Raw genomic sequence first — 210,632 nt, 5'->3', positions numbered from 1 at the left:
AAATAACCAGAAGTAACATTGTATGTTGATTACTGTAAGCTAATTTTCCTGTTTTTGACAATGTCTTATCGCAGGTGTAGAAAATGAAAAATAATTTTACAGCTGAGGGATTTAAGGCTGGAATACACAATACAATGTTTAAAAACTGAACAGATTTTAAAAGACTATGCATCATATACTTGCTGACCTCACACAGAAACATACATTTTCTGCTAAATCTGTTAACTCCAACTGCCCCAAATCCACAGACTGGCTTTGATATTCAGACTGTAGATTTGTGCAAATATCTGGGCAAAGGTTTTGTAGTGCATTCCACCCTTTAGATTTTTAGTACTGGATATTTTAAGTACAGATTGTTTTGAGGTTATAAATGGCTAAACATTGATAGCCTAAAATAAGTCAGACTTTGCCAGCACTAATTATTGTCAGATAGCTGACATATGTCTAAAAACCAGAGTTCAGAGGTGTTTGTGGTAACTGATAGCCCATTGTGAAGTGGCCCCATTTCTCTGAGGTTACTGACTAGGTCCAGAGTCAGAGGATGATAAAATCTGTGTGGACTGTGAGGTTTTCTGCACTCTCCAGAGGGTCTTAAAGGGCAATCAGGAGCTGAAAATGGAGGGGGTGATCTCTCGGGAGCTCCAATTTCCACGTGTACACAGTAGCTCTATTGAGCCCAGCTATTCACCAAAGCACCACAAACTCTCGGTGAGGCAGCAAAGCACTAAAGTAAGATGTATTGCAGTGTTTCATCAGAGAAAATTATCATTTAAGAGTGTTTAGCTTGGACATTTTTAGGATCTGAAATTTATGTAGAAGTTTGACTTAGAATTATAGGCCAAAGTGAAAGTAATGCATCAGAAAAAGCGGTTTGCATGTCTGTTCAAAACTATCCCTTTGGACAGATTATGTTGTGGTTTCAAAGATTTTTTTTTTTTCTTTTTTTCAATTTACTTTTCACAATATCATTCCTAGAGCTATTTTGATAACAGAGTTGCACTGTGTAATCAAATATATCAGATGACAGTGGCGATGGCAGATAATTTAGTAAAATTTTAAATTACATTGTCCAGTTTACATTGTGAAATAATACTTCAGTCTTCAGTGTCACATGATCCTTCAGAAATCATTCTAAAATGCTGATTTGGTACTCAAGAAACTTTTATTATTAAAAATTCTGAAAACAGTTGTTGCTGCTTAATATTTTTGTTGAAACCATGTTACATTGTTTTAGGGGACTGTATGAGGACTAGAAAGTGAAAAGAACAGCATATACAGTAATTTCTATTAAAAATGTCTTTAAATATTTTTAAAAAATCAATATAATGCATCCTTGCGGAATAGAAGTATTATTTTCTTTAAAAAAAAAAAAAAAAAAAATCATACTGACCCCAAACTTTTAAACATTAGTGTATATTAAAAAAATAATACTCAGTAATGCTAAATAATTACGTTGGCTATTAGTGTTAATCAATGATCTTTAATAATCAGTAATTATGTTAATCAGCAATTATTCAATAACATGAACACTGAAATGTGAATTAGTTTCAAATCAGTTACATAATGCCACTAAATAGAGGAGTGGAGCTTGTGATGTAAAATGTTTTTCTACTGAGACCATTTATTATTACATGTGCATCCACAAAGCATTTTTGGGAAACGCTTTAGGGATTTTCTTTGAGCACAGGAGTGAGAGGGAGCTTTCTTCAGCTTGATCTTTTAAAGGAAATATCAGGAGGTCTCCCCAGGGAAAGGGTACTTCCTCCAGGTCTGCAGAGTTCACTGAGGGATGTTGTCGTAGTGTGCTCGCTGTAAGCTTGTCTGCTGATGAGGAAACCAGATTACCTCAAAAATGTAGTGCAAGAAATAGGAGTAAGATGTCAGTGGATTATTCATACTCATTTTAAAGATGCTCCCCTTAGTGAAAGAAATCACATTCAGTTGTTCAAACTGCATCTTCATAGTCATCTAGCCATCAAATTGGCAGATAGTCCTAATAAAAATATGATGGTTATGTAGACATATAATGTTGGTCAGAACAGACATTTATCAGTGCTGTGAAAATTTATTTATTTTTGGCAACATAGTCAGTATTGCCCAAGTACACAATATCTTTCCTTTCACAACAGATGGTGGCGCTTGATTTATGATGATATCTACTGATGTGCTATCTGAGATTTCACAGAAGCTGTTGTTAAGAACTGTGAGCAAAAGACTGTCTTGTTCATATCTAGTTCATGTCATCATATACATGTGTCTGGCAGTTGTTCCAGTTTTTATTTTCTCTCTCTCTGAGGAGGCAAGAGAGTCAGTGCCACCTCTTAACAATTTGGATGAGAAAATATGCAACATAATAATAATAGCACAATAGAAATGTCATAAAATAAAATATCACAGTGTGTAAATGTCTTTTGCCTCATTTGACATAATTGCATTCTCATTGAGATCGTAATCATGCTATAAATGTGAAGGGGATAACTGTGAATATCAGCCTGAATGGGTTCAACTGGTGGAAAAGGACAAGCTAATTGTAAAGTAACAACTCACATATTCAGACAACACTAGTTTCTGTCACAACTGCATCTGAATAAATTTGCTTAAAATAATGATATGATGTTGTGTAAGTGAAGTAGTGGTTCAAAAAAGGTGACTATTAATCATAATAACTAAGCAACATTTTTTTTTTCCTTCAAAGGACCCCCTTAAAACTAGAGATGAGGCTTCACTTGATAGAGTTCATTCATGTATTTGAGTGTGTGTGTGTTTTAATAAATATTTCCCTTCAGCTCCAGACAGCCTCTGCATTGGCTACTGGGTATTTTTTGTTGAAAGATGAAGGGGAGGAAAAGTACACTGATGAAATTATTATTGCACAGTGGATGCCATAGCAACAAAGCAAGAGACTGAAAGACAGAAACTCTCTCAATATTTTATTGTAACACAAAGTCCTACTTTAGTTAGGACACATTGCATTAATTAATATTGACAGTAAAGACATTTACAATATTGCACTGACATTACAATATTACTGTTTTACTGTATTTTTCATTTCATTTTTCATTTAAATGATATCAGTCAGTATCATAAGCAATAAACTTGAATACTGTGATTATAACCTTGTGTTCGTGGGTCATATTCAAAAACATTCGCCTCTAAATATGTTAGCACAATTTAGAGATGAATGAAATATAACCTCAGCAGGAAAAGTGATTAAAAACTCTCTGAGTGTCATGAACAATAGAACGCTGATAATCTAATACATGTCCATAGAAGGAGGACCTAACTGGCTTAGCATAAATCAGAAAAAAAGAAGCAATGGCCTTAATCTGAGACAAAATGTTAAAGCTAATTTTGAATAGGACCTGGCTGCCCTCTGTTACACATTCATTTAATGACATTTCTCAATGAAAAGCTGAAATTGAACAGGATTGTATTTCCCTTCATGCCGTGACAATCAAGGGTGAGAGAAGCCAGGAAAATGACTCCCAGTGGACTATAGTGTGAATCTCCTCCTGTCTATCCGCTCTCAGGCCTTAATGATCCTCAGTCAGTTTAGTCTAACCCTAGTCTCCAGATAAACACATTTTAGTGGCTCATTCATTTTCATGAGTTTTGGAGATAGGCCCTGCTCATTGCAGCTGTCACTCCTGATTTTTCCATATCGCGCCAACTCTGTGTCCAACATTATAGAGTACGGGCTTCTATTCAGACCAATTTGACCTAATTTCATCTCCGGTTTGTGGCTGTTCTGCGTCTATACAGGTGCAAAATTTGGTCTTAAAGGACTGTGGGTGCACGTGCCTTTGCTTGCTTCAACCTCATATTCTACAGATGTCTAGAACCTCTACAGCTTGTGTCCTCTGTTCCCTTGGAAACCAAATATAAAATCTCAGAAAGGATAAGAAAAATTGCATGCACTGGCCAAAGGAGAGATGCTTTATGAGTTTTGGATGGGTGCATTTGAACAAAGAGAGAAATCTGGTCCTTTTTCACAGGGTGGAAAAAATAACCCTTGACGGTAATACAAGCTGGGCCCCTTCAGATAAGAACCTTCCCCTGTGGTTCAGTGATAGCAGTTTATTAGAATTCTGTGTTACTCCTCAGAGTCAAGATAGGCTGGCAAGGCTTTGAGTAAAAAGATAGACTTGATTTTAGTGCTGATACAGGGGATTGGAAAACAAATACATAATGGAATGTTACCATCATGTAATTGCTGGTAATGAAAGCATGAAAGAATAAAGACTATTATGAGGTTACCTTTGCCCATGGCTAAAATTTGGCTTTGAAAGAAAATCTGTTCATTTAAAAAGTTTTCATGGTTAATATTCTATTCAATCTATTCGTGTCATTCTGGATGATCTCAGACAGAAATGTCAGAGAGGTCCTCCATGTTAAATTGTCATTCGCCTTGGGGGGACGTTGTAAATTGTGCAAGAGTTTGATTTGGCGCAGTTCGTCCTGGATCAGTCTCGAAACATGTGTAGGGAAGGGGACAGGTTATTTATTTTTACAAACAGCCATCTGTCGTGGCAGATTGCAGAATGGCTGTCCTCTAAATATGATCTGAACCCAGAGCAGGACACAACCCCAAAGAACAACACACTGGGGTTTAAAAACTTTCCAGAATAACTTATTGGCCTAAATATAATTTGCATAGACATTTACAATTTTATTTGTTGTCAAATTGTCTATTAAAACTCAATTACTGTAAGCATATGTTTTACAATAGCCAAGTTGCTACTATTATATCATCCAGATGCTTTTCCTTTTCATGTCATTCGATTTTAATTCTAATTAGAATTAAATTGCTGAGAATTGAAATGGATACATTTAATTTGGCCTCTACTGCACAATCATTACTAAAATGTCAACAGTGAGTTTTGCCACTGAATGAAAATACATAGGGCAAACCATGTTATAGTTTATCATGTTATGAAATAATCCATCAATGCAATACATCTTCATAAAGATCTAATAAGAAACAGGCAGTCTAATACACTTTACGTTCTTGTTTCCATATGCCCTAAAATTTACAGCCATTTATTTTCATAAATTGTTGAAATCTTTTTTGATTTGCCCTATGCTGAGCTAAGTGATATGCTGTATCTTCATGACATTACAGGTTTATATGTGGACCTCACAAGTGGAACAAGAGGGGTTTGGATTACAGAGCTGTCAGTCAATCACTCTGGTCTAGATATGGACCCACCAGGAAACGAGCAAACAGATGGCTTGGTGTCTTGAGAATGAAGCTTCCTCACCCACCCCCCACAAACCCCGAAAATAAACCATTGGTAAGATACTGTAAGCCCCTTGGATTTGTTTAAACTCCTCATCCAGAATAATGCAAAATTCACCACAATTTACTGCCGGTTCTTAATCTTGTGAATTAACCATTGCCTCTGGTTTTTCTGGATTTCCAGGATTTTCTGATTGATTACAGTACGTTACTTCTGATGTGTTATAATACAAAGCAAGTTCTCATTTTGAAATTACATTAAATATTTAATAGAAAACACGAAGACACTTTACAAATATTTGATTCCAAATTGCAAATGGGATGAGCTCTATTTTCGGGGCAGGCGTCTGATCCTGTGGACCTAAATCTGTTGAGGGGACTGCTGGGTTTATACTCAAGCAGGTGTCCCCACCGACATCTGTCTCAGTTCTCAAGGGACCACCAGCAGATCAGCAGCAACCTTCTGACATTATAGAAGACAAGGATGAACTTTATTCACATCTAAAAAGGTACATATTCTAGATGTTTTGTGAGAAGCTGTATTTGAATTGCATTTTGGGCAGCGGGGGATGCGGGGTTAGATACTAGCTTTTTTTCCCTTTACAATTTGGTGCATTCATGAATTTCTTTGTCAAATAGTGTATGTTCAGTTTAAAAAGCTTTTTGATCATTTAGAAATTAATAGATTTTTAACGTTGTGAAATCGCTCTGTTTATATCGTTTGCACAACAAAGCAATAAGATGCTTCATCAAATATTTATTTAGTTTTCATTACCCATTTTCTTGTGAAATTTAACCAGGCAGGGAAAAAAAAATCCCAAAAGCTATATGAAGTATTGATCTATGCCCATCTAAAATTAAGCAGTACCCTGTCCTCATACATTTATCGTGTTCTTGTTGGATTTGGTCAAGATTCTGCTCATTTCTCCCCCCTCTTGACCTGGATAATAAGATTAAAAAGCCCTCTGATCAGTAATGCATGCAACATCTCCGAGGGAATATTTTGAAAGCTCTGAGTGTTTGGTGTATAATGCTGACTGTAAATAACAGACAGACTGACACTCACATCATGGTGATTACACAGTTTCACTGTGAAGATGTGGGTCAATCTCTGAAGGAATGGTGTGTAGTGGGAAGTGAGAATAGATAAGGAAAGAGATGACAGAAGGGATAAAGCTTGAGCACTCATAAGGATTCCAGGCATGCTCAGGAATGATATTGAATCCTGTAAATAAAAATCTAAGGCAAACAAAGAGACTGCTGCTCTTATCATGTTTTATGGTCTCAGAGGAGGGAAAGAGAGAATGAGAAACCAATCGATAGGGTAGAGAAATGCTTTGTGATTCTTTGGTGTAGAATCTAGATGTATCTCATTCTAGATGTAGTTTAAAATGAAAACAGAGCACCAAGGACATATTAATGACTCAGTGTGAAGGTTCTCATGGACAAACTTCAATGGTGTACTGTGGGTTCAGTGGGATTTTAGTTGCTTATGGAATCCAAAAATCTCAGGTAATATTGAAAATCTGGTTAATAACAAAACTTTAAGTAATTAAAGTTTTTGATTTTTTTTTTCTGAAAATAAAAATAAATAAGAAATTAGAAAAAATTATAAAATGGGGTTATAGTATTTTTAATTTGTAATTTCTAATTAATTTTCATAAATTTTTATTTTTTTTATGATTTAAAAATATTAGTTTTTTGGTGCAGTGTAGTGTTACAATATTTATATGTAGTCGCAGTTTTTTTTTAGTTTAATGCAGGCAAGTTTCCAGTATACCATGTATCAAAAATTAAAACAAAAATTAAAATGCCATTTTTTATTTGAGTTTTCCATTGCTGAAAATTGTATTTATTTAATTCAGGTTACCAGTTTTCCCTTTTTTTCATTTAACAAAATTGTTTTACATTTTTGTTAACGATAATAACATATAAATACTCTTATATACTAAAAAGTTCTGAAATTCATGTTGCTTTTTCAGGTGTTTTTGATTTGAAACTTTAAGCTTACTATTAATTGAAAAGCAGTATTCGATTGGGTAAATGTCACATGGCCATTTAAAGGTGCTTGGTTTTCATTGGTTCGATCTTCTCACTGCACACTTTATACACTACAGTGGGCTCAGATCTGATGGCGCTGGGTGAGGATGAGAAGAGGCTGTGTCATTCTCTGAGCTAGATTCAGTCTGTCTGGATGTGGGATTAGTTGGTGATGAGGGACATGAAGCTCTTTAGACAGCTCAAAATCGTCAAGGACTCTGCATACAAAGATGGCCTGGTTGTGATTACCAAGCCCTTTATTAGTGGTCCTGTTACATGTTGAATCAGGCTCAAAGTTGTCTTTACTCTAAAGAGTTTGTGTTATGGATAGAGTGTTGCTGTATGATGCTATGGATACATGGCATAAGCTATTTTTACAAACCAGCAAGTGGAAATTATTTTGTGGCTTCCTTTATGTTGGACTGATTTCAGATCAGCTGGAGACAGAGTCCCTCAAAGCTTCCAGGGTATAGTCTGGTGTATTTCATTAGGGTTTCAGCTGTGTTGGAGATGCTTCCAACCACAAAATAACACACACACACACACACCTACTTTGAAGTTCAGCATAAATGATTGTACTCACATTGCTGACTTGTGTATGACATCATGAAGGATGTGGTGATGTTCAGGTCCAGGAGTGGAAAGGCTGTTAGCTTTCCGTTCAAATATGAAGCTGTCTGCTAAATCATTATGAGTCACTGTAACCTTTCAGTAATTTTAGTGTGTGTCTTTGTAAAATTTTAGAATTACCTGGTTAAAAAGGTTGATTTTAATTTCAAGTAAATATTTTATTATATATATCGAGAGATACCCAAAACTATTCATACATGTTTTTTTTTTTTTTTTTTTTTTTTGTCCAAATAAAATGTAAGTAGGGAAGAGACCAAGAATGTTGTAACACATTTTATTTGAATTTATATAACTGTTTTTTTTTTTGTGCTGTTTTAAACTTTGATAAAACATTCTCATATGATGCAAATTAAAGTTGATTAGAAATCTACAAATTCTTCCTAAACTGTGTAATAGAGTCAGGTAAAGAAAAAAACTAATTCTTGTGATAACCTGCATTAACACACTAATATAAAACATATTAGAATTTAAATATTGTGCATACATTTATTGTTAAAAAATAGTTTTTTATACATTTTAATTTGAATGGTGTAGAGTTTGTTTTTTATATATCAAATCAAGCAAGGAAAGCATTTGATTCAGATGATACCAGTTCTCTCATTTAACATTTACCAACTAACTTAACCTAATTGCAAATGAAATTATGAGCCAGGCAGTCCAATTTACAGTTTTACCTCAATTCAGTTGAATCCTGTGAATCCTTTATGTTTTTGCATAGAGACGTGGTAATGTATGGCAGTGATTTCATCCCTATAGCTCTTTTTTTTCCCTGGTTAAACACATGAGAGTGTTACAACAGTCAAAAAGACATTAATTTTGAACCTTGGTACATTCAATTATATAGGCATTTTATAAATAATAAACCCTCAACAAAATTTGCTTTCCTATTTGCAAGAGCTAGTGCACCTGTTTCACGGTTACCAATAGGAACAGAAGACTATGACATTGCCTATATGCATTAATTTAGCTGTGATAAAAAGGGAGAGAGCGAATAGCCTAGCAAAAATTGAATAAACCTCAGAGTTGTCACAATCAATGATCTACTTTTATAAGTGTGTCCTCGTACTGCTTCTGAAAAGTAAACTTTTATAAGCGAACCAAGGAAAGCTGTTGAGGATGAGTGTTCAAAGAAGAGAGAGCACGATTTAAGGCTAACCAGCTGTCATTCTCGGCGCTATCAGATATGTTGGAGATTTTGTCCTCCTGTTAGTATTTACTGAGCTTAACGAGAATATACAGTATGAGATGATTTGTGGCTAAAACACAGCAAGGATACCCATTAGCATCATGGCTGTCCAAAGATAACAAACAAAACAATGCGCTGAGAGAGACACAGAGCCACTGTGGAGAGTGACTTGCCAAGAGAGGCTTTCTGAGGTATTTGATTGCAGAATTGCTCCTAAATTACCTTGGCAAGAATGCAGGTTACACTCCATAGATGGAGAGAGAAACTCATGCCAGGAGAGCAGTGGGTATCATTATGCTATCATGTTTGCAGTGTTCATTGTGTTTGCAAGCAATACATTGCCCTACTGTTGTATTAATGGCTTTTCTTCTTCTTCTTTTATCATCTCTCTAAGCACGTTCAGCACTGGTGGTTAGGGTTTATTGTACTTTAAATGAAAGATAATTAGTCTGCATTTCTGCACATAGTCAACCTCAAGCACTGTGAGAAAATTAAGCTTCTTAAAGGGCCAGTCCATACATAAATAAAAAATGGTCATCATTTATTCACACTCATGATGTTCCAAACCTGCACAACAAGGACAGTTTATAGTCTCCATATCTGTCAAGCTACAAAAAGGACGAAAAACATAATAATAGCAGCCCATAAGAGTCTGTCTCTTCCTCCCACAAAGCTATCATATAAACTTCTTTTTTCAGTGTTTAAGGTTAATTAATTTGTGCATTCAACTAGCTAAAATAAGATATTCAAGGGTTAACAATTTTTGCATCATCTTTAGAGCATTTATGTTAATATTAGCATCATTTGATTGAAGGATAGTCTGTTATAGTGTGTTAAATGGATGTTTTGGCACCATGACATCTGTTTATATTTGTCCAGACCTCTTCCCTGACTGCCAAATGCTTCTTTCTGTAAACTGACCCTAATGGGATGGTCATAGTTGGCAGGATCAAGAATATAATTGGCCTTAAAAGCCGAAAAGTGACAGGAGTCTGCTTGGACAGAGGATCCCTTGTTTAAATAAGCAAATAAGTTAGTTTAAGTGTACCACTGCTAAGTCAGCATATACCAGTTCTGTAGACAGCAGTCAATATCAGGCATAGTTTACAAAAAGAATCTGAGAGGTTAAGCTCAACTCAAATTTGCTTGATATGTAAATAGTCTCACCCTAAAAACAAATATGTACCAACTTTCTTCACCCTAAATACAAAATGTTTTGGTCTTCTCAAATGTCTTGACCATTTGACCATTCTCAGACTATTTGGTTTGTTTTGTTTTAGTCTCTGTGAACAACACTCTTGGCTTCCTTGTAAGATAATGTATGGGACTAAACTTTCACAATGAAATGTCCGTTCTTTGATGACATGCCCATCTTGGCTCCTGAAATAAATCTAAAAAGGGTTGTGAGCTGAGCTTGCGTGACACTTAACGGCCAACTACAGCAACTGAAAACACACAGAATACACACTAACCAGCTGTCCTGCTGCTCCCCACTGGGCTCTGGCACAAACAAAACTCATTTGGCCTCAGCTCCCCTGAATTGAACGCAGCGTCCATGGAGAGAGAGCTTCATCTTTCCACAGTCAAGTGCACTTGGCAGCCAATTAATGACAAAAGGATGAGGAGAAACAACACCTTCCACGGCACTTTTTGCAGTGGCTGTTTCCTTGGACAAGAGGAAAATTAGCCATCAAAACGGACAGGTAATCTAACTTCTCCAAGGTCAATCAAGTTGTTTTTCTTTTAACGAAAATGTGAAGAAATTGAGTTTTGAAATGGAGTGTCTGTGTTATTTACAGCTAGGGTCTCTTGAAGACCTTTTCTTCTCCCTGAGAGAGTGAAACATTCTGCTCTAGAATCCAGTGCCAGCTCAAGAGCATCAGTGCCAGCTCCTTTTCATTCTTTACAAAAACCAATGGCATTATTTAGTCTGCTGTGTTGCTAAAAACAGGCTCATCGATGCTCAACGACACTCAGCTTTACAGATCCATGGGACCGTGGTTAAGATTTCTGACATCATACTCTCTCAGATACTCTTAAGTAGCAGATGACCATTCTGTCACTTTGTAAACAAGACAGAAAGAACTTCGGCTGAAGATGAGAACGTTCCATGGGAAACAGGTGAACTCCTGATACTTGCAAGATATTCTGAATGACCATGTGATACTGTAACTTTATACTACAGGGCCGTTGAATGCTTGAATCTGATTGGCTGACGAACATTCTGAGGTGTGCAATTATTTTCAGGGAAACGCATGGCGAACATAGTTCCAGGCAGCTCTCTTGACCGCATTACAGTTCCATATCACTTCACATAGTAAACTGTAATAACGGAAATTAGCATACAGTATGCAGTACACAGGACTATTAAAAACAACAACATGACAGACGATTTTCCGAAAGTAAATACATATGACATTTCTCACTAGCGAGGTAATAACAGCACTGTTTAGAGACGCTGCTGCAGAACACTGTTGAGGGACGCACAGAGGTAGCCTAATTCACACAAGCTCTCTCTCTCTCTTTTTCTTTCTCTTTCTCTGTGTGTCTCTGTCTCTCTCGCTAATAACTTCATTAATAACTGTATTAGAATGCTATCAATGGCTCAAGCCTCCGTTACCAGCTTTAAAATGATGTTTTGGAACCAGCAAAAAAGGCATTGGATGAGATGCGGAAGAAATTAAGTACAAAAACCAGACAAATCCCTTTAAATATATCATCTGATCGATGTCTTGAGGTGTGGTAACCGTAGTATAAGCGGAATAATTGATTCTGGTTGTCATTTATTCCTTACTTAAAGGTCAAACTTTGACATCAGCAGAATTGTGTTCCATTAAGTGTGAACTAATTTCTCATTTTTGTTTTAACCTTGGCTCATTGAAAAATGGGCCTTTATGTACGTTTTAGCAAAACTCCAAAAATGTACATAAACACAATACAGTTCACTGCACTTTTCAGGTGAAATGAACACAAGTGGCAGTAAAACCCCAACAATTTTTATTTTTATTTACACACAAAATACAATTACAGGGCAGATTATCGATTAATAAAGATTTATGTTATGACCTCAAAAAACTTTTACCATAGTGCATCATTTATAGACTAATATATTTTGACATTTGCATCACATCACCAGCTTCATATATAGGGATTTTCTCATACAGTAAACTTGTTCGGTAGATCACCCGGTACAGCATCGCACTTTCAATACGAAGTGCCTGGGAATGAGTCTAGTGAAACACCAGTCACGGCACTGAATAAAACAGCTCAAAGACGTGTTGAAGCAAACAAAAATGGCATGGTTGTTTCAGTAAATGCATTTTTATCTCACATTTGCTTTTATTAACACTTTTGTTATCAGTTAGTACTCGTTTTACAAACCAAATAATGTAGATTTGTGGTCTGGAGACATGCAGCAGCCACTCAGGCATATTCTTGACTCTGTGGCTTTGTGTTAGGTGTCTGTGTTGCCTCATACGAGGCTTTCTTTCCAATCCACCATTGAACTGTGCAAAATGGCCAGACATTGGCCTGGTCCAGTGGTAATCAAAGAAGCCTGTCTGCCCTGGAGGACAGATAGGATTTATCATGGCTTGGATTCTTGCTCTCTTCCCAATGACAAAAAAAGCACAACCTCCTCAGCTTTCTAAAACAGTGAGGTAATTTTCATAGTGTCTCCTGAAAAGGTATCTTTGACCTGACCAGACAAGGATTGAAACAGCAGCAAATCAATCACCAAAGAGTTTAGCTCCATTGAAAAAAATCCTGATTTAGAAAGAAAGAGAATGTGTATGCTGTAACTCATGCCTATAGGATGCTTAGCATTATGGTGGTCTGGGTAATGTCGTGGACAAATAGCCTTTTCTCCACAGAGATTAGACATGGTAGTCTTGGAAAAGTTGATACACCCAGAATCAGGAGCATGTCAACATGTGTTCATACGATCATGCTCCTTGACTACATCAAATAGATTCAGTAAGATTAATTGATAAGATTAAGACAACTCTTTTGCCTAAGTAATATGGTTATGATCATATTTCCCCCCATATCTGAGTGGTTTTACTCTGAAGTTGTAATGTTAAAAATAAGTGGCTGCAGAAACCATTAGACAGTTTCAGATTTGTGTTAGGATGAGGTGTTAATGAATTCATGACAAGAACTGTCAAGGTTGCTTATTTGCTTCAAGATACCATGGTATCTGACAGAAGAACCTTTTGGTGAAATCTTCTGAAGAAATTGCTTCTAAGAATATCTTGAAGAAACGTAGCATTTGTGTATATACATCTGTGCATCTTAATTAGACATCGCTTCAATGAGTAGGTTGACATGTTTAATCACCCATGTATGTGTATTATAATATTTAATGTTTTTGAAAGAAGTCTATTATGACAGCATTTATTTGAAATCGATTTTTTGTAACATCATACGTTTTTACTGTCACTTTTGATCATTTGATCAGATTTAAACTTGCTTGCTGAATAAGAAGTATAAAGTTGATTTATTTTTTCTGAGAAAAAATATCTTTATTTTAAGGATGCAGGTTCACACACATGCTTGTTTGTGTTGTGCTTTAGTCTTGAATACGGATAAATGTAAGAGTTTTTTTTATTTTCTTTTTGTGACAAAAAAAAAAAAAAAAAAAAAAAGGTTTTGATTCTCAAGGTCTAAATGTCCAAAGGAAATTAACATTAGAAACAGCTTACTTAAGGAGATAGTACAACAACTGAATTGGATACAGAACAGTGTATCATTAAAATGACCCTAAAAATAAAGAAAAATAGTTTGCGCTTCCCTAATCATCTTAATATGTAAATCTGCACATTGCTATAGTTACATGCACTTATGGTGTTCGTGTGCATTCTAGTTTTTGCACAAACACATGCAACCACCAGCAGATTAATAGAGCATGGAGATGTGTTTACTGCTGCTGCTTTAAGAGCTCCCAGGAGGCAATAATAACTCTGTGTGTCAATAGCAGGGCACATCACAGACGGCCAGTATGGTGCTACCATATGCCAGTCTCATGAGGAGGGATAGTGATAAAATTGTCTCAAACAGGGCTGTGGAGAAAGGGGATAGTGGGTAGGCACACTCATTCACTGTAGGTGATAGAGGGAAAAGGTAAGAGGAGGAGTGGAGGGGCCCTCATTGTGGTAGATAATATTTCAGGATTTGGTGATTTATAGCAGATCTTTTACTAGTATACATACTTTCACAATGCAGGTGATTGTTTTTGGAGGGAGATTGAACCCAGGCATAAGCTTAGTGGACACAAGAAGACATTGAGCGATCTCTATCTGATCCGTATTTCATGTCATGCTGGGACTGGATGAGCCCATACAGACATCCCAGAGTCTCTCAGTCAGACTCTGATCTCTAATACTCAGGACATGATTGAAGCATTAGGCCAGGGCTGCAACCTGCTGTTTTAGGCACTACATAAAACTCACTGTGAAAAGCAGCACTATGAATATCTATGGCTTACATTTTCTGGTTGGATACAGATGACTCATTAATGCTTTGTGGAGGGATGTGATGTTGCAGTGCTAACCGATGGGAGGTCATGCAGACCAGTATAGATGTTCAGTTTAATCCTGCATGATGGGATTTATTTGCTGTTTTTGCAGGTTTTGAGTCAGATCATCTTTAAAAATGTACCCCAATTGATATAGTTACACTACAATGTGCATATTAGGGGTGTCATGCATCTTATTTATTTATTTGAGGATGCACCAGAGGTTGTAAAACTTTTAGAATGGCCATGATGTATTATATTACTGTACATAATAATATTATTATTACTTACAGTATATTATTTTATATCATTTTTATTAATTTATTATTGCAATTGTTTTTTGTTTTGTTTTTTTTGCTCAGAAATTTCCTCTCAGTCGATCAGTAAGTGATCAGCCATTGTAACAATTGATCAACAAATGATCAATAAGTCATGGCAGCATTTCTTTAACTCATTTTTTAACATTTTAACTTTAGTAGTTTAACCAATTTTAACATCATTTTTTTAAGTTATTCAGAAAGATACAACTGGACAAGTTTGTTTTAAAATGAGTTGAAATGGCGTAAAGCCTATTTTATTGTGCTTAAATATTTCAATTAAAAAGTTGTTAAGCTGAATTAGGTGAAAAATGTTTTACAGTGTAAACATAAATTTGAACATAGAAGTTTGAGCTTGTGTACCATATATTACATGTTACAGTTACTAATACTCTGCACTTATGATTACACACCAACATGTGCACTGAAATGTAAAGGGCAAGTTTTCTGTGACTAAGCTGAAAGTAATAAGAGTCTTTCAGCAGGAGCAGAAGAATGTGTACATGCTGCTGTGTGTCTTCTCCTTCCTCTCTTTTGCACCTTGAGACTGAAACAGTGTGTTCTTTGTCTTAAACACTGCCTATAGTGACACACACAGTGGAAGTTTCGGAAACATAAACAAGAGGGCCACCATGTCCATTCATCCTTCCGAGATACTCTCCCAGCATTTCAATGCACACCCCTTTCTCTAATGGACTTTGCAGGCGTCTGCAGCCTGGCCCACAATGGAATCGGGGGTGCTGTGCACATCAGTCACACATGAATGAACCCTGTAAGCCTAGCCCCTTCAGTCTTCCTTTATGCCACGGAGTGAATATTGAGATAAATGGATGCACCAGTCATTAGATAAGCTGGGTGGGGGTTAAAATCAGCAGTGAATACAGAGTTCAATTATACAACTCAGCTTGGTGTGTTTTTATAGGGAAAAAATCCAAACATTGTCACTGCGTTTTCAGGAAGACAGTTGAACTGTTATTCGCCTCTGTTAATCTCCACTTTTCCTCTGTCTTCCTAGAATTATCCTTGCTTTAAAATGGTAGTCAGAAATGTTTGCCGACTGACAGGTGGAAAGAGAAATGAGGGAATCGGAGGAGAGAGGGAGAGTAATTTAGGAATCCGAGTGGTGTTGAGGTCTTAGAACCATCTGAGGGGGCAGCTGATGACAGCCAAGGTGAGAGCCGAGCTGCCTCGGTGCACACGAATGTCAGTCATGCTCTCGCACTCATACATCTTTTCACTTTATCATCAAATCGTTTTCTCTCTGATCTCCTTTTTTCATTGTCTAGAACTAAAGCTTCCACATTCTTGACTTCCGTTTTAATGCCCCTCAGAGATGGTCATTTCTTTATTCGAACTTGCTGTCTCATTGAGAGTGAATGATCTACAGATGTTAGATGGTTTCACCGGCTGCAGGAGAAGTGGATTTTGGCTCTGTTTTTTTTTTTTTTTTTTTGCACTGCTTGTAAGACATGACTGAGCCAAGTACAAATGTTGAGGTTTCGTGAGTTTCCATGTTCGTTTCACAGCTTAGGTTAAATATATCTGAATATGCATCTGATATATGTATATATATATATTTTTTTTTAACGTGTCTGAATTTAATTTTGAATGAAATGAAATACACATTTCAATTCTGTGCACCATTCAGCATTTATTTGAGAATGTCTTCTCAATTCCAAGTCGATTTCTGAATTTGAATATAATTTAAATTGAAGTAGCAAACAAGATGCAAAATTTGGGACCTGTGATTTTGAGGTTTTCACAAAAATTAGTTCATTAAGCTGTCGTCTAGTGATCCCAATGCTCCACATAGTAATTAAACATCTACAATGATCTTTATATTTACGTTTTCTAAGAGGTCTACATTCTTTGTTTTTAAAAAGTTGCATTTGTCCATCAGAAGTAAAGCACTTGCTTCTGATGTTTTGGTTTTGAAAGGAACATGCAGGAATGAAAAAAAATGAAGTGATAAGCAATGAAAAGGATCTTACTTCTGATTATTTGTTTTTCTTACTTGAATGATTCTGTTTAGATGTAAAATGAAGATAGTACAGCACTGGTCATTTAATTGGTTTCTTTCTTATATTTGTTCTACTGTTTATTTGCATCATTGTTCTTATTTTTAATAACAAAGATAAAATAACTAAGAAATATTATGATTAATAAAGTGATTATTATTGAGAAAAGAATTGGAAGAAAAGATGCATTGATAATTGTTTTATAGTCGAATCATGAGGCAAGTGAAGATTAACTTTGTCGTATCATGGGGGGAAAAATATTTATATATTTTCCTATAGATTGGTTTGTGCCGAATTGTTGGTATAACCGGAGATTTTAAGGTATGGATGCTAGGTGTTTTTATTTTGACACCTTCAAAAAAATTTAACTAGATTTTTCTCAAAACTGACTTTGCTGTCTCTGTCAACTTCAAACATGTGTAGCTCAGTCATGTTTTGTCTGATTCCAACAAATCATACATCATTTTAAAGGTTTTTAAATAGTTGTAAATAGAGAATAATGGCAATAATATATCATAAAATAACAATTACATTTTAACAACACATTTTTGAAAATTTGGTCATCGTGACTCATTTTGCCAGCACAGACAGACAGACAGACAGACAGACAGACAGACAGACAGACAGACAGACAGACAGACACTGTGTTTCCCAGATTGCATTTCCTGTTGAATGCCTTTGAATTACATTTCAGTAAATTTCTTTTTCTGTCATTTCAACTCAAATTCCACATCCTCTTGGGTTTAGCCAGTTTAATTCATATTCACACTCATGAATGAAAGATTTTGCATTACCCTGGTATATTTATACAGAAGATACTCATGCTGTTTAATCCATCACTTGCACTCAAGGATGTGGCCATGTTCTGTTCCTTTGCATATCTTAGAATGTTTGAGCTGGCAGTCAGTCAATGAGAACTTCTGATTTAACTGATGTTTTTAATAGCTCAGACTCATTTGATGAGTGTTTGAGTGAAGGGTCTTCACTGTGTTGTTACATCTCACCAGTGCCTCCTCCTTCTGTAGTTTGTGGAGCTCCTTGAGAATATGGCTGTAACAAAGTTCGTAGGTCGGGAAGAAAGAGGCAGAAACCGCAGAACATTTAAACACTTTAATAAAATAAACAAACACAAAATAAAGTCCATGGACTGGTCGTCTCTCGTCCAACACTGTCATCACTCCTCCTTTTATCCTTCCGGAGCTCCTCCGTGGGACTCGAGACCAGCGAGTGGCGCAGGTGTCGTGCATTAGCATTTACTCCCGCCTCTCTCGTCAAAATGGCAGTGTGGTAGGATGAAGAAAACTCAATCATTAAACTATGTTTTGTGGTTTCTGGCCACCACTACTGTATGTCTCCATCTTCACTAACCAAACCTCAGCTTTGAAGTTAGAAATTAAATAACTGGGGAGTTTTAAGGGCTTGTTTTAAGGACAGAGAGTTTGCTCTGTTTCAGCTTGTTGCTATGAAACGCTGTCATGAACATCTCTGTAGGCTTATGTGATTACTAGATCCATCAGCTTAAGGATTCAGACTCACCTGGGTGCATTGTTATAGGATAGATCGAGGGAAAGGCTGTTTGGGCCAACTGTAATTTTGTAGATCTCTGAATACACAACAAAGGTCATGGCCTCCAGCAAATGTGCATCTCCAGTTACCCCTAATGGCACTTTTCGAGCCCAGCAGTCCACATGTTTCTTTAATCCCTGTGCTACACATTAAACTGCTTGTTGTACAGCAGTATCTTCCATGAAACTATTTTAGCACTGAAAGTTAAATATACATTTGTGAAAGGATGAGGATATTTCTGAATGTTTTTTTATGGTGGAGTAGATCTGTCATGGTTTGTAGATCTAGTGTTGAACTGGTTGCCCTGAATAATCATAACACAAAAGTAATATGTTGTCATGGTAACTATGGTAGGTGATATATCTTTCTGTGATTGCTTTTGAAATACATAAGATTTTTCTTCAGAAAACCAGCTAGTATTTTCTCAATATATTTTCATTAACAATTTGCCTGGAGGGGTAGAAAATTAAATTGTGTTATATGGGAAGTGGAATTTAAATTTGCCTACACATTACATTATATGAAGTAGGAAAAAAACAACTTCCATATATTTCACACATTTGCTTTATATTATATAGGATATAGAATGGATGATTTAAGAATAGTAATTTCCTGGTCAAAATTGATCATTACTGATTTCCTTCTGTCTATATTTAAAGCAAAAAAGCATAGCAAGAATATAAATTAATGTGCAAATAAATGTCCCTTTTCTAAGTGTAACAGAACTGGAAACATAGCTTGAACAATGAAGTCTATTCAGACACTAATTAAAACAAAACCAAACAGCAGTTCACTCTACATATTGCATTTTGATTTAAAAGTGAAGTGCTTAAGTTACAGTCATTATAAGACAGAAAAGATGTTTATGCATTTGACTCTAAATGACTCAAACGTCTTAAACCATATGCATAATGTCATGCACCATAAACATACAGTGAGAAATATGTGGCTATATATATGTGTGTGTGTGTGTGTGTGTGTGTGTGTGTAGTGAAGACAGTATATAGCATAATTCCTTATAGCAAAAACTTGAGTATAAAATTATTTGACTATGTTGTTTTTAATCTGGTAATACCTGGCGATGGGGGCAGGAAAGTAATTTGATTCTTGTCCCAGATTTTTCCTTCCTGTCTGTGCATTTAAATACATTGTGGAAGTGTTAGAGCCTTCGGTAAGAAATTGCCTCTGCTCTCTATTATTGATCAGAAGTCAGTGCTGTACTAACAGTAGATTACAAATGTTACCTGTTCCACAAATAGAAACACGAAAGAACGCCAGACCCATTACAATATAACAAACAGTCCGTTCAAGACACATTCATTCACATCCACAATTCACACATGATTAAATAACTTGTGGGGTGTCAAATCAAAAAGGGAACAATTTGTACTTATTATCTACAGTATTACATTTTTGGGATGACTGTGGCAGATGTGGCTGTTAATAAAAAAGATATATACTTGCAATAAATCCTAACCTCCATATGCCAAACATAATGAACTCATTACATCTCATTTATAAGTATCACAACGTATTATGAATATATTGAACAAAGTGACAAGTGATGTCTTTCTAAACATAAAAAAATTGCAGATCTGAGGCATTGTTTTAAAGTAAAACACTATATTAACATCTATATAGTATTTGTTGAAGTCAGTGGGATATCAAAACAACACTGGTCACATATAAAACAACACAAAGACATTTTGCAAGTCATATGGTTTGGTGCAACATGAGGATGAATTTTCTGTCCCTTTATGTATGTGGAATTAAGTGCTGATACTTTATATTCTTGGGGTGCCATTTGTTTTTGTTTTCTATGGACTGTCCCTGGATAAATGTTGAACATGTTATGTGCTTTATAAGAACTGGTAAATCTGCATAGAATGTGTTAAATTCAAAACATGCTTCATTATGGTTTTTAAGGGCCATATGTAAGGTATGAAAATAAGGAATAAACCTACAGTACCACTCCGGGAGGCTTGTGGGGTCTCTTAGAAATCTGAACTGGTAGATTATTGTAAGGGAACACTAGAGCAGGATTCCAAGAAACCCGCTCCCCTGTAAAAATTGGAGAAATAGTCATTTAACGTGGTGAAGGGAAAGAAGTTACTCGCTGCAGATTTCTGTTTTGGACTTTTGTGAAAACTAGAGAGCCATGCTAACACAGCTATTAAAATGTATGCAGTGCAGATTTCTCTGTGTTATTTTAGAACACCTGGGTCCCCCGAGAGTCCATTGAGATTTGAGCGTTGCTGTTGGAATTTTTTCAAGCTGTAATTGCACTTGCTTTGTCCTTGGGGAGAACTTAAACACAAACAATATGTGTGATTGGCACCTGAAGGTGACCTGAGAGGTTTTTCTGTTCAAAGAAACTAAAGAAATGATAAAAATATAGTCTTTTTGACAAAATTATGTGGACAGCTGAAGGAACAATATATATGAGACATCTGGACTTAGCCAAGTGTATCTTTTTATTTTCTCGTGGCAGCAAATATGGTTTTGATGACAGTCCACAAAATGTGACAGTTTTAAAATATTTGCAGTTGCATTGTAACACCTGGGAGGAATTATTCTGTTGTACTCACTAACTTTTTGCTTTTAATTGCACGTAAGTGTTTTCTCAGTTCTGGCCACAAAAATGTTTAAAAGGATAGTTCACCCAAAAAATGTAAATATTATCATCATTTACTCATCCTCCAAACTGTGTAACTGACTTTCTTTTGTGGAACACAAAAAGTGGAAATTTGAATATTGCAACTTAAGAACTGGATCACTCTAATTTGTGAGCAATCTGTAAACAAAACTCATTCTCTCTTGAACCCACCAAAGAGAGGCAGGATGGATGTAGATGTTGTATTTTAGTGGATAACGACCACAATTTATTTTATGGCTTCAGAAAACTTGGCATAGAGCACAAGTTACAGTTTCATTTTTCATTTCTTTTCAAGCATTATATGTAAATCTTGGATCTCTTTAAGATTGGCATTTGGTTTAAAAATGTCATGTACATTTATATTTAAAAATGCCATGCACTTTGAAAATCACATTACCCTAGACCTCTTCTGGCATTGATCTAATGGCACAGGCCTTTCATGGAAGCTGTCTCTATCCACAATCCTTTAAAAATAACAGCGTTATCTGTTACTCTCAGATCTCGACATGGAAAACTTGTTTGATCAAAGCCTCAAAGCAATGAGCTTCACTCTTGATCCCTGATTTATTGAGGACACTGTTCAATAAAAAACATAATGCACTCACCAGAGATGCCTCTGCCCTCAGTGTAGCTCTGAGTGTCCTTATGTTTGCTGCTGTGAGTAGCAAAAAGAGCACAGTTGGATGAGATTTCTAAGGTCCAACCCAGGGTGCACGGCCACACACTGGGTCTCCTATCATGCTCACCCCGCCGGCCCAATGACCTGTAACACAGAGCTGTCTGCTGAGACTGGCCATAAAGAGTTATTTATGTTATTAAACCACTGAAGCAGAACAAATTGAAAAAATAGTCACAGATTTCCAGATATGAGATGAAAACAAAGAAATCTAGTTTTTTTTGTTTGTTTTGTTTTTTTACACATTTAACTACTGCAACTACACATTTAAAGAGCCAGTAAGATGAAAATTCTAAGCTTCCTATCACTGTTTATAAGTCCTGTACAACAGGTTTAAATCCATGCAAGGTTAAAAAACATAGTCATTTTGTCAAAATATCATTTTAAAATTACCTCAATTCTCAGAGATCCCCAAACGGTTCGCGCGAAGCTGTTCAAAAGATTCAGTTTCCCCACCTTTCGGTAGCATACTGTGTTCTGATTGGTCAACTGACATAGTCAGTTTTGATTGGTTGTTCCGCATGTACGTGTTGTAAAACGAAACGGCCATAGCTCACCTTCGGATGTTTTTAGATAGGGTATTATTACAGTACATAAATACCATGGCATCTATTTTGCCTTATCAATATGAGCCAGAATCTGAAGAGGAAACAGACGAAGTCGTTCAACCGGCCACACAATTAAATCAACGAATTGACCAGGACATTTCTCAGTGGTAAGTTTAAACTTTGTATGTGGTAAATTACGTGATAAAGCGATGTTCTTGCACTCGTTTATGACGATTTACTTATTAAATATCTACACGTCTTTTATCATTCATCCAAGTAATAAAAACGATGACACACACTAACATTTTCATACTCATGTAAGCACGTACATAACAAAACTGAGCACACAACTTCACGGTAAACAATGAGTTAGCATTAAAAAAAATTGCTAACGCGACATACTGATAAGACGCTCGGGAGAAAACAAACACATAACTTCATAATCATACTTACAGATTGTGATTCGGAGATGCTTGCTGGTCCAAATAAAGTTGGTAATGAACCCTCTTTTATGGCCAAACGCTTTGAAAATCCCGCCTTGAACTCACAGAGATTAGAAAAGCAGTCATCAGTGAAATGTTGTGAACACAACAAAAAGGGATTTGTTGTACTGCTCTGGTATTGTGGTAAAAATGAATTTTAGCCATTGGTTCTTCTGATCTTCATTCTTTGGCAGTGAAAATAAAACAAACTTGCCTTTACAATTAAAAACACACTGTCTCCTCGACATGATGCTATCACACCAACTACTAACCAGAGCATCTGTGTGGGGGGTGGGGCAGGTCAGAGTTCCGTTTCTCCCAAGACGGTAGGCGGAGATTATTATGCAAAGTGTTCTCGTTACGTACAAAGAGATGGGCAAAAGATTTGAAATCTATAACGACTCGTTTCAGCAATTAAAAGTCGACTCCTTACTTTAGAAGACAATAACTTTATAAATCGTGTACTTTTTGGTTTAATTACTTTGCACATTGTTTACACTGATGGACAGTTACATCATACACTGTAATACAGGTAATTTTTGATTTCCCATCTGTGTGGCTCTTTAAATGCTTATGGATTTTATAACTACAGTATTGTGGTGTTCCATAGTTATGTGTTTGAAAAGTAACTTAGATCTTCACTCATAAGAAAATGAGAAGAAAGAATATGGCTGATTCAAATAATCTAATCATAGTTTGAAATACACTTTATAATAAGGTCATCTGTCTTCACATATTCCTCTTTGAATAGACAAAGACATGGGCATTCATTTTCTTTCTGTTTTAAAGTTAAAGTTTCAAAGGTGAATAAAGCAATCTATCTCTCATGTAATATTATAGTTTGTACTTTTTTGTTTTACAGAATATATATGCCCGTGTGTGTCAAACTTAATTTGGTTCAGCTGGTTTCTGATATACACAATATTCAAAACATTGGCTCTGTGCTTTAAAAAATTCTAGCATCGATTACTTAACCTCATGTTCTTTTAATCCTGTATGACTTTCTTTCTTCTGTGTCACAAAATATCTTGAGAAAAAAAGTAATTTTCATAACTTAGCATGGTACGATCGATCTCCTCATACAATATAAGTCAGTGGAGCCCAGTATTGTTTTGGACCCCACTGACGGATAAAAGGCACAAAAACATTCTGTAAAACAGCTTCATCAGAAGAAAGAAAGTCGTAAAGGCTTGAAATGATATGAGGGTAAATTTATAAATTATTAAGGTTGTTCCTTATAAATGGCAATTTTGAGTCGAGACAGAGTGAAACACGCACAAATGCGTTTCATTCATTCATTCCAGTATGTGTTATAACCACTCATACCACTCATGACATTTTAAAGTCTGTTTATACTACAGGGCCGTTGAATGCTTGAATCTGATTGGCTGACGAACATTTTGAGGTGTGCAATTATTTTCAGGGAAATGCACGGCGAACGTAGTTCCAGGCAGCTCTCTTGACCCCATTACAGTTCCATATCACTTCACATAGTAAACTGTAATAACAGAAATTAGGATACAGTACCTATTCAGCACACAGGACTAACAAAAACAACAACATGACAGACGATTTTCCAAAAGTAAATACACATACATGTACATTTCTCACTAGCGAGGTAATAACATCACTTTTTAGAGACGCTGCTGCAGAACACTGTTGAGGGACGCACAGAGGCAGACTAATTCACACAAGCTCTCTCTCTCTCTTTCTTTCTCTTTCTCTGTGTGTCTCTGTCTCTCTCGCTCTCTTTCTAATAACTTAATTAATAACTGCATTAGAATGCTATCAACAGCTCAAGCCTCCATTACCAGCTTTAAAATGAATTTTTGGAACTAGCAAAAGAGGCGTTGGATGAGATGCAGAAGAAATAATCCTACTCACAATAGCAATTTAAGTAAAAAAAATTTAAAAGTGCCTTTAAATATATCATCTGATCGAATAACTTGAGGTGTGGTAACCGTAGTATAAGCGGAATAATTGACTCCGGGCCTTTGAATTATTAGAAAAATAATGCACACCCGAGGTGTAATGGCCATGACGCACATCACCACCTCGGGTGTGCATTATTTTTCTAATAATTCAAAGGCCCATTGTCAATTATTCCTTACTTAGATAACACAGAGGTGCATATGCTTTACTGAGCAGAGCATATTTGTAGATAACATATGTTTATGCAATATTTAACATATAGCTTAGTTCCAAAACTTAGTGAGCTACCTTACTGCCTACTGCCTACATAGACAACAGCTTTCTAAACTGCATGAAACCTTTTAAAGGAATAGATCACCCATCACAAAAATAAAACAGTTATCGAAATAAGCACGTGTCCTATTCTGTGTCCTAAACTCCTTAAACATTGGTGTCTCATATTATAAAAGCAGCCAATGCATTTTGGGAAAGAAGTCAATCACATCTGTATGTGTGTGTGAAAATAACCCCCTTTGTAATCGTTAACATTTTCATAACTAAATAAATTACATTTTTTCTCAGTAACTATAACAGATTGCAGTTACATTTATTTTGAAATTATATTATGGAATTCCGTTACATGAACAGGTGTTTGAGTGAGACAGGTGGACAAACTACACACATTTTGCAGAGGCTGACACTGTATGTGATACTGAGTTGACTGTGCGGTGCTGACAGAAGACACTTCCAGACTGATCTGGATCTGCTCCTCTGTCTCTCTCATAGTAGGTATTGTATACATTTTGGAAGAATGGAGCTTTTCTAAGATCAGCATAAGAAAGACAACTTCCATCATGAGCTTCCCCAGAAGCTCTCCACAGAGAAGCTTTCCATAACTTCAACTCAGCTCATCTGCCAGTAAAATACCTCTTATCCTGCTCCTTGTTCCTTCCTCACACTCTCATTCATCTAAGCAGAGATGCACGCAGAAAAGAGACAAAGAGCCAGTGAGAGTAAAGACGATCCACAGTTAAGACAGATCGCAAAGCCCGAGTCTTAAAAGAGACTATCCAGGAAATCTTCCAAACCCTCTTTCAATCCATTCAGTGGCTATTTTCAGAAATATATATATACATACATACATACAAATATATATATATATATATATATATATATATATATATATATATATATATATATATATATATATATATATATATAAATGAATAAATGATTACATTTTTAATTAAGTTGACATGTTCTTAAAAAGTTAATTATATTCAGTAGACTGTCTTTGGGGGAGCGTCAAAATAAAGTGTTTGCTCATATATTTTTGGACATTTTTTAAAAATAATTTTATTATTTCTATAAAACTAAGAATATATTGTTTCATTTTATGTATTTATTTTTTACATGTATTTTCACAATAGATTGAAAATGCATTTTATATTTGCCCATATATATATATATATATATATATATATATATATATATATATATATATATATATGTATGTATGTATGTATGTATGTATGTATGTATGTATGTATGTATGTATGTATTTATTTATTTATTTATTTATTTATTTATTTATATTGCATATTGTAATGTATTTTGGAATTTGTTGGTTTAAATTATGTTTTCATATTTTCAAATTTAACAAATATAATTGGCCAACATACACATACACACACACACACACACACACACACACACACACACACACACACACACACACACACACACACACACACACACATATGGATATATGTCATTTAAGATTAAGTTAATAAAAAACCTACACTTACAAAATGTGACCCTGGACCACAAAACCAGTCTTAAGTCGCTGGGGTATTTTCTGCAATAGCCAAAAAAACATAGTATGTGTCAAAATTATCTATTTTTCTTTCATGCCAAAAATCATTAGGATATTAAGTAAAGATCATGTTCCATGAAGATATTTTGTAAATTTCCTACCATAAATTCATCAAAACTTAATTCTTGATTAGTAATATGCATTGCTAAGAATTCATTTGGACAATTCAAAGGCGATTTTCTCAGTATTTTGATTTCTTTGCTCCCCTCAGATTCCAGATTTTCAAATAGTTGTATCTCATCCAAATATTGTCTGATCCTAATAAACCATACATCAATGGAAAGCTTATTTATTCAGCTTTTAGCTGATGTATAAATCTCAATTTAAAAAAAAAAAATACACTTAAGACTGGTTTTGTGGTCCAGGGTCACAAATGTCAGTTATAGACTGTTTCAGACAGTTATCAACTACAGATTAGAGAAATTCCTAAACTAAAAGATTTGTAGTCTTTTGCTTGTGAAAAGACAACTTTGTAAAGCTTCACTGGATGTACCAAAGCTTAATCTTGTCTGTGGCATGCAGTCAACGTGTTATTGCGCTCATAGCTAGGAGAATCAGAGACATAAACCTCTAGGACATCTTAATCTCTGCAGAAATACACCCTGACACACAGTTTTCTGCCTCTACCTGCTTCATATGAATAAATCATCCGTCCAAACTGGCAGTCTGTCTCTCTACTCAGCACTGACAGCGGTGCTTCATTCCCAGCACTGCCGGAGATATGGCTTTTTACTCTGTGGGCCTGGATAGACGCTCATATTGAGCTCAATATTTCCTGAATCGATAGGGTGAAGAGAAAGACTGCACATTTGTGATAAAAGTGCCACACCATGCCTTAACTGATGTATTACCCCATTTATTTTGTGAAGGGAAGGAGAGGCAGGGGACATTGGATAAGAGTGTTGTCTTTTGTCACAACTGGTGAATGTCAGAGGATATAAACACTTTTTCCTCAGACTTGTATGTGATGGTGGGTTGGGGATTACATGGTATTTGTGGGACATTGTACAATGTCATCAGAGCTGTTTGCGGAAAGGGAGATGGAGGAGGACAGAGGGAGGGATGGGGTGTCTTGAAAGAAAAGAAGGGGAGATGAAGAGAGGAGTGAAATATCAGACATTCAGGGAAAGTTGGACATCAGTCACCAAAGTCTGTCAGAGAAGAGGTCTGAATCAGATTCATTAAAGTATTAACATGTGTCTCTCCCCTCTGCATCTTGTAAAATTGTTGTATGAGAAATTTAAAGAGGTACATATTAATGAAGTATGGAATACTAGAGCAAGAGTTTCGCAGTGGGGAGTAGAAGAGACACATTACAAACCTTATCAGCCTAGCTCATGAATATTAATTATATGACATAAAACTCACCCAGTAGTTCTAAGTAGTAGTTCCCAGTAGTTTTCTTTTACCTGAAAGGCAGGTAAGTGGGCACTAATTGTAGCTTTACTCTTAGAATGTGACAATTATTTCCAAAAAGGAGAACAGGGAGACAAACATAGAAATTTGATTTATAAACGTTGCTTTGGCCCTATTTATTACATACTATTAAAATATGTATGATATGGCGTAGTTGATTAATATGTTGCTCTGCCATTGTAAAGTTTTGTTTGACCTCATGCACCCATCAACCTCATATTTTGACTACTGTCCACTATAAACAGGAATTTCAGCTTTAGACAATTTGAGTGTGATTTTATATGACTATATTAAATTCTAGGCAAAATAATAGTGAAATATAATTAAAATAACACTTATGTCCAGCTGACATAGCAATCCGTCCCTGTGGTCCTCTCATCTATTGATAGGTTCACTTAAATAAGCACTGTATGCAGTGTCATTAGATTTGTAAAGCAATGGTTAAAAGCAGTTGATGGGAATAAATTCTATTAGATTTTCACTGAATTGGAATCACTGTCATTCAAAGTTTCATGCATCTTGCATCTTGCAATTTTTTTTTTTTTTTATTAAATAGTTAAGGTAAATTGATAATGCTTTCAGCTGCAAATAAGAGTACACAGTATAGTACTCACTTCTGTTTAACAGATTTTTCCCCCATAAAATCAGAGCAGAATATATATATATATATATATATATATATATATATATATATATATATATATATACATACAGTATATACATACAGTATATACATACATACACACACACAGTGGGGAAAATATTTATTTGATTCCCTGGTGATTTTGTAAGTTTGCCCACTTACAAAGAAATGAAGGGTCTGTAATTTTTATGGTAGGTTTATTTTAACAGAGAGAAATTTGAGAAAAAACACATTATACAAAGGTTAGAAATTAATTCGCTTTTCAGTGAGTGAAATAACTATTTCATCCCCTACCAACCAGAAAGAATTCTGGCTCCCACAGACTGGTTATGTGCCCATGTGGAACACAGATTAGTCCTGCCACTAGAAGTCACTCCTAATGTCAGCTCGTTAGGTGTATAAGACACCTGTCCACACAATCTGTATCTTCCATTCCAACCTACAACAGTCTCGGTAAGACCAAACAACAGTCAAAGGATGTCAGAGACAAGATTGTAGATCTGCACAAGGCTTGAATGGGCTACAAGACCATCAGCAAGAAGCTTGGTGAGAAGGAGACAACTGTTGGTGTGATTATTCGGAAATGGAAGAAATACAAAAAAAACATCAATCAGCCTTGGTCTGGAGCTCCGTGCAAGATCTTGCCTCATGTGGTAAAGATGATCATGAGAAAGGTGAGAGATCAGCCCCAAACTACACAGGAGGAGCTTGTTAATGATCTTAAGGCAGTTGGGACCACAGTCACCAAGCAAACCATTGGTAACACTGTGCCGCAATAAACTGAAATCCTGCAGCGCCCACAAGGTCCCCCTGCTCAAGAAGACACATGTACAGGCCCGTTTAAAGTTTGCCAAAAAACATCTAAATGATTCAGATAAGGCTTGGGAAAAAGTGCTGTGGTCAGATGAGACCAAAATTGAGCTCTTTGGCATGAACTTGACTCGCTGTATTTGGAGGGAGAGAAATGCTGACTATGACCCCAAGAACACCATCCTTACAGTCAAGCACAGAGGTGGAAACATTATGCTTTGGGGCTGTTTTTCTGCTGAGGGTGCAGGACGACTTCACCACATTGAGGGGCTAATGAATGGGACCATGTACTGTAAAATCTTGGACAAGAACCTCCTTCCCTCAGCCAGAACTCTGAAGATGGGTCTTACAGCATGACAATGACCCAAAACATACGGCCAAGGCAACAAAGGAGTGACTCAAGAAGAAGCACATAAAGGACATGGAGTGGCCTAGCCAGTCTCCAAACCTCAGTCCTACAGAAAATCTGTGGAAGAAGTGGAAACTTTTAGTTGCCAAACGACAGCCAAGAAACCTTAAGGATTTAGAGAGGATCTGTAAAGAGGAGTGGATCAAAATCCCTCCTGAGATGTGTGCAAACCTGGTGACCAGCTACAAGAAATGTCTTATCTCTGTGCTTGCCAACAAGGGTTTCTGCACCAAGTACTAAGTCAATCAATTTAAATCAATTTCTAACCTTTATATAATGTTTTTTTTTTTTTCTGGATTTTTTGGTTGGTATTCTGTGTCTATACATTAAAATAAACTGTAACACTTTATAATCACTTTCATTTATAAATCATTAACACACATTATTTAATGCTTAACAGATCTTTAATTAATATGTATTCACATAGCTAGAAATATGAGATAATGTTCTTGTTAATGTTTACTAATTAACTTAATGATTAACATTACCTAATGATTAACATATGATTATTTTTAATGTAAATTGAAATGCTTACAAATGTTAGTAAACTTTCAGATCACATGATCTTCATTTGTTGGTCTTTGTTTGTTGTGTAGACCTCTATTTACACATTATTTGTTTATGTTTTTACCCAATCTAAAGTGGGAACTATTCATCATTTGCAAATGTTTATAAATGTTTATGAATCATTATGAACAGTCATCTCAATGGCAAAAAGTGTCCCGAAAGACCTGAATTTACCCTATTCACAGATATTTATAAATCATTTATCAATCATTTGTTCATGTTTTTGCAGTAGCCAATCTAAAGTTGAAACTATTCATCATTTGTAAATGTTTATAAAGGATTACTAATCATTTAGTATCATTACGGGCATTGGACTTTTAGCTAATATAACAATGTTCCCTTATAATAATCAAATTGACCCCTGTACACTGTTGACCCTTTAACTAACCCTTAAACCTACCCAAACCACCAAACCTGTCCCTAACCTTACCCATCTCACCTTATATAACCTTATATCTCAATAGCAGCTAAAGTGTTGTGCATTAACACAAGCTTTTAATCATTTTATAACATCTGTTAAAAATAATTTGTAGATTTTCAGTAAGTGCTTGATCCTATGGAATTGTTTAATGACACTTGCAAGTATTTTAACTTACTTTAAATAATGATTTGTTTGAACATTATCTAATGTTTAATAAGTTTATTAGCAAACATTAACACGCACATTATTTGATATTTCTAACTCTTTGAATATATATGAACTAATGATCAATAATGTTTGTTAATGATTTATTAATGAAAGTTATTATAAAGTGTTACCAAATAAACCTAACATAAAAATTAAAGACCCTTCATTTCTTTGTAAGTGGGCAAACGTACAAAATCAGCAGGGGATCAATATTTATTTATAAATAAATATTTTCGCCACTGTGTGTGTGTGTGTGTGTGTGTGTGTATATATATATATATATATATATATATATATATATATATATATATATATATAAATGTATAGAAGTATATTCTCAAAAATGTGATTTCTTTTGAGAAAGGATTTAATTATTTGTGAGAATGTATATGTATTTAAGCATTAAACCTGCATCATACAGAATATGCATATTCATTAACAAGCCTGCAAACTGCTGGTATTTGCATAAATCTTAATGATGTATGAGTGTTTGTGCTGCCTGTGTGTCTCAGGAGCTATGGGAACTGAGCATTCGTCCATCTCTTATTCACTCTATAGAATCCTCTTTGAGAGCTGATATCTCTGTCTACCCCCAACCCACTGCTTTCACTGGACTCACAATGTCGTGAGCTGCTCTGAAGGATACGGCTTATTTGTTTTTCTATAATTTGGTCAGTGCTGTTTAAGGAATGTATAGGCATTTCCCACCATGTCTTTGTAAAACATACAGAACTGAAAAAGAATGAAAGATGCAGATTCTGCTTTATAAATTATCCTGAACGATAGTAAATGTTCTTTGAGGCTGCACGTCATTCTTTTCCATCTTATTATCAAAATGGATAAAAAGACCTTTGGTAAATGTGGTAAAAACAATAGATTAAACAGTGTAGTGTGATCATACACGGTATAGTGCGTTTTCCCAGAGGGCATGTTAATCTTTCATTTTTATGGATCTTCACATACTTTGGTGCCAGAGAGATGCTCATCAACTATTGGCTAACAAAAGCAGAAACAAAGTCTGACACAATTTCCATGGCTCCTGAAGTCTGAACCCCTCAGAGGTTGTCAGGTCACCAGGGTCACTGAAAAGCCTAATCTGCTGTCTTTGTCCTCAGAAATTTACAGGCTTTTTATGTACGTGCACAGCAATGGTGACCTGTGTGTGGTCTGAAACATCACTGTCTCTCACTATATCACCAACTCTTGTTTTGGTCTCGGTATTATGTAAAAAGCTTGAGGGCTCTTGTTTTGGTCTCACCACATCATTGCCATATAGGATTAATGCATAAATGTGGAGAGTAGAAAATAGCCTTTCACCTCTTCCTGTGCCGTTCGTAATTCATGCCAATCCCTATCTTTGCTTTATAAATTATGAATCAAGCCCAATTATGACCGCAGGCCCATTTCACTGATGGCCATTTCACTGATTCTCCTTCCACTTAATCTATGCTTTTTACACTCACACAGGCCATTAGTGTTTTAATTTTCTAGACCTGGTGGCAAAGATAGTGGCCAAGAGTAACTTCTACGAGCTGTCACAATGACCTTCCCTCAGTTAACCCGTCGCGCACGGGCTCCCTCCTGCATAATAGATAAAGCTAAGACTTGGGAGGAGAGGGAGAGCATGGGACACAAGCCAATATTACCTGTGAATTCATTTTTAATGAGGTAAACAGGTCTGTCCGGGTCATGAGGGTGACTGTGAGTTGTGAGTCCTGTCTCATCATTGCTCCCTTCTACTCTGACACTTTACCCAGCTGCAGGCAGGGCTTCTCCGCTCATAATTAGATCTCACTTGAGCTGATAGAAAGTGCCCTGCTAGCCGTCAAGCCCTTGCTCTTTCTTCAAATGGACTGCCACCAATTACGTGGGTAAATGAACTGAATGCGAGCTGTGCTCTCAGCAACCTTTTCTTTAATTTGTGGAGCCTGTACCTCTGGGTAGATTCGGTTATAGCCAGCAAATGTGGAGTAATTTGGAAAAATATGGGCAGAGACACTGTAAGAAAAAATATGTTCAGAATTATATGAAAGTATATGCCTTGTGTTTAAGAAATGGTTGAAAAGGCTCTTTTAAAAGCTGTAAGGAACAGACCAGGGAGCTACATTTTTCTGTAGTTTGGCAGTAGTTTTGCCCTTTTTAAAATAGTACTGTTTTATTCCAGTAACAAGCTTCTCTTTTTTTCTCAGAAAAATACAGCTCTCATCAGATTGTAAATTAGAAATGAATCAGATATAAATATATTTACACTCCAATAACTGACTTCTTAAAGCTGTTTTTTTTCTGGAAACATTTTTGTTTTGCTGGTTGAAAGTTTCTTTTCATCCTGAAAGCATTCAATAGTTAAAGTGGTCTAATATATATATATATAGATATATATATATATATATATATATATAGATCTATATATATATATATATTTATATACAAGTCCTTCTCAAAAAATTAGCATATTGTGAAAAAGTTTCATTATTTTCCATAATGTAATGATAAAAATTAAACTTCCATATATTTTAGATTCATTGCACACCTACTGAAATATTTCATGTCTTTTATTGTTTTAATACTGATGATTTTGGCATACAGCTCATGAAAACCCAAAATTCCTATATCAAAAAATTAGCATATTTCATCCGACCAATAAAAGAAAAGTGTTTTTAATACAAAAAAAAGTCAACCTTCAAATAATTATGTTCAGTTATGCACTCAATACTTGGTCGGGAATCCTTTTGCAGAAATGACTGCTTCAATGCGGCGTGGCATGGAGGCAATCAGCCTGTGGCACTGCTGAGGTGTTATGGAGGCCCAGGATGCTTCGATAGCGGCCTTAAGCTCATCCAGAGTGTTGGGTCTTGCGTCTCTCAACTTTCTCTTCACAATATCCCACAGATTCTCTATGGGGTTCAGGTCAGGAGAGTTTGGTGGCAGGCCAATTGAGCACAGTAATACCATGGTCAGTAAACCATTTACCAGTGGTTTTGGCACTGTGAGCAGGTGCCAGGTCGTGCTGAAAAACGAAATCTTCATCTCCATAAAGCTTTTCAGCAGATGGAAGCATGAAGTGCTCCAAAATCTCCTGATAGCTAGCTGCATTGACCCTGCCCTTGATAAAACACAGTGGACCAACACCAGCAGCTGACATGGCACCCCAGACCATCACTGACTGTGGGTACTTGACACTTGACTTCAGGCATTTTGACATTTCCTTCTCCCCAGTCTTCCTCCAGACTCTGGCACCTTGATTTCCGAATGACATGCAAAATATGCTTTCATCCGAAAAAAGTACTTTGGACCACTGAGCAACAGTCCAGTGCTGCTTCTCTGTAGCCCAGGTCAGGCACTTCTGCCGCTGTTTCTGGTTCAAAAGCACACGCCTGTGCACGGTGGCTCTGGATGTTTCTACTCCAGACTCAGTCCACTGCTTCCGCAGGTCCCCCAAGGTCTGGAATCGGTCCTTCTCCACAACTCTTCCTCAGGGTCCGATCACCTCTTCTCGTTGTGCAGCGTTTTTTTTTGCCACACTTTTTCCTTCCCACAGACTTCCCACTGAGGGTGCCTTGATACAGCACTCTGGGAACAGCCTATTCGTTCAGAAATTTCTTTCTGTGTCTTACCCTCTCGCTTGAGGGTGTCAATGATGGCCTTCTGGACAGCAGTCAGGTCAGCAGTCTTACCCATGATTGCGGTTTTGAGTAATGAACCAGGCTAGGAGTTTTTAAAAAGCCTCAGGAATCTTTTGCAGGTGTTTAGAGTTAATTAGTTGATTCAGATGATTAGGTTAATAGCTCGTTTAGAGAACCTTTTCATGATATGCTAATTTTTTGAGATAGGAATTTTGGGTTTTCATGAGCTGTATGCCAAAATCATCAGTATTAAAACAATAAAAGACCTGAAATATCTCATTTTGGTGTGCAATGAATCTAAAATATATGAAAGTTTAATTTTTATCATTACATTATGGAAAATAATGAACTTTTTCACAATATGCTAATTTTTTGAGAAGGACCTGTAGCTCTGCATTTAACTCATCCAACTGCACACACACACAGCAGTGAGAAGTGAAAAAGTGAAAGTCGTGACATTTGCCAAGTATGGTAACCCATACTCGGAATTGGTGCTCTGCATTTAACCCATCCAAGTGCACACACACACAGCAGTGAGAAGTGAACACCACCATGAACACACACCCGGAGCAGTGGGCAGCTATATATCCAGCGCCCGGGGAGCAACTGGGGGTTCAGTGCCTTGCTCAAGGACATTTGAGCAACCAATAGTGAGAGTTTGGGGCATGGCTACTGTAGCAAGCTGAGCCACAGAGTGTTTAGCTGGTGTGAAAAAAGAGATTTTACAAAAGTGCAAGCCAAAATTTGAAGACTTGCCAAAATACACAGAGACAGACAACAGAGTAAAAGAAGGGTACAAACGGCAGTGTTTTTACAAGATTCAGTCGATTTGATGAACTTGCAGAGTTTCTTCTAGATAATTAAGCCAAACTTCAAATATGTTGGACCTTTTATTGAAAGAAGTCTACTTTTTCCTTTTGAGACATGCCTTGACTTTTATGGACCTGTAAGAGCTGTTTTTGTGATGTTTGAGTTGGGGAGGCGTGATGCACGAAAGGGGCGTTTGCAAAGGTTGTTTGAAAACATGCTTTATTTTTGTAGTTCCACTAGGTGACACTAGGTGCGCAGAAACTGCATACTGCAGCTTTAACGAGTTTTAATCTTTTTCACTTTTTACCAGTAAAATATCAAAAAATCCTTAAGACAAAACAAATTTACTAAGCAACACTGTTTTTTTTGTTTGATTGTTTGTTTTTTTTCAGCCTGAAGAAATATAAGACCTTTATAGCTTCAATGTACTTTTGTTAGTTGCTTGTAGTATAGCTAAAAAAGTGTTGTGTTTGGGCATATATATTAATTTTTGTTTATATATAATATATATATATATATAAAATATATATTTTTAATATATAGATATAATTATATATATATATATATATATATATATATATATATATATAAATTATATAATTGTTCATTGCATATGTACAATACATGATGAGGAGGTCCATGTCTATATGTATGGTCACGCTGTAGCTGCATGCAGGTAACTTGACTGAATAAGTTTGAATTATGAGTAGATTTCTCAACAACCAGACACCAGACTACTTCCTCCTCTGACTAAGAGGATCTAAATGTGCCTCTTTTTAAACATTATAATGAGTCTAAACATCTTCTCACAAATAAAAGCTGGGTTCCTGTAGCTTGTGTCTGGTTTTGGTTAGAAGAAATTGGCTGTTGGGGAACGATGCACACACCGTTGTCATCTGGGAAATCAGTTGGTGGATGCATTTTCCCGTGGATGTCAACAGCACAGGGACGCCTGACGAACCCGGAGTGCTCCCGCTCCCACTGCTATTCCCTGTGAAGCACTGTGATTCAGTGAAAGAAAGAGTGTGAGAAAAAGGTGAGAGTACGAACAGATGGAGAGGGGTGATATGTGTTCTCAGGAAGATAGAGACCCTGAGAAAAAAAGATGTACACACACACACACATAGAATCACTCACTGATGTTCATGCACTTCAGTTGTATTATGTTCTGTGCATATCGGCAGACATAAATAGATAGACATACTGACAGGATATATGGAAATATGATGGTGGGCGTTATATTAATGCACTTCCATAAAGGTTTGGGAGTTCACATCTCATTCTGGCTGAATTTCCCTTCACCACCCACCACATATATACATTTGCAGAAAAACACAAACATGCACACCATTACCAAGAGCATGTCTCTGTGGAGTTCACCTTGGGAAATATCCTTTGCCTGTTCATTTCTTGTTCCTCGCATTGTACTTTTCCATTCAAGGCGAACCTGAAATTTATATCATTTTTGCCTCATGACAGGAAAAAAAAGCTTGCATTTGAATTTTATCAGTGGCTGTGCCTGATCTGAAATGTAATAATTCTCTTTCTGAAATGAGACCTAGATTAAAATCCCATGTCGACTGGGCAAATCATCACAGACTCATGGCTTACAGGCTGATGGGGTTGATTTTCTCTCACCAGGAAAAAAAAAAGAAAAAAAAAAAAAAAACGTTCTTGATTCCTCTCTGGGGGTTCGAGCACCCCGTCTCCACGGGTACCTCCGTGTTGCCCCCCAAGAAGACGAAAGGTCAGTTTTTGACATGATGAGAGACATCATCTAATCTGTAATGAAATATGTTTCTCGTTTGAATGAGGAAGCCTGGAGTGAAAAATCAGATCTGCTGGCTCTTTGTTCCATGTTTATTTCAAGAAATGCTGCTGTTTGTACAAAACGCTGGATGCCGTATATTCCAGTAATTGCAGCTGGCTTGGCTGGATGTGCTTCTACCTGCAGTGCACATAGGGGGAGGTGTTTGTGGGAAGTGCAGATGGAAAGGTGAATAACCTGGCACTCTGAAAGGGAAGAGTATTTACAGAAGCGTAGGGGAGCACGAAAAGCCGGAGGTTGTGGCACAGATATGGTTCCACTCAGGAGAAGCATTTAAGGTTTAAAAAAGGAGAACCAACCTTGACTAAAACGACTCTTTCTTTTTTTTTTTTTCATAGCGAGGTTGGATTTGGAGGATTAAAGGTTGATTATGCTGATCACCGTACATAATCCCATCATCGGCCGTGTCATGCTCGTCATCAAACACACAAGGTCCTTCCTCCTTTATCCTCCCAGTTAATTCTAATCTGAAATGTATGTTAATGCAGCTTGGGATATATCACTTTCATCCAATCATTGGCTGCTTCAGTTTATAGTAAATGGTCTCTCTCTCTCACGTTCTCTCTGTCTCTTTCTCCTCCTCTCTTCTCAGTGTGTGCGTGTGTGTGCGTGTATGATTTGCGTCTCAGCCTTGAGGCATCCCGTTTCAGCTCCTCAGCTTCCAGTCAGAGGGAGAAAGGGGAGGGGGGTGTATATAAGAGTGGTAGGTGGGAGTGGGGTCTGACCGCAAAGTGTCTACTGTTTAAAAGAAAGGGACTTCTCCCTCCCTCTCTCTCTCTCTCTCTTTCTCTCTCTTTCACTCATTCCCTCTCTCAGCATCAGCAGACATACACAGGCTGGATGGAGCACTCTCATTGAGAGCGGAGAGACAGGAGAGAATGACAGGACTGTCATTTGTCTAAAGAAAAGAAAAAATTAAAAAGCACTTCTAGTGCTCCTTTCGTTTGGCAACACATCGCAATTCTTAGACAGAGGTACATCTCTGAGCCAGTAGAGGAGGATTTGTCTCACTAAGGTAAGCTGTGATGCTCCAAGTCACTTCCATCTACCTGTTAGTGTGACAGATTAAATTACTCTGTACTCTTTATAAGTGTTGCAGTGTTGAATGGATAAGTCATTTTGACTTGTTCTTGTTTTTATTGCTAAATTTGAAGGATGATTGTAAGGATGTTGTGGCACTTTGTAATGCTGTTGGGAAAAAAGCTGTTCATAAATCATATTGTATTCATATTGCAAAAATGTTACCTTTAGGTGTACATCATCTTATCACTGAGGCAGTACCCTTAAAATGACAACTTTGTACCGTATCTACCTCTAAAAGGTGCAGATTAGTACCTTAGAGTAGTAATATGCACCCTTAAGGTACTACTATGCACCTTTTAGGGGTAAATTAATTACAAAGATGTACCTTTATTTGCCCAGTGACAAGCTATTGTACCCATAAAGGTATAGTTTTTGCACATGTTTTCTGACAGTGTAATAGTTAGCCAGGGACTTTTAAGGCTGTTATTGATGCATTGACTTGCTTTAGACTGCTCATTATGGTTTATAGGGGATGTGGTCCACATTTGTTTTAAGCAATTATTCCAGCTCCGCTTAAGGGGGAGATACAGTAGCGTACGTTCTGATAGTTTGGCGTAACTCTACATGTGGTGGGCTTGTCTGCAGCTGTGGGTCAGCAGGTGTCTGTTACCTGGCAGAGGGTGTTAGCCCTTTCCAAGATCTCTGTCCTCTCTCCAGCCAGGGAGAGCAGCAGCTGGTTTGTGTTAGCGCTTCTCTCTTTAGTCTGCTGCTCCTCGTGTAGCTCTGCTGTCAGCTGCCAGCTCTTTTCTCTCTCATCTGCAGTGAGGGGGGGGTGAACGGTTCTCGGATCAGTGCGCTGTCCTTACTGATGGGTTGTATCCGTTTAGGAGAATGGAGAAACTGAGGTGATGAGAAGATGTGTGTGTGTGTGTGTGTGTGTGTGTGTGTGTGTGGTGGTAGGGGGAGGGGTCTAAGCTGGGAAACGTAGGGGCTAAGAGACGCCTTATGAGTCCGTATACAGAATGGGGTGGGGGTCAATGACAGAGACCCCCTGGATCCAAGGGTACTAAATGGGAGGGAGGTTCTTCTGGGAATGAAGGAAGCTTAGTTGTTAGTATTGAGAGACAAATGACTGCTAAAAATAAAAAAATAATTCTTGATTAAATTTTCTTCTTTTTATGTTCTTTTTTGAGAAAAAAAAGTGGTGTGACTATTCTCAGAATGTGACTAAACACATTAAACATTTCTACTTCATAATAGCCCTAATTTTTGATCTGTTTTGTTGTGTGATGATGTCAGTGCCTCCTGGGTTGTTAAAAAAAGTGCCAACTGCACACATGGTTGTTACCTAGACAGAGTGTTTTAATGTTTTATGATGCTATGTGCAGTGTATTCATTGACAGTGCCACTCAGAACAAAGCTGAGTGGGAAACTAGCCTTTGTTTGAACAGCTGTCAGCTCTGCTCCAGGCCTGGCAATGCACTTGGAGCAGCTATTGGACCCTCTGTGTTCTCCTGTGGTTGTCTATCTATCTATCTATCTATCTATCTATCTATCTATCTATCTATCTATCTATCTATCTATCTATCTATCTATCTATCTATCTATCTATCTATCTATCTATCTATCTATCTATCTATCTATCTATCCATCCATCCATCCATCCATCCATCCATCCATCCATCCATCCATCTATCTATCTTAAGCATATATTAAGCATTACACAGAGGGAAGATGGAAAGCAAATGCAATCAAAATTTTTCTGAAGACATTCGGTTTCCTATTATGCATTCACACAAAAAATAAAATCATATATTTTTTTGTATAATTTCCCTCATCAGTCTGCCTTCTGTCATTTTTTTCAAACAAAACGAAACTACGTGTTGCGCCTGCGTGAGACTCTTAATAACTTTGATTAAAGCTGAACTGTATTTACTGTGATGTCCGACTGTCTGTCTGTCTGTCCGTCCGTCCGTCCGTCCGTCTGTCTGTCTGTCTGTCTGTCTGTCTGTCTGTCTGTCTGTCTGTCTATCTATCTATCTATCTATCTATCTATCTATCTATCTATCTATCTCTGTTTGTCTGCCTGTCTATCAGGCTCTTTGAAATATGCTCTGTAAAGAAGGGTTCTTTTCTTCTACACACAAAGTTGGCCACAGAAGCATTCAGAAAGACTTGTCGGCATTAGTGAACAAAGATTTCCTCAGTAGACTTCAGTGTGTTAAAGTGTCGCAGCCCCAGATGGTTTTAATGGCTGTCTGATGCTAATGTAACATGGCTAAAAAACCATGGGCTCAAAGCACAGACAGTGTCCCAGTTGGTGGCGGCCAAGAGATGAGTGCATGTGTCATGAACTCTGGTTAGTTGTCAGTGAACCTGCATGCTAGAATCCATTCATCTGGGATTAGGAAAGCATTTTAAGTTAGCAGAAGTTTTTGGGATGTTGTAGAAGAAAAATCTACAAAGCTCAGGGTATCTGAATTGATGACATTTCTGCCTCCAATTCGAACTCTGAAAATAGAGTTCTCTTAATCTCCCAGTCAATATTCTTGCATTTCAGTGTGGGAAAACAGATTTTTATTTCCAGGAGGAGGAAAAATGTTCAATAGGGTCAATAAGTTGAAAGAGCTTGTTGCTCACTCCCAGAAGATCATATTGTGATTAAGCTAATTACTATAGGTATAGGGTATGTAATTGGATCCGGCAGCATGCAATTTATAGGCCTTTTTTTTTTTTAAGAGAACAGCCATGCTAAATCACACTTGATCATGGCTTATCTTCCTAAGTCAGCAAGATGAAATACAAAATTTCCTGGTGTTGGAGAAAAACCCATTTCCTGTTTTACGCAACAAAAAACATGGTAGCTTTTATTCTTTCTAGAACAGGAAAGAATGATCAATAGCTTTACATTTTGGGAAGGGAATGCTTTGTGCCCATGAAAAAATGACCTCCGTGTTCAAATAAGTCTTTTTACTCTGTAGCAAATTGACTTCTGGGTTAAAATGTGGTCTTCTATTCTTTGCAGTTCCTGACAGACCACAATACAGTATATCCTTTTAAAAATATATATATATAAAACAAATTTGTCTTTCTAAGACCAGTATGTGAGGCACTGTCTGCATAGTGCCTGGAATAGTGTTTGAACTTTGTTGCGACAAACGGCAGTCAGAAATAGCAGAAGTTTGTGCTTTTAAGGTCTGAACATATGAGGCTGCTTTTCTGGCTGTAACAGAGGTTAAGCTAATAAACACAGGGTCACCAGTGCTGGAATGTAAAATGAGACAGCAAGTAACAAATGTTCCACCTTCATTCCTTCCTTCTGGACTTTAAGAAAAGGCCAACATGGAAGCTGAAGCCAGGAATTATTCAGCTTCATTCCCTATAGACTTCTCCAGTGTCTCTGGTCTCAGATGTTGACTGACATGTCCTAAACTTTCCATTTCTCCTTAATCAGCATGATGGAGTTCACCTTTGGCAATGTCACCCTAGCTCTATCGTGTCCACTTTGAATGCTTCTTTGGTGAAAGTGCAGCAATGTCAGCGAACCGCAGGTCCATTCAGAGCAGTGCAAACACCTCTATCTCTGCCCACACACCAGCTCGGCTTATCGCTCACTTACACACACACACACACACACATAAACCTCCTATCGGTGCAATCAGATCTTCCGGCATCATTAGAGCTCTGTAAATGGGGCTCAGCTGTCATGAAACCCAGCTTTTTCATTGTGAAAACAACCTGCATTGGCTTTCACTTATCAGACTGCATGTAATCTTATGCCTCTACCTACAGTATATAAAGATAAAAAAAATAGCCCACAGGAATGGAATAATCAGTAATAAAATTATTCCGTTTGGGGTTTAAAATTTAATTAAAGAAGAAGTACCTTTAAACTCTGGCAATGTAATCAGATGCAAGATTAATAATTACTTAATCTCATTATTATGAGAGTGGTATAGATGGAAATATAATATACAGTGGCGTATGTTCTTAGGTTCTGGTTTCACACCTTGCTGTCAATCCACCAATTGGAGAAATGCCAAGAGAATGCACTGGGTGAAAGATCACTTCATGTCGCATTTGAGAGACCTTTAAGCTCACATTGCACATACAGCGGTGAGACAGCACATCTGCGTGTTTATGATTGCCAGACATATTCATTTGTTTGAATCTGCTCAGTGAACCCACTGCAAGCCATGACTGACTTTCTTCTAAAGCACAGACAAGTCAATCAAAATAGAGTAGTGAGCCATAGACAATCGTCAGCTTGTTTAAGGACAGTGGGCAGTCACAATATACATCCTGCATTTACATCACAGTCTAAAAGTAACAGGATGTCAGAGAGATGAAAAATATCAGTAAGAGAGAAGAAGAACTGCAAAACTATAGAAAGAAAGAACAGAATAAAAATGTCTAATGGTCAACTAAGCCACTCCTGCTAAATGAGCATTGCTCAGGAAGGCGATTACTTACAAATCCATTTATGAAGCAATAACAGTGGCTGTATGCTTTGCCATCGATCCAAGAGCACACACCATTGAACGGCTTTATGAGCTGGTCTGGAAATCCATCTCTGTGTTGGATGATTATGAGCTGCTTCATGGTGCTGGTTTTAGCAGACCTCTGCCTGATTATGACCTTGGAAAACTGTGCAGTCGATAAGGATCCTCTTAATGACAGCATACACATATTTGTAATGTTTTTTATTATGATTTATCAGAATTTTCGGGTCTTCAACCCAGACCAGACACCTTTTAGTAGGTTTACTGCTCTGCTGACTGGATAAAGAAGTATTTACTCAATTCGTTTGTATTCATTTTTAATGAAGTTTGACCTTCACTGGTGGAGGACTGAAACAGTGTGTACAGCATTCCTCTGGGAGAAATATTTTTTCCTTTTCCTTGCCAGTATTAAACAAACTGTCAGGGCATTTTATGACATCTTTTAAGGTGAATAGAGTCTAAACAAAATACCAATTCATTCACTACTGCGGGTGACCCATATTAAGGCTGCGTCCCAGTGAAGGCAAGTGCTTTCTGTCATGGGTGACCTACAAAACTGAGTCTCCTTGATGATTTCATAGATATAAACTGAGGAAGAGTTGTGCTTCCCTTCTGTTCAACAGACTGTGGATAATGTCATATCTAACCATTGAATATGAAACTGAACGATGGACTGTTAAAGCAACCACAGCATTTTTTACAGTTCACTAACCGGCTATTTAACAGATAATTTACCATTAACCATTCACCACCCCATCAGCCTTCTAAAGACAGGAAGAAATGTTTAATTTTCTTTTCTATTATTTCTTTTCTTTTCTTTTCTTTTCTTTTCTTTTCTTTTCTTTTCTTTTCTTTTCTTTTCTTTTTAGATGACAGTTGTCGTCTAAAATGTGTTACTAATTGCAATCTGCTTTACAATAATAATATCGTTTGTACTTTGTAATCTGTTTTTTGGCAAATTCCATTTACGTTTTATGTCTTTGGAGTATACATCTGATCACAACTAATTATGCCACAGTCCCAAACTGCCAACTTGCTAATTGCTCAATTATAAATGGCTACGAACTTCTAATTTAACAAACAGCAAGGAAGCTAATTTGTTTGTGGCACATTGGTGTTGTGGAAGAATCGTTTTAACTGTCACTATAATTTATGACTTACAAAAGTCATCTGTTCTCTGTGTGAGGTATTCTGCCTTTCAAATGCTCTAGTCAGCATTCAGCACTTAATGCAGGACCAATTTAGATCACTGGCACTAAATATGTGTGCCAGCAGGTTCACCCCACCATTAAAATTCCTCTCACATTAGACACATGGAAGCCAACTGGCCCAGCCAGTGTCTGAGAAAGTAACAATGTAAAAAAAAACTAGACCTGGCATGAGAAAGCAGCAGTCACATTGTGTCTGGTTTATCTGAAAGTGCCAGTTAGCAGCAGCATTAGCATACTGCTCTGGGCTCAGCACTGTATTGATGGAGCTCTGATAAAAGAGACTGGCTTTGTGTAATTTTCGCTGTTCAAAATGCAAAATGCAAAAAAAGAAAGAAGAAATCTCTTCCAATCTAATAATAATAACTGCTAATTATTTCATAGTCAAGCATATCTATCAGCCAGTTTCATTCATTTACAGTCCACCCTTCACCAGGGGTTAAGGGTTTAAGGGCAAATGCCCACACAAAGCTTGCTCCTTCAAAGTCATTTTCTTTCTTCGATTCTTGTGGCAATAAGCCAGGTTTTTAAAGTGAAAAAGCCAGTTACCCATCCAGGACTAAAACCACAAAGCGACTCAAAGCAATTTTCTGCCTATTTTGCTGATTTAATCCCAGGGTTTAGATGTGAGGAACAAGAAGCGGAGTAGGTCCCCTTCACCCCCAAGGGTCCAGATCGGGAGTCTCCCATCATCGAGCCCCCCTTAAGTGCTCCATCACAGAAGCATTCATCCCTGTCTGTCTAATCACGGATGGACGGCAACAGCCGTGGGATCCCTCTCGCTGGAGCTCATCTGTCAGTCCTGCTAATCACATGTCAAAGTGAGCTCTCCACTCACTAAACAGATCCTGGCAAGATATTACCTGCTGCTGACATTGCAAGCTGTGTCTTTGGGTCAGCTCCCCTGCAGCTGTGACAAAATTATGATCTGTGTAACCACTTTGAATTGTTTTTTTTTTTTTGTTACTGAAGGACTGTTCCAATGATTTTTTTTAAGTGATAGTTCATCCAAAAATGAATATTTTGTCATCATTTAGATACCCTTACATCGTTCCAAACCTGTATGAATTTCTTTCTTCTGTAGAAAACAAAGAAGATATTTTGCAAAATCTTAGTTTAGTTTAGTTTAGTCTCTACAGTCAAAGGGGTCCAGTCAGTGTTGTGTTTGACCAGACTGACTTTCATCTAATGCACAAAAGAATTCAACAAAATATTTTCAAAATGATTAAAGAATTGTATTTTTTTTTGAGTGATCTATCTCTTTTATGTCAAATTCAGTACTTTAGAATCTTTAAAAAAATCTAATGAAAATGATTCATTTTAAGGGGTTAAATGTGTTTGAATGGCTAGACAAGGTGCAAGCTGAAAAATGCACACATAAATGTTCTTAATTTGACATAAATATTGGGTGTTTTATGGTATTAAATAGTAAGTGTTAGTATTTTTGGAAGGTGGTTTTTTCCATCTTCCATTTGGTTTTCATAACATTCAGGAAAACAGCTATATTGAAAACTGAATCTGCAATCCTGTAGTTGCCAAGTATGTGACCATATAACCTGCACGTCAGGACTGTTTAAACACAGACATCCTCAATCTCCCTATTACACTCCACGATACAGAACAGTAACATGCTTGAAAAGCTATTACAGCCATTTTATTTGAATGAAATTTTTAACAGACCAATGCACTTAGTAAGTGACAAGCCCCCTGAGCACTGCAAAAACTATACTTCTAACTTCTTTTAATGAGAAAAGTGTTGTGTTTTAAAGCAAGACTTTGCTGCTGTCTGGAGAATGGTCCAAGAATGCTAACTTTTATGAGAAGCGTGAACTCTGAACACCCACGCTAGCGGAAGCACTGCAGATGGTCTCCTCCACGCAAGTATTAATCTGTCAGCATGTGCTGTGGGCAGAGCGTCAGAGAGGAGAGTGCGCTCCTCAGACTCAGGTGTTACCTGCTGTGTGTCATGGCAGCCTGTCATAGGAAACGCTGCTGGAGCCCTCGCTCCTGAGCTGAAGTTTGCCTTACTTTTATTGGCCAGAGATGATCTTTGTGGATACCAAGGCAACCATTACCTGAGTTGTACTTAGCGTCTGTCTATCCTGCAGTGTTGCTGACTGGCATGCATGCTTAATTTATTTATTTATTTATTTATGGATGTTTTTTTCTGAATATGAACACTCCCTAGTGTGATGTGGTTTACTTTAGCTGAATATAATTAATTCTTGTTGGAAAGTGCACACGAGTTGAGGATTAAAGCATTTAATTTTCCTTTTCCTTATGTCATGACTTTCTGTGCAAAGTCTATGTTACAAATCCACTATAAACCTTAGGTTTTATTTTTAATTCATCATATTATTTAATTTTTAATATTGGTTTAAGATTTATATTCTAAGATTTATTAATTTATTTAAGTTAATATTTATTAATTTTATCCATCAATGTATTTAAAATTCATTAAATGACTGGATTTTCATTATTGATGTAATTTATGTTTCATTTTCCATTTTCTAAGGATAAGTGCATTTTGACACTAGCTTTCCAGTTCACACTTGAATAAGAATTAGAAAGAAATGTGTAAAAGCAATCTGAGTGACTGCTCTAATTCCATTTTGCAGGATTAAACCCACATCTGCAATATCTTAAAACAGTTTGAACAATCACACCACTAGGAAGAGTCAAGGAACAAATCATCATGGGGATGCGAGGCCTGCTACTGGCCTGTGTGGCAGTAGCCATGTTAGTTCATCTCTCCAGTGCTGGCCTGGTGAAAAGAGTACTTAGACACAGAAGAGAATCACTGTCACCAACCATTGAGAACTTGACCCTCCCAAGTCCCGATCAGCCTGTGGTTTTTAACCATGTATACAACATCAACGTTCCCTCTGGATCCCTGTGCTCTGTGGACTTGGATTCACCTGGAACAACACCATTGAAGCCAAAACCGGCCAATCTGCAGTCTGACCAACACATAGAACACACCACGGATGAAGAGAATCAGATTGTTTTTACGCATAGGATTAACATTCCCAAGCAAGCTTGTAGTTGTGATAACCACATGCCTGACCTGAAGGATATTCTGAACAGGCTGGAAATGCTGGAGGCAGAGGTATCCAGTCTAAGAGAGCAGTGCACCAGTGGAACAGGCTGCTGTGGTGCTCAGGTTACAGGTGAGGCCAAATATTACATAGATATTTTGATAGTCCATTAGGAGGCTGAGACTCATTGCAAATGTATTCAAAACAAACAAAACAATGCTGACTAAGTTCAAATGATACTTCATGCCAAAATGGAAACTCTCACCCCAAAATGGAAATTCTTTACTCATCTTCACGTTGCTCCACACCTCCGTACATTTGACTTCCGTTATATAATGGACAAAAAAAATTAAAATACTAATAAATAAATAAAATAGACATTGAGACATTTTTCAAAATATCTTCTTTTATGTTCCATAGAAAGTTCAGAAATTTTTGGAACAAAGTGAGGGTGAGTAAATGATGACAGAATTTTAATTTTGGGGGAGCTATCCCTTATAACTTTTAGCACACATAACATACATACAATGAAAAAAAAAATCTTTTTACATGCAGTTGCTCAGAGTTTAAACACTACATGAATATCAGAGGAGGCTGATAGCATAAAGGCTCTGCTTACTAAACTGACCAATCAGAAAGAATATCCAAACGACACAAAGCTATTTGCTTCCATCCAAAATGTGGCAGAAAAAAAGGAGAAAGGCACAAGCTAAATACAATTTGCCCTCTTCTGCATACATATATAGAGGCATGAACATATACATAACCAGTCATTATCACAGGCACTGTAACCATTCAAGCCAACTGGCTTTTAGTACCACATTAATGTGTCATCAAGCCTGCTTGTGGTCAGGGCAAGAGGTATCACTTAAAATAAACTCAGACCTGCTGCAGTCTTTTATTGTTTCAAACAGTATGTCTTTATATATCAGCCTCCCCAAAAATTCCCTCTCTGACTGTAGATATTTTGATTCATTTCATCCTCACAAACGACTTGGGTCATTACTTATCTCAACTTTTGATCTCGAAACAGACCTGTCAAAATTGGTTTTGCTTTTTATTTCGAAGCAGCATCGTAAAAAATAAATGATCTGATTTATTTATTTATTTTGTAGTGAATCATGAACATGCAGTGCAACCAGTGTGCTCCAACTGATTGCAATGACTGGTTCTTTTAATGGATATTTTTAGTGACTCAAACACATACAGCTTTCAGCTCACATTAAATCAATGTATTTTTACATGTAAAAATCTATTATTTACATACTGTTATATGACAGCATATAGTTAAAAACACACATTATGTATTTTGTCTGTATTATTGTACAAATTTAAATGAATTGTTGCCACATTGTGATGTTAAAGTCAAACGGCAGTTATTGGATTACATTTATTTACACACACCTTTATATTTTTTTCTTGTTTTTTTTCATCATTGAAATGTCTGCTTTTTAGTATTTATTCTTTAAAAATACATTTGTAGAAATGTTAATGAAACCATTAGGGAATCGTTCAATTCTGTACAATTCCCATTCCTGTCTAAACCAGCATGAAAGTGTTTCTCAGCATAAGCCAAAAATGACTAAAAACCTCTTTAGCAGGTGAAGTCACAACCAAACCCTACTGCAGTGGCCGTGGCAACTACAGCACTGAGACCTGCAGCTGTGTGTGTGAGCCCGGTTGGAAGGGAGTCAACTGCTCTGAGCCAGAATGCCCAAATTTTTGCCAGGATCAAGGCCGTTGTGAAGACAGCAAGTGTATCTGCTTCGAGGGCTTCGGAGGTGAGGACTGCAGCATCGAGCTGTGCCCTGTGGATTGCGGTGAGAATGGAGAGTGCATCAACGGAGCTTGCATCTGTGCGGAGGGCTTTATCGGTGAGGACTGCAGTTTGACCAACTGCCTAAACAACTGCCTTGGCAGGGGCCGCTGTGTGGATGACGAATGTGTATGTGAAGAGCCTTGGACGGGCTTTGACTGCTCCGAGCTCATCTGTCCCAATGACTGCTTCGACCGTGGCCGCTGTGACAATGGAACCTGCTATTGTGAAGAGGGATTTACTGGGGAGGACTGTGGGGAGCTTACCTGCCCCAAAAACTGCAACCACCATGGCAGGTGTGTCAATGGACAGTGCGTCTGCAATATTGGCTATAGCGGAGATGACTGCTCCAAGCTAACCTGTCTCAATGACTGCAGTCAGAGAGGGCACTGCTTCAACGGCAAATGCATATGTGACCCTGGGTTCGAGGGCGAGGACTGCAGCATTCTTTCCTGCCCTGACAACTGCAATGACAGGGGACAGTGCATAAATGGTGAGTGTATTTGTGATGTTGGCTATGAAGGTGATGACTGCTCTGAGCTTTCTTGCCCCAATAACTGTCACGATCGTGGCCGATGTGTCAACGGGAAGTGCATTTGCAAAATGGGCTTTACTGGAGAAGACTGCAGCATCAAGACCTGTTCCCATGACTGCCATGGACGCGGAGAGTGTGTAGACGGCAAATGCGTTTGCCATAATGGCTTTGCTGGAGAACACTGTGGCATCAAGACCTGTCCCCATGACTGCCATGGACGTGGAGAGTGTGTAGACGGCAAATGCGTTTGCCATGATGGCTTTGCTGGAGAACACTGTAGCATCAAGACCTGTCCCCATGACTGCCATGGACGCGGAGAGTGTGTAGACGGCAAATGCGTTTGCCATAATGGCTTTGCTGGAGAACACTGTGGCATCAAGACCTGTCCCCATGACTGCCATGGACGTGGAGAGTGTGTAGACGGCAAATGCGTTTGCCATAATGGCTTTGCTGGAGAACACTGTGGCATCAAGACCTGTCCCCATCAATGCCATGGACGTGGACAGTGTGTAGATGGCAAGTGCATTTGCCATGATGGTTTTGCTGGAAAAGACTGCAGCATCAAAACCTGTCCCAATGACTGCCATGAGCGTGGACAGTGCGTGGATGGCAAGTGTGTTTGCCATGCTGGTTTTACAGGCCACGACTGCAGCGAGTTGACTTGCCCCAGTGACTGCCATAACCGAGGACGTTGTGTAAATGGTCAATGTGTGTGTAACATCGGATTCACTGGAGAGGACTGTGGTACAAAGACGTGTCCCAACAACTGCCTGGACCGTGGCTACTGTGAAGATGGAAAGTGTGTCTGCTTTGAGGGGTACACCGGTGAGGACTGCTCTGTTCTGACATGCCCAGCAAACTGCAATGACCAAGGCCAGTGTCTGAATGGAATGTGCATATGTGATTTAGGCTTCACTGGCGACGAGTGCTCTGAAAGTAAGTCACTATAATTTACACTAGCATATGTAACACTGCATATGTGTAGGTTATACATACACTTTTATGGCTGTTATACTTTCTCGAAAGGAAAAGCAGGTGTTTCATGATTTTTGCAAAAACCCAATATGAGCTAATTGAATACCAATAAGCAATAAGCCGAATGTGCATTTTCTTTGTGAGCACTTCAAATGGTCTTTGAGAAATGCATATTCTATTCTATTCTATTCTATTCTATTCTATTCTATTCTATTCTATTCTATTCTACCAAATTAATTATGAATAAATGATGTATGTGTATTTGCACTCCAAGTGACATGAACAAAACAGATCATTAAACCATTATTTGCAATTATTTGTATGACAGTTCCTGTCATCCAAAATTAATAATTGTGACATCGCTAGGATAACATCAGTGGCATCATCAAACAAAATTGCACAAACAACTGTTTCAAACAGGTTTCCCAAACACTCCTCCCCGTCTGCTATTGGTCAGACTAACCAGTAGTTATGCCCTAAACTCATGTCATTGGTTGAGTGTTGCTATGACAGGAAATGTTGTTAACATTACCATAGAGCCACATTGTTTTAGGAAATCTATCTATAAAAAGTTTATTTAGTTGTCCTTGCACATTCATCTGGCATGAATGAAGTGAACAGTTCAATATTAAGGAAATGTCCTGCATGTTCCTCTTTTATTCAGAGGTTCTTAACTAAGATTAAGTCAATAATTTGACATTTCAAACCACAGTCTCCCCACCCAGAGACCTGACTGTGACTGAGGTTGATCCAGAAACAGTGGACCTTGCCTGGGTCAATGAGATGCTTGTGACGGAGTATCTTATCACCTATGTGCCTACGGCTCCTGGTGGCTTGGAGATGGAAATGAGAGTTTCTGGTGAAAAGAAGACAGCCACTATTAGGGAGCTTGAGCCTGGCATAGAGTACCTAATCAGTGTATTTGCTGTCCTGAACAGCAAGATGAGTGTCCCTGTCAGTGCCAGAATAGCCACACGTAAGTCACCCATCATCATGCTTACGAAAATTACTTGTTATTCTGTACTGAGTTGATTTTGCTAAACTGCTTTATTTCCTACAACCAGATCTTCCTGAACCCGAGGGTCTGAAATTCAAATCGGTTAGAGAGACCTCAGTGGAGGTGGAGTGGGACCCCTTGAACATTCCGTTTGATGGCTGGAACCTCATTTTTAGAAACACAGTGAGTGTCCTGGCATCTTCCATAAGTCTCTAGGGTGGCTATGATCTCAAAGTCTATCTTTGCCCTCACAATTTTTTCCTAAAAGATATAATATAAAAGAACCCCTCTGTTTGCAAGTAATAGTTTAAAATGAGAAGCTCAAAAGGCACCCAGTGGAAAATAGCTAAGTGGTGCCACTAAGCAAAAAGCTACTGTTGAGAAGTCAAGACAAAACACACTAAGAAGCTCCTGGCAACAGCATGCGTGACCATGTGCCACAAAACTGTTATTGTCTCTGTAATGCTTTATTTTCTTTCTCAAGGGTTTATGCAAACTCCAAAAAACAGCACCATTAGAACATGCAAACCTCCCCAACATCCCTCTTTCAAAACACAGCTTGGCAGTCACATTCACGCATTCACAGTTTAGAGATGTCAATGCCAAAATAACTCTCACTGTGAATTAAAACACTCACCCAAGTATAATCAGCTAATAGACCAAAGTATTTACTCTCAGGACACCCTTTCATTACCCTGTAGTTCATGGGAGCTTGGTTTTGTTTTCCTGAGGTTGCTTCTTTGATAATTTGTGGTGCTCTTTTATTAACCAGCAGAACCTCTGACCAGCGATCTGTTATTAGATTTAATATATTCACCAATTCAGTTCACCAAAATAAATAAAATAAATCTGTTTGAATGGCAGAAAGAAGAAGATGGAGAGATTTTGAACTCTCTCACCCCTCCTGAGACCACCTTTGAGCAGTCTGGTCTTGGACCTGGACAAGAGTATGAAGTCAAGCTTGAGGTCGTTAAAAACAACACCCGTGGACCCCCAACAAGCAAGAACATTGTCACAAGTAAGCAGTTATCAACAGTAATTAACTGGTGGCCATGACCAGTCTGCTTTTTTTCTGGAATTTCTGATTTTTAAAACACAAATTTAAAGAGACAGGATGTCTTACATGAAATAAGAAAGAGTAGTCAGTGTTTATGTTAATTGTCGGTATTTGCAGTGAAATGAGCTGCTGAGCACTTCAAATTATTATTTTGAGTTAGAGTAACTGGATGTGTTTGTGTTAGTTTCTCAAGACCTTATTTTGCACCACCACCAGACCAGCTAAAATATTTACACTACTATTCTGAAGTTTGGGGTTAGTAAGATTTTTTTTTTAATTTATTTATTTTAAAGAAATGAATACTATTATTCAGCAAGGATACGTTAAATTGATCGAAAGCAGTGGTGCGGACAGAACTCTGGAGGGGCAGGGGAGTAGTGGTGTGGCAAGGGCACATTCTCATTTGGGACTGGACCTAGATTGGACTGAAAGGGAACTTTGCCATTGGTGATTAAAGGGCATGCCACTGATCAAAAGTGACAGTGAAGACTTTTACATTGTTAAGGTTTATGTTTCAATAAAATGCTGTTCTTTTGAACTTTCCATTCATCCAATAATCCTAAAGCACGAAATTAGCATACTAGAATGATTTCTGAAAGATCAATTGATCAGATTAGAGAAATGAATTCAGATGAAATTAATGAAAATGAAAATTCAGCTTTGCCATAACAGAGATAAATTACATTTTAAAATACATACATAAAAAAACAGTTATAATAATAATATTTCACAATATTACTTAATATTTAAACACATCTAGTTATCATCTTTATTGTTCTAGGTCCTAGTAATGATATGGAATATTTTTTTTTTATTATATTTATATATTATATATTATATTTTTCTCATATGAGTCTTCCTAAATCAGTATGAAACTAAAGAAACATTCTGAATAATATTAACATTTTTGTATCACACCACATAATCTGAGTAACAGCTACAGAAAAGAGCATTAAAGCTTTTTTATCCTCTTCAACCATATGATATGATATATGATTGTAGGATTTCAAAAATGGCTTATGGTTTGCTGAAAAACCTTTTACCATTGTAACATTTCTAATGCTGTCAGTGCAAGTAACCAGAGTTTCCCTCCATGACAGGCTGTTTTCGCTGTCTTACAAATGTCTAAAAAAATCTCCAAGCATGCTTCTAATGCTCCATCTACTTTATTTCTTTGACTTGTGCCACATAGGATTTGCATTAAAGGGGGACTAATTGCTCAAAGTGAGTTCTCTCCCTCACTCTCTGTGTGTGGGAGGCACCACTCAGCAACATGAGAAGCTGTCCTCCTGTGAGATAACTAGTGCATTGGAGTATCTCAGATGCACAAATCTACTCTAAGCTACATGCAGTTCCTCTGTGTTATCTTAAGTTCACATAAGTATGAGCTCTCAGTACATTTCCTAATCTAACAAACAGATTTTCCCACGAAAATAAGGACCTAGGCAGCTAATTTGCACTGTTTTTAGTTTTATAAAATGTAGGGATATAGCAATATATATAGCAATAAATAATAACAAATACCACCCCCCCCCCATTCAGGGAATTGTTAAAAAAAGAACATTTACCAAAGTTTTTCTTGATTGATTTAGAACTATTTTATTTGCAACGTTTGTTTTAGTTATGTTTTATTTTATTTACTATTTTATTTTTTTAATTTTTTTATTCAGCACAATGACAATATGAAAAGCAATTCTTTAATTTAGGAAAAATAAATTAATAATATCACGTTTAATATTTTTCTTACATAGTATAAATGGGTCTTTTTCAGTAAAAATGTATATTTTAGGAGAGTGATCATCATATTTAGAGGTTCTTGACATCAAAAACTGTATAGCAGCTGTTTTTAGCTCATCTGCTTGCATACATGTTCCCATTTTGTTGCTTTTTTCCCAGCTGTCACAAACCTCTCCTCTCATCCACAGTGATTGATGCTCCCAGCCAGGTGGATGTGCGTGATGTGACAGACACTACAGCCCTTATCACCTGGTTTCAGCCTGTCGCTCAGGTGGACAGCATCTCTGTGTCCTATGGCCCAAACACAGATTCCTCAGACAGGAAAACAATCAAGCTTTCCTCCATGGATACACAGTACCATCTGGCTGAGCTGTACCCTGACACAGAGTATGAGGTCTCTCTCATGGCCCGCAGGGGAGAGATGACCAGCTTTCCAGTCTATGAGACCTTCACAACAGGTACAATCTATCTTCAACAACTAGAATTCATTTCAGAAACTTAAAGTGAAAATTCAGTCTGCTTTAGCAAGTCTACTGATAATTGTGTGTTGTACTTAGACCTGCACTGAAGCAATTTTTTACTTGTCTTGCCCTGGAGGATAACTGTACGTCTACAGAAAGTATTTTCTTTCATCCACATGTTGGCATGTTTCAGACCTTGATGCCCCCAAGCACCTCAAGGCAGTTGAACAGACAGATGAGAGCATAACTCTGGAGTGGAAAAACAGCAGAGCCAACGTCCTCAATTACCGCGTCAAATACGGCCCACTTTCTGGAGGGGAGCATGGAGAACGGGTCTTCCCCAGCGGCCCACAAGACACCACTCAGGCTAAAATCACTGGTGAGAGGCCAATTTGAATAACCCAATAATTCCTCGCCAGAGATCACACATCAATTACAAACAGATCATAGAGATCAAAAACTATGTTCGAAAAGTGAAATAAAATTAGGCTCAGGTGCAGTTTGCCCCAAACACTTAAGCAATTTTCAATAAACCAGTTTATTTTTATTTTAATACATGGAAATGACCCATCTGCACTTCTAAGCCATTTGTATCCTATTGAAATTAGAAATGTAGTTCTCAAGTGTTGAAGGGTGAAGTCATATTTTCAAAAAGCATTCTCAAACAGGCTTTAAAACAATTGGAATCCCACTGTAGGTCTGAATAGAACTAGGCTAATTCAAAATTTTCCAACATTTGTATGCGTCAAAGCTCCATATGTTTTTTTGTTTGTTTGTTTGTTTGTTTTTGTTTTTTTCCCATACTTGTACCTATTAACACTTTATTTCTAAATGAGCGCATTTGTTTTAGTAATGTGAAATGTTTACATGACTAAAAGGGAATGAGATGCTATCCTTTTTGTTGGTAATGCCTTATTCATGCCTTAAATGAAGTAACACTGATGCTTCAATGTGAAAATCCCAGTCAAAATGGGAAAGCAGAGGCTTTCTTCGTCGCAGCAGCACTTCTATTATACACTTGTGCTTTGAGGCAATCTCCTGTGCTAATTCTTATTCTCTACAACCATGTGTTACCACAAGCAGGGATTATCATGGCTGGGAGAAAAATATATTCAAAATGGAAAATAGATTCTTTGTCTGGTTTGCTCCTTTGTCCTTGGGAGGCCTGTTCCCTGTAAATAAGGTGGACGATCTGTTCGGCTAAATAATGCAGAGTCTCTCTCTCTCTCTCTCTCACACACACATATCACTAGTTGTCTCTTTCGCACAGTTATTATCTGTAATTGCTGTCACGCCTGTGATTTTATTGATAATGAGCTTCCTCTGTATTAGGCGTAATTTCATGCTGGAGGACTCCTGCACAGTGACCTCTGCAGGAGCCAATACAGCCATTAAAAGGGGTAAAGTGTGGGATTTGGGCTAAGGGGTCTGAGAATCGCTTGCATGATGGTAAATATTGTTTCTGGCCTGTGGAGAAGCTCTTTGATGTGGCCACTGAAAGGCATTAGATTGATATGGCGTGCAGATGAAATTGAAACCGTGCAGTGGCGAGTACGAAAACAATTGCCTACCACGGAGTTTCCAAAAACAACTTATGTGAGAGATTAATGGTTTCGTTTTGTCTAATGATTTGAGAGAATTGAATTTGTTGGGCTCTTTTTTAGGCCTTAGGCCCGGGACGGAGTATGGAATGGGAGTGACGTCAATCAAGGAAGAGCGTGAGAGTTTGCCTGTGACAACCAATGCTGTGACTGGTAAGACTTAACAAAATAGTCACTAACTTACATGTGTTTTACTTCGTTCATTGTGTTCGTCTTCCCCCTTTTCTTCTCTTATAAAGGCCAGTAAAGCCCAGTTGTAGGGTATGTAATATTTAAACGATTCACTCACTCTTATGTTGAAAGTGAATGAGGACTGGGGTTATCAAGTAGCAAAATGACAAAAAAGCAACATGTCAAAGTGCTCATGTATCATAAAAAATGGTCCATATGACTCCTGTGCCATAATCCAAATCATCTAAAGCCTTTGTGTGACAACCAGACACATAATGTAAATTGTGATTTATTGAAAATAGTGACATCCACCATAGCCCTTTTTGGTTTGTTTATGTTGGATTTGTAAATGATTCATTCTTTTGAATTGGATCATTTTAATGAATCATTTTGATCCAGTTCACAAAACAGGTCTAAATGATTTGGGCTGCGTTTCTCCATAACAATTGATCTTAGAGCTTAAGAGTGTTTTCTATGAGTCTTTTTTTGATCGATTGTTTTTGTTTCACGTGCGTTTCCCAAAAAAGCACTTAACACGATCGCACGTAGCCGTGTTTTAAGTGCTACTTAGGAGTCGCTATCCGTTCGTCAAGTACTGAAATGTCAATGCTCGGTTATTAAAATGTTAACCTAATGCAGTGTTCCAGACAACTCGGATATAATATAATATAATATAATATAATATAATATAATATAATATAATATAATATAATAAATATAATATAATATAATATATATAATATAAATATAATATAATATTTGTATTAAATTATATTATATTATATTGCATTATATGTATTATATTATACTTTACATAATAATATATATTATTATTTATATATTATATATATTCATTTTTTTCAGTCATTTAATTTAGATGTGTATTTCTATTTTTTTCTTCCCTTTTTAATTCTTTTTCATTTATAAATTCATTTAAAACAACAGCAACAACAAAAAACAACAACAACAAAAAGAAAACTAGTAAAAAAATGTACAATCAAGTACAATCAAATCCTTATATTATAATCAGACTGCACTTGAATAAAGTTAAAGGTGCAATCTGCCGTGTAGTTGCTGTAGGTGACCGCATAAATCTGTCTTCTTACAATGCACTTAGGGCTTTACGATTACTTAAGTGCTACTTAAGTTACAATGCTTTTGGGAAACAGACCGTAATATTAAGATCAGTTGTACGATCGTTTTTACAAACTTCTTAGGCTTATGAAGCTTTTGGGAAACACAGACTTGGTCAGTTCTCAAGTTCATCTCACTGACTCAATCATCTGGTTACAATAGTTAACAGCCCCCTGGATTATCAAAAGTAGCTTCAGAAGATTTTGAATATAACAAACTATTTATTACTTTATTGTTTGTATGGTTCTTTTGTATTCCTCTTTAAGCTTAAAAGCTCCCATTCCCATTCATTGTAATTGTATGGAAAAAACAACCAAGTTTCTCCTGTTGTATTCCATGGAAGAAAATACAGGTTGGGATGACATGAGGATAAATAAATGATGACAGAATTGTTAAAATTTTTTTAAATGAACTTGATCTTTAATGTAATGTCCCTGTCCTCTTAGATCTTGATGCTCCCAAAGACCTTGAAGTAAGTGAGACCACGGAGACCACATTGGCACTGGTTTGGAGGAGGCCGGTCGCCAAAATCAACACCTATGAGCTGGTGTTCACATCTGCGGATGGCACAGAAACTGAATTGGAGGTACCTGGTGCTGCCAATACCTACATCCTGACTGACCTGAATCCCGGCATGCTGTACACCATTAGCCTGACTGCCAAGAGAGGAAGAAAGATGAGTGCCCCAGCCACTCTGTCAGCATCCACAGGTTTGTATGCATCATTACATTTTCATTTTTATATTAAGAATGAATCTTCACATCCCCTTTACTTTTGCCTCTAGAGTGACAAAAGCAATATTGGTTTGAATCATAAAATAAGCTTTCAAAAATATGATTTGAATCTATTTGTTTTTTCACCCATAAACATTTATTCAGCAGGCCACTGAGGATCTGAAGGCAACTCTGGAATTTATTATCTTTGCTATTTTCCCCCATAAGTGTCAATATTTCTTTTGGAGTTTCAAGATACTGCAGTCCTTGTTCTGTGAATATGAATTTAACATTTTGTAGCTCCTTATCATGAGAAAACTTCCATAAAAATCTCAAAACATTCATATTGTCAGTATGCCACCATGTACTGGAAACTGAAGCCTAATACCTCTCTTTTCTGCCCTCATTTATAGAATGTGGGTTTATTTTTTCTTTTTAGAGAAAAACCAATGAAAGCCAAAATCTCTGTGGACAGGGTGCTACTTAATTAACTTCCAAAATTTTGTTACCAAAATGTTCTTGCTTATTTAACAGGATAATCATTAACTTATACCAAGGAGCTACAGAATATAACATCAGTTGTTTGCCTTGGTCGCCAAGACAAGACAACAGATATAGTGTTTCTCAAGATCCCAAACACACACACTCACACACGCACAGAAACCTCATTCATGTGATAATTGTCAGAGTGAGCCCACTCCCCTTTTGGATTTGTGTGATTTGACCACAATGAACTGTGGGGTGGACTGATAAATAGGACACATGCTGAGCCGCCTGTTAAAATGTTGTCTCTGAACTCACCAGTACTATAATCCCAATGCATTTATTTCAGCAGCCATTATCGGCCTTAGATACAGCACACAAACATGGGCATACACTTCTCTCAGACCCGATGGAAATGGGAAGGTGGGGGGCAGGGAGACCTTAAGGGTCTGGTTTTTCTTCTGTTCACTGAATGCTTCTTTGGCATGATTATAAGAGTTTCAGCTTGTAACATGATGACCGAGACCATTTCAAATGAAACATATGAGGATACAACCAGGCCAAAAAAGAGAGAGCAAACAGTCACATTTGCATGCACAAAGTGGGCAAATTTTGTGGGCAAAAAAAGTCTATTGTCAATAGTGTAGCTATTTACTGTATGAAGGAAAGCTTACACAGAAGTCACTTTCAAACCAAGAGGCTTTCTGTTGGTGAACACAGCAAATCCTTGAGACCAGTTTTAACCCGTTGCAAAATCTCTGTGGTGAAATCTTTCATCCTCACTCAAATTTCCCATATGGATACCCATTAAAATGACTAAAATTTGCCTGCAAAAATTTGCCTGCGAAAATTCACCAAACAACGGTAAATGTGACGTGTACATGTTTACAAAAAAGGCTTTATCCAAACACCCTTGAGGATCTCACAGTGATAAAGCCATTCTTTTATTCTATCTCCTCCCATTAATGCATGCGGGCAGTGAAGGCCATTCCTCAGACATACATGGGCTGCTTTCATTGGAGGGAACTCTATTGGGTAATTGTGCAAAATGAATCAATTTCACCAAATTTCAGTTCCCATGAATGACGCGAGATGATCAATGAGTTGTTTTGCTGTTTGACAGCTTCATATTGTTTCATCTCCAGGTTTCTAAAGCGACAACCGGCCCTTATGCCTGGGAAGGTCATTCACCTCATCCCCATTGTCTCTCTCCCTATTTGCACGCCACGTTTCTGCCCTATTGAATGTGCATAGACAGGATAATGGTTAGCCCACCATGCATTTCTTAGCTATCTGCCCCCACTTTGCCTGTGAATGCTGACAATGCACAATGATGTTCAATTATAGGTTGCAATGCACCGTGCTGCATGGCTGCCTCCCATATTTGAAGTGTTCAGCGTACCTCTGCTCAGGCAGGCTAGGCAGGACCTTCAAAAATTAATGGCTTTTCTTAGGGCCATTAATACCAAAGCTGTCTCAGCAAGCTGGCGTTGGATGTTAATAGGCTGCAAGAGAAAAGACTGCAAATTAGTTTGTTTGTCACTACAACTTTCTGACAGTTATTCTTCACAGATATTACTTTTTAAGTTTAAGTTTTTTTTTTTTTTTTGTTTGTTTTTCACTGCATGGGCAGATGTTCCTGTTCTGTTTGGAACAGATAGAGATGAATTTGTTAGGAGTAACAAATTAAAAGATTTATTGCTCATAACATGAATTATTTCCCTCTAATTGTTAAAATGCTTTGCATTGTTTTGAATAATGTAAAACACTGTACAGTGTGGATTTTTAAATGTCTTTTGCTTGTTTTCTGGTCTTTTTGTTTTTACCTCAATTCATTCGGCTCCAAGAAATAAAAACGACCATCAAAGAGAGAATGCCTTAAGAAATCAGCCAAACCTGTTCAGTCACCATTACCTATGATGTTCTTCTTCTATATGTACCTTTTCTTGCCAAATTAATTATCTTCTGATTTATTTGTCATCCAGATGAAGAGAAGGCTCAGGTGGGCAACATCACCATCTCTGATGTGTCCTGGGACAGCTTCAGTGTGTCCTGGGAGCTGGACAGAGGAGAGGTTGAGGGCTTTCTGGTTGAAGTATCTGGCCCAGATGGCTTATCTGATGGCCAGAACTATACACTATCCAGCCAGGAGTTCAGCCTGGCTGTCTCTGACCTCTCCCCTAGTACTTTCTACAGAGTCGTACTGTATGGGCTGTACAAGGGAGAGCTCTTAGATCCTGTCTTTGCTGAAGCCATCACAGGTATCAATTCTTGCCCAATCTTGGACCAGCTTGGTCATCTTTTGCCATCTCTTCCAGTTTTCTTTGGATCAAATGCTGTGTCTCAAGCAGCAAAACCGACTAACATCTTTTCTCTTTTAATGTGCAGTTAATCACATCGCATGTTGAATTAAAACACTTTATTATTATTATTATTATTATTATTATTATTTCAACCAGTATTAGCAGTCTTCGTAGTGTACTCATCTCTTCATCTACTATCATTTGGTAATGAAACTCATTTCTAACTAGTTTTTTTTTGTGTGTGTGTGTGTGTTTTCCACTATTAATATAGAAGGTGAAGTAAGTATTTGGGCATTTTCAACAAAATAATGAATATAATGCAGCGATATCCAATATGACTGATTTCAGAAGAAATCTCAATTAACTGATACTTTTAGTCATGTGACAATATCTGCATGGTCGAATAATATCTCCGAATTGAATTTATACTACAGCACATACATACTTCGCAATCAAATGCAGTGCATAATCTGACAGTGCATAATTTCAGATGCAGATAATCTCTCAAATGTGCAAAGCACTAACAAACCAAGGCTCTTTTAAGTCAGCGACTTAAATGGAATGTCAACACTCTTCCCATCTGCTGAATTATGTTGAAGTACACTGACATTCAGAGCACACCTGCACTTCATCATAATGCCTCCCCACGCATTCACGTCTGCATAATCACCAGCACAGCCTGCAGGTGCAGTAAATGACCTCTGCCTGTCATCACTGGTGCATTTGTGTTTAACGGGCAAAACAAAGTTAGACTAATGATGGCTTTTTCATTGTAATTGACAGCGGCATTCAACTCACATTGTTGGTGAGTACATTTAAATCATTTAGTTTGTGGCATTTATAGTCTACTAGCACACCAAATTGTATTGTAGCAAACATACATGTATTAGGTGCATACCAAAGTTGTGCACCTCCTCAGAGAGTCAGCGAATAGAGGGGGGGCCGGGCTGGGGTGTACTGCCATGGAAGTGATCCTGAGGAGTTTTTGTCGCTTCTTGTGAAGGATCTTTTCAGTATGCACACCCAGTTCTCTGACCCTGCACTACTTCTCATTCTTTTGCCTCACTTTCACACATTTTCTTGGCGTTTATTAGCCAGTGGCTGCAGGGGCCACAGTTGTAGCAGTCTCTCAAGTCTGCATGCAAATAGGCAGAGGAGAAGGGGAACTGATTGGATTTCTGTTAACCTCCTCTCTATTCGTGTCACATGACCCATGACCTATTGCCTCGCTCTGGCTTGTGTAATACTAGCTTTTAAAATCAGAAAAGTGTACAGTATTTACAGAATCTTCAGTAGTTTTCTCACTCATGGTTTGCATATCCCTACTGTAACATTTAGCTGTGTCAACACAGATATCCCCCTCCGAGGTTTTAGCTGCCTGCTGTAGAATTACTGCTTCCAGACCTTGTTTCTGTAGGTTAGCTGGCACCTTTTCCACCTCCACAAACAGATGCCTCTTTGTCAAACCGGAGCAACTTAGAAGCCAGTCAGATGAAAGTGATCCTTGGAGAACACATGTTAGTACTCTTGAAATGCCTACAACACTGCTGACACTCTTAAACAAGTGAACAGTGCTAATGAAGAGGGACAGCTCCACAGGATTTGTCCTCGCTGCTTTTCATTTCCAACACTTTTCAATATTCAACAAACATCTTTTCTGTTTCACATCATCCAGAGCTTTAGAGGAAGAAGAGGTTCAGTCTGGTCAAGGATCTTTTTTCTTTTCTTTTAAAAGTTTGGTTTTAGGACAACAAGGCTCTGTTAAAGCTTTGCTGGTTTGGAACAATACTACATTGCTTTTTGTTTTTTTTGGACATTTGTGATCTCAGTATTCAGTATAGCTACTGAATTTCCATTCCATTTCCATAATTTGTTAATTGTCCTCTATATCTAGAGGAGACAAATTAATATAATAATTAATGAGTACACTCTCTCTCTCTCTCTCTCTCTCTCTCTCTCTCTCTCTCTCTCTCTCTGTTGTTGGTGATAAACAAGATAAATCCCAAATTTCATTTCTAAACATAAACTATATGGTTATTCCTTTAATTTTTTTATTATTGCATTTATTATTTTATTATTGCATTTATAAATAAACTACACATTTAGAGTCTGGCTGTTGGATTGTTAAACGTCTCTGCTTTTGACTTTTCTAACCAGCCTTTAGAAATTAGACTGAGCAAAAATAAAAAAAAAATACAATATCAAATTAAGTACAGCCTTAACTGTATTAGCATATTTTAATTAGGTTATTATAATAAGTCAATATGCTCCACCTTCTCCTTAATACTTAATAAAGCCTTAATAAGCTGAATGTATGGTGCTATCGTTGACTTCTAAAGTAAAGACAAGTAAACTAATATGTAAAATGTGTGTGAGGCAGTACTGTTTTTTGGTACATGAAGAGTAAACCACAGCATATTAAAACTGGACCACATTCTGGCACATACATAGCTATTGTTGAAAATACAATGCATTGCTTATGTGGTCAAAGACATCCCTGAAGCTTTAGGTTTTCAGTTTTACATATCCTTGCCACAACAATTGCTTCTCGAGAGACGTCCCTCTCAAAAATTCACATCTTTCATTGTCACTGGCTTTCTTACAAGATCAGCTAAAAACGAGACAAAAATGCTTTTCCAAGATGAGCCCGTCTGTCAGTATGATTATTATGGATATGTCATTGTCCAAGAACAGCTCTGTCTTGAACCCTGCATGACTGCTATTATATGATGATAAAATTAGATCTTGGAACCTAATATAATGGTGGAAAATACATCAATGTCATTTTATTTTTCCTATACTAACCAACATATTTCATTCCATATTGTTGACCATATATCTAAATTAAATTTACTGGCTCACTGATTTCAGCATCACCTGCCATAGATATAGGAACAACTGATAGATGACTGAACAATAGCCTGTTTTCATGCATGAATAACATAATCACTGAATTGTCTCTTATACAGCAATGTTTTCCCCTTCTCAGATTTATATATGACTTTTTAACAAACACCACAAACAGGGGTAAATTGGTTCAGGGAACCACATTTGCAGTTCTTTGCCATTTAACCTCTTCTAAGTTCATTCCACAGAGTTTACAGTGAAAGAACAACTTTATTATTTTGTCAACCAGAAGCTGAACCTGAAGTGGAGCATCTTTCAGTCTCGGACATCACCCCGCACAGTTTTAAACTGACATGGACAGCACCAGAAGGCATCTTTGATACATTCACTCTCAAAGTCGTCGATTCTAACAGACTGGGACAACCTCTCCAGATCAGTGTATCTGGAGACAAGCGAACAGAAGCGGTGACAGGTCTCAGTGAAGATACGAAGTATGAAATCGAACTCTTTGGGATCCTTTTGGGACGGAAATTCCAGCCCATTTTGATTGTAGCTCGAACAGGTATTTGGATTTTTAAGAGAAGCTGGTGGAGGAACCACTAACTAACCCCCCACACACCATCATCTTCAATGCATTAATGTTTCTTTCAGCTAGTTGTATAGTTTGGTCAAAACACACAACACAGCATAGCAAACCTTTTCATTGATCCACTTCCTACTTTCCCATTTTTACAAATTTACAACATCACTCATATTCTTTTTCCTCATTGAGTCCACAGAGTAGCTCAAAAGTCTCTGTTTTATTTTGTCTGTCTGTATCTGCTGTGTGATCGAAGGTTTTATTTACAAAGCAGGACCAACTATTTTGTGTATTTGTCCTGATTGCGTGCTTGTGTCTGGTAATCTTCCTTTATCTATAGTGAGCTTCATTTTCCACTCGTGTCTGATGTTGGCATGTCACACTATTGTGTCTCTGTACTGGGGGGCAAGTTAATCTGCTTGCATCTGTCACGCAAGACTCTGAGGACCAGTGTTGAGACATAGCTTTAAGGCCAGGGCTTTTGTCTGTGTGTCCTTTCTCTGTAGTCACACAGTTGGTCATCCTCATGTCCTGAATGTTTACTTTGATGCATCTGTTTGTTGCCACAAGATAAATGGGGTAGTTCAAGAAGTTTCTTTACACCAACTGTATATTTGTTTCTTTTACAGACTGCAATTCCTTTTTTCTGGGGAAAGGTTTTGTGTTTTAACTCCTATTTGTCAAATGCTTGAACACACATTTTTAACAGTATATTTTTGTTTGTTTCTTCTGTGTGTGTCATTCCCACAGGTCTGGGAACACCCAAGGGGATACGCTTTTCTGATGTGACAGATACATCAGCTACTGTTCACTGGACTTTGCCCCGTAACCGTGTAGACAGCTACCGGGTCACCTACGTGCCTGTTCAGGGTGGTAAGTGGCGTGGTCATGGTTTCAGTAGTTACTTTTTATGTACATTACAATTCAAAAGTTTGTATATTATCATATATTAGTACAACTGAAAATTACTGTTCTCAATTTTGATATATTTTAAAATGTAATTTAATCCTGTGCAAAGATGAATTTTTTGCATCCGTTACTCTAGCCTTCAGTGTCACGATTCTTCAGAAATGAGTCTGATATGATGATCTGATTATTATTGTTATTATCAATGTTTTTTTTTTTAATATTTATTTATTTTTATTTTTTATGTTTTTTACTTTTTTTAGGATTTTTTTTTTTTTTTTTTTTTGGATGAATAGAAAGTTCAAACAACAGCATTTATACATAATAGAAACATTATATATGTATTTACTTCAAAAAAAAAAAAAAAAAAAAAAAAAAGAACATTCTTACCCAAAACGTTTGAAAGGAAGTGTACACATTTATATATAGCATATAGCACATTTGGATCTCTTGTTTAGGAAATGAAAGCAAAGTCTTCTTTCCGCCTAGTTGGCACACATTCCATCTTAAGAAAGTGAGACTTAACCGTATGATTTTCTGTGCATTTGGATGGTTGCCTGCTGGAAAATCATAGTATTATTTGTACTTCCTCAGTTTATGATTTGTCATAAATTATATCTTATGTAAAATATTGCATAAGTTGCGGAGGAAATTCTCTTAGACTGCCGTCTTGGCATAATAAATTGATTGAATTCAAGAGATGTCCCTCTAAAGTCTCATAGTGTCCTTTTGGCCTCTGTGATCAGTGCAGGTTTTTAGATCAGGCCCATCTTAAGTTACATGAATCTATCAGTGCATATAATAAATCAAACCAAACTGTTTTATCCATCAGCACAGCATTCTTGCGTAGCACCATACCAATTAATCACAGATAATGCCGCCCTCTAGTGACAAAAGCTAGTTCTAGTTTACTCCAGTGTTCTGTCTCCCCCTGCAGGAAGCCCTATGACACTGAGAGTAGATGGAGGACAGTCTCAAACCACGCTGCCCAGTCTGAACCCTGGAGTAACCTACCAGATCACTGTCATCGCTGTGAAGGGCTTGGAGGAGAGTGAACCAGGATCTGATAGAGTCACGACAGGTACGACTAGAATATTATTATAATCAGTGTTGGGTGTAATGCAAATACAAATTAATTAGTCACTTACTTTTAAGTCAAAATGTAGTGTACCTTCATTACATTTTAGATTCTGTAATATCATTACTATTTAATGACCTTAAGTTACCTTAGTTACATTTAAGTTACTTTTTAGCATTTTAACATGTTTTTTAATAAAATGAAGGTGCTTTTAATTTTATACTTTTATAATATTTTATAATTTTATAAAATTAAAGTACTTTTATTGAATTATACTTGTCATGAGCGAGATCTATAATATAATATATGCCTATAATATGTATATTATGTAATGTATTATGTATTATGTAATGACTTATACAGGATGAACAAGCAGGAAACAGAGACACTAATTTCAGTTTGTTCAGAAGTAAGTTAAAAGTAACTTAAAAATAATGTAGTTGCTTTTTCAATTAATTATTTAATTAATTGATTTAATTTCAATTTTAGAGAAGTCCTAAGTAATTTGTAGTGCATTACTATTTTTGAATAACATTGATTGTAATTTCACAAGTTGCATTTTCCTATAGTATAAGGAATAGCAATGCTCTCACCATAATGCTTGAGTGAATAGTTATTATTAATTATTAAATCATTGAACATTAATATTATAACATATATATATTAATTACAGATTAATTATAGTTCATTCATTAATAATGTTAATATTATACAATAATAAATAATTATTTGTATTTTTTATTTGTAGCGCCTCATATTTATAACTAGAATCTGTATTAATCAGTACAGTGAGTATGAGATTTTGCTTTCGTCTTGCAGAAGCCTAGTAATCGACTACAAGCTGTCTCTCAGTGATTTTGCTTCTCTCTTGTCTCTCTGTTTTGTATTTGTTGGCCTTCAGCCCTGGATAAGCCACGAGGTCTGACAGCAGTCAACATCACTGACACTGAAGCTCTGCTGCTGTGGCAGCCGTCCATCGCTACTGTGGACGGATATGTCATCACTTACAGCGCAGACAGTGGTAACAGCTCAGACTGTCATTAATTATTCTTGAGGGAAGGCTGTTTCTATAGACAAAAACAATAAAGCAGTGAGTCTCAGTTGTGTGTTCTGTTCTTTGTCAGTGGCTCCAGTGATGGATCGGGTGTCTGGGAACACTGTGGAGTTTGAGATGAGCTCACTCACACCTGCCACATTATACACCGTTAAAGTCTATGCTGTCAGAGAAGCAGCCAAGAGTGCTGCAACCAACACAGAGTTCACCACAGGTAAGGGGAACACTCACTCACCCTTACAAACAAACAGCACAAGACTTCTGAATACTCATAAATAAGCAGTATTTCATTGGTGTAGAGAAAAACAGCACACCTTCTGACATCTGATCCTACTGGGCAAAAATACATAAGCTCCTTTGACCTGGTGAAAATCATAAAATCATTTTATGATTTGTGCATTGCCAATCATAAGTGCATGCTTATACCATTTGTATTTCATTAAGAATTCTGAATGCCAGGTTAATAACCAAATACCCTCTGCTGCAGATGTTGATGCCCCTCAGAATCTGGCTGCCAGTAATATTCAAACAGAGAGTGCCATGTTGACATGGAAGCCACCAAGAGCAGATATCAGTGGGTATATCCTCAGCTTTGAGTCCGCTGATGGCATTGTCAAGGTGAGTGGACCGCTTGAACACACAACCAAACTTTAAATGTGATTTACACCATTAAAACTGAAGCTTGGTCATTTTTCTGATCTATAGTGATTACTACATGCATGGTCCAATGACGATCCTGTGTTGTACTGAAAAGTTTCTTGTTTTCTTCTCTTGGCTCAGGAGGTCGTCCTCAGCCCCACAGCAACATTTTACAGCATGTCCCCGCTGACTTCCTCCACAGAGTACACAGTCAAACTGCAGGCCATCGCTGGGCCAAAGAGAAGCGGAATCATCTCTACAGTCTTCACCACCAGTGAGCCAAAGCACAACGTCATTACATGATCACAAACTCTTTTTTTTTTTTTTTTACTCTTAGTTGTGAATACTGAACAAAATAAACTAGCCTCTGGTCAAACACTTTTTTCTTTATCACAGACGGAGTGCTGTACAAGCATCCTAAAGACTGCTCGCAGACTCTGTTAAATGGAGAAACAACCTCAGGCCTGTACACTATTTACCTGCGTGGAGATGAGACTCAGCCTCTGCAGGTCTACTGTGATATGTCCACTGATGGAGGTGGCTGGATTGTGAGTTATTCTTTTTCAAATAACCTGCAGGATAGAAAGATTCACTGTTCTGATCCTAGAGAAAAACAACAAAAAAAAAAAATATATATATACTGTATATTCTAAAGGTTCAATTCAGGTCCTTCTCAAAAAATTAGCATATTGTGAAAAAGTTCATTATTTTTCCATAATGTAATGATAAAAATTAAACTTTCATATATTTTAGATTCATTGCACACCAACTGAAATATTTCAGGTCTTTTATTGTTTTAATACTGATGATTTTGGCATACCAGCTCATGAAAACCCAAAATTCCTATCTCAAAAAATTAGCATATCATGAAAAAGGTTCTCTAAACGAGCTATTAACCTAATCATCTGAATCAACTAATTAACTCTAAACACCTGCAAAAGATTCCTGAGGCTTTAAAAAAATCCCAGCCTGGTTCATTACTCAAAACCGCAATCATGGGTAAAGACTGCCGTCCAGAAGGCCATCATTGACACCCTCAAGCGAGAGGGTAAGACACAGAAAGAAATTCCTGAACGAATAGGCTGTTCCCAGAGTGCTGTATCAAGGCACCTCAGTGGGAAGTCTGTGGGAAGGAAAAAGTGTGGCAAAAAACGCTGCACGAGACGAGAATGTGACCGGACCCTGAGGAAGATTGTGGAGAAGGACCGATTCCAGACCTTGGGGGACCTGCGTACACAGCAGTGGACTGAGTCTGGAGTAGAAACATCCAGAGCCACCGTGCACAGGCGTGTGCTTTTGAACCAGAAACAGCGGCAGAAGCGCCTGACCTGGGCTACAGAGAAGCAGCACTGGACGGTTGCTCATTGGTCCAAAGTACTTATTTTCGGATGAAAGCAAATTTTGCATGTCATTCGGAAATCAAGGTGCCAGAGTCTGGAGGAAGACTGGGGAGAAGGAAATGCCAAAATGCCTGAAGTCCAGTGTCAAGTACCCACAGTCAGTGATGGTCTGGGGTGCCATGTCAGCTGCTGGTGTTGGTCCACTGTGTTTTATCAAGGGCAGGGTCAATGCAGCTAGCTATCATGAGATTTTGGAGCACTTCATGCTTCCATCTGCTGAAAAGCTTTTATGGAGATAAAGATTTCGTTTTTCAGCACGACCTGGCACCTGCTCACAGTGCCAAAACCACTGTTAAATGGTTTACTGACCATATTACTGTTGGCTCAATTGGCCTGCCAACTCTCCTGACCTGAACCCCATAGAGAATCTGTGGGATATTGTGAAGAGAAAGTTGAGAGACGCAAGAACCCAACACTCTGGATGAGCTTAAGGCCGCTATCGAAGCATCCTGGGCCTCCATAACACCTAAGCAGTGCCACAGGCTGATTGCCTCCATGCCACGCCGCCATTGAAGCAGTCATTTCTGCAAAAGGATTCCCGACAAGTATTGAGTGCATAACTGAACATAATTATTTGAAGGTTGACTTTTTTTTGTATTAAAACACTTTTCTTTTATTGGTCCGGATGAAATATGATAATTTTTTGAGATAGGAATTTTGGGTTTTCATGAGCTGTATGCCAAAATCATCAGTATTAAAAAACAATAAAAGACCTGAAATATTTCAGCTGGTGTGCAATGAAATCTAAAATATATGAAAGTTTAATTTTTATCATTACATTATAAAAAATAATGAACTTTTTCACAAATCAGGTTTTTTTTTCATATGAACTGTACATACTGTATATTCTAAAGGTTCAATTAAAAGTATCAGTTCGATATAATTTTTCTGATTATTATTTAATATGTCAGGCTTTACAGGGTTAAATTAAAGTCTCATTACACAGAGAGAGCAAAAACACGGGTCATTTCAATATTGTGGTACCTCCATTCAGGTTTTTGTGAGACGGCAGAGCGGTAAAGTAGAGTTTTTCAGAAACTGGAAAAACTACACTGCAGGCTTCGGTGACCTGAATGATGAATTCTGGTTGGGTATGTTTACATCTGTGCACACATATCGGATTGCTTATATTGGAATAGGAAGTATAGAGGCCCTAAGGTATTATGATATGGTGTCATTTTGATCATGTTTGTCTACAAATCTCATTCTGTCTGTCTGCAGGTCTCTCTAACCTCCATAAGATCACCTCCTCTGGGCAGTATGAGCTGCGTGTGGACCTCAGAGATAAGGGCGAGTCTGCATATGCGCAGTATGACAAGTTTTCAGTCTCTGAACCACGCAGTCGCTACAAAGTGCATGTTGGAGGATACAGCGGCACTGCAGGTAAAGTCTTAGATCTTTCTTTCATATACATACAGGGATTGGGCAGTATTTCAGTTACATGTATTTACAGTAAAATACATATTTGAAATACAAAATCCTATTCAGTATTTTGTATTTTAAAGCCTTTGGAAAAAATAAAAAAGTAATTTGTATTTAAAAACACTCAAGATTAGTATTTTTGTATTTTTTTTTTTTAAATACATCAAATACTTTGTGCCAGTCAACCTCTTTATCAGCCTCTTTCAACCCAGCATTCATGCATGTGAGCTGCAGCTGTACAGCTCTATTCGGCATTGGGTGAGCGACTTTTCTGGAATGAGATAAGTTGAGGATGTCATGGTCAATTGTATTTGTTAAATAAAGTTAAAATAGTGTATCATTCAGATTTGCCTTCAGTTAACATGAAAGAATAAAATAATAGATAGATATAAAAAGAATAAAAGAGCACCGACAAGGGGAAAAATAGCCTTAGTCAATCAGTTTTGTTAGTTAATCCGTTGTTGTTTTTTATCAACTAGCTTGTCAAATTTTATAAAATCATTAAATCAAACTATTTCTAGGTATGACAATTCATACTGAGGCGATGATATTAAGTGTGAATAGTTCAATCAAGTGTTAATTGATTTAACTTTTTCTAAATCGTTTACATAGAAAAAGGCCTATTGGTGTAAGCAAATGTATACAGTATGTGCAGATTTTAGTGGGAAAATGTTAGAGTGAAAAAGAAGAATGGACAAATGGTTGAGTAAAAGAGTGTGATGTGCTTTATGCAATAACACTTATTATAAGTGCAGTATGCAGCGAAAGGAAATTCAAGTTCACACTAGCATGTCAAGCGGTTTTTCTGTGCACGCTCTGAGACAGAGTGGAATGGCGACAAGTAGGCCTATACTATTGGCTTAAAGGCCCTTTCACACAGGAAGCGGCAAGTCACTACACACTACACACTACACAGCTGCCACTTTCTCTCGTAGTGGAAGCAGTTTGTGCAGTTGAAGCCTTGTTTATACTTTCACCAGCCTCTACACCGCAAACCTGCTGACTGCGCACTTCTCTCTAAATGTTTTTATTTATTTATTTATTTATTTTTGCATTTAGAATAGGTCCAGATAGATTTCAGCCTATAGGGATGCCTACATTGGATGGCCAAATGCACATGTATTTTGAGTATTTTCAAAATACAAAATACTGTATTTTATTTTAAATACATTTTCATGTGTTTATGCCCATCTCTGTATGTATGTACACTATATATATATATATATATATATATATATATATATATATATATATATATATATATATACATGCACATGCACACACACACACACACACTTGTTTTATATATAGTCATATATATATAAATATATATATATATATATTTTTTTTTAAATCAAACTATTTTACAAAACCCAAACTTAACAATAGTACAACAAATATATCACACAAAAATGTATGTATGCATTTTGTAAAATTGTTTGATTAAAAAAAAAAATACATTAAAGACAACAACAAAAACAATTTTGTGAAATATTATTAAAATTTACAATAACTGTATTCTATGTGAATATATTTCAAAATGTAATATATTCTTAAAATCCAAAACCCCAGTCTTCAAAAACCATTACAACATAACACGAGAAATCATTAAAATATAACACATGATCCCCTTAAAAATAAAATACATTTTTTATTATTTATTTTTTCAGGATCCCTTGATAAATAGGAGGTTCAGATTAACAGTTTTTGTTTGAAATACATTTTTTATTATTTATTTAATGTGCCCTTGCTGAATAAAAAAATATATATATATCATATATCATCTTACTGAGTCCAAACTTTTGAACAGTAGTGTATAATACATGTATGTATTATATATTATATTGTGCTCAAAAGTAAACTGATCATTGCTAGTTTTAAAATCTGACTGATTTTGTAATAATTTTGTAATGCTCTTTTAAAGGTGACTCAATGACGTATCACCATGGCCGCCCATTTTCAACCTACGATAATGACCACGATATAGCTGTCACCAACTGTGCTCTGTCTTATAAGGGAGCTTTCTGGTATAAAAACTGTCATCGAGTGAATATAATGGGCCGATATGGAGACAACAGTCATAGCAAGGTACAAATTTTGTATGTGCTTTATTACTTGTCTAAAAAAACACAGTAGTCACAGATTTAGATTTAAAATTGTTTTATCTCCAGGGTGTAAACTGGTTCCACTGGAAGGGTCATGAGCATTCCATTGAGTTTGCAGAGATGAAGATCAGGCCCGCCAACTTCAGGAATTTTGAGGGAAGGAGAAAGCGATCGTAAACCAGTGCACTCTGGCTTGAACCAACCAACACTCCTCTGCTGACCATTCGCCCCTTGTTTCTCCTGCATCATCTCATCCCCTTCATCTACCAAAGCCACTGCCAGGAGCCCAGCCTGCTCTTTACACTCTCCTATTCATGGAAGTACAAAAAATGCCCCCCACCCTCAGACCCCCATTCAAAGCTATACAGCCCATACACAGTTGTGTGTGTACCACTTCTGTGCACGTCAATCTGACAGTAAACTCATAGTGAAGTTTTTAACATTACACATTGTGCCTGTACAACATAAGCACACCAAAGACAGAAACTCCAGTAACATATATATAATACAATGCCGATGGAGGGAAGATTTTGAGTTTGGCTTGGTGCTTTCCGGTTAAAAAATAACAATATTATTCTTTCTGTATATCTTATACAATTACAGTGGAGAGTTGAATGTTTGTGTGTGGTAGTTTTGCATTAGAGCCTCTTCCCTAGGCTGAGAATTAGCCTCAAGAATACTTTATCCTTTAACTTCTCAATTAGGGTGAGAGGTTTAATGGTACATAATAAAAACTCAGCATTTAAAATGCATGAATGCATAAAGAATATCTAGTGGGGAGGCTCAGAGATTTTTGTCATCTTTTTCTAGTCTGTCTGTGACAAATCTAAGTACCCATGCTCTGATTTCTCTCTCCCACAACTCATGCATTCATCAGTTCTGAAGTCCAGTGGCATGTTTCTGGAACTGTTTCTAGTACCTTTACAGTACTGTTAAGTGTTCATTTGTATGCACCTTTCGTTGTGTTTCCTTTACCCTATAACTATATTGGCATTCAGTCACAGAGCATAAGAATCTTGTTGATTGTTATCCTCTAAAAGATTTAAATTAAACAAAAGTCAAGGCAGGATCTATGTTCAATCTTTGGTTTAAGTGATACTGTGTACACCAGTTATGAGCTTGTATAAGATTCATGAAAGAAAAGTAATGGTGAGGTTATTGGAATTATTGTAAACATAGCCTCATATGAAAGTTCTGTTTAAAAAAAAAAATTAAAAAAAAATAAAAAAAGAATTAATATACAGAATAAGTCTTCGTGTTCGCCCCCTATATCGACTAAACCACTGACCCCTATACAATACCTGTGTAAATTATGTCTCGTTTTGGTATTTGAATATTTTTGTTTGTTTGTTTGTTTATTAAATGGGTGTACAACAGATGTTTCTTTGTAACCCCTCTTACAATTAAACAGATTTTGTTTAATAAATCACGTTTGTGTAGTGTGCTTATTTGGAGACTCGAAACGAGCCAAATGTAAAACTTACAACTTTTCACATGTATCCAAAACAGCCATTTCCTAAGTGCACACAAACAAACTGCTGCTGCGGTTTTTCAGTTATGCAAAGCAAATTGCGATGACCCATTTATTGAGTTCGAGACCTTTTGTCACTGTACCAATCCTAGACCACGGTAGCCATAACAGCGGAGAGGTAGAACTACTGTTTTTTTGTTGTTGTTGTTGTTGTTGTTGTTTGTTTGTTTGTTTTTTTCACGGATGGGATAATGAATGAATAATGAATGTCTCTGAATTTATTTTATTTTCATTTTAATGTGCGTGTTTCATGACCTCCGAAAATGTTTGGAAATAACGTCACGGCTGTGGCGGTCTACAATTGAAACGCAACAGTGACGTAACATTTTTGTTGCCAGATTGCGCGATAAAAATGCGCTTACATGGGTGGAGAAGATTTGGAGATTTGCTTTTATTTGTACCGGTTTCTTTATCATTTTAAACTAAGAAACTAAAGTACTTAATCGTGAAACTAAAGTCAAGCAAATGTCTCTCCTCTCTCATTTATTAAATCACTCATTCGCTTTTGAATGTCCCATATAATGCTCATAAGGAGTTATTCGCCATTAAACAAGAAGAAGAAGCATTTCCCATAATTATCTGGCAACTCCGAATAAAACACTCCCCCGTTGTAAACGTTTATGATAATTAACCTTTATAGCTCAGCTGGAATATCTCATGCGTATGTCGATTTCTGTTCGATAGAAAATGGAAATTACTTTATTTTAAAAGTGGGCCAGCAGTTGGTTTACAATAAACAACCTTATGCGGGCGTTTCAAGACCTATCAAGAAGGGTTGGGTACTTTTGCTAAACAAACGCGTGCATCTAGGCAATACGCCAGCGAAAATGACATTCAAGTTTTGTAACTTTTCCTCACGCTAGTGATGCAGTTTATTTTGCTTAAATATGGGGAAACGATGGCGATATAAACTTTTAACGTGCTTTGCTGTAGCTGGGTTAATAACATTTGTAGCTGTCCTCGTTTTTAACAGAACGCCACTTCCAAAGAAGACACCAACACCCAAAGAGCTCTATGACGTGATCTCACCATCAACATATAGGTTCATTCTGAACCAACCAGAACTGTGTGAGAAGAAGAGTCCTTTCCTGGTTCTTATGATCCCAGTGACACTCAAAGACACAGAGGCGAGGACTGCTATTAGAAGGACATGGGGTCAAGATGGCTTGAGTCCTCGTGTGACCGTTTTGCATTTGTTTGTCATTGGTCAGCCCGCACAAAGTGACCCAGTACTGCAGGAGCACCTGGAGAGGGAGAGCAAGGAATTTGGGGACATCATTCAAATGGACTTTGTGGACAGCTACCATAATCTCACAATCAAGACGATGATGATTATGAACTGGATCGCCACTTACTGCCAGGGTGCTTGGTATGCCATGAAGATCGATGCAGATATATTTCTCAATGTACGTTACCTGGTGGACTACCTGCTTGACCAGGGCGAGTCCTCCAGGAAAGATTACATCTGTGGATCAGTCATCTCAGATGCTGTTCCTCACAGGGACACCTTCAACAAATGGTATATCTCAGAGGATCTTTACCCAGACACCTGGTATCCTCCATACGTGTCTGGTGCTGCATATGTCTTTTCTACTGACCTGGCCAGAAAAATTTCATGGGCCTCTAGATTTGTGCGACCAATTCCACTCGAAGATGTCTATGTGGGGCTGTGCCTGCACATCCTGGGTGTAAAACCAATGTATGCAACAACATTTCTGGGACTTGGTAATCTTTTTGAGGTGCGCAGACTTAAGTATGAAAGGTGCACTTTTGCAAAGCGCATTATAGTGAATGGGTTTAACCCACAGAATCTTGTCCGCATTTGGCATGACTTTAAGAAGTCGTATTTTACATGTTGATACCTTTATATGATGGAAACATCTAAATTGTATTTGAAGTACCTTGAATCTTCTAAATTAAACATATGTGTAGTAGTTGCTAGTACTCGCTATTCCTTTAATAAAGTTCACATCATTGAAATTCTGCACTTTAACATATGGGAGGAGAACAGAATATTGTTTCACTGAAAGGGCCAAGAACACTTACACAAAAGAGGGAATAGACAGCTGTCGAGGAGGTGTGGTATGTAGAAAATTATAATTAAATATAAGGCAAAAAATCAACATACACAACGGGAGGGAAGGTTTATAAATAGGTCATGTGGAAATGGATAATATTATGTAAAACACTTCCTTAGATAACAAACTTTTTTTTTTTAATGCTGTAAGAAAAATAATAATTCTGAAAATAGCACAGCAGTATCTCCTCTTTTTGAGGATTGCAACACTCCCTCCTAAGGTATTATAAGTGATCCCTTGCCTACATTTCATTGTGTTTTTACTATTCTGCCTTCTGGAGGATGGCAAAAAAATAAAAACACTTTAAAATGGATGAAGGGGGTCACTTATAATACCTGAGGAGGGTGGATTGGAGTCCTCAAGAAAAGATAATGCTGTGCTATTTTCAAGACTTTTCTTTATAGTGTGATCCATTATAATATAGCCTAAATAATCTCTTTAGTCTGTTTTCAATGTTTAAAAGGAAGATTATCTATTTTATGTGTCCTTTTGTAACTAATTTCAATTTAGAAGTCATATATCAGCAATTTATTTTATTAACCAGACTGCACTGTTTGACCGAAGCATGATTGAGCATTAGGCTCTCTTCTTTCTGTACTGAAGTTTTTGATGAAAAAATATTTGTTTCCTCTATTTGACATTTTCAGATGCTGGCGCGTGATTTAAACAGAAGAGGGCGCAGTTTCCCTAAAAATAGCGAGTGGGGAAACCGTAGCGCTCTGGGTGATTATTTAGGTTATGTTCTGGTAAGAAAATATTTACTGAAAGATGAAACGGTTAATATTTATCTATTTACAACCCAACTACTTGCTGTATAGTCATGGCCAGTAAATTTACCGCTCAGAGCACATAACTATTTGAGAGCTTGTTTGTATAATGAAGCAGAAATGATTAGCACTGTCATCGTTTCTTTTGCACTTACAGCCTGTGGTGCAGTTGTGCCTGGAAATCCACGCTGCTCAAACATCATAAATAAAGCATCTAACACACCATGGCAAAGTAAATTCCAGCTGTTTAATTATATTGGATGATAACCGTTGGATTATATGTTTATTGCTGTTATGATATTGTGTGATTGGTAAAACTGCAAAGTTGCAGTTAGCTACACAGCATGATTAGCAACATATAGGCGTGTTTCCCTAGAGGTGCTTCGTTCGTGCACAAAATCTGTATTTTTGAACGAACCTTTTGAGTAAACGAATTCAACTGATTCATATTCGTCGATCTCTTCTTTTGAACGAATCACTGAGCAAATCTAAACGACTCGCGGCACTTCAGCCATCTCCTTCTTTAAATACTTGGGCCATTGTTTATTTATTAATTTATTTAACGAACAAAACACTTAAGAGAAAGAATTATGAATATTTAAACAATGACTGGTGACCAATTTCAATTATAAAGACTTTGAAAATTTTAAATGTATGGTATATTATCTTACAAGAGGAATATTATCTTACAATAGAGAAACGCTTCTGATGCTTAAACTTTCTATAATCTCTTAAAGTTGTATACACGCAAATGGCCACTAAACGAATCTATTTGGTCAAAGATTCAAAAGAATCGAGTCACTGAATCAAAATCCCTACCTGAGCAATAGTATCTAGTGAGCAGCTCACTGCTTTTGAAGCACCGCCGCTTGCAACCATGGACCTACAGGTGGGCGGGGCTGAACGTAACTATTATGACGTCATGGCAACTGGCTCCCACTGCACACTACACACTAGCCCATTAAACATGTATTTCTTATCTAGGCTTGACCGTTTTAAATACTACCGAGAAGGTGTCAGTCTGAAGGAGGGCGGGTTCGTTATATGTGAGGTTTGTGAGGTTTAGTGAATGGTCTTTCCAAGAAGCGCGCTAGAAGCGATGCCACCGGTTTGTCTCCGACTAGAACTTGTTTGGGGGTTTGTAGAATAGACTGTATAAAACAGGTTTGTAGTCAATTTTATTTGATCGCTGAGCAAATCAATCAGCAGCAGAGGTGAAGACGAAGACGCCGGGGTGCTTTCTGCTGTGAGTAAGCGGTTGATTTATTTATTTATTTATTTATTTATTATAGGGTGCTAGGTTTTTATGAATCTTGATTATTTTCTAATACTTTTGTGTTTGTTTGTCTGAAGTAGTTGTAAATTACACGTGCGAATTTAATGTTTAAAGAGCTCTCTCTCTCTCTCTCTCTCTCTCTCTCTCTCTCTCTCTCTCTCTCTCTCTCTCTCTCTCAGTGTGCATGCCATTTTTACACTTTATCAGAGTTTGTGTTGCATTTAAAATGTCATGTCGGTTCAGTGTGCTGTCTTTAAGTGTTTGTCGATTTGCTTCTATGTGTGTCCTGTTTCCTCATAGCTTCTGTCATATAGGCTCATCCCAGCTTGTCTGTGTTGTGAGCTCTGGCGGACCGCCTCTCCACCCACCTCAACATGCACATGAATAACTTATTTAACCAGTGCAGTAAGTAATGCTTAGGAATTAATCAATGTTTTGCGACTACATGAAACAGCTAGTTTTCCATAAAGACATGCTGCTATACACCTGCATGTGTAATGAAGAACATGTTTTCTGTGTTACTTTGCTCTGCTTAAAGCATTAGGTGATATTAGATTTGAACAAGAGATGTCTGGCTCATCAGAGAGGTTTTAGACCATTAAGACTCAGTATGGCTGGGAATAAGTTAGTGGATTCACATCGAGCATGTCATGAAGAGAAGCATGGAGAATGGAAGTACATAGATCATCTAGTGATTTGCTCGGTCTTATTATCTATACCTATTTAGTGTTTTGATGTTGTCTCAGACAAGGTCGTTGTGTGTTTCCATCTATAAAAATTTGGAAATTTAAAGTAGTTTTTAGTCTGTTCCATACAGAGTCCATAGTTAAAATATGATTATTGTTTCTGGTATTCTGTTCTCTTTCCTCTTGATGGGTATTAGTCCACTATTTTTTGTTCATGAGGGTGTATGTCGTTCAGTCTGTCCTCGTGTTGACGTAGCTGAAATCCTCCCTGCCCTTTGGTGTGAGACAGGAAAACATAGCTTTCCTCCCTCCATCTCCTTCCAAAAGACCCTGCCCAGTCCTGTATCTCTCATATAAAACCGCACAGGACTTTCTAAAAATAATAGCCTCAAAAGTACTTACTTTTTCCACATATATTGTCTTATTTGTCTTTGTACTATTTCACAAGTGCATCATAGATGTTGATGCTTGTTGAGCACAGACTTGTGAAACACGAAAATGTAATGCCATTAGTCAAAAGTCAAAGTTGAGGGTGGATTTAAAAAAGAAAGAAGAAAACCTTAGAAGTTGTGATGATTTCAGGAAGTGCCTGATGTTTATGTTGATCAAACCTTGAGATGTGCTTGGAGTCCAGTTGCATGCATGGCATAAGAAATATCTGATTAGTGGCTGTTTCCTTCTGATAAAATAAAAGCGGTGCTCGATTACAACCGGATATGCAGTGGTTGATTTTAAAATGCTACAGCAGCAATTACACACACATTGTTGTTCAAATGTTTGGGATCAGTCATTTTTTTAACAAAATTATACTTTTATTTAGCATGGGTGCATTAAATTGCGACAGATAAATACCTTTACTTTTGAACTTTCTATTTATCAAAGAATCCTTAGGAAAAAAAAGTATAATGGTTTCCTCAAAAATATTAATCAGCACAGCTGTTTTCAACATTAATAATAAAAATAATTAATAATAATAATAATTTCTTGAGCACCAGGTCAGCATATGAGACATATCTAAAATATAACATGATACTCTAGAAAAATATACTCAAAAAACACATCTCACATAAAAAAAAAACATACAAAAAAAAATATAAATAAATAGAAAACAGCTGTCTTAAATTGTAATAATATTTCCAAGTTTTGCTGTTTTTGATCAAATAAATGTATACTTAATGAGCATAAGAGACTTATGAAAAAAAAAACTCCAAACTGTTGAACAATAGTGTATATATAATATTACAGTGCTTTTAAATATACTGTATCTAATTATAAGGATTCAAAATATCTGATATCTTCTCTTGTAATTTTGGTATATTTTTAGTGTCTGTTTTGCAAAGAAGTACAATCATTCTTCCCGCATCATGTCTATTTTTACTTGCACTGAAGCTGAGCCTTTCCATGCTTTTGCTTTGACATGAAATATCTCTGACATCTGAGCTCAACAGATATACATTTCACTGGATCACAGTTATACTGCCACTGTTTGCAATTGCAGCCTATTAGGCAGCAAATCATTGCGACAAAGCAGTCTCTGCAGTGTCATTGTTAAGAAACTAGATTTCTCCTGCTGTTCCTTTGATCGATTTTTCCCAGACAGGTGGGCTCCAGTCTTAACAAACTCATTACAACTAGCCATCACAGCTAAATTGCTTAAAAAAAATTGAGTTTGTGCATGCACGCATGTGAATTTGATAAATTTAAAATGCTGTGTTTGGATGTGCAGGAACTGTAAGGATAGACAAGCAAGGGATGGAAAAAAGAGACTTCAGCAAGACTTATGACATTTTGATGTGTGGTATGACACTGTGCTGAATGTTGTTTTGTGTAGAGAAAGAGAGTGGGAGAGAATGTGAGGGGGAGATCTCTGGAGCGATGCCAAAGCTCTCTCTTCTCTGACAGATCCAGTTCGGAGCAGACTACAGCTTCTGCCCCTGCAGTTCACACCAATCCCAGCAGCCACATGAGAAACCATGTGCGGAGAGAGAGAGAGGACTTGTCGTGATACAGAGGATAAAAAGAATGCAAAAAAACAACAACAAATGCATCTCGTGCGTAGATGCTCATAGTGTGAGTGGTGTGAATTTCATGACTTGAACATGTGATGATCACCATCTCATCTATGTGCTGGCCTCATTCTATCACCGTCTCATTCTTTGTTCTTTTATATTAAAATAAAAGGAAGAAAACTTTAGTTGAAAATTAAAAATGTCTTAGCAACTAAAAACAGTTCTGTCATGAAACTCTAGATGGCGCAGGCTGATTGGTCGTTATCGCAAACTGATGATATTCACAGCGTAGTCAGTGAGTCACATCAACTATGGAGTGTTTACCTGATGCAAAGAGCAGATCTGTGACCCTTGCAGAGGAGAGTCATTAGGCAAATAAAACTCCATGCTTATGCCTGCTGCATTATCATACATTTTAGATCAAAAAAATTCTCATATTTGTGCTTGATCTGAAGCAGTGGTTTTGTAGATAATTTACTAGACAGAAAATAAAACTGAATTTTATTTGGTTTAAAGTTTTATGAGAGAGAATTTTTTATTAATTAAAAATGATCTATAGCATTTCAGAGTAATATATATCTTCTACTTAAAGGGGTCATGTGATGTTGCTAAAAAGTAACGTTTTGTTAATTTGGTGTAATAAAATGTTTATGTGGTTTAAGTTTCAAAAAACACATTATTTTTCACACACTGTACATTACTGTTTCTCCTCTATGCCCCGCCTTTCTGAAACACTTTTTTACAAAGCTCATCGGTCTGAAAAGTGAGGTGTGCTCTGATTGGCCAGCTGTCCGGTGCATTGTGATTGGCCGAATGCCTCAAGTGTGTGACGGCAATGTTACGCCCCTTGCCATACTGTGATGCGTGTCTCGGTCAGAACACCTGCGCAACAAGGAAAAACCAATAAAATCCATTGTAAACGAGCCATCTGTTGCATCCAGTGGAGATATAATTACAGATTATAACGATTTGTACTATCTTTTTACGAGTTGCATTGCATCGCGCCGCATAAACATAAAACCATGTCTGCATTTGTGATTGGAGAAACGAAAAACAACAAGCTCTACTCTACACTGCTCAAAACTCGCGTTTGAATCATCAGTGGCAAATCCTTTAAATATGTAAACATACTTACAGACTGTAAGTCAGAACAGCCAGCAGATCAGGAAACAGTCCTCCATAAAATGTGCGGCACACATCTGAATATTTGTGTTGAACTGTTTTGGAACAGTGTTGTAAATACAACTTAACCACTGATTAGTTCTTCTAGTTGTGTCCTCTTTTGGAAGACCAAACAAAGTAGTTTCGCTTTCACAATGAAACAGCGTCTCTAACACAACATGGCTCCGGCGGCAACAGCAAGAATAAAAGTTACGCCTTCTCTCTTTGAATGAACATTTGGGCGGCGTTATGCAAATCTTCCCACACAGTGACGTTTTAGGAGAGCGTGGACAAGTCTTAACTTTTCTAAAGAATATCTCTTTGGGTTTGAGATTTTAGTCTTTGCAACTTTAGGTCTCTTATCTATTCATAAACAGCTTGTAACAATCCAAACTTGAAATCGCATCATATGATCCCTCTAACTTATTAGTTCTGCATACTGATGTGTCAGTCTTCCTGTAAAAGTTGAGGGTTGGTTTCCTCTCGTGTACATGTGAAGTCGGGTTGTAGCTTCATGATGGCATCCTCTGACGTGCTGTGCACTGTGTAAACTTAAAGTCACTGTCTTCCTTTGACCTGCATATTTCACAAATCCTGAGTCTCCTCTACAGTGCCAGATGTCAGGTAGATGTTTCCTCTGAGAGTAAGTGGCAGGTCCTCTTTCATTGGTGATTTATAACACTGCAGGGTTAACTTGTAGTTTTGTCTAAAACTAAATCAGCTTGCATGCTTGATCTTTAGTTGAGACGTCAACGCCAGCATGGTTTTTTCTTCTTCTCGTAAATCAGCATGTTGTAGGATGGTGCATAATTTTGCCAAAGTTCTGTTTTTATTATTTATTATTATTGTTTTCAAAATATATCATGTACTTAAGCTTCAGTGGAGGTCAAATGTTATTTTGAAAGTTGTTACTCTGGAAGCATGCTCGAAAATGTTCAATAAATGAATTTTAACTTTTGGAGATTCCTCGTATAATCTTTTATTTATCGTTCTAGAAATAAATACAGAAAACACTAGATGAAAAAGACTTTGAGTGAAACAGAGTCCTGTCAGGATTGCACTCTAAGCATTTTGCTTTTTAGTGAGGTTGTAAAACTGAAAGGGCTGCGATTGTGCGTCTGCTGCTGGAAACACAAAGACGTGTGCGCTCCACCCATGATGAATACTGCTAGATGATTCCTGCTTAAGTGATGGTGGGTTGTGTAAGCGTCCCGCTCCGTGCTGTTCCCCGGTAGCATCTTTGGCCTGTGATGACAGTCCCAATTGACTTCAACGCCCTGCTTTATTCTCAGTGTCTCCCCAACATGGAAAAACTGATGCATTAAGTTGCAAACACAGGCCTAGAGACTCCTGAATCTACTTACACAAAGTGTAAACTGACAATAGATTGTGGATTATTAGATATTACACAGTGATGACACACATCACATAAAGTTAATAACTAATAGAGTTATGCTGTATGGTCAGGTTTTTTTTTTTTTTTTCCAGAGGCTGAATTTGTTCAGTTTTTCAACCTACTGCTCAGCCTCACAAGAAAACCACAGTATTGTGTGACAATGTTTCTTACATGTTGCAAATATCCTGTGTGGGTTTAGATTTCAGATGCCCAGCATATACACAAGTACACTGCTGTTCAAATGTTTGTGGTTGGTAAGATTTTTAAATGTTTTTGAAAGACGTCTCCTGTGCTCATCAAGGCTTTTTTATTTATTTGATCAAAATGCAGTAAAATCAGTAATATTGTGAAATATTATTATATTTAAAATAACATTTTTTATATATTTTAAAATGTCATATGATCCTTCAGAATTCATTCTAATACCTTATGCTGTTTTGGTGTTCAGGAAACATCTTTTTATAATCAGTGTTGTTTCTTAATATTTTTGGTGAAATTTACAATATTTTTCAGGATTCTTTGATGAATAGAGAGTTCAAAAGAAGGGCATTTAGAAATGTTTACATTAAACATTATAAATGTCTTTACTTTTGATCAATTTATTGCTGTCTTGGTAAATAAATGTATTTAGGCTATGTTTTTAAAACCCCAAACTTGTAAATGGTAGTGTATATTGTAGGGATGTAACAATTCAATAAACTCACGATGCAATGCGATTCACAATACTGATTTCACAATATGATTTTTTTCAGAGATTTAAAATAAAGTATAAATGAAAAGGTGTCCATTTATTATTTCTCAGACAAAATGGTGCACCTTTCTTTGTGAAATTGAAATACGTCACATAACAAAACTAAATTGAAATTTTAAAACAAATTTCAAATCAAATCAAATAAATAAATAATACTTATGTAAAAAAAATCTCTTCATATAAACAAAATCTTTGCCTGTGCTCTTTTCATTTCAAATTAGAGGCAAACACTCCATTTTGATCACGATCCAAACAAAGATGCAGCAAGAGCAGTTTTTGATTTAAATTAGATTGCATACTTTAATTTTGAAATCTGAAGCAAAAACAGAAAAGGCTGACTTTAGCTTTGTGAAACTGAATGTACTACATAAAAACATCTGAACGAAACAAAACCAGCAGACGAGCTGAATGAAAGCGCAAATGCACTTTAACAGTAGGTGGCACTTATGCAACAGCAGCAATGTAGCGTTATCCTTGGTTACCACTGTGAACCGGGTTGTACCAGTGATTCACTCAGCAGTCAGGACTATCTGCTGCAATCTTCTAAGGTCTGATTTGATAGCTGAGCTGAACCAGACAGTTATAGAAGTGAAGAGGACTGATTCAGTGACTGCAGAGTAGAACTGTATCAGCAGCTTCTGTGGCATGTTGAACCTCCTCAGCTGGTGAAGGAAGTACAGCCTCTGCTGGGCCTCAGTCTATGTGAAACTCCCACTTCAGGTCCTGAGAGATGGTGTACCCAGGAACCTGAATAACTCCACTGTTGCTACAGTGCTTTTCATGATGGTGAGTAGGGGGAGTGTGGAGTGATCTACAAACTTCAGGAGCTTGACAGAGGAGTCCTTTGCAGTGCTACCGATTGCAATAGGCTGTTAATATAAAAATAATTATATATATATATATATATATATATATATATATATATATATATATATATATATATATATATATAAAATCCCTTTTGTCTGTGGTCAGTGTAAACTTTCAGTCTATGGAAAAGATCAGTCTGAACATTCTTCAAAATATTTATTTTCCTGTCCCATGGGAAACGGTGTTTTGAAATGACAAGAAGGCGAGTAAATGTTGGCATAATTTACATTTCTTTGTGAACTACCCTTTTAAATGTCTGTACAGTATATCTCAATGAGTCAATCCCAACAGTAAAAATTGCAGTCTCAGTCTTTAATTGTTTGTAAGTTGTTGATGTCTCATTTGTGTTTGGATCAAGAACAGTCAGATTTTTCACCTGCATGCTGTCCACGACTATTTTAAAACGTCCTTATTCTGCCACTTTTATTCCCCGCCGTGGCAGACGAGAGCCTTCCTACTCATTGAGCTAATTGAGTACTTGTGAGCTTCGCTTCATTCTATAAACACTGCTTCCTTCAGAAACCAGCTACTAATGTTTAAAGCTTTGTGCTTGATAAATATTTTATGATTGATTTTACAAAAATTTTTATTTAAATGATTATTAAAGTTTGGTTCTGTCATTTCTGTAACTTTTTAACATCATATTCTAACTCTGAATTGTTTTAAACACTTCTTGTGGAAAGCTTTGGTGTTTTTCTCAACTCTTTGTGTGTTTGTTTCTCAGCAGAGATCTCCAAGATGTGTGAGGTGGACGTTTCGTCTGAGCCCACCAGCCCGACGCTGTATACAGAGTCTTCTGATACATACTGCCATGTGGACCGCTGGCAGAGGCTACGCACAGCCGTCCGCAAGCTAGAATTCTGGGAGAATTTCACACATGAGCTGATTGGCAGTGGCTTCTTCTCAAAAGTTTACAAGGTAACACTTAAAATATCTTGAATCTGATGACTTGAATCTGTAAGTGATAATGTCTAAATATGCAGTTAATAATATATGTACAGTAAGTGCTAAGAAATTTTGACAGATTTTTCTCCTTGGTGCTTTAACACATTGGTTGTTGGAAAATGTTCTCACAACAAATAAAGCAGAGTAAAATGTTGACTTCATACAGTGCCTTGCGGAAGTATTCATACCCCTTCGTTTTTTTTCACATTTTATTATGTTACTGTCTTATGATTAACTTCTTTAAATTACTTTTTTTCCACATCAATCTACACTCCATACACCATACTGACAAAGCAAAAACAGAATTGTCAAAACTTCGTAAATTTATTAAGAATTAAAAACTGAAATAAGTGCATTGCATAAGTATTTATACCCTTAACTAAATGTTTAGCTGAAGCACCTTTACAGTCTCAAGTATTTTTGTTTGATGTGGCAAGCTTTGCTCATCAGGATTTGGCAATTATCTTCCATTCTTCTCCTCATCTCTTCACCTCTCAAGCTCTGTCAGTTTGGATGGGGGCAGATGCACATTTTCAGGTTTCTCCAGAAATATTTGATTGGATTCAAGGCCAGGCTCTGGCTGGGCCACTCGAGGACATTCACATAGTTGTCTATAAGCCACTCTTACCGTGTGCTTAGGGTCGCTGTCCCATTGGAAGATGAACCTTCTGCCCAGTCTGAGCTTCTGAATGCTCAGGACTGGGTTTTCATTAAGGCTTTATCTATATTTTGCCACACTGAGCGTTCCTTCTACTCTGAAGAGTCCCTCAGTCCCTGCCACTGAAAAACAGCCCCACACCATGATGCTGCTACCAGCACACTTTACTTTTGGGATGGTACTGTGCAGGTGATGAGCAGAGCTGGTTTCCTTCAGACAAGATGCTTAGAGCTGAGGTTCATCAGACCAGATAGTCTTGTTTCTCAGAGTCTGAGTGTACTTTAGGTGCTTTTTTGTAAATTCCAAGCGTGTTTTCATGTGTCTTAACTAAAGAGAGGCTCAAGTTTGGCCACACCGCCATAAAGCCCAGATCGGTGGAGTGTTGCAGTGATGTTTGTACTTCTGTAGGTTTCTCCTATCTCCACATATGATCATGGAGCTCAACTAGAGTGACTATCAGGTTCTTGTTCACCACACTAACCAAAGCCCTACTCCATCATTTGATCAGTTTGGCCAGGAGGCCAGCTCTGGGAAGAGACCTGGTTGTTTCAAACTTCTTCCATTAAGGGTAACAGAGACTACATGCTTCTGTGACCCTTCAATGAAGCAGAATTTTTTTTTCTGAACTCTACCACAGATGTGTGGCTTGAAGCAAACCTGTTTCTGAGCTCTACAGGCAGTTCTTTTGACCTCAGTGCTTGATTTTTGCTTTGATATGCATTATCAGCTGTTAGACCTTTTATTAAGATGTGTGTGCCGTCCCAAATCATACCCATTCAATTGAATTTGCCACAGGTTAACTTCACATGGAGTGCAGTAACATCTACAAGCAAAATGAATGCTCCTGAGCTAAATTTAAACTGTCCAAGATAAGGGTATGAATACTTATGCAATGGAATTATTTTATTTTTTATTTTTAATAAATTTGCAAAGATGTTAAAAACCTGTTTTTTTTTTTTTTGCTTTACCATTATGGTGTATGGAGTGTAGATTGTTGTGGGGAAAAACTAATTTAAAGCAGTTTAACATAAGGCAGCAACAAAACAAAACATGAAAAAAATGAAGGGGTATGAATACATTCACAAGGCACTGTATGTGTATATTGATTTTATTTTGTTACTTTCACAATAAAATATTTTATTTAATAATATTTTTTGCATAATTATATCATGAAAGTTTAATAGTAAAATCTACCATATAGAAAAAAATGAAGCAGTGTGATAAATTGTCTAAATGGAAATGGCTTTTTCATCATCCTATTGTTCTGTAGAAGGCCTCCTGGTGTGTGGTGTGTGGTGTGTGGTGTGTGTCTGATATATTCATGGCACTCATACAGTGCAGTATTGTAGTCCTACTAATTAGAACATATTGTACAGCTAAGCCCAATTGAGGTGGCCCTTGTGCCATAGGACAGTATACTCATTAATGTACTCCTGGTGAGTCCCTGCTGTGTAAATTACATAACCGATGATTGCAGCTCAATCATCTCAGCAGTTATGTCCCTTCCTGTGTATCAACATGGAAGGGTTTTTTATTTGATTGCACCTTAGAGAGAGAAAGGAATGTTTTAAAACCACTTTAGGATTCATTCGCTTCTTCTCTGGTCTTTTTTTTTTTTTTTTTTTTTGTCATTTTATTGGATTTTTTTTTTTCAGGTAATCCACAATACAACACGGAAGGTGATGGTAGTAAAGATCTATAAGAATGATGTTGATCAGGACAGCATTGTACGAGAAATCAGCCTTCTGCAGAAACTCTCACACCCCAACATAGTGAGGTAACTCACTCATTAATGCTACATAATAACTTGTCATATACTGTAACTCATTTAACTTTTGTTTTTATTTATTATTTTTATTGTTTATTTGTCATATATTTTTATTATTTAATAGGTATTCAAACTCCCTTATCTAAATGCCTAATAGATGTTCAGGCCTCTTTACACATTCCATTCTCATGAAGGCTTATATGTATATTCTGTCTTTACACTACCAGTCAAAAGTTTGGACACATCAGACTGAATCTGTTATCCTGAAAACCTTTTAACCTAAAATCATTTTCTTTTAAGGTTTGCAATTAGTTTGTTTCTCTACAAAACTCGTTGTTGTTGTTCATTGATATTAGTAATTTGATCACAGAATTGTCTGATAGTGTTTAAAATGTATCCCAGGATGCACCTCATGAAGCTGGTTAAGTGAATACCTGGAGTGCACAGTGCTGTAATAGAGGCTACTTTGAAGAAGATAAAATATAAGATAATTTTTTTTTGTTTGTTTTTTGGTAATTTCCAAACAGTAATAATGAAGAATGAGTAGTGTGTGTTTCCAAATGCCTGTAGAGATATACATACTAGATTTGGATGGCTCCTGACAAGACTGTTACAGGTTATAAGTCACACTAAGCCCTGTCCAGCACAGAGCTCTTATACTGCTGTTTATCTTGCACTATGACATGTGTTTGTCTAAGCAATCTCAGAATGGCTTCTTTCCAGTGTGTTATGGAAGGACAAAGTCATATTCAAAACTGCCTGTGCAGTGTTAATTTATCACAACTTTCCAGTTTCTGCCAGCTGTCATCACCCCATTACAGCTGATACTCATGTTAACCCTTGAACAGAACTGCTGAATGTGACAGAAACTACATGGGGTCACAATAATACAGTGACCTGTTACGTTTACACACATTCACTGCTTCACTACTTCATGGTCCTCTAATATTATGTTAGTTAAAAAATGTTAGTTAAACAAGTGAAAGCCTGAACATCATCTGAACATCAAATTTACACAACTTTCAATTTCTGTTCAGTTGTTGTGCATTTATCAAATGACAGGGGCTTTGGACTGTATTTAGACTGAACCTACTTGACAAAGCAGATTTAGGGAACAGCTCATAACCTCCCACATCTCTTTTTCCAGGTATCTGGGTATTTGTGTCAAAGAGGACAAATTGTACCCAATTCTGGAGGTAAGATTCCCTCCGCCTCAAAATCAAAAGTTGTTTTTCTGCAATTAAAATTTTTGGGATTTATTATTATAAAAACAATAATTAATTACATCAACTAAAAAAAAAAACAACAAAACATCAACAACAAAAAAACCATAAAAAAAATTATTATTATTTTATTTGATTTTATTTTTATTTTTATTTTTTGAGTATTTTATGCATTAGATTGTAATATTGTACAATTAGATTTTAAAAATGTCATATTACATTTCATGGGATCAACAATAAGGATTTTTCTGCTTTTCATTTAAGATGTTTTATAAATGTCAGAAAATTTTAATATTTTATGTTTTGCAAAAGATAAAAAATTTACTACCAATAAATAATTACATTTTCGTATTTTATATAGATATATTAAATTAAATGAAAGATATTGAAACATACTGTATGCTCATGTATATACAACAGTATATAATATATATATATATATATATATATATATATATATATATATATATATATATATATATATATATATATATATAAAAATAACACTTTACAATAAGTTTTCATTTGTTAACATTAGTTAACATGAACTGACCATAAATAATAATTCTTCAGCATTTATTAATATTAGCCAATGTTCATTTCAGCATTTGCTAACTCATTATTAAAATCAAAAGTTAACATTAGTTAATGCATTGTGAACTAAAATTAACAATTATATTTTCTGTATCCTTAACAAAGATTAATAAAAATGCTATATTATACAGGTCCTTCTCAAAAAATTAGCATATTGTGAAAAAGTTCATTATTTTCCATAATGTAATTATAAAAATTAAACTTTCATATATTTTAGATTCATTGCACACCAACTGAAATATTTCAGGTCTTTTTATTGTTTTAATACTGATGATTTTGGCATACAGCTCATGAAAACCCCAAAATTCCTATCTCAAAAAATTAGCATATTTCATCCGACCAATAAAAGAAAAGTGTTTTTAATACAAAAAAAGTCAACCTTCAAATAATTATGTTCAGTTATGCACTCAATACTTGGTCGGGAATCCTTTTGCAGAAATGACTGCTTCAATGCGGCGTGGCATGGAGGCAATCAGCCTGTGGCACTGCTGAGGTGTTATGGAGGCCCAGGATGCTTCGATAGCGGCCTTAAGCTCATCCAGAGTATTGGGTCTTGCGTCTCTCAACTTTCTCTTCACAATATCCCACAGATTCTCTATGGGGTTCAGGTCAGGAGAGTTGGCAGGCCAATTGAGCACAGCAATACCATGGTCAGTAAACCATTTACCAGTGGTTTTGGCACTGTGAGCAGGTGCCAGGTCGTGCTGAAAAACTAAATCTTCATCTCCATAAAGCTTTTCAGCAGATGGAAGCATGAAGTGCTCCAAAATCTCCTGATAGCTAGCTGCATTGACCCTGCCCTTGATAAAACACAGTGGACCAACACCAGCAGCTGACATGGCACCCCAGACCATCACTGACTGTGGGTACTTGACACTGGACTTCAGGCATTTTGGCATTTCCTTCTCCCCAGTCTTCCTCCAGACTCTGGCACCTTGTTTTCCGAATGACATGCAAAATTTGCTTTCATCCGAAAAAAAAGTGCTTTGGACCACTGAGCAACAGTCCAGTGCTGCTTCTCTGTAGCCCAGGTCAGGCGCTTCTGCCGCTGTTTCTGGTTCAAAAGCACACGCCTGTGCACGGTGGCTCTGGATGCTTTCTACTCCAGACTCAGTCCACTGCTTCCGCAGGTCCCCCAAGGTCTGGAATCGGTCCTTCTCCACAATCTTCCTCAGGGTCCGGTCACCTCTTCTCGTTGTGCAGCGTTTTTTGCCACACTTTTTCCTTCCCACAGACTTCCCACTGAGGTGCCTTGATACAGCACTCTGGGAACAGCCTATTCGTTCAGAAATTTCTTTCTGTGTCTTACCCTCTCGCTTGAGGGTGTCAATGATGGCCTTCTGGACAGCAGTCAGGTCGGCAGTCTTACCCATGATTGCGGTTTTGAGTAATGAACCAGGCTGGGAGTTTTTAAAAGCCTCAGGAATCTTTTGCAGGTGTTTAGAGTTAATTAGTTGATTCAGATGATTAGGTTAATAGCTCGTTTAGAGAACCTTTTCATGATATGCTAATTTTTGAGATAGGAATTTTGGGTTTTCATGAGCTGTATGCCAAAATCATCAGTATTAAAACAATAAAAGACCTGAAATATTTCAGTTGGTGTGCAATGAATCTAAAATATATGAAAGTTTAATTTTTATCATTACATTATGGAAAATAATGAACTTTTTCACAATATGCTAATTTTTTGAGAAGGACCTGTATATTGCTCATTGTATCTTATCTAGGCATTTACTAATGGGTCCATATTGTAAAGTGTTTTTATTTAATTTCATTTGCCCCAGGGCGATCCTGCACCTAACAATAACAATAAAAGTGAAGGTGTATGTTTGTTTGTTTCTTTCTCTCATGGACTGTGTTTGTCTGGACAGTATGTTAGTGGAGGATGTTTAGAGGAGCTGTTGGCCAGGAAGGATGTGCCTCTATGCTGGAGGGAGAAAGTAGACCTGGCCTCTGACATCACCAGAGGGATGATTTACCTCCACTACAAGAACATCTACCACAGAGATCTGAACTCTAAGGTACAGCAGGACTCTCAGTCACATTCGTCTTTTGTGACTAACTGAGTAACGCTTCGAGAAGTGCAGTGTAAAAGGGTTTATATACAGTTCCTCTGAGCAATCATCAGATATTAGACAATGGTTGTCTAGTCTTTATGTGGAATTCTCCCCTGAGAAATACAGACATAGATGCTTGTGTGAGAATGTCATTGGTTGCCAGGATTCACACAAGTGCTCACCAAACCTGGGGTGAGGGGCGAGGCAACAAGGCCAGTCCATTGTGATGGTAATATACTCTTCCACTCTATCTTTCTCTGTCTTTTACATACACTCTCTCCCCAACCCTTCCCATCTCATTTGAAAATGCAAAATGCACAAACAGTGTATAGGCTTGCAGATCCTATACCCCCCTTTTCGTTTTTAGCCAGGCCTTGTCTCTGTGCCACTGCCTATTTGTCAGCCATTCAGATATAAACAATGAGCAAACAAAAATGCCAGCCACACGATTTACACAACCATGACGTCAAGCACATCGGTTAGTGGGACCATCGATTGGTTTCCACTGTGCTGCAAGTTAGCATTTAACATAGAAGTTGGTATGAATGTGGGAAGTTGTGTCAGAAAATAGAAGCTATTAAAGTTGAGAGTTTTAAGTACTAATATTTGGAACATTAATTTAGAGGGTGTTAAAGGGATCATACGCTGAAGTGTCACAGAACCACAAGATCTAAGATCTTCTACAATATGATTCAAATATTTGATGTATGTTTATGTATCTGAAATCAACATTCTAAAATCTGTAAAAAATATTTATATATATTTCATTATGGTTTTTCAACAGCAGTTATTTTAATTTTAATATTTAATTAAATTAATGGAAAAAAATAATTAAATTTTAATAAAAATATTAGTTTTTATATTATCTATTTACATAGTCATTTTAGTACATTAGGTTAAACTAAATTAAATTGAGAAATGGTGCATTGGCATGTAGCTGAAGTAAAAAAGTTTTTTTTCTATTTTTCTTTTTTTTAGTTAACTTTAATTAATATAATATAGTATAATAATCAGATATAATTGCCAGAAATAAATTATTATAATTGTATGCATAGTTTTCCCCAATGATTTTTTTCTCCCCTCACATTGAATCAAACAACCTCAGTGCTTTTTTTTTTTCTCTAACCCACCCATTAGTTGCACAGCCAGAGGGTGTTGCAACACTTGGCATGTGCATGAGTTACTGGTCTAAATTTGGAGCTTTCTAGGCTCAGGGCTGTGCTTAGAGTTTTCTTAGTCCTATAATCATAGGTCAGTTTTTGGGATGGAGGCTTAGCTGAGGTTTCTAATTCAATCCAGACTGAACTCAACTTACTATTGTATCCATCAGCACTTTTTGCTCCAAGAGTCCCACTGGTCTTATGTAACGTCTCGGTTGGACCTGGATTCCCCCTACTCTGGTCAGCCTCACTGTCTTCTCATTTGCCTTTCTTCTAAAATAACAGACCATTTTTATTACGCTCTCAATAATTTTGCTTTAAACTGTTTATAGCCATGACACATCATCACTAGAGACCATTCAACCTGAAAGCGAGGTATAACATTGCATACTGGTACCCCTGGGTTGATAGAGATGGAGGAGAGGAATTGTAGGCGGTTCAAACCCTTTGGCGAGGTACAGGGTCAGCTGAATAATTCATTAAACAGAGACAGGGATGATGAGAAACGTCTTTCATTTGAGCCTGGGAGTTCTGCTTCATCCGCCAGGCACATTGTCTCAGAAAGCACATTACAAACATGCTACAGATACTAAACCACAAAAAGGCAATCATGTATCTTATTTATACAGGGTCAGCTGAATAATTCATTAAACAGAGACAGGGATGATGAGAAACGTCTTTCATTTGAGCCTGGGAGTTCTGCTTCATCCGCCAGGCACATTGTCTCAGAAAGCACATTACAAACATGCTACAGATACTAAACCACAAAAAGGCAATCATGTATCTTATTTATACAGGGTCAGCTGAATAATTCATTAAACAGAGGACAGGGAGATGAGAAACGTCTTTCATTTGAGCCGGGGAGTTCTGCTTCATCCGCCAGGCACATTGTCTCAGAAAGCACATTACAAACATGCTACAGATACTAAACCACAAAAAGGCAATCATGTATCTTATTTATGCTTGTATGTATCAGTTGTATTTATCTGTATTGCATTTAGATGCCATTGAGCTAATTTCCACAGTTTACTTTCACACAAAAATTCCACAAATAAGTCAGTCAGCACAGCTTCAAACTTTAGTGGTTTGTTTATTTAGAAACTCTAATGTAATTGTCTGCCATATGGAGGTGTTATTTGGTTCTAGACAATGCATTCAGATTTCGAAAACGGTATGCAATAGTTTTTGTAGGAGATTGTAATAAGTTTAAAAACTTTTTGCTAGTTTATGCCTCCCCCTTTTGGTAGTGAAGAAAAGTACATTCACTTAAAATAATTCTGAAACTCGAGATGCTTGTGTGAAAATGTCATATTTAATGTTGTTTTAATGTCTATATCTGATATATTTTAATAAAATATGCGACCTCATTATTTAAAAAGGAAGTTAAGATTAATTCATAACCTGCAATTATTTATTAGTGAAAATAAAGCTACATGAACAGTACTGTTTAAAGGTTTGAGGTCTTTTTTTTCATCATGCATGCATTAAATTGTTAAAAAGAGTAATGGAGACTGGAGTAATGGCTGTAATAATATTTCACAATATTACTGTTTTTACTGTATTTTACCATATTATACTGGGACTTAACTAATAGTAATAGAGCACAGAAACTTAAAAATTCTTATTTTGCATCTAAACATGTTTTTGTCTCCCAAAGAACTGTCTAATAAGGGTGACAGCGAGAGGCAGAGAAGCTCTGGTCACTGATTTTGGTTTGGCTCGAGAGGTGGTTGAACTTCCTGCAAAGGACAGAAAGCTTTCACTTGTGGGCTCTGCTTTCTGGATGGCCCCTGAGATGCTGCGCGGAGAGCCATATGACCGCAAGGTAACGACTATTATGAACGCGATTGTGGTCTTATGAACGTGATGTTCTAAAGCATTTTCTAGTTCTCACCTACTGATTTTGCTTTATGTAACGCTAGGTGGATGTGTTCTCTTTTGGAATTGTTTTGTGTGAAATTCTGGCTAGGGTCCCAGCAGACCCAGAAATCCTTCCAAGAACACAGGTGAATATAAATAGAATTATCGACGCTTTTGAAATGCCAGAAAATATAACATGCGGTATCAGAAACTAATGAGCATATACAGTCCCTGTATGCATTTATTGTTGTGGGTGTTGCAGGACTATGGCCTGGATGTGTCAGCATTCAGGAAAATGGTCAGTGAGTGTCCTCAGCGTCTTTTGGAGCTGGCAGCCAGCTGCTGTCTGGTAAGTGACCTTGTTACCTTTTGTGTATATGAAATGGACACACATTTCCTCTGTCAGTTATGCCTAAAAACTAACAAACCCTTTGGAAAAGGAAGTAACGTGTTACCACTGACTTTCGTTGTTTCTCATGCAGATAGAGGCTTTCCGAAGACCCTCTTTCACAGAGCTTCAAGACGAGCTGGATGAAATTGCTGAGACTTTGGAGTGTCTTCACAATGATCTCACCACAGGTTGATCTGCGGCACATCCTCTGGTATCCCATCAGCCCTGCAAATGGGGCCAACACTATGTTGCTGTCTGGGAAATAACCAAATAATATTTTCATAGGTTTCAGTATATCAACACTTGATAAATTAAATTGTACAAGAGAAAGTAATTTATTTTGGTACCAGCTGCCCAAATAGGAAAAAGTGCATTTGTATTGCTGACTTTTTTGAAAAACGACCTATTTGAAAATCGAAGAGAGTACTTTTCTTAATTTGAAAAGCAATTGATACATAAGCAAGCACTCATCACTTGTGGTTTTGCCTCCACTCTGAACTGAGCTGCTGATTTTTGGAAATTCTCCAGAAGACTCAGCAGCTACCACAGGATGAGACCATTTCCTGCATTTAAGGGCCTTTGTGTTGCCACTGCAGTGTTATAGTGCTCTCATTGTGCCAAGTGTTTGTGAAACCTTATTTTTCTCTTCTACAACATCAAAACAAAACAAAGATTTCATGTTTTAACATTTTTACTTCATTTTACTTTACATGTTTGCCATGTGTTGTGAATTACTCACATATGTATCCGAAGCGTGAGCTGGCACTGACTCCAATAAACAGTGACACCAAACAATTTCTCTGGACACATTATGGCCATAACAGCTGAAAAAGAAATTTGAGATTAAATATTTTCAAGATCATCCAGCTGTAGTATTATTTACAAAATCAGAAATCGAACACTCAGTAATTCATAATCCAATTTCAAATGCATAACTTGGCACTGTTGATTTGTACGTGTTCATTTTTTTCTTGGTATTTGTGTTTTTAATATTTATATATATAAGTACTGCTTGGCTGTTATTTAAGTTTTTAATCATTATATATTTGATGCCTGTGTATTTCCTTCTGAACATCATTCAAGTTAACTCTACATTCTACATAAAAATGTACATTCTGTGCCTCAAAGCAGAAGCTTGCGAATCTTGAGAAGTGTCACGCTAACCTCATATTTCTGCAACAGGTCGGATGTCTGTTAATCTTTCTGTGGTTTGTAGTGTTTTTGTAATACAGCACATGATATAAAAAGAGGAAAAGAAGCATATGTGAATGGTGTATTTTTTTTTTTTTTAAATAAAGCCAATGAAAATCCTCTAGTCTTGTTTTATAAATGTGGTTCTTTGCACAGGAACTGCCCTATTAGCATCAGGATTTTATAAAAACAAAAACACTACTAAAAAGTTTCCTTAAATGACTATAAAAAAAGTTGGACTGTGCCTTTCTCTGTGTGAGCGAAGTTGATGTATGGTAAGAAGTAACATTTGTGTAACTATCATATATTACAGTGTGCTTGACTTTCATGTCTGGTTACCTGGCAACTTTGTAGACTCTTAAGATACCCAATGCTAATCGGACTTCTTTGTGGCGTCTGCTATCAAACCACTCGATGCAAATGATTAGACTAATCATGAATAACAAAGAGTGCATCATGGGATTAATCCCTTTATGTGATCCTGGGCTGCTGAATTAATGACTCTGGTGACACGCCTAAAACTTTATCTACATCAGATTAAACAAACTTGAGAGTTTAAACATACTCTATAATGGAAATGTATTGAGTAATTTTCAGAGCTCTGCAGTCTTGATTTCTTAAGTTCCTTTAGAAATCACTCTATTTGAATGTTGTATCATTGCCTGTTTTCTCAAAGGCATCAATTTTATACACCAGTCATTTTGTCCTTGATTGACCTGAAAACAACATGGCACAATTTAACTGGTGCTTTTGGTGTTTATACAACAGCCTTTTTATTTCCAGCTGTACCAAAACACAATAGATGTGAATGAATAATTAAACACTGGCTTTTCTTGGGTTGGGCTTTAAAGCAGAGCAAGTCTGTTGCTGTACAGATCAAAGGCACCTGTTGAGCTGCAGATGCTTTATTAGCTTCATTTTTTATTAAGATTTATAGCAGTAAGGGAGCAAAACTCCATTTAATGTTATTGATCCTATGGTGTACGGTCATAGGTGACTGGAATACTAAAATTAACATTACAAGATCAGATTTGGATAAAGTTCATTTCTCTGCCAAGCTCATGTTTGTGTCAGTTTCTGTTGGCTGAATCTAATGTGTGACCATTATACACAGAACCATCCTGAACAAATACATCATCCAGAAAACACTGAGTCCAGATAAAGAGATGCATACTGTTCCTTCTCCACGGAACACAATCCCATAATGCACTGCAGCAAGCTCTGTGAGAAAAAAAAAAAAATTCTCCCACGCACATGGTGTTGACACCTTTGTAGAGTGTTGTTCCAAATCAGACACTCATGAGGTTCAAAAGAAGAAGAATAGAGACAAATAAATCTCATAAATTTGTTCAAAACCGCAGAGATTTTTTATAAATGAGGCTCTGAAACCCTTTTGCCGAAAACAGTAGTGACGCAATCTGTCCATTAGATGGCAGTGTCTAGTAAGATTCACACTTACCTGCACTGCATTCACTATTTTATTGCAGTAATATATATATACAGGGTGCGATTTGCCGGGGGGGATGGGGGGGATTTCCCCCCCTCTGGTCTATGCATCCCTGCCTCTGCTGAATAACTTTTATCCCCGGTGGGGATAAAAACATCATGCAAACCCGCTCTGACGTCCCGATCTGAATCAAATGATTCGCGATACACGCTTTGAAGTCCCGATCTGAATCCAAATGATTCGCGATACCTTACTGTCTGTCTATGCGCGATACACGCTCTGACGTCCAGATCTGAATCAAATGATTCGCGATACGCGATCCGATTGGAGCGCTTCGAAACAGTGAATCATTTTGCGAAGCAATGGTTTAACTGATTCGGAGTTTCAAAAAGCTCCGTTGTGTCTCTTTGCTCGCTTTCTCTCTATGTAATTTGTTGTTTGAATAACAGTGGACATTAAATCATTACAATTACATAGACCTAACGTAGGCTTACAATTTTTTAATTAAACTGAGATCACACTAAATACAATTTCCGTCGTACTAAAATCATTTCATAAAATTTTTCAAAAGCATCCCCCCTCTGTTTTTTTTCACAAAATCGCACCCTGTATATAATATATATATATATATATATATTGGTATATATATATATATATAATATATATATTATATAATTATATATATATATTAAAAAGTCCGTTTTATTATTTTTGTTATTAAATAATTCACTTTTAGTTGCTTGTGTGTGGAAAAAAAGATTGGGGTCAGTAAGATTTTTCAGAAAATTATTACTTTCTCTGCAATGACTTTAAATCCAACAAAATTTACAGATTTTTTTCAGCAATGTAAAGGTGTTTACTATTTTATATAATTTAATACAATTTAATATAATAAATGTTGTTCTTTTGAGATTTCTATTAATCAAACAATCCTGGAAAAAAAAAAAAAAACATTTTCTGCAAAAATATTAAGCAGAACAACTGTTTTCAGCATTGATAATAGTAAAAAGTGTTACACCTTTTAAAATATATTCAAATAGAAAACAGTTTTTTGAAATTATAATGATATTTCACAAATTTACTGTTTCTACTATATTTTTAATCAAATAAATTTACTCTCGGTGAACATAATAAATAAATAAATCTATCTTACGAAGCCCAAATTTTGATAAATAGTGTACATAGATCGGAGTACTAGTGCTCCATTTGCACTTTATTTTGGACTGTACTATTTTTTTCTTGCTCTGTTTACTGGGTCACCTTTACCTGAGAAAGAAAACTGTTAACAGCCCAGATCTTGTACCATTTCAACTACTGTTTTATTAACAATAATAGTTTGTGCATTTTGAATTCTCATCATCCGTATGACACTTTATCTTTGTTATTATTCCGTTACCATTAACAGAATTACCATTATAAATTACATGCAAGAAGAAGGCTTAATAAACCTCACCACTTACTTTAGCAGACAACATGTGCAACTACAAATCTTTCATATGGGACACACTCATACATTCCCCGAAATGTTGTAAGGCCTTGAGGAACACAAGGTAATAATCAAGCATTTTATGAGACATCTTCCCGTCAGCACTGTCAAGTCTGGCTGCTCATCATCTATGGGTTTAATGTTGTGTGTCCACCTGGAGTGATAGCAGTCTGATGTTCGATCAGCCCTGCTGCCTCTGACCTTCATACAACCCCCCATCTGAACAAACACGTCTACAACACACTGGATCCTCTGTGGGATTCATGCATTTCCCACAGCCTATTATGATAGATGGAAACCATTCAAATATCAGAGCTCCTGCCATAGGGTGCATAACACAACAACACAAGCTAACATAAACATATAGAATAAATATCCTTTTAAGGCACCACAGAGAATAGTTAGTGGGTTATGAGTAATACACACTTTAATATCCTGCCGTAAAAGGGTTTATTGTGCTCGGAAGTGGTTTCATTAGCCTTAGTATTACTACTTTAGCAAGGTGCAGCTATATATTCTCAGCAGAATAAAATGAATTTATATGGCTAATGGAGTCAGAAATTTAGGACAGGGAAGTGACCAAAGGACTGGCCACATAAAAAAAAGCAACAACTTTGAAGGAGTTTACCACACATCACTGATATATTAGCATCATATATAATCTGAGCACTTGAAGCCATGGTGTACTTTTGCAAAATATGACTTCAGATATAAGCTTTCACATAAAAAAAAAAAAGAAAAAAAAGTCAGAGTCCATTAAGCTAATAGGAATGTGAAATAAAAAGGACTTATGGAACCATTTTATCATTATGAGACATGTTTACAGACGCTATAAAGAGTAGTGAAACTAACATCATTGATCAGCATGAGTGTTCACTACATATTATAATTAATATTGCACGAAAAAGCTGAATCTGACAAATCTGTTCTAGTGTGATTGGCTTGCTTTTTGCAATGTTCAAGAGTTATAATTTTTTTACCATTTTACCTGAAAATCAAGTTGTGTTTAAAATGCAAAAATTGACTAGATCTGCTAAAATATGACAGTTTTTTCTGAACTGTTGACACTGCAACATCTTCTATATATTATTATATTTTACATATTAAAATATTGTAAATATTTACACATGTATTCTATGTCTATTATGATGCACATATTCAAGACATTAAACATAACACATCTAAAAAAACAAACAAACACTGGTTGGTGCATGTTGGTCAAATCAGAAATCTCTTTCTGTCTAAGAGGACAAATATTGGCCAGAATAAGTTGAATATGGATGAGATCTCATTCTGTAGTCAGTAGCTTGGCGAGCGAGACTAGCATCAGTATACACAGTTTTCATTTCCATTAGGAATACGTTTTGCTTTCCAGTGGTCTTCTGTTCAGAAAACATCATCCTTACTTAAATTGTGCAATTTGTATTCTCAAGCCCCTGGGAAAAGATTAATTTGTACACTTAAAATTGACCTCTAATTTGCTGACCACATAAAGTGGAGGTCTCATTGCATCGCTGGACCTCCACGAACGGTAATTTGTTTTCCAGGAAGGGTTTGCACTTCATGTGGGTGTAAATGGGGCTGTGCATTATTGTTGTTCTCTGTAATTGAAGTGCTGAAATGACAGACGATTTACAGATTTGCCAATAGCAGGATGAAAGCTGACCAGTCACAGTGTAGTATGTTGGTCTCAATGACAGGGTCATTTGTTAGCCGGTGACTGCTGGACTCGTGAACAATGTGGGTTAATGCTTCAGACTGATTTAAAGAAACCGTTGTCAGATCTTTAAAAAAATAGCCTACATTATAACCATACTTTAGACTAAACTCACACCAATTTTATAAAATGCATAAACACTAATTATGCAATGCAACCTCGTCCCAGAAAAGCTTTTAAGAAGTTGCAGGCAGTTATTTGTAGTCCTGTAATCAATTCTAATCTAACAGTGTGAGGAGGAAGAGAGAGCCAGAATCTGGGTTAATGACAAGGAAATGGACAGAGATGCAGGACCGCGCAGGAATGGAGCGCTGCAAGAAAAACCTGCCAGGTCAAGATGAAGCAGGGCTGGAGGAAGGACATAGAAATAGATCGACTCGGAATTAAGACTCTTTAACTGAATGCTCTTGTTTATAGGGGGCGGGTGCAGCAGGTCAAGGCTGGTGCTAAAATAAGCAGTGCCCTCCAGAGAGAGTGTGCTAAAGAGAGGAACAGTAATCTGTCTGAACACTGAGAGTCTAAGCCTCACACAGAATGGGGGGCACTTGAGGGGGCGCTGATAAGGCTTACGTTGTTGCAGTCATGCTTCTAACACCAAAATCTATTTAAAAGGGTCATGTGATGTGATTTCAATTTTTCCTTTCTCTTTGGAGTGTTACAAGCTCTTGGTGCATAAAGCAGTTCTGTAAAGTTACAAAGACTAAAGTCTCAAACTCAAAGATTTTGCCCTGATCAAATGTCAACACAAATGTTCGTAAAAGCGAAGCTACTTTGTTTGGCCTTCCAATCTCGCTGTTGCCGTCGGCACCATGTTGTAGAGACCCTGTGTTTCCTTGTGAAAGCGAAGCTACTTTGTTTGGCCTTCCAAAAGAGGACACAACTAGAAATCAGTGGTTAAGTTGTATTTACAACACTTTTCCAGAACAGTTCAACCCAAATATTCAGATGTGTGCAGCACATTTTATGGAGGATGAGGACTGTTTCCTGTGAGAGTAGCCTACAATGCCGGTGTCTTTTTCTATAAAATGGAGCAATTCCAACTTTGCAAGGACAGTCTGGCGCTTCTGACTCTCAGCCTGTAAGTATGTTTACATATGTAAAGGATTTGCCACTGATGGTTCAAACAAGAGTTAATTGCAGACATGGTTTCATAAACACAACTCATAAAAATATAAGACATGGTTTCATTTACACAACGCATAAAAAGATAGTATAAGTTATTATAAACATAAAATAATCAGTAATTATGTCCCCACTGGAAGCAACAAATGTCTTGTTTGTAATGGGTTTTCACATGCTTGAGGTATTCGGCCAATCACAACCCACTGGATAGCTGGCATATCAGCATACACCTCCCTTTTCAGAACGATGAGCTTTGTAAAAAACGACGTGTTTCAGAAAGGCGGGGCATAGAGGAGAAACAATAATGTACATTATGTGGAAAATAATGTTTTTTGAACCTTAAAACAAATTGCATTACAACACATACACAAAATAATGTTCTATATTACCAACTTAATAAAAACCATTTATATAATAAAATATATGTAAGAAGTTTATAAAATATAACAAAACTAACGTGAGGTCTGTAAGATTTTTTAATGTTGTGATAGAAGTCTCTTATGCTCACCAAGGTTGTTTATTTTGCATTTTTAATATTGCAATTTTTTTTTCACAATTTAAAATAACTTAATACTTTAATGTATTTATTAACCTCTTTAGTGTCACATGATCCTTCAGAAATCATTCTGTTATGATACATTTTTATAACGATTCTTAGATGATTTGAAAGTTTAACAGCCTTTATTTGAATTAGAAATATGTGTTCAGTTCGTGTCAGAAATGATACACCCATTCATTGCCATATTTCCGTATTTTTAATGGATGATAGAAAATATTAACATCTATTATTACTCATACTTACAGGTTGTGATTCAGTGGAGCCAGCTGGTCAAAATAAACAAAATTAATCTCCACCCTGAATAATTCTCTCTCTTTTTATTGTGATTCATCTACATTGGGTAAGACAGTTTAAGTTCATCACTAAGTAGGTCAACTCTGATGGCTATAAAAGGAAGTGATGGTGCTATTTTTGATTAACATTATTAATGTTCATTTCATTTTTTTTTTTTTTTTTTTTAGTTTTACAGGTTGTAGCGGTTTGCACTCTGGTCTACATACTACTCTTAATATTTTTTACTTTCTTGTATTTCTTACTGAACCTTTATCGTATTTGTTGTATTGTCTTTGTATTCATTATCTTAGTACTCTTACTCAGGACTTTCATATATTTGTTTACAGCACCTTATTTGTATTTATTGTCCTGCCTACAAAACAGCATGTCACTTTGATATAACAATACTCTCCACCTGTCTATGCCTAATATGGTCATGTTTACTATATTTGTATATAGTGCTGTTAAAATAACTAAGTCTTAGCCTTATCACAAGCATTTCTAAGCCCAGTTCCCCAATGTAACTGTGCAAATGACAAATAAATGCCTTATGACTCTTGACTTATGCACCTTCCCATAATACAGTATATACTGTTATTTTTTAAATTGTGTTTTACTGTGATCACAGAAAGTGGAAGCTAATGGGGAACCAGATAAAGAATAATCTATGCAATTAAACCAGCCGCATAAAGGAGAATACTTCTAATATGGCAGTGTCCGCTCTACATTGAGGACTGTATACTGCATGCCTGTGAGTGATTTTGGTTTTTTGAGGCAAGTAGAACATGAGCAAGGTGAATGGGAGGATGGATAATGAAAATAGAAGGCAGTGGTGTAAATGACAAAAGCGATGATGAAGAAACTCAACCTCAGGGCAGAAGATTATGATCAGGAGAAGGGTGAGATGAAGTGAAGGATGGCCAAGGGAGTGAATGCGAGAAGATGAGAACAATGCAAAGATAATAAATCAAAGACAAGACTGATGTAATATGAGCAATACATTCACCTCACATGCACACAGACTGATAGGTAATGAGGTGGATAGAGAAAGGGAGGTGGAATTAATAGTGGCTGTATTTGCTGGAGTGATTGTGTGTGTTTATAGAGAAATGAGCTGTAGAGCAGAACAGATATGAGTGCCTTTCATCATCCAGGAGTCTGAAATATAAAACATAAGCAACAACACAGAACAGAGGCCAAGAGAAAACAAAGATGGGGAAATTGTATAAAATTAATTAATTCATAAATAAAATTGATTAATATCCGTTTTAAAATCATTCTGATGATATGCTTACATCTAATAAGGCTAATGCCTTCTGCTTCTTCCCCACAGTCCCGGCAAAATCTGTTCTGGGAGTAGATTTAGTGAAGGGGTATGAAATTCTGCAAGAATGTTGGGTTGCTTTACAGCAGCATCAAATGCATGTGTTCCGCTATCCACATGTAATTCCTTAAAAATAGGGGGCCAAAAATTTCAAACTACATACAGTTGCTTTAAAGACAGGAAAAAATACTTAGCAATATCAAGGAACAGAAAGACAGAAAGCTCAAGATGGAGTATACGAGTAGACACTTAACCGTGAAGAATGCATGTGCTCTAATAAACAGCTTCAGTGAACTATGTCGTAAGAAAGTAACCCTAAAATTGATGAAAGATTACTCAGTTCCATTACACTTCAAATGAAATCTCTGAAATAAAATACCAGCTGCCACCAAAAACTCACAGTCCTCCAAGGAAAGAAACAATGTGTCACAAACCGAATGACTCGTGAAGCTCAGCCATCCAATAAAGTGCAGACATCCTTTTCATAATGTCTTATAATGCTGTGCCGTGACCTTTCAGCAGAAAAGTAGGAGAGTTTTTGTCCTGGGGTGCTATTACCATTAACTTTGAAATAACCACTGTCACTGTCCCGCTTTATTAATGTCCTTATATGAAAAAATCTACAGGCATACAGAACCCTATAGATTTTATGACACAGGCAAACATCTAATTTTTGTTCCTATCTGCTAATTAAAGCACCAAGTTTGACAGTCTAGCTCAGGCACTGTAGTTCCAGTCACCTGTGGCACCTGTACAGATGTGTGTATGCTGTGTATACTCTCCTAATGCCTTCACCCCTCGAGGACTCAAATTAGGTTCTTTAAGAACCAGACTGTACATGTAGATGATCAAAAACTAATATTAGGTCATCTATCACACCACAACCCATTTAATGTAAATACAAGCCAGTTTACACAGGCACAAGGCATGTCTGGGTCGAGATCTCCAGGCATCTCTCATCCTGACATTCAGAGGAACGTCTGCCACTGGCAAGCTTTCAGAAAAAAAAAGGCAATGTATATACCGAAAAGTGGTTTGGCTCCACTACCCGAGGATCTCTCAGGAGTGATTTTGAATAGATTGAACATATCCTGCATTAAATTCTTACCTTTAAGGACTATTAATCATTTCATGGATAAAGGACATAACCTTTTCTTTTCTTTTTTACATTTGCATAATACTGTACATTACTGTTCAAAATTGCCAGTGTAAGAGAACTCAAAACTACAAGAAAACACCAGACTTCAACTAAAAGCTGCCTGACATTCTTTGAAATGATTGGAGTTTCAGTAAACTTTCATCTTTGGACAGTCCGCTCTCACATAGCAGCCACTCTCAGCACTCAAAACTACAAGAAAACACTCTCAGCGTTTGCTAGCGCTCTGTCAGGGTCGCTCACACTCGCTCACGGCCTGATGTGGAGAGACATGGCTCTCCCGCTGAGACAAGTGCAGGAGTGTGAAGCGATGACAATAAACCTGAACATGACGTTCCGGCTGGTCAAGCCTATCATTTCAGTGTTCTCTGTCAGGCTAGTACAAGGCCAAGCCAAAACAAAAACCTAATACTCAACTTGCTGAACGACTGGGTTGAAAACAAGTACATGCGCTTCGGGAACACAAAATAGTACAACCAGTGTCATTTAGGTCAAATACCACTTATGTAACATTCTATTCAGCAGTTTAATCCATTTATGATTCATTCCTATAGTTGCCAGGAACACATATTTTCACATCTAAGCAGCAGACCTTCCAAAAATTTTTGGTTAATGAGCATGCAAATTAATAATGCAGATTTAGTAATGCAACATTTTGACAAAGTGCCCTTTACTTATAAAAGGTCTTATGGAGTTTGTAGACCTACATTAGAAATGTTCAACACATGACGTGCTGAGGACACTCTGATGTTGAGACGTCATCCACAAATAAATGAGAAGACAGCCTCTCAAAATTGAGAGCCATTACTGCAGTCTGATTAGCTAAATTATGCTAATCAGTAGCATGATAGCATCAGCTGATGACGAAAAAGAAGTGCATCATGGATAAATGAACAAACCTTTTAGGAGGGCAAGTCAAATAGAAGTCTGATTTGATTTTTTCTGATTAACTAGGTTAATAACTGAACCACTTGCTATGTAATCCATATAAGTAAACAATAACAAAACAATTGTCTATGCAGACATCTCAAATGATACAAATGGTGTTTGGGCTAAAACACTGAAGTTAAAGCTGTGATTATTTTAGAATATCACGGATAAAATGTCACTACAACCTGAAAAATATAATTGACACAGATGTCTTGAGAAATAACACTGTCTTGGTGACAGCCTGAAGCTCTTGAGTCTGTAAACATCATAAAAGAATCTGACAGCAGCCTGCATGTGACTGTCAGTCAAAAAAGATGGTTTAAGTTTGTGGAAGCCTGTGGGGAAACAATCTGGAAACGTCACTATTTTTGAAATTTCGTTTGGTGCCATAGAAGCCAAATCGTTTACACAGCTTTCAATGAACATTTCAAGTTATGCACTTTCAAAGGAAGACTGCGGTGCAAATATTGCTCCATATAATAGAATTCCAAGTGCACTTCTTTTAGCATGTTGGTATGAGTTAAACTGGGGTACAAGTTGAAATTAATGGTATTTTAGTTCCATTATATATGGTTCACTGATGAAGTAATTCTGAAAATGGCTTTGAAGATGATTGTCACTCACAATGGCTCAGAATGCTGATTCTACTCTAATTTGTCAGCTGATCTGCTGCAGAAACGGCCTGTGAGTTTGTGACCTCGGGTAAAACTCTGGCCTCCTACGGTCTGTATGGCCAGGCTGTTGTTGGGTAGATGGTTTTCCAGGTTTGTTCGTTTTACTTGCGGTACTCTTCTGTTTGTATTTGGTATCTCGTACTGATTATTTGTCGTGTATTTTTGCATGTTCTCTTTCTTATAACTCTACTTTGCTGTTTTTGTGTGCAGAACACTTAAATTAGTAACCTTTTAAATGTAATTAAGAGGAAGAATTTTAATGTTCCTTAAAAAAAAAGCGTTATTACAGGAAACTCATTTATCTGATAAGGAACATATAAAGTTGAAAAGTCATTGGGTTGGTAAGACTTATTTTTCCTCATTTACATCAAATAGCAGGGATGCTGCAATTCCCATTCATAAAAACTACATTTATTCTTGAGCCTACAGAATATGATTTTGAAAATTTGCATTAAGTTCTGGTTTCATTCTTGGACGACATATCACTGTAGGAACGTATATGCTCCAAATTGCTGTCACAAACTGTCGTATGTGATGTTAGATTAATCGGCATTGCAAGAGCATTACATTTTTAGGAGGTGACTTTAATTGTGTCCTTGATGAATATCTAGATAAATCCTCAACCCACATTTTAATTAGTTGCAAGTCCTCACATTTTGCAAAATACTTGTAAGAATCTTGGCCAGGTGGATATTTGGAGAGAGCCGAGATTATAAAATGCAAGCATTGGAGCAGGAATCTGCTGCATTCACAGATTGTGAAACAGTGGTGGAGAGTGGCTGAAGAGACTGATGGATGGCCTGTGCGAGCTCAGCAAACAGATCTGGGCTCTGAGTGCTGCTTGGCTCTGTGTGGTTTTGCATGTTGGGTTTGGTCTTCAGTCAGCACACAGGAGACAACACAGGTAAATATCCACAACACAGCTTTATTGAGAGGCATTGAAGAAGAATGTGATGATTGCAGGAAAGTGATAATTCAGTAACTCTAGCTGAGACTTACCGGAGCAGTAACACTGTCCTTGATTTGCAGGGTCATGGGGAATCTAGAATGCTGAGCAGAGGACTTAATATGACAGGATCATAGCGCAAATCTGGTAAGTTGATTCAAAAATTAACAACAAGACCAGACACTGAGGTGGTGACAGGAAGGTGGCTTTATACTGTGGTAGATTAGTGCAGACAGGTGAGGAGAATCAGAACTTTGGTGATTGTGAACGAGTGGGTGGGGCTGAAGGATCTGGCATTGCTGATGACTCCATGACAATTGGATGAATTCCTACAAGCCTGGATGAACTCTACAAGTAGAATGACATCCTGTTGAGATCACACAAACAGAGTGAAAGATTATAAAATCAGTACTCTTAGAATGCTTCATATCCAAATTCAACAAAATTTACTAGGTTGTCTTCTTTGTAGCAATTGATAATCTTTTATCTCTCTAAAAGTAAGGCTAATGCAAATATTCAAACTGTCATCAGTTTAGTTCATTATCGATGTGCACATACATCACAATGGTTCACATAGTCACATAATGTAAAACAAAATGAGATCATGTTATATAAGAGCAACGCATGAAAAATCTCAGTGGAGCTTTTCTATCTACACACTACCCTCCACAATCACCTGTGACAACATGGCATTATTATCAGTCAGTGAAGCAGATCGGGGTGAGCATTCTCTAGTTCCACATAATCATGATGGATGCACTGGGGCAATGCACCCGATAGCTCCCTTCTCCCATCAGCACACATTCCCCTAATCACTTCAGACACCAGATGCCCAATCTAGTCACGCCTAATAACCCAACTAGAAATAGACGATGCAATGTTGCCTCTCTCTCTTCTGTGAGTGAGTGTCAAGCAGTGATTGCTGTATGCAATAGGAAAAGTCATGAAGCTTTTCCTCAGCTTGGATTTTGTCATTTTCCTATTGGTTACAATAGGTTACAGTCCACTGCACTGCAGCATGTTAGTGCCATAACCCAGCAAAACTCATAGCTGCCCTCCTTGATGAGCCTGGATGATCTTCATGGTTTATATCTTAGTTCAGTCCAATTAAACTTCAAGCTGCAAACATGTGAGGCTTTCAGCTAACCTTTATGTTAGTGTGCAGGCATGGGGTATGGGAAAATTCAGACAAGGAAAGGTCGATCTAAGATTCCGAGCACAGGATTGCACCTGCCAAAGCCAGAGTTTGAAATGGATAGTTGATAGTAAGAGAAATATTGCCATAAGCCATAAGAGAAGAGTGCTTCATTAATCGAATGTTCCCTCTTCTCGCTGACTCATTTTCTTTAACTATTATATTTGCCCTAGACCTCACATTGTGCACAGTACAGTTTTATTTAAGCGTTTACTCTGACCATTACATATACTATCCTTTTTTTTATCTTCTCTGTTTTTAGAGAACCTAAGGCAATTTAGGTAGGGAATTATCTTGGAAAAGCACAGCATTGCTTTAGGTTGTATCATGTATGATGACACTTTATGACTTTTCCTAACCATATGAGTCATTATTATGAATCCCTTTTATTATGAATCTTCCTGTGTCAAGCTAACACAATGTTTCTAGAAAAGTCACATTTTCTTGTCTACTTTTTGGAAAAACACAAGAATGCAGCTTCAATAAGTTCTCCCTACTGCATTTTGATTAGGCCTGAGGAACTGAAAAAGAAAATGAATGGAAAATAGTTACAAAATATTTCCCTCAGAGTTGTAAAACGAAGGTTGATTATTATTGACTTGCCGTTGATTTCACTTTAATAGGACATTACATAACATTTTTTCAAACTCCTTTTCCATAATGATCAATAAATGCATAAAAACAGTGGGTGGTCAAATATGCTTTAGCAGATGTGATGCATTACAGATTCCTGTAAGGTATTTGGATTTTACACTGTTTTGTGTAATGACGAGACAGAGACTGGCATTGTGTCCTTGGTATATGTGGGGCAAACACCACTAAGTCCCAGAGAACGCATTCTGTTTCTCTTTGGCAGCCTGTACATGCTTGTGTTTGTCGGAGATTGATTGCTCCCCCTTCTCTCTCCCTCCTCAATGGCCTCACACAGAATCAAACTGCTTTACCGGCAGAGCATTCACTCTCTCCTTTTCTTATGTAAGACAATATTTTATACATATTAATGATAATGTTTATAATTACATTTGTTTTATTTTTTCTGATTGAATCACAGAACGCTTTTGTGGAGCTGATGAGCTTGTCTGACTCATTATTTTTAACGAACCAAAAGTCTCCCGAGACCATCGGTTTCTCCAGCATAGCAGCACCATTTAAACAGTGCAAGCTGTGATTATGTCAAGAGATTTGGCAGAGTGGCCTCTGCCGCTCTTTGGGTCACTATTGGAAACAGAAAACTGAAAAAGAAAAGGAGTGAGAGAGAGAGACAGGACTAAAAAGAAAGAGACAGAGGGAGGTTGTTCTAGATTAATTCAATGCTGTACAACGGTTTGTCCAGCATCTATTGAAAGCACATGGCAACCTTTCCCAGTGGCTTTGTGTCAGGCTTTCTGTTCTGTTCCACAGGGAATCTCACCACAGTCGTTTTTCAATTACTCACACTCATACCAGACCCTTTTGCTCAGGAGAGAAGGACTACGATTCCCCTGGACCATTTGCTGTCAGCCCAGGCTACTTCCATACGGAGTGTGTGTGATTGTGTGAGCATGTGTGTACGGGTCTATACTCCAAACCACTTATTCTAGGTAGAGTCACAGGATGTGTTATATAAACAGCATTTAGAGATCATCACAGATAGATTGAGAAAAGGGCAAATCTAAGTAAATAGCACCAATTTTGTATTGCTCTGTTTTCATTCTGGATATAGATGGTCACTTGTTTATTGAGGGAGATAAATCATGTTCAGGGAAAGAAAGACTCAAGACAGAATTCCACTTAAAACTGGGTATATTTTACTGTAAAACAGGTTAGGAAACATTTCCAGTGTTCATTGCTGTGAAGAGGTCGTACAGGGAAAAACAAACAATTTTACAGCAAACCACCTTCCTGAATACAACATCTCATAGTAAATGCTGTGAACACTGAGCTAAAGAGATAGAAACTATGAGCTTATGCTCGGTCCTTCAAAGTAGCAAATTGACAAGATGAGCCAATTTGCTTAAGAAATATTGACCATTTAACTGAACTAAACACTATAATGTCATATACTCTATTTGACAATGTAGCCAGACTAAGAAAACCATACATGTTTACAGTCATCAATCTTCAAGACTTTCTAGATACTGTAATATAGGCTATTTAAAGTATTCTCTTTGCTACTGACAAAGCTTAAAAATGATTAGCTTCACCCATCAGGCTTTGCAGAAATTAAAAAAGGCAATCCAAATCTGGAAAATATATTTCTCTTAAAAACACCATAAGCCAAAGAGTCTAACGATCATGGTGCTGTCAATCATTCAGCATTTAATCTAATTAACCACTCCATTTCAGAAAGCAGGATGCCAGTTTATACACAGGACAAGAACTATATAACCAATAATATCAAATAAAATATTGCTTTTAAAAAGCTTAAAATTTAATTATTATTATTATTTATTTGTTTATTTTTACATATGAAGCAGTGTAACAGTCCAGACATTAAAAAAAAAGATATACTGATGATGTATTATTCTTCATATTTAGCTCTATAGGTCAAAATCAGGCTCTTGGAGGCATTTTCTGTTGCCAGGCGGGTAACACATCAAAACCACAACAGAACCATTTGAACATTCTGCAGATGTTTCTCAAATTCTCTTTAATATCAACATATCAAGCCTTTAGGTTTGCTTCACACACTCTTAAGGGAACTAACTGTAATATTGTTTTCAGGTATCTCAGTGCTTTATTGATTTTAAAGTTTGAATTAGCATCACAACTAACCATTCAGTTTCATTTCTTCATATCGAGATCATGAATAATTTGTACAGTCAACAGAGAGAAACTGCCTGAAGCCGTCAAATATTATTGCCCAAAGCTCAATGACATCCCATATGTCTCTTTCCATTGTGCTGCAAAGCCATTGGCCATGGTAAAAATAAAACGTATGCTGCAGGAAACATAAACAACATACAAAGATATTCATACAACACCGTTCTAGAGTAAAGTGTGTCCTAGAAACCATACCGATCATGTTACAATGTCTATTGCTACAGAAAATAGTGTGCAGAGATGCACAAAGATGGATTGGTTAGGAATGAGACACACATGCATGTTTCCACCAACTTCTTTCATTTTCTAAAACCTGCCTAACATGACACATAACAATGAATACATGAAATGACTTTCTGATGCATTATACAATCAACACGATGCCATACGGCATACACTAAATATCTTATTGCAAGGGTAGGGGGGTCTTCACACATCACGTTTCATGCCTGACTTCCCAAAGACCTTTCTGCCGATCCAGATGGCTCCGTGATCCTCAGAGCTCTTGCTGAGTCCTTACAGTTCTCACGTGCCATTGGCTCAATCAGTGACAACACACATGAAATCAAATGCTGACACCCATAGATCATATATATTCATATCTAGCCTTTTTACAATCATTATGGCATTATAGCATACACCAACTTTGGTAGAAACAGTGCAGAAATGATCACAAGTTTAAATGAGCTTGGATAACAAAACACAAAGCCATATAACAACATGCAATCGTATGAACAGTAAAGAAAAGGTCTGGCTGTTTTGAATTGATCTAATCATAACACACTTCATTCCCCAATGGCCCAACAGATACATAGATTTTGTGCTTTATTTGATTTTCCAAGCGTCTGCATGAGTGGTCGGAGACGAAAAGAGATGTGATGGATCAACAGAAGGCAAACACAGATGCATCCTTCACATCTCAGTGCCCCTGTCTGCATCTCTAAAGCTAAAGCACACTCACAAACACAGATATGGGTATATGTGTAATTCTTCACATACTCTCCACAACTGCAAACAACAATTTTATGCTCTAAATATAGCGATATCAGGGATCTTTATCCTGTTTGCCTCCACCGAATATTGCAATGCATCCTCATCTTCGTAATATTACCCCAGAAACACTAACCACATTGCAGTTTTTCTGTCTGGCAGCTTTTTATAAAATGCTTTGTACTGTCTATTGCTCCAGCTTCTGCTGTTTTGCACTTGAACATCCACTCGTGATGATTAAAGATTACAACTATCTACTATTTTATCTGTTTGGTGCATCCAAAACACACCCACACACCCACGCACCAACTAGAGTGATTCGAGAACATTATCCTCCACAGAGAACCAATTTAAAGGCTAAATGTACTATCCTGTATACTATGAAAAAAAAACCTAATCTTGATATTCAAAACAGGATCACAGTAACATTCAGTACCACTTAATATTGAAAAGAGAAATATTGCAAATACAATTGCACTTTGACTTCTCAGAAATGGAAAATGATCAGTTATCCTCCACCTACAGAGAAAACGCCACAAAAAAGAGTTTGACATCATGTCAAATACTGACAGACGCATATAACAAACAAACAGACAGAGAGAGAAAATACACAAAAATGACGCAAATTCTCTAAGTGAATAATGGTGGCTATATTACTGTCAAAATGAATCAATTTTAAAATCTTAATGTTTTTTTAAGATGCTAGAAAATGTTGAACATTTTTGAAGCTAAAAGACTAAATCTGCCATCTAAAATGAGCTCCATCTACACATGCCTTAATGTTACACATACAGTACATTAGTATACTGTATAGAAATCCAATCATCTAAACACACAAAGCTCCTGATACAGATATAAAGTGTGAGTGCTATTTCAACGCCACTCTGGTAACTCAATCATTCAGACAGAACAACTTTCTATTGAAAAAACGTTTCTCTTTCGCCCTCCTCTTCTCTCTCTGAATCTAAAGATGGTACCGTACAGAGGGAGGTCAGTTAAACGATTGAAACCTGAGTTATATTCCCTCTAATGAATCCTAAAAAACCCACCATACCTTAATTTTTTAACAACTAAAACAGTGCAATATTATGCTGAAAGATAAATTACAGTAGCTATTTTATAGAGTTAGAGTGAATATGTACATACAACAGAAATGTAGTTCCACAGTTTATCCTGCATTTGTAGATAGTGAATAACACAATAACCTCAAGGCCCTTTTCACTGTTAAATGGCCTTGTTTCACTGTCCCTGCTAGATAACCACAAAAACAGCTACTCAAAAAACTAAAAAACAAACCTGTTCTTATTTTTCCTCCTTCTTAACACAGCTTTTTCAGTTCTCAAAGACATTGAACATTATTTCCTAGACCTCTCACAGGCTTAAAGTTAAGACCGGCAGATATCTACCAAAAGTTTCTCTTTCGGGCTGAAAGCTCAAATGGATGGGGTGAACACACAGCACCTAACAGTAATGGCTGCTTTTCCTCGTTACATTTGAGGGCAGAGAACTGGAACGTCTTCTCAGTGTCAGCCATCTTCATCCTCAGCCTCATCTTCCTCCTTCTACCTCAGGGCTTTTCCGCCCAGGCTCTCTCTGGAGGGAGTGTTGCCGCGTGGGCCCTAAAGAAAGCTACCTGCCTCTTGGGCTGCTTAAACCAATGACACAATGTCACAGAAGGTCATCGTAGTCGAGAAGTTTGGAGTGTTGGCGGCTCTTCCACAAGCGGTAGAGGCGGAAATCGAAGTACATCTCGATCATCTCCTTACCTGAGAGTGGAGAGAGCAAAGCAATTTTAGCTCTCCTTAAAATATCTGACTATAAAATCACAGGCAGCTTGTCACACATCTAGCATACCATCCGCTATGTAAAATAGATCTTCATTAGGAAGCCTTTATAGGCATTTGTGGGTGTTTTAAATACAGTTCTCTATTTAAAACACTGGTAATTATCCTCAACAGTGCGAATCAAGCTGTGTAGAGTCCATAGGGGACAAAAGGAGATGGAAGAGGAGGGAGGGGGGCAAGTGGGCCAACTGGGTCCGATGAAGAGACAGAAACAGTGGGAGATAATAATGAGGGTTTAATTGGAGAATAATTACTGTCAAATCATTAGCTGTGGCATGGATGAGAGTTGGGGTCAGAGTTCACGTGGCTCATAGGATTCACCATACTTTGCTTTGTTTGCTGAAATGCATGTTTAATTGTTTGTCCACTGCATGTGTGTCAGAATATGTGATTGGTCATGTCTGCAGTGTGTGTGTGTGTGTGTGTGTGTGTGCGCGTGCAGTACACTCACCCTGAGCTGACAGTTCCAGAGGAGACTTAAACTCAATGACATGAGGTTTCATCAGTCTCTTGAGGTTTTGAAAAAGCTGAGGAAGAGAGAAAGTTTAACTGTTCCACTACTTTCCACAGACCATCAGCATTACTCACAATATTCCCAATTAAAAACAGATATTACAGATATGTTTACAACCTTTTCAATAATTAATGCAGATACCAGTATTCAGATAGCAGAGGGGTTGATAATGTAGATAATATATATAAACAATATATTTGAAACATAACATCATGTAATGAATGAAAAGCGATATACACAAAGTTATTTGATTATTTGTTTTGATTTTATAAACACAACATTGAATATTTTAAGTAATAATAATAATAGTAATGATTTTTATTATTGACTTTAAATATTAAATATTGTGTGTATATATATAATATTATACCATGGTCTGTCTGAATACTCAATTCTGATTGGCTGGCAGGTATGCATTAAAACCATTTAATGCACAGGCAGTTCCAAGTCAGTTTAATCACCTCTCTATATTAATGTGCTGCTTTCACTGACTCGCACACACACACACACACACACACACACACACACACACACACACACACACACACACACACACACACACACACACACACACACACACACACACAGAAACATTCAGGAGCACAGAAAATTATTGACAGCACTGCCCTGTGACTTTTATTAATAAAATAGCTTAGATACTGGATCACTGCATTATGTTCCTCAGCAATGAGGAGGTAAAATCACTGTTTAAGTAATTAAACTTGTAGCTTCATTGTTTGTAGAGAGAGATGCACAGACGCAGGTAATTCACTCACACAACTGTCATCTCGCTCTCTCATTATCTCTCGATCAGTCGACTGATCAATCGAGTGATAGTTAATTAAAATAAATGTTATAATTCATTCATTCAAATAAATGTGATCTTACCGAAGTTTTGAAGTGGGCAGAATGCTTTCTATTCTTTACTACTTTGTTTTTTCATGACTATTACAGTTATTATTACTCTGTATATACAACATTAACAAGCATTTAATAATAGTAATAATTGTTTCAACTAATATTTTCAACTAACTTATTTGTCTGTACATTTAAAAATATCCAAATATCAGTCTATAACTGCTAGAAAAGTCTATAACTACTTAATGCTAACCAAAATCTTTATCCAAACCTTCACTCTGATCGACTTAATAATGTGACTGACTGCTAATAGGAGCCATACAGTGATGTATGTGCATCATAAACCAGAGGACGCTGAACAGGGCAACCGGTGGAGTGTTAAACTGTGTGTTTTGCTGTGCTGTGATTGACCTCCGCTAGAGGGGGTCTGGTTGTGTCAATGAGAATCCTTCATATCAGGACAAAGCCTGTCAGATTGAATTAATTGCCTCCTGCTATTCCCCTCCCAATCCTTCGACTTCTGTTTCTCTGGTCGCTGTCAGTATAATCTCTCATCTGGTCATTTTTTCTAGAAGCTATTCTCCACCTCTCTAATCGATCATGAAAGCCACAGAAGGCCTCATGAATCCATGCTCAGCTAATCAATCTCTTTCCACTGTAGTGAAGGAAGGGGTGTCTGGCTCTTTGGTCAGGCCATTTCTAAAACATTACTAAACCAAAGTGCTCGCACTAAGAATCCTCTTTCATCATGATAGACAAATCTAACACTAAAACTAACAGTTCTTAGTTGACATTACTTAATGTACAAAAAGTTGTTGGTTTTAGTTGTACAATCCGTACTATTTGCATATTATGCCTTTATTACTCAGAAAACCCTAGTTAAGATAAATTGATTTGTATGAGTACCATTTTGTCTAGTTAGTTTCTAGTTCTCAGCATGCTTTATGAATTGTTTTTGAATGGAAAATATACAATATTAAAATTTCATACGGGTTTGGAATGGCTTAAGGTTAAGTAAATGATGATAGCATTTTAATTTGTGCAGGACTATTCCCTTAGAAAATCTATGTTTTGTGCATCATGGTCATGTGTACTTCAATCAGTGGCTATGTGCACTTCAATCAAGAGATTGCATCCAAATTTGTTTACAAAGTGTCTGTCATACAGGTGCACCACAATGCTGTCAACATTCAGGATAATAACGTTGCGGAATATTAACCATGCTTAAAAATAACCAGTGTGACTTGCATATAATAATACTCTGCATGTAGATGTGAAAAGAGAGGACAGAAAACTGGAAATTCTGTCTCATGACATCTCTCTTTGTGGTGCAGAACTCATCAGCGAATAAGACAACATGCATGTTGGAAACATTACTGCACTATGTACATTATGTACAATATGCACATGCACTCACTGACCCTTCAAAACAGTGAATGTCACAGGGGAGTGCATTCAGACACATCTATTTACACGCCTGATTCATACATCATCTCATAGTCATGAAGCTACCTGAATTATAAAGACAACGAGTTGAAATCTGACCATTCAGACTACAACCTATTTCTGAAAATCTGATTTTAATCTGATCTCAGACCATGTAGAGATGCGGCTTGGATCAGATTGATCTGTATTTCGGACATGACAATAAATTCCACTGTATTCTTTGAAGAACTTTGAAGTATGTAATGAAGTAAATACCATGGTAATCATTCAGTATTATCCAATAAAATGGTAATGCCAAAGTACTTTTCTGAGTGAATGGTTATATATGGAAGCCCATTTCCAAAAGTTAGAACTGCAAGATATAAACTCAGTCTAACTCAGACTTTTTTCTTGCAATTCCACAATTTTGAGTTTATTTTTTGTAATACTCAATTCTTTTCTCAGAATTTTACATCTCACAGGTTTTTTTTTTTTTTTTTTTTTTTTTTTTTTAACTGAACTTTTTATCTCAAATTATTTACTTATTTTCTCGGAATTGCAAATTTTTATCTCACATTTCTGACTTTTCTTCTCAGAATTGCGAGTTTATGTCTTGCAACTGCAAGTTCTTGCATTTCTCGCAATTTTCAGAACTGCGAGAAAAAAAGACTGAATTGTGAGATAAAATGTTGCTATAACCTACTTATTTTTTAATCCTGTGGTGGTAACATTCTCCAATAGTTGTAAGCCCATATCCAGCTTGGCACAACTGAATTCATGTCCAGAGCTGCAGTGGCTTGAGGCTACTGTCAGTATGTGCCGCTGAGAGACTGCGTGTGTGTACATGTTGGGAGTGTGTGCATGTGTGAGAGTATATGGTGTAGAGAAGTACGGGGGTGGAGGGGTGACAGACTGTCTATCTGTCAGTCACAGAGCAGTTGCTTGTCAATCTGGCACCCTCATCTCCTGCCATCATATCCCTGCCTGACCCTGAACACACTCCCACCTGTCTTCCTCTGTTTCTCGTGCACACACCTGCCACAGCATGAAAGTAAGAGGCTGTACAGTAATGTCAGCTCTGCAAGTGTGCTAAAATCCATAAATTACTATTTGCATAATTTATATGACTTTATATACAAACTATGAACATAGTATTTCTATATATACTGAAAGCACCCCCCCACCCCCCATCTCTCACCACTCATAATTTCCGGGCTTGTCTTTATGACAAAAAAGCCTATGGCATAAAACATGGGTTAAAACACAGAGGGATGTGAGCTGATGTGACTATCTACCTTTTCTCCGTTAGCATTGCCAAGCACATAGCAGCCCATAATATGGATGAGGTTGGGCTCAGGATTTAATAAACTCATAAATCTGCCGAGTCTCTTCCAGAACCTGCAAACAAAAGCTCAGAATGATTACAAAGTAAGGCTACACAGTTCTTTATATTGTAATCACAATTAATTTCATTACATCGAACTGAAATACATAATATTCATTTTATGCTGGGAAGTGAATGCCATCTTTTGTTAGTCTACACATCCAAAATGATCTGAGCTATAATCTTGAATTATTTATTTCTGTTTTATTCATCAATAAATGAAGAGTGTCTTAACAGTGTCCTCTTTGCAGAATGAAAAACAAAACCATCTTTCAAATTCTGAATACATTTTACATACTGTAGCACAGACCAGGAAAATACTAGAACATTCTCATAATAATCACTTAAGCTGTCACGTATATATGTGACCTGTGCTGACAAAATCAGTTACAATGAGCAAATTTTTTTTGGTGGAAATCCAAGAGTGACTTTAATTATTCTCATTTCAAATCAGGAAGAGATGGTTGAGTGTATTGCATTTTCAAATGCAACCAAAGTCACAGCACTTTCAGAAATGGAGGTTGTGTGGAGCAGCATTTACTGCAAACCAAATAAAAGCTTGTGTTTTTAAAAAAAATAAGACATTTTAAAGTTTTGCTGAAGAGTCTAAAAACTCGCACAAATTACCTATTTTGGATTCAAAAAAGGCAATTTTCACTGTAAGGTAACAAGTTTGCATCCATGAATTAATTGCAGGAGCCACCATCATAATCTCAATTTTTTTAAAATTATGCAGCACAATTAGTAATAGAACAAAAAGAAGCAGATATGAGAGGCTGCACTTGTTTTGTGAAGGTGAACACTCACTGTATCATGTCCTCCTCCTTCTCTACTTTAGCAAATGTGGCCACTTTGTTCTTCAATAAGTAGAGATGACCTGGACCTCCCTAGAGAATACAGAGAGACAATTTACACACTGCAAAATAACATGCACATAACTACTCCATGCAGACTTGTGAAAAAGCAGGATATGCAAATAATCACACACATATTTTTCAAACCTGACAGAATATGAGCATGTTCCAGATTTTGCAGCCTTTTCTGTAGGCGGTGAGTTTCTTTTCAATCTCCTCTGAAGAGCAGAGAGATGAGAGAAGACAGATAGCAGAGAAGTAGAGAGAGAGGGAGCAGCAAGGGAATCATGTGAAATAACAGTCCATCCTTTTTATAGTAAACAAACGGCAGGAGCAAACATCAGGTTTGGCCAATTAACACATACCTAGTATATCATCAAAGGTGGCATGTTCATGATCCTGCGGGGAGAAAACAGGGCAAGCATGAATGACTCATTAATAAAAAGCTGCATAAATCTGTGACAGGAATTATCAGTTGGTAAATATCACATGGCATTTTTATTTGAAGATAATTCAAGCATAATATAAGCACTACATCACTAGCTCAGCATTACAAAGCAGCAATTTCAAACAATGATGATTTACACTACTAAAACTTGCATGCAAGAGCTGACTGGTAGACATCATTAGCTGTGCTTAACACAAGGGGCTTTCTGGATAATCAAAACTTTGATTCTCTTTGATTCCATGTACTGTATGACTGCATCATTAAATTATACTCACATAGAGAATGGGGATTATGGAGGGGTCGTCCCGAATGATGATGTTGGGAACGTACTCAGCCTTTGGTACTTTTGATGAAATTAGCTGTTCAAAAACAAGGATGAATAAAACACTTATTAATGAGCGCATTGATGATCAAACAGCTGCGTTACACGTAATGAGCATCTAATGATGAGTTCATAAAAGGCAGTTGGCTCGTGTCAAAATGATTGAAAGATGCATGTACCATGATTTTGGGTGGGATGAAGTCATCGCCCTCACAGGCTGCTCTTTCCAACTCTCTCTCTTCCTCCCAGTCGACATCATCACAGTCTTCTTCTTCCAGATTGCCAGACGATGCCTGGAGGTCTGCACCTGGGGAAGAGGGTATATGCAAATACACAGAAACACAACACAAGCACATAAACAACCAATGAGATGACAGGTCCTATCAACAAGCATTCTGTCGTGCATGTCCTAACATAACCTCTTATGCTTGTTTGTGAGAACATAACACATTTATTAATATGGGACACAATGAGATAGCACACATATAGACAGCAGAGTACATCCATGGTAAACAGACATTTTACACATACGCACAGATGCTGATGTGTGTGCGTGAGTGATGAATCTTATGAAGCCTTTTATATATAAATAACTACAAAGGTTTGTTGTTTTATTCAGCAAAGATGAATTAAATTGATTAAACGTGACAGTAAAGCCATTTATAATGTTACAGGAGATTTTTATTTTAGATAAATGCTGTCTTTTTAAATTTCTATTCATCAAAAAAATCAAGAACAATCACAGTTTCCACAAAATATTAAACAGCACAGCTGTTTTCAACATTAATAATAATAATAATAATAAGAAATGTTTCTTGAGCACCAAATCGGCATATTAGAATGATTTAAAGGATCATGTGACACTGAACCCTATATTAATGGCTGCTGAAAATTCAGCTTTGTCATCATGGGAATAAAGTACATTTTTAAATATATTTATATAGTAAACCATTACTTTAAATTGTAATAATATTTCACAATACTAGTGTTTTTACTGCGTTTTGATTTAAATAAATGCAGCATTGGTGAGCTAAAGCATTAATTTAGACCAAGACCTGGACATGTTCTTAACAGGAATTGTAAGATTCACCCATGTATGAGTGACCAATAACGTGCATGTACTGAAATCAGAAAAAGAGAGGACACGACTGTGTATGTGTGAGGACTCACTGTCTCTGGAGTCATGGAGAGAGTCAGGCTTGATGGGTGTGGGGTCACTCCAGGACCTGCTGAAACTCTTCGCTTTGCGATCAGCAAATGCTAATAACGAAGCAGAGAAGGAAAGCATCACACACACAGCTCTTCAGCACATACACACACTCTGGTCTCTTGTCTGAGGTTGGGATGTGACAAGTTTGAGGATTTCTCAGTTTTAGCCTGACTAACTCTAAAAAATGAGACTCAATTTGACTCTGTGTACTATAACTCTTATTAATGAGGAGGAATTATTCAGAAACTAAATCACATCGCTAGCTGTATTTCAGACAAGAGCACCAAATGGTTTTGTTTTCATCCTTTTTACCAGATGCCTGAAGCATCTGTAACCCCTGAAAATAATTCATCTGACACCATGAATTATTGTCAAGCAATGGCATGTTTGCATATTTACATTTACATAAACTGCACAAATATACAGATGAAATCAGACAAACATATTGAGAACATACACACAACCATAAGCATCAACACACTCATTCACTCGCTCACACAAACACACACAGACGTCTACAAACAACTCACTCTGGACCTTCACCCTCCTGCTGCCCACCATCCTCAGATGTTTCCGGAAGTTTCTGCGATAGAAAGGATTTGCAGAAGCACAGTGGATTTGAAAGAGGTATAAGAAGGGAAAAACGCAAGAAAAAATGGGAGATGGAGGAAGAGGAGACAAAAATGGAAATGTTAAATCCACTTTCAAACAATCCATTTATACATGGTAGCACTAGCATGGCTGATTATGGATGAGTGTTTGAAGTTATACAAGCTCAGTGCACTCCAGACAAATCTCCTGTCCTCACAGTTCCTCTGTAATAAACAGGCATAAATAAACAGTTTGTCCCACTTTGACATTGCTTCAGGCTTCAGAATCACAACATTTACTCATCTGTGGGTCTGTGTTTTCAGATATTTTCATTACTGTACTCTCAAGCATACTGCCTGAGATATTAGCTTGAAGTCACCATGGAATCCCAAATGACAATTCTTATTTACTATGGAATATTGCAGTGTTTATTATAAATGATAAATGATAAATAAAAAAATCCATATGCCCTCATAATCTTCAATCAAATCATCTTCCCCTCCTCATTGCAATTACATCTCTTCTCTGATGAAATTTTCACTGGCGTGAGGGAGGGACAATAATTTCTTTCTTCCACTCAGATGAGATCACAACAATTAGCAAACAACAACAGTCCGAACCAATCAATTATTGACGGACAAAATCAAGTCCTGGCCTACTTTATGGCTTGCTCGTCTAATATACATCATATCCGTTTCATGCAGATTTTATTTTAATTAATTAACTTGTTACATTTATAAAGTGCTTTTCTGGGTACTCAAAGAGCTTTACATGGGGGGGGGGGTCTCCTCAAGTGGTATAAATTAACATAATAGAAAGCTCAATATTTAAATCTTAAATCTATTTTAAGTATTTTTTTCCCACTAAATGTGTTTTACAGCTACAGAAATAAATAGTGTTTTTGAATATGTTATCTTACTTTTGAATGATGAAAAACAGGAAAAAGGACTTTATTTATAAATAAGATGGCTGAGCACTTCATAAAGTGAGAGAGCACATTATCATTCAAATAATACTCTATACTCTTAAAAAAGTTATTTTCACAACTTGCACTGGTAACCAAAAACAGTTTATTTAGTGTGATATTATATCTACGCAGATGGGTGTCATTATAAATCCTCTAGTGGCCAGAGAAACATTCAAATTTTGCTTATACGTAAAGGTGTTTCACTGCTAAAGCATAAGTAAAACTTGCTGACGATTTGAATAAGCTTGTAGGAAGTACAAAAAATGCTTTTAGGTGCTTCATGTTCTCAATACTGCAGTTCTGGTAACTTTTAAACCAGAAATGTGACCCTGGACTACAAAACCAGTCTTAAGCGTGAATTTTTCTGAATAAATAAGCTTTCCATTGATGTATGGTTTATTAGTATCGGACAAAATATTTGGCCGAGATACAACTATTTGAAAATCTGGAATCTGAGGGTGCAAAAAAATCAAAATACTGAGAAAATCGCCTTTGAGGTTGTCCAAATGAATTATTAACAATGCATATCAGTAATCAAAAATTCAGTTTTGATATATTTTTGGTAGGAAATTTACAAAATATCTTCATGGAACATGATCTTTACTTAATATCCTAATGATTTTTGGCATAAAAGAAAAATCGATAATTTTGACCCATACAATGTTTTTTTTTGCCTATTGCTAAAAATACACCCCAGCGACTTAAGACTGGTTTTGTGGTACAGGGTCACAAATATCAGAAAATCACTTACAGAAAATTGATCTCTTCAAACAGCCTCGTCAGAGAATGAAAGCAAGTTCTGCTGACCCATTCTTTCAACTGACAGCCTCTCTCCTCTCGTTAGCAGTCAACACTTGTTCACCATGCATCATGTCACCATGGTTACACTGTAGTGAGGTATAGTAGGAGAGTGTGCTATAAAGAGGTAGGTGGTCTTTCCTCATTTACCAACAAATAATAGAGCAGCTCATACAGTCAATTCGGAGCCTTTAAAATAAATGAGAGCTGGGATAGGGATAAAATTATGAGGCAATTTGGCTTTACAAACAGCAGAACTGATGGCCACGGTGTCATATTTCTCACACATAACATGCAGCCCATATCTTACAGTTAGCATTTTGTTTTCTGCAGGCATAATGCAGTTGCACAACATCACAATTTTAGAAAGCAGCACTGTGGCCTAAGCTAGTTAAATATACTGCGAGAAAACTAATATTCCTGCAGTACACTGATGCATAGCAGAGGACATTTTTTACAGTACGTAGCCGAGCCTCTAATCAAATTCACTACCGTGAACATTTTACAAAAGAGAAAAGTGCTTTTTTTAAATATTGCTGTTATATTTGAGATGGTTACAAAGAGCACAGTGACAATGCATCTTTATAGTTGTCAGAGCTGCTTTCCTCTGTACGTCTGTCTTTCTGACATCCTTCTAAACTGCTGTCAAAGTCAATGTGCCAGCTGACAAAGAGTGCAGATCTTCGTCAAGTTTCAAAAATTGAAGATCATATCAAGAGAGCTGTCTTTTCAGCAGGCCATTTTTAATTAAACACTCTAATGATCTTAATCCTCATTTGTGAGCGTACTGAAAATAGAGCGATCAATCAGATCGCCAGAGTGTGACGTGTTGATCCTCACAGATATATATATATATATCGGTTCCTTTTTTTGCAAATAATATAACATCACACATTTCTTAAGAACAACCATTCAATGGGTACAACAGAAACAGATCAAAGTTTCTATTAAATAACTCATCAGTGCCAGAAGATTCAGTACGTGTTCCACTTTCTCCAACAGATAAAGAAACTCAGCATAATCCAAAATACTATGAGCTTCAAGAGATAGTTCCGTTATTATTAGTTCCATGACCATTTAATTTCTTCTAGGGAACATGCCTGTAGATACTGCTTTTGAAAAACATCTTGGCCACATCAAAAATAATTAAAGTGATTGGGAACTGTCAAGATCCAAAATGGCAAGAAGTACCCATAAAGGTTAAGAAAAGTAGTCGATATGACTCATTCACTATGTTTCAGGTCTTTGTTCAAGTTGTTCACTGAACATCTTGACATATGCCCTACCTCTCTTGGGTGCATTTATGAGAAGCAGAGCCATCTGATTTGTGAATGAATCGTTCATCTGAATCATCTGACGGCATTCACAAAACCAGAATGATTTGTTCACTAATCGGACAGGTCCGATCCAACTGTGCTGTCAACTTACTGAATCAATTATTCAGTTGAAGGAAATTAACAGCTCACTGGAGAGGGAGATCATCAGTGAATAAATCTACTAAAATTTTGTCATACAAAGCTATTCATAATGCTCAAAAGACAGCATACAATATGGAAATAAATGGATTTTGTCACCATTGATTGTATGTAAATAAAGGACCAACACATTACTATTATTATTATTATTTAACAATATAAAACTGCTCTTTTGTATTTGACAGAAGAAATACACTCATACAAGTTTTTAAAGACATAAATGTGAGTGAATTTTGGCAGAATTTTCTATTTTGAGTGAACAAATCATTTAATGTGCAGCTGTTTTGTAATCATAATGGATGCAACCAATTATCTGCAACCCTCCCACAGTCACAGTCAGAGGACAGAAACAGACACCTACAGTAATGCTGTTCAGCAGGGTCACAGGATCTCTGCAGAACACTAAAAGCTACATTCAGAGTCTGCTCTTTACATGTTTTTTATTTTATTTTTTTCCTGCAGAACATTCTGCATTACCACAGGGGAGCTGAACTCTGTTAAACCTTTGCTGGGAAGAGGAGAATCACGTCTGTCCATTCAAGTTACCTTCAGAGCACTGCACACTGTGTTCTCTTTCGCAATTCAGAATCATGTTGGAAGACATTTTGATGATCTGCCAGCAGACCAATTAGGTTTTACCAAGTGAACAAGTGTTTTTAAATATGTAAGCCAATTAAGCCAGGCGGACTGCGATTTGCTATCGAGTTATTCATGGTGCACATGGCATTAGTGTACTGCGTGACAGTAGACCGATAAGCGAAACTCTGAAAGTGTTCAGTTGTCAGCTGTATCGATTAACAAACTCCAGGCACGGCACCTTTGGTTATTCGATTGGCTTATTGATCCAGGCAGCTAAGCACAGACAGACACGCACATATACCCAGGTGCTGTATGTGTACGGGTCAAGGTTTTGCCTTCATTCAAATGCAGTAAAACATGAAATTACTTACATTGTAGGAACCAGTAAATGGCATAATAATCATACATTTGTGTGAGGGTTAGGTTTCGGGTTTAGAAATATCAACAGCTCTGTAAAAAAAAAAAAAAAGGACCAGCCATGATAGAAAAACAAACATGTCATAGCTTCTATAGAAATCCCTAGGTTTAGATCAATAAACTGCTTCTGGCTTTCTGCTTGGTAAGCCTAGCATCACGACTCAACAAGGAAGTGTGAAATGAGCGAAAAGCAGATCCTCATGTGTAGTGTGCAGGATTTGAGTGTTGACTTTAAAGATCTGAGGGGATATACACACACACCATAATACTACAGTAACACAGGACAACACAAAACACAAACACTATTTCTCCACTGTCTCATTCTACGTGTGTGTGTTCAGGGAAGGGCTGTGACAATAGACATTAGGGGCAGAAAACAGTACCTCTCCATCAGTGCGGTGGCCTCTTGCTCTCTTTTCCTCCTCTTTCTCTCTGCAATTCCACGGAAAGCCCTGCTGGGACCGGTCACAATGTTACAGGCTGTGGGTGTAGGTGTGTGTGTGCAAAGGGAGCAGTGCAAGAGAAAAAAATCTAGAGTGACAAGGAAGGTTCAAACCACAACAGGTGATCACCACCCACAGGTCAACGGGAAACTAAAGGCATGAACACACACTAAACACTACGACCACAGCGAAGTCAAGTGCAACAGACACTCAGTCACCAACCAGCACAGAGGAAATATTCACAAGAAAATGTAACATTTTGTGGGAGTGGTTATCATATCTGCTGTGCATCGATTGTTATTCATAGGATGACAGAAGTTTCAGCCATCATTACTGACAGCTGATGTTAAATCAAACCCCTGTCCTCAGTAGATGAGGTTAATGACAGCCCAGAAGCTACATTCTAACAGTGTGTGTGTGCACATAATTGCATGTGGATGTGTCTGTGTGACTGCATCCTGAAATCCTTCAGAGCCTTGACAGATTGGCAATGGTCTTGGAACACTGCACGCAAATCTTGAGATGAGTGACTTTTCTGGGGTATACTCAGGCTATATTTATATATTTCGTGTGCAATATTCAACACAGTGATGGCAGCAATCATCATGTTCCTCCTTAACAGGGCCATTTTTTTATATACCTTGCATTATAGTCAAAACACAAGCTCAAATCCAAAAAAGAGTCAACCTACTACCTATTTCATAAAATAACAAACAAAATCCAAACACAAAACACAAACCCAAATCCTAAAAGATACAATATAAATCCCTATTACCCCTTACTTCTAAAATACAAAATAACAGCATAAGGCAGCATTGTGAATAGAGATTTTGACTATAGTTTATTCAATATCAAAATTTGATAATTATATTATATCATCTAATAAAAATGTATTTTACTTTATTTTTATTTGTGTGCTCCAGGTGATTTAGACACTACAGTATCATTTTTGTAGCATATTAGCATGAATGAAAATGTTTTATGTTATGGTCCTTACGTGTTATTTTGCATTCATTTCGTTAAGACATTTACAATAAACGAGAAAGGAGTAGTGTGCTAGTATGGTATTTTGAGTTCAATCTCAGTCAAGTGTACCTATTTGAGCAAAAGCATCAGCATACTGGTGTCTGATTCCCGTCTTTTAATTTTACTATAAAAAAAAAATTTGTGTCAATGTTTGAGTGCCATTTATGTGGCCTTCAGAGTTGCCTACAAAGAACATTCCAGATCAGTCAATTACAAGCTTCCATTTCAGTTGGGATATCAGCAATGGACAGCAAGGCATTTCACTAGATTTTGAAAAGAAGCTTCGGTAACTAATTTATGGTAAAAACCCAGAAAACTTCAAAGGTCATGCCACCATAGTAGTACCACAAACAGGCAGTTGAAATGTGATTAGCGATACTGACCTGAGTGACTCACAACTGGTATTGGTGTATTTTGAGCAGTATGTGTGCTGTGTGAGACATAGTTCCTTTATAACTTCAAACACTCTGTCTAATGCTGGTGGAGTGAGAGTTAACACAGGACAGGAGAGGCGGCAGCACAGTGGAGCAGAGGGTGGGGATGGAGAGAAGCGTTGACTTTTTAAAACAGTGGGCTAATGAGAAAGGGATACTCACGATATTCTTTGGAGCCAAGGAAAAAATGCATAATAAAAAAGATAAAAAGAAGAAAGAGAGAGCAGGTGCTTAAACCATCACAAGAAAACACATGAAAACCAAGTTTTTCAAATATAAACACTGGATCAGGTCTTATGAAAGGATCACCAAGTGCTTCATCACTACCTATTACAGTCAATTATCACAAAAAGTGGCAGCTCTTCAGCCAACCTTGGGAGAAAACACTGACATTTCACACAAACTGAAAGGATTCTGAAGTGAAAGTGTCAATTAGAAACTAGCAAAAAGGCAAATGAATAAGTCAGAAGAGAAAATGAATTAAGTAGCTGCAGATATAGCAAAGTATTCATAGACAGAGAGGGATAACGTGGGAGGGGAAAGGCAAGGAGAACTGACACCAGATGATGAGGTAGGAGGGCATAGTGAGGTTGAGGGGGAGACAACAAGCATGTAGGCTGGAGGGAGGTGGACTGCACCCCAGTGGGGGGCTAAGCCAGTGGGCTCTGTGATTAAGACTTCTGCCCGACAGGTGATAATTAAGCATTCAGGATGATCAGGAGCATCTGAGCACAGAGAATAATAGAGCCTAAATTCACTCGACTGAAAAGTTGAACAAGAGAAAGAGAAAGACGAAAAAGAAAAAGATGGAAGATAGGAAACAGGGTGAAAAAGAAAAAATAGAAAGGAGGAGAACAAGTAAGGTAAAGAGGAACAGGAGGGGAAACAGGAATGGAAAGAACAGGAAAAACGAAAAGAGGAAGAGAAAGAGAATGGAAAACAGGAAGGGGATAAAAAGAAAGAGGAAGGGGAAGAGACAAAAGAAGAGAAAGGGAGAGTAGAAGGGGAAAAGAGAATGAAGAAGGCAAAGAGAGAGAAAGAGAAAGGAGATGAAATAAAAAGAAGAAAAGAAAGCAGAAAAAGAAGAAAACAGAAAAAAAAAAAAAACAGAAAGCAAAGGAAAAAAAAGAAGGAAACAGAAATAGAAAAAAAAAAGAGAAAGAAAGAGGAAGTGAAAGAAGAAAGGGGCAAAAGAGAAAAAGGAAAAGAAAAATGAGAAAGAAGAAAGGGAAACAGAAACGGAAAGAGAAGGATGAAAAGACAAAGGAACCGAAATTGAGATAAAAAGAAAGGAAGGGAAAAAAAAAAAGAAAAAAAAAGAGAAACCATAAATAAAGGAAGGTGAAAAAGGGAAAAAGAAAATAAAAAAAAAAAAGAAACAGTAAAGAAAAAGTAATAAAAAACTATGAAAAAAATAAAAAAAAAAACAAAAAAAAAAAAAAAAAAGAAAGAAACAAGAAAGAAAAAAAGAAAGAAAGAAAGACTATGAAAGAAAGCAAGAAAGAAAGAAAGCAAGAAAGCAAGAAAGAAAGAAAGAAAGAAAGAAAGAAAGAGGAAGCAGAGGACAAAGAGAAAGAATACCTCCTGTCCTTCCACATACATGAGTCAGGATAGTTAAATTACACGTCTGTTTCATAGACCAAACCTACTCAGGAGGAAGCAGAAGGATGGAGGGAGAGGTTTGATGCAATGAATTCCCATGTTTACTCACGCTTGCATGGTGGTGGTGGCAGTCTGGAAGCTGAACATGTTCTCTTTAGGGAACCAGCTGTTTGTGTGATCCTCTGCAAAAACAAATAAAAAAAGATAGCCTGAGCAAGGTACAGTAGGTACAGTGTAAATCTTACAATACACCATTCAGTGATGGTGATGTTCTTCTTACCTCGATCCTCATAGGACACACGGTCCTCACTGTACATCCTCTCCAGCTTCTTGTGCTGTTTGCCACCACCATGGGGTGACGTCTCAAGGTCTAGAGAGCGCTGGCTCTGGCAGTGTGGCCGAATGCAGTCCACACAATCCGGCATGCAATCCTCCCTTGACCTGCTCCGTCTAGAGCCCCAGTCCCGGATGTTATGGGCACTCCCTGAGCTCTGCAAAGGTTGCGTCAGAGGCGGGTGGCTATAGTGATGCTGGTGGGTAGGGCCGTTGTTTCCACGATGGTGGCTTCCTCGATGATGGCTGCCATGTAAATTGGAGGAAGCGTTGGTTATGGGCGGGTCTGTGGTCCTCTTCAGCACCTCTAGCTCCAGGCTCTCCTTGCTTCCCTGGCTCCCAAGCATATTCCGCTCCCTAGTAATGGTGTAGACACGTGCTGGCTTCAAAGAGCTCTCTGCACACCTTTGATGATGCTGGTCCTCAGAAGAAAGGCTGCGTTCTACTGAGAGACGTCGCTTGGAACTGGTAGGAAGGGGAGCAGACTGGCTGCCTGGCTGAACCTCTTCTTGACTGGGCTTGACTAAGAGAGTGTGTTGGGAGTATGGCTGGAGGCTGTTATTGTTGTTCAGTCGGCTGATGTCTGGGGAGTCTGTGTCTTGACCAATGAATGTGTCAGATAGCAAATGATCTGGAGTGAGAGACAGAAAGAGACCGAGATAAACAGATTTTTTCATGTTGTCTCTGCAAAGCAACAGGTGCCAATGAAGCTCTCCATTAATGATCAATTAAAGGATGACTGGGTGAGTGGACAGAAGTGGAATTAATGTTGAAACTAAAGGATGATGCTTTCCTACATCAAGTACTAATACAATCAAGCACTTCACAAATTGTAGAACAGGCAAATAGGAGGAGACAAAAGACTTGAGAACAAATGAAGGTAGGGCATGAGGTGGAATGGACCTAACCTGATCCGTTGCGGTTCTCAGGGTGCGTGTGAGAAAGGTACTCTCCAAATGCCCGAGCTGCTCTGCAGAGAGACAAACAAGAGACCAAATCAAAGAATGGAGACAGAACTCTCTGTCTTGATGTACTTTCCCATGCTGCTGCTTTCACTTCTCAGTAGTCATTCCCGATCGAGTTGTTAAGTCTAACGTCATGCACCACAGTTTCCGGGTCCAAACACTCTTTCAATCTCAAAATCAAACAACAAATGGTGCTATTATAAAGTCATAGTGTGATGTAGTACTATCGAAAATTCATGATCCTAACGTTTATCTACTGAAATCTCAGCTGGCCAGACAGTGATTCATATTTTCTGAATCATTAAAATACTGGTGCCAGGAAAATGTAGTGTACACTGTGAGTTTTTAAAAGCTTAACTTAAAGGTGTGGCAAAAAAGTACAGTGCTCATAAATGGCTGCTGAGATAGTATTTCTCACTTGAAATGGCATAGAAGCTTGGACCTGGAAACAGTATTCGATTCATCTTTTCTTACCAGGCAGATCAAGTACAGGTAGATCGTTTTTCATGATAATACTGCAAACAGCTTCCATATTTCATATCCATATCAGTGGAACTCTCTGTCCTAAAGTGTAACATAGAGCCATTTACAGACCACTAACTTCATAAAGAAATTTTAGATATTGCTCTTGCCCACTAATGTGACTGAGTGATTTATGGCTTTGCATTTAAATCTAATGCCCGCTTTATAATTCGACTCTCTGACAATATTCTTCACTGGAAGTCTGTGTGACATGTGCAGTCAAGACCAAATACTGTTTTTTCCTCTTCATAAAGCATAAGACTACAGGTCTAATTCAGTCTATTTCCCATATCCAAAAACCTCACAAGTGAAAATGAGGAACATTAACAGATAATGTCACAAGACGTGGTTCTAATTTAAACTGGGCTGCCACACCTGCAGATGCTCTCAGAAAAAATGCAGAAATACTCCACATCCCATTACTTCTCTGAGCAATGAGGTGTAAAGCACTGAATGAAATCTAGATGCATATAGCCAGCTTCCAGTATGAGGTCACTCAGCTGTTCTAGTAGAAGATCTTATGACTTGCTATGTAAAGAGAGGGAGAGACAGCTCAGAAGTCAGGAAGCATAGCCAACAAGATGGGTTAGTTATAAACAAGGAAAAAGGAAACAGTTTATGAGAAGAACCATGTGTTCTTCTCAGCAATAATACAGTATATATAGTTCATTGAAATACATGTGCACTCCCAGTGGCCCTTACAATCAGCATAGATGATTTATACAAATCATTAATGCATTCGAAGAGCTGCCAGATTCCATTATCAAATGCATCACTCCAACTCTGAACCATGGGAAAGATTTACACAGTTTTCTCCTCCTGTGTGGCACAGCGAGAACACAACTAATGCAGCCTAATTACTCGCATATGCTGGGAGAGTAAACCAACTTACATGTACAAATGAAAAATAGTGCCAAACCTGTTTCACTCTCATTGTCTTTAATTTACTTCCCAGCTAATGATGCTACACAAATGCACCTAGATGAATGCGGTTAACTGACTAGCATTTCCACAAGCCATAATCAGCATGCTACTGGCAAATTGCGCAGTCTCTGCACCTCTCTAGGGATGCTGGGAAATGGAATGGTTCTGTTGCTGGAGTTGCCATGCTTTCCTGCAACGACACTTTGAATAATTAAATATTGGCCAGCGTGTTCATCCCTCTCTCTCCTTACTCAACAAACTCTTCTAACATATGGGAAGAGTGGTCCAGAGGGGAATCATCCAATCACTTCTTCCTCACTCTTCTCACTGTCTCACTCCACAATACCTGGAGCAGATACAAGCTAAGTATTTTAACCCCTTAACTGTCCCTCACATTTTTAAACATAGACTTGTAAAGTGCATGATCCAAACTTAATTTTTTATAATTCATGAACAAAAACATTTTGTAACATGATACTGATGTACCATTTTCATGGTAATGCAATGTCTGATTTTAAAAATGGGTTTCAAAGGATGAATTTTGAGATTTTAAGTTTTCAGTTGATATATAATTTCTGATTATTTCTAAAGTGAGATAGAGCAAAAAAGGCAACGAAAAAGACTTTATTTTCGACAAAGGTCAGAACTCCTGTTATGATGTAGATTTTTGAGGATGCACTCTTGTCATAAATTAAACTATTACTTTTCCTACATCATTTTTAACAAAAAACATAGGTAAAATATCTATTTAGGAGTCTTAGACCTTTCCAACGATATATAGTTTGTCATGATTAGATTAGGATTTAATTGTAATATAGTGAAGTATATTTAGGCGTCCCGTATACAGGATGGTGACAGTTAACAGGTTAAAGTGTGATGGGCCGAGAGGGCAGGGGTGGACCAGAATAAAAGAGAGCACCTGACCTATGCAGACTCATCGAAACCCAAAGCGTTTTTGTAATGATTTTAATGTCTTAGTCAATTTGAAATGTACTCTGCAGTGCTCTCAAAATAACATGTTCGTCGAGGAGATGTGTGTTCAAGCAGATAGCAGGAGAAATGGGATGGGGCGGCTGGCGGCAGAGAAAGAAGTACAATGCAGAAGGCTGCTGGGAAAAAGTATACTAGGACACAAATCATCTTCAATGTGATTGCCGGGCAGAACTCAGAGAGGGAGCACACTGCACTACAAACCAGTGTGCTCATAATTAAGATAATACATTAAAATAGCATGATACGATACATCAACTTTCAATATCAAGCAGAAAAACAAACTGTTTTGTTCAGCTAATAAACGCTGGATGGAGTGGATACAGATGAGACCGGAAGCCAGACCCATAAAATGTACAAATGGCCGCACCCATTTTTACGACAAGAAAAAGGTGGATATTAGATTGTGTTTTATTAAAGTCTACACCTACCCCAACCCTTAACCTACCCTTAAAGTAATGCAGATAGATTAAATATTGTTGTTCAGCATGAGAAAAAGGACGCAATATAGATGTGCGCATGCGCAGTAAACCCTGGTAGGAAAATCTGACGGGTAGCATAAAATGTCAGGATAAAGGTTTGTAGGATCATAGAACTCGCTCCTCCACTGTGAATAAATCGGCATCCGAATCCATGAGTTTTATCACTGAGGTGATATGTCAATTTATTTTTACAGACATCCATACGAGAAACAATTACCGTCCAAATCGGGCTTTTGTCGACCACTAACACATGACTAGCATTCTTCTCATATTAGTTTGTCTGAGGGTGTAGTAGTATCGTGTACATCTGGGAGCATCTCTCATGGTTTCAGCCAAGTGACAAAAATGAGGGAAGGGAGAAAGCAAGGGAACTCAGAGAGAAGTGTTTTAACCATATTAACTAAAGCAGATGCTTTAACCAAGACTGCTGGACGAAAGCGCTTCGATCCAGAAGAAGAGGCGGATGACTAGTGACTCAGATGAACAACATGAAGATACGAGCAGAATGTACAAACAATAACTGCCCCAACGTGGACACAAATACACTCTGGCATATAGATCGAAGGCAGGAGGCTATAAGTGCACAAAGGCATCATGGATAAAGGAGAGCAGAGATAGCACACCCTGGAGCTGTTTTAGCACTGATGTTTTCATGCGTCTGTTCACGCACAATCAAGAGTCAGGAATGGGTGCATTTGCCCAGGGTGACACTGACTTCAGCAAGCCACTTTGGTGTGCTACACTAATTTAGTAAAAAGCAAGTACAATTTGTTCTTGAGTGGCTCAGTGTGCATTAACCAGAACATTCATGTGTGACATGACCCCTTTCTCTCGCCTCCTCGTTCGCTCGCTTACGAACTTTGTGTTCTCTTCGCTGATTTGATTTCTTAGTGTACCGTTCAACCCAGCATCTCACACTGCCCTCACCGCCATGTAAGAGTTTTTGTCATTGACAGCTAGAATTTATGTAAGCTGTAGTGTGAACTAAACTCTGAGTCATACTTATTTTGAAAATGCTCAACATCTGCCATTGGCATTCAGCTTTTAATAACTCCACATTAGAAACTCATTAACACTTAATGAGCAGGTCTCTAAATTAGTCGCACTGACAAACATTGCAGGTTCAAATGGCAATCGACCAAAATGTCTCAGCTGATCCATTCCAATTTTTTGAACTCAAACCTCCCCCTGCAGTACAGAAAGGCCATTTATTTGAACTAAGCTGCAAAAAGGGGCTTGCCCCAAAACAGCTTCAGTGGGCAACTTGACTTGCTCATTAGTAAAATAAGAGAAGGGAGGATTTTATTATTCAGAAGAGGAATATATAGTGCATTATTCCAGATGATATAACTAACGAGCAAGATGTGGGGGAAGTTTGCAAAACTTTTCACACAATGTCTGCTTTCGCCGTGGGGTAACCTCAACATCACTGTACAGCCTTCCAAAAATCTCAACATTAGTAAAGAAAGAGTGACTAAAGTTTATTTTAATAAGATCCCTAATCATATCAGTCTGACCACCACAGTGTGTGCTATACGTTTCACTGTTTGGTGAACCTGTCAATGTCATGCAGATTTTCTAAAGAGGCAGACCAACTATATTAGTCCCAACAGAAAATCTTCAGTCCGGCATTTTAACTGATTTCACAAATGAATATGTCATTTAATAACATATTTAAAAATGAGTCTCAGTAACAAAATAAAAATATATCATAAATATTGTAAGAGTATAATATTTTCCAACTCAATAACTCCAAAAAATATTTACAAAAAAACAGTCTCTGCATCTCTAAGCATCGGCACTCATCTGAATATTTGGGTTGGACTGTTCTGGAACAGTGTTGTAAATACAACTTAACCACTGATTTCTAGTTGTGTCCTATTTTGGAAGGCCAAACAAAGTAAAGTAGTTTCGCTTTCATAACGAAACACACAGCATCTCCACGACATGGCAGCAGCGGCAACAGCGAGAATAAAAGTTACACCTTTCTTTGCATTAACATTTGGACAGCCTTATGCAAATCTTCCCACATCGTGATGTAGAGGTGGGGGGTGTTAGAACGAGACATTTTGGGAGGGCTTGGTTGACTCTTAACTTTTATAAAGAATATCTCCTTGGATTTGAGACTTTATTACATGCAACTTTATAGATCTTCTTTATGCACAAAGAGCTTGTAACACTCCAAAGAGAAAGGAAAAATTTTAAACAAGTTTTTATATAATCTGGGCCTCTCTCCAGTACAACTGCAGGTGGTCTCAAGATTTAATTAGACATTTACATGTCAGCCTGTGAGACAACTGGGAGGCTTGTAGATCTATAACCACTCACTGCGAAGCTCTAATTGGCATCGCGCTGTCATTTTAGCATGGTTCCCACTCTCTGTCTATGTCTTTGGATGCATAAGAAATGTAAACCTTTACACTCTAAAACTGGAAATGTAAAGAACAGCTCACAAGTAATACTGTTGTCAAGTAGCCATACCAGGCTTCGACAAGACCTATGTGGTGCAGTTCAGTCTATATCTAAACAGTCTGTAAATCCATCCTACAGAACAATAACCCATCTGAGAAAGCTTAAACAACTAGGTTGCAGCAGCAGAGATGGCGGAAACTCACTGGAAATGATCGTGCTTTCCTCCTGTCCCATGTATGCTTCTCTGAGCACAGAGAATCAAAGCATATAGAGCGCACAAAGAAGTGCTTTTCAACTAAGTCGGAAACGGCTAAACAACTACATGAATTATAGAGGGAGGATGAATACAGCATGTGATCACACTGTGACTGTAACATGGAGGGAGTCTTTGGGGGCTTTCACACTGGCAGTTTAGTGCGGAACGGGGCACGGTTTGCATGAAAAAAATCGCAAATGTGAACGCTGTCATCGGACCCTGGTTCGCACTGGGGTACCGAACCCGAGACTACCTGGAGAAGGTTCTGAGTTCGGTTGCTCCCAAACTGTGGCGCGGTTCGCGTGAATGTACAAGCAACACGGACTCGGGTGCGCACTTGTTCAGGAAGTAAAGTATCCCGCGCATGCGTAACACTGTCGATATCATTGTTTCCTCAACACAAGAGAGCCAAGAGTGACAGGGGAACGTTGTGGGACACTGAAGAGGTGAGGTGCCTCATTCAAATTTGGAGAGAAGAGAACATACAGGAGCAGTTAGATAAAACTCACAAGAATGTAGACGTTTTTGCATTGCTGAGCGCCAAGTTAAAAGAGTTGGGATTTCATAGAACTAGTGAGCAATGTCGTTTCAAATTGAAAAAGCTTCGTCAGCAATACCTCAAAGTACGTTTTCCGTGTGCATTTGCGATGACGTAAGGTGACTGCAAACGCACCTGGGTTCGATACAACTTCTGAGTGTGAAAGCAGACCAACGCTGCGGGCGGCGCCGGGAACAATCGCGCTCGGGCTCGGACCGCAACAAACAAGCCCAAACTAAAAGCACCCCCAAGGGCCGGTCGGAAGTTTGGTGACAGCTTTAGGAAAACAGCAGTGATGTCATGGTGGATTGAGTAGGTTGTTAATCGTCGTTAACAGTCTGTGGGTAAATGAATGAGTGACTGATTGATTGAATGATTAATTGATTGATTGATTGATTGATTGATTGATTGATTGATTGATTGATTGGGAAGCTTTTCAAAGGCACACAATGACGTTGGTTGGGTCCAATCACTTCAAAAAACTCAAGATGAGGCATTTAAACAAATATACTATCCAAGTGAAAAGAACAAAAATAAATTATTTTCATTAAAAAGCCCTCAAAATTAAGTCAAACTTAAGCTAGTAATGTATACAAAGTGTCGTCAACAGCACCATTGCTCCAGGAACTGACTGATATATTACCGACAGATTTTTATCTGTGTCTTACAGTCGTCAATAGCAAGGAAACTTGTCATGATATGAGGTGTGATGAGATGTCAGCAATATGAGCCTTCACGAGACGCGTTTCTCGCGCGCCTGTGCTGCAAAGACTCACCGAACTTTTGCGGCAACAGAAGAAATGGCATCATTCCTTAAATTCTTCTTCTTGGACACGGCAGTTCCCATGCTGCAGTGAAACCACCAATGTGTAAAAACAGCTCATTCCACTCGTCACTTCTGAAGGAAAGAAATGCACAACGCAAACAAATCATCCGCGGAGTGGAGATGCGATCTCCTCCTCTCTCTTCACCCTGATTCAAACTGCTGCTCAGGGTCTATCAGATGTTCCGTTTGATCCTCATGTTTAGGAACGCAGGGTTCAGCTGAATTTCCCAACTTGAAGTTTAGAATGTTCTTCAGTGAGCGGAGTTTGAGCTAGTGCAGCAACGTGAAGAGTGCGCCAGTACACCAGAATGTGCTCACGCGCAGCGCAGCGCCCTCCCCCTCTCTCTCTCTCTCTCTCTCTCCTCCGTATCTCATATTGATCCATATAAAATCATATGGAGTGGAAATTACGGAAACTACTGCCATATAAAGGAGAAGTTGCTCAGTTTTTTGGAGTCGGCTTAAAAGTGCACAAAAGGAACGAGCCAAGTTAATTTCTGACGGCATACCTTAAAACAAACGGAGCTGTTTATACTGTTTGTTTATGAGCAGGTTATGGAGTCAGTCACAGCATATTTCGACTAAGAGTAAAACGCATGGCAGCAGTCCGTTAGCAGTTCCCCACCGAACACGATTCAAGCTCGTGTACGAGAACCAGCGCCGTTAACGGTGGAATCAGGATAACAAAGACGGGTCGATTACACGTGAATTACTTCTAAATGTTTATTTTATTTTTTTTATTTTTTTATTCAAATGTTTGTTAAACGAGTTTAAATACGGACAATATGTATCCCATATACCATGTAGTAATCGGCCCGAGCTCGGCTGCCCTGCGGCGCCTCCGGCTCAGACTCGGTATCGGCGAGTGTTATCCGGGCCGAGTGTGGCCCGCAGCTCGCTCTCGCGCACGTGTTTGTGATTCGGCTGTAGAGCACTGGCCCGATTCCTGTTCACCGTAACCGGCCCGAGTCTGGCTGTAGAGTCCGGGCCACTTTTGGCAATGACTGGCTAGGTTCAGTCATATATGGTTTCATTAATTCTAGCAATAATTAACATAAAACTATTTTATACTTGACTTAAGACCTTTACAGTATCTTATAATGTTAACTACACGTTTAATGTCGTGAATTTGTCTCAAAAACAAATTAATCTGCGATAAACTGTAATATAATATATATATATATATATATATATATATATATATATATATATATATTATATACATACATACATACATATATATATATATATATATATATGCCTATATATATTAAAAGTGCTTTATAGGACAGAACATTCTTTAATATTTATAACAATAGCAAATCTATATTTATGCAACGCAGTGGGACATTCTTATATATGCTTGTATGTACAGTCGTGGCCAAAAGTTTTGAGAATTACATAAATATTGGAAATTGGAAAAGTTGCTGCTTAAGTTTTTATAATAGCAATTTGCATATACTCCAGAATGTTATGAAGTGATCAGAATTGCAATAAGTTGCCTATAGTCCTTCTTTTTGCCATGAAAAATTAACTTAATCCCAAAAAAACTTTCCACTGCATTTGCATTGCTGTGCTCGCATTAAAGGGACCTGCTGAGATCATTTTCATTAATCATCTTGTTACTGGCTCAGTGAGAATGTTTGACGAGCACAAGCCTGGGAGATCATTATGTTCAGCTGATTGGGTTAGAATGGCAGACTTGACATGTTAAACCTGGAGGTGTGATGCTTGAAATCATTGTTCTTCCATTGTTAACCATGGCGTGACCTGCAAAGAAATGCGTGCAGCCATCATTGCAATGCATAAAAAATGGCTTCACAGGCAAGGATATTGTGGCTACTAAGATTGCACCTAAATCAACAATTTATAGGTTCATCAAGAACTTCAGGGAAAGAGGTTTCAATTCTTGTAAAGAAGGCTCTTCAGGGCATCCAAGAAAGTCCCAGCAAGCGCCCCTAGGATCGTCTCCTAAAGAGGATTCAGCTGCGGGATCGGGAACGCGGAGTGCCACCAGTTGCAGAGCTTGCTCAGGAATGGCAGCAGGCAGGTGTGAACGCATCTGCACGCACAGTGAGGCGAAGACTTTTGGAAGATGGCCTGGGGTCAAAAAGGCAGAAAAGAAGCCCCTTTCTCTCCAAAAAAAAACATCAGGGACAGATTGATCTTCTGCAGAAGAGTATAGTGAATGGACTGCTGAGGACTGGGGCAAAGTCATGTGTCTCCGATGAAGCCCCGTTTCCCGATTGTTTGGGGTCATCTGGAAAAAGGCTTGTCCGGAGAAGAAAAGGTGAGCGATACCATCAGGTCCTGTGTCATGCCAACAGTAAAGCATCCCTGACACCATTCATGTGTGGGGTTGCTTCTCATCCAAGGGAGTGGGGCTCACTCACAATTCTGCCCAAAAACACAGCCATGAATAAAGAATGGTACCAAAACACCCTCCAACAGCAAACTTCTTCCAACAAACCCAACAACAGTTTGGTGAAGAACAATGCATTTTTCCACGCCCGATGGAGCACTGTGGGGCCATAAGGCAAAAGTGATAACTAAGTGGCATCGGGGACCAGAATGTTGAAATTTTGGGTCCATGGCCTGGAAACTCCCCAGATCTTAATCCCATTGAGAATTTGTGGTCAATCCTCAAGAGGCGGGTGGACAAACAAAACCCACTAATTCTGACAAACTCCAAGAAGTTATTATGAAAGAATGGGTTGCTATCAGTCAGGAGTTTGGCCCAGAAGTTGATTGAGAGCATGCCCAGTCGAATTGCAGAGGTCCGTGAAAAAGAAGGGCCAACACTGCAAATACTGACTCTTTGCATAAATGTCATGTAATTGTCGATAAAAGCCTTTTAAACGTATGAATTGCTTGTAATTATATTTCAGTACATCACAGAAACAACTGAAACAAAGCTCTAAAAGCAGTTTAGCAGCAAACTTTTTGAAAACTAATATTTATGTAATTCTCAAAACTTTTGGCCACGACTGTATATTGAACGTGCTTCATTGCGCTCTCAGGTGATTCATTCACTTTCATAGCGCGGGTGGAGTCTTGTACCTGTGCTCGTGAGTGTTGTCCGCCATGTTTGTGCAGTTTGGAGGCAAACAAAACAATGGGTTATTTACCAAGAGATATGGATGTATGGACTCATTTCGATAAAACACTTCTGGTAAGCACCGCTGAGCGTTTATTTTTAGTGGGGCTAAAAATAAACCTGAAGTATGCACTGTACGAGTGAAGCTTTAAGTGTGTTGTGTGTTTAAAACACACAGTCTATGGTTTAAAAGGTCGTTGTTTTCAAATAACCTCAACTAAATACAGTCGAGGCCAAAAATATTGGCCCCCTTGGTAAATTTGATCAAAAAAGGCTGTGGAAAATTCATCTGCATTGTTAATAAAAAAAATTCACAAAAATGTATCCTTTCATTGTATAATAAGAACTTAAAATGGGGGGAAATACCATTATGAAATAAATGTTTTTCTCTAATACACATTGTCCACAATTCAATACTTTTTGGAACCACATTCCACATTAAAACATCTATAAATGTTCTTCTATAATGCCTGATGATGTTAGAGACCACCTGACAAGAGATCAGAGACTATCCTTTATCCAGAATCACTTCAGACCCTTTAGATTCCCAGCTCCATGTTGGTGCTTCTTCTCTTCAGTTCACTCCTCTCATTTTCTATAGGGTTCAGGTCAGAGGACTGGAATGGCTATAGCAGAAGCTTGGTTTTGTGCTCAGTGACCAATTTCTGTGTTGTTTTTGAGGTTTGTGTTTGGGTTATTGTACGGTTGGAAGATCCAAACATGACCCATTATAAGATTTCTAACAGAGTCAGGCACTTACTGATTTTTTATCTGTTGGTATTTGATAGAATCCATGATGCCATGTATCTAAACAAGACGTCCAGGACCTCCAGCAGAAATATAGGCCCACAACATCAAAAATACAGCAGTATATTTCATTGTACACATGGGGTACTTTTATCCCTGTGTTCACCAAACCCATCTTGAGTGTTTGCTGCTAAACAGCTCATTTTTTAGTTTAATCTCACCATAGAAGCCAGTCCCATTTGTAGTTCCAGTCATGTCTGATAACTAAATATGGTTTAGTTTGTTTTTGAACATGAGCGAGGATAATTTTCTTGTAAACCCTCCCAAACAACATTTGTGTTGATGTAGGTTCTGTTGTACAATTTTTTTAAAGGTTTTCCACTGACCCTAGAGACTCAACTATTTTCTGCAGTTCTCCAGCTGTGACCCTTGGAGAGTCTTTAGCCACTCAAACTCTCGTTCTCACCATGCATTAGGATGAGAAAACGACATATGACCCCTTTAAAGTAAAATGTCTTCATTGACCATTTTACCATGTTATGTAAAAAAAAAAAAGTAGCATATAAAAATTATACAACATTTTGCTGGGTAAAATCAACCCGTTGTGCTGAGTTAAATTATCCCAACATGTGTTCTGTCCTATAATACCCAGCCCTAACATAACCCAAGTTGGGTTGTTTTTACCCCAGTGTTTTTAGTGTAGTGATTGTAAAAGAAAAAAAAACCTCATGACAGACAGTTTCAGTTAAAATGTACACTGAAATCAAGCAAGTAACAGTGAATTAAATGTGATTTATTTATAAAGAAAGACTGAAATGTAATGTGCAGGATCAAGCACACAATGCCAGAGAAGTTAACAAAAATAACAGTCAATAATTTATCAAAAATAAATCAAATCGGGAAACTCAGAAACCATGACATGACAACTGAAACATACAAACAACACCAGACAAGGAACTGATTAAAACCGAGGGCTTAAATAAACAGATAATTAACAGAATCAGAACAAGTGAGAACTAATGAGTAACTATGGGAACAAATGAGTGGAGGGAAAATGGGAACAAAGGAAACTGGGTCAAATTAAACAAGGAACAGAGAACAAAACCAAAAAAGAAATTAACCCTGACATGAAATGGTATTTTCTAGTATAAATTACTATGAAAATCTTTATTTACAGCTTTGAAAAATATATTTACAGACAAACCAAACTGTTGTATAACCACTTTCATTTAGTCTTTAACTAATTGCAAACAGCAAATTTCAGCTAAAGAATAAGTCTTTGTTGGCATCCTTTTTCTTTGTGTAGGGGTTGAAGTTCCTTGTGTGTTCAGAAAAGACACCCCTCTTTAAAAGCTGCAGTCAGTAGAGCAAGTGTGGTTTATCTGCCTCATCATTACTACATTCCTTCCATTTTTGAAGAGGAAGATGAAAGCTTACTAAAAATGTTCATTCTACAACCTTAACATATAAGAGCATATAAAAAGCAGAAGATATCCTTGGTTGGCTTCCACAGTCCTGTTTCGGGAATACTTACTTGGTAATTATAATATTTTGGGAATGGAAAAGTGTTATATTCAGGTTATAAGCTGAGGAAACATAAATGAAAAATGTTATATGTGCTTCCCTTTAAGCACACTTCAAAAGCAAACAAATAATATTAGATACAAAGTATACCAACAGAAAAGCTTCAGCTTTCATTCAGATTTTCTTGTGGCTGATCTGAATGCTGTTTTCTTCTGCATCGCAGCGTTCGAGCTGAGAAGGCATAAAGAAAGGGGTTCACGCAACTGTTGATAAAGAAAAGAGCGCCGGTTACATTGTTGCTGCCATCTGATTCCCATGACATTGCCATTAAGACCAAGTTGTTGATCATAGAGGGGGTCCCAAATATAAAGAAGGCCACCATGATTCTGATGACCAGTTTTGTCAGCTTGTGGCTTCTGAAAGAAACTGACTGACTTATCCGTTGGTGAAGTCGAAGGTAGAAGCACAACAGGCTGCAGAGAGGCACAACAAACAGCACTAGAGTTTCGACAAGTAAGATGACTATTTTTTCTTGTTTTTTGGCATAATCCTGATAACAGCGTAGAAGCCCAGCTTTCAGCTTCACGTTTCGATAATAAGGAGCATAAGAACCCAAAGCTCCACTTAATGTCCATATTCCAAAAATCAGCCCCTTTTGACCCTTCTGCCCGAGCTTCGCCCATCGCTGTGGATACAGCACCTGCAGGTACCTTTGCACACTCAACAAAGTGACAGAAAGCACACTACTGTAGAGGCTCCAGTACACTACATAGGAAAATAACTTACACAGACCTTGGCCAAAAACCCAGCCATTCAGGAGGGCATAAATCCACACAGGCAGAAATATCAGACTCAACAGATCCGAGACAGCCAGACTCAGCATCAGTTTTGGGGTGAAACTGTCATCCTTTAAATGCTGGGAGAGCATGACCAGCGCCGCAATATTACCTGGTACACCCAGCGCACAGCACAATCCAAGAACAGTGCTGGATGCTACCGCTGAGGTAGGGTCAAAGCGAGAGCTGTTAGAACTGTTCTGATACTCCATGGTCATCTGCCAATTGGTGATGTGAATATGAAGTTTGAGGTTTGCCTAGTAATAGTTAAGGAAGTAGTATCAGGAAGTGAACTTTGATCACAATTGTGGTCATGTGGAAAGACTAAACATTCTGAAAATAAAAAAAAGCATGCAAATGTGTGAAAAATTTGTGTTGTTAAAAGTAAATGATTTGCATACTATAAGGCTTTGGATTTGCAATATAAGGCTGCATGCACATGAATGCAGTGTTTGCTATGATTTAGGTAGCATTTCCTTCTAAAAATGTTAATGTATTGAAGTAAAGTGTTTAGAAGCTGAGCTGCCATATGCATGAGCTTTGTTAACATGACTGTTGTGGTTGATGCCGTTGACCTTATGCACAGTAGAGTGCATTTCCCATGGTAAGCAGCTACAGTAGTATGTGTTTGTACCCCCACACTCTCTGGAAATATCATTTTCAACCAAAAAAGCCAAGAAACTGAAGATTCACGGTATATCAGGTCAGTATCAGCCATGATTAGTGATTATTGGATTAATTTTGCCATCACATAACACTTTATTTAAGTTTAAACTGTATGTTGTAATGCCTTTAATTGTAATATTTAAATTATTTTTATTATTATTATTATTATTTAAAATGTTTTTGTTTTTTAGAAAAATCTCAAAAAAATCTATATATCTATTTTTATAAAAATCTAAAATAATATAAAAAATTATATCTATTTATCTATCTATGATTTAGAATTTTTTTTTTATTTTTTATATTGGCTAATGAAATTGTCTACAGAAAACATTCTGTGTCTGTGAGTATATAAAAACTGTATAAACAAAATAACATACACTTTACATTTTATGTGTATCCTTAGCATTTTTTGACAGCATTATAATTATGCAGTATAGTTCCCCTTAAGTAGGGCTTATGCATTTCCACCATTTATGCTGTGTAGTACTGCTTCTGTGTTTTCTATTTAGATTTGTATTTAAAACATCCTTCTTTTTATTTTAAGAAACCCAGATGTTCAGACATTGGGTCAGCTAATCAAACTGACTATTTCCATATCTGAATAAACTGTTTATAAAAGCAAAGGCAATGTCAATAACTACTCCTTTTAACTGCCTGAGTTTTCATGTATTTACACAGCAATGACCTTCAACCTAATGTCAGCCAATGGCACACATAAATCTGACGCTGTGGACAAAATGATAGGAAATTAAATTTTGAACCACTAAATGGGTTCTGCTCTGAGGTCAGGACAATGGTAAGATATATAAATTCAGAATCGTCTCCCCTGTAGTGTTTCCTGCATTGTTCACACGTATAGTCTTTACGTTATGCTAATAGATCCATCCCGATGGCTGATGCTGTGATCTGATATGGGAAACCGTTCAGGAAATAATACATATGTATTGCGTGAATATTGATTGGTTCACTGGTTGAATGTTTGGTTAAATGGCAAACAGATTGGTTTTTTAATACATTGGTATAACCAGACATATACTGGTTTAGATATATTGGATTGATCAAGCACACACTGGTTTGTTCAAGTCAACATTGGTTTCCTCAACTATGTATTGGTTTAGATGCATTGGTTGGCTCAAGCATATATTGGTCTGATCAAGTATACATTGCTTGGTTCAATTATAGATTGGTTTGATTAACTAGACCTGTATATTTGTTTGTTCACATATATATTGCTTTAGAAACATCAGTTGACTCAAGTATGTATTACCGGTAGTTTGTTTATTTAGTATATATTGGATTATTCAAGTATATATTGGTTTAGATACATAGATTGGCTCAAATATATATTGGTTTGTTCAACTATAAATTTGTTTGTTCAAGAATACATTGGATTTTTCAAATATACTTGAGCCAACCAATGAGCTGAGCTCACGTGTGCTTGTAGAGGAATCCCAGGTAGCTAAAACGGTTTGGCCCGATAATGGCCCAGAACCAGCAGGCCGGATGAAAAAACTTGGCCCGTCTGCAGTTGTGGTTGCCAGACTCGGCATGGACATGGGATGAATGACGACCCAGAATTTACCCAAATACACTGGCCCGTGTCCGGCTGCCAAAACTGTCGGCATTGGGCCACAATCATGCAAAAAGAACTGAAACACTGAAACACTGAAACACTTAGCTGGTACTGGCCTGAGTCTGGGTACTGAAACTGAGCCAACACCTGTTGGCTCAGTTTCAGTACCCAGACTTTCAAATTATTTCATGGCCACAGATGTTAGAGCCACAGGTCTGTAGTCATTAAGTCCAGTAATTTTGGGTTTCTTTGAGACAGGGAACATGGTAGAGCGTTTGAAGCATGAGGGTACTTCGCACAGCTCCAGTGATCTGTTGAAGATCTGTGTGAAGATGGGGCCAGCTGGTCAGCACAGGTTTACAGACAGGCTGGTGTCAAACCGTCTGGGCCTGGTCCCTTTCTTCTTTTGCTTTTTCTGAAGACCTGATACACATCCCCTTTACTACACTTAAGTACGGTGGGGGGAGGGGGGGTGCAGTTTCAGTATCCAGACTCAGGCCAGTACTGGTTAAGGGTATATATATATATATATTACAATTTCTAAAATACGTGTTTTAAAGACTCCTTCCAGTTTTGATATAAAACCAGAGCTTTGAATAATTTGTTTTTGCACAAAATGACATTGTTACCTTAAAATCCTTAAGATGGCATCTACTTCCAACTAAAATAAAATAATATTTTACAGTATCCTTGTTAAGTACATGTACTTATGCATGTCAACTAAACATGTCACCTTTACAAAGTTTAAGGGTTTGGCCCTTACACCATTTATTTTCATGGCATCCCCACCGACCCCATGAATTACCCCATAACATCCACATGTGCACAATATATGAGTGATATTAGAATTTATTTGAAAATAAAAAATCCCAGAGCTTCCTCAAGTAAGTGTACCCTAAAAGAGGGACAGAGTGACAGAAAGAGATACAAAAAGGGGAACAGACAATGACATTTAAATGCATTTAAATTTTGACTGTTGACATTGAAAATGATGCATGTGTTTTTTCGAGGGTATCAGTTAATTTCTTGTTTGCCGTTTTGACAGTGTCTGCTTGCATATTTTAATCATATTTGGTAATTCTCTTTAATGTATTTGATCCATGGGAAATTTATCTAACATAATATTTATTACTTTGTCATCATTATTTTGTTTTAAGGAGTTAAAAATGTCTCTTATCAACCTTGATTGACATATTCTGTCACTTTATTTTGACAATTAAAGTTTTGGGTGTTTTTTTTTTTTTTTTTTTTTTGTGAGCTTTTGGGCTGGAAATCGTCCATCCAATCTGGTAGCACTGCCTCTAGCACACAAAGAGATGGATTTGAATGCAAAACAGGAACGTCCATCACCTTCCCTATAGCAGTACTATCACCTAAATTTCTAAGCCAGTGACTAACCACTTCACTTTCACTGATGCTGAAACTGGCATGACTGCTGTAGAAATAACTGTTGTGTATGGGAGAATATAATGTATGATTTAAGTATGTTTTAATTAGATTGCATAATATGCAAAACTCATGATATGCAGTATAATTTGGGTTACAATTAGCACTTTTGTGGGTTTTGTGCTAAAATGTGTGTGTGATGTCAGTCATTGAGCAGGTACACCATTTTATCTACCACCCAAACACATTATAAAAAAATAACTTCTCTGAAAACTAAAAATTTCTGAAAATGTGAAAATATATTTTTATTTATATTGTAATATAATATTTATATTATTTCTTAAAAATATTTATAATATTTATTCATATTTAATCATATTTTGGCACATTTTCTTAAAACAAAAGCAATATTAAAGACAGTGACCTTTCCTTGTCTTCTTCTTTTTTCCCCCACCATTTTTAGACTTCATAAAAATACATTTCACACGATTTAAATTTAGATCGGTGATGCTAATGCAAATACTCCACTTCACTGTAACTTGCAGCCCATATACTGCTCTTGCTAAACAGCCTCCAGCGAGGCAAGCAGGCATGTTTTGATTAGTCCCGCGGTTTGTGGGGACAGAGAAATTAGATTCTGTTTTGGAATTGAGACAATTTCAAATTGAGGCCTTTGTTTCAGCAAATATTATATATTCAATGCAGCGGCAAAACACACACGCACACACAGAGCAACAGAGAAAACATTGTAAACAAGCAAAATAAATTGGCTGAGAGAGATGAGGTGTGGTGAGATTTCTCTGCAATAATGCAAAATTTATTTTCACTGAGTCAGAAATGTCTTTGGTTAACTGTTTGCTGAACTGATATGGGTCGTATCTAAAGATAACTTCGTTAAAATGAGAGACCTAAAACCGGATTATTGAGCATACCTGTCTAATTTCATCAACAGAATGGAGTATGACTTTTACCATGACCTTCAAGAGCAGAGCATATACACTGCAGGAGACTTTCAGATGCAATATATCTTGACGTCAACTTAAAGACTTTCTTATTGAGCAAACACAATTGATTGATATGTATGTCAATAACCATTTGAAGGGTGATCCGTTTGTTTGTATGATCATAATGACTATGTCCACGTGATTGGCTGGCGAGAAATGCAAGGCAGGGCAAGCAGAGGAGGAGTGAATCAAGACACGTGAGGAAAAGAGGACAGACAAGAAGTAGACAGATGGACATGGAAAGAGGTGAAGGGAGCAAAAGAGACACTGATGAGACAGGTGGAGGATAAATGAAGAGAGAATGAGGGAAATAATGAGTAGGCCGTTAATTGGATTGGAGGTACGGTTAATTAAATCACCCTTCTGTCCTGTTGCGGAGATACTGACAGATCAATGTCAGCATACACGTATACCTGTCAAAAGTTTCAACACCCGTGAACGAATGTTGCTCATGACCTTTAGGTCCTTTTGTACTAAAGGCTTATGCTTGTACACATATACAGTAGGTAGACATCCAAAACGTCGTTTCTACCGCCGCTCGTACCGCCGCCGCGGCGTCTGCAAAGTGCATTTGCAGCTTTTGACCGCTGAGTGGCGCTTTAATCACATGTTTTCAAACAAGCGCATCAAAGCACTTTTTCGCAAATAGACGTCAGCTTTGCCTCACCGAAGTGTTATATTTGATTGCAGTCGGGGAAAATGAAAGAAAAAATATTTAATATTCACAGATGAAAGTTTAGTCCTTATTAAGATATGTGCGGTTTCTTAGAACGAATTCAAGCAGGATAAATGTCAAGCCTATGAGCCTGTGCTTATATTTTCTCTACACCCATATTTTTAGATTAGACACATTTAAATAGTGTGCAGTATTATTTATATAATATGAATTATGTGTTATATTATTAAAAAGAAAATGTGGTTTACTTTGCCTCGAGCATTAAAAGTGATAGCCTATTGTGAGCTAGGCTTGCGTGTTTTATAAATTGTTTTCTTTATTTTAGTAAAACGTAAGGCACTGTATAATTTCGCTCCCATTATTTAGGCCTAATTAAAACAAGAAACGAGTAAATTAAACCTGCACAATTTAACTAAATCATTGCAACTCTAAAGAATGGATGGATTAATAAAACGTCCTCACTTATCAACAAAGTGCACACGATGTAAAAAAAAAAAAAAGAGCTTCATTAATTGACAACTTCAGTGATTTTAAATGGAGTCTTCTTTGCTTGCTTTCATATAATTTAAGTAAAGTAAAAACAAATAAATAAAATAAATAAATAAATTGCAGCCGCATTTAAATGCAGGTTTGTATAGGCTAATATTCCGTAAAATATCAGTGCAAGATTTGGTCTGCATGATGCTGAGTGCACGCAGCATTTATTCTTATTTGTCTACATATTTTATCTTCATTACAAATCTTGTTTGGTTTTATTTTGGATAATTGCATGTAAAAAATTATTTACTTTGTAATGCATATGCAAAATGTGAATTATTATTTATATTCAGGTGTTTGTGCAAAAATTATTAATGCATGACAGGGAGGCGCCCTCTCGATCACGTAATTTTTTTTTCCTAATAATGAAATAACTGAAAATTGTGGCGTCTCACATACATGAGAAATATATCTACAGAAAGCTTGAAATGTCTTTTAAACGAATCAATTCAAACGAAAGCATTATGTAATCTGTGAAGGTTGTATTTCTGTTTAAAGGCGCGTCCATGTGGAGAGAGTCAGCACTGTGAATTTCATCTTGCAGCCGACAAGAAAACATTTGTTTATTAATAAATAATTAAAATGTCTACTTTTTCATAATTATTAGGCTACTTCTGCCTGTGCTTTGTGACGAACTTAATGCATGTTCTTGAGCGTGGAATATATTAAGGCTGGATTATAGTTGTAAATTTAATATAAACTTGCGATTAGTTGAAATAATGACAAATGAACGACTAGTAACTAGAAAAATCTCTTACGTGGGAAGCAGACCTATTAAATACCATCTAGACATCTCTGTTAAAGTTTTTAAAGAATTTTATACGCGTTTGCATAAATTCTTCCTTCAGAATGGTCTGTAATGGAGAGATGCCCTAACACTGATTTTTCCTCTGAAACACAAAAACGAAAATTGAGAATGATTGTGCTCAACCCTCCCCCGCGCGTTTGAGACACGCTGCCGAGCAGTATGAGCGGAGCGGAGTGATTCTGACTGAAGAGGAGCGGATTTTTTAAAAGTCAGGAGCGTCGTGGTATTCACTCGCTCCAGAACCGCTCCATCACGAGTACAATTCATGCCAACAGCCCGTAATATAACTGCATATTTAGCAAGAATTCACATGATAAACATATTTAGCTATATCTTGATACACATAATCTCTCCGATCAGAAGACTATAATGACGGCAATAGTCGAGCGGGATGTTACAGGCTAGTTCTCAAGGAGTTTGTCTTTATTTTACTGATTATTTTCGGGTTAAAGCATGATTTAAACAGATACAGCACATTCACATGGAAATCGCTGTCGCAATAATGCATTCAAACAAATGTAATCTTACAGTAGGCTACTTCATCTGTATCTGATTTTGAATGAGCAGAAATCTGTAACAAATGCATCGATCTGTAGATAAAATAACTGACGAAAATGTAAACTGTTATTTTCATCACAAACAAAATTTGCACATCAGAAAGCAGCAATTATACCTTTTAATGCTGACAATTTTATTAGTTTGGCGTTTGGTAGGACAAAAAGTTTGCACACAATAGCCTAATCCCCTTTGAAACTCTCCTGTAATTTAATTCATTTATTTATTTTTATTTTATTTTTATAAGCTATTATGAACATAACATTTCAACTTTAGCCACGGAGTGAAGGCGGAGCAGTGTTTCTGGTATCAATGAACGCAGGAGCTTAGTGATTAGAGGGAAATTGTTGCTGCTCCACTCCGCTCACATAGGCCTACTGTACTGACGAGTGAGAGAGATGTTTCGCCCTATATGAACAAGGCCGTCCGGTGTAGACACGGTTAGACAGTGTCTGCTATATTTACAAATAACTAATATAAGAAATAAAAATAAATACGTAACCTAAACCAGCGGCATAACGAGATGAAAATATAGACTAGAAAACTGATTTAGGTCTACACTTGGTCTGTCCTCCGTCCATGACACTGACTCACTGCGGAGCTGGCAGTTTTAATCTGAACAGCTCTTAACGCCGAGTGGATGGCATGATGGGCTAGTATTAAAAAATAATATATTTTTATATTAAAACTTGTTTTGAACAATTTCTTTGTCATTTAAATATTGATTTTAAGTAGGGAGGCAAAAAAAAGATAGATTTAAATTGTAAATCGGATTTTTTTTGTGAAATCGGGGATCGGAGATTTTTAGGCCATAGGCCTACCACCAACCACCAATAAAACAACATTTTTTTTTTTTTTTTAATAAGTTAAGGCAACGTCCTCTGAAATTAAGTTATAATAACTAATAAACTTTATTGCGCTATACAGTAGTCAACATTTGAATTGATCAAACCTTTCTTTAAAGTTGTCCTAAAAACCTGTTCTGCAAGTTTGAAACCCCTCATAAGGCACTGTCCATATGAAAGAGCAAGAAATTCACACCTTTATCTCGACCCCCACAAGCTATACAGAACTACACCCCAGCCCCCTCCAGCTGAACTCAACTCGGTCTGTTTTTTGGCTGTGAGGAACGGTGTGTTGTCATGTTACTGGCCCAAAACATGCCTGCACTCACAGCAGCCCTTCTCTTTTTATTCATTATTTTCCCGCAGCCCATATTTATTTTCACTAGACCAAAATAATAACAAATTATCAATTGATAATTAATCATTATTTTTGCCAAAATCATTGTTATTTGTGAACGTAGGCGTTTGCGGAAGGCTTTAAGACCGAGCGGAATCATCCGTTAGCTGCTCCCGCTTCACAGCGAGCGGGACTCGCGCTCACTGACCCAACATTTAGCAAGGCAGGAAAACATTAAGTCTGCCTGAAGGAAGACGTATTTCATTGTAAGTTAATGCTGTTAAATAGAGAGTAAAAAAATATATATATACAACTAGTGTAGGCTATCCTTAAACTTGGAGCTATATTGAAGTACAAATCCAAACACCAGAAGCAACCTACACTCTCAGTGTTCTTTCACTGAAAAGTATGCATTTTATTTATTCATTCACAGGCTATATGGTTGAAATAGTAATATTTTAGTTGAAAACTTTAAGTGCCATTGTTTAAAAAAATGCATCAAATGTTTCATATACCTTCAGTTTTCATTCTTTAAAATCCCATGCCATTTGTAATTTCACTGTATTTAACCTCCTAAATTACTACCCCAACTCTATAATGGTAAAATTTATTCAGACCGATGGCATTTTTTATGAAATTATTTATTTTTATTTTTAGAATAGGCTAATTGTAACATAAATGGATGAATCAAAACAAATATAACGTTTTAAGTGCAGGCAGATATAGGCCTATATTATTGTACATTACAAATATTTGGATCCCTTATTTTTATTAAAGAATACATACTTATTTTCTTCAAGAATAAACATTATAAATAAATAATAAAAGAAAAACCCTCTATTAGCCCTTATTTGTAGGTTGTAGGAGATATGCGAGCGATTCATAGATTTAAAAAAAGAAAAAAGTGGGTGCTTGGTTTCAGAAAACGAATACAGCTTGTAAAAAATGCTAAAATGAAAAAGTCAAAAAAAAAAATTCGAGATTCAACTTGAATTTCAATACTATTAAACTGACTTTAAAATCTCAAGGAGTTTATAAATTGAAACGGTAAAATGTCACACTGCATGCTAGCCTAAATGAACTTGCATCTTGTATAGTATCCGAAGACTTGAGTGCATGTTAGCATAAAACTAACAATATAATTTGATTTTTTTTTTTTTTTTAAATGAACAATTCCTATATAAAATGTGACAGCAACCTTTATATCAAACATTTTGAATCGTCCACAGCTGAGCAACGCAGGAGGCAGATCTGAAGTTATATTTGTTTGTTCACGAAGTGAATGTGATGCACAAAGTCATTTTTAGATGCAATGGAAAAATAAAGCTGGATAAAAACATACACGAAAACCCGCTAAAAAATAAATTACATTTGTGAGAGTTGCATTTTATTACATTCAAAAAATAATAACGGCAGGCCTAATAATGCTATAGGCTAATGTACCAACAGGACATTATTAGTTCCCTTCACTTTACAACAAATCCTTTAAATTTAAAAAAATTATCAGAACAGAACAAGAATTACAAATATATAATTCTAATGGATAAATATAATTGCAGCAGGCTATATAATAATATAGGCTTATAAACAACAACAAAAATAATAATAATTAAAAATAATATAAAGCAATACATTATGTTGGGCTTATCTCTCTCTCATTCGGGACAAATCCAAACATGTTGCCCATTTGAAGCTAAACACTTATTCATTAGGTCAAATAGCCTTTGGATTTCACAAGTGTTTCAGTATCGACGAAAAAAAAATTAGCAAAATTATGCCAAAGTGGCCCGCTGCTCGCGCCGCATGGCTCGGTGAACGACTGCTGTTTCCCAATGAATATGTGCGGGTGAGGCACCAGCGCGATCAAAGTCACAATTCACAATTATTGGTCACACAGTAAAGGCATAATTCAAAAATGCAAAGTGTTAGCAGTTTAAAAAAACAAGAATAATAACAGAGTTAATAAGAATTATTTGTAAATGCTGGACCGTTCTCATTTCGCTCTGCAAATGGAACCTTAAGATTATTATTATTATTATTATTATTTTTTTTAAACCAAGAATGAACCGAAATGAAAACATTTTAATTCGTGTATATATATATATATATATATATATATATATAATGACTGTTTAAAAACAATAGCATAAGAGCCTTTGTGTAAAGGTTTTTTTTTATTTTTTGATGAGTAGACTGTAGCCTAAGACTATCCTATTTTTAATGGCTTTTAAGGATGTTATAATGTATATTATAATGTTATTGTTGTTTAACGTCTTCCTTTCATTTTACAATTACATTCAGTTCGCAACCCGTCCCTTTGCGCCACCTGGCGGGTAGTTTCGCGAATGATTTAAACACGCGTCTGATTTGCAGTTAACGCCGCGGCCCTGCGGCGGCGGTACGCGCGGCGGCATTAACCATTTTGGTTGTCTACCATCTGTACATTTTTTTTTTTACATTGATCAAAAAGTGAAAGAAAAGAACCCATGCAGGAAACCCATTTAATCCAGTTTGCCCATATACTGTATGCTAAATGGTCACTGTTATTTTACTGTTGATGTGGAAAGTAAAAAAAAAAAAAAAAAACAGGGTTAAATTCAGTTTAATATCAGAAACAGTTACAATAGCAAGTTGAGGAAAAATTGCTCAAAAGACAAACAGCCGTATCAAGCAGAGAATGCTTGAGGAATCGGCGTCATCACAGTCTCAGTATCCAACCAAATCAAATCATCTTGAACATTTTTTTCAATCAACAGTAAACAAGAACCTCATTTTATCTCCCCCAAGATCTTGGTAAAAATATCCTCGCTCTAATTTTCACTCTCTTTTAGTCGGGACACGACACACTTGATCCCATCAGTTTCCTCTGAGTCATCAAACTGAAATCCCTTGGTACCTGAGAGACCTAAATATCTCCAGGAGACTGGCAGCATAACAGGTGAGGGAGGAAAAAAGCCATATGAATGAGATTACAACTAGCTGGCAGGGTCTCAGACCTTACGGCCTTCTTGGCTGTTTCAATTAGCCTGTGGATCAGGTGGTTATGACAAGGAGGCAGAAATGAAACTGAGATATCATGTGCTCTCAACAAGTTTTTGTTTAGAAGTTTTGCTGAAGAAGCGTGAAACCACAGTCCAATAAAAGAGCTGATAGGCGTATGTAGTTCTGTGGGTGATCTACTGACAGTCTCCATTCATTCATTTATTGATTCAGCTTTTGTATAACTTGAAAAAAAAGAGTCAAGCCAGTTTTAATGAGGGTGAGTAAATGATAACATAATTTCCAGTCTGGTGTTCCTATTCTTTTAGAGGACAAGCGGGCCATCTGCATGTGGGGAAAACTGTGAGAGAAGAACACGTAGATTCTTGAACTTTGTGAACTTCACATCCCCCTCATATTTATCACAGTTCACACACAGACCTGCTATTATAGGATCACGCTTCTCAGAGATGCTGATGAGAAACAGGACACTGAGAGATGTTTTAACACCTCCCACATATCCCAGGGTCGTCGCCCTTGCAGAAGTGGGCTGTGTCTAAACTTGTGAGGCAGTTCTAGTCATGTCTCAGTCATCCAACTTGGGAGATGCACAATTATGATGCAGGTGATGGATATTTTAAATACATCCTCATTGTCTGTGATGATTATTCATTGGAGGACCCTGAATAGAATCTTTAAACCCTATCTGGCATCATGTTCAAAATAGTAAGAGCAAGCTGAACTCGTTGAAATGTATCAGTGGTGAATCCAATTTTGTGTTCTAGTTCTTTTAAAACAGTTACCCTCAGGTTATACCTCCAGCTTTGACTCAGCCACTGAGAGGAAGCTGCTGTTTTATCATTGAAAACAGCACTATTAGCTCAAGGTCTAGGCATCACAGGATGACTTTAAAGCTGGTGTCGTGAGGATTTTCACATTTCCTGGGCTGTTTTTAGCGGTCTAGGTAATTGGTGACGCACATCAGGAAATTCAACCCCATATGCCCACCTTCGCACAAAAACATCAGTGCGTATAAATAGCAAGCGTGTCTAGGTGCTATTATTACCTGCAACCTCTTCCCAGAGCTGGAAATGCGGATTGATCCAGCTGTCTCCCTGTGAGAAGCAATGGGAGGGCTGCAAGAGGTCAGGCCACTCTTTTTAATTGCATACTGCTCAGGTTAGATAGGGTACTGATGTAAATGATCAGTTTAAACTGAATAGATTTAATTTGTTGGCATAGAAATGATAGATTTCTGCATTATTTTACATGTATTTGCATACAAAAGAAAAAGCATTTAGAATGGAAAAATGCACAACTTAATATCATTATTACATCTATCCACATTACCTTGCATAATTTGTATATAGCACAGCTGTGCATACACTATACTGTCTACCATCTTTTGATCTATTGTGTATTGTTTTTACATATTTATTTTTACTCACTTATTTTAATTTTGTTTTCTGTGTCTTGTCACTTGTCAACCTGTATGTGCACTGGAAGCTCCTAACACCAAGACAAATTCCTTGTGTGTCTAAGCACACCTGGCAATAAAGCTCTATCTGATTCTGATTCTAGTTCTGATTCTGGACTCAAATTACACATACGTTATTGTTCAGAATCTTTAATACTTTTTAATGTTGTTGAAAGAAGTTTCTTAGGATTAGCAGAACTGCATTTATTTGATCTAAAAACAGTAAAAACAGGAATGTTCCAAAATATTGTAAAAATTTTAAGAAAATCTATTTTAATCTATTTTAAAGTGTAATTTATTCCTGTGATAGAGAAGCTGAATTTTCAGCAGCCTTTACTTCTTCAGTCTCACATAGGGCTGCACGATTATGACAAATATCATAATTGTAATTGAGATTATTATTTACTATATCATTCTAATATGCTGATTTGGTGCTCAAGAAACATTTCTCAATATTGCCAGTGTTGACAACAGTCATGTGATATTTATTTATTTATTTTTCTGGATTCTTTGATGAATAGAAAGTTCGAAAGAACAGCATTTTTTTTTTTCAAAAGAACAGCATTTATTTGAAATAGAAATCTTTAAAGTCTTCTGATTTTACTGCCACTTTTGATTAGTTTAAGATATAGAAATGACCAAAATTAACAAAACATCTAGTCTTTCAATTGTGTGTTTTTTTTTTTTTTTTTTTTATAAAAATATAGTGTGTGTGTGTGTGTGTGTGTGTGTGTGTGTGTGTGTGTGTGTGTATATATATATATATATATATATTATATATATATATATATATATATATATATATATAAAGATAAATAATCCTTTATAATTGTTGTTCTTCCATTTTCATTTTTGAATACATACATACATACATACATACATACATACATACATGCTCCAAAAATTTTGATTTCTGAATCTTTCTAAACAAGTATAGACATGATGCCTTACAGAATCATATCTGAAAAATATTACTTAGTATTTACATTATTGATCCATGACACACTATGATTCACTCTCTGCTTACTTTGAGGCTTCACCCACAGTAATCTTGGTTGGTTTATGTACACAGCTCCACATTCATTTTTTTTCACACCAAAATAACATTTCATACCAAAATCAAATATAGATGCTGTATTAGTGTCTCCTTAAATTTCAAAGTCAGATATTCTCTAGAAGATCTGTACTGAATTCCCCAAATGTATAGGATCATGTGACACTAGTTAGTTTAAATTGTAATAATATTTCATTATTACTGCTTTTATTGTATTTTTATTAAATAAATGGAGCCTTGGTGAGCATAAGAGACTTATACCATTCAGCAGTTTTAATTTGATAGAAGCTATATATGTGGCATCAAATAATAGATTCAAAGTATTAAGTATAAATAACCCAAACATAATGCAAAAACACTAAATGCAAATTAGCTTTGAATGTCAAAGCACAAAAATATTTACCTTAAGTTTCATCTATATAATCTGTAATCTATAATAATCATCTATATAGGCCTTAATCAAAGCTTCTTTGTAAAAATAACTCTTATATAATGCCTTCAACTACTTCTTGTAAATGTAATTTAGCAACATGTCATTGCTCTGTAGATTCTGATATGATGATTTATGAAACTCAAACACAAAAAATCAGGTCAGGACTGTTTGGCTTAGTTTCACAGCTCAGTTGGAGGACCAGCTCCAGTTCCTTGGAGGAAAAGGGGGGGGATGGAGAAAGATTCATAAGGAAATCTCAATTTAGCTGCTCATTTTCACTTTTATCCTCCCTCTGTGCCACCTGTATGTCAGAAGAGGGCCCAGTGGTGGGTAAACGTGTCAGGCCCAGCTGTCATTTACCCAAGCCTGTCTGCTGTGATCCCTCCATGGGCCACTTTAATTACTCGTCACCTCCTCCTCTGTCCCTGTGCTGCCTTTTCCTCCAACCGGTCTAGTGAGATGGGCCACTCAGCAGGTGCTGGTAATTACTCATCCAGAATCCTTCAGTGTGTCCAACAGCATGACAAAAACCTGGGCCTGTCAGGACCCAGATGACCTGCTTGTTCAACATGGCTGAAATATCTTTGACATTATAAGACTAGAAGCTTTTATTAGCTTTATGTAAATTCTGATGCACAAACAGCCACAACTGTGAGGCATTTACATTCATATTTGAATAAATAGCACTTTCATAGATGGCTTGAGATTATCAACTAGGAGTTTCACAAAAAAATCATTTTGGGGGGATAAACTGAATTTACATTACAGAGTAGAATTGTTTTGGCAAGCATAAAAAAAGTAAATATCCTCAGTTTCAAAAGCGGTCTGCCACCCTCAGTGTAAATGAAGTTGCTCCTGATGTAAATAAGAATAACAAAACTTGTTAAAACAGCTGTTTCTACAATATAACACCAACGAATGATGTAACCGGGCGTGACTAAGGCAATAACAAAACTTGTTAAAAAAGCAGCTAGTTTCTACAATATAACTAATTGATATAGATCGCTATGAACAGTCTGAATGTGCATTATGGCGAAATGGTCTACCATTTTGTGATAAAAATGTTTGCTACATAACCAAGTGGACCCTCGGGGAGCTGCAAAGGAAAGATTTTGGAACCTAGCTGGGTGTATGGAAAATAAAATTAGTGTAGCAACACCCTTTTTAGATAGGCATCTGAGGATAAAATTAAATCGAAAGGGCAAAACAATACCAATTGAATAACTCAAATTTGAAACACCACATTATTATTGTTCATCATCATCATCAGGTCATCTAGTGTGCGAACTCATAATCACACTATTATCATCATTAATTATTAGCGCTTGGGGAAACATTAATTATATAGAGGATACAGAGTGATAGGCGACCCTAAAAGGGGAGCGCTGCCTATACACCACGAGGAATAAATAACCGTATATATCTAACAGTACGCTAATGGTGAGAAAAATATACAGTGTAAACTGAAATAATTATTAATTGACAGCCGTAGTTTTATTTCTATATATCTAACAGTACGCTAATGGTGAGAAAAATATACAGTGTAAACTGAAATAATTATTAATATTTACAAAACTTATTTTTCACAGTATAAATGGGTCTTTGTATTTAGCTGCATTTATAGAAAGGGGTTCTTCATAAGGGGCTCATCATATTTGGGGGTCCTAAGCATCAAAAATCTCTTTTCTGACATAACATTATAGTCTCTTTTATGAAGGTTTCAAACCTCGATTTGGTTGAAAAGGAAAAGATACATAAAGGCAGCCACTCCACAACAGAGCACACAAAAAGGCAACCAACTGCCGCAGGGCACTCCGATCCTTGACTTTTACCATTCACCCAGGACTCGTGGAACGAAGGATCATTTGCGCCTTGTCTCCCCGAGCTTCGCGATCCAACAATCTGCCTCACATTAGAAGGACTAGACTCATCAGCACTCCTTACCAGATCACAGCTGCCTCACATTAGAAGGACTAGAAAAGATCCACTCAGACACAAACACATCACTGATGCTTGTTAGCCTGTAACATTCCTGTGTTTTCCTGTGTTATTCTTGTTGCCTTGCCTTGCCTTTCATAGCCGTTTTTGCGCATCGTTTTTGATGCCGACATTGCCTGTGTATTGGATTACTCTTCTTTGTTTTTGACTCTTTGCTGCCAGCCCTGACCATTGCCTGTGTATTGGATTACTCTTTTGTCTGTTCCTTGGTTTTACAGTTTTGCCGGTGTTTGACCCTGCCTGTCTGACTATGCTCATTCTCCCTCGTTGTCACTACTCCTCGTTACACAGACTAATTCTCCACACCTTTTTCACCAAAACTCCATACACAAACTGTGATTTATGCTACTAAATAACATTTACTGTTTATGGTAGTAAAATAGAAAAATGTTGCACAATAAAGCTAATTTATGGGGTAGTAAAAGGGACCCCGGGGAGCTGCAAAATGGCTTGGGTGTAGGAAAATAAAACATAGTGAGAACAAAAATGTTGCACAATAAAGCTAATTTATGGACTCACTGAAAAAAAGAACATCCTTATATATGGATAAGGATATAATGCATTATTAACTCATTAATAAAACATAACCATATTAAAAAATTAAACCTTACCCAATACAAAAATGACATGATAAAAATCAATGAATTTTTCTGAACCATTTATTCCATTGATCCTACATGGGCAACATTTGCCGTCTTCATGTGAGTAACTCAGGAGAATAAATGACCCACAATGTGTAAGTGTATGCAGATGCTCACATTGAGGACGGGGGCTGGAGATGGTCCAACTTGTTGCATCTTGGGCAGTGACCCAATGTGTATGGGACCTGCTCATTTTGCTTTTGACCCTGGCAATTGCTTGAAAAGAAGTACACAGGATGGGGAAGGAATAGTTTATTATATAGAAAAAATGATCTATCAGGACTAGACTGAATCTGAGGCACCATGAAATGAGCCATATTAAAGAATTTACCCTTGGCTGTGTGCCACATAAACACCCACTGGAGTAATTGGTCTGATAGCCAATATGTCATCCCTCATTTCCCCACAATCCCCTCTTTGACTTTGTGTGTCCCATTTATTCTTTTTATAAAAGTGCAGTTCACACCGAATTGGTCTGATAGCCAATATGTCATCCCTCCTTTTTCCACATTCCCCAGTGCTTAAGCATTTCCTCCTCATTTGGTTCAATCCTCACATCTCTGGTTGATCTGGTCTGTCTCGCTTGTGAAATGTATTGATCTGTATCACTCGTGACCTGCGTTTCTCTAAGTGCCTACTTAATCAAGGGTGAACTGCACTACCCAAAAGGATTTCAGTCATGTCACACTCGATTCACAGCCAGAGACAGTGACTAGACCCTCTTTTGCTGGAATTGCCAAATGCCTGAACAATTTTATTTACCCCACATAAATTTAGAAAACTTGAAAATATAGAAGCTTTCAACAAAATCTGTTCAACTGTTATTTCCTCACTAATTTTAAAAGAACCAATTTCCAGTTTCTTTCTCTGGTGTTCTTTTTCTAATATTTTTTATGTCAGTGTCTCATTTTTGGATTAGTAGACATCAAGTACATGTAGCTCCATGCCAAAATACATCTCAGAAGAGAAAGCAGTCCCTCCTGACAACAGAACTGAAAGTTGTCTTTGGATAAGAAGTAGAAGGAGTTGGAGAGATGTAGAGACATATGGAAATACAAGTCTTACATTCCAGTGGTGAAATTAAATCTAAAGAGATAAATGAAATCACAAGAGAGAAAATTTTGCCCAAAAATATATTCTGTTCATGATAACATTAAGAACCAACTAAAACCACATGCGTACAAAAATCACTTATTCCCAGTGGCATTTTTGATTAATTGGTATACATACAGTATAGACTGTTATTATAACTGCAATAAATAATTGATTCTAGTCTAAATTGTATTTTTTTTTTACACTTAATAAAACAAAAAATGAGATGCAGCCTGCATGTTCATATGCAAAGGTGTCAAAAAAGTTTTAAAAATGGCACCCTCACATTAGGCTGGAATACACTACATGATTTTTGAAATCTGAAGACTTCTAGGTTGTCCCAATTCGAAAGCTCCTTCAAATGTGACCTTGAAATGCATTCTTCATTTCCTGGGCCATGAAGGATATAACATGAGGCTCCTTCGTAGTCTAGACATTACCAAGATTTAATTTGTGCCAACAACAACCGATTTTTTGTTGTTGTTGTTGTTGTTGTTGTTTTTTTTTTTTTTTTGAAAATATGCTGGTTTACACTTTTAAATAGTATTGGGTTTCAACTTATCTCATATCTGACAATTAGATGTGCATGTGTGTTTTTTGCTGTAAGCTTTTCTGTGCACACAAACAGGCTTCTATACAAAATTGATAGTGACTGATGTGTATTATTTGTTCACATAGGATGCATTAAGTCTCGAGTTCAAAAATGGACAGATATTGCACAACAGAATAGAACTGAACTCGATGTATCTCTCAACATTTATTTTTTAAGTTTACACTTCTTTTACCTTAACATGTTGTGTTGAAACAGCTGTGATCAGTGTGAGAGGCTGAGAAGAGAACAATGGGTTTCATTGTATTTTTATTTATGGGATGTCGTGTTCTCTGCAGTACTTGGTTTGAGGATGTGAGCCACAAATCTCTTCTACCAACAAATCTGATGTGTGCAACAGATTTATTTGCCTTTCAAATCTCTACACTTTTGTTGCCAGACAGCTCGATTCTCCAGCCTCTCGTCTCATTGGCTGCAGTTTGCCTGTTCTTGTGCCAACACCAACTCTTTTTCTAAAGCATCAACCTTCCAGTCCATACACAGACTTCTGAGACCTTATCCAGGTTTAGTTTAATCATCCTGCAAGGTTTAAAAGCCATCTTAAAGGGGCTATAAACCATCGCCCTGAAATACACCAAATGATGTCTTTTGAGGCATTATTTAAACTGTCCCATTATACCAACTAGGTCCATAACTTCTCTTCTCACTTAAGCATAACTGCTGAACTGTTATTCTCTCTGTTAAAAGGCATTTGTGAGCTACCCTGGGTCTCGTATCTGATTAGATTATGAATTTAAGTGGAGCTCTGGGCTGTGACTTTGAATATGATGCCAGAAGGTTGTTAATCTTGAAGATAGCTGGAGGTGAAAGGGACAAAGGAATGAGAGGCGCCTCAATACTCATCAGCTGAAAAGTCAATCAACACTGAAAACTCAAGCCATGGGGAAAATTTTAAAGTGATGTGAGGCAGAGGATGTGACCTCAGGCCAATAAAGAACCAGTCACTCATGCCAAATAGAAACATTAAAGAACTCAGAAACATAAAAGAATCACTGTATCTATAATTACGTCAAGGTTTTCCAAACTGGGGTTTGTAAAGGTACTGCAGGGGGTTCGTGAGTTTAATGAAAAGTTCATCATTAATTAATACATAAAAGTGTAAAATTTAAATAAGTCACACTTCCTAAAAAAATGAAATATTTTATTTGCTTACCTGCAAATCATGTGACCATAAACTGTTAACTTGCAAATGTGATACTTAATTATTAATTATTTATTTTAAAATCTCATGGGTACTTTTAGTTAATATATTAGATGAAAGATGTTCAGATGACAAAAAAAAGTTTGGGAATGCCTGCATTACATGTAAATAAGAAATAATGTGAATATGTGCATTTTCAATGTGTTTGAAAGACAAAAGCCTTCCAAAGACATTGTAATAGCTGGTTAAATAACCTACTGAGTGATAATTCAAATAAATATTAATGTCTTGAGCTAGAGCACATTATCTTAATGGTATTATGCAATAATCTCTTGTATAAGCACTTAGATTCTTGTACTGTAATTCTATGCACGATTCTACAAGTAAGAGGAACAAGAAAAAGTATTTCAAAAAGCAGTGCATCTATAATTTTCATAAAGTGTTCCTCATTTAAAAGATTATACATGGACAAGAAGTCATAATGGTTTATCTACTATTTTGACCTTTTAGAGTTTAATTCCATGCTGTTTTAATAGGTACAAGACTGGTCATTTGTTTGTGTCTGTCAAGCAGAGCAATTCACAGATGGTTGGGTTTAATAATAAATAATAATAATTACTATTAATGAATATAAATTAGCTGCACTGTAAAATGTGAAATTGTGCAACCAATTAATATTAATTACTTTAATAATTGTATTATATGTTAACTTGAATAAACCATACAATTTGATGTTTCCACATAAAGCAGATTTTTAAGCAACCAAATAAAATACTTTTTAAAGTGTGAGTTAAATATCTGCTGTTTCCTAGATATCTAAACTCCTGAATACCTCAAGATTCTCCTTTAGAACAGGTACTTCAGATTTCTAAATTTTTGCTTGTAGTAAGAAAAAAACTCTTTTCTTGGCATTAAGTTTGAATTACTCAATTTTTGCTGATGTAATTGTAGTCAGCTGCATATTTTTGCGTGTGAGTGAATTACAGCATCATCAGCATACAGTTGACAGACATCAGAAATTTTAGTAGCATATATGCTGAACAGCAATATAGAGACACATAATTGACACTGTGTGGGGCTTCATAATCTAAATATCATGTAAAATTACACTTCTCAAACTGTTCATTGCTGTTTAATTGCAATTTCATGGTGTGTTCAAAGTTAGTGTGCCAGTATAAGTACAATACTGTCAATACAGGATTATATTACCAACAGTGTTTCACATTCTCCAAAGAGAAACATTTGACAGTTTGGATGTATAATACTTTTTATACCAATACTTTTATATATATGTAAACACACTGGTTTGTAGCGCAAATAGTTTTACCATTTACTACACTTTGTTATTCTTAGTTATTTATCTATAGAGCAGCAAATGAATCAGAAGTCTTGCACATTGGCAGGAAATAGCTTATGTCCACATTGCAAAATAAGGTGGATAAGCCAGTTCTTTTTAATGAATGAAAAACATAGGCCTATTCCTGAAACAAATCAAGTCACTTCATTCCATGAACAGTTCACAAGGACGAGTTACTTAAACATCATCATGATGTTGGTTTTACACACCATTGTGGTAGCACACATCAAACAAAGTCTTTCCATGCAGGTAGCCAGCATCCTAGTCAGCACAGAAGGCCATTTATATAGCTGAAAGCCAAGAAAACCAGAAGCAATGATGAGAAGATGAAAGGACACTCACAGCAATCTAATCAAATTTGCCAAACACCAGTGAGCCAATAGTGATCTTTTATACACACATTAATGACTGTCTTTTAAGATGTATTAATCATACCAATCTCAATCTTCAGACCTAGAGGACCGTAAGTCACCGTAAGTCTCATTTATAATTCCATGCAAAACCTTAATCATTTTATAGCCTCAGGGGAGCATGTCTGAGCAGTGATTATGCAGAAACAAAAATGATATGCTTATAAGCAGGATTTTACCACTTGTTTTGAAGCCAAGCAATATCGGATTTTAATGATCATTAATCAATACACATAACATTTATTTCTATATCTACACTGCCATCCATATAATCAACATAGATATGTAGAAATGCCACACGTCAGTGTGAACTGAACACCTCACAGCCTGAAAGTAAGACTTGGCCTTGCATAACCCTGCATTATTAATTCCATATTCAGTTATCAGTATTTCTCTAACCTTCACTCATTCTGCCAGTGTTTCCATAGCAGCCACCACCCAGACAAAGAGTCTCCATAGTGGGTGAGATCTGTGTCATTCTGGCTTCTCAGAGTCAACGTAATCAGCACTGAGGCACCCAGCGAGTGAACCACAGCTGCTGAAAGCTGAATTTGAGGGAGGAATTTTATTTCAGACTCTGGATGATTATGAAATTATGAAAAAGTTTGGAGTCAGTAATTTTTATTTCTTTATTTTTTTATTTACAAAACTAAAGTCACCATGAAATCAAAGTTGAAATTGCCTTTTAGAATGAATATGCTAGGCTTACGGTTAGTGTGCTCAGTATATAAGCATTCAAAACTTACAGTCTCTCACTTCCGGCAGTATGGAGCAACAGTTTTAATGACATCACCCTGCACTTTGCCCCCAAAAATGCAATTGGGATGGTTTTGGCCTAGTTTTGAGTAGCAATTGGGAGGGTTTTGTTGTGAAAACCTGGCAAGCCTGGTTACTTGTTCACAGAATTAATATTTTTAACATTTTAGAAAGCATAAGAGACTTCCTTCTAAAATATTCTACAATTTTACTAACCCTAAACTTCTCAGGCAGATACAGTATCTTAAATAAATAAATTGTAAGGATAATCAGTGAACATTCCACCAGCATAGTATATATCACAACATATACTTACAGTGTTAGTGATGAAAGGGAAAGCAGGGCAGTAACTGGCCCCCACCGCCAAGCAATTACGTCATCCATTAGATCCCAAACCAGCCATGAGAACTGAGTGTGCCGGAACAGGGATTTTGAACTGGAAGGGGACAGAAAAGCTTACAAATCTGGTATCTGTTCCTGCTGTTTGAAGATTTAGAAACTAGATAATCTTTCCTTGGATGCACAGCCAAAGAGCCATTCTGCACACAGAGCTTCAAAATCTTAGCTTAGCATTGTTATTAGCAATATTACTGATCTTAGCATGTTAGTACCCACATGCAACCATATCCTACTGGATATGTTTGCATTATCATACTAACATTCCAGATAAAACAAAAATATGTTTCAACAATGTGTTGGCAATGTTTCCATTAGTTTTTATTTTTGTATGTTCTCTGCATGTTTAAAACGCCCAGAAGTGTTTTAAAAACTTTTTCCCCCTTGGTTTTGCAAATATTAAGAAAATAGTCCATATTATAATTTTTGCAAACATTATAGGAACGTTACTTTTGAATGTTTTCTGAACATTCTGAAACAAGTAGTAACGTTTAAAAGATGTTAGATGAGCATCCAACTAAAATGTTTAGAACAAAAAAAAGAAAAAAAGTTCTATGAACAATGCAGGCTTTAGTTATAAATAATGCTTTATGTTCTAATGAGAGTTCTGTTAATGTTTCTGGTAGAAAATGTGTTCATAACTTTGAGAAAACATTTTCTAGCCTTTCATCAGTACTGGGGTACAGGCTCCAATCAAAAAGTGAGCCCATATTTTATTTTATTTATTTTTTTGTTATGGATATATGGATATAAATGGTCTTTCCTTTGCTCACAAGACACACAATCTGTTCCATCACTGACAAACAGTAGAATACATTTTTATTTTGTTTCCTAACATGGATTGTACTGACAGGCAAGGATTTATCAGTAATCATTTACACAGTGCTATTTTACTGGGACTCATGCCCCAGTAAAAACAGCCCAAAGACGCCCTTGGCCTGAACGTTAGCCAAAGTACTGAGAACATTTCCTGTTAGCTGGGATACTACTTTTGTATATATGTAATCTGTGCACATGTGCCAAAATGAGCAGTATTTCAGAGCTTTTGGTGTGAAGTACTGTATCCCATAATTCAATGCACTTGACCTTCCATGTCTAGTGTGAGTGATGAATCATAGTGAAATCAGCCAAGTGTCTCACATCTCTTTCTTGACTCATCATTTGATCGGACTGCCAAACTTTAAGACATTCTAATAATCCTTTTTATTTCATTTTTATTTTATGTTCCTCAGTTGGTCTTCTGAGATTTCATCATGTTTACTAACTAATAACACAAACAAAAGAGGCCAAGAGAGCCTAATTCATTTTCCACCAAAAGTCTCACTTGAATTGTTGCCATTAAAGTTTAATGCTTGTATCACAATTTGACAGAATAAAGCAATATTATATTGAATATCTCATCAAAATCTGCTGAATAAAATTAGTATAGTCCTGCTTATTTAATTGTTCCTCACATCAGCAAGACTGTTCACCTCCCCAAAAGTGAGCTCCTGCTCCTTAAACTTAACATGATGACGCAGTCCTCCTGTTTGATGCAGTGCTGTGTCCAGGGAGTATGAGAACAAGAAGCCTGAGGATATATCTGATTAATGCACTGAAAAAAAATGTCACCTGTCTAAAGCTTTCACACCTGATGCTGACTGATGTTGTCACTAGACAGAGCAGTATGTTGCTAGATAAGGCATCTTAGAGAGTTTATGCTCCCAGTATCATATATACAGTATATATATATATATATTATATATATATATATATATATATATATATATATATATAATATATATATATATATATATATGGATTAAGACCAGGAAGATAAGGTTTTGCCTAAGTATGACCTAATCAGGCCCTGCTGTTTGTTGCTGTAACTACGCCATCTTGCTCCACTAAACAAGTGGTTTGAGTTTTTTAAATGCGAGGACACTTTTGTTAGTGATAAGTATAAAACCTAAATGATTGTCAGTGTTCCTCATCTAATATTGATTTGGTCATGTGGGTTTGAATGGTGCCTACGAGACAAGGAGTCTGGAGATAGATTCTTCTTTATAATAACATTCTTTTTTTTTTACTCTAAAACGTAAACACTTTTACTTAAGTAAAACATCTGATGCATCTTAAGCTGAACTATTTAATGTATATAGTTTTACCTGGAGCTATAATGGTAAGCGAGTGTTTGTTGGCACTCACTTTAATGAGGCATATGTGGCCAGAGCGCCCCCCAGTGGAAGCTGAGGAAGCATTCTGCAAGTACAAGAAACATGAAGAAATAATTATTTCTAAAGCATTAAAATGATTTAACTCATTTAAACATTTATTCATTATTTTTGTATTTTAAGTTTGTATTATAATATTTTAAAATTATAAAAAAATAATTTAAAAGCATTAATAACTTTCTTTTTTATATTTTATTATTAATTGCTTTGTCCGTTTTATTAGCTTTCTTTTTTATTATTATTATTTCTATTTAGCTTTATATTTATTTTAGTTTTAGTATTTTTAGTGCTTCAGCTTGAAAAGAGCTGAAATAAGTTTAGGTTTTTAAAGAATATGTTTTTCATCTAATATTTATATTTTGTTTTATTTTATTTTATTTCATCTCATTTAATTTCATTTAACAATAATTTTAGTTTTAGTTAACAATAACAACACTGGTTCAAAGTACCTACATGAAGAGAGTTAGTCATGGAAAACAGATTGGGCTGCCAATAATTTTTGGCAGGTTTTAAATAAAAATATTATTATAAGTATTAGTTGTTTTTTTTTTTTTCAAAGTAAACCGAAGATACACATTACTTACAGATTACAAGTATTTCCAGATGGATATTCCAAGATGTCATGAACTGAACACCTGATTTAAAAAAAAAAAAATGAAGCATCTTGCCTGGAGTTTGAGGTGGTGTGCTTCAATGGGAATGATTTTGAGAATGAGTAACTGAGACACTAGAACTCTGATTTGCCAGATTTAATGTTTATTATAGGTTAATAATCAGGGTCCTGTTATACAGTATTTCAGAGTAAACAGTAGGGATGCAAAAATACAGTTTGCCCACGGTTCAATAAATAGGCTACCTCAGTTTTTTCTTCTTATTCTTTCTTTCTTTACCACAGTTTTGGTTTAGTTATTTATTTATTTATTTATTTGCTATTTTTAACTGCTATTTTAAAAAAGAAGTATTATTTTATGGATTGGCCATTATTTAGTGCTCTGAACACATGTAATGTGTTTCATTCACACTGGACGCCAGAGGGCGCCCTCGCGCAGACTCGGGACGCTCCAGCAGATCCCTAATTTTATAGACAAAAACAGCCAGCTATCGCTGTAACTCAGTGGTTCCCAATCCTGGTCCTGGAGAACCCCCAACACTGCACGCTGGTGTCTCTCTTATCTGACACACACATCTGAGGTCTTGGAGTCTTCACTGATGAGTTGAATCAGGTGTGTTTGAATAGGGGGACATCTAAAATGTGCAGTGTTGGGGGTTCTCCAGGACCAGGATTGGGAACCACTGCTGTAACTGAATGAAAGAAGACAGAAACACTTTTAAAGTTTAAAGCTTAAAGTCTGCACTTTGAACACAAGACTCTCCAGATGTAGGGCTGAATGGGAAAGTTATCAATGGGTCTGTCCAGTAATGAACGTGCAGTTTGCAGAGAAGCTTTCAGTTGCTCAAAGTGGACTGACTTAAAGGGTTAGTTCACCCAAAAAATTAAATTTTGTCATCGTTTACACACCCACAAGTTGTTCCAAACCTGTAATAATGTCATTCTTCTGCTAAACATAAAAGAAGATACTTTGAAAAATGTGAGTAGCCAAACATTTTCTGGTCCCCAATGACTGGTTGCGGTAAAATACGGAATCTTCCCGTATTTAAAGGTAAAATGGGGGCTATGGTGTGGTTGGTTTGTGCTTAAAGTAGTGCCCAAAGTAGCGCACTGGCCATAACCCAAATATCAAAACTCAAAATAGGCCGATGTAATTTTCATAGGCCTATGTAAAATACATATTTTACAGAAACTGTTATGCATATTGATCATTAACACAGCTAAAAAGCTTCCTACCACTGGCCCTCCTTCACAAAACTTCACAGCACAGTTTTATCATAGGTTACCTTTAACCCACAGGGGGGAAATCAACCCATGGTAACAGTTTGAGAGTAAGGTTAGCCTAATTCCATCGAGAGAGAAAAAAAAAACATGAACTTGACAACCCTGCATCCAACAGGAGCTGCAGGAGTCAGATTTGAATGATCACGGGTTGAGACAAGAGATGGCTGACAGATCATGATTTGCTGCTCAACAGATCCTGAGCTCAGTGACAAATATCTGAACATCCTTCCTGAAATCGAAAGTGAACAGCCAGTGCTCATTTAAATGATATTTAAATACTCTGCCAATCGATGGTGGCTCCCTGATGTGCAAAATTTATATGCAATATTAGAATGTTTGCAGGAGCACTGGACAAAAAATCACGGGAGTAGAGGTAATGGTCAGAAATTCAGCGGGAGCAGGAGTAAGAAAACAGTCTCTTGCAGGGCTCTAATACAAAAACACACAATGAATGGTGAATGAAGAAAGCAAAAGCCGAAACCTGGACATTTTGGCCGATTTAGATTAAATCCGGGCTGGACGTATTTTTTTCACGAAAAAAAAGAGGACATGTCCGGGAAAGAGGACATATGGTCACCCTATTTAAAACATGTAGAGCTCACATCTCCCCTTTGAACACCAGACTCTCCAGATGTGGAGCTGAACGAGAAAGTTATCAGTGGGTCTGTCCAGTAACTAATGATGAACGCGCAGTTTGCAGAGAAGCATTTGCTCACGGTGGACTGTATGACTTAAAAGGAATAGTTCACCCAAAAATTAAAAAATCATTGATTAACACTCCCACAAATTGTTCCAGACCTGTAATGTCTTTCTTCTGTTTGACCATAAAAGAAAATAAATTGTTAAGCATTAAACCCGAAGCAGCAGAGAATTGGTCAGTTAGGGTTATACCATTATCAATTTGATGTTTGTCATTCAAAAAGAGAGTTGTATCATCCACTAGTTGAGTTACTCTAATTTCCTTACCAAAAATAGACAATCCCTTAATAATAGGACTATGTTTAATATGTAATGACAGTAATTCAACCACCAGCAGGAACAAAAATGGTGAAATAGGGCAACCCTGGCGAACTGATCTCAGTACAGGGAATCTTTTGGTTGTGTTTGGATATAATAACACAAAACTATCAATATAGCATTTCAACTATAGATATAAAATTTTGTCCGAAATCAAAAATCTGAAGTGCTTTAAGTAAAAAATAGTGTTCTACCGTATCAAATGCTTTATAAAAATCAAGAAATACTATCAGTGCTATCAGTATTGATGTTATCAGAATAATCCAGCAGGTCTAGAACAAGTCTATATTGGAGCTAATGTGACATTTAGACATAAAAAACCTGTTTGTGTTTCACTTATTATCTCATGAAGACCTCTTTTTAATCTTTTAGCAAAAAAGTAATGATAAAAAATTTTGTAGTCAATATTTAAGAGAGTAATAGGTCTCCAATTTTCCATCAATAAATGATCTTTATCAGGCTTAGGGAGAAGACATATTAAAACTTGCTTCATGCTCGAAGACATTTCCTTTTTTAAGATACATTCTTTAAATAAATCAAACAAAGGATTTTCAATCATTTCCCAAAAATGCAAATAAAATTTGACTGAAAGCCCATCATTACCTGGTGATTTACCTTTTTTCATTGAACTAACAGCCTCTGACATTTCCGCTTTAGTAATGGGACGATCACAATTTAACTTAAATTGTTCAGATATAGTTGGTGTAAATGCTTTAACTGATTCTATGAATTTATTACACTCAATGAATCAAATGTTAGACTTATATATATTGCTATAACATCTTGAAATGTCTAAAGAATTAGAGGTAATGTTATTATCAATTTTAAGAGTAGTTAAATTATTTCTCTTGCGATTTCGTTTCTCTAAAGCAAAGAAATAACTTGAATTTTTTTCTCCTTGCTCTAGCCATTTTGCTCGCGACCTTACAAAAGCTCCTTTAGCCATATCAATATACATATCATCTATTTCCTTTTTTAATTGCTTTACTTCATTTAATTGCTATTTCTCTAATTTTAAATTTGAAAAATTCCCATTTTTGTATGTGATTCACATCTTTATTATCAAATATACTTTTTGCTGTTTTTTTGACTAAATCACAAAACTCCTTATCTTTTAATAAATTTTTATTTAGTTTCCAATAACCACGTATATTACCATTTTGTTGTTTTGTTCCTGCTAAATGGATTGAAATTAATTTATGATCAGAAAATGGAGCATAACTATGTGATGATTCTGCCACAAATTGCAGACAAGAGGGAGATATAAGCCATAGATCAATTCTAGATTGAGAGGATCTACTAACATTGCTCCAGGTAAATTCATTAATATCAGGGTTTAGAAAACCCCAAAAATCTTTAATTGCTAGTTGTTCACAAATGTATGCAGTACTTTTGAATCTCGAATGTGGAGTTAATCTTACAGGTACTCTATCTACAAGATCATCTGGAGCATCATTATAGTCACCTCCAATAATTAAATGTGCCTCTTTATATTGTTTTTAAAGACTTCAAGTTTCAAACAAAGTTTAAAAAATTTAAAAAACATTATTTTTGCTTGAGCTGTGTATTGTTATAGTTGTATAAATTACAAACTATAAAAAAATAATTGTCTAATTTGAGAACCAAGATTATCCATCTACCCTCAGTTGAGGTCATTGATTCAATGATATCTCCTTTAAATTTATTAAGTAAAACGGCGACACCTGCAGACTGTTGGGAGGCATGACAGAAATAACATATATCACCCTATTGTGCTTTCCAAAACTTCACATCATCGTCCACCGAATGAGTCTCTTGTAAAAAAAAATTAAATCAGCATTTTTACGTCTACTGAATAAAAAGATTGATTTCCTCTTGGTGCTACGCGAATATCTCTTACATTCAAAGATATTATTTTTAAGGAACTAAAACGGAAGTCTGTCATAATACAAAAAAAGAAAAATAATGAACTGGATGTCTGTTAAAGTTATAAGAACTAAGTTAGTTAAAGAAGAAGAAAAAAAAAGACCTGAGATAGAAAATATAAAAGATTAACTTACCGCTAAGTAGAAACGTCTCAGAACGCTGACTGTTTCTATCCAGCTGCAGTGACGCACGGAATATAAAGACTAGCAAAATAAAAAATACAAAAATACATAAATAAACATACGATTGAGCGGCCATATTGAGCGTTGCAGTTTTCCCCATTCAAAATGTGTGAGTGACATGTCTTGGTATTCTTTATAGTTTTTGACACAGCTAAAAAGCTTTCACTGGCCATTCTTCACAAAACTTAACATCTAACAGAGTTATCATAGTCAAAATGCAAAAACCATCAATACAACTATCCAGTGTTGGGGGGTATGCAGCAAAAATTTTTAGCACAGATCTTTAAAGATAGAGAGAGAGATGTGACCCTAATTACAGCTTAATTTTGGCGCCCCCCCCCCCCCCCCCACATTTAAATAAATAAGTGTGCCAGACATCATCATATGCTTAAAATAATAAATGTTTATTTTAAAGTATATCAGACAGCCACTGTAAGCCTACCATATATATGTACACACACACACACACCACACACACACACACACACACACACACCACACACACATATATACACATAAACACACACACCACACACACACACACACACACACACACACACACACACATATATATATATATGTCACCCAGCAGATGTAACTGTAGCCTGTATGTCTGACAGCACAGCTAACATGAGCAGCTAATGGTAAAACAAATAAAAAATAATTATATTTGTTTCCATATTAAACCAGCCTTATTGCATAAGTAATGTTTTCCAGCTTCTAGTCATGTATTGTGCATGCTACCTTATATTTACCAGTTGTTTTTTTACTTTAATAAAATTGAGATATGTCATGCATGGGATTGGTACCATAGGGTTTAACCAAAATCTAAATGTAGATATCAGCAACATTATTTTGCAGTAAGTTAGTAGTGCGCTCAGATTTTGTAAACCGTACCTTCGGTTTTTGAATCCGTACCCACAAATTCATAATCCGTGTGCCCGCTTTCACAATCCGTTCCCTCGGATTTGTAAACTCACGGATTTGTGGCTCCGCCCCCACCGGCAGATTCAATTCTGTTTATTAAACATTATTTTTCATAGTATCCTATGAGACCATGATCCGCACTCACAAAATAGTCTTCTTTTTAGCGTTTATTTTACATTAATCACCAATAGGATAAGACACCGCAGCCTGTGTTTTACTGGCTAAAATAAACGCTAAAAAAAAGAAAATAAAAAAACAAAAATTTTCAAAAAAAAAAAAAAAAAAAATAAATAAATAAATAAATAAGGTAAAAAGCAATGTTATAATAGGCCTAATTATTTAATAATAAAATTAACAGTGAAGCGTGAATCTAACTCTGGGGGAAAAGCTAGTATAATAAAATCACCAAAATAATTCTTCATGTTAAGAAAGAATAGTACACAAAACACATTTCCAAAACTGTAAAAGGTTATTTAAAAAATAAAGCATTCATTAATTATTTTATGACAAACATTTTTACTGTCTTAAGTCAACTGAATTTATTTAGCCTATAAATTAAAATAATAGTTATAAAAAATAATTTATTATTATATTATTATTATATTACATATTATTATGCAGGTTATGCATAAGAAACTTTTATCCAAAACGACTTACAAAAGAGGGACAAATTACTCCAGAGTCAGTCACAATGCCAGGTTTATTATACAATAATAATCAAGTGCTAAGATTATCACAAATTAAACAAGATTTTGATGCACATCTTTCTTATTAAATTTGCTGTAGGCCCATTCCACATAATACTATTCAATAAAACTGTATGTTAACACGTAGGCTACCTTCGAGCTTGCTGCATGAATCCGTGAGTAACGTTACAGTTTACAAATCCGAGGGAACGGATTGCGAAAGCGTTTCTTTTACTGTCTATGGCAGGGCTCCGTAGTCTGCTACATTCCCAGTGTTAGCAAACGCTAGCTAGTCTGATAACATGAATAACGTATTTGCAAGCCTCCAAGCATAGACGTCACATTTTAAATCCTACCTGTTGCCTTTCACCATCCACTTATTTAGCTGCTGTTGCATCCCCTGACATGCCATTTCATTTTCCCTCTTTCTTTTTCTGTTTTTAGCCCCCGATAGCTTTTTTGCTTTATCCATCTTTTTCGAGTTTCAACAACTCACTAACGTTACTGCTGCTCACTCAGCGCTCACGGCGCCCCGCCCACTCGCGATATTACCCTTCTATGTCTAAAATCTATGATGAATCTTATGAGGGCACCGGCGCCTTCTCTAGCCTGTTAGTCCTCTAAAATTTATATAACTTTTTTATATATAACTTTTATATAAATGTATATAACTTTTATTATTTAAAGAAATAAAAAAAAATTAACCATCGCTTTGGCGCCCCCCATATAGCGCATACCCACTTTTTTTTGCGCCACTGCCTTTAACCCACGGGAGAAAATCAACCCTCCGCAACAGTTTAAAATCAGCTCAATTCCGTGCAAAGAAATGCGGATTTGGCAACTCTGCATCCAACACGAGCTGCATCCAAAGTGATTTAAATACTCTGCATATTGATAGATAAAAATAAATATTTAGATTAAATAGTTAACATTTAAGTCATTTAACATTTAAGTCACGCTGCAAAAACATCTAAAATCGTATAAATTTTAATTTTCAAAACCGTGGTCGTGTAATTAGACCTATGCCATTTTTTTACACGTGTATTTGCTTTTCGTACAAGCTGTATCTTAAATTATGTTCTCTGCTGTTCACATCCACCTCTTTTTACATCTTATCTCTTCAACTAAATTCCACTAGGTGGCGTTTTACCTTCTAACTCAAGCTTCATATTCATTTAGTAATACACATGGAAATGGTTAAATCGATAATTTATGATTGTTAAAATCACAATCAACTTAATTTCATTACATTGTACTCATAACTTGCTTCCTATTTTGAGACTGTCTGTCTGTCACTGTGAACACACTAAGTCATTATAAAAAGGAAACAAATATAATTGAGGAAAGAAAAAATGTCAGATACGGTATATTTACATAAGGAACATTTATATTTATACACACACACACATATACATAGAAAGCTGTTTTTAGCAGCAAAATTTGGATTGTTTATATCAAGTTATGACTACCTTTACAGTAATCTGCTTTTACATCGTAATGGCTAAGGATGGAATTATTCAAGATTAAGGGGGACCAAAATATAACATTTTAAGAAAAAGAATATTGGAAAAATTCACAGACATAATCCCCTCAAATATGAATTCTGAGGGAATATGCCCTCTTCAGTTTCTATGGTGGTTACAGTCATAATAATTATCATAATAATATGAAATACATTTTAAAACCTTTAGATAAGTTTTGGCACAAACCTACCAAAGTCACAGAATATGTGTCCCAAATCAGGATCTGGATTACTCCCAACAATGCACATTTTGTATGTCTCCATAATCAAACAGATCTGATTAAACTCATCAGCTCATTAGTAGAGACCCCAAGACCTGAAATGGGTCTGCCCTATAAGGCAGACATCCAAAATATGCACTGCTGTGGGAACCAAGGCTGGGAAACAGGCCTTTCTGTAACTAATTTAAGAAAAACCCAAACACAGGAAATTTTTGAGATCGTCACACACACTTTTCACTGATGAAAAACAGATAGAAGAAAGTTTTTTCTTTGAAGAAAAAGATTAAGAAACAATGCTCTACTCCCTGACAAAGTCTACTCCGTCTAACATATTTTCCCTGCTACACTTTAACCCGCATTTGGCACTGATTTATCTAATTTATGGCTAAAATATGTTTAGTCCAAAAAGAAGGCATGTAAACTGTTACCATTAATGTCACATACTATGTGTGTTACCATTGAAAAATTAAAGCATAAATTATAGTGACACCATGGTACCATTTTTAATACCCACATTATTTTTTAGCCTCTCCTTGATAAAAAGTAGCATCACAGATTTAGTTTGTACATTCATCGATCTATGAAACTTCCCTCTTCTTTACTTTAACAAAAGTACTAGAAGCAAGATTTTCAAGGGGGTATTCTGAGGAATTTCAAACACAACTTATGTTCACTCATCTTCTTATCTGCCTGCTTATCTTCTAGCCATCTCCTGGTGCTTGTGCTGCCGACGTGTCTTCAGGTGTGTTTTTACTGTCCTCTCTGCTTAAGCTCACAGCCACAGCCACAATAATGCCGAGCAACACTGCAGCTACAACTGCTGCTATTATCACTTTGTACTTAATATTCTCCCAGCGCTTCTTCTGTTTCACCTTAGTCGAGGTCTTTGAGAATTGTTCGCTCTGAAAAGAAATAAGTACAATCATTAAAATAGTTTAATATTACATGTGATAAAACATGAAACCAAAGTGAACTTGTTGCCTGACCACATGGCATGTATTGCACAAACAGCCTGCTATACTATTACACAGGTTTTGTTCATTTCATAACAAAAGGAAATGGCTTTCTAAAATTAACAAGGTAAACTAAACTCAGGATACAAATTGTACACTCGTTTTTTTCCGTACACCCCACCTAGACTCTATTTATAGACTTTGACATGCCCTTGCTTTCCCTAGAAACACTTAAAATTCTAGAAACCCAGTTTATGGTCATCAGAAAACTCAAACCATAAAACAAGATCATAGGACCATACAAAATGCATAAATAAGTGGGCATGCTTTTAGTCAAGGAGTTTTATATGCATGTATTAAATGATAATATAAACTATCAAGAAAAAGCAACTGTCACAAAAGTTCCACCTTTACAAGGAGTTTATCAGCTCTGTCCTCAAGCTCCCCGAGTTTTCCTGCACGCTCGCCAGCCTTGTCTATGTTGTCCAGCATGATAACTTTGATATCCTCCACATCCTGCTGGGCCTGACGGAGGCGGCTTTGCCCCTTCTCCTGGGGACAGAAGAAATAGATATATTGGGAAACACAGAATGACTGGCAAACATCCTTTACACAACATACATTATCATCAATTAATTTCTGCAATAACATAATTTTCCCTATGGAGGACTACATTGTCCCATTAGACGTTTAACAGAAGAGAAATGCAATCAATGACTCTTTAAAAACAAAAAAAATGGCAATGAAGACTTCCTAGACACCTCCCATGATATTGGGCTTAGAGTTCTGTTTACAACAAGCACTGGGAATGGAATTCTGGAACAGTGCCTCTGCTCTCTCATAGTTCCACATGGAACAGCCCAGGGGAGAGACAGAGAAACTGTGCATTTCAACAAGCTATTGCATCAAACCCCACAATGAGGCCTTTGTGAAAACAACATGGCTGAGATCCACGAAATCCATGAGATCCATTTAAAGATCGTGACCTCCCTGACAGTGGCATCGTGTATATCAGCTGAGTCAGAATGTTAATTCCTTTCTTTGTGCTCAGAAGGATGCAAGTGACTTGAGGTCGAGGTTTAGTTGATGAATGGCCCATCAAAGATAGGAAACTGTCACACAAAGATCAATGAAATTATTCATTTTACAGGAAATACCACTTATTATTCTTGCCATCTCACGTAAGAGCTGTACACAATAGAACAGTGCTTCTCAACCGGTGTGTCACGGCCTTGAAAAAGTAGCTCACAAGTCTGTTTTAACAGGAATGGCAAGGATAAAAACAATGCTAAATGCAAATAGTAAATTGCAACTAACATTATAATTGTGTTTGGAATATCAATATCATTGGAGTACAGAAGTTTGGGAAACAAGATTTTAGTAAAATACGACCATGAAATGGGCCACACATTGCATAAATAAAGAAACATGTAAATAAATACAATTGTAATATATTGAGATATAGTATAGAAATATTCCCCTTTAAAATAGTAGAAGCACAAAGTATCAAACAAAAACTTATAACAGAAGAGCATGTTGATAATCAGTTTTTCATCTCTTTGCACATTATGAACAGAACTACAGGATACACATCTCTTTTAACATCCTTTCTTTGCCTCCTTCCTTCCTCTAATTTTGACTGCTATAATGAATATGGAATTTCCCCTTGAGACAACGCAAAATCCCCTTGTGTGTTTCAACTAAACATTTCTTATGTTGTCATTTCAAGCCACCTGAGATAAACCAACAATAAGGGTTAATGACCTTCTGGATGACATTCAAATGATTTTTAACATGAGGGAAAAAATCCAAACAACTCATAAAAAATTTAATGTTGTCTTACTTCAGCAATCAATGCTTATCAAAAAGTCCCTATGTACTGTATGTACTGTATCATATCCCTCAAATTACGTTTGAATGAAAGCTGCTATTCTATATAGGCTATAGACTGTCAAAACAATAATCGTCTAGTCATCAAAATCAAAAGTCAGTGTATAATTTCACTTTCATAATTCAAAGAGACAGATGATATATAAATATAGATATTGAAACTAACTAAACCTGTTTGGACCACAGCATTTAAAAATAATAATAAAAATAATAAATAAAGCAAATGTTTGCCATGTTTACATCGAGTTAAAAGTAGCTTTTAAGTTTGTCTAAACCGTTTGCCTCTTCTTCTGCCCTCACATGTCCATATTTTTATTTTAATAACTAATGACAACCTCCAGCACACAAAAACAAAAAACTTACCATTGTTTTAATCTGTCGTTGTTAATACACCAGAAACTGTCACCGAATATACTGCATCTGAAAGAAAAACCAGCTTCTAATAAGAGAAAATAATAGAAGCTCGGTATCTTAAAACTTCACGCGCGTCGTTACACAACTATTCCAAAGCTTTAATCGTCTGCTCTGCTGCTGCTGGAAGGAAGCGCCTGTCTTTATCTGCTGGGCGCCACTCTCACTGCGCAGCTGCGTGACACTGCCTGACTGTACGCACATCTCCTGGTTTGCTATACTGCCTCTGTAACGTAAGCTATTGTTTTTGGCTGTGTACCAAAATGTGCACTTTAAAGTGAGTGCACGACATTATTTGTTATATATTCTCAAAAAGCAAATCAATCTAACTCAAAAGGGCGGTGTCCGATTCGCGAATACTACTGAAAAGACAATTTTCATTCAGGTCAGGGTTAGGCTAAATATGAAGTAACAAGTTAATGGGGTGTAGCCAGGTGACAGTAATACAACTTTTTGGATGCCAACTGCCATTAAACACCAAGGAAGCAGTTTCACAAATGGTGCTAATAGGAAACATACCGCAGAAATCTGGAGGGGAAGTTTGTTGCAGATGGTGTGGGTTAAAACAAGATAAAATCACAGCTGGGGGCTGTACTTTGCATTTCACTAACAATTTTGTTCTTCTCTAACCATGCAAAGATGTGTATAAGAATCTAGAGTACACAATCCTCTAACCATAAAAACTCATTATTTTCTTATTGCTGCTATTTTTCCACTTAGTTTACGTTTGGCTTCCTATCAGCTATCTTGATTTTTGTCACTCTCTAGAGATTTACTGCTAATTGGTGGATATACTAAATTAATCCAATCCCATGCAATAATATTGGAAAATTGTGTTTTACACATTAGTGCAATAACATGATAACATCAAAGGAGAGGAAGACCAAAAATGTGTCATACTCTGTTTTATTGAGAGATCAAATATTTACAAAATATCAGGTTTCCCAGATCTTACTGTTTGTTTATGCTAGTAAGACTCAAATTCAAGGCACTTAAAGGGTTTTTAAATTATTATTTGTAGTAGATGATTAAAAAATGATTCAGTGTCTTGATCAAAATTATTTTCTTTGATTAAATGGTTTGTTTATAATAACATGTGCATAAACACCTCCTATTTTTACATACAGTAAAGTGTTAATGGAAGCAACAAAAGATACAGCATAATAAGACTCAGGTTTCCAAACATTCGAACAGTCAAGTCATTCTGACTACATATAGACATCCAATGCCTTGACCTCTCCCAAGCAAAATGCATAAAGCTACCCAGTAGACTAATTTAAGATCAACCAACAAGAACATTCAGAGAAGTAATTTTCATTGGCTGAATTGAGACATTTTTTCAATAAAAAAACTTACAGTACAGACTCTTAAACATTCCTCCTCTGTTCTCGAAACAGGAACAAGTTATGTGTCTTGGGTTTCATTAAGCTCCCACAGTGCAAGGCCAAACTTTTGATGCAGTACACTCAAATTCTGATTACAGTACTAACTGCATGTGGTACATGTCAAATACAATGCAGTGACTTATGAGGACACAGAAAATATCCATCATTCCTATCTAAATTTTGCTATCTAAATGACCTTGTTCAGGTGCTCTTGTTCAATTAAAAAATGTTAATACATTCTATAGGACGAAAATCTCTCTGTTATGAGGTTTGGGGCATTGCCAATTTTCAGTAAAGATTTAAGACTGGAAAATTAATCCAAACATCTTACAATTTTATAATTTCCCCAATGAAATGGTGTGTTTGGGCAATGCAACAGTTGTAAGAACACATTCTTGTTTGACCTTTTACAAATAACATAATCGTAGGCAAAAGCACAAAGACAGTGACCCATCAAATACAAAATAGAAACACTTGATCTAAGATATAAAAGTATTCCATAATTACAAGTAACATCTTACATAATCTAATATAACAGTCTTAAATATACTTCATAATTCAATAGATAGAACTTTCACCCATTACCTTCTATGGATCAATGCCAGTATATGACTATTTCAAGTGTTCCTTCATTATGAACAATATTGCAAGTACTTTTACAGTTTTGGTATTTTATCATGCTTTAGGGAACCATAAAGACAGCTGAAGTGACTTTTCAGGAGGAGAGAAGTAGAAGTACTTTTTAAAATCCTCCACTTTACGTTTTAGAAGCTGTCATTATGGAAGGTACTCTTTATAAAGTGGTGTGATACCATGAGATATGAAGGTACATGAGCAAAATGTGCAAATAAAAGGTATGTATGTGTGTGTGTGTGTGTGTGTGTGTGTATGATGTGTGTGAATTCCTGAAGTTATGATTTGTGCTAGTGTGTGGACATGGTTTTATATATATATATATCTGTATGTGTATGTGTGAGCATTTGTAACTGATAGAAATCCTATGGTGGTCTCACAGTGGGAGGTTTGGGTGCAGGTGTACTAGTCGGGATCACACCAGTAGCAAGGAATATGACAATCAGTACAATGATGAGGACTATCACAACAATAACCACAATCAGCTTCACATTCTTCCACCAGTAGGCACGTGCAACCTTCTGAGAGGTGTGCTTGAAGTTCTGGGCCTAAGAAGCAGGAAAAAAGACCAGTATAATGTCAACTAGTGTGGGACTATAGCTGCATACATTACCCTATCAGTTAAAAGTCTGGGGAAAGTAACATTCAGCAAGGACACATTAAATTGATCATAACATATAGTAAAGTATAATGTTAAAAAAAAGATTTCGAATAAATGCTGTTCTTTTCACCTTTCTATTCACTATAAATGGAAGTGCAAATATTTGTAACACTGATTAGTAATGTTTCTTGAGCACCAAATTAGCATATTAGAATGATTTCTGCAGGATCATGTGACTCTGAATACATTCAAATAGAAAACATTTATTTTATCAAATAAATACAGCTTTGGTGGACATACTGAGATTTACAAAACAGTGTGCTGGCATTACAGCTGTGATATGTGATTAGAATCAATGTTTTTGTACTGAAAGACACACCCCAGCTTGCAGGTCTTCAGATTTGCCCATCAGATCATCCAGTCTTTCTCCACGGGCCAGGATCCGATCTACATTCTGGGTCATAGCATCCTTGACCTCATCCACTTGAGACTGCAGAGCTTTAACTGGATCCATTACCTGTGAAGACTCTCCTTCTCTTGGCTCCTGCATTGAGAGGAATTAAAAACCAAAATGGCTCAAAGCATAAATAGTTATGAAAATCTGGAAAGTTTGTAAAAACATTCTTTTGTGTAAAAGCCTATAAACACAAGTTATAAAGTGCAAAAAATTACTTACCCTGTTTTATCCATCCAAATACCAAACTTCAACACTTTTTGATAATTATTTATCTAGGGAATCCAGAGATTTGTAATACACTGGTTTTGTTGAGGTTAATCAATGAAACTAAGACTAGTTCTTAAATAACTAATGAACGATTTTATTGACAGCAGTGGTTCTTGAGGCAAAGTTCGGTATGAGGAGATCTAAAATATGACATAAATAATGTGTGTATGTGTGAAACACTGCATAATATAAAGTCATTTACATACACATAAAAAAGTGTGCATTAACATCAAAACCTCGTCTTTGTATGATTTTTACATGCATATGAATATATGCAGAGCTACATTTAATCATTATATAATTCAATTCAATTCAAGTTTATTTGTATAGCGCTTTTTACGATACAAATCATTGCAAAGCAACTTTACAGAAAATTAAGTTTATAAGAAAATTAACGATCTATGCCATTAAAAACATTCAGTAATTACTGTTATACAGTGCTGCCCAGGTCCACCTTCAATAAAAATTAATCTCACATAAAAAAACAACTACAACATTATAAAAAAAGCACTCATCAATAACCCCTATATATGAGATAACACACCAATGATATTGACAACAGCGATGCAAAAAGATAGTTTTACCACATTCACACATCAAAACACCAATAAAGTACTATAACACTGGTAAATGCAGTACAAGACCCATAATAACCATCTTTTGCATTGTTCCTTTTGTTATTTGGGTAATCAGGACAGTAAATTGTTTTTTTTTTTTTAGTCATGTTAAACACCTTAAAGTTCTCTCTCACAGCTGAAACTTCATAAACAAAAGGTGTTTCAAAGAAACCAAACGCAATGCTGCGTCACTACCTGTCCTACCCTTTCTATTCAAGTCACTGGCTAGTGTCACGAGGCCTTCAAATGGCAGAAAGCTATTAGGTAACAAAACATACTGACAGCCTTAAGTACCATTATTGTGGCAAAATGGGGCCATGTGGTATCTATAACTATAATGTGATGGCAACAACATAATAAAAAGTAAAAATGTATCCATCTAGTTATCCATCTTCCTTTAAGTCCCTCTAATACCAGCATCCCATTGTTTTCAAGAACAAACATCACAATCCTAAACGTCCAGTCGAATGTTATTTTAACCACAGTCTCACATAAAAATAGAAAGGACGTCATATATTGTGGTACTTTTGAAATTATTATTTAAGAACCCAGCATGCGGATCTCACACTTATGATTCAATTCAACTGTCAAAGGGGACGTGTGATGTGATCTGCATATTTGTAAACTGTAGTTAAAACATGTCTAAATTAAGTAACCATTTAAAATTAATTAACCATTAACTAACCAACAGTCGGTTGGGTCTCGTAAACCGGTTATACTTCACGGCTCAAGGTAAATTTAATCCATCTGTGTAAACAAATCTGAACAAGAAAGTTGCAATGCAAACTGGACGATTTGTTTTTAAAATCCTAACCAAATTAGCGACGTTAATCCACAACAGGAGAGCAGAAACTATGTAGGCTATAACTTGAAAAACAAGCTTCGCCCTGTTTTGAGTGCGCCAACTCACATCAACCGGTGAAACTGAAATGTAAAAAAATAGCAACCTGCTCGAGCGTGAACTTTTCTAAAACCCTAAAAATAATTTGATTTACATGGACACAGATATGAACAGGATTTACACAGCAGGTTAGTTAGTTTTAAATTCAACAAGCGATGTGACAATAAACACCTGATGCTGACTGTCGTTCATTTCGTAACTTACCGTACTATTTGGATCAGCCAACCCCATGATTTCACTGTTTGGTGTTTTAATTTACTCCACGGGGGAAAACAAGTGTTACGCTTTATCCTTTAAAGTTAAAATGTTTGTAACTGTTTCTTCGAATGACCGACAGATGTAAACCGCGTCAACACTTCCTGGTCTTCCTATTTCAGTCTTTTCCTACAGCGAATGATTTCAATAGGTCCACCTCTGTAGCGCCACTTCCCATAACATCTTCAAGAGGGCGCACGACTAAACACCCGTAAACACATATAACATAAAATCTCATAAACCCTTAACAATCCTTCAACATTATTTCACTACATGTTATTACACATAAGTCCACATAATCACAGAGAGTCACTGACTTTTCTAAAAATGTTCATGTCATGTGTTTGTTTTAGTAGTGTAGTCTTAACATTATTACGGTAAACCGATTCTACTCCTATGACCGAAACTAAACTCTTTTCTTCCGCCAATGTAAGAATCGGCTCCACCTGAATGCCTCAGGCATTACATGTATTCATCTTGAGCACTATAGCATTTCAAAATGACAACACCACACACAAAATAATACATATACAGGTAAAGAATTATCAAACAATACTTTGATAACTTTTATTTTTCAAAATCACATGTAGAACATACATCTAAATGAATCATCAAGTTATAAAATTAAGTTTTACAATTTAAATAAAACATTTTTAAAAATAGACACTGACAATAGTAACTTCATATTTTCTTTTACTGAAGCAACTAAAACGAGTTATTAAAACAGGTCAATCTTCAAAGCAATCATTATTTATGCACTGCACCCTGCTGTTTTTTTTTTTCTTTTCTTTTTCCTGGTACATGTTTTGGACAACTTTCAGTTTCACTCAGAAAAAAGTTCCCTGTACAACATTTTTAACATGATCCTGACATCATGCTTCTCTTGACTATACGGTTTTGGCCACACATACTGTAGGTATTTTACATGACATGAAGAACATAAAAATCTGCATTTACAATCTGATACAAAAATTTTTTTGTATAAAAGATCTGTATCAGTTTTCAGTGGCCTTGTTTAATGATGATATCGGTCATGCCGTCAATCTTGTGAAGCTCCAAATTCTGTTGATGGAAAGAAGAGCTTTTAGATTTACAGCAATCAAATGTTGTGATAATTCAGGAGATCGCAAATACATAAAACATGTTTCCTCATGTAAGCTACAAAACATTCAATGCATAATAATGCACAACACAGAATTATTAACAAGTCAACATCCTAATATTAAATCAACTTTGAAATTTAAACAGACCTCCATCTACATTCGTTTTTGAAATCATATATAGCAGAAAGTACCTACTTTCTCATTAGCCAAGTGCAGAAGGGCCACAAAAGCCAAAGGAACCGAGAGATTGTTAGCCATGGTGGAGGGAAGCCTGGAGAAAAAAGAGAAATGTATGTACTGAACACTGAAGAAAAATGTAGATCCTTAAATAGTATTTCTTCCATGAGCATGAACAGTGAAAAGATATATAATGCCAAATTTCGAAAAACTGTACCTTTGTACAAGATTCCTGACAGACTGGCTGAATGATTTTTCTCTAGGTACTTCCGCCGTGTCCTCACTGTCCGCCTGCTAGAAAAGGTCATTCAAGTATGTAATTAAAAAAAAACATAAATCAACTAGTCAAAAGAAATGTGCAATAATTAAGAAAAAAGGGTAACTTCTAAACTTAACTAAAAACACATTAAAAAAAATAAAAATAAAAGAGCTTTACCAAGCTCAGAAAGGTACAATTACAAACCTTTGCTGTTTTTTCAGGACTCTCTGTTAGGAGACCCCACATAGTGGTCTTCAGCTTCTTCATGTCCATCTTCTTGGCCATCTTGGCATAGTTTATCTCAATAGTGTTTACCTAGAGCAAATAACAAATACAATTAATTCATGCATTATCCACCCAAAACAACTGAAATAAAAACTAATAATAACAACTGTGTAGTGTAGTGTAGTAGCCCAGCATCTCTACTCTCATCTTACCTTGTGAGGCTCAGGGACGAGACAGTCCTCTCCGTATGTAGAGATGTCATCTGTGTCCAGAGAGAAAGGGGTCGGTTGGTCTGTTTGGGATTCATCAGATCCGCCAAAGCCTAAAGCATCCTCACTGTCCCCTTCCTGTTCAGAGAAAAACACTAACTGTTAAACAGACCATCTTCATGACTACCTATGACATGTAACAGTACTGTGTGGTGTACCTGAAGACCAGGACAGAAGTTGGCGGTGTCATTGGGGTTGTTATAGTCATACTCTCCTATGTCCTCCCCCAGCTCTCCTGATAATCTCTTCTTTCTTTCTGCACTGAGCTGGAGTGAGAAAATAATCAGACATATTTGAAAGATGAATAAAATGAACCAATCTGGCAGTCAATCTCCTGTGCAGCATTCTTTTAATGTTGTTTTAAATTCGCCACAACCAATATTCTGAAGTGTACACAGCAATGCAGACAGGAATATTAAACATTCATGAACTTACTGTGTTGGAGGGTTTGAGGCTGAGCTGTGACAGATTACTGGGTGGATATTGGAAGTCTGCTGGAAGCGTGGTTTTCTTATTGCTGCTGTTCAAAGCTGATTTACTAATAGTGGTAGCTGCCTGGAAATAACAAGCATTTCATTGTCAGTTTGTCGCCGAGTAATCTGCTGCTTACTTTTAAAAGCTTTAAAATATTTTGCTAGAGGGATTAAATAGCATTGTATGAATTGCCGTTATAAAGCTTTTGTCTGTTATGGAAGTCATAAAAAAATATATGAGAATTAGCAAATGCAAACTTACTCTAGTTGTCCGAAAGTAATTATGAAAGTTGATATCTCCTTCAAAGTCAATTACGAGAGGATTCTTTGGTGCTCTCTTCCGAGGTTCTTTGTCTGGTTTGTGATCCTCTAGACAGGATGAATTAGAAATTGCGTAAAAAATGGCACAAAGAAAGCAAGAAATTAAGAAAGTGATAAAATCAACACTAGGATTTTTACACTCATATGTTAATCTATGACTTACGCCTATGTCCAGGTTTGAAGAGCCAGTAACCAGGCCCGACCCAGGTGGCCATGGTCCTGGGACTGAAGTACGAATACTCTCTGGGCTGATCAGACAACTGCTGACACATGGTGGCAATATCCACCTTGCCAATAGGAATAACACCTCTGTTAATAACACAAATACACCTCACAGTGAATAGACAACAAAACAGCACAGAAGCAATTTTGATGCAAATAAAATGTGTTATTCTGAAGTCAGAGATATAAAATACAACATGAGCTTAGGTTTGACAGTCTTTGGAATGATGTGTAAATAAGTGAAAATGAACAATACTGAGCCACAACTGTTCACTCATTGTGAACAGAGTGTGAAACAGTCTGTTTGCAATGCAAAAATTATTTGCAAACACTTTGGTGCAAAACATGTTGTAAGTACTAACCCTTTCTGAGGGCTCTTTGAATAAGTTTCTCTGTGTTCCTTAAACTCCTCACAGACCTCCTGTCTGCCCTCTTCCATGTCTACATCTGCATCAAAATTATCCCCAAAATCTGGACCCTCATCCTCATCTGGCTCAATGTCTGCATTGACATCGAATGCATGCTCTCCCTGCTTCATCTTCTCAAGCAACTGGTTGAGGTTTGTGCTCTAAATTGACAATATGAAAGAGATAATCACATCAATATAAAACACTTGATATCACACTTACACTACTTTGAGAATGTAATACTTTTTCCAACAAGGACACATTAATTTGATCAAAAATGAGAGTAAATACATTCATAATGTTACAAAAGATTTCTAAATAAAGATTTCCACAAAAGATTCCTAAAAAAAAAAAACCACACAAAAAAACAAAAACGAAGCCATTCTTTTGAATTTGAAAGAATTCTGAAAAGAAAAGAAAAAAAGATTCAAAAGGGTTTCACCTGCTCAGGAGTCCATCTAGTAAAGGAGAAATCCTTTAAAGATGGACAAATTGGCCTGTCCTCTAGAGTCTTTAGATGACCTGGAAGAATCAGAAAGGCATGATTTCATTCACTCATGTTGTCAAACAACTCCTGTGTGTGCTTGTACCTCACAACACATGCAGAAACATTTAGGCTATGAATACAAAATATTACTTAGTTTAACCCAAAAGTAAACTGTCCCATAACTTTAAACAGAGTGTGGTGTGCAAAGCTGATTTACCTATAAACGGTGAGGCAGGAACATGTTGATGGGGCACCTGCACAGGTGGCGGCTGTGACTTCAGCAAGGTCATATGTGAAGGAAAGTGCAGCTCACAGCGACTGTCTTCACTGAACAGCACGGAGAGGAACACTCCTGCTGTACTGTTCTCATCGAAGGAAGCAGCCATGCGCTGGAACATGGGGTCAACCTGCACAAAAAATGTTTTAGGGATTCCTGGAGATTATGCCACCTTCAAAAATGCTTAGGGTTCTCACAACAAAAATTAACTTAAGACATTAAAGAAACACATCCAAGAAAGTTACACTTTTCAGTATATGTACTGTACAGGAATTCTCAACTACATGATTGTTATACACCTTCTTTTTAATGCAAGAGTGGGAGAAGCCATTTGTAACTTGAATGTGTGAGGCATCCGCTTTTAGTTATTTTTAGCTGTACAAAACAGCAGGTTATACTGCTCGATATTGCAAACTTGTATTTATGATGTTATTTTAATGCATACCTGATTTTTATTTACCTGCAAAATGTAACTACATTATCATAAAGCTTTTATATAAAGTTTGATACACACAAGTATGTCCAACTATATTCCCATACATACAGTATACTCACATTGGGTGATACACACTATGCGGCACATCTCAACTATTTGATTGCTTGTAAACTATATTATCACCCAGCTCTAATGTGCTGAATGCAATTATGAGGTATAAAAAATATTAAGACATCATAAACATGAATATCACAATTTTTTATAAAGCTACTTTGAAACAGTGTATTGTGAGAAGTGCCATACAAATAAATCTGACTTGTCTTCTCAGTCATATTGTTCACCTCACACTTCATCTCTGATTCAGAGAGATTGATGTTACTGAGGTTCTGCTCCACCGTCTTCTTCTGAGGTCTTTTCTTAATCTGTTTAGCAGCCACCTGCTCGCTCTGACCATCCTCGGCTACCTCAGCCTCCTCCTCACCATCTTGACCTGGAATGAGATGAGAATTTAGTAATACTGTGCAGGGTCCTAGGACAGTGTATGACACCATTCATCCACCAGGAAGACAACGATCACTTCTCTGACCTCTCCGACCTAAAGAATAACTTTTTTTTTTATTGTAATATTCAAGCAGACCCATGATAGGAACAAATACCCACTCTCTTTTGGTTTGGTCTCAGATCCCAAGCCTCCCAGGACTCTATAAGCATCAGCATGGACCGCATCCACCCTCACCGCATAGATTTTTGTGCTGGCATCCAGGGTCCCCGCTGCCACCTAGATCGACCCACAAAAACAGCTGCCATACTGTTTGCAATAAAGCATGTAAACTGGTGCTCAATACAAATTCAAGGAGTTTCTACCTTGAAGTTGAGCTCTGAGTCTTTCTCCTTGAGAATGTCTGCCATGTAATCAATGAGGTGTAGACCAAATGCATTCTTTGTGGTAATTTTCTGCAAAGGTAAGGCGACAAGTCATAGTACTGCTGCATTTCAGATGCACACAAAACAGGAAAACAGTAAAGTGCAGCACACATAAATATATCAACTCACATTTTCAGTGGAAAGCTTGATGCAGGTTGAATAATGCTCAGATATCTGTGCAGATGACAGCTTAGGGACAGCAGCAGGTGTGCCTGTAAAACTATGGTAAAGAAAGAAAAAAAACACAAGCTTGTACTTATTTGTCTTATTTTCATTTTGCAGCTGAACACCGGGGTTTCAACCTACCTGTGGCTAACGGCCTCGTTGATAGAGGACTCGGCCACTCCGTGAAGGTCGATGACCCTGGATCTGCGTCTCTGACGTCTCTCCTGTTCATCATCGTTTCCCTGGATACTGTCCAGCAGAGGTGTGCTGGTGGCTGACACAGCGCCTTTGTGCCCTACTACTGCCGGGGAGGACCACTGTCGTGGCCGTGATGTAGTCGGGGTACTGAATGCGCTCATAACGAAACTATTAAACAATATGAGTATGTTATATATCCATATAACACCACGGAGCGTTTTCATCAAGTGCAGTCTGCTAAATAGTACATTTGGTCTAACGTCAACACGGGTAATCGGAGACCTCGCAATGTAAACAACGCCTAGTAACATTTAGTTCGCTGCTTCAGATGAGAACGAAAAGCTAACAAAATATCCACAATATGAACGTTATATAAAATCATACGTTTATGATCCTAGAGCTATTTTCCAAAATCTAAATGTATACAACATACAAGGATTCAGTACAGCGTTTTATGAGCACGCTTCTGAAAACTAAACAGACTGAAATTATAAACTCTGGCTTTGAAAACTCACCTCAGAGGAAGTAAAACAACAAAAGTTCAAGTTCAGATGAGAACGATTTAAGCAGTACCACTGATCCAAAGTTTCTGTCGAGGCAACCATTTAAAAATTAGCGCCGAACGGTTACGCGCGTCATCAGTGATGTCATACGTATAGGCGTCTTTACTTTAATTTTATTCCACAATAACGGTCAATACAATACATATTTTATCTGATTACATAAATTTTATTATAGATTAGCCTATATTTATTTTCTTTAATTAGTATGCGTTAAAATGTAAACATGTAAATTACAAACATCTAAAGTAATGCAATTGGCTAATGAAATGTATATTATTTCTATAGATTTCAAGAAGGTAATATCGGAATTCAGTAACTTAGTAAATGCAATATGAGATAGCAGCATCCTACCAACCTCTGCAGTATCGTATTTTTGACAGGTGCAAACCATCGTTGTCCGCTAGATGGCAGTAACATCGCAGAAAATCTCTGAAAACTGGTGTTTCTGTCCATTATTCCCAGTATTTCAACCGATTTCAACCTAATGATTAGAGTGTCACCCCGGCAAGATTCCAGTCTGACAGTCTGGTTCTGAAGGTCAGCTAGTTTCTTTGCTGAAAACATCACTATTACTCATGGAGAGTAGCCTAAGTTTTAGAGAGAAACGCATTTATACCGTATTTGTTTGATGCGCTTAAATATTCGAATGACTTTTTATTCTTTTGATCTTTAGATTATTCATATTACATTATAGGGTAAGATGGGGGAAGAAATCCCAGTAAAAGATTCATTTGAAAGATAAATTTATTCTATAACTTATATAGCCTAGAGAAATATAAATATTGACTTCTTTAATTGCCCATTTATTAATTGAAAATATGTCATAATAGAAACACTATGAATGCAAATTGAATGATTGCAATTCAGTACCCTATAGGTTTTAATGAAAAGCAAATATATATAATAATCCCATTATTTACAATAAGTATTAAATTAAAAAATAATAACACTAGTAGGCCTAACAACATGCCACTTGGGACCTTCTGTGCCAATTCTGGGGGTACATCTAACCTCAAGGGTCTATATTAAAATAAATTTGTATATTAAAATAAAAACTACTACTACAACAGTTTTTCCTCCACAAATGTAAAAATGTGTCCACAAATCTTTCATTAGCAAAACACCTGTAAACAAACAAAAAAAAAAAATCAGCATAATACAATATCATAGATCACTATTTTCCAGAGACACAAAATTAGGTCGATTAACCTCAAAACTGTTTTGACTGACTAAGTCTCACAAATGTTGACATTCAGATGAAATGGCAAAATAGCCATTTATCAGAAGTGTTGAGATTAGATTTTGTGCCGTCTGCGGTCATAGGAAAAAATTAAGGTGCATCTTACCCCGTCTTACCCTATTATATTGTATTAAATTACATTATATTATATTATGAATCTTGTAAAAAGATCATGTAGTTCAAGCCTTTAACTTTCGGTAAATGAATGATGGTTATTGGTGTGATAGACATTTTCTGAAGTGACCACAAGGATTTAATTTAAAAGAACAGTTGTGTTAAGGTGATAAATCTGAAATGGGATTTTCATCTAGACCTTTTAATTGGATTGGAGTCACGGATAAAAGCAACACTCCTTGGTTTACCTCTATTTAACAGCACAGTAGATAAAAGAGCTTTATCTGCTATATTGCACCTTGAGGTCTGCATTGGTAACCTGCCTGGATAAGAGGCAAATACCTGCAGTGCGGTTACTGTGATACATTTTAAATGGATTGCTGGAGGATTCAATCCAACTATCAAGAGAATATCTTCCTCCAGACCTGGAAAACCAAACAGGCAAGAGAGGGAACAAGTGTGCACATGGCCAGTGTATATCATTAACTATGGCATTTACCCACGTTAAATGTCAGTAAGGCTAGCTGGCGGGATTGATGTAGCTGTATGGGTCCACTGACTGCAATATGAACATGAACTCATTGTGAATTAATGCTCACTTGGCTTGTTTTTTTTTTTTTTATCTTCAGCTACCCTGTCTTCAATGTTTTCTTCCACTTTCCTTCTTTCTTCCTTGACACAGAACCATATAATCTCTTTTTCCCGTGAGCTATAGTGGCTTAAGGAGCTTATTTTAACCTTAAAATCAACTGATGTGTACTAAAGCAAAGTATGAGCCTGCTAACATTGACTCTGGTGGCAACACCGCTTCACGCCACAGAGACCCAGCTCCTGCAGTCCTGCAGATAAAGATACACATTGATTTTATTTGGACTGTGAATAGCTTGAGGAGTGAAGGTGCCTGAAGGTCTTTCCTTTCTGAGTCAACTGGTAGTGACCTCTGGTCAGTCTTGTGATTGACATATTTATTATACTGCATATGTTGCTACAGCAAATCTCTAAGAATCCACACTGCTAATCTATTAATGCAGGAGCTGATAATGAGACCTCTAAAGATTTACAGGGTGAATCAAGGCCGATAAGGTTTTTCGCAGTGTTAAAATGTAGCCACTTCAGAGTGACAGAAACAAAATTAAAGCCAGTCACAGCAGGTAGGAGGAGAAGATGAAGGCCTTGAACTCCCAAGTAACAGCAGACAGGATTTGTTTTTTTTTGCTTTTTTTATTTTTTTTGCTTTTTTGCACAAATCTAGTGGTGTAAGCCTGTGGTTAAAGGTGAGAACAGCATAAAAGACATTTCAGAATTGTTTATGATTGTCATTGTCCTCTTCTGACATTCCCTTCAGGTAGTCCAGGAAGAGAGCGAGATGGCCTTGAATTTGGTATTTGATGTATTTTGGCATTTGAAGTCTTAATCAAATGAAATATCTTGGCATCCATGTGTTTAACCTTCCGTAAATATGTTAATATCCCCTGCTTAACTCTTGGCACAGTGCCAATTTATATTTAAAAACACAGACACACTGTTCTGTTTGTGTAGAGTTGTGGCCAAAAAGTTTGAAAATACAATGGAACATTCTAAAACTTGCTGTAAACCTTATATCAATTACATAATCCATGATTATTATATTGTTGTTGTTTTCATTCTGGCTTCAGTAATTTCCTAATTTCCTGCTCTACTAGTTTGGTCATGTGCTGTTTCTCCCCTGACGAGTTTTCTAAAAAAAAAAAAAAAAAAAAAACTGAATAGGAAGGATAGGCTTGACTGAATGACTTTGAATAAATTATCATATACAGTTGTTTTATGAGCTATATCAAAACATATAAAAAGTGTGGTGGACAGACTTTATTCATCTCAGTAAAACATTTGTTGTAATTTTTATTCCTTATTCATTATAGTCTCATCTGACAACGTTTTCTTTTTAAGTATGTTCATTTTGATCTGCATGGCTTTGACGCAGTCTTTACCATGATAAAGAATACAGCAGCCTATTCACTGCAAAAGCTCTGGAGGTTTCTCATCAGTGATTTTCCTCTCAGGTGAGGGGTTACATCTTGATTTCAACAGGTTCTTCTGCTGTGTGCAGAGTTAATTAAGGGGGAGTCTGAGAGAAAGAAATGTCATTGTGCTTCTTGTGTCCCCACCAACCAGCAAGATGAAGTTTATATCTGACAATTTGGTCGTCTCAGCTTGATATTATTGGACTATATTACGACATTGAATAGCTTTTGTAGCTTTATTTTTTTATATGAAATATACTTGTTGATAGATTTTATTTTTAAGTAGTGTTTTTGAATGACTGTGATTTACTGTGAGAAAACCTTTGAAAAATCTTAGAAATGCTTCACCATAATTGTCAGTTATTTCCATCGGCAAGTTTTGGGTGGGCAGTAATTCAGGTTCTTTCAGCTGTCATCTTGCTCTCATTTTTACTTTACTCAAAGGAAATTGCATTCAGTTTTAAGTAATAGAAATCCAGTTTGAGGGAGAATCTCTCTGTGCAATGTCTTCTTGACCTATGAAGGGGTAGGTTGGGGGAATAGGTTGTGCTTTTTGGGACGAAATGACATATGCAGACATAAATAAGCGCATTTGCATTTTCTATTTCTTAGCCTTTTCCATTTCTTTTCATATTTCTATTCATATAAGGCTAAGTTAGAGTAAAATAAATTTCCTTTCTGTTCAGATACACTTCTCTTAATATCCTGTTCACACATCTCTCATTATGGATTCATAACGTGGGTCCAGTTATTAAAGTGAGAATATTGCAACCAAATTCAAGACATATAGGCCTCCTCTGCAATCACTCCATCTGCTGTCATCCGCCCCTCTTTTGCATTTCGTCCCCACACCTCTGCCATTCTCCTCTTTGTCTCCTCTTTTTATCAGATCATTTAAACCTTTAAGTTTAATCCTTGCAATGCAGTTTCATATATGTTCTGTTGTGGGTTTACTTGTGTTATTGCATGCTGTTTTATTCAGTAAGTGTTCTGTAAAAAAGCAGCAGAAGAAAAAAACTATGTCCATAAGCAAGCAATTATATTATTAATTGTAATTTTCTTCCACCACCTTTTACCTCTTTGAATATCATTCTTTTATTTTTACGTGACTATTCAGCTTTTCTTTTCCATAAAGGCTTGAAGATTTTTATAAATAATGCAACTTTTACACCTACACACCAGATGTCTTTTATTAATTTTCCTGGTACAGTTAACAAATACCTCAAAAGAAATTAAAAGGATGTGAAATAGTCTCTCTAAAATTGTGTTTTTATTTATTACATATTCATATTTCAAAGGTTTTTAGATGTTTATAGGTATGTCTGTAGACTTTTGCTTGTTCGCACGCATGCACACACACACACACACACACACACACACACACACACACACACACACACACACACACACACACACACACACACACACACACGTTGGCTTTTCATGTTTTATGTGGACATTCCATAGATGTAATGGTTTTTATGCTTTACAAACTGTATTTTCTATCCCTTTACCCTAAACCGACCCCTCACACTAAACTTTCTGCTATTTTAGATTTACAAAAAACTTAATTCTGTATAATTTATAAGCTTGTTTCCTCATTGGGATGAAAAAAAGGTATTACTATCCTTGTGGTGACATTAGGTCCCCATAAAGTAGGGAATACCAGGACCACACACACACACAAAGACTTTCTTGAGTTTCTTATGTCACTGAGGCCTTCATTACTACAATTATCTCATGTCCTTTATATTTTAGGGTAATTTTAATAAATAATGTGCCCATGGTGAAAGCAATTATGTAATTCTACAAACTAATTGCATGTAAGGATTAGAGATTAGAGGAATGCATTACTTGTGACTCACTGAGAGGATGTACTAAATCATAGGTGTAGGGGTCATTCTATCCCGCTCCTGCCTTGACTGATAGCTCAGTAAGTGCTTTGCAGAAGCCCAGAGCAGATGAATACTGATGGATGGCAAGGACGCTGTGAGAAGACACGCTAAGCTTTCTGGGAATCACAGACACACTGCCACATTATATCTGCCAAACACTGGCAAAATCCAAAAGCAAGTTCTCTCAAAAAAAAAAAAAAAAAAAAAAAAAATCACCTAGGCAACAGGACCAGGCTTAGCATCCTAATTTTCCATCCTGAAATTGTCATTTGGAGTCTCTTTGATTTTGCAGTAAAAGTGTCTCTGTTGCACTTTAACACGCATGCTTCTTGTTTTAGCTCAGGTTTGGATGTGATCGATTCACCCCTTCGTGTGAAGGAGCCTTTGAAATTATTTATTGCATCCCATCATCCACCAAAACCTGCTCGCCAAAGTAAAATCTAAACAAATCAGTCTTGCTTAGTCTATTGATTAATGCGGTAACATGTCAAGATGGATCTGGGGTTTCTCATGACTTTTTGTGCGATCTTTTAACTGAAGGAAAATATGGAAGCCAAATAAACATAATTCCATTTTAGATCTTTTACAAACATAAAGGTAAATGTGAGCATTACAGTGAAGACTGCAGACATCAATCAATCCCCTACGAGACAATATATTTTAAGATAAACATCAACATTTATGGCTTGTTTTTAGAAATAATATTTGGTTGCTATGATTCCTTGTTTAATTTAATGTTTCTCTTTCTCGCTTTGTTTTCCAGCCTCTTGGAAATCATCACAGTTTAAAGACAAGGTTTATAAAACTGTTTCTTTAAACACTGCAATGTTTTTTTAGCATGATATATTAGTGCTTTATCTTTAATATTTTATCAATACAAACAAAGACAGCTGCTAAACATCTAAATAAATTAGTAAATACTCTCATTAAATAGTACTCATAATAACCAGTGTTGCTTTACTGGCTGTTTTTTAAAAGCTTTGAATGTGGGCTTAAAAAACAATAATCTTTTTTTGATGCCATTCTGGGTTTTAATTAATGTTGTTCGGTTTTTATTACCAGTTGAGTCTGTGCTGTCTCTTAATCTTTCATGCAAATATAATAGCACATTATGTTTGTGCGTGCACAGATGAAGAACCTCATCTTCAAGACTTTTGATACGTTTTGTTATCTTCATTCTCCTCAGAAAGCAATAAATCTTTCAGCACAATAATATGTGCACATTAAAAGTTGTAACAGTTGTATGGATATTTTATGTAGTATATACAGTATGTGCATAGACTATTATACACCTACACCTAGTGAATGAGACCCAGTGTTTTAAGTAAGCAAGTGGATTGGCACTGGTACTGTATTATGGCGCAAAGAGACAGGTTTGGTATCTGATTAAGCAGTTACAATCAGCTGGAGGGAAATGGAAAATAAGAAAGTGGAGATTTGGCTTTTGCAGTCGAATAAACAAAGTGAGAAAAGAAAGTAAAAGAGTAAAATTTCTATCTGTGCAGCACTTTGAGAGAACACCTGCTGCAATCATAAATCTAGTCATCCAACCATGATGCTGTCTTTTTGTTCACTCCAGTTGCTCCTTCTATTGTCTTGCTGGGTTCTTCTGAACATGATTTGGAGAAATTTAGTGGATTTTGATGTGAGAGGACAACAGTGGATGGACTTTTTCATGGAGGATGTTTCACAATGCACCACTCGCATTGTGGCCAGAAGTTACATTTAAAGTTAAAACACCTTAATGATGCATTTGTTTCTTACAAAGACACAACTTTTCACTTCTCAAGATGTTAACTGAAGGACATGTGATAGCTGTGTGGATTATTGTGATGCTTTTATCAGCTGTTTGAACTCTCCTTCTGACGGCACCCAGTCATTGCAGAGGATCGACTAAGTAATGTATTCTTCGTTAAATAATATGCCGTTCCATGTTTTCATTTTAGAATTCTTATATAATTTCACAGCTTTTTCCAAGTGTTTTCAGTTTTCAGAAGATTCGATTAACAGCTTTGCTTTCTCATTACTAATGCATATTCTCCCATTTTTTCCTTGGCCCCAAGACCCTCATTAGCTATGGAAGGTCTGCCGTATCCAGCCTACCTGACCCCGGACCACCTGCTCTGTAGCTTGCTCTCGCTGCTCATCTGTGTGTTTCCCACCAAGCCTGTCATCATCATAGGTACGTAGACTCCCCATGACAGACACTGGTTGACCCCAATTGTCACCAGATCACACTGTGCACTGAAGCTACTATGAAAATGTAACCTTCCAAGATACAAGCTGCTCATAAAATGAATTTTTAATGACCAAGTTAAACTTGACAAGATAATAACTTGCTTAAAGAGATAATTGAACAGAATTACTCATGAGACCAGGTAGCAAAAAAGAATACACTTTAAGTCAAAAACATAGTCTTGAATAGCAACATTTAACTAAACATTTCACTTTAAACAGTTTAGAAGAGTAATTTTGATTATTATTGGCTATAATGCCACTACAACAGTGAAGTGTTTTGCAGTCTACTCCTTCCCAGTTTACATAATTTAAACTCCTTGTAAGGTTGCCTCCTTACTCTGAGAAATTTTTTAGCCACTGTCAGTGCTGATTAGAGGTCAAGAATTCATTTTCTGTTTTAAAAAAGCTTATAGATAAATACAACTGCAAAAATAATGTGATGCACTGAATTGAACTTAAGTAAATAAATGCACAGGGAGAGAGAAACCATGAGCACATGTTCAAGTGCAAAAATAGGTGTGAATGTGGAAAAAAAATCAGAAGAACATCAGCGGTTCCTCACACATTTGTGTGTGTGTGTGTGTGTGTGTGTGCGTCACTGAGAAATCATGCCTTTGGTCTAAATTTAGTTGGGAAAGTTTTAAACAAGCTATTTTGACAAAGTCAAAGACAGTTAGTGGTCAAAGTTATATGGATATACTTTAATGAACATGCTCCATTAAGCAAACAAAAAAGAGAAGCTTTGAACTTAGCAAACATTTAAAACACTCTGTTCATGAATATATACAGAAGGAGAAAGAGCAAGATGATGTGATAAATATATCACCAATAATATAAACATCAAAGTGCCATTCATTATTACGTGCCTACGACTTATAAAACCTTAATTGTTGCATGGATTTTAACTTTTAGGAATATTTGCAACAAAAAATTAATGTTTACCTTTCACTGAGGTAAAATTCTTTAAAGAAAAATATAATTCTGCAATGTAAATAGCAGCTTTTAGACTACTGTGCATTGCACTCTCACCTTATTTACATAAAAAACATTTTTGGAATAGGTATCGTTTGGATTAGCATTCTGCTAAAAGATCCAAAAGATGTGACTCAGCCTTGCCCCCTGGAAACCATTTTGCTTGTAAATCTCCAGGTATTTACATTATGTCATGTTTCCTAACAATATTTCAAGAATCAGAGAGCCAGAAATCAGGTTCTGTGAGTTAACTTAGTGTTTTAACTTGGTGCTTATTGCCCTTTGCCACCCTTCCAAGTATGGTTTGGTAGTTGTTTCTAATTGTAATTTCACAGATTTTATTATATAAGGATCCAACAACATTGTCATGAGTTCAACTCCTGCAGTACCTCCCGTTCACCACCAGTATCCTGAATTTTAACCCCTGTTCATGGACTCCATTTCCCACAAGCCCACGTACTTGGAAGTCGTTACCCTCTCACCTATTGCCCATCACTGGGACTATTTAAGTCGTGCACTTTAGCTTATTTGTTGTGAAGTCTTGTTCTTGCCATGGCTGACAACTTGGAGTGTTCTTTATTTGGTTTGCCTTTCTTGTGTATAATCCTTGACTGTTTTCTCACTTTTGATTCTCTGCTGCCTGCCTGTTGTTTTTGCCTGGGCAATGTTTGTGATTGTTGAGCTGCCTGCCCCGTCCCATTGCCTGTGTACTGACTTTGAAACTGTTTTGTCTTGGATATTGTTTTGCTGGAGATTGACCCTGCCTGTTTGCACTCTGATGAACCTTTTTAATAAAGCTGCAAATGGATCTCAACCCGACTGACGGCTCATTACAAACATCTAGCAATTATCTTATTGCGACCCTTTAAGTAGGTTTTGCCTCTCAAATAAATTTTCTTAATGTACACTATGGTTCAAAAGGTTGGTGGTAAGTATAGTGTTTTTTTTCTCCCCAAAGATGTGTATTTTTATGCAGCAAGAATGCCTCAAATTGAGTAAATACTTTTTTTTTTTTTTTTTTTTTTTAGTAAACTGTTCTTTTGAACTTTCTATTCATTAAAGAGTCCTAAAAAAAGTGTTGGTTTCTACAAAAATATTAAGCAGCACAACTGTTTTTAACACTGAAAATGAGCACGAAATCACCATATTAGAACAATTTCTGAAGCATCACGTTACACTGAAGACTGGAGTAACGTCTGCTGAAAATTCAGCTTTGCCATTGCAAAAATAAATGACATTTTAAAATGTATTAAAATTGAAAACCGTTGCAATAATATTTCTCAGTATTGCAGTTTTTACTGTATTTTGATCAAATAAATTCTGCTTTGGTGAGCATAAGAGACTTATTTTAAGAAGTTTCTTTCAAACTTTTGAAGGTTAATAGGAGTAAAAAAAGCAGAAATCATTCAGAGATTTTAAAGTTTCAGGGTCCGTTTCATAATGTAAAATAAAACAATAAACAGCAGACAAATGTAATATAATTGAGTTGCATTGAAAAGTTTTTATTTTTCAGTGTAATGTTGTGAAAACAATGAGCATGAGCAAAAAGGCCTTGAGCAAAAAGGCCTTAATGTTTCCATTCATATTTGTATATGCATACATGTGCATGCGTATATCTTCGTGAATGTCAAAGTTGTTTTCTGTATGCTGCGTCCAGCTGGCTGGGATATAGCAATAGTCTTTTAATTCCATTAGTGAAGGAAGGGTGAAATGCACACAGAGAAACAGGCCCTCCATCAATGTGTCATATCTGTTATATTAACAACCATCGGCTCCTTACATGCACAATGGACTCCAGCTGTCTTCAAGACCATAGATTTTGTCAGAGGAAACCACTCACTCAAGACAACAGTTTATCCTCGCCTTCATATTTGCAGTTAGATCACATCTTATATTATGACACTTAATGTATTATATTCTTGATATATACTCTAATATTGGTGGAGATGCAAATGACCTAGACTAGTAATTCATCAGGCGTGTAGTAAAATGTCAGTGCTAATGATAGGGTTTATGCAGTATTTGCAGCTTTTAGTTTCTATTACAACGAAGCATTTCAGTGTGTAAAAGGTACTTGGTGCAGTCAATATGGTGTTTATATCTACAGCTGTGGATCAGGATATAATGCACCTGCACCCATCAGTGTGGTAGTTAACACCATTACAGGCTCTCACCGAGTTTCAAGTAATGTATTGAAACAGAGGCTGGTGTATAATGCATGAGTTTTGGTGTCAAAATGCTCCTAAAAACACTTTTTTTTTTCTGGCAAACCTCTAGCGTGGAATCCACCATACTGCCTCACTGGGAGATTTTGGCATGGTGGTTTTACCGTGCCGAGAAATTATAATTGGCAGGGGAAGCAGGATGAGGCTAATGCGGGCGTTTCTCATCCTGTGCCCCTCTACTAAGGGTCATGGTCTCGATGGGGGTTATCCCACCCTCCTCCATGCTGGAATGTCAACATCCCCTCCTGCAGAGCAAATGAGAGATAGATAGAAGGGGACAGAAGGAGAATGAATGAGAGGAGAGAATGTCAGCCCCTTACTGCTTCCCATTAGACTGAATAGAGAGGAAGGAGAGACCTTTAGTCTTTGTCATGAGCAGGTGAAATCTGTCTACACTGGCTAAGGCCGCCGCATTCACTCAAGTCTTAAATGAGATTAGACACCGATAAGTGGTTCTTTTCCAAAACATAGTGAGCACAAAATGTTACTCTTACATTTCTTATGCTCGCCCAGGCTGCATTCATTTAATCAAAAATATAGTAGAATAGCAATACTGTGAAATATTATTACAGTTTAAAATAACTGTTTTCTAATTTAACAAATTTTGACGTGCAATGTATTCCGATGATGACATAGCTGAGTTTTCAGTAGCCTTTACTCAAGTCTTCAGTGTTACATGACCCGTCAGAAATCATTCTAATATACTGATTTGGTGCTCAAATTTCTTATCACAGTTTTTTTTTTATTTTTTTATTCAAGATTATTTGATGAATAGAAAGTTCAAACTAACAGTATTTATTTGTAACAAAATGTTTTTTTGCTGAATTTTTTTGTACTTTTATACAAACAAAGTATGCATGTAAAATTACGTGTATGTATAGATATGTGTGTATATATATATATATATATATATATATATATATATACACATATGTATGTATATATGAATGTATGTATGTATGTGTATGTATATGTGTGTATGTATGTATGTGTATATATATAAATATCTATCTATACACAGACAAACATAATAATATTTTATTAAATATATTTGTATTTCTTTCTTCATAAATCCATATTTTTTATAATTAGCATTATTTTCTGTGTTTTTTTTTTTCCACAGAGATTAATGCATTGCATTTTGGGATTGCCTTGTTTTCTGAAAAATACATGCCCTGCTGCCTTAGATTTTGGCCAGACAAGTTGTTTGAGGGTAGATTACCATTCAGAGCAGTCTTTTTGTAGTTGCAGTGTACAGTATACAATGCCTATGGATGCAGCTCAGTAGCTGTTCTGAATCATAAGTATGTGTGAAACTAGCTTTGATCTTCAGCAGCTCCATGCTTTGGGATCGTCACATAATTTTAATGAAGTTCCCTTAAAATGGCAATACTGTCTTGAAACAAACCTTTTAAGTCTAAAAATAAAATGATGCTGAATCTTGATCCATTTTGGATGATTTATTATATCTATTCATAAAATGCACTGAGGATGAAAAATAATTGTTTCATTTCTTTTCTAATGATGAGATTGATTACCAAGCTGCTGTTTGTTGCAGAATTTCAGATTGACCTTTAAGTTTCCCCACAAAAGGATGTTAGCATTAGATTAAGGATAGAAATGCTGAGAGATTAACGGTGCAATACCAAGGGCAGTGCAATGTGGGACATGAAATCTACTATAAATATGAAAGAAGGATAGAGGGGATAGAGAAACAAATCCACAATATAAAACAGAGGAACAGCTATTCTTACATGTCTATAAGAGAAAAATCACCAGCACACTCTTCCTTATTCCACATGCCCTGTCAACAAGAGGCAATTTAATTTGTCATATCCAATGTGTTTGCTGCAGGCCAAACACATCGTTGTTGTTATTATTTAATCACGTGTGGAGAGCTTAATGGGAAACAGAAGAAAAAGGATGTCAGGAAGGAGGAACCAGAGGGGCACCCGGGCAGCTCGAGTCTTTTTTGTTTTTTCTCCCTCCTGCTATTTCACTTCTGACAAACCCGGTGGGTTTGAACCACAAATTTAGAAGGTTGCTCTAGCTCTGCTCTAGCCTATGAGATATAATAACTCAAATGCATGTTAAATATTTTGGATCAACGAGGGCTATTATGAGTTAGTGGTTCAGTATACGTTATATATGTTTAAAATGCAATCACTCAATTTTTGGACGTGTTTTTAAGCCTGATGTATGTTCACTCCTGAAATTGACATGGTCACTGGAGCCTCTAGCCTCAGCACTGAATCAGCCTGCCTTGATTTGTGAGAAGGAGAAGAGACAGAAGAGATGTCAGTATACAAACATAAAACACAGCACACACTCATTCGTCTGATATTCATTTCTAGGCATAACAAACAAAAAGAGGATGGTTTTATGATGACCAGTTTGGATCTCACTGCTTTTGATTTAAAAACAAAACAAAACAAAACAATTAATGGGGGGGGGGGTTGTTTATTATTTAAATGCAGGTAACATATTTACACTTCGACTTGACAATATCATTTCTGTCTGACTTGACTAAACAACTTAAAGGGACATAAGCGACTGGTTTTCCAATACAAACATTTTAAAATGGCACACTGAGGGAAATAATAACAGTATTGTTCAGTGATGAATTGTAACAACTTTTAAATCGAACAACTACACATTTCACAATTTAACAACTATGTAGACAGGCTTTAGAAAGACAATTTGTATTCAGGCACTGATTCGAAAGTGTGAGTTCACAAATGTTTCAAGAGCTCTTCTATTTTAAGGGTCATTGTACACATTTTATCTTTATAAAAGAGAAAGTCACTCAAAATGAGACTGTCATTTATTATTTTTATTTGTGTTTGTGTGTGTGTGTGTGTGTGTGTGTGTGTGTGTGTGTGTGTGTCTTTTCTTGAAAGATGTTGACATGTCTAGACCTGTTCTTCTTAATTTGTATTTTTTTTCTGTTTAGCATCTACAAGGCTGTGAGAGGCACTGACTACCAAAACTCTAGTGGAAGACCACCGTCCTCCGCTCTTGCTATTCCACAAAAGGATCAGGTAAAAGAATGTAAACACTGTTAGAATTCAGAACCATCCTTGAAGTGGCAACCTCAATGAATTAAGAAAATCCTCATATAAAGTCCCTGACTTGCTTCAAGATCCTCTGAACTCTTTGAGTTCATTATTATTAGCAGAACATCCCATGTATCATCTTGTAGTCTGGCTGTCAATCATACCCTCTGTACTTTTACTGCTTTCATGAGAAGTAATGACCAGACATAATACTTAGACTTTGCTTAAAATTGTGCAAAGCCCCAAGAGATCTCTGTTTCTATTTTATCTTTCTCTCTCATTCACTCAATGATTTGGTCCATTGATTGTTATGACAATTTCAACCTTTACATCAATACCAAGCCATATATATTTATTTTGTTTTGGTTTTCTCAGTCTCATTGCTTTTCCTCACATGCAAAAACTGTTTTCCTCAACTCAATAATTAAATTTCTGTCGTCTCTAATAATTTCCAATAAGTTCTTAGCTTAATGCATAAAATTAGTATGGATGCACTGATATTAAAATACTAATAAAGAAAAGCCACTGATTATTTTTGTTATATGGCTAAAAACTGATAAATAGCAGATGCTAGAAGTACATATATATCATCTTAGTTAAAAAAATACATGGTTTCAAATTCTACAAGTGATTTTTTTTTCACAGCATAATAATATATAATATGTAAAAATCAATATTCATTCTGAGGTTTTCTAAAGATTACATTCGATTTTTTTTTTAATTAAATTATTAGTAGTTGGAATGTAAATATACTGTGCATCCCTAAAAACTGAATTAGAAATTTGATTTTTAATTCAATAAACATGCAGAAACCATTTATTTTAAAATATAATACTAAATAAAACTTTAAAACATATATTTAAAATGAATAATACAGCACTGAATACATAATGAATTCTCCAGACTTCAAAAACTTCTTAAGAAAGAGGGCGGCAAAACAGTTTGATTTAGACTAACTGTTTTTGACAGCTTTTGTAGGAGCAACAAAGATCAACCCTGCTCTGAAGACGGGGCACAACTCAACATTGGACTAGACAAACTGAGTGGAATTTCAACAAGGCATTGATAGCTCTACCCTTTACTGTGAGACACAGACTTTTGTCTTTCTCTCTGCTTATTAACTTCAATGGCTCATTTTGTGTGTCACAAATGATTAATGTGATCTATCTTAACTAGCTGAACCTGCTTGATTTGCTCCATGACTTCTAATGCCATATGGAGATGTTCAAACTCTTCCCTTCAGAGCACACACAGGCCTGAATACAGATATTTTAGACAAAGCATACAGAAGCATATGCACACAAAATCATTTACAAAAGCACACATAAATAAGAGCAAACCCAGCTCAACACTGAACGCAAAGGTGGATGGCTATTATTTTAGTTACAACTTGGCCTATGGTACTGAAAGTTTGATTTAGCCATATCTGGTTCATTTTGTTGATGCATTTTCAGTCATACAACATAATAAAGTAACTCCTTTAGAATATAATAATACAAACACATATTTGGGAAACCACTGCCAAAAGCATATAGGAAATATTTACATAATACTATTTAGCTTGGTAAACTCATTAATAGCCAACATAAGGTTCAGTTTTCATGAATATGTCATTAACAATTATATTCTTAACAGATCTGTTGTTGATGTAATGTCGTTGTAATTACATTTTTAACTGTTTACATATACATAAAATAATGATCTGTACACCCTTTTGTTACATAATAATATCTGATTTAAGGGTCAAATTGTCCTTGATCTATTTAATTAAAACATTTGATGTTGAAAGTAACTAAAAGCATAAAAAAAATGAATGATAAAAGGCATAAATTGTATAATAAAAGATGTGGGGTGGCATCTGAGATTCTGCATGGCCTTCTAAAGGAACTGAAGTTATATTTTACCAAGGTCCCAATCATTTCAGTCTGACCTTACTTATAAAAGCGCAGATGTTGTTTTGTGAACCTGTCACATTGTAATGCAGGCTTTGATAAGAGAGTTTTACTGAAAAATGGAGACAACAAATCCCCAACACACAAGTAAGCGCTGGTACTCTTTTCACAAAAAAAGAGGAGGCATACACAGAAAACCTAAAGATACAGCAGCAAAATGGCTTGATAAATTCAACATGTCAGAGAGAAGGTAGAAGATGGTCATAAGTAAATTATGACTGTGCTTGATGCGAGAAACAAAAAACTTACATTTATAAAAAAATAAAATAAAATTATGTTATGACCCCTTTAATGTAACTAATGAAAATGTTGCCAAGAATTCTTGAGATCAGAGTCTTATAGGACATTTCAAGTCAGTGAAACCAGCAGCCCAGGCCTCCTGTGCTGGATGGAAATCAAAGCACATCTTTTTTTTTCTGAATAACTGATGAACTATACCAGCTGGACTCATGTAGAGGTATGTCTAAACACGCACACACTCACTCACACTCACTATGTTTATGTACGAACATGAATAATAACTTTGAGTGAAATTAAGAGGCCATGCAGAATGGCCTTGGGAGGGATGTGAGGAATGCTGGAGGGTGGATGAGTCTGTGTGTGAATGCTTTCATACACAGCTGTTGTCCTCCCCTCTGTGTTCTCTTCTCTTGGGTAATTACTCTGATTATAGAGAGATAGAGCTGAAGAAAGCAAAACCTCTTGTGCTCACACTCACATAGATAAATACGCTCCATAGAGGTGTCACAAAACCCGAACTGGCAGATGAACAATTTGTGTGTGTGTGTATGTGTGTGTGTGTGTGTGTGTGTGTGTGTGTGTATGTGTGTGTGTGTGTGTGTGTGTGTGTGTGTGTGTGTGTGTGTGTGCGATCATCCAAAATGCCTTTCTCATCAGCCATTATTTATGTTCATCTTAAAGGGATCACTTACCCAAAAATGAAAATTTCAT

The 210,632-nt window shown here is 36.7% G+C and overlaps 8 protein-coding genes across 31 annotated transcripts; 3 read left to right on the top strand and 5 right to left on the bottom strand.

The window, feature by feature from the left end:
• Positions 1-5,605: 5,605 nt before the first annotated feature.
• LOC109082848 (tenascin-like) lies at positions 5,606-74,605 on the top strand. 7 transcript variants are annotated; one of them, XM_042755390.1, is made up of 24 exons: positions 22,402-22,558; positions 38,211-38,409; positions 46,746-47,297; positions 48,764-50,452; positions 51,204-51,467; positions 51,556-51,671; positions 52,353-52,506; positions 54,471-54,740; positions 54,937-55,122; positions 56,408-56,497; positions 58,096-58,359; positions 60,831-61,106; positions 64,285-64,557; positions 65,326-65,448; positions 66,419-66,562; positions 67,461-67,580; positions 67,684-67,827; positions 68,101-68,231; positions 68,394-68,526; positions 68,649-68,800; positions 70,647-70,743; positions 70,874-71,035; positions 72,999-73,162; positions 73,246-74,605. In XM_042755390.1, exons 3-24 carry the CDS (start codon positions 46,823-46,825, stop codon positions 73,354-73,356), a joined length of 5,538 nt encoding a protein of 1,845 aa, XP_042611324.1. In that variant the 5' UTR covers positions 22,402-22,558; positions 38,211-38,409; positions 46,746-46,822; the 3' UTR covers positions 73,357-74,605. The 7 variants fall into 7 exon arrangements, with proteins under 7 accessions (XP_042611333.1, XP_042611338.1, XP_042611324.1 ...); XM_042755399.1 differs by lacking the exons at positions 22,402-22,558; positions 38,211-38,409 and adding an exon at positions 5,606-5,748; XM_042755404.1 differs by lacking the exons at positions 22,402-22,558; positions 38,211-38,409 and adding an exon at positions 10,996-11,216.
• A 664-nt stretch (positions 74,606-75,269) lies between these two features.
• LOC109082865 (beta-1,3-galactosyltransferase 1-like) lies at positions 75,270-76,644 on the top strand. 2 transcript variants are annotated; one of them, XM_042755473.1, is made up of 2 exons: positions 75,270-75,371; positions 75,684-76,644. In XM_042755473.1, the coding sequence occupies exons 1-2, from the start codon at positions 75,331-75,333 to the stop codon at positions 76,567-76,569; spliced, it is 927 nt and encodes a 308-aa protein (XP_042611407.1). In that variant the 5' UTR covers positions 75,270-75,330; the 3' UTR covers positions 76,570-76,644. The 2 variants fall into 2 exon arrangements, with proteins under 2 accessions (XP_042611407.1, XP_018953251.1); XM_019097706.2 differs by having other exon boundaries at positions 75,279-76,644.
• Positions 76,645-78,481: 1,837 nt separating this feature from the next.
• Positions 78,482-97,675, top strand: LOC109082849 (dual specificity testis-specific protein kinase 2-like). 12 transcript variants are annotated; one of them, XM_042755436.1, is made up of 10 exons: positions 78,482-78,801; positions 79,146-79,236; positions 86,432-86,622; positions 88,963-89,084; positions 90,223-90,271; positions 92,764-92,913; positions 95,767-95,934; positions 96,032-96,115; positions 96,232-96,318; positions 96,452-97,675. In XM_042755436.1, exons 2-10 carry the CDS (start codon positions 79,206-79,208, stop codon positions 96,551-96,553), a joined length of 984 nt encoding a protein of 327 aa, XP_042611370.1. In that variant the 5' UTR covers positions 78,482-78,801; positions 79,146-79,205; the 3' UTR covers positions 96,554-97,675. The 12 variants fall into 12 exon arrangements, with proteins under 12 accessions (XP_042611370.1, XP_042611365.1, XP_042611397.1 ...); XM_042755431.1 differs by having other exon boundaries at positions 86,429-86,622; XM_042755463.1 differs by having other exon boundaries at positions 79,132-79,236; positions 86,429-86,622; positions 96,079-96,115.
• A 14,469-nt stretch (positions 97,676-112,144) lies between these two features.
• On the bottom strand, positions 112,145-139,948 carry LOC109082850 (NMDA receptor synaptonuclear signaling and neuronal migration factor-like). Of its 5 annotated transcripts, XM_042755368.1 has the most exons (16): positions 139,562-139,946; positions 132,605-132,666; positions 131,644-132,327; positions 131,473-131,545; positions 129,924-129,929; positions 128,242-128,310; positions 123,562-123,614; positions 122,992-123,081; positions 122,001-122,128; positions 121,775-121,858; positions 121,417-121,450; positions 121,199-121,269; positions 121,005-121,084; positions 120,109-120,211; positions 116,468-116,543; positions 112,145-115,938 (listed from the first exon to the last, which is right to left on the bottom strand). In XM_042755368.1, the coding sequence occupies exons 1-16, from the start codon at positions 139,630-139,632 to the stop codon at positions 115,841-115,843; spliced, it is 1,782 nt and encodes a 593-aa protein (XP_042611302.1). In that variant the 5' UTR covers positions 139,633-139,946; the 3' UTR covers positions 112,145-115,840. The 5 variants fall into 5 exon arrangements, with proteins under 5 accessions (XP_042611302.1, XP_042611317.1, XP_042611305.1 ...); XM_042755383.1 differs by lacking the exon at positions 132,605-132,666 and having other exon boundaries at positions 139,562-139,948; XM_042755371.1 differs by lacking the exon at positions 129,924-129,929.
• A 4,284-nt stretch (positions 139,949-144,232) lies between these two features.
• Positions 144,233-146,027, bottom strand: LOC109082851 (C-X-C chemokine receptor type 2-like). The gene has a single exon (XM_019097683.2). The coding sequence runs from the start codon at positions 146,025-146,027 to the stop codon at positions 145,143-145,145; it is 885 nt and encodes a 294-aa protein (XP_018953228.2). The 3' UTR covers positions 144,233-145,142.
• Positions 146,028-178,739: 32,712 nt separating this feature from the next.
• vamp5 (vesicle-associated membrane protein 5) lies at positions 178,740-182,510 on the bottom strand. Its single transcript, XM_019097697.2, has 3 exons — positions 182,320-182,510; positions 180,475-180,618; positions 178,740-180,015 (listed from the first exon to the last, which is right to left on the bottom strand). The coding sequence occupies exons 1-3, from the start codon at positions 182,320-182,322 to the stop codon at positions 179,815-179,817; spliced, it is 348 nt and encodes a 115-aa protein (XP_018953242.1). The 5' UTR covers positions 182,323-182,510; the 3' UTR covers positions 178,740-179,814.
• Positions 182,511-183,257: 747 nt separating this feature from the next.
• LOC109047720 (vesicle-associated membrane protein 8-like) lies at positions 183,258-187,646 on the bottom strand. Its single transcript, XM_019065399.2, has 3 exons — positions 187,433-187,646; positions 185,366-185,530; positions 183,258-184,933 (listed from the first exon to the last, which is right to left on the bottom strand). Exons 1-3 carry the CDS (start codon positions 187,457-187,459, stop codon positions 184,751-184,753), a joined length of 375 nt encoding a protein of 124 aa, XP_018920944.2. The 5' UTR covers positions 187,460-187,646; the 3' UTR covers positions 183,258-184,750.
• Positions 187,647-188,036: 390 nt separating this feature from the next.
• LOC109082866 (condensin complex subunit 2-like) lies at positions 188,037-194,081 on the bottom strand. Of its 2 annotated transcripts, none has more exons than XM_019097707.2 (18): positions 193,942-194,081; positions 193,370-193,594; positions 193,193-193,283; positions 193,004-193,093; positions 192,800-192,917; positions 192,481-192,629; positions 191,644-191,833; positions 191,382-191,461; positions 190,895-191,100; positions 190,474-190,619; positions 190,252-190,358; positions 189,952-190,071; positions 189,675-189,782; positions 189,460-189,594; positions 189,227-189,337; positions 188,981-189,057; positions 188,782-188,857; positions 188,037-188,545 (listed from the first exon to the last, which is right to left on the bottom strand). In XM_019097707.2, the coding sequence occupies exons 2-18, from the start codon at positions 193,585-193,587 to the stop codon at positions 188,486-188,488; spliced, it is 2,082 nt and encodes a 693-aa protein (XP_018953252.1). In that variant the 5' UTR covers positions 193,588-193,594; positions 193,942-194,081; the 3' UTR covers positions 188,037-188,485. The 2 variants fall into 2 exon arrangements, with proteins under 2 accessions (XP_018953252.1, XP_018953253.1); XM_019097708.2 differs by having other exon boundaries at positions 188,981-189,054.
• Between the last annotated feature and the right edge of the window lie 16,551 nt (positions 194,082-210,632).

Source organism: Cyprinus carpio, chromosome A5 (assembly GCF_018340385.1).
Source record: "Cyprinus carpio isolate SPL01 chromosome A5, ASM1834038v1, whole genome shotgun sequence".
NCBI lineage: Eukaryota > Metazoa > Chordata > Actinopteri > Cypriniformes > Cyprinidae > Cyprinus > Cyprinus carpio.
This window is presented reverse-complemented; position numbering and strand designations above follow the sequence as displayed.

Bases quoted from the DNA above. Each gene is read 5' to 3' on its own strand.
- LOC109082848 (XM_042755399.1), top strand. From the start codon at position 46,823: ATGGGGATGCGAGGCCTGCTACTGGCCTGTGTGGCAGTAGCCATGTTA. The intron at 51,468-51,555 runs GTAAGTCACCCA...TCCTACAACCAG, and splicing joins CAGTGCCAGAATAGCCACAC to ATCTTCCTGAACCCGAGGGT. The intron at 70,744-70,873 runs GTATGTTTACAT...GTCTGTCTGCAG, and splicing joins GAATGATGAATTCTGGTTGG to GTCTCTCTAACCTCCATAAG.
- LOC109082865 (XM_019097706.2), top strand. From the start codon at position 75,598: ATGGGGAAACGATGGCGATATAAACTTTTAACGTGCTTTGCTGTAGCT.
- LOC109082849 (XM_042755431.1), top strand. From the start codon at position 79,206: ATGCACATGAATAACTTATTTAACCAGTGCA. The intron at 86,623-88,962 runs GTAACACTTAAA...TTTTTTTTTCAG, and splicing joins TCTTCTCAAAAGTTTACAAG to GTAATCCACAATACAACACG. The intron at 95,935-96,031 runs GTAACGACTATT...ATGTAACGCTAG, and splicing joins GAGAGCCATATGACCGCAAG to GTGGATGTGTTCTCTTTTGG.
- LOC109082850 (XM_042755368.1), bottom strand. From the start codon at position 139,632: ATGGGAACTGCCGTGTCCAAGAAGAAGAATTTAAGGAATGATGCCATT. The intron at 132,328-132,604 runs GTTAGGTCCATT...CTCTCACTCCAG, and splicing joins TGAGAACCGCAACGGATCAG to ATCATTTGCTATCTGACACA. The intron at 121,859-122,000 runs GTACATGCATCT...GTTTTTGAACAG, and splicing joins TCATCCCACCCAAAATCATG to CTAATTTCATCAAAAGTACC.
- LOC109082851 (XM_019097683.2), bottom strand. From the start codon at position 146,027: ATGGAGTATCAGAACAGTTCTAACAGCTCTCGCTTTGACCCTACCTCA.
- vamp5 (XM_019097697.2), bottom strand. The intron at 180,016-180,474 runs GTGGAACTTTTG...ATTTCTTTTCAG, and splicing joins CTGATAAACTCCTTGTAAAG to AGCGAACAATTCTCAAAGAC.
- LOC109047720 (XM_019065399.2), bottom strand. From the start codon at position 187,459: ATGGGGTTGGCTGATCCAAATAGTACG. The intron at 185,531-187,432 runs GTAAGTTACGAA...CTCTCAATGCAG, and splicing joins TGGCTGATCCAAATAGTACG to GAGCCAAGAGAAGGAGAGTC. The intron at 184,934-185,365 runs GTGTGTCTTTCA...CCTGCTTCTTAG, and splicing joins CTGAAGACCTGCAAGCTGGG to GCCCAGAACTTCAAGCACAC.
- LOC109082866 (XM_019097707.2), bottom strand. From the start codon at position 193,587: ATGAGCGCATTCAGTACCCCGACTACATCACGGCCACGACAGTGGTCC. The intron at 190,359-190,473 runs GTAAGTCATAGA...CATCCTGTCTAG, and splicing joins CTTCAAACCTGGACATAGGC to AGGATCACAAACCAGACAAA. The intron at 188,858-188,980 runs GTACAGTTTTTC...TTTTTTCTCCAG, and splicing joins GTCAGGAATCTTGTACAAAG to GCTTCCCTCCACCATGGCTA.